Source organism: Phodopus roborovskii, unplaced genomic scaffold (assembly GCF_943737965.1).
Source record: "Phodopus roborovskii unplaced genomic scaffold, PHOROB, whole genome shotgun sequence".
Lineage (NCBI taxonomy): Eukaryota > Metazoa > Chordata > Mammalia > Rodentia > Cricetidae > Phodopus > Phodopus roborovskii.
Window position 1 is genome coordinate 16215538 of NW_026126413.1, and position 288358 is coordinate 16503895.

The following is a 288358-nucleotide window of genomic DNA, read 5'->3' on the forward strand; positions in this document are numbered from 1 at the left end:
TTTTTTTTTTTTTTTTTTTTTTTCCCCCCCCCCCCCCCCCCCCCCCCCCCCCCCCCCCCCCCCCCCCCCCCCCCCCCCCCCCCCCCCCCCCCCCCCCCCCCCCCCCCCACCCCCCCCCCCCCCCCCCCCCCCCCCCCCCCCACACCCACACCCACCCCACATTTTTTTTTTTTTTTTTAAATATCATAAATATGCATAATTTTATTACTCAATTAAAATATAAGTAATAAAAAGGGAACATTCCTATTGTAAAACGCTTTTAGACAGAACACAGCACCAATGTATGGGCTTGTCTACTTCTCTGTAGAACTTTTCTAATTTAACAGAAGATTTATTAATAGAGCCTAGTGTGGAGACATATAATATATACCAGCCCTTGGGAGACTGAGGAAGGTAGATCACAAGTTTGATGCAGCTCAAGTTATGTAGACTGCTCTAGGCCATCCTGGGCTACACTGTCATGAAATGGAAAAAAACAGTTTACTGGGAAAGCAGATATCAGAGATGGATCAGCAGAGTAGAGTATACTTGTTCATGGTTGTAATCCTAGCACCTTTGGGGCTAAGGCTTGGAAATTGTCATGAGTTCAAGGCAAGTCTGGGCAACCAAGGGAAACCCTGTCTCAGAACACAGGGGTGTGTATTTGGCATCAGTAGAACACATTGTATGCCAATAATTCAATTAAAGAGATGACTTTGTGATGAGAAATTTGAGTATTGGTATTTGGTTACACAAAGGAGTTATCATTGTTTTAAGAGTAACAGTTTTGTACTAGTTTAAAAAAATTTAGTCCTTCCCGACCAAGTGAGAGCACCAGGACCCCAGTCATAAAGCTGGGGAACTAGAATTGGACAAAACCAATGAATCTGGGTGCCAGTTAGGAGACCTGGGCAGGCTATGGGGCCTCTGATGATAGAACCAGTATTTCTCCCTAGTGCACAAATGGCTCTTGCAAATGATGTGACAGACTTTGATGACTCTCCATGGAAGGCCTCACCATCCCTGGGGAGTGGGTGGGTGGTGGGATGGGGGAGTGGGGGGCATGGGAGGACTGGAGGGAGAAGGAACTGGGATTGATATGTAAAATAAGATTGTTTCTAAATTAAATAAATAAAAATTTAAAAATGTAGTGTTTATATTTAGAAATGCAGGAGTATTTACTGGAGGCAGTGAAGAATCTGGGGTTGGTTGTAAAATGGTCCATTGGGGTGCAATGAGTAATGAGAATATAGGGTAAGTAAGATGACTTGTGCTTCATTCAGCGCTTCTTACAACTGGATGATGGCTGTGTTGGGGATTACTGTACTATGTTTTTCTGATGTTTGATAGTTTCCGTAATAAAGTTAAAAGGTCCAAAACATATAAACTTTGACCCTCCATTTCTTACACTAATAGTTTTTCAATTCTACTCATTATAGTCTTAGTTCTGGCATTTGGAGGAGGCAAGGGAAATTAGAAAATTTTCATTACTCTGTTTAGACGCAGGATGGCACTCTTTGAATAAGTAATTAGCGGAGGTCCAGTTCTCACTGAAAAAGCTGCTTTCCAGTACAGCTACTTCCTAGGGCAGCCTAATTTAACAGAGCAAACGCTTTTCAGGTAGGCGACATGGGCCACACCTATGTCTATCTATACCTTGACTAGTTTTCTGTGTTGCTGTATCTATCTTATACCAGGTTTGTAATATTGAGGAAAATTGAAGCTCATATATTAGCAGGTGATTTTTATGTAAGGGCAGCTAACTAGCTCTGTGCCACTTTTATTTTTTGGTGTTTGCTAGTATTGCTGTGAGGTCTAGCAACCTCAATGTATTTTACACACACACAGCTCAATGAATCATATTTATTTCAAACTGTCAGTACCAACCACATAACGTGTTTCTATGTTTACTATGCACTGAGTTAGCTAGTGAGGAGGATTAAGGTCAAAATGAGAGCTATCAACTGGACAAATACTATTGCCTTCCAGCCCTTGAGGAAGTGTTGAAGTAAATGTATTGCTCCACATTCCCAGTCTGACCTATGCCTTCTTCGAGCCAAGGGTTTCTAGAATAATTACACCTACCACCTCCGGTGTAGGAAAAAAAAAAATCAGATGGACAGCAACGTTAGCAGAAGCTAGAAATTTAAGAATTGGCATTTAGAAAGTGCCTCTTCCTTATTCTCCTCCCTTAGGTCCAATTCCGTTTTCTGGTTCTGGCCATAGGAAATTGACTTAGTGTTAATTAAAGACTGGAATTTCAAAGCTTAATTTCCCCTCCCCCAACCTTGGCAACCATTAAACCCCTGACTCCACACTCCACGGGACAGACAGATAAATGATGCAGCAGATTATACCGCTGAAAGGCAACGTTTGTCCTCAGCTATTTTCGATTTTTTTTCTGCTTCTGATATTTTGCTTGCTTAGGGCCGGGAAAGGGCTTTTTTATTTTCATTTTTTCCTCTACAGTTTAATGCCAGGGGCTTTCTCCCAGTGAAAGGGCTGCATCGATGTGGTGTTTTACCCCTAAAGGCTGGACTGGCAGCTGGTGTGGAGGGGGAGGTGGATTGGAAAGCTAGAAGAACCAGTTCTAAGGTTTTGTTTGTTTATCTTGAGATCTCAGCGGGGTTCCTGTGTCGTAGTCCCCCTCCCCCTTACCGGTTTAGGGGGCTGAATTTGGATTTATTTTCCTTTGAGCAGTCATTGAAGTTTCATTCAATGTACTGCTAAAAAAAAATACATCTCACTTGTTGCTTTCCCGGCTGCAGTTTAAAACACCATCCAGTCTCTCATCTGGAAATAATGCACACCCCCCCCCACCCTTTCCTTTTAAAGCTCCACATAACCTGAAGTCGATAATCACATGGAAAATGTGCAGGGCTCGGTTTTGTTTAGCTTTCATTCTTTTGGTGGAAACCTCATTTGTTAAAGTATGTACTCAATACACAGACAAATGTACACATGTTGCTTTCAAGTCTTGAAATTTGCGTGCTCCACAGATCTGACTCCTCACACGAATCTTACGGATACCGCTTAAACGCTTTTATTGTACAGATTAAGGAAAACAGAAAATGACACCGAAAATTCTAACAGTGACATTAGTATATCTAAAGTCACCCACTCTCTTTACCCCTCTTTCCCTTTCCCAAGAAACAGTAATAACAAGCCAGACAAGACTCTCAAAGAGGTTAAGGGGGAGGAAGGAGGCGGAGTGGGTTAGGGGAGAGAGGTTAGAGGGCCAGAGTTTCTCTCATTCACAGGGCGGAAAAGTTGACATTGTCTAAGCCCTTCTGAATGGCTGGTAGTCGGATACCCCGATTGTACCTCTACTTCCCCTCCCCCTCCACGTGACGACCCAGGACACATGCGCACCCGACGCAGCCCAGGCACATCTGCAGACTGACGTCAGTTTGTTCTGCCTCTGAGGAAAGCTGCCAAAATTTTCTTCTGCTGCAATTGAAGTTGGCCGGGGGCCGGCAGTGAGCTCGAGGGCTACTTCAACAAAACTTTTCCTGCCCTTCCTGCTCCTCTTGTCTTCTCTCTCTCCTGATACCTTTTGATGCTCTGCACATGTTATTTGCATAGCAAAGGCACTAAGCTGTCCAGGAAGAGAGGGCACCACTTCCACCCCCAATAAGCCTTTCCCCTCTTCTTTTCTTTCTTTTTTCCCTTTCCTTTTTTTTGGGGGGGGTGGGTGGGCGGGGGGAGGGAGAGAGTGGAGGGGTTTGCAAAGCACGTCTCAGGTTGATAGCCTTGATATATTAAAAGCATTTTTTTTCTTTTCTTTTCTTTCTTTTTTTTTTTTTAACTGCCAAATCGGCAGTCTGTTCCCTAAAGCTCCGGTTAGCCAGACTATAGGGTTTTATTCTGGCTGCAGAATAACTGGCTGGTGTGTTTTTGCAAAGGGGGGCAAAAAGAAAAGAGAGAAAGGAGGGAGTACGCGAGTCGTCCAGTGCAATCTCTATTGTTTGAAATTTACTTTTTATCAGAATTTGAAGATGAAAACGGTAAGGAAGACTTCATAATATTCAATGAAACCTTAAAAAAAAAAAAGGCTGTGTTTTGCTTGTCTTACGAATAACGCTTAGATCTCAGTCTCTCTGTCTCTGTCTCTCTCTCTCTCGTGTGTGTGTGTGTGTGTGTGTGTGTGTGTGCGCGCGCGCGTGTGTATTTGTGTGTGTGCGCGCGTGCGCGTGCTTTATGGCAAAGAGTGAGTGTGACTAAATTCATTTTACAGACAAATCTTTCAAACTCTAGACTACTCGCGGATGTAGAATTCCGGGACTTACAGGTATTTTATGATGTGAAAAATACGCACTCATTGTATGAATTTACATGTTGTGTGAGGTAGACTTGATTATGATCATCGTGTTCTTTTAACTCATCACCGTATAGCGCTGGAGAATGTAAGGATGATGTGTGTTCTTAATCGATTTCCAGATTTATGCTATTGCCTTCTGCAAATCCGTTTCATGTCAGTGTCTTTAGTATTCAGACAAGTGCATATTTCATGCCTGTGCTCTCAGGCCGGCAGAAGTGTGCTGGTGTAGTGCTGATGCTCTAGAATATGGTAAGCTCATAATAGGCTAATCAGAGATGAAAGCGTGTGGTTTTGATTTACTTTTGCCCACTTGGGCCATGCTAGACTCAACCCTCTGGAGCCTTGTTTATCAGGGTATGTCTGAATACATGGTATATGAGACTAAAGTTTACGGATTGAGGAGCGAGAACAAGAGTCCTGGAGGAAGTATTGGAAAATCTGTCTGATAATATGTGCTATAATTTCTGTCTTTGGTAAGTTTTCCACTTGTGCTAGGAGCAGAGAAAGCAAGCCAGAGTAAGAAAGCACACTGAGAGGGAACAAGAGAGTAAGTTTCTTACTCTTGTTTTTATTTGAGCTGCTGGTGCAACGCGTTTGGGCCAAATGCCAACTGTCTGGGTCACACGCGTTTTATCCAAATAGATTTAGCGCTGCTGTCTGGAAATGGGCTGCTGAATGTTAACTTTAGGATCAACTCAACCAGGGCAGCTCAGACTGTTACCCTCTGTCTGGATGAAGTGGAATGGGAAGGGGGGTGGTGGTGAGGGTGTGCAAAGCTGGGGGCTAAGGAGGGGGGAGGGGGAAGACGACGACAAACTATTGCTTGGAAGTTAAAAAAAAATACACGAATATAAGTTTCAATTTACTCTGTTATGTTTAAAGTTTTTTAAAACTATTTTTCCTCTTTTCTTTCTTCATGTTCTTTTCTTAAGCTTCTATTGATTAGACTGAAACATTTAGTGGTGAATTGGCAGCCCTTTAAATTCGTGACAGGAAAAGAAAGGAAAGCAATGAAAAACTGGTGCATTTGAAGGCAACTAAGAAAATTAATTTTGAAGAAAATTATTTTCACCAAAGTGATAATGCAGTCTTGTTTATATTAATTGGTGCTTAAACATGAGCACTAGTGATCTTTTTGGAAGAATGCTATATTAAAATGTGTAAGTTGCTTTCAAACAAATCAGCAAATCATTCACTTGCCACAAATGGCAGCAGATTATTCTATGTAGTTGTATGAATATTTTTGTGATTCCCCAGAGGAAAATCTTCTAGTCTTTAAGACTTGAAATGTTGTAAATAATTTTTAGTTTGGTCTAAAACCTGCAAATTAATCTCTATTCTTGTCTGTTGTTACTACTTCCTCTTCGTTTCTTTAGCAACCAAAAGTAGCTATTAGTGGCTTAGGGTGGGGCTGTGTGCCAAATCTTTCTGTTTGTGATCTTAGTGACAGATGAATTGAGTTATCATATTAAGGAAAGTTAGTAGCATATTTGGAATCTGTGGGAAGGGAGAGAAAAAAGATGTAGATAATTTGTCACGGTTAAAACAACAAAAACAAAGCAAAGTTGGTTATCTAAAATTTTATGCTAATATTAAGAAAGAAAAATCATCTTTTTAAAAGGAAAAGTGTTATAATACAGGTAGCATTGGGAGAATTATGTAACTTGGGGCTTTATTTTTGGGAAATTTCATTTTGAATTTTTGGTTTTCTCAATAGGTAAGTTTTGACTAAATTATGTATTTGATTATACTTTTTTTGGTGACTAATCTTACAAAGTTTGTAATCTCTTGTCCTTAGAACCTAATTGTGTCTTTAGCATACAGTAGTTAACAAATATTTGTTGAGAGAAAAGACTGGAAAATGAAAGGAAAAGTTTTTCATGTATAAATAAAGGATCTGAACGGTTTAGGATTTTGTTGCTTTTTCCATGGAGACCAAATCAGCTTGAAAATAAATAACCAGGTTAACATGGATGAAAAAAAGCTGAGAAGGATGTGAACCATGTTCTCTACCTTCATAATGACAGCTAATGAGAGGAAATTATTACTTTAGCTACTTCTACATCACTTGAGTGGGAAGTCAAACCATAAAGAAAAATCAAGTAACAGGCGTCAGCTAGGGCAGACTACTAGGGAATGAATCACTATAGTGCAAGTTGTCTGGTCTTATTTCTTTTACATAGCTAGTGTAGCTTTGATCCATGGAAACAGTTACATTACTCTTTAACTTTACCAGCTGGTGCATTTATACTATGAATAAAAATCATATACAAAAGTTAAAGTGAACTGGACAATTTGCTTGCATTTTTAAAATTAAAACTTATAAGTATAATTATCATAGTCCAAGTTCTTCAACTCTGCTTTTAAAGAGAAGACAGCTTCCATATTGGCCCTATGATGTCCTACTACTCCACATTTTCTTTTTTTAGGGAAGGAGGAATATGAAACTATTTTTGAAGGAAAAGCTTTGAAAAGTGATGTGTAGTAAGAAGGGAGGGATCTCTTTTATTTAGCTACTCCAATGAAGTATCAGGTGCAACCTATTTTGTTCTCTCAAAAAGTCATTGTAAGGTTTTGTCTCCATTTTATAGTTGAGACAACAGATCTAGTGAGGGTTGTAACCTGAAGTCACACCAGGGTTAACAGGCCTTTGTGTTTCCCACAACATGATAATGCTGCTGTTCTTATACAACCTGAAGATTTATTAATGCATTGTGATTTCTGAGCAATTAGCTAGCATTTTAGTGTTAGTTGCACTTTGGAAACTATTTTTTTTTCTACGCATACTTTATTCTGGCATCTAGATTAACTTTCCCAGCAGGTGTCAAAAAGTAGGTTAACACAATTCTCTTGTACTATGTGGGTGACTAAAAGTGATTTAGAAATGCTGCTTACAATTTAATTGGGTTCTGGCCAACTGAGCAGTAATACAGTGTTAAGTTTGTTCTCTGAGCGGACTTTTAAAAGATAATGAGGAGGGGAGGAGAAAGGCATTTAATTTATTGAGTGCATGGATACCAGATACTGTATCCTCCCATCTGTTTAATTCTGGAACTTCAGTTCTTTCTATTAAGTACCAGTGACCTTCTTACAAAATAAGTCACTTTAGTTTACTTACTTACCCTACTGGCTTAGTTAGCTTAGATGTTTGTAGGACAGTGTTAGAAAGGGTTGGAGTGAAGATTGCAAAACTGATGATCAAGACATTTCTCAAGGGGGATAATTGTTTTCTAAATCAAACCCACTATATTGTAAGTTTGCCATTAGTTTCAGTGTCGAAGACAACAAAGGAAAGGTGTGGATGATTTAATACAAATGTATCGTGACTGCTAGAAGATGAACTCAAATGTGCTCATTGTAAATTCTTCCTTAAAAGAAGATTTACAATTATAGTAAATGGAGGACCCATTTGGTATCAGATGTTATTACTGAAAACATTCTAGTGATTTGAAAAAAAAACTAAGGATGAGTGCTGTTCATGAAGCAGTAATTATACATTAATATTTCATGGTTCAGTTTGGAGTATGGAACCATGTCTGAGAAGGTATAAACCAAGAATATGTGTTCTTTTCTTTATTGTGATTGAACACTAGTGGAACTTAGTATTTTCATAGATTTTAAAACTTGAGTATATATATATATATACATATATATATATATACACACATACACACACACACACACACACACACACACACACACACATATATATATATATATATATATATATATATATAGTTTTTACCTTGCCTAAATAGAAATAGAAATTGTGACATAAAACAATTGTGTCCAGAGTTGCTTAAAAAAAGCTGTTCATTTGTGAACATATTGTACAACATGATTGTAGAAAACTAATACTGAGCATTCAAAAGAGTACCTCAAGCTACAAGTGTGAAATAATGCACAAAACTTAGATTTTGAGCCAGATAGCTACATGTATGAATGTGGACTCACTTATTTTCTAGCTTCCTGATCTCTGTAAATGCCAACTTCTTCATGTGTTAGTTGGTGGCTGTATTAGTTATCAATTACATAACAAATTGCCACAGAGTAAATAATTTAGCACACATTCGCTATGCCAGTTTCTGTGAATCCAGCTATGACTAACTATGTCCTTCTGAGGACATTTTAATCGAACTGTTGGCAAAGACTGAGTTCTCTCCAGGAACCCTCACTGCAGAAAAATGAACTTCTAAGCTCATGTATTCTAGAGCAGGATTCTATAACTTACTATTGGATGGAGCCCCAGTTTCTTGTCAGTACTATGTGGAGATTCCTCTGGTTTCTAAGTATTAAGTTGCTTCATCTAAGCCAATAAAACAAAGCCTAGTACAAAGTTGTAAGCCTGGATCTTTGCAATCAAATCATGGGAATGGCATCCTCTCAACACTGAGATATTTTCTTGACTAGAATTAAAACATTCAGGGATGGGGATGACAGAAGAGTGTACATGTTAAGAGGCAGGTCAATGAATCTGCCAGACTCTGCCTAACCACAGGGATGCTATTATTTTGTGAGTGAAGATTAAAGGAAGTAAGCTGTACTTTAAACATTTTATTTTTAGTTTGACCTTAAACTACTTTTCTATATAATTCTAATTATGCTTCTGCACAGGAACCAAATTTACTCTTTCTATTATTACTGACAGTGGTGCGTATTCCCACCATCTCCACCCCTTGCAATCTAGATGTTTTGGAGTGAATTTCTTGTATTCGTAATATTTATATCCAAAGTTTGACGTGAAATTCCACTCATTTTCAAGATCCCGAGATGCTGTTTTGCACTAGCTTTCCTCAATCAATCTTCAGTGATTTAGAGGTTATTCCCTTCATCGGATTACCTATAACACACTTTTAACTTCACTTGGGCATTTACTCATCTGCTTTGAATTTTTCTGTTATTTAGATTATGAGTTCCTCATCATGGTCAAGGATTGTGTTTTAATCTTTTCTATATTCTATTATTGGTGTAATGTCATTTTTAAACATGGTGAGAAAATATTGGTTGACCAATGAACTAGCTTTCCAAAGGTCATCAGTTTGGCCACTTGTAGAGGTGAATGTGAGGCATTCATGCCTAACTGATTATATTTTATTCACTTTTATTTACTCATTTATTTTTAAACCATGAAATATGGCAAATGTTTATTATGTGACTATTATGTATGTTAGGAATTTGAGATAAAATTTTTTCTAATATCCTCTACATATTTCTTTATCTAATTTTATTAATATATCTTACAGAAGTGTTTTAACTTTTATTCCAAAGTCTAATATAATATTATAAAAATCAGATAGTGAGCACATTTGTGCACACAACAGGAACTGTTAAGCTACATAAAGATGGTTCACCTCTATCCCAAAATGTATTCCTTCGGGGTTCTAAAATTACATTTGAACTTCTTGTCCTTTTTAATCACTGTTTTGCTGTTAATGAGCTAGTTTTTAATCCTCTAGTTCTTTTTTTCTTCTGATGTGTTGTATGTTGGGGAACCAGGTGGCCACATATATAAATACTTTGAGTCCATGTATTCTGAATGAGGTTGTTAGCCAGAAGTAAGGCATATGTGACAGGAGCTGAGAACTGTTGTGATATTTGGAATAAAGTTGTAAAGATTTCTTTTCAAGTACATTATACAGAGTTGAAATCACTGTATTTGAATTGCCTAATAAGTCATGTAAGACTTCCAGATTTTCTGTTCTAACACAAGTTAGTTCAACTTTTTAGAAGTTTAGGTTGTGATGCTATCTTAAGTGTTCCTAGACAGTTGATAAATGTGTATTTATCCATCTGCTTTGTCAGAACAAAACACAGGTACCCCCAAAAGCAGCATGGCTGTCTTGGATATGAATGGGCTTAAAACGTTTTGTTAAGGAATGCTATTTGTTAGTACATATGATGGATTTAGATTATTCAGTCTCTCTGTTTTTATCTTACTAAAAGGAGGTTGGCACACCATGCCTATCCATTTTATCTTCAGGGTTTCATTATTTTAGAAAGAATTATTAGTCTCCTCTTCAGATTTCTTCCCATGACCTTCCCCTTGTCCTCCCTCACCTTCCTCTTCTTCTTTTTTTTTTTTTCTTGATTCCTAAAATATGGTCCATGCTCAACAAGTATTCTATAATCTCTACCTCCAAGGTTCGTTTTTATTATTGTTATTTAGTAGTTGTGGAATTATCCTACTAGCCATTTCAGTTTCTTATTATGTTTAACTATATTAAGTTCTTTTGAATTTATGTCCTTTGGCAAGTATTCATTCATCTGTAGCAAATATGTCATTCATGGAATTTTTCAGTTAACTTACATTTTTCCCTCTAGGTTAAAAAATGGCCACACTTAAGTGACCCATCACTCTGAGCTTTGATTATGAAAAATTTTATCATCATTGTTTTCTTCATTTTTGGATGGAGAAAATGAATCCAGACATAGAAGAAAGTACAAGATATTGGGGAGAAGTACCTGTTCAACAGAGGAGCATCTAACAACTCATTTGCAAGAAGATTTAATAAATTAAAATTGTTATGCTTCGATATTGGTATGATATTGACTCTCTAGCTCATAGGTAGCCCTCCAAAAAAACAATTCAGTTTTCCAAATTATGGAAATTTCGTGGAAAACGTTGACTTGGATTTTGAGCCTCATCATGGCTTCTTCGGAATTTTATAGTGACCACAGACTTTCATACAGTTCTCAAGGTAGGATATCTGATTTTGAAATTTGACATAAATTATCACAAAATAAAAACTCTGAATATATGGTTTGGTAAATAGTGTCTGGGGGACTTTTAGTTGTATGGATTAGAAAGAAAGGTGCAGAGGATGTTTAGCTTGTCCCTTGGAGATGTCTCTTCAGTGGATTTTAGAGTTGACTGGTTTTAGAGAGTGATACACTCTAAGCTGCTGCTTTTCCATAATCTAAATTTTAATAGACTCATGCCTTGCTAGAGTTTTGAGCCATGATCATTTTCCAACAGAATCCAAATGTTTATTTTGTAGAAGATGAAGAAACCAGATAAATTTTGATACAGACTCTTTAAAACATGAACCCTTCATTTAAAACACAAAAATAACAAAATACTTTCCAAACATAAGGATTCTCATGCTTACAATTTTAACTCAGAAAATCAAACTTTATATCATATAATTGTCCTCAATAAAGAAAGCCCCAGGAGGAAATGGTATATCATAGTCCATGCACTGATCCACCTCTCATTGAATTATCATAGCCATATCTTTTGGATTTTCCTCCCATGAATACCCAGTAACAAATATATATATATATGTATGTATGTATGTATGTATGTATGTATATATACACATATATGTATATATATACATTTTTTTTGTTTTTGGTAGTGATGAAGGTGTTACAAACTGCTATGTATTTGGAAGTCTGTGTGTGAAGATCATTCATATCCTACAGCACCTATCAGTGCTGCTTTCTTTTTATTGGAGAATAGTATTCTCTAGCTTAGCACAGCCTGCTTCTTCATCAGTTGATGGGGAGTTGCATTATTTCTTTCCTTGTGCTGGGAGGAACAGTCCTTCTGATAAGAGCATTCACACATAGATTTTTACCCAGAAATGTGTTTTTATTTCTTTTTTGTATGTAGAATTTTTGCTAATGATCTGGTAATTCATGCTTAACATTGTGACAAGCTGTCAGATTGGCCTCTAAAGTGCCCATGGTCTTTTACGTTCATAGTGAGGATTTGTTTATTGAAGATAGTTTCTTTGGAGCCATAGAGATCCTCCATGAATGGTCTTGGTTAGCTTACAAAAGTTAACTTTATCTGAGCTAAACACTTTTAAAAATGTGAATGTACTTTTGTCTCATTTTCATGTAAGATTTTCATACTTCTAGAAGAACTTTTAAGACCTATATATTAAAAATTAAATTTAGGAAAGAAGACTAGTCCTTCACATATATTTTTTAAAAATAATACTGCTTTGAGGAATAAACAATTAAAACTTAATCTTTTGATTTTCTGTCTTCACTCTTTTATTTTGTTCAATATAACATTTTCATCCACACCTCACATATAATGGTGTATAGTTTTAATTGACATCATTGTTTATATTGCTACTTCTTTGTGCTGTTAAATTTTCTTTTCTTCCATGTGCTTTTCTGGATTCTCTGCCTTGTGATTACAAAGAGGAATTCCTGACTTATCTTGAACACTACCAGCTAACTATTCCAATAAGAGTTGATCAAAATGGAGCTTTCCTCAGCTTTACTGTGAAGGATGATAAACACTCAAGGAGAAGAAGAAGCATGGACCTTATTGAACCACAGCAGGCAGTGTCTAAATTATTTTTTAAACTTTCAGCCTATGGCAAGCACTTTCACCTAAACTTGACTCTCAATACAAATTTTGTGTCTAAACATTTTACAGTAGAATACTGGGGGAAAGATGGACCCCAGTGGAAACATGATTTTTTAGACAACTGTCACTACACAGGATACTTGCAAGATCAACGCAGTACAACTAAAGTAGCTTTAAGCAACTGTGTTGGATTGGTAAGTAGATATAATTTTACAATTCTGAAGGGAAGATAAATTCACAATATAAATGTCTTTCCTTGGGCTAAAATATATGTGTTAAGTGTTTTAAGTAGAAAGGTCCTTATTTCTGCTGCTTTTGCTTTTCACCTTAATTTGTCATAATGCTTGTAAAGATTGTCACAGGACAGCTTTATAAACTCATTTAGAAGTAGAGACAGAGTGGCTTCTTAGGCATCCTTTTATATTCAAAATTTCCTGTTAAAATAGCAAAGCTTCATCATTCACGAACACGTTCAAGGTATATTTGTATTTAGGAAACCACAACACTAACCACCCTTTAGGCTTTTCCACATTTGTCTCTGTTAGGTAATGCAACTTTAAAGAAAGTTGTGATCTACTTATGGTTCTTAGAGCAAAATTTTATACAAGTGTCTATGTCACATTTCCCTACTATTTATATGCAGACTATTACTAAGCTATTATTTTGAAAGTGGTTTCAAGAGTGCAGGGTACTCCTAAATGCTGTGTATCTGAGTCTATTATAGTAAAATGGCAGCTGCACAGAGTAATGATATCAGATAAAATCATGCTCCCCCACTTCCTCTTATTCTTCAGGCAAATATAGATTTTCCATGAAAACTTTATGTGTAAGGAATACAAAAAATTGTATGTGCTAGTTCTCTTGTAGAATTTAAATGAGTTTTAAATTAGAAAAAAAACTATGTAATTGGGAAATTTCACTATTTTTGCTCTGATTTCCATTTCTCTCTCTTTTTTTAACAACTGCTAAGTAAAATGGGCTAATACAATTACTAAGATTTTAATACTCAGGTTTAATTTCCATAAAAACATGTGTTTTATTGCAAACTTCCTTATAAATAATGTTAGGACTTTATGTGGAAAATATTTAATTTTAGGTGTTTTTTGTTTGTTTGTTTGTTTTTGCAACATAATGGGTTCTGTAATGGAATCATCATACAATATTGTCACTACAATTTATTCTAATTCATTCCCCTCCTTGAACCTTCCTTAGTGCTTCCTCCCCACCCAGCTGATGCCATCCCCCACCCTCCAGTTTTCTCCTTTCTGGTTTCCTATTATATTCATTATTCTGCTGCCCAGTAGTAGTCTTTCCTTCTCTTCTCAGGGTCCCATTTGTAGTTTTCTGACCTATAAACACACATAAACAAATAAACACATATATGCACACAGACACACACACTCATATACATAATTTTAAACTTAGGTTCTGCATGAAAATATGGCATTTCTGACATGGCTTATTTAATTTAATGTATGTTTTCTAGTAGTATCCACTTCCTTGAAAATGTCAGAATTTCATTTTTCTTCATGACTAAAGAAAATTCCATCATACATATTTACCACAATTTCTTTTTCTTTAACCTTTCATCACTTGATCGACATCTAGGCTGGCTTTATCTTTTGGTTGTTTTGAACAGTGAAGCTATAAATAGGGATTTGAAAGTATCTTTGTGGTATGTTGATTTAATATATCCATATAATATAGCTGGGTCATATTGGTAGGTTTTTGAGGGCCCATCATACTGATTTTGTTAGTGGGAATACACAAGTTTACATTCCTGCCAGCAATGTATAGGTTCCTGTTTGTTCATGTCCTGTCAGCATTACTTTTCAGAGTGATAGTTATTGTAACTGGGACAGAGGAATCTTAAAGATGTTCTCATTGCATTTCCAATGGCTAAGGTTGTTAAACTTTTTTTCAAATGTTTATTGGTCATTTGCGTTTCTTCTTTTGAGAACTGTCTATTCAGTTCATTATGCCACTTGTTGATTAGATGATTTATGGGCTAAATACTAACTGCCTGTGTGATGTATAGTTGGTAAATAATTATTCATTAACATTCTGTACATTGTCTTTTGATTCTGGTGATTGTTTACTTTATTGTACATTCTTAATTTCATTTGTCAGTTCTGGGGATTATTTCTTGTGTCCTTGGGATTCTATTCAGAAAATCATTGCTTCTACTTATTTCATAAAGTATTTTTCTTATGATTTTCTCCAACAATTTCAGTTTCAAGTCTTGTGTTAATTAAGGTGTTTGATTCATTTTAGATGGGTGTTTGGGTAAACTGAATGATATGGGTTTAGTTTCATTCTCAAATGGAAATTCCATTTTCCTGACAGTTTGTTAAAAAGACTATCCTTTCCTTAATCCATTTGTGCTTGTTTTTTTGTTTTGTTTTGTTTTTTGTTTGTTTGTTTGTCAGCTTGAGACAAGCTAAAGTCATTTCAGAAGAGGAACTCTGAATTGAGAAAATGATTTCATTAGATATGCCTGTAAACACGATTGTATTATTTTTGGTGATGATTGATGCAGAAGGGTCCAGACAGTCACTGTGGGTAGTTCACCCCCTTCACCTCCTGACTGGTTGCCTTGGGTTATATAAAAAAAAGCGAGCTGAGCAAGCAGTAAGCAGTGTTCCTCCATGGTCTCAGGTTCAGTTCCTGCCTCTGGGTTCCTGCCTTGAGTTTCTATGCTGGCTTCCATGAATGATGACCAATAATTTGTAAGCTGAAGTAAATCCTTTCTGCCCTAAGTTGATTTTGGTCATGCTATTTTACCACAGCAATAGGAATAGCTGTGGCTGTGAGAGTTGATTTTTGTGTCCTCTGTTCAATTTCACTTATATATGGTCCTATTTTGTGCCAGTACTGTGATTTTTGTTGTTGCTACTTACTATGGCTCTTTAATATAATTTGAGATTGGGTGTTGTGACACCTCCAGCATTACTCTTTCTATTGAGCTATAGGTTGCCTTTTGTCCTTCTATATACATTTTATGATTGCTTTTTATTCTTCTTCTGTTAACAATGCCATTGGAATTTTGATGTGGATTGTATTGAATAGATTGCTTTTGGTGAAATAGCATAGACATTTTCCACAATATTTTTCCAATCCATGAACAAATGAAGTTTGTCTATTTTCAGGTGTCTTTAATTTTTGTATTTACTATTTTAAAGTTTTCATTGTAGAAGTTTTTCAGTTCCTTGGTTAGGTTTTCTAAGACACATTATTTTAGTTTGGGAGGCAGATGTGTGGAACAGTTTTTAATTTTTCTTGGTCATGTCTACTTGAGGGTCTGTGCTATGTTTGATTCTTTCTCTGTAGTTTTGTGAAATTTTCTGTTATATTTTCATTGAAGAAAGTCTATATCTAATCTCTTTTGTCCTCTTGATCACATCCTAGAGTTCTTTTATTTATTCTTCTCTCAAACATTAAATCCCACCTGTAGTTTCCCTTTCCTTCACTCATCCCAAGGCCCACCTCCTCTCACTCTCCCCAGATTAATTCCTTCTCTGTCTCCCTTCAGAAAAGGGAGGCTTCCAGGGATATCAATCAAACATAGCATAAAGTTACAACAAGACTAGACACAAACCCTCATATCAAGATTGAATGAGGCAAGGAGGAAAAGGGTCCCAAGAGCAGGCGAAAGAGTCAGAGAAACCCCTTGCTCCCACTGCTACGAGTCCCACAAAAGCACACAGCTGCACTGTTTTATTTCCCGCACAGTAGCTACAACTGAATCTACTTCTCTTTCAGCCAATAATTGCGGCTCTGCAGTTGATGGCCTGCTTCTTTAGTAGCCATGCAGTGAGACTTTTATGATCTGCCTCCTGCCCTTGCATCAATGTAGTTTTAACTAAATCTCTACCATTCTACTTTCAATAAGACTTGGGAGTCAGAGGCTGGGGCTAAAATCTGCTAGCTGAGAGAGGTTGAGGAGTAACGAGCAGAACTTCTGTCTTTACCGCGGCTCAGAAAGAGTGCTGTTCTGCTCCACCAAATCAAAAATAAAATAAAATAAAAAATGTTACACTCTAAGTCCCTCCTACTACTTCCTGTGCATCTGTCTATATTCCAGAAGCCCTCTGACTATGATTATTTTCTGTCAACTAATTGCTAGCTCTGCCTCCTTACCCAATGTTGATTTTATTAAATTAGTGCAAATGCAAACTTGGGGTTCACAGTGTTATCATATATCCATGTGTAAATGCCCTTTTAAAATACAGTCTTCTAGTCTTGGTTTTGGATTGGAGAATTGATAGTTATTGACATTGAGAGTCATTACTGAGAAGTGTGTGTTAATTCCTGTCATTTGTTAGTTTTATTGTGTTTGGTGCTTTTCTATCCCTCAGTTACTGTCCTAGTGTGGCTCACTCTCTCATATAGCTTTATGGGTATGTTTATATTTTTTGTCAGTTGCAAGGATTCTTTCAAGTATCTTCTGCAGATCTGTTTTAGTGGTCATCAATTCCTTTAGCCTGCCTTTTTCATGGAATGGTTTTCTTTCTCTTTTCTTTGTGACAGATAGTTTTATGGATGTAGTATTCTAGAATGGCAGTTGTCTTTTAGAGCTTGTAATAATCATTGAATCATCATGGATTTTAAAGTTTTTGTGGATGGTCATACCCTTTTATAAGTGACTTGGTGTTTTTCTCCTGCAGCTTTCCATGTACTTTCTTTTCTCTGTGTTTTTTAGTATTTTAACTATACTAGATTATGGGGATGTTCCTCTATGGAAATACTTCTTATACTTCAATTAGCATCTCCTTCCTTGGATTTAGCGGATTTTCTTGAAAGTATTTTTCTATGCCTTTAGCATGAAATTCTTCTTTTATGCCCACAGATTATCTAGGAGCGGGTGTCAGATTCCCTGGAAATGTAGTTGAGGGCAGTTGTAAGCCACAATGTGGATTTTGGGAATTGAACCTGGATCCTCTGGAAGAGCAGCCAGTGTCTTAACCATGGAGTTAACTCCCCAGCTCTCCTTCTTTCATGGTGGGCAGACTTACAAAGTCAGATTACTGATGCTAGTTCTGTCCAAACAAGTCACTTACAGATCTAGTCACAGATACTGCTCATATTTCTGAGTAGTTCATAATTTGGACTGTGAAAGCTGTTCTCACCTCTGGGCCATCCTTTGTGGGAATGGGTGACATGTTGGTTGCCAGTAAGCAGTCCTTCACACATTAGATCACAGATGCAGGCTATACCATTGGGTCCATGGGAGTCCAGCTGAATGCCAGACAGACCCCTGGGCTGCCCCTTCTGATGTAGGGTGCACTGCCTGGAATCTGTCTCTTTGCACACTATAGTTCTGACCAGGTTTTCACCTTGCTGAAAGCCATGCACAGTTCTGGAGTAAAGTTTCTCAGTACAGTCTAGAAGTGATTTTCTGACAGCTCTCACATCTAGTCACATGACATTTACTGAGTTTCTTGAGTGTATAGTTCACTAAGGGTCTAGAGTCAGCAAGCTGTCAACTCAGAAGGGGTCTTTTTGAAACCACACTAGTTCTTAACTAAAAAATGAATTTCCTTTAATGACAAAACAATACAAGCACAGTATCTGTGCTTTTGTTCTAATATGAAGTAATTATATTCATATTGTATCATGTTACAATTTTTTCTTTTATACTATTATTATCAAAATATTGGCATTATTATAGAGCTACTGAAAATATTCTTAACTGTTATACAATTTACTTAATTTATTTAAAATACTTTGATGACTTTTTTCACGACAATAAGTTTTGTTGATAATTCTATATTTTGATCTCTGAGTAAAATATTCTGAAAAGTGTCCATTAATTTTGTCTTCTAGTTATCAAAAGATATGGTTGAGGAATTTGAGCACATGTGTACACATACCTATATTTAAGAATTGTTATGTAAAATATTGAAACCAGTGATCATCTGAGAAATGCTATGGCAGAAACTAACAGTGATTCAGGGAATTAAAATGTTTACTTAGTGACTACGTCACATAACTGCAACTGAAAAAGAGAAGATTGTGCCACAAGAAGCTGGCGTTTCACAGAGAGAGAGAGAAAGGAAGGAAGGAAGAAGGAAAGACGGACAGACAGACAGACAGACTTTGGAGTGCTAGTGACCTGCAAGAAGCTAGAGAATGACCACCATTTCAGATTACTACACCAAGTCATGATGTAGAGAGTTTCAGATTCTTTTAACATTCATGTTAAAACATTCATGTAGGAAAGTTTGATTAGCTTGAGTTTGGCAAGGAACATGGTAAAGGAGTAGGAGTAGGGCATAGAATCAGCGTGAATGATATACATAACATATGAGATATACAGTTCAGGAAGTGCAGCTTGAGTTTCTCATCAGAACCCAGCATGTGATATGGTATTAGTCCTCATGACCCTGAGGTAGTTAGAGTAAGCATGAATGGGGATGCTGAAGCGAGTAAGAGTAGTGCTTTTGCCAGACAGGCACAATTTGTTTTGTGATTTCACTCATCCAGGCGCTCCTCATTTCTAATCTTATGATAGTTTTCCCTTCTTCCCCCAGTCAGTCATTGGAGTTGGTTGCTGTTTCTTAAATAATATATTGTGGCTTGTCTTTCCTGTGGGACCATCAGTCCCAAAATAATGACATGGAGACTTACTATTAATTATGAAAGCTTGCTTTTGAGCTTAGACTTGTTCCCAAATAGCCCTTATAACTAAAATTAACCTGTTTCTAGTGAGCTAGGTTCTGCCGCATGGCGTCTCTCGTGTGCCTAGATTCTAGCCCCCCGAGTTCCTCTCTCTGCCAGGAAGTCCTGCCTAACCTCTCCCGCTTAGCTATTGGCTGTTTGGCTCTTTATTAAACCAATCAGGTACCTTAGGCAGGTGAGGCAAAACATAGACACATCATCATGCAGTGTAAACAAATATCCCACAACACCTCATTTTCTTTGTGCTAGGTCTTTTAATCAGTAATCTTTTTTTGTGTACTCATTTACTTTATGCAGGCTTCTGTTCAAATACCACTATATTTTATGTGTGTTTCCATGCATGTGCACACCAGTAGTCAGCCTCAGGTGTTGTTCCTTTGGTACCATACACTTTGTTTTTTGAGACAGAATCCCTCATTGACTAGGGCAAAGTAAGTTAGACTAGCTGGCTATTGAACCTCAGTGATCCATCTCTATCCATCTCCCTAGAGCAGGGATTATTCTAGAGAGTAATATTACAAGAGTGTGACACCTGTACTTGTATGTGGTTTCTGGAGCTTCACTTCAGGTCTTAATGTGCATGAGGCAAGCGCTTCACCAACTGAGTTATCTCTGCAATCCAAACAGTGCACCAGAGAGGATACTTCCAAATATTCTAAATTGTATAATTTTCTTGTAATTCTTCTCTGTCCCTTTTCACTACCCTTTCTTGACATCATGATCTGATGTAATTTACATATGTAATTAATTAATTACCTTTTCCTACCTTTTCTGCTAGAATGACAGTCTTAGATTCACTGTTTTACCTCCACCAACTAGTATAGTTTTCATACTACCATAGGCACTCAATAGGATGATGAGATAATTACAGTATAGTGGTTAGCTGTCTGAACTCTGAACTCAGTCAAATGAGTTTGCTGCTAAATTTTGCCCCTTTTCTTATTTGTAGAGTAGAGCTGATCATATTTTTATTTCACAGAGCTATTAAGATTAAATGAGAAATGTACAAACATTTTATTGGATACATACTCCATAAAACCCCTCAAATGCCATTTCAGAATTTATTCATTCTTACAGGGCTTCTTCTTCTTTCTTACTTACTAATTTTCTGAATCTGTTTTCCCTCAATAACCTGAGGTTTTTTTTTTTTTTTTGTTAGAGGCTTTTAGCTTAATACTGATGATGATAGACCAGTGTGACTTCATTGTCCTAGCCTTGGTGGGTCAAACTCTAGATTGTTGTACCAAATTTTCTTCTAATCAGTCTTAACAAAACTTGCCTGTTTTTAAAAACAGTGTGCTCAGTTTTCTAGTACATTGTTAAACTGCCTGGTAAACTCATTTTTACATAGATACTGGAGTTTCTTAAAAGTGTATTGAGTTATTCCTCAGGGTTTGCATTTAATATAGGGACTGTTATCCTTATGGATATAAACAGTCATAAAAATAACATGAAGTTACTAAGGGCTCCTCTCCTTTTGTTTTTATTCCTCGCCTCATTTCATGCTGGTTGTGGATGAATGACAACCTTCTCTGTAGGTTATAACATATCTCATTATGTCTTATCTATCTTTCTAAGCATGTAGTAGTTCAAATGAATTTCTCTAAATAGAATCATAGAAGTTTAGAAATCAAAGGGACATTAATGATTATTTGGACCAGATAGCCAGATATTTCATTTTTTTTTCCTTTTTAGAGAAGGAAACTCTTCACATATGAACTATTATTTGAACACTTAGTACACTGATTAATAATAACAGTTGATTCTGAGTCCTGGAATCGAAGTTATGTAGGTCTCCCTTTGTTGTTTGGGACATTCCCTCCAGGGTACTTCATGGAACCCTTAGGGCTTCCCAGAGTCCTGTTTTAAAATGAGTAATTTAGACCAATTCTTTCATTTTTCTCAGATGAGGAAGTAAGCTCAGAGAATTTGTGTTTTAGCTGGTGTTAAAGTCTAGTTGGATGAAGAGCCATCCTTTCATATGCCATAATTAGGAAATCAAGATTAGAATTCTTATGTATTCATTTTGTGGAGTCCTTATTTTTCATACGGGTAACTTTTTCCATCTTATTTCTTTTTACTAGCAAACTATTTGAACCTACTGCATATGAGACACATTCTGGGGCTGTAACTGATACAAAGAAATATAAGGCATAATGCTTTTCTTAAAGAAAGCAAGTGGTTTAGTTGACAGTTAAAATATGCAGTGGGATCATATGACTGAACTTAATTAGCTTTAAGATTTGTGCTGCAACAGTGTGAATTTACTGAAATTAATGAATTTCTAGGTTAAATACATTTATGGAATGAAATGAACTGAAAATAAACAGGTTGATAATAAGCTCTAATTTAGCTCAGAGGAAAGTGATTCCACTCCATTTAAACCCAAGAAGCTCTCAGGAGCCATAAGACTATTGCGGTAAATAAGGATCAGGATAAACAAATAGGCCGAATAGATGTTTATTCAGGGAGAAATAACTTACAACCTAGACAGATGAACACCAGGAAATTCAACCCGATCCTCTCCTGTCCGAGTCACGCCAGAAAGAGAGCGCCTTCCTGGCCCCCTCAGACCTCCTTCCTCAGGTCACCTCCGCCCATCGCTCCACCCCCCAATGGGCGTGGTCAGTGCTACAGAAGGACTACCTCACTACAATTCCCCTTTTAGTCTAAAGAAAAGATTTAGGCTTAATACAAAACTATATACAAAACAGTGAATAACAAGTGTGCTCTAAGAAAAGGAAAATCGAGAACAAAATGACCTACATATCTAGTCCTAGGGTGAGGGCATAATGGAGTTTACAATAGAGTTGTCCTAAGCTGGAAAACGTAAGTCTAGTACCTAATATATCTAACTAGGAAGAGAGAATAATAGTTGTGATAGTTTAATCTTCAACCTCATCAAGACCTGAGAAGGAAATTAACAATACTAGAGTAGACAGGAAATGCGGATGGACAACTTCCAAAAGGTGCAGCAAGGACAGAAACAGCAAGCCACCTGAACAGTCACCCTAGGTCTCACAGCGACGTTGGTACACCCAGATTTGGCTAAGGCCAAGAGAACTTGACAGACCACAACAACAGCAGGGAAATAGAATGGCTGTCTTACCCTGACTTGGCAAGGTCAAGCAGTCTTCTATATTTGTCTCCTGCAAGCACATAGGACTGCATGTCCAAATCAGTGGTCAAGGTGGGGGCAATTCTATGCCCAACAGGCCATTAGCTGAGGCGAGATTGAACTCCAGCAGGAGCAACAACAGTGTCCAACATATTTTCGGGAAAGTGTACGGTGCTGTCAGGAGCAACAGTGTCTCATGTCAATGGAGTACTAATATTAAAACATTTAAATGTCATGTTCTGCATGTCTATGAAGTGATTGAAGATTAAGCATCTATATCTGACTAATCTCATGGGTACAGGAAATGTGAGTGAAGATAATCTGTAATACTCGGGAACTTAGCTAAAAAGACTGATTAAAACTTTCCTGAGTAAAGCAGGAACAAATACTTAAACAATATAACTATTTACATATACCTACATGTAAATCCCTAAAATAGAGGTAGAGTATAAGTGTCAAGACAAGAGGTAGAACTATAAAGGGCAGCAAGATAAATATCCCAAATTGTATCAATATACAAAATGTCTTGAATACAGGAAAAGTATACATACATAGAATATGGTAAAAAATAATGTGCATAAAATATTATAAGTGGAAACATTTAACACAATATAACAAAATATAAACTTAATTTTACATAGCTTACCACATAAGAATACACAACAATGTAAGCTGTAAAATACTATCTCATTCTTACTCAAATTCTCAAGAAAATAGGCTAATCTACCTATATCCCATCTAAACCATACCTTTACCAACCATTCCCTATTCCTGTCTAAAAGATAAACCCGAGTGTAAGCATCAAGAAAGCAAGTGGTTTAGTTGACAGTTAAAATATGCAGTGGGATCATATGACTGAACTTAATTAGCTTTAAGATTTGTGCTGCAACAGTGTGAATTTACTGAAATTAATGAATTTCTAGGTTAAATACATTTATGGAATGAAATGAACTGAAAATAAACAGGTTGATAATAAGCTCTAATTTAGCTCAGAGGAAAGTGATTCCACTCCATTTAAACCCAAGAAGCTCTCAGGAGCCATAAGACAGTTGAGTAGGAGGTAACTAAACAGGCACACAGTGATGTCATACTGTGGGAAATCAGAGGTGCTTTTCTTAAACTGCAGCAAATTCCTTTTCCTTCCTCTATTATACAGTATTGGACAATTTCTTGATTTCTGAACCTGTTCCTTCATATCCAAAAGGGAACATAATGTTAAATAAAAAACATACTAATCAGTATATCACAAACCTCAAATGTCCATGGTTATCACTGAAGAAGTTCGTTTCTCCCTTGTGTTAGTGTTTACATCAGGTAGTTTTATAAGAGGCCATTCAGGGACCTAGCCTTTTTTTGTTTGTTTGTTTTGTTTATTTTTGTTTCTTTCCCTTCCTTCCTTCCTCCCTCCCTCCCTCCCTCCCTCCCTCCCTCCCTCCCTCCCTCCCTCCCTCCCTCCCTTCCTCCCTTCCTCCCTTCCTTTCTTTCTTTATTTCGGCTTCTACTGCCCCTAAATTTGGGAGTCTTTCTATTCAGTTGGCAGTAGGAAAGCAGAGAGTAGACAAACCCTCTAGAATGGTATTTAGAGACTGATTCTGAAGGTGATTTACAGCCCCCTGCCCTTTTGTATTGGGTAAAACTCAATAACAATGAAGTTGTACCTAAGCACACAAAATGAGTTATGCACAATTGGAAAGGAAATAGGTTTTTAAAGCTGTCTTTGCTAACTCAGAGAGTTTTTGAGGAAATGTGAATTTGACATATTTAGTACAGTGCAGAACATGTGCAGGCATTTAATTCCCTTTCTCAAAACTCGAAGAAATTCACATAATGTTCTACTTAACATAGAAAATAAACAAATTTTAAATTAACATGTATTTTAACCTCTATTTGGGGGAGATACTGAGTTATCTTTTAATCTTGGTAATAAAGATATTTATTTAAAATGACCCTTCTAGGTAAATCCTTTGTTGCTCCTTCTTTTAGCATGGTATTATTGCTACAGAAGATGAAGAATATTTTATTGAGCCTCTAAAGAATACCACAGAGGATTCTAAACATTTTAGTTATGAAAATGGCCATCCTCATGTTATTTACAAAAAGTCTACACTCCAGCAACGACATATCTATGATCATTCTCATTGTGGGGTTTCAGGTGAGTGCAAACTTTTGGAAGCATTGTGTATTGCTGATGTCTTTTCTTTTCTGGAAAGTAAAATATTATTAATAGTAAAACTATACATACAAATATGAGTGGTTAAATTTATATTGTCCAGAACTATCTTAAAAAGTATTACCTAGTAATAGTTTTAAGTCAATTTGGAGGCTGTTTAAGAAATCCTTAAAATGTGTCCATATGAAATTTGACATTTTTTTCTTTGAAGAGAAGAGCAGTGTCTTATTTTACTTAAAACTTGTATCCACAGGTCTTTCACAGCACCATCTACTGTTGGGTTAACCTGACATTTTCATGCCAATATCAGGGATACACATCTTTGGAGGCCTTCAAGAGCATTTAGGGAGCATTCACAGGCTGTGATAGCACCGAATACAGAAGGGTCAACAAATCCAGGGTTCAGTGGTCAAGGAAAGTTTCATGGAAGGTGGGGATTTTCAGCTGAGACCTGAGGGGAAGAGGAACATATCTGAGCCAAAGAGGAAGATCTGTTGCTACAGTATTCCACAGAGAGGAGGCAGGAGTTATAAGTCCTGAGCCAAAAGAATTTATATTCTATAAATTCATAATCAATATATTAGGTGTGAGAATGCGGATTGGGGATACAGAGATGAAATTGTGGTGGTCTAGGGGAGTGGTTGTGAGAAATAAAATTAGACTGGAAGGGACCAACAGCAAGAGGTCATACACCATATTACAGAGTTTACTGTGTATTGGAATCACACTGAAAGGGTTTGTTTTGTTTGTTTTTTTTTTTCCTTTGGTTTTTTGAGACAGGGTTTCTCTATGGTTTTGGAGGCTGTCCTAAAACTAACTCCATAGACCAGACTGGCCTTGAACTCAGAGATCTGCCTGCCTCTGCCTTCCTAGTGCTGGGATTAAAGGCGTGCATCACCAACGCCCAGCACAAATGCACATTTTAAATAATTTTTTTCTTCTGATTTTGGATTTCAGGTTAATTAGTGAATGCATCATCCTTTGATTTCAGCCCATATTCCTCACAGGATCATTTTCTTCCTTCATAGGTGTTTAAGTGATCTCTGGAGTTCTTTGCTCATTCTGTATACTTTCTTAGTCAGTAAGGTTTTAAGTCTCCCAGACTTTTAATTATGTAAAGTTGTTGGTCAAGAATTGGTACTAGAAAAAGATTATCTAAAGTAAGTACATGTAAAACACGTCAAACATGAAACAGAATTCCTTAGTAAGCACTGGAAAGGTTTGATTTGGTGTTTATATTAAGTAATAAAACTAGAAATATCTGTTTTATATTTAAGAAAATTTAGGCTGTAATTAAAACTAGATTCCAAACATTTATTTTGTTATGACTTTCCTTTGTTTTCCCATGATGTAATTATAAAGGAGATAACTGAAACACACCTCTGAACCTTTGATGTTTATATTACGTTCCTTTTGTCATTTTGGTTGTGAGCCTTGATTTTAATGACTGAGTCCTGTCTGCAGCACACATTATTCTTTTAATGTCCCATTGGTTTATTTCAGCGACAGTTTTATTTTTCATTGGTTTTAGCATCAAACACCTTCAAACTTATTTCTATTGTTATCAAAACATTTCCCTCTGAAAGAGCCAGGTATGGTACATGCCTTTAATTGTAGCATTTGTTAAGCAGAGGCAGGTGAATCTGTGAGTTCTAGGTCAGCCTTGTCTACGTAGTGAGTTCCAATACAGCCAGGGCTATGTAGAGTGACTCTATCTCAAAAAACAAAACAACACTAAAAACTTCTGCCCCTTAGAGGTGGAAGATCAACTTTGTTTTGACCATCTCTCCTCTGTGTTACTGAGACCATTTCCTAAACATTTTCCCAACACTTAGTCCAGTTGACTTAGTTCCTCATCTCTTTCCTAACATTGTCCTGATGTTTTAAATACATTCTGTCTACAGGTCTAATTTCCCTAACTTCAGTCAAATCTGTTTCCCCAATATGTATCTTAGGGTTACTGTTGCTGTGAAGAGATACCATGGGCATGGCAACACTTATTTTTTCTTTTTATTTAAATAACACCTCTCCCATTTATTTACATACCCACCACAGTTTCCCCTCCCTCCTCTCCTCTTGGTAATTTCTTTCCACCCTTTCCCATCTATCCACCCACAGCTTCCACCTCTCCTCCATCTCTATTCAGGAAGGGGCAGGGCTTCCATGTGATTGAGCAAAGCATGGCACATGAAATGAGGCAGGACGGAGCTCCTTCCTTTACATCAAGGCTCGGTAAGGTAATCCAGCACTGGGGAACAGGTTACCAAAAGCCAGCTAAGTGCCAGGGACAGGTCCTTATCTCATTGCTAGGAGCCTTACAAACAGACTAAGCTACATGTCACATGCATGCAGAGGGAGTAGGTCAGTCCCATGGAGGCTCCCTAACTGTTGGCCCAGAGACCATGAGATCCTACAAACTCAGGCCAGCTGTCTCTGGGTTTCCCATCATGGCCCCCCTGATTGGTACAATCCCACTTCCCTTTCTTCAGCAAGACTCCTGGAACTCAACTCAGTGCTTGGCTGTGTGTGGATCTCTGCATCTGTTTCCATCAGTTGCTGGGCACAGTATCTCTGATGACAATTAGGGTAGTTACCAATCTGATGACAGGAGAAGGCCAGTTCAGGCACCCTCCCCATAGGAGTTGTAGCTGAGGTCATCCTTGTGGATTCCTGGGGTTTTTCCTGGTGCCAGGTTTCTCTCTAACCCCGAAATATCCTCTCATCAAGATATCTCTTTTTTAACTCTCTCCCTCCATCCAGCCTTCAACCTGCCTCCCACCATCAATCCACCTCCTGCACCCAGCCTGCCCAACCCACTCCCTCAAGTTCCCATCTCTCCATCCCCCCCCCAACCCCGTCCCCAGTTTACCCAGGAGATCCCTTCTATTCCTCTTCCCAGGGAAACCCATGCATCCCTCTTTGGGCTCTTATTATTTAGCCTCATGGGGCTATGGACTGTAGGTTGGTTACCCTGCGCTTTACTCCCACCCAACTGTGATTGAGTACATACTATGTCTTTCTGGGTCTGGTAACCTTTCTCAGAAGGATTTTCTTCTAGTTTCAGCCATTTGCCTACAAATTTCATGAGATCATCATTTTTTTTTTAACTGCCGAGTAGTACTCCATTGTGTAAATTCACCACATTTTCCTTATCCGTTCCTTAGTTGAGGAACATCTAGGTTGTTTCCAGGTTCTAGCTATTACGAATAATGTTGCTATGAACATAGTTGAGCAAATAAATGTCCTTGTGATGCGAGTGTGCCTCCTTTGGGTGTGTGCCCAAGATTGCTGTAGCTGGATCTGGAGATTTCTGAGAAACCACCATATTGATTTCCAAAGTGGCTGTACAAGTTGGAAGTCATACCAGCAGTGGAGGAGTGTGCCCTTTACTCCACATCCTCTCCAATATAAGCTGTCATCAGTGTTTTTGATCTTAGTGATTCTGACAGTTATAAGATGGTATCTCAGAATCGTTTTGATTAACAATTCCCTGATGACTAATGATGTTGAGCAATTCCTTAACTGTCTTTTGGCTGTTTGAGATTCTTCTGTTGTGAATTCTCTGTTTATATCTGTCCCTATTTTTAAATTGGATTATTTGGTATTTGGTATTTGGTAATTTCTTGAGTTCTTTATATATTTTGGAGATCAGCCCTCTGTCAGATGTAGGGTTGGTGGTGATCTTTTCCCATTCTGTGAGCTGCCGTTTTGTCTTGTTGACTGTGTCCTTTGCCTTACAGAAGCTTTTCAGTTTCAGATGGTTCCACTTATTTATTGTCAATCTCAGTGCCAGGAGCACAGCAACTCTTATAAAGGAAAGCATTTCATTGAGGCTGGCTTACAGGTTAGAGGTTTAGTCCGTTGTCATGGTGAGAGGCGTGGCAGTATGCAGATAGATATAGTGTGGAAAGGGAGTTGAGAGTTCTTTTGGATTCACAAGCAGCAGAAAGAGAGACACTGGGCCTAGCTTGAGCAAAGCCCTTCATCAGTGACTCATTTCCTCCAATAAGGCCACACCTCCTAACAGTGCCAGTCCCTGATGATCAAGCATGCAATCATGAGCCTATGGGGCCATTCCTATTCAAACCCACACAATATGGCTATATCACATTTTCAAATACCTTAATGGCTTCCAATGGGTGGGAATATTTTAGTAGAATTCTATGTTCCAGAAATGTTACTAGCTCTTATCAAGTAAAAAACATTTTGTGCTTAGTAAGTTTGGAAAATGTCTGACCAAGAAGTAAATCACAATATATTTTAATAGCACAGGTCAAGTGGGAGATGTGAATTTATAGACATGTATTGCCAGCTAGCTTGGTGCAAGGAACCAAAGTTTATGTCAGAATATAGGGTATAAAACCCTTTGATTTTGGGCATATTTATGCCATACTCACTCAGTTCTAAGTTATTTACAGTTTGGTTATTCAAAATATGAGTTAAAAATTAGAGGCAATTTCTGTCTACTTTATTAACTTTAGAGAATCCAGGAAAAATGAAAAAAATATGAAAAAGAAGCCACTATTATTCTTGTACCCATGGATAGTGAGGGATCTTTTCAGTCCATTGATAGATAATATTGTGTCTCTATATTTCCATTATTGAGTCATATATTTGTTAAATAAATCCTTATTTGCAGCATGTGCGATGCTTTTAGAAATTGAACGGCTCAGAGAAGTAAAACCAACCAAAGTAATGGGATTTAAATTCAATATTTAGACAGTAGCCTGTCTAGCAAGAGGATTGAATGATAGGCATAACATATCTTAACGTTTTATGATAACAGATGGCTGAACAGGAGAGACTGAAGTTATTATTGCAAAAAACATGTTGACAACGAGCACAACAATATTTATTACAAGTATTTTTTATGAACAACACGTGAAAACCACTCATTTATTACTCCACAGCTTTTGAATGTTGGAAGCCTGAATAGATGGATCATATACACTTAGCTTTAGCTAGAGTAGGATTCTCATATGCCATCTTGACTGAAGGATAATTTACTTCCCTCTTCTCTTGGTTCTTTCTAGTGTTCAATTCTTTGTGGTTTTAGATAGCTTTAGTTTTTGACTTGCCTGCTAGTGGGAACCTGTAGTTTCTTTCCTTGAGTTATAAAACATGGTTGCTTACTCTCACCAAGCCAGCAAGGAAGAATCTAGGGTTGGCAATACTGTTATTGCAATGATCATGTATTTGTATATATGTAATCACTTGTATTCAAGTTGTGGTCCTACCCATACTCACAAAGGAGTATTGAAAACAGGGTCATTGTGGTAACGTATGAGTGTATTTGCCACAACTGGAGTAGACTATTGAAAAAAGTAGTTGTCCCTGTCTCCCTTGATCTTTAGAAATAAAAGAATTATTTTATTTATGTGAACCTCCAAAGTATTTACCTGTTTCTTCTCATAATCATCTCTTTTTTTCTTACTTTGCAAAATTTCTCCATTCCATCAATGCAAGGTTTTAAAAAGACAAAATGGAAGAACAATTAAAATAATGCCACTTTCTATCAATTATACATTAATTATATTTTTCCTCATTAAACATTTTAGCTACTGGTTAAATTCTCCATAAAGGCACAAGAGAACCATGTTAAGGTCTTCTACCTGCTCAAATTTATTTAATAAAGAAAAACATAAATGACATGACATTTACAAATGACATACAAGTAAAAACTATTTTCAGTACTGAAAAACCTGATTTAAAAAAAATGAAGGATATACTATGTGAGCCACACCAAATATGTTTTTTAAAATAAGCATGTTGCAACCAACCAAAATGCAGTGTTGTGGAGCCTAGTCCCTGTGGATACTTCTACAAAACACCCCTCTACCCAGGGCCCCAGGGACAGAAGAGGGAGCAATAAGAGCTAAGGACTGGGGAGTTTGCAGAGACTTTGTCTCCTAGTAATGTCAAAAGCTCAGACCCATTAAATCTCAGCAACACGATTCTCTAACCATGAGCTGAACAAGGATGACACCAATAGACATGCTAAAGTGAATGGTGGATTGGGGGGGTGTTGGTGGTGCATTTGGTCTCAACTCTACACAAAGAACTGTAGGCAGCTGAGGAATGCTGAGAGTGGGAGAAATAGTCTTTTACAGGGAAGAGCACCCCAATACCAGATGGTCGGCCCTGAAAACATACACACAAATAACATTATACAAACTGAGTGGGACACACACACACACACACACACACACACACACACACACACACACACACACCCGCATCTAACAGCAACAATGAAAAAAGAGGCCATGATAGCAAACACACACTGGGACACACACACACACACACACACACACACACACACACACTCACACTCACTCACGCATCTAACAGCAATCAATGAAAAAAGAGGCCATGATAGCATAATACAAACTGAGCGGGACACACACACACACAAAAAAACACACACACACACACACACACACACCACGCACTAACAGCAATTAATGAAAAAAGAGGCCATGTAGCAATTAATAAGGGGGGCCCCAAAAAAAAAAAAAAAAAAAAAAAAAAAAAAAAAAACAACCGCAGAAAAAAGAGGCCATGATTTTTGAAAGGATCAAAGAGGGGTGGCTTTGGAGGGAGGAAAGAAAAGGTAGAAATGATATTCTCAAAGAAGTATGTTGCTAACATATCTTTCAGGTCCATGTTAATACCTTACCTTTATTTTATTTTCCATTTTCCAGGTGTGTGTGTGTGTGTGTGTGTGTGTGCATGCACATGTGTGTGTGTAACATGCATGTGTGTGTGGAAGCCCCAGATTGATGCAGGAGATGATCTTCTTTGTTTCTCTACTTATCTATCAAACCAGGGTCTCTAAATCCAACTTCCAGCTCATTTATATGATTAGCCTTGCTAGCCAGCTTGTTCTCGGGCTCCCCTGTTTCTGTCTTCTGAGATTGGAATTACAGGTGATTTGCCTCACTCACCTGCCTTTAAGTGGCATTTGAGAATCTGAACTTGGTTAAGCATTCTTTAACCACTGAGCAACCCACTTTTAGACTTGAGAAAAGTAATACTCTGTGTATTCTGCCAACATAAATAGAAACAGACAGGAACATTAGGTGGGAGACCTAATTCATAGCTTTTTTAAAACCAAGAACAGAATTGGTTCTCATTAAGACATTTTTAATGGTCATTTTACTGTGACATAAATGCTTTTTCGTATTAGGGATCACTACTACAGCATCATTGTTTTCCATCAGCATGGTTTTAGTATATTTTTAAAAGTACAGGTCCTCATTTATTTCAAATCTTAAATGGTTCCTTACAGTGTACATTCCAACTTATAGTATTAGTTAGCCACTGGAAAATGGGGAATGACTTTTTAAAAGAAACTATTGATTAATTCACTTCATAGCTATATTTATTTCATTTTCATCAGCAGTAGAATGTTAATATTAATTTTTCAGGTAATGTAATTTGAAGATTTGGAAGTTTTCCCCATGTATACAGTTCTTTCTTCTCTTATTTCAACTATCTTGATCCATTAGAGAGCTTATGAGGAGCCTGTCTACCTCAGATCTACACACAAGTGTATTTGGTTAGTGAGTCTATCTTAATTACTTAATTATTTTTATTGTAGATCTCACAAGAAGTGGCAGACCTTGGTGGCTGAATAAGACATCCCCTGCTTTTTCTTCTCTACCACCAATTAATGACACACATATTCATCAAAGACAGAGAAGGTCTGTGAGCACTGAGAGATTTGTCGAGACCCTGGTAGTGGCAGACAAAATGATGGTGGGCTACCATGGCCGTAAAGACATCGAACATTATATTTTGAGTGTGATGAATATTGTAAGTTTGATCCCTCTATATACTGTATTACTAAGTAGTTTGTTGTGTTTTATACCAAAGCAGTGAATTTTTATTGAAATAAATAATGATATTCTATTGTTTGTATAAATTTGTAAAAAATGAATTTGTATTATTATTTCAATTACATCTTGGAATTAAATCTAGAACTTGAACACAAAAAACGTACATGCGCTACCATGTAATTGTATGGACGTTCCCTCCCTCAACATTTTTTTTTTTTTTTTTTTTTTTTTGAGACAGGGTCTCTCTATATAACCTTGGCTCTCTGAAATGCACTATGTAGACCAGGCTGACCTTGAACTCAGAGATCTGCTAGATTAAAGGCATGCACCACCATACTCAGGTGGTCCATTAACTTTTAAGTTGCATAGAAAATAAAATAAAAAATTCTCATTGTTCATCTTTAGTTATCAGTATTTAAAACTGAGTTGTTAAGTCTTCTTTAAGGAGCTTTAATCATCAGCTCGTTATTATAGATTTTGTGTTGTATGCAGTTCATCTCTAGGAGAAAATACTTCTTGTTGTAGATTTACATGAAGTCCTTTAACCAAAGCATATTGAAAGTGGACTCCTAAGTGGTATAGGGTATAATAGTATCTTTTATTTCTGCCATAAAGTCCTAAGAATTGCCTTTTATCTTTTTAGAATTTCAAAATATCACATTATTTTTGTCTGACTTTTTGTCTTTTCTTATTTTCTGGAGGTCAGGTTGCCAAACTTTACCGTGACTCCAGTCTAGGAAACGTTGTGAATATTATAGTGGCTCGCTTAATTGTTCTCACAGAAGATCAGGTAAGAATGGATTAGTTTATACATCAAATCTTAGGCTATGGGATTATTATTATGAACAGATACATTTCTTTTTTACTTCTCTTAGGAAGTCCTAGTTAAATTTTTTTTGTTCTAAACTTTAATTTTTATGCAATATCGAAGTACTTTGTAATAATACACATTTCATGTCTTATTAAAACTTTCTCTCCATATATGCATACTTGCTACATGTTTGAGAATTAAGGATGAGCATTTTATTTGTATGGCTTACCTGATAATAATGGTTTTGGTTGTTTTTTTATGCTGATGATCTTATATACATTCTCTTTATTGTTGAAGTTGGAACTGGAAGGAAAATCTGTTCAGTAGTAAATTAAATGAGTCCTAGGTCAGACGTTGTGGAGATAAAAATCGGCAAGAGATTATTCCTAGAAACCACTGCTTCTAATTATAGTCCCACTTTAGTTTTCAAAAGTTTAACAACTGACCTTAGTAATTGTTTGGAACATTTCTGGTATGCATGTTGTATTGCAGCCAAACTTGGAGATAAACCACCATGCAGACAAGTCCCTCGATAGCTTCTGTAAATGGCAGAAGTCCATTCTCTCCCACCAAAGTGATGGAAACACCATTCCAGAAAATGGGATTGCCCACCACGATAATGCAGTTCTTATTACTAGGTATGGTTTGTTGCAAGTATTTTTCCTTTGATTGTTGTGTTTGCTTAATATTGTAAAATATATTTGGTTCTATCTAAAGCCTCATTCAGATAATGAGTGTAGAAAGAGCAAAGTGGTCATTTATTTATTTTTTATTACTGTGAAAGAGTATGGTCTACTATTAATGTGTTTGTATCAAATGAGCTAAATAAGAAAAAAAGGATTAAATTTGGAAATTTAACAAATAACTTTTCTCCTTATGTTTTTAATGTTTAGTTGGAAGTACAAATATCATTTGTTAATTAAAACAATACAAAAGGCAAGATTTAGAAATATGGAAAATAAGCTGTCACTTTTAACTATAAAATATGATAGCTATTCCTATATACTTCCTAGTTGTGGTAATTTATGTTAATTTACTAAAAAAGAGAAGAGGTTGTCTGTTTTATTACATTATTTAAATTAAGCATTTAAATGAAAAGAAGCATTTCCAGAGTTGGAGAGTTAGCTCATTGAGTATGAGCCTGCACTGCTTTTGGAGAAGACCCAGTTCTGATCCCATTACCCACATTGGGCTTGCACAGGTGCTTGTAGCTACAGTTCTGGATAATCTGATGTCTTCTACAACTACTGGTACACAAATTGCACACATTCACACAAACACACACATACACACACACAAAAAAAGTCTTTAAGAAACAGATTTATCATACTGTTTGTAAAGTTCTCACCCAAGAAAAGTCATTACTCCATAATAACCTGATAAATTCATCCCCGCTTTCCAGTCTTACAAAGCTGACTGTATTTATTCTCTAACAACTCTATGAGGTATAGCAGTAGGGTTTTTTGCATGTTAGAAATGGGGAAACTTAATCAAAATAGTTAAATAAGTTTTTAAGATCACTCAACTAATAAACCAAGAAAGACTTAACCCCCGATGATCTCATTTTGTTTTTACTAGATTATATATCTTAATTACATTTGATTTTTTTATTTTTGGAGATGGGATCTTGTTATGTTGTTCAGACTGACATCTAGTATGAAGGCTCTAGCTATCTCAGGCTCCCAAATAGCTGGGGCTGCAGGTGTGTACCACCATTGACAAACTTCGTTTTAATTTACCTATAGCCAGACTATGATCGAGGAGAAACATTATGTTTTAATAATCCTAATATAATAACTTTGACCATTTAACTCTATAAATAAAAGACAAAATAAATGAACAGTAAGCAAATGGGAACTTTATACTGTTTTGGCTGAGTGAAATAGCTTTGTTATTTTGCTTATTTCTTTTCATTTTTAAGTAAATATTTAACATAAGCATGATCTGCGGTAGGCTTCTATGCTTTAGCATGTAAGAAGAGAGTATCAAGCAAATAGGATCCGAATCTTGACACTCAGTAAGATAACATGGTTTAACTTTTAGGAAAAATTCTGTCAACTGTATCATAAGCTCTTAAAAGGATATTTACTTTAATTTTGAACTAACTAACTTCATCTCCCTGATATCAGAAACTATATAATTTTATCATATATCTGCTGAATAAAACTATATCTTATGGTTTTATATGTATGTGCTGATACAGTTGTCTGATCAATTTTCTAATTCCTTATAGTATTGATACCTGAAAGGCTATCAAATATGCTTAAGGAACTAAGGATATACTAAGGATTATGCCAATGTGGAAAATTTTTATTCATTAAAATATATGAATATGGTTAGTGTTAATGAAATTATCATGGAAAACACCTACCTACTAAGTATATAGTTATCAAAATGGTCACAGGTATTTACACGGTTTCTATATTTCTCTTGGTCCTACATATGACCACTATTACACAGTTTCAATATATCTGCATTAGATTTTCACCTTCTTTCAGCAAATAACAGAAATTACATCAAGGCTATAGATTTCTAAGTATATAAGTAGGAAGCAGATTTGGCAGTTCACCACTCTGTTACGGCTACAACATCCAATTCTGAGTTTGTCCTGAGAGTTTCCTAATTTTATTTTGAATTTTTTTGTTTGTTTTTCTTTGTAGGCTACTTTGATATCTGAAATTTGAACATAATTTTCTCCTTCATTGTCTCTTGTGGCCAGTCATTACTAGTATTAGAAATATTCTCAGGATTTAATAGAAGTCAGAATTCAGATCTCATATGAATCTATATTTGCTGATGGAATAGAGTTTATAAGAATGGTATTTGGAGCATGTGAAGATGGCTCATTTGGTAAAATGGTAGCTGGGGAGTCATTAGTACCTGAGTTCAGATTCCTATCACTCACATAAAAACCCATATGCAGCAATACACATTGATGGGGAAACTGAGACAGCAGGGAATGGCAGTTGGTGAGTCCCAGGGTTAGTTAGAGAGTCTGTTTCAAAAATAAGGCAGAGAGAAGCCAGAGATATAGCTCAGTATTTAAGGGCGTTCTCTGCTCTTCTAGAGGATCTGGGTTTGAGTTCTAGCATCCACGCAATGGCTTGCAACTATCTCCAATTTCAGGGGTTTGACATCTTCTGGCCTTTCTGGGCACCAGGAATGCAAATGGTATATACAGATACATGCAGATAAACATATATGCACATAAAATACAAATAAATAAATTTTTAACAAATATGGTGGAGAAATGATTGAAGATACCTGACATTGACCTCCTGCCTCCATACTCACAGGTATACCCATGAACTTCTACATACAAATATACACATGAACATGTACACACATTCAAATACTTCTTTAGGACAGTGTATATTTTAAACTACTATTAACACCTCAAGGTGATGTTAGCCTATATGTTTGGTTGACAGAATGTCAAATCAAAATGAGATGATTACTATCTTTATTACTTAGTTATTTTTCAGTGAGGGATTATACACACACACACACACACACACACACACACACACACACACACACACATTTAAATCATGATGTAAAATTCAGAGAATTCCACACATGATTTTATATTAAGGTTGAAACCTGAGTCATATAAGTGGCACACTCAGAATTGTAACTCCACCATTTACTGGTAGAGCTTGATTTATGTTTACTTGAAATGTCAGCTCACTAGGGGAATGTGTAATGTAGTTGTCAAGGATTACAGAAGAAAACCAGTGATACTTTTATCTCCACAAGACCAAATTTGTTCCAAGAATTTAAATGTTTTCAGCACAAAGTCATTTGGAACTGTAATTACTTAGGCAGAAACAGTTACCTTTAAGAGCTCTGTTAAAAAATGATACTATTTTATTTTATTCGTTTGAGTTTAAGCTGTATCCTGCAAAGTTATTAGGTCACTGACTAGACAGAAAGAAAACAGGTGTGTCCAGCCTTTGACATTGTAACATGATGCTGTCATCCACAAAATTCTCCCTTGAGGACTGAGCAGTCCAGCTTTAACAACAACAAAAATCACAAAAATGTCTTGTAATGTTTTAGTAAATTTACAATTTTGTGTTTGGTCAGGCCACATTTATAGCTATCCTGAGCTACATGCAGCTCACTGACTGTGAGTTAAACATAATTGTTTTATCTAGCATCACTAATACTGAAAACAACAACAAAGAACTCATTAAGTTATTTACATATTCTATTTTGTTATACATGCATGTGTTTTACATGTAAACCTATGCGTCTTTGCCTCTTGGTTACTGTTCTATTTCTGTGAAGAGACTCCATGACCAGAGGAAATCTTATAAAAGAAAATATTTAATCAGGGGCTTGCTTACAGTTTCAGAGGGGGAAACAAGGCAGCATGCAGGAGCAGTAGCTAAGAGCTACATCCTGATCTGTAGGCAGAGAGAGCAACACTGAGCCTGCTGTGTGCTTTTAAAACCGTTTTTTAAGCCTACTCCCAGCCCATTTTCAGTGACACCCTTCATCCAACAAGGTCATATGTACTCCAGCAATACCACACCTTTAATCCTTCTCAAATATTGCCATACCCTGGTAACTAAGAATTCAGACATATGAGCCAGTGGGGGCCATTTCTATTCAAACCACCAAAATATGTGTCTGTAGTATCATATAGATACTGTTATTAATAATAAGTAATACTATGTAATGTAAAGAACACCTGCTGTTACCACTTAGACTTGTAAAAACTTGACATGTAGTTTCATGTTCCTTCCTAAAATGATATTGTTTCTTCTCTATGATATGATATCACCTGGTCTCTTATCTCTGAATACCAACTGGTCAGCTCAATCATGTGTAGATGTGTGGAAATGTGGCAACACTGCTATGTATTGTATCTTACACTCTGTATTCTATTTATTTATTTTTTATGTATTTGAATGTTCTGCCTGCATTCATGTCTGTGTACCACTGTGTGCCTAGTGTCCATACAGGCCAGAAGAGGGCATAGGATCCATTGGGATGGGAGTTGTGAGCTACTATGTGAGTGCTGGGAATTGATCCTTCGTCCTCTACAGAAGCAGCTAGTACTCTTAAATGATAAGCCATCTCTCCAGCTCTATAAGTATGTTTTTTGTTTTGCTTTATTTTGTTTTGTTTGTTTTTCGAGATAGGGTCTCTCTGTATTGCTTTGGAGGTTATCCTGGAACTGACTTGTAGTTCTCGAACTTACAGAGATCCGCCTACCTCTGTCTCCTGAGTGCTGGAATTAAAGGCATAAGACACCAATGCTCAGCTCTATAAGTATGTTTTAAATAAACATTAATTATAGAATAAGGAGAGTGTTCTTTTTGTGACTCTCAAAATTACCAACTTTTTGTATTTGTTTATTTTGTTTTTTTGAGACAGTTTCTCTGTGCAACATCCTGGCTATCCTGGAGCTCAATTTGTAGACCAGGCTGGCTTTGAACTCACAGAGATTTACCTGCGTTTGCCTCCCAAGTTCTGATAATTCTACCAGTCAGTAGAATTATCAACTTTTAAGCACTGTATAACTAAGTGAATAAATGATTAAACTTTGCACCAGAAACTCTTAAAACTCAAGTTATTGGGTAAAGTAGGATTGTGAATATGTAGCAATGTGCTAAAAAATGTTTAAAATTAATTTTTTATTAAATTTTATACTTTTTATAAATTATTTCTAAAATTGATTGAGTTGGTTGTATTTACTATATGGGTGTTTTGACACAGGTGTAAATTGTGGAATGCTTAAATCAAATGTTAGCTTGATATGCATTATCTTACATGCTTCATTAATGTGCAAATTAACAGTTACTTAGAAATAAAATCTTGCTATTCAACATGGCATTTATTTTTCATTTCCACATGAAGACAGGAAATATCAATCATAAATTAAAGTCAAGCCAATCTCTGACTTTATGTTGTGGTAAAAATCTTCAAGAAATGTATACATAGTTTGAAATTCAGTAGGAAGCTGGTGATGTAGAGTGTACCAGTGTCAATATTAGACTCTTAGTATAAACTAATTTGTGTGTCATTTTGCTTTCTCTTCTACAATGCATTGAAAACATATTTTTTCATTTTAAGCTATTAACACATTACAGTTTATATATTTAGAATGGGAATTATCACCTAAGTTCTTTTTGCATGGAAACAATTTTCTTGAGATATAATTCAGACCACACAATCTATCCCTTTAAAGGACAATTCAGTGGTTCTTGTGTACTTGTTCATAAGGTTTTGGTACCATTACTGTAATTCATTTTAGAACACTCTGTTACTTCGAAATAAAGGCAAGCCCACCCCCCTCACCTCCAGCCCTAGCCTTGACCCGCCCCAGACAACAGCTAATCTAACCTTTTTTTCCTATACTCTTGCCCATTTGTCTGTGAGTGGCATGTACTAACATTACATTCTTCTTCCTAGCCTCAATTCAAGGTACCAAACTTAAGAATTCCTTTGTTCATTAGGCTCATTTTCTATTTCTTGTTAAAAATTTATTTATTATTATTATTTGTGTGTGTGTGTGTGTGTGTGTGGGGTGTGTGTGTGTGTGTGTGTGTGTGTGAGTGTGTGTAGTGCTTGTGTGCAAGCACCTTTGAAAAGCAGAAAAGGGGTTAGATCCTTTGGAACTGGAGCTATAGGCAGTTGTAAGGTGTCCGAAGTAGGTGCAGAGAACCGAACCCAGGTCCTCTGCAAGAGCAGCAAGTACTCTTAACCTACAAGCCACCTCTCCAGACCGCTTATTAGGTTATTTTTTATTAATGTACTTTTATAATTTTCATTAGTGAAAATCATAGGATCCATAAATACATCTTTAATTATAGATGCAAAATGTACACTATGTCATATTATTTGGATTTTAATTAAGATTGATGTATTTGACCTCATAAGGGGTCATGACAGTTTACTTTGTTGCTCCTAGACTATAAAGGAATGGGAATTTCTGAAGTAAACTGTATAAAACTGAAAAATTACTATAAAAGCAATTTTTATAGAGCTTGGCCTATAATGTATTGGCTTTGACCGCATATTTTTAAAATAATACATCTGTCTGGATTAAATACTGGCTTCATGGTGATGTGTGAGGAAAGACAAAAGGGAGACTCAACATGGCACATCAACATTTAATTCATAAGAAATAAACTGTTCTTGGAAATAATAATATTAAATAACTTACAATTTGTTATCATTAAATTGTTAGGGCTATGTTAGGCGTTTGGAGTCTAAGAGTTTGGATTATAGAAGAGTGGTGTGTGTGTGTGTGTGTGTGTGTGTGTTTTCTAGCACATGCTCTGCCTCCTTGCCTTAGCATTCCTGCCACACTCTCCTCCACACTCTCCTCTCCTGTTTCTTTTCCTTTTGTTCCTGTCTTATTCGGTTCTTTACCTAAAAGAAATTGATTGAGTCAGGGGAGGAATAGACGAGAGAAAGAGAGAGAGAGAGAGAGAGAGAGAGAACATAAAAGAGGAAGCCATTATAGGTTTGAAGAGAAAACTGACTCTAGAGAAATGTCCAGAGATCTACAAGACTGACCCCAACTAACAATCTGAGCAGCAGTGGAAAGGCTACCATAAATGCCCTTCCCTGATAATGAGATTGATGACTAACTTCTCCACCATCATAGAGCCCTCATCTAGTAGCTGATGGAAACAGAAGCAAACACCCACAGCTAAACACTGAGCAGAACTGAATCCAGATACAGAGAGGGAGGACAAGACCAGGCACAGAAACTCACAGAGACAGCTGACCTGAACAAGGTGGAGCTAATGGACCCCAGACTGATAGCTGGGAATCCAGCATTGGACCGACTCAGACCCCCTGAACATGGGTCTCAGTTAGAAAGCCTGGGCAGTCTAAGGGACCTCTGACAGTGGAACCAGGATGTATCCCTGGTGCAAGAAAGGACTTTGGGAGCACATACCCCATGAAGGGATACTCCCTGAGGCTACAGGCAGGAGGGCCTAGTCCCTACTCCAAATGACTTGACAGGTTTTGTTGATCCCTCTTGGAAGGCATTACCCTCCCAGTGGAGTGGGGAGGAGATGAGATGTGAGGTTGGTTGGGGGGCATGGGAGGGAGAGAGAGAGGGAGAGGGAACTGGGATCAATATGTAAAATAAGAAAAGCTAAAAAAAGAAAAAGAAATCTACAGTCATTTTCTTTCCAGTCTAGGACTACAGCAAACTAAAATGATTGTGATTTCTTGCGCAAAGAGAGTCTTTTAAGAGTGATTTCTTGTGCAAAGAGAGTCTTTTAAGAGTGAAAGCAGGTATCATTCCCAGTTAGGCATAGGATATGGGTACAAGCTAGTGTCTGAAAAACAGGCATTTCCTGTGTTTGTGAAGTTTCAATTAAAAATGGGATCAGACAGTATGTTGTTATTAAACGTTTTAAGAAACAGTAACTTCAGAACTGACATTTGTTTTATGATTTTACCAACATTTATGTATAAAAACATGCTTATTACATGCCAAATATGTAAGGGTTTTATAAATGCTTAATATTTAAACATTAACTGTATGAATTGAACACTGCTGTTACCACCCATTTTTTGATGAGGAAGCTGAGGGATGGAAAAGTTAAATAAGGTCCTGTAATAGTGAAAGCAAGGGTTAAAACAAACTGTAATCTGCTTCCAGAGTTCTCTTTAGAGGACTTAACAAAGTAGTTAAGCCAAAATAATTATGTAATATTATTGACACCTGTGCTAGGTAGGGATCTAAGCTGGCCCCGGTGAACTTCACCTTATGGTATTAATTAAATATTTTGTATGTATGAGTGTTAGGACTGTGTGTGTGTGTGTGTGTGTGTGTGTGTGTGTGTATAATTGGTGCCTGCAGAGTCTGGAAGAGGGCATCTCTTGGTACTAGTGACAGACAATCTTAGCCACCATGTGGTTCCTTGGAATTGAACCTGGGTCCTCTGGAAGAGAAGCAAGTGCTCCTAACAGATGTGCCACCTCTCCAGTCTCCATCTCGGTATTTTTGGGCCTATGTGACCCTTCTCTTTGAGTGTATGTTGGATAATAAATTAACATTTTCAGTGTTTCTTTTATTGATATTTTTGCCTGTTATTATAAATGATACTATTAGTAAAATTTCATTTTAAATTGTTATTATTACATGTTGATTTGATGTTCTGTAACATTGCTCCTGATTTATTAATTTTAGTAGCTTTGTATTTGTAAGTGTAGTGTTTGTGTTTTGAGACAGAGTAAGATGGAATCTTTAAATGTAGCTCCCCTGGCCTTGAATTCTTCTGGTACAACCATGTACTGGAATGCCATTGGCTAGTTTTAGTGATTCTCAGTTACTAGTTTCCCACATACACACATGTATGTATGTATTTGTTTTATATATATATATATATATACACATTCATATGTATATGTATGTGTATATATATTTTTTCATTTAAGTTGTTTTAATTTTTGTTCAGGAGTCTCCTGTTTGTATGGATATATGTCATGTGAATTGAAAGATATATTTTCTAACATCTTACTAATTTGGATTTATTGATTTATTCTTGTTTTGTCAAATTTGCTTTGAAGAGTTTGAGAAAAATTATTTTACTTACTTAGACAGAATTTTGTAATTACCTACTCTTGGTATGCTAAGGATTCTTCTTGTTTGTAACATTTAAAATATGTAATAGTATGGCTTTCTTTTAAGGTATTTTATTTGTTGGATGTATTTATCTAGGCTTTGAATTATAGCATTATTTTTGATATGTACTCAGGAGGTAGAGAGAGCCAGGTGGATCTCTGTGAGTTCGAGGCTAGCCTGGTCTACAGAGTGAGTTCCAGGACAGGCTTCAAAGCTATATAGAGAAATCCTGTCTTGAAAAACAAAAACAAAAAATAAAATAAAAAATTCAGGACTGGCATTATTGAACTTGGGGATTTCAATGTGTACCCCATATCAAGTCCAGCTACTCATGTTCAATAACCGAATAGTGTCAACTTAAAAGTGGAAAACAGAAAAAGATCTATTCGGTGTGGCCAAATTGAGAAGAGGGACAAAACAATCTAGCAAACTCCTCAAGTCCATCTCTGGGGTCCAGAAGTGAGATTGATGTTTAAAAGAGGATCAAAGATATGTATGTCTAAGTAGTTCCAATCATGGTATGGTCCTGCCTACCATTAACCCATTATTATTTGGGTTGCAGTCCCATCCTGTAAGATGGTCTGACAAGTTATTAGAACTGTGTGAATCTCTTTCTGGGAGACATATCCCCCTCTGGCTGATACCCACCCCTTCTCCCAGCATGAGACTACTAGAGATATTCCCATTTCTTTGGGTCCATTGTTTCAATAGTCTGATAGGCAGATTTTGAGACATGGTAGATTTTAAAAATATTTTCATTTCTGCCATATTAGTTACATTTCCCCACTTTCTGTTTTAGCACCTCAATCTTGAGGTAAAATATGTCTATCATATATAAATATAATACACACACATGCACGTATGTACACGTGCATACACACACACACACACACACACATATAGTTAGTTAGTTAGTACAAGGTGATTATGTACAAGAACCATTTTTCAAACTCTCTTGGCTTTTAGTTACTTTGAGAAGAGATGGCACTAGCAGCTCCATCTCATTGGTTTGAGAGAGGGTCTTTGCCTGAAATCTAGGTCTGACCTCAAACTTAGGATCGTCCTGTTTGAGCCTTCTTAAGTGTGGGGTTATAGTCTAGTGCTGCTATGACCAGCATGGCTGTATTTCAGTTCTGACAGCTTACCCTCTTCTCTGAAGACATTGGAATTAACTATCTGTCCACCTCAGCTTTTTGAGATAGGGTCTTCCCTTGTACCTGAAAGCACTGATTCAGCCAGCATGCCCACTAGTGACCTCTGGGACCCACCTATCTCTGTTTTCCAGGACTGGGGTTACAGACGCATGCCCCCATGGCTGACTGTTCATCTGAACTCAAGTCTTCATGCTTACATGGTCAGAGTTTACCCACTATGCTGTCTCCCCTGCCTAATCTATCCTCTTTTCATGATGTAGATTTCAAAGTTTAGTTTTCCTTGCTTGATTATATTGTGTTAATTACTTTCCTATTGTGATGAAACACCATGACCAAGGAAACTTACAGAAGAAAGGGTTTATTTGGACTTACGGGATAAGGAACCTGGGAAAGAGGAGTCATCACCATCAGGGTGGAAAGCATGGTGGCCAGCAGGTGTGTAGACAGGAGTAACTGATATCTCACATTGCTCACTGGGAATGACACATGGCTTTGACTACTCAAAGCCTTCCTCTCCCCATAGTGACATACTTCTTTCCCCAGGGCCACTCTTCCTAAGCATCCCCAAATAGCAACAACAACTGGGAAACACATGTGCAAATGCTAGAGATTATAGGGAGCATTTTAGTAGTGACAAAGGGGGAAAATCATGTAAGCTATGTTTTCTAAAAAGAGTCAACTGGAGCCTGAAAAATATATCTGATTTTTTAATAATTGTATTTTTTTTTTTCAGGCAAAAACTTGTAATGAGATAATTGCCAATTGATCACTTATTTCTTTTTTCTTTTTGTTTCTTTTTGTTTTTTGTTTTTTTTCCCTTCCCCCTTCCTCCCTCTCTGCCTCTCTCCCTCCATTCCTCCCAAATCCCCAAACCAACCTCCCATCCCCACTCCACAGGGAGGGTGATGCCTTCCAAGAGGGATCAACAAAACCTGTCAAGTCATTTGGAGTAGGGACTAGGCCCTCCCTCCTGCCTCTAGGTTAAGACAGTATCCCTCCATGTGCTCCCAAAGTCTTTTTGTGCACCAGGGATACATCCTGGTTCCACTGTCAGAGGTCATTTAGACTGCCCAGGCCTTCTAACTGACACCCACTTTCAGGGGGTCTGAGTCAGTCCCATGCTGGATTCCCAGCTATCAGTCTGGGGGCCCATTAGCTCCTCCTTGTTTAGGTCAGCTGTCTCTGTGGGTTTCTGTAGCCTGGTCTTGTCCTCCCTCTCTGCATCTGGATTTCAGTTCGGCTCAGTGTTCAGCTGTGGGTGTCTGCTTCTGTTTCCATCAGCTACTAGATAAGGGCTCTATGATGGTGGATAAGTTAGTCATCAATCTCATTATCAGGGAAGGGCATTTATGGTAGCCTTTCCACTGCTGCTCAGATTGTTAGTTGGGATCATCCTTGTATGACCACTTATTTCTTATAAATGTTGCCGCTTTTCAAAATTTTGTTTTTTTAAGAAAGAATAAATTAGGTGAATCGTGATGGTATAATTAGGATTTTGGAATTTAAAATGAAAAGAAACCCAAGAAGAAAATATTTTATCTTAAGAAATAGATTTTGTATAAGTTTTTGCTTTTACTTGTTACTAACAGCTGAAAAATTCAAATATTTAAATCTAAAAATACCAAATTACTGGAATTAAAAGAGAACCTGTAACTTTTTTTTTTTGAAGAATCAGAATCAAAGTTTTTTTTTTTTATTTAAATTTGAAACGAGGTTGTTTTACATGTCAATCCCAGTTCCCTTATCCTTCCATTCTCCCCTTTTATCCCCACCAACCTCAGCCCATCCCCTTTCTGCTCCCTAGGGAGGGTGAGGCCTTCCATGGGGAGTCTTCAAAGTCTGTTGTATCATTTGGGGCAGAGCCTAGGCCCTCCCCCATGTGTTTAGGCTGAGAGAGTATCCCTCTATGAGGGATGGTCTCCCAAAGTCCATTTGTATACTAGGAATAAATAGTGATCCATTACTAGAGGCCCCATGGACTGCCTTGTTCTCTTAATTAACACCCACATTCAAGGAGTCTGGGTCAGTCCTATGCTGGTTTCCCAGCTATCAAACTGGGGTCCATGAGCTCCCCCTTGTTCAGGTCATTTGTTTCTGTGGGTTTCCCCAGTGTGGTTTTGACCCCTTTGCTCATCACTCCTCCCTGTTTGTAACTGGATTCCAGGAGTTCAACTAGTATTTAGCTGTTGGTGTCTGCTCCTGCTTCCATCAGCTACTAGATGAAAGCTCTAGTATGTCATATAAGGTGGTCATCAATCTCATTATTAGGGAAGGACATTTAAGGTAGCCTCTCCACTATTGCTTAGATTGTTAGTTGGGTTTATCATTGTAGGTCTCTGGGCATTTCCCTAGTGCCAGATTTCTCCTTAAATCTATAATGGCTCCCTCTATTATGGTATCTCTTTTGTTCTCTATTCTTTCCTTGTCTCAATCTTCCTGTTCCTTCATGCCCACCTCTTTCCTCCTCCCTCTCCTCCTTTTCTTTCTCCTAACTTCCTCTCCCCTCCCTCCATGCTCCCAATCTGCTCAGATCTTGTCCCTTTTTTCTTCTCCAGGGGACCATGTATGTTTTTCTTAGGGTCCTCCATGTTTCCTAGCTTTTCTGGTGGTGTGAAGTGTAGGCTGGCAATCCTTTGCTCTATGTTTAAAATCCATATATGAGTGAGTACATACTATGTTTTTCTTTTTGTGACCGGGTTACCTCACTCCGGATGGTTTCTTCTAGTTCAATCCATTTGCCTGGGAATTTCAAGATTTCATTGTTTTTTTTTTTTTTTTTTTGTTTGTTTTTTTCCATTGAGTAGTACTCCAGTGTATAAATGTACCACATTTTCTCCATTCTTCAGTTGAGGGGCATCTAGGTTGCTTTCAGTTTCTGGCTATTACAAATAATGCTGCTATGAACATAGTTGAACAGATGTCATTGTTGTATGAATGTGTGTCTTTTGGATATATGCCTAAGAGTGGAATTGCTGGATCTTGAGGTAGACTGATTCCTGTTTTCCTGAGGAATCGCCATACTGATTTCCAAAGAGGGTGTACGAGTTTGCACTTCCACTGGCAGTGGAGGAATGTTCTGCTTTCTTTAGCATAAACTGTCTTTGGTGTTTTTCATTTTAGCCATTCTGACTGGAGTAAGATGTTATCTCAGAGTTGTTTTGATTTGCATTTTCCTGATGGCTAAGGATGTTGAGCACTTTCTTCTTAAGTGTCTTTCAGCCATTTTATATACCTTCATTGAGAATTCTCTATTTAGTTCTGTACCCCACTTTTTAATTGGATTATTGGGAGTATTGGTAACTGGCTTCTTGAGTTCTTTGTATATTTTTTGGAAATCAGCCCTCTGTCAGATATGGGGTTAATGAAGATCTTTTCCCATTCTGTGGGCTGCTGTTTTCTCTTATTGACTGTGTCCTTTGCCTTACAGAAGCTTCTCAGGAAGTCCCATTTATTAATTGTTGATCTCAGTGTCTGTGCTACTGGCGTTATGCTCAGGAAGCAGTTTCCTTTACCTATTCATTCAAGGATACTTCTAAGAGGTTCAGTGTGGCTGGGTTTATGTTGAGGGCTTTGATCCATTTGGACTTAAGTTTTGTGCATGACGATAGATATGGATCTGTCTGCAATCTTCTACACACCAGCTTCCAGTTATGCCAGCACCATTTGTTGAAGATGCTTTCTTTTTTCTATTGTATAAGTTTACCTTCTTTGTAAAACTCAGGTGTTCATAGGTGTGTGGGTTAGTATCAGGGTTTTCACTTTGATTCCATTGGTCTACTTGTCTATTTTTGTGCCAATACCAAGCTATTTTCAGGACTATAGCACTATAATAGAGTTTGAAGTCAGGGATGGTGATGCCCTTGGAAGTTCATTTATTGTACAGGGTTGTTTTGGCTATCCTGAGTCTTGTTTTTCCATATAAAGTTGAGAATAGTTCTTCCAAGGTTTGTGAAGAATTGTGCTGGGATTTTGATGGGGATTGCATTGAATCTGTAGATTGCTTTTGGCAAGATTGCCATTTTTACTATGTTTATCCTACCTATCCAAGAGCATGGAAGGTCTTTCCATTTTTCTGTATCTTCTTTTATTCTTTCTTTAAAGACTCAAAGTTCTTAATATATAGGTCTTTCACTTGTTTGGTAAGCATTACCCCAAGATATTTTATGTTTGTGGCTATTGTAAAGGGTGATGTTTCTCTGATTTCTTTCTCAGCCCATTTATCATCTGTATATATTAGGGTTACTGATTTTTTTGAGTTCATCTTGTATCCTGACACTTTGCTGAAGGTGTTTATCAGCTGTAGGAGTTCCCTGGTAGAGTTTTTCTGGTCACTTATGTAAACTATCATGTCATTTGCAAATAGAGAAAGTTTGACTTCTTCCTTTCCAATTTGTATCCCCTTGATCTTTTTTTGTCTTATTGCTCTAGTACTTCAAGTACAATATTGAAGATATGGAGGGAGTGGACAGCCTTGTCTTGTTCCTGATCCTAAAGGAATTGCATTGAGTTTCTCTCCATTTAGTTTTATGTTGACTGTTGATTTGCTGTATATTGGTTTTATTATGTTTAGGTTTGTTCCTGTTATCCTCGATCTCTCCAAGTCTTTTATCATGAAGGGGTGCTGGATTTTGTCAAAGGCTTTTCCAGCATCTAGTGAGATGATCATGGCATTTTCTTTTTTTAAATTTGTTTATATGGTGGATTATATTGATGGATTTTCATATATGAGACCATCCCTGCATCCCTGGGATGAATTCTACTTGGTCATGGTGGATGATTTCTCTGATGTATTTTTGGATTCTATTTGCTAGTATTTTATTGAGTATTTTTCATCAATGTTCTTGAGGGATATTAGTCTGTAGTTCTCTTTCTTAGTTGTGTCTTTGTGTGGCTTGGGTACCAGGGTAATTGTAGACTTGTAAAAAGACTTTGGCAATGACCCTTCTGCTTCTATTGTATGGAACATTTTGAGGAGTATTGGTATTAGCTGTTCTTTGAATTTCTGGTAGAATTCTGCACTGAAGCCATCTGGCCTTGGGCTTTTTTTTGGTTGGGGGACTTTTGATGACTGCTTCTATTTCATTAGGGGTTATAGGTCTATTTAAATTGCTTGTTTGGTCTTGATTTAATTTTGAAAAGTGATATTTATCCAGAAAATTGTCTGTTAAATTTTCAAATTTTGTGGAGTATAGGTTTTCAAAGTATGAGCTGAAGATTCTCTGTATTTCCTCTGTGTCTTGTTATGTCTCCCTTTTAATTTCTGATTTTTGTTAATTTGTGTGTTCTCTCTCTGTCTTTTGGTTAGTTTGAATAAAGATTTGTCTATCTTGTTGATTTTCTTGAAGAACCAACTCTTTGTTGCATTGATTCTTTGTATTGTTTTCCTAGTTTCTTTTTTATTAATTTTAGCCCTCAAATTGATTATTTCCTGGCAAATACTCCTCAGGGGTGAGTTTGCTTCTTTTTGTTCTACAGCTTTCAATTGTGCTGTTAATTTTCTAGTGTGACTATTCTCGTTTCTTTATGTGGGCACTTAGGGCTATGAACTCTCCTCTGAGCACTGCTTTCAAAGTGTCTCATTAGTTTGGGTTTGTTACATCCTCATTCTCATTGAATTCTAGGAAGTCTTTAATTTCTTTCTTGACCCACGAATTGTGTAATTGGACAGTCTTCAATTTCCGTGAGTTTGTAGGTTTTTCTGCAATTTGTGTTGTTGAATTCTAACTATAAATCATGGTTGTCTGATAAGATACAGGGAGTTATTCCAATTTTTTTTGTACCTTTTGAGGTTTATTATATTGCCACGTATGTGATCGATTTTAGAGAAGGTTCCATGTGGCACTGAGATGAAGGTATATTCTTTTGTGTTTGGATGGAATGTTCTATAAATGTTTGTTAAACTCCATTGGGTCATAATTTCTGTTAGTTCCTTTGTTTCTTTGTTAAGCTTTGTCTCTTTTGATTGATTTTAGATTAAAGTCGAATTTGTTAGATATAAGTATTGCTGCACTGGCTTGTTTCTTGGGTCCATTTGTTTGGAAAATCTTTTCCCAACCCTTAACTCTGAGATGATGTCTGTCTTTGAAGTTGAGGTATGTTTTTTGTATGCAGCAGAAAGATGGATTCTGTCTTCGTATCCATTCTTTTAGCCCAAGTCTTTTTATAGGCGAGTTAAGGGCATTAATGTTGAGGAATATTAATGACCATTGATTATTAATTCTTGCTTGCTTTGGAATTGTTGTTGTTGTTGGTATTGTGTGTGGATCACCTCCCCCATTTTCTTTTGGCTGTTGGTAAAGTGGGATTATCTATTGCTTATGTTTTTGTGTGTAGTTAATTTCTTTGGACTGGAGTTTTCCTTCCAGAACTTTTTGTAGGGCTGGATTAGTTGATGTGTATAGTTTAAATCTGGTTTTGTCATGGAATATCTTGGTTTCTCCATCAATATTGATTGAAAGCTTTGCTGAGTATAGTAGTCTGGGCTGGCATCTGAGGTCTCTTAGTGTTGGTAGAATATATATCCATGACCTTCTGGCCTTCAGAGTTTCCATGGAGAAGTCAGATGTAATTGTGATAGGTAATTGCCTTTATGTATTACTTGGCCTTTTTCCTTTGCTGCTTTTAATATTCTTTCTTTAATCTGTATGTTTGGTGTTTTGATTATTATGTGGTGAGGGGACTTTTTTGTGGTTTTCTCTATTTGGTGTTCTGTAAGCTTCTTGTACTTCTATTGGCATGTCTTTCTTTAGGTTGGGAAAGTTTTCTTCTATGATTTTGTTGAATATATTTTTTGCACCTTTGAGTTGGGTTTCTTCACCTTCTTCTATACCTATTGTTCTTAGGTTTGGCCTTTTCATGGTGTCGCATATTTCCTGGATATTTTGTGTCAGGGATTTGTTGGACTTAAGATTTTCTTTGGTTGATAAATCTATTTCTCCTAGTGTATCTTCAATGCCTGAGATTCTCTCTTCCATCTCTTGTATTTGGTTGGTTATGCTTGCATCTGTAGTTCCTGATTGTTTGCCTAACTTTTCTATTTCCAGCATTCCCTCAGACTTTGTTTTTTTTTTTAATGTTTGCTTGTTTTATTTTTTAAATTGTCTCTATTTCAGCTTTCAATCCTTGCATTGTTTGAATTGTTTCTAGTAATCTTTTGTTTGTGTTTCCTCCATTTCTTGAATTTTTTCTTCCATTCCTTTTAGGGATTTTCTCATTACCTTTTTGAGGGTCTCTATCATAGTCATAAAGTTGTTTTTAGTGTTGTTCTCTTTTGCTTCATCTGTGTTGGGATGTTCAGGCCTTGCTGGTGTGGAGTCCCTAGACTCTGGTGGCGTCATATTTATCTTTCTGTTGTTTACTGTATTCTTATGCTGTTGTCTACCCATCTCTTCTTTCAATGTGTGCTGGTAGGGTCTCTCCTTCTTCTGGTGGGTACAGTATCAAGGTTCTCTTCTGGTGGGTGCAAGCAGTTCTAATACTCCGATGGCTCTTCTCCTCCAGTGTGTGGTGGCGGGACTCCTCCCGTGGTTGGAGGCTGGACCAGGATGCTGGCAGACTCTAGATGAGCTGGTCCACTAGGTTGGGCTCCCCAGCAAGTGGTCCTCAGTTCTCAGTCCTCAGGACCCTCTGTGCAGGACACTGGCAGTCTGGCCGGAAAACAGGCTCACACTTACCCCTTCCTGTGGTTGGAGGTGAGACCAGGACCTTGGCAGACTCCAGGTGGGCCAGTCCTAGGGTGGGCTCCTCTGAATGCAGTCTTCAGTTCTCAGGATTCTCTGAGAAAGGCAGGGGAAGGCAGGCTTCAAACAGGCTCAAACTTACCCCCTCCTGTGGTTGGGGTCCAGTGGGACCGGACACTGGCAGCCTCTGGGTGGGCAGGTCCGCTAAGGCAGTGTAACTTTTTAATATAAAGAAGTCACAAACTAATGTATTAATTTGATTTTGCCTAATTTATTTTACTTGTTAGTCTTTTAATTGGATAACCCAAACAGAATTTCACTTTCACTAAGTCATCTAGTACTCATTTAACAGTGTTTATTTGAAAAAATTTAATAGCTTATTGACTTTTTCTTCTAATTACCTTCAATAGTCTTTTAAGTAGTATTCAGACTTCAGTTATATGGACATGGACATATGTCCCAGTAGTTAAGAGCATTTGCTGCTCTCACAGAGGATCAGAGTTTGACTTCCCATACCTACATTAGGTGAATCCTAGCTACCTGTAACTCCAGCTTGAGGGGACCTGACACACTTTGTTATCTTTGCAGGCTCTCTCTCTCTCTCTCTCTCTCTCTCTCTCTCTCTCTCTCTCTCTCTCTCTTTCTCTCTCTCTCTCTCACACACACACAGAAATAAAAATATTCAAATTTTGTCAACTTTCTTTAGCTAAAGTTCTAAATTATATTACTGTAAAGAATATTCCCTTTAAAGACTGAGGTTAGAAGTCATATATCATACAAAATTTACCCATCAAAATGTGCAATTTGGTAGTTTCAGCATATTCATAAATATGTAAGCCATCACCACTGTATTAGAGTTATGCACAGACATGATTTATTAGAGGATTTGGCTCACAGGACTATGATCTGAGAAATCTTAGGAGACTCTGTCTGCACTGGACCTTCTGAGATGTTACCAAAAGTCTCAGAACTTGGGAAGCTGAAATTGTAGCTTCCACTCTGCAGTTGAAAGCCTGAGCTTGGACAAGTAACACTGTTAAGTGCTAGAGTTCAAAGACTAACTCCATGTAGCTCTGAAGTGTAGGCTAAGGGAATGGAGTGTAGCAGCACCAGTGAGAGAGGAAGTCTCCTTTTCACTATGCCCAGGTCGCCATTTGATTGGGTCGTTCCTGTCTACATTTAGGGCCACTCTTTCTTGAGTTCATTCCTTTACAAGGTCACTTCTTCTGGAAACATTCTCAACTACGGTAATCTCATGTTCTTAGTACATTGATACATAAAATTAGCCATCCTCACTACCATCTAATTTCGGAATATTCCTATTGTCCTCGTAAAATATCTCGTACCAACTAGCAATCATTTTTTCTTGTCCTCAGTGTAGACAAGGCATAGTGAAACCACTGAACTGGACCACTCTATGGGTAGAAAAGATGGTTTATTTGGGGACAAACGGCTGGACTGCCTCAGAGTAGAGCAGTAGCTTGGGAGGAAAAGCCTTGCTTGTTTTATTGGGACAGGAGGTGACATGGGGGCCAGAACAGCCTGAGAGTTATGTGGGAACCTATGCTTTCTTATATAGGGTTAATCTGGGACTAGTTGCTATTTGTCCAAGGTAGTTGGTCTTGTGGGTTGAGAATGCTAATAGTGGCTTTGGCGTATTATGAGATTTCTGAAGAATGCTCAGTGTAGGCTTCTGTTTACCTGATGAGAATTTTCCATTTTTTTGGTAAAACAATGCAAAACTGACATTTTGGGGCATGTGTTGTGACCTAATGCTCAGCACTAGATTGCTATTTACCTACATGCTTTCTCTAGAGATTTGACTTTCTAGACATTTCATATAAATTCTTTTAATGTTCAGAATCAGCACTTGGTTCCTTCTTATGGCTGAATGATTTTCTCTTGGATACATTTTAATTGACTCCAGTTGAACTTTTTTCTTTTTATGCCTATTTTGAATGATTCTCACATGATTATTTTTCTAGTTCTTTCCATTTTCCTGTGAATATCATGATTTCATTATTTTAACCACTGAGTAATAAATATGCCATTGTGTAAATGTACCATATTTTCTGTATCCATTCTTTAACCTGACATTTTTTTTTATAAAGTTGGGTGAGGTGTGTTGGAATGCCAATATGTGATAACATATGAATATTTGAGCTAAGGATAGTAAACTAGGGGAAGCTTAACTTGCAAGACTCGCCCACTCTAATTCCTCCCAGCAGCCCTGTGCCTGCCCTTGCATCTTCACAGATAGTAACATTCTTTTCCTTGGATATGTGGTCCTTCAGGATCTTGTGACTTGCTTCAGGGAAGGTGTCTAAAGGGTACTTTCTGTACCATCAAGTCCTCAGATTCCTTCAGTTGGACACATTTTTTTATATCAATGCACCTTATTTTGACTTTTTTGTTCCAAACCCCATCAATATTTTACATATGTCTGTTGGTTTAAATATGACAATAGACTCAGGAACTAGTGGAGCCAAAAGAAATTGTCATTGCTCAGAAAAACAAGAAACTGAACCTAAAACACCAGCTGATAGTAGCCTTCATTAACCACAGTGAACACAGGAGAATATGGATTTTTATTTACTCCTTGTTAATAATTTAATTCTTTTCACATGCAAACACATACTGTACTTTTATTATAAAAGGACTTTCACATTGTGTGATCAAGTGCAAATGCAGTTTTGATGGGTTTAGAAACCCAAGGCATTAGGCAAAAAACATTCTTTGGAGCTAGAAGGCAATAATGCATTAGACAATTTATTTTAATGCATTGCTTGTGTTTTGTCTTATTTAAAATAGTAACTATTTATAATTGGATATTTGTAGATAATGTTGGAAATGTTTTCTTTTAAAAAATTCCTGCTGTGATTTTTAATGACAATGTGTTGGAGAACCCATGTATTATCACACTGAAGAAAATTTCCTCAAAAAATTGTGATTGACAGCTTATGTTAAGGTTTACTCTCTTGTGTGAATATCATGCCAAGCTTTCATTTATTCACAACTTCCAAGTGGGACGAGACACAAACATACAGGCTTACCACAGAGTTCCTTTAGAGAAACCATTGTCTTGTGAGAAAACGTCCAGCTGAGTTTTCCTGCAGCTCTAGCCACAGACCTTTTAAGCACTGGATGCCTGTTGCTCTGTCTTCGAGGTAACTATGAGAGTCGAGGAGCTGATCACAAACATAAGTTCTTTCGGTGCTGTGGGCAAGTAATCACATTACCATGAACATGAACTTTTGATAAGTAGGATAGGGCTATTTATTAATCATCTACAAATGATAAATAACCATAATTTGCTAAACAGCATGCAGTAATGCCACAGAGAATATTGTGGTACATACACATAAGAAGAAAACTGTAAACTATTAATAATTTCAGTTGCAAACAGTTTATTAGCAAATACTATTGTGAGTGACATTGTGAATTAGTCATGGTCTTCATTTACTATAATTTTGTGTTTTCAATCAGAATAATTTTAAATTATTACTTGAAATGAAACATATATTCTTTGATTTTGACCCAAGTTTTGAGTAACTAAGATGTTATTTTGTATTTTCAATATTAATCAACTATAACTTTATTGCTAAAGTAGATATAAAATACTATTCTAAGATTTATTGGTAAAGAAACATTAATACATATAGGGCATTGTTTCATTGTATAAATCATATATATTTAGACAAATCCATGATGCATGTACATGTGTAAGTACATGTGTATGTGTATAATTGTGTGTATGCTTGTGTGTGATTGTCAAAATTTTTGCTTGTAACTGTGATCTTCATCCTTTCTTCCAAAGGGTTACCTTCATAAAAAAGAAATACTGCACTAAAGTGTGCCTTTCTACTACCATAATTTAGCTTTTCAATTCTGAAAAGCTGTTTTGTAAGTGATGCTCCTGTTTCATTTTAAACTGGTTATCCTTTCAGAATATATTAAATTCAGCATTAAGCATTAAAGATCTTCCTTTTTAAAATCACTTTCCTGTCTATGTGACATTGGGTAAATTACTTCGTACTTTAATTATCCTTTTTTACTTATAAATGAAGATTATGATAACACCATCTCTTTCATAGAGTTGTGTATAAACTAACTAGTAAAATTACAGCTTAAATGACAAAAGTGCATTTCCTAGAATAGTGTCTGATTCAGTCGGTATCTGAAGTGATAGCAGTTATTAATGCTTACTATTTCAGTGAGATTGGCTGGCTTGGAAGCTTTCTGGGATACACAGGAGGAGATCTGCATTCCCTCTTTTCCCCATATGCAAGTGAAATGAGAAGAAACTGTGTTTAGCTTGTGACAGGCTTCCACGAATTCATATTTATTTTTAAACCATAAATGTTTTAAATTACCTGTTAAATTATTTTTCTTTATTTGCTATAATTTATGCTTGAATAAATTTGAACAAATTTTTCTTAGTTTATATCAACCTGCCAAACTGTTTTATTCATTCATACTTCAATCTGAGAAGCACAAGGCCCCTTTAAATCACAGGAAGCATTGGTAACAATGTATGAGAGCTCGTATAGGAAGAAAACATTCATGCTCTAATTAGATACTAATAGATTAGGATTATTTATAGAAGTCTGGACTTTAAACACTTTCCTTCCAGTTAGAAACTTCCTATTCAAAAATCATTCAGAAAAATAAGTTACTCAACCACTAAAGAAAATTGTATAGAAATTCCTCAAATAAAAAATAAAACTATTTTGGGAGATAGAAATCTTGCTACTTTGTTTATGTACACAGGACATGGAATCAGTATTTTGAAGATATGCCTGCAATACCATGTTCATTACAATATGGGGAATTAACCTAAGTATTATCAACAAATTAATAAGGAAAATACGAGATGTAATACAAGGACATGCTACTCTGTTTCAAGAAGGAAGTATTGTTAGAACATTCTAAGTGGAACAAGCCAAACATAGAATACAATCTATGGTTTCACTTATATGTGAAATATAAAGAAATTAAACAAAAGCATTGTCCAAATTACTTTCTCAGAATGATTTTTCTTTATTAAACTTATAAAGAGAGGATAAGATACTAGTTTTCAGATAGTGGGAAATTTAGCAAAATGTTGGCAACAGTGCACAGCATTTGGCTAGATAAGAGGAATAAATTCAAGAAATGTAGTGTATATTCTCTAACTACAGTTAATTACTTTATAATACTTGAAAATTACTATAAGACTGGATTTTGCTTTAATTTAAATTATTGTTTGGGAGTTGCATGCATACGTATAATGTGCTTTTGTCAAATCCACCCCAATTCCTCTTTTTGTTCCTTCTCTGTACCTTCCACTACTTTTTCCTCCCAACTCCATCTGCCCTTTTATTAAAAAAAAAAAAAGTTCGATGCTATTATTTGATTTTATGTGTATAGTTGTTTTTCTGTGTGAGTGTATGTGTATTACACGGTGTCTATGCCTGCAAAGGGCATTGGATCCCTTGAACTACATTTATAGATGGTTGTGAGCCATGATGCGGGTGCTGGAAATTGAATCCGTATACTCTGGAAGAACAGCCAGTGCTCTTGACCATGGAGCCATCTCTCCAGCCCATGTATTCTTTATTTAAAACCCGCTCAGTCCATTTAGTACAGCCACTGTATGCCTAGCTTTAGGGCCATGTGCTGGAAAATAGGTGGCCACATTGCTGAAGAAAACTAACCCATGTTCTTTACAGTCATTGCCTGCCAGTAGTTCATCTAGGGGTGGGGCTTGATGAGTCCCTTTCTCATTCATGCTGGTATTTATTTGACTTGATCTTGTGCAGGTGTTCTGTGTGCTGTCACCGCCTCTGTGAGTTCATCTGTTCCTCTTTCCTGTCATGTCCAGAAAACACTTGTTTTGCTGTAGTCCTCTTCTATCTCTGGCTCTTAAAATCTTCACAGTTCTCCTATGATGATCTTTGAACTTTGGGAGGATGTGTGAGTGATATAGATGTCCCATCTATGGTTCAGCACACCACAGTAAGGGAATGAACTCTAAGCATTTCTTTTTTCAAAACAAAAATGAATATATAGGATAATGCATATGTTGCATAGATTGATGTAGCTATTCTACAATGTATCTGTACATTAAAACATTATATACTGTAAATAAATACAACTTAATTTACTAAAAGATAGGTAACAACTATCATATAGTTATCGTAAATACTATCCACAATTATTTAAATTAATGACTTATAACTATCTTGATATATAGTACCTAGCAATTAAGAACACGCTAGCATTTTGCTTAGTTGGCTATATATAAAGCCTGCAACTTAAGCCTTTATGCCATATTCCAAGATTTTCACCAGGACTCAACTTTTTTTTTTCTATTCTATTCCCTCCCCTCCTAACCCCCTCTCTCCTTGTCCTCACTTCTGAGGCTAGAATTTTAGGGTAGCACTCTTCCTATGAGGCATTTACATAGTTGTAGGGATTTGACTTTTAGTCCTCTTCGTTGGCAAGCACTTTAACCATTGAACCATCTTGATTTTAATCTTGCTAATTGTATATTGCTTATTAGGTAGGCAAGAGGAAATGTCAAAAAGGTAGTTGGCTACACTCTGGTAGGGAGCACTGAAATTAAAAACACAGGCGATATCAGCATGTAGATGTAATTTAAAGCCAGTAAACTAGAAATAAAATGTTTGCAGAGAATCATTTTGAAGACTGAACCTGGATTGCTTCAGTGTTTAAAGGTCAGAGAGGAAGAAAGAAACATCGAGAGAAGATAGGAAAAGCAGCTGGGGAAAGAGGGGCAACTATGAGCAGGGGAAGGTGAGGAGTGAGTGGGTGCACAGTCATAGAAAGGAACCGCTCTTTTCAGTGAGAGACAGTGTTAATGCCTAGATCCCTCATGGCGAGGCCCTTCTAAGCCTTGTGAAGGTTTTCCTCAGCATTCTCTTTCTGAACTTAAATGTGCTGGTTAGGTAAAATAAATAAAATTATCTTGTCTGTTTATTTCCATCCCTTGTCCCTAAAAGTGAATTGTTCCAAACATTTCTAAAGTTTCAGTTTGCTTTCTTCAGATAATTAACGAGTTCTTCTCGTTAATGTTCTGTATGTGTGTATTTATTAAACTGAAACACTAAGGTTAAACTCTCTTGGCATTTTACCTTAATTTTAGGTTTTGTTTTGTTTTCACTCAGGTGCCACGTTAATAATTAAGCAAGTGCTTTGTGGCCTGTGCTGGATTAACTTGACAAGTATGTGGCTTGAAGCCAGTGAAATGTCTGCATGTGCCCAGCAGTATTCAGTATTTTCTGATACACAGCTGTCATAATTTCTGTGTGCCACACTGATATGACAGCACCTATTCTAATAGGACAGTTTACTGTTTGTCAAAATATGAGTCGTGAGATTTCTTTGTTTCAGCTGGGAAAATCTTTTTTTTTTTTTTTTTTTTTTTTCAATAGGGACTAGGGATTTACAGTAAAGGTACAGAAGCTTTAAAATATTAACAGCCCATTAAGTACAGGATATGGTCCATGAGGTTTAATGGGAAGTTGTTAAAAGGGGATGGAACGGTTCCAATGTTTGGGGAAAAGTGGTTAATGGAAAAGCGCATGGCAAAGAACTCCTAAAACCATGTATATTTGTGTAGACCAAGGGACAGCAGCAACACATCTCAACCACCCTGATAAGCAACGCTTGGAGCTCAGCAAGAGCTCCATTTGGTGCATATGCTAACTTTCTTTTTCAGAAGACAGCTGGTGAGGTTGTGCTAAGACATTCTCCCTGTGGATTTAAGATGCTTGGCATTCATTAAATCAAACCTTAAAAGACTTTGAAATAGCACCTACTTTGTTTAACTTTAAGAGATATGAGACCCCCGAGATTAGTCATTAGATAGCCTTTAGTGATTATCCAGAGTACAATAAAAATGAAAGATTTCAAAGGAAGGTACTTTTAAAGTAAAAAGTTCAGAACTTTGGAGCATACTATTTATTATGTGTCTAGTTATTTATTATACACATTGTTTATTATCCACTTTGGAACATGCTATTATTACACATCTCGTGACCCACATGTGTGCACATTGCATGACTGCTAATTACTAGATCGAATATACCTTCTGTTTTATATGCATATACTTAGATCTTGGCTGTCAGCTCAGACTAACAAGTCTTCTGCTTGAGTGGAGTAAATACGTTTCTTCCAAACTCTTCAGTCATGAGCAATTCTTGAAACTTCTTCGACTCAGTTTTGTTTCTACAAGACTCTGACTGAGACTTCATAGGATTATATGATCAAATAAAATTGTGTACCTGGAAATCCTCTACTAATTATTAAATGACAAATCTCTGTCATGCGATGTCTTTATTAGACAGGATAAGTCAGAAGCCAAGCCTCTGGAACCTGGTAGATGGGTCCAAATGTCGAAAATGTAGCCTCACTTAAGGCTGTTCATTCTTTCAGGACTGAGTTTTATCACTTATGCTTCCTGAGTGTTTTGCTTTGGGTTTTAGATTGATTTAAAAAAAAATTGAAGTAGAAAAAAAGGAGAGCCCTGTAGAAATTTGAATAAGAATTACTATTATTATTATTTTGTGGTACTCAGAAGTGAATTCTGGGCCTCATGCATGCTGAGCAGATGTTCTACCTTTGAACTATAACCCCAGCCCTTGACTAAGGATGATGGGTTCCATATGTTTGATTCTTTACCTGAACATTCTTTGTCAGCTCAGTCCATTATATTCACTGTCTGCAATGCTGCTACTTTTTCTTTATCTATTGCTACATAACTACTCACACCAAAACTTAGTGTATTAAGATAACGACCTTCATTTTTATTATTGTTCATGCTCTCTCTTGGAATTGGAGAGTACTGAATCGGACAGTTCTGCTCAAGTCTCTAGTGTGATTGCACCTATAGTCTGACTTGATTTGAAACTGTAGGAGCTGGGCAATGAGGCATCTTATCCCTCTAGCATGGTTTCTCTGTTTAGGCTAGTTTAGACTTTCTCTTCATGTTCTGGCCTCAGGGTCATCACCTTCCTTACACAGAGAAAACAATGACCAGTGTCCCAAAAGATGGAAGCAGAACTTGTCTTTGGCATAGAAATTTCTTCCTCTAACATCACAGGTTTGTCAAGCCTCTTGAGGGTTAAGCACACACCTTCCATGGTGAGTCACTTATATGCAGACCCATGTTCTTGTGACCACTTTTGCACATGAATATTGATTAACTTCATTATTATGTATAGCTCTTACTCCTTGTTAGACTGACTTTCTTCAAGGCTGCATGGAGAACTGTTTTCTCTCTCCTTTCTTTTGCAAGTATATATTTTCATGTTATATACATAAAAGGCAGAAATAAAAGCTGACTAATAGCTTGTTTTTTCTTCATTTTGGACAAATTATTTGACATATAATGAGGAAGAAAAGCTTGACTTTTTCTTGATACCCTACTTACTTCTTTTCAGAAGTTCATATTTTGAGAATCATCTGTGTATTCACAAATAATAAAGATGTTTATTCTTTTTTCCCAACATGCTAGATGTTTAGTGGAGTGGTATTTATATAGGAGACATTTTGAAAACTGTGCAGCTCTGCCTACACAGTGAAATGTGCTAATGTTCCTTAAGAATGCATAAGTCTTCAGATAATTAAATTAATATAGGCCTAAATGTTAAAATTATGAATGTCAAAGGACATTGAATAATACATATTCATAACAAGAGTTGCTATGCTTAAGTTGGGAGATGTTCATGGAAGGATTCTGTTACATTCATATGACATGTATTTCCTATAAACTTTCTTAAACAGTCTTATGCATTGTCAACTCTCCCCATATTTAATGCATGTGATACTCTAAACCTAGAGAGTAACAAAAGACAACATTTGTTTTAGCACATTAGTGTTTGTATCCTCTGGAGAAAGGATAGCTTATTGATTACTCTTTTTGCCTTTGAGGTTTGAGCACATTTTCAAGGTTGGCTTAAATGGAATGACTGTAAAATGAGATAAACTAAGCATATTTTGAAAATCGGCTTTCAACAGGAAAAAGAAAAGAAAAGCATTGCCAATTTGAAATGTTGAGAAAATTTGGCTGACTTGGCAGGGCATATTTGGAATATTCTGAGAATTTAGATAATTTAGAAAGAAATATGAAATGTAATATTTTAATATTTCCTTTTATTATGTTCTGAATGACCATAAGGGTACTTTATGAATACATTTAAACACTTATGTAATTGAAGATATATTTTTTGTATTAAATTTCCAGTTTGTTTTATAATGTTGGCTTTTCCATTTTTAGAACTTGTTGAAAACAACCATAAAATTCTAGGATTGAAAAAAATTCTAAGTTTGCAAGAAGAGGAAATTTAAAGATTCCTCAGAGAAATGAGAAATGCTTGATTATAAGAATAAGTTAGAGTCATTTCTTAAAAAAAAAACATGACTATGTCATAAAAGACAGAGAGAGACTATGGAAAATAAAAATTAAAAGACTAAAGAAACATGTCTATCAAAGCCAGGCTGTGGTGCTGCATACCTTTAATCCCAGCACTTGGCAAGCAGAGGCAGGTGGATCTCTGAGCTCTAGGCCAGCCGGTTCTATAGAGTGAATTCCGGGACACACAGCCAGGGCCACACAGAAAACATCTGTATCAAAATGCAAAAAAAAAAAAAAAAAAAAAAAAAAAAAAAAAAAGGAAAGGAAAGATGACATTTAAATTCAGTACCTAGCCTATGCTGGGTTCTGTTTTAGAAGAAGAAAAAGGACATCGTTTAGGTCAAATTACAGAATTGGAATATGTTAAATAAACATACTGTAAACATACTGTAAATATGAGTCATTTCTCTGTGGCTATATGAGAAAATATGTCTAAAGGAAGAAATACATACTGAAAACATATAGGAATAATGAGCCCTGATGTGAAAAGTTCCAAGAATCCACCCCTCCTCTCTTTCTCTGCTCTCTCTCTCCCCCCACTCTCTATGTGTGTGTCATTCTTTTTAGGATACATCTAGAATTAAAGAAGCAACTACATATGTGATTTCAATGATCAAAATATTTGCTTGATCTCTGTTGGTGTATTTCCCATTCTTTTGTTTCTGTTTTGCTTTGAGAACTTCCTTTCCTTCTGTCCTATAGCTCCATGATTAGACTGATTAATTCCCTATTGTGGTCTACTATTTACCAGCTCACTAAAATCTCTGGCAGCCTAAAAATCTAACTGTGTTTTGTTTTTTGGTTTTTCGAGACAGGGTTTCTTTGTGGCTTTGGAAGCTGTCCTGGAACCAGCTCCTGTAGACCAGGCTGGCCTCAAACTCACAGAGATCCGCCTGCCTCTGCCTCCCAAGGACTGAGATTAAAAGTGTGTGCCGCCACCATCTGGCTAAAATCTGTTTTTCTCTCTTGTCTTTGAGTCTATGATAGAGTCCGTCTTAGAAACTATTTAGTCTAGAGGACCTTGAGCAATTAAAATGCTTGACTAGATCACAGCGCCAGGTGAAAACTCAGTGCAGTGGGCCTGGTTTACAATAAAATGTTTATATTTTATTTATTTAGTTACAGCATTTACTACATGGGTAAATAAAACTGAATTTATTTTATAATTAATAAAATATATAACATGAACATAAATATAAATGTATAAAAATGAAGTAGTATTAAGTGTACTAGTTACACGGAACAGCATTTAGTTAATAAATAACAGATTCAATATAACCTAACAGATATTTCTTATTTTGATAACTAACTCCATGTGGAATTATTTAAGATGTAAGGAAATACACACAATAATATATTCATTCTTGTTCATTCAGAGGTTTTACATGTTGACAATCCATAGATCTTGGTGCCACTTCCACTGCAAAGATGTTGAGTCCTCTGTTGTAACAGTTATTAGTTAGTTCATTGTCCATATGCATAATCACTTTGCCATCTGGCTTATTTTCAATGATTGACATTATCGAGATGTAATAATTGCAAGTTTGTACAGTTATATTTTCATAGCCATTCATGACTTTAGCATCACTTCTATCAAGGACAGATTTGCAAATGGCCCTCTCAAGTTGCCTACTGCTTGCCTCCATATGGACAGCTTCAATTCTTGGTTTGCATCTTTCTGCATAGGTATTGGTGAGAAATGGGCATGCCTCTGTCAGCTCCAGAGCCTTATTGTAGTCCATAGAGTGTCGAGTCACCCACAGGTCAAGAGGGCTTCCATCAAATGCAAGTACATAAACCCCTGTCTTATTAATTCAGTCTTCTTTGTGTCAAAGTTTTAGGTCACAATCCATCATAAAGGGAAGCCAGAGCAGGAGCTCAAGGGCAACTAATTAATTTTTTCTTTTTTTATTAATTAATTTTTTTTTTACATTCCAACCCCAGTCCCCCTCCCTCCTTTCCTTCCACTCTCTTCACTCCGCCCTCCTCCCATCTGCCCCAAAGAGAGCGTAAGGTCTCCCCTACGAAGCCTGCTAAGACTGATCCATCATCTCATTGAGGCAGGACCAAGGCATCTCTCCACCCCCACACCCCTGTGTCTGGGTTGAGCCAGGTGTCTCTCCGTATAGAATGGACTCCATCCACTGAGTCAGTTTGTATGTTAATGTTATGTCGTGGACCCACTGCCAGTGGCCTCGTATATTGTCCCAGTCACACCCTTGTCACCTATATTAAGGGAGTCTACCAATCAATTAATTTTTTAAAATTGCCTGTTATTTGTATGTTCTCCATTAAGAGGTCTGGATTTAGTGTGTAATGGGTTAGGCCCTAATTATTTCTTGAATCTAAGAAACTTTCTAAGTCTAAGCTTTGAGAATTATCTTGATCACCTACATCTTGTTCTTTCATTAAGTCAAATGAACGCATTTCTAATTAAATATTCAAAAGGATGCTGTGTTATTTATGGTTTCAGGCAAAGTATCTTCCATGATCTTTTGTCTTTGACATTTTTGGAGGTTGTGGGACTCTAGCATGACAGCAGAAGTAGATTGCTGGGGGTGGGGGAAGGGTGGGTTTTAAAGCTGATAAGTGTTTCTGGCTGGAGATCTTTATTTTATGATTTTCCAAGATATGAGAGGCCTCTTCCACATGCTACTTTTTTTCAATGTATTGAGTAACAACACTTAGAAATGTAAGCTTATATTAATGAAACATTACCAAGTATGTTTATTTAATTTTAATTCACTCTTTCACAATCAGTGTTCTTTGATTGTTTCCAAAGCTTTTTTTTAGTTGGCTTTCTGAGTCTTTCTCCCAACACGCTAGTTACTCTCTGCCACACACAATCTCAGTTTTCTTGCTGAACCTCTAAATCCTGTTGATGAGTTTTTTTTTCATCCATATTTGCTGATTTTTTTTTACACAAGTTTTCAATTTCCTTTTTGTTCACCTTGCTTGAATCTTTGAAGTTGCAGACAACTTTTACATGACTATAAACGTCTTGTCTTTTATTTCATCCATTTTGTATTTTAGGATTGTTATTGAAGAATTAGGATCTTTTGGAAGGGTTTTTTGCCTTTATTTTTCATGTTTCATGTATTTCTGTGTGTGGTTTGCACATGTTGTGAGGTTCTCTCCTAATTTTATTTGGGGGGTTCTTTTAAGCGAGACGCTGCCTCTTGAGGGCTTGATTCTAGTCCATAGTGAAACTGTGGCCATAGCTTTAGCTCCTTTTCTACAGGGATCCCAGCCTGGGTCATCTGCCAAAGCTCCTGTGTTCTGCTTTTAGCTGTGTAATCTTTTAGTCCTCTGTGCTTTGAATCTGTCCTGAGCTTCTTTGAAAACCCTTTTAATCCCATTCTGGAATAGAGGCCCTCTGCCCCCAAGTCTTCTAACTCACAGAAGCAGACACAGCTCCTAATATACCATCTTGCCTCAGAAGTCTGCACCATACTTTTTACTTAATATAAACCCACAGTAGTTTTGTAATTTATACTTCTGTATTATACTACTTCCCATTTGAGAAAAGTGTGGCATAAAGGAGACTTTTGGTCACCCAGGTTTAAAAAAAAAAAATCACAGAGCTAAGTTTCAAACTTAGGTCTATCTGACTTTAGCTTGTAGTCACTGGTGTTCAAATATTTCTTGGAATTTATTTTGTGCCAGACACTAAAACCTCCATGCAGTATTTTTAATTTTTTTTAATTAATTTATTTTTTACATTCCAATCCCAGTTCCTTCTCCCTCCTCTCCTCCCACTCTCCCCATGCCCCTCCCACCTCCCATCTGATCCTCAGAGAGAGCAAGCCCTCCCCTAGGAAGTCTACTAAATCTGTCCAGTCATCTGGCTGAGGCAGGACCAAGGCACCTCTCTACCCCCACACTCCTGTGTCTAGGCTGAGTAAGGTATCTCTCCATATAGAATGGGCTCCACTAAGTCAGTTTGTGCTTTAGTGTTAGATGTTGGACCCACTGCCAGTGGCCACATATATTGTTCCAGTCACACCATTGAAACCTATATTAAGGGAGTCTAGTTCAGTCTTATGCAGGTTCCCCATTTGTCAGACTTGAGTCAGTGATCTCTCATTATCTCGGGTCAGCTGATACTATGGGTTCTCCATCATGGTCTTGACTCCTTTGTTCATTTATCATTCCTCCCTCACTTTGATTATACCCCAGGAGTTTGGCCCATTATTTAATTGTGGATTTCTGCATCTGCTTCCACGTGTTTCTGGAAGAGGGTTCTAGCTTCTCTGGTGTTGTGGATTGTAGGCTGGGTATCTTTTGCTTTATTTCTGGTATCCACATATGAGTGAGTACATACTATATTTGATTGGAAAATCTTTTCCCAACCCTGAGGTAATATCTGTCTGTGAGGTTGAGATGTTTCTTGTATGTAGCAGAAGGATGGATTCTGTGTTTACATCCAATCTGTTCACCTGTGTCTTTTTATAAGTGAATTGAAACCATTTATATTAGTGGATATTAATGACCAGTGATTGCTAGTTCCTGTTATTTTCGTTTTTGTTGTTGGTGATGGCATTGTGTGTTTAATTCCCTTCTTTGGGATTTCCTGCTTTAAGCTCATCTATTTCCTGTGTTCTTGTGGACATAGGTGATTTCCTTGGGTTGGCATTTTCATTCTATTACTTTCTGTAGGGCTAGGTTTATGGATAGGTATTGTTTAAATTTGGTTTTATACTGAAATGTCTTGTTTTCTGCATTTATTGTTATTGACAGCGTTGTTGGGTAAAGTGGTCTGGGCTGGCATCTGTGGTCCTTTAGTATCTGCATAACATCTGACCAGGACCTTCTGGTTTTCATTGAAAAGTCAGGTGTAATTCTTGTAGGTCTGCCTTTATATTTTATGTTTCCTGGCCTTTCTCCTTTGCAGCCCTTAATATTCTTTCTTTATTCTTTATGTATGGTGTTTTGATTATTATGTGGTGAGGGGAATTTTTACTTTTTTTCTTTTTGGTCCAGTCTATTTGGTGTTCTGTAAGTTTCTTGTATTTTCATAGGTATGCCCTTCTTTAGGTTGGGAAAGTTTTCTTCTATGATTTAGTTGAATATATTTTCTGTGTCTGTGAGCTGGGCTTCTTCTCCTTCCTCTATCCCTATTATTCTTAGGTTTGGTCTTTTCATAGTGTACCAGATTTCCTGCATGTTTTGTGTTAAGGATTTGTTGGATTATAATTTTCTTTGACCGATGAATCTATTTCCTCTATTGTATCTTCAATGCCCGAAATTCCCTTCCATCTCTTGTACTCTGTTGTTTGTGGTTCTTGACCATTTGCCCAGATTTTCCATTTCCAGAATTCCTTTGGTTTGTGTTTTCTTTATTGCCTCTACTTCAGATTTCATGTCTTGAATCATTTCCTTGTTTGATTGCTTTTTCTTGGTTTTCTTTAATAGATTTGTCGATATCTTCCAATTTTTTGTTTGTCGTCTCCTTTTCTTTAAGGAAATTTTTCATTTCTTCTTTAAGGGCCTCAATCATCCTCATAAAGTTATTTTTTTAGGTCGTTTTCTTCTACTTCATCTGTGTTGAGATGTTAAGGTTTTCCAATTGTAGCACCACTAATTTCTAGTGGTTCTGTATTGCTCTATATATTGTTGAGTGTGTTCTTACCTTGTCATCTATTCCTCTCTTCCTCTAATTGGTACAGGTGGGACTTGTGTTTCAGGGAGTCTCTCTTTCTCTAATTGGTATGTTTGGGGGCTGTGGCGCCTTTGACTGCTCCTTCAGGCACATGTAGAGCTTTCTGTGAATGCTCCTCTGGTGGAGTGGACCCAATGCTGGGTGGTCACTCCTTGAGGTGCAGGTGGGGCTACAGGTGTAGTGGTCGCTCTTCCCGTTGGAGGCATAGGTGGGGCTGAGGATCCAGTGGTCAATGTAGTAGCAGGGTGTCTCCAACTGAGAAATGGCAGTGGATGCTGGCATGGGCACAGGAGCTCTTTCCCAGAGGAACTTTTTGCGATAGTTTCTGGAAGCTACCGCTTGAAACTACTGCTGTCCTTTCACCTGACAATCACTCCTGAGGCTGGGGCCTCCCTCTGACACTGCTCCAAGGTTTGGGGCTCGTGGCTTCCTTGATGCTGTTCCTGGCCTGAAGCTCTGTCCTTCCTCTGATGCTGCTTCCAGCCTGGGATTTGGGCTTCTCACTGATGCTGCTTTGGTCCTGAAGCTCAGGTCTGATGCTTTACTTGGGGCCTGAAGCTGGGGCCTTTCTCTGATGATGCAGGGTCCTTCTTGTTATCTCCTCCGTGCAGTCTTCTCTCCACCAGGTTGCTTTTGTAATGTGTTGTTCACAGCAAGGGGTACAATAACTAATACAGATAGTTGCTACTGAGTTGTGGCTGTGGTCAGAACTGATGATGTGGCATGTAGGCTTTTGTAATTAATTTGTGGGATGAATGTGGAGTTTAGGGTTTTGAGCTAGACAAATTCCAGAATACTATAAGCAGGGCTTACTGAACCATCTGATGGGAGTTTGGAAAACCAGAATGGTGTATGTTGCTAGAAACATAGACTTAGTAAAGGCTATGCTCATGAAGACATAGAAGAGAACAAGGTCCCTACCATTAATTGGCTAGAGGCCATGTTTGTTACATTCAAACAAAGAATCTGGCTACATTCTTCTAATTTCCTGAAAATTAGAGTGAGGTTGAATCTGAAAGCCATGGAATAATTTATTTGGTGGAGAAACTTTAAAGACAGCATAGTGGTCTAGCTATAGCAGTTATTACTGACTGAGTTTTTAAGCTAGATTTATAGCAAGAATCTAAAGCCAAAAAGAGCAGAAAGATGTGAAAATTTGGTAAGGAAAGGAGCATGAGTGTGTTAAAAGATATAGACATGTAGATATGAATTTTAAAGCAGGCACCATCGAAGGGACAGTGCCCACTAAAGATATTAGTACCTTTCATTGCAAAGAACCTTGGGCTTTATACAGAAAAGATAGCAAAGGTGCCTTGAAGGCAAGACTCTTAAGGTTATAAATGTGTTAAGAATGTGTGACTGAGTTTGCTTTACAAATAGAATTCCTGAAAAGATAAAACATTGAAAATGACCTCTTAAAGATAATGTTTTCATAGGTTCAGCCGAAAAAACACCCAGAGGCTGCCAGAGTCATGATCTAAGGCAGTGGTTCTCAACCATCCTAATAGTTACCACCCTTTAATATAGTTCCTCATGTGTGGTGACCCCCAACCACAAAATTATTTTTGTTTCAACTTCAAAACTATTTTTTCTACTGTTATGAATCATAATGTAAGTAGTTTTGGAAATAGAGGTTTGCCAAAGGGGTTGTGACCCACAGGTTGAGAACCACTGATCTGAAGGATCCCAGATACCTTCCATTGGCCTGCAGAATTTTGTGTCACCTACATGGTTCCTGGTTTGATGGCATGAAGAATGCAAGAATTATGGGACTATGTAACTTGCACCATGTTTCCAGAAAAAAAAAAAGCTTATAAGACCAGAAAATGTGTAGCAGCGTTGGAAGTTGTATAGGTGAAACCTGAGTTTCACTAGAGAACCAAGGATAGAGGAGAGACCAGGGATCAGGGTCATCTTCCAGTAAAACTACACCTACAGATTTGAGCTGAAGTTGCCAGAACCATAGGGGAGAAATTGCTGAAGTCCTTGGATTTCAGATGATGTCACTGTATGCTATGAATGTTGAACACAGAGATTACAGCTAGAATGTTGCTCTGTTGGCTCTCAGTCTTGTTTTGGTCTAATCTTCTATTGCATTTCCCCATTCTTTGGGAATAAGAATGTTTACTCTTTCATTGTATATAGGGAGTACCTAACTTAGTTTTGTTTTGGCTTAATTTGCTCATTATTATTTTTGTTATTATATTTTGCTGGGACTCACGGCTACTCACTAGCACTGAGTATTAGAAGAAACTTTGGCCTTTTGAAAAGTGGGTACTTCTTGGAGGTGTGAATAAAACCTTTGCATGTGAGATGGCCATAGCTTATAGGAGTTAGGGGCATATTTCTGTGGTTTGAATCCAAAATGTTTCCTTCCCAGAGACTACTGTTTTTGAATACTTGATCCTCAGCTGGAGGTGGTGTTAAGGAGACAGTAGGGCTTGATTTGTATGGGCAAGTCACAGGGGCAGACATATGAGGGCATAGCCCAGCCCCACACTGGTTCAGCATTCTGCTTCTTGGTCTGTTAGGATGTAATAGCTTCTGCACATCATCACACACTTTCAGTGCCATTAACTATGGCATGCCTTTCTTCCTCACATGGGCTGAATAGACATTTTTCCTGAAGCTGTGTCTGTCAGGTATTTGGCCATGATGATGAGAAAAGTAACTAATATAAAGAGATGGACCAAAATATAAACATTCAAATTTCAATGAGCATATACATGTAGTTCATCTTGTTGTCTTACTTGTATTTCAAGGTAGTGGTAGATTCAAATCAGACATCCCTTAGAAACAGTATTTAGACTTTTTAAATGCCCAAAGCATGGGATATCTTGCAAACTCTCTACTTATATTTCTGAAAACAGTGTAAAGAATACTATAAAATGGTTACCATTAGCTCTGTGTTTAAGGCATAGACGAAGCATAAGTGAACTTTGAGTTTAAGTTGATGCCATCTCTGAAGATATTTCATTTTGTATATTCAAATCTCCCAAATCTGAAAATATCAGAAATTCAAATGGTTCTGGTCCCAAGGTGTTTGTATAGCATCATCTCTAGTTTTGCATGACTGATCACTGGGGCTGGCTAGTTATATGTCAGCTTGACACAAACTAAAGTCATCTGAGAGGATGACTACTGGCAAACCTGTAGGGCATTTTCATAATTAGTGATTGATGGAGAGACCATTGTGGTGGTGCCCAGGCAGTGGTCCTGGGTTCTATAGGAAAGCAGGCTAAGCAAACCATGGGGAGCAAACCAGTAAGCAGCACTCCTCCATGACCTCTGCATCAGCTCCTACCTCCAGATTCTTTCTCTGTTTGAGTTTCTGTCCTGGCTTCCTTCAGTGATGGACTACAATATGGAAGTGTAAGCTAAATAAACCCTTTCCTCTCCAACTTGCTTTTGGATCATGATATTTCATCAAAGCAATAGAAATCTTAACTAAGACAGTTATATATATAGCCCTGTTTGATTTATTTATGGTAGTTCCAAATTACTTTTCCCATAAAAGAAGATTAATATGCAAGTCTTTGTGAGAACTCCCAGTATTTACAGCTGTAGGGGAGACAAAGGAACAGTACTGGGCAGTAGTTGTGATGCAGTCAGAGCATAAGCCTCAACTACCCAGAAGATTGTTTTGAAGTTGTTTAAGGTTGAAATAAAAAGAATAGTCTTTCTGCCTTGATGCAAACTGCTTTGATCTTGAGTAAGGTGAACTGTACCAGTAAAGGTGATTTCTAGAGAGTACTGACAGGTAAGGCTGAGAGTACTTGGGAAAACTAATTGTATCTATGGGAAAATCAGATAAATATTATTAGTATTAACCACAGCTTTTAGACTTCAGCCATCACAAATGCAAGATATACACATACATGTTTTCTGTCTTTTTTTGGTATTTATTTATTTATGCTTATTTTACATATTGATCCCAGTTCCCTCTCCCTCCCTCCCTCCTTCTCTCTCTCTCCCTCCCTCCCATGGCCCCTGACCACCCTCCCATCTTATCCCCTTACCCCACTCCAGAGGGAGGGTGATGCCTTCCAGGAGGGATCAATAAAATCTTGTCAAGTCATTTGGAGTAGGGTCTAGGCCCTCCCTCCTGCCTCTAGCCTCAGGGAGTATCCTTCCATGGGGAATGTGCTCCCAAAGTCCTTTCTTGCACCAGGGAAACATCCTGGTTCCACTGTCAGAGGTCCCTTAGACTGTCCAGGCCTTCTAACTGAGACCCATGTTCAGGGGATCTGAGTCAGTCCCATGCTGGATTCCCAGCTATCAGTGTTGGGGCCCATTAGCTCCTCCTTGTTCAGGTCAACAGTCTCTGTGGGTTTCTGTAGCCTGGTCTTGTCCTCTCTCTCTCTACATCTGGATTCCAGTTTGGCTCAGTGTTTAGCTGTGGGTGTCTGCTTCTGTTTCCACTAGCTACTAGATGAGTGCTCTATGATAGTGGATAATTTAGTCATCAATCTCATTATCAGGGGAGGGCATTTATGGTAGCCTTTCCACTGCTGCTCAGATTGTTAGTTGGGGTCAGTCTTGTAGGTCTCTAGACATTTCTCTAGAGTCAGTTTTCTCTTCAAACCTATAATGGCTCCCTATTTGGTATCTCTCTTTTTTTCTCTCATCTATTCCTCCCCTGACTCAATCTTCCTAGTCCCACGTGCTTTCCTCTCCTCCCCTTCCCTTTCTCCTAGCTTCCTCTCCACTTGCTGCCCCCCCCCAACTCCCAATATGCTCAGGAGGTCTTGTTCCTTTCCCTTTCTGTGAAGGACCTTGTATGAATGTCATAGATTCCTCCTTGTATCCTAGTTTCTCTGGTGGTGTGAATTATAGGCTGGTGATCCTTTGCTCTATGTCTAAAATCCATATATGAGTGAGTACATACTATGTACTCTTTTTGTGACTGGGTTACCTCATTCAGGATGGTTTCTTCAAGTTCCATCCTTTTGCCTGCGAATTTCAAGATTCCATTGTTTTGTTCCCCCCCCCCCCCCCCGCAGAGTAGTATTCCATTGTGTAAATGTGCCACATCTTTATCCATCCTTCAGTTGAGGGGAATCTAGTTTGCTTCCAGGTCCTTGCTATTATAAATAATGCTGCTACGAACATAGTTAAACAGATGTCTTTGTTGCATGGATGTGGGTCATTTGGGTATATGCCTAAGAGGGGGATTGCCGGGTCCTGTGGTAGACTGATTCCCATTTTCCTGAGGAACCGCCATACTGATCTCCAAAATGGCTCTACATGTTTGCGCTCCCACCAGCAGTGGAGGAGTGTTCCCCTTTCTCCACATCCTCTCCAGCATAAGTTGTCATTGGTGTTTCTAATTCTGGCAGGAGTAAGATGGTATCTCAGAGTTGTTTTGATTTGCGTTTCCCTGATAGCTAAGGATGTTGAGCACTTTCTTAAGTGTCTTTCAGCCTTTTTTATTTCCTCTATTGAGAATTCTCTCTTCAGTTCCGTACCCCATTTTTTAATAGGGTTATTTGGTGTTTGGTGACTAGTTTCTTGAGTTCTTTGTATATTTTGGAGATCAGCCCTCTGTCAGATGTAGGATTGGTGAAGATCTTTTCCCAGTCACACATATATGTTTTCAATTAAGTCATTGAGTTTCGACTGTTATTAAAAGTAACCTTTCCTAACTTAAACAGTATGTTTGTAAGGTTAATGTGGGACTCCCTCAATTTTACAGTAATCAGTTTAAGTAACTCATTTTTAGCAGTATCTTGTATTTTTCAACATGAAATAAGGAATATAATGGTTATTTAGATTTTTAAGTTTTTAGTTCAGTTTGTTCATGTGGATATTTATTTTAGTGTAGTTCAATGATTATTGTGTCCTATTTTGAAGAATTTTGATGTAACTAATAACTCTCCCTTTGTTCTGTCTTATAAAATAACTGGCCTATATTAAAAAGTATTTCTTTCCCCATCCTTTTTCTTGGAATTGATGCTTAGAAAGGAGAGAATCTGTCTTGTTGCTACCCATGCCTTCTTGACTCTTGGATTGACTGCTATAATTTATTTTCTTTTTGGTTTTCCCCTGAAACTCATCCAGGACCAACAGTATTTATGGAGTAAAGCAGTAGCTCTGCTACTGAACATAGAGATGGGAAAGTGTCTGGAGTTTCTACTGACCATATGAACAACAGTCACATGGACTGACTCAGACTTCAATAACACTTTCTCTTACACAAATACTGACCAGGCTCAACTCTGCTGAGCTCCCAAGATTGTGCACACTGAATTTTTTAAAATCATTTTGCCTTTGGTAAATTTAAAAAAGAAAGTTGTAACATTTTATTTGAAGACTATGAGGTTAAAAAACCAGAGTCAATAACTTATCTGTAAGCATTTGATTGGGCAGTCTTGCTCATATCAAACCTTTAAAGTTCTGAAAAGCTTAGGGAAGTAGTTACAGGTAGACACTGGTGTGTTCTCTCATGAATACCTTCATCTTACCTTATAGGAAGGAAGGAAGGACTTAGGTAGATAATTCTATAGTTCCAAGTTTTACTAACTGCTTCCAAAGGGGACATTAGAACAGCTCACTAATATAGGTTCTTAAAGTTGTCTCTAATATTATCTTTTGACTTCAGCCACATCATGCTATTTTCCATGTTTTGGGGGTATGTATATTTGCCTTAATCAAGCACAACAGTTTTTTTTTTTTTTTTGGAGATCTAGTATTTTTCCCCTGACTCAATCTTCCTGCTCCCTCATGTCCTTCTCTCCCCTCCTCTTCTCTCCTTCTCTTTCTCCGGACTCCCTCTCCCTTCCCCCAGCTGCTCCCAATTTGCTTAGGAGATCTGTCCCTTTCCCCTTCTCCAGAGGACCATGTATGTCTCTTAGGGTCCTCCTTGTTTCCTAGCTTCTCTGGAAGGTTGATGAAGATCTTTTCCCATTCTGTGGGCTACCGTTTTGAGTTGTTGACTGTGTCCTTTGCCTTACAGAAGTTTCTCATTTTCAGGAGGTCCCACTTATTGTTTTCATTACTATAGCCCTATAGTAGATTTTGAAGTCAAGGATAGTGATGCCTCCAGAAGTTCCTTTATTGTACATGATTATTTTGGCTATACTGGATTTTTTTGTTTTTCCATATAAAGTTGAGTACTGACCTTTAAATGTCTGTGAAGAATTGTGCTGGTATTTTGAGGGGAATTGCATTGAATCTGTAGATTTCTTTTGGCATGATTACCATTTTTACATGCCTATTTTGTCAAAGCCATACTTTGCAGTAATATTGAGAAGACTTATAATGCTTTAAACACAGAGACATCGACTTTCTGGATAGATGAGCCATGCTTGGGAAGGTGTCAGTAACTGAGAATACCAGATTCCTCATCATCTTTATGTGAATTTTGAACTTTAGTTTTCTAAATTAAAATTTAAAATATATTTAAAGGTATCTTTCATTTGGCTCTCAGAATTTCAGCATGTAGCTTAGATTAGCTAGAAATATCCTGGAATGATCTGAAACGTTCAGAGGTTAAACCTTTCATGTTGTAACCATCTGTGCTCACACAGAATATATATTTTAAATAGTTGGTGATTTATTTTTACTTTCAGTCTCATAGATAATTTTCTTATCTTGAACATTGTGTTGCTTGACAAGTGGCTTACCCTAAAGATATTTTTCAATCTCTAATTAATTGAATAGACTGAATATATTGCATAACATAGAGGTTCATTGACCTATGCTTCCAAAATTATTTACATTTAGTAGATTATTCAGAAATTCAGTTTAAAGTTGATGAAAGAAGTTATTAGTAATAAAATGCACTTAATAGTGTTTTCAAGACATTGAAATGATCATTGCCAAATAGAAAAAAAAATGGGTTGAAATCAGTTACCTATAAACTTTGTATCTCATTGCAGAAAACATTATTTTTGGGGAAAATAGTATTTCTAAAAACTACACAGTAATGCCAAATATTTCTCTTACTTTTCTAATGCCAAGTTAAAAATTGCCAAAATGGTGTTATCTTCAGCCAGTACATAAATGGGGTATAATTTTCCTAGCTCAAAAGAAGATTTTTCTTCTTATACTCTTTTGTTATGTATTAAGCCTTAGTATGTATGGTTTAATATGTTGATTCTAAAGTAGAACAATAGTAATAGCCACCATTAAAGTAATCTACTTTGATACTATATCAGAGGTATTGTCCTAATATATTATGATATTTTCTAATAATTTCCAAAAATGTAGAGGTTAGTTATTTACAGGAGCATTACATCTCCCCTATAGATTAGTATGTATTCACAGAACTAAACTATAGTCAGTAAGAAATAAAAAGCAAATGATCATAATTTAGTATATAACGAATAACCAATGATGATAAGCTCCTGTTAGTGTCTTGAATATTACTTCATGAATTCTAGATACTATATAGTAATTTGGAAAAATGCTAGTACTTTTAATATTGCTATTTAGATTATATATAAACTTTTAAAACATATTCCTTCATGGTGCTTTAAAGATGGTTCAGCCTTTAAGAACACTTATTGATTTTGCAGAGAACCCAAGTTTGGTTTCTAGCACCCATATGGCTCACAACCATTTGTCACTCAAGTTTCAGAATATCTAAGTTCATTCGGACATCCAAGGGTACCAGCTACTCACATGCAGGCAAGGAAACACTCATATACATAAAATAAAACAATTAGCTCTAAATTAAAAAAATGTATTTGTTTATGTATTTCATGCATATGAGTGCTTTGTCTGCATGTGTGTCTACACACTAGTGGAGGGTGAAAGATCCCATTGTAGATCAAACAGTTGTGAGCCACCATGTGGTTGCTGGGAATTGAACTCAGGACCTCTGGAAGAGCAGCCAGCATTGTTAACTGTGGAGCCATTTCTCCAGCTTCCATTAAAATTTTAGAAATTCCTTCAGTGTTCTTTGATGCCAGACTTTAGAAAACCATAAACTTTTCTATGACATTTACAACACTCTTCAAAACACATTTCTTGATTAGATCTTGATTTTTAAAACTTGCATTTTTATGAGTAACTGCTTTATGAGATTGAAAACCATCGACAGAGTTGTGTCCATCACACCACTGAAGACAGAGATATCCTGTGCATCAGTAAGAGAACGTGGAAAGAAATGTATGTGGTGAAACCTACCAGGTTATGGAAACTTTCATCATGAACAATTTGGAAGAATTCTCTATCTCTATTTACCAATGTTGAAGTAATATAAGAAGTGTCCGGCTATAAAATATGACTTTGAGCAGTGTTTACTTTTCTGACTTTTTACTTTTCATTTTTTTTTTTTAGGAAACAGTCTTAGAGAAGTATTCTCTCTCTCTCTCTCTCTCTCTCTCTCTTTCTCTCTCTCTCTCTCTCTCTCTCTCTCTCTCTCTCTCTCTCTCTCTCTCTCTCTGTGTGTGTGTGTAAACGAGTCACTGTCAGAATTCTCTCTGGCTAGAACAGCAACAATGACATCACACTATTTTGAAAGTTCTGGCTTCCCAGCAATGGTATGAAGTTGAGATAGGCAGGACAGGAAAATTAAGGCACAGTGAGATGATTTTGAAGAGGGCTTATAATCAGTTGTCAGCAGTACCATAATCAGAATTCAAATCTGACATGCCAAAGTCATGATTTCTTAGTTGTACACAATTTCATGTTATAACCTGATGATCACTGAGCAACAAAACTTGAGGTTGTATGGATTGCTCTTTCAATAAAGTTTCTATCACAGCAATTTCTTCCGATACACTATAGTTACTTCCTCCAAGCAGCCTTCCCTTCTTCTCATGTCCTTACCTACACTGATGAATTTTAAATTAACTGGGTCAAATAATTCTTACACAAAGATAAAGTATTGGAACAGTAATTTGCAGTGCAGCCAGCTTAGCTCTTTATCATGGCATGAATTTGGTGGTACCTCCTAGTCCCTCTGGACTTTTCCCCACATCAGACAAAAACCACTGAATGACTTTTTGTAGTCTGGCAGGATTGTTAGTTGCGGTGGTGTAGAAACAGAAACAGTTTGAGAGTTCTAGATTGAAACTGAGGTGCCTGCTCTATGAAGCGGTATTGATGCTGAACTTTGAGTACTAGATTTTATATATTTAAGACTTTCTTAAAGGTGGGTGGTACTGGTGTCTATTGAATGCCTTTGGAATACTGCATTAATCTGCACAATTATGTTATCTTTGTATTTCACAATGACTATAACAAACACAGTAATTGTTTTTGCTTTTCTGAAGCCTTAATAAGATGTAATTGGCAAATAAAAATTGTATGCATGTACCATGTTCAATGACATATAGGTATTTGTATAAATTATGAAATTAACATGTTAATTATCACATGAAAACAGTCACATATACATAAAGTAAGTATAATTTTCTTTTCTTTTAAAATTAAAGATAAACTTATTGCCATTGATATTGATTTTTATTTAACACATTTCTCCTATACTATTTTCCTTCTTTTCCCGTTATTATTTTATATTCTTTAAATACTGATGACAGTATCTGGGAGGATGAGTAACTGTAGAATAGGAAAGCAAAGAAGCACATGCTTGCTGTAGTAGTTTGATGTGTGATTTCTTGCTTTATGAAGAATAAAGCACTTGAAGTGGACCTAATATAGAATTTCATAGAAGAAATGAGTGAAGAGTTTTTCATGAGCTGTTTGTGGATATGAAGAAATTCAGAATCTCTTTACATAGTGGTGAATGTATGTAAAGGAGTACGGTTTTTCCACCCGCCGCTCGGTCTTGTCCTGCTGTCGCACCAGCCCCAATTAACACACAGAGACTCTGTATTTGATGTAATTTTGTTGGCCCGTTACTAGTTCCTTATCGGCTAGCTCTGTCTTAATTATTAATCCATTTCTATGTATTTCCACGTGGTCTTACCAGCGAGAGGCGGCTGGCCGTTCTGTATTCTCCAGACTCTCCATCTTGAACCTCCTTCCTCCTTCCTATTTCCTCCTTGTCTCCTAGTCCCTCCTATCTTCCTTTCCTATTGGCCAACAGTGCTTTATTATTAACCAGTATGAGAAACATATACAGAATGACATCTCCCATCAAATGTATAGTGAGTATATTTGGTAGAATTAGACATAAGTTTGGGAAAGTTATAAATAATTCTAAAAGGGTAAACTGGAACAAGATTATTTCTTGAATTCCATTTTTTAAAAACATCTTTAATACATTTTTAGAGAGAAATTGATTTTTCAATAGGAGAATGGCATTGCAGCACTAACAAGCAAGCTATGAGTGCTGCTGGGAAGATGAGGCTCTGTGGTTAATAGTTCATACTGCTTTTCCAAAGAACCAGAGTTTAGTTTCCAGCTCCCATATTAGGTGGTCCACAACTCTTTGTAACTCCAGCCCAGGAGCTCACGTTCCTCTGGTTTTCCCAGCTCCTGAACACAGGTAAACATATCCCATTTCCCATACACATAATAACCAAGTCTATCTATGAGAGTTATCTATGAGAGAGACTTTGGAATATGATAGCTTCATCTTGGCAGGAGGTAACTGATGATGCAAATTAGAGAGTTTGTAATTGACTTAGAGCTCATGCTTGCAATAGTGTTGTCATGTTTGGGAAAACAACATTTCATAGCACCCTTCCCCATTCTCCATTTCTTATATTCTTTCTGCCTTTTCTTTTGTCGCATTCCCTAAGCCATGGTGGTAGTGATGATGTCCCATGAGAGATGAGTAAATACTTTGGCCAGGTCCACATCTCTCTATCAACTGCTGTCTGCAGTAAAGGTTGACCAGTGTTGAGAGCAGTCCAGGCATATGGGTATAAACATAAGGTTTTTACAGTGTGGTTGTTCTATCATTATAAAGAAGTACTGTATTTCACGGACTTCAAAATACAACATAGTCAGATGTTTTTGTCAGTTTCTTCCGATACTTGTGCCGACAAAAATTAATAGGAAAACATATTCACAGCAAAAATATACCAATGTTACAGTCACAGATATTTAACCTTTTTTTTTTTCTCAATCAGTCCAACCTCATTATGAATTCGGATGCAAGAATGGCAGCAAATGCATTCCTTACCCAAACTAGAATCCTGATTCCTGTAAGCCCTAGGGTTCATATGATGTTTTAGTGTTTCCATTGCTTCGATGAAACACCATGACTCAAAAGCAAGTAGGGGAGGAAAGGGTTTATTTGGCTCATACTTCCACATTGTAGTCCATCACTGAAGGAAGCCAGGAGAGGAACTCAAACGAAGCAGGGTCCTGGAGGCAGGAGCTGGTACAAGGACTGTGAAGAATTGGTACATACCAGCTTGCACCCCGTGGCTTGCTTAGCCTGCTTTCTTATAGAACCCAGGACCACCCGACAATGGAAGGCACCACTCACAACGGCTTGACCCTGCCCCATTCATCACTAATTAAGAAAATGGCCGATTGGCTTGTCTACCGCCAGATCTCATGGAGACATAAGATCTCTCAGATGATTTTGGCTTGTGTCAAGTTGACGTAAAACTATACAGCGCATATGGATTCCCTAATGAGCATGCTCATTAATTCCTTGTGTGTTCACATGTGTGTTTGTCTGTGTGCTCATGCATGTGTGTGAGGATGTTTTCTTATGGAGGCCAAAGGACAGCCTCAAGCACTGTCCACCTTCTCTTTGAGGCAGGGTCCTTCACAGGCTGCAGCTCACCAAGTAGACTAGGCTGGCTGGCCAGAAAGGCCCAAGGATGTGTTTGTCTTCCCCTCACCAGTGCTACATGGGTAATGGGAGCCAAATTCAGGTCCTTGGGCTTCTGCCCCTGTTTCCCATCACTGGGGTGACTTTCTCTTGTCGCCACAGCTGGCTTTTTTTTTTTACATGGAAACTTGGTATTTGAACTCAAGTCCTCATGCTTGCCTGATAAGCACTTTAGTGAGCGAGCCATGCTCCAAACCCTTAAAGAACCTTTTCTAATCGCAGTTTAACTTTTTGTACTCCCTTCTTTGGATTTCATTATACTTCTTGGCTTACATTGAGACTTTGATTTAACCCTAACTTTAGGGCTTCTGCTGCATCTTGTTTGTTAGGATTTACACTGATTTATGTAAAAGGATCCTGAGAGTGAAAAGTACATTCTTTTTCCTGAGCCCAGTATTTTTCCAGGTCCTACTGAAGCAAGATAATTCCCAAATTTTATGTATGTGTGTGACAGTGCATACATGTGTGTGTGTAAATGTGTGCATGTGCACATATGTTAGTGCATGTATGTAAGTGCATGTGTATTTTCCCCAGCATTAGAAACTGAATGAGGTAAATATGAAGCTTGAAAGTTCTGACAATATTCACTGAAGTGTATAAGCAGAATGTAACATTGATGTCTCTGTAGTGACTTAAAATTATAAGTATTTTATATGTGAAATTTAAAATGTACAGTCATACATCATTTACATTTTTGTTAACTGACCTCCTAAATGAAATTTAATATGGTATATAACTCTGCTCATTCAATTATGAAAATGTTGCCTATATAATCTAATTATTTAAATCAATCATCATTGCCAACCTCTTTCTTATGGCATAACTTACCTGTCAGTAACAAGCCTGACTTCATTTTCACATGTTAATACTTTGTATGAAAATATCACATCTCTGAATTCCAGTTGTGAGATATATAGATTAACTTGTAACAAGAAGACATTCAGAAAGGTACAGAGCCTTCCCAGGATGAAATAAAGATGTTTCCCTCCAATTTTTCTTGCTTAACTCTTAATGTACTTCCTAGCAATTCTTTCTTGAATTACCCTTGTTTTCTAGGGATTTCTATAGTCAATGCATTGTAATGAAATTTGGAGTATGTGATGGAAGTATGCTTTCTTCTTTGAAAGTAGAAACAGTCACTTGGAAGAGAAAAGACAAAGGAAAACTGGTGGATGGCAGTTTAAATGCATTCTTAGGCAGATTGGTTTTGGAAAGTTGTGAATGATACTTGGGGATTTGGAAGTAAATTCCATTTAAATATATGTATCTGTATCACCCATGAAATGACTTTGTTTAAATTAACTTGAATATTTATAGGATGAATTATGTCTATGTAATATAATATGTAGCATGGTGATGACAAGAGAAATTGATCATAACATCCAGTATATATTCTCTGGTACTCCCCTCCCTTTATTGAAAGTAGATTTTTTTCCTTATACAATATATCCTGATTACAGTTTCCCCTCCCTTTACTCCTAGTTACTTCTTGCCTCTCCCATCCAGATTCACTCCCTTTCTGTCTCTCATTAAAAAGCAACAATATTCTAATAATAAAATAAGATTAACATCAATTTTGACTTAACATCTCAAATGTAATGTATTTTAAAATATGCAACATTTCTTTAATATCTTTTGTATTAAGTTATGATGCAGCTGAGCACTAGAATCTAACATTTAAAAACATTGTATTGACCATTCATTTATCTATTTGTTAAGTCATTTGAATTCTTTGTATTTTTGCCATGTAAATTCTAATGTACAATTAGGAATTATATGTAACATTGATTTAATTCCCATTGATGTATTATACTGTCTTCTTCTTCTTCTTCTTCTTCTTCTTCTTCTTCTTCTTCTTCTTCTTCTTCTTCTTTTCTTCTTCTTCTCCTCCTCCTCCTTCTCCTCCTCCCCTCCTCCTCCCCTCCTCCTTTTCCTCTTCCTCCCCCCCTCCTTCTCCTCTTCTTCTTCTCTTTAAAGACAAGTACCTATGATAGAGTTGAAAGAATTTCAAATAGTGCTCAGGACCATATAGTCTGTGGCTATAACAAGAAAATACTCTAGCAATCTAGCAGGATCAAAGAGGTTATTATTAATATTAAAACCCACTCGTTGAGGTAGAAGCAGTAGCCATTTTTAGGCAAGCTATTGAAAAAAGTGTGATAGATGGTTTAATAGAACTCTCTTCTTTATCTTTTTGTTGGTAGGTATCCTACTGACTTGCAGGCTGACTTGTGAGTGTGTGCAGTCGGCCTTTCCCCATAGTGCTGGTCTTGCAACACTCCAGCTGGCTGCTCATAATTTCATCAATTTTGATCTGAACAAACAGAGCTCCAAAATAGAAATGCAATGAATATACAAATATTCTACAAATTTTATCTTTTTTTTCCTCCATAGATATGATATCTGCACTTACAAAAATAAGCCCTGTGGAACATTGGGTAAGTTTTTTGTTTTCTGAATAAAGGATAGTTTAGATGTCTTTTTTGAGGCAATGATGCTACTCTTGATTATTATTAATTTGGTTATTTTTCTTTCTGTTACATGGGAAATTACCCCTAAAAATTTTAAACATGACCTTTCTTGTATATATAACTTGCTTTAAACGAAGTTTTTTTTCATAATAGTGAAAAAATTTTTTAATTGTTATTAGTTTTTCATTCTGTCAAATTATATGAGTGAAAGCAACTTAGAAGATTATTTTCAAATCAATAGTACTTATAAATCAAAGTTACCACTTATTTTCATATTTTTTTGTCTCTTTAATACCTTTTCTTAAAAAAAAAGCCAGGGTGTTTGAGACAGATGACAGCTTCTTTAAATTAAGACTAATGAAAGAAAGAAAATAAAACAAACAAATGGGCATACTATAAAAGGAAGTATAAAGATTTATTTGTCTTTTGGTATGGTTCTTTTTTTTTTGAGATATTATTTTAAAAATGTTAGTTCAATCACCAAAGAATTTCATCAAACAGTTTAGCCGGAGGTGGAGAAAGGAGGAATTTTCTTTTGCTTTTTTAAAAATAATTTCAGTAATTATCTTGAATTTTTTAAAAAATGTATTTTGAGCCGGGTGGTGGTGGTGCACACCTTTAATCCCAGCACTCGGGAGGCAGAGGCAGGCGGATGTCTGTGAGTTCGAGACCAGCCTGTTCTACAAGAGCTATTCCAAATCAGTCTCCCAAAACAGAGAAACCCTGTCTTAAAAAACAAAACAATACAAAACAAACAAAAAGTGTATTTTGTACAAACCATCATTTCATATTGACTAAAAGTTAAATGCAAACACAATTGCATCTTCCCAGTAGACAAATAACCAAGCTACTAATGTTATTTTAAGGCACAAGGTTTTTTTCCCTTTGGCAATTTTTAGTGTCATGAAAACTTTTTACAAACTCAATAACTAAAGCAAGAGAAAGTGATTTTTTATTTTTGGACTTCTCTATATCAAGTCTCAGTTTTCTTATCTGTAAATGAATAAGTGAATTCCTATGAATATCCTAAGCATTTGGAAATGTCCAATTAAAGTAGACTTAGGAGGAAAAGTGTTCCCAACTTCCTAGTGGGTCAGTGAAACATCCCTTCTGTGACTGGAATCGCTCTTGGTCATTTTTACATGGCTTCTCCTATCCTATGTTCCTCAAGATTTATAACTAGAGGAGAAATTCCAATTAACCAATGCCTAGTATCAATTAAGACAAAGTTGCTAGTGAAATGCCCATCACAGAAAGAGCTCGTAGGGCATGCTCATGTTGGGGTTTCTTTGTAGTGCTTTAAGAAAAGCTGAGAGAGGCTAAGAGGGAGGTATGGAAAGAGGGAGGGAGAAGGAACTAGGATCGACATGTAAAATACAAAAAGAAAAGTTGACAGAACCTGAAGCCCAGACCAACTTGGATAGTTTCAGTGTATTTGTTACTTTTTTATAATATTTTAAACATTTTTGTTTCTCAGTTTCCTCATTTATGAAGTAGAATACTACCTGCCCTTTTACTAAAGGGATAATTGTTAAAATCAATTAAGAAAAGATGCAGTTGCTTTGAAAATGAATAGTATATTAAAGGAACAGGCATTATTATTTGATACAGAATCACCTGCCATGTTTAATTTAATTCATTTTTTTATTGTTCAAATTCTGTATTTTTAATCGTTTCGTCTGCTTTAGAACCAATGAACAGTAAAGCCTCAAAAAAGTATACATATAAGCTAGAGCTTATATTTTCAAGCATATAAGTTTAATGGAAACAAATACATACATTCTCATTCTGTTCTTCGAAGGTACATTATTTACATTGACAGGCTCTTTAGTCTGACATTAGTAATACAACTACCTAGTACTTTCATTGTCATAATTAGTGATCTGATGTAGTTTACGTCTAATTTGTTCTTTTTTCAAAATAATGTATTATAACTTTAATATTTTATTCATTTCTACAGTCAATAAATTAATTGCTAGGTACATATGAATGTATTCTGAAGCTCATTTATTTGTAAATTTAAATTATTATTTTTGAAAATGGAATAAAATATATACACTTTTATATGTGAAATATATATATAATAGTTTTTACAAATATAGTGAGAAAGTATTTTATTACCTATTTTAGCATCTTTTGTGTTGATATTTATGATGAGTTTTTTTTATAATCTCTTGGTTAATAACGCTAATGACAAGTTATATTAACAGAGTAATTAGGGTTAAGGATGCAAACTGACCACCAAACCGAGGAAATCAAATGACCCAAACAGTAATGAAACCCTGATTAACACTACCACACACAGGAATTTTGACAGCAGCAGTTGTTAGGAAAGTAGAAAATTGTGGGAGTTAATGAAAAAAATAAACTGGTGTTTATCCATATACTAGTTAAGATGTACCTTTATTTTTTTTTTTAAATCAATAGTTATTCTCCAAATAAATCCATTCTAATTTGTTCTTTTGCTTGTTAACATTTTTATATGAGATAGCAGGTAAATATATGCTTATTACTGAGGTGTCAGTGAGAATCCTTAATTCAAAATACAGTCATAGAGCACATGTCAATTCCAACACCAATAAAAGAAAAAACAAACAAACAAAATACAACCCAATTCAGCATCACAATCTTTAGAAAAAACAAAAGGGTACTTTATACAAATTAAGAAACGTTAATATGTCAATAATTGTAAGTAGTAAGCATTTAAAAATGACTTAGAACAGAAACAGTTAGTTCATTATTGTTTTGTTCTTCTCACATGATCTCCCATACTGAACCCAACAGCTTAGAGCCAAATAATGTTTTTATTCTGCATCATGTGTATGTGTGTGTGCTTTTAGTAGAAATCAGAGGCAACATTCATGAATCCATTTTGCCCCAAGTGGTTCTTCTTTTAATTATCTTCTTTTCAGGTCCCCAAACCCTTAGGTGGAATGGAAGGAAGGTCAGCACAGTGTATCACCAGTGTTAATGACAACTCTGAGGCAGAACTAATCCTCTTTCTAACTTCTGCTCATCTTTTATAAAACTGTAGACACAGCTGTATCAGAAAATCCAACACTTACCTTAGCTTTGCCGTGGTGCGACTGTTATTTTAATATCTGTATCAGAAAGAACAGAGAAATACAGTTTCTAGAGCTTCCTTAGTAGAAAACATGGATTGAATAGTGTTGACTGTTCCCAATTAGAGCCACTGGGAAATTGCACCCCACCACAGAGCAGGGCTTTTACTCTCAGTGCATGTCCACTGAACTGAACTGAGGTAACTTTGGTGGGAAGGTAGTTCTAACATTGCAATAACACGATAACAGAGTACATAAAATATCCTTGCTTTTCCTCCAACGTCTTTAAATGGCGCTTCTTCTCTGCATGTACTGTTTGGCATCTGCTTCCTTATAACATATGGCATTTTTCATTTTTCACAAAACTCTTTTTTTCTAAGTGCTGATTTAAAATTCTATACTAATCCACAGAGCATAATCCACAGAGCATGGTATTCATTTGGAAGTAAATACTAAAGCTTCCAAGGGGAAATAGCTAAGTAACGTAACATTTCACTGGAAGTCAGCGAATTAACACCATGGTTTTGCTTTATTAGTAAAAACTCTAAAGCACTGAAGGGTGGGAGAGAAGAAAATACTGAACATACAAATGACTTCCATATATATGACACACACACACACACCCCATCTACCAGGACTAATTATGGAAGACTTATAAGTTTCATCTTTCATAGTTTTTTTTCCTGTTTTGAACCATCTACTTTTCTAAAAAAATAAAATAAAAATGTCATTTATAAAACCATTTGGGATTCCTTATTTTTGTTAACTAAAAAGTTGCTTGTATATTTTATGAACCCACTCAACTTAAACAGATCTCTTTAGAAAAATAATGTGGATATATTTTGCTTTCTACAGCCTGAAGAATATTAAAATAGAAATGCTTTCTTGAATTCCCTTTTCTGGCTCACATTACTAGGTGGTCCCAAGTTACCAGAAGTAAAATTTATAAATCTAACCCCTAGTCTAGACATTTTCCAGCACTGACTGCAGTTCAAAAAATATTAATGTCTAGCCGGCAAAGTGAAATTCCCCCCAGTGATTTTGCAAATGACTAGAAAGTTAACCTTTTGCCAACTGCTCCTTCTGTGTGTAGAGGTTATTAAAAAGAATCCAGGCATTTAGAAGCACGGGCTTTTAAAGGCTAAAACACCTTGGCTTGACCCTTTGTGTCTCTTTCTGTTTATCCAGGCTTAGCCTCTGTGGCTGGAATGTGCGAGCCTGAACGGAGCTGCAGCATTAATGAAGACATTGGCCTGGGTTCAGCTTTTACCATTGCACATGAGATTGGTCACAAGTGAGTGCATTTAAGAAAATCAAAATAAAGTGTAGAACTCCACTCTTGAAACCACTCACTAACTACTGTGTGGGAAGCCTGTAGTCAAGTCTTTTTTACAGCCCTTTTGACAGTTTTCAAGAGAGACTGTTATCATCTGGGGTACTGGGATAAATCTTCATGAGAACTGGAGACTTGTTAAATAGACAAACATATCTCACTTGAGTGTTGTTAAGGGCACTTAGAACAGTGAGCTTTAGCTATCTTCTCAACACTTAGTTCCCTATGAAATCCAATTGTGTAAACAATCTCTCTTTTTCTCAATGATAATGTATGTGTTTTGTCTTATGGTTCTTTGCTTCAGGTTTTTATTTCCTTCCACCCCACTTTTTTTCATTTTATATTTGTTATTATTTTGTGAGACTGAGTCTTGTTCTGTAGCCTAGGCTGACCTTGATCTAGACAGGCTGTCCTGGAAGGCATAGTAACCCTCCTACCTCAGTCTTCTGAGTGTTGGGGTGACAAGGATGAGCCACCATTTCTGGCTATACTATTTTTTTACACTATTGACACTACTTCCTTAAAATGAATATTTGACTTGACCCTTCATGAAGCTGGAGGCTTCCCTTCTATAGGCATAATGTTTACATAGCCATTGCTACAAACCTTTGTTGCCAGGTGTACTCACATGCCACCAAAAAAATGGGAGAGCTCAGCCTTGGTTTTAAAGAGGGCCTTAAGTTGTTGATATTTATTTCAAATAAATCAATGCTGGTTTTTAAAAGTGTACTTTCAATCAACCCCCAGTGGCAATAAACCCATCATTTAAAGAGCAGACAAAAGTAAATTAAGTGTGTCTGTTCATGAGAAAGGACAGCTTTGACAATAGTCCCTGAATTTCGGACGTTTGTGTTCATAAGAGTGGAGGATGACCTTTCCTAAGTGTTCAATGGGATTCAAACTAATGCTCTCATACAAGAGAACTAAAGAAGAGTCTCTGTTTAATCACAGGCTTAGCTTTTGAGCCATCTCCTCCCCTTTCTCCTAAGACAGAAACTGTTACTATTTAGAAAAGGGCTAGCTGTATCTACTAGCTTAAAAATGGACTGATAGGTAGTTTGAGTAATATGTAGTTTTAGTTGAGACAACAGTCTACTTGTGGGAACTCATGTTTGTATGATTTTAGTTGATGATCTACATTTTTTAAGTGGTGAAGTGGGTGAAAAATAAAATAACAATAAAAATCAATATTTATACTCCGGGGGTATTCCTGAGAAAAACCCACAGTTTGGGATCCTTTCTCCCCCCTTTTTTTCCTTCCTTTACTTCTAACTTCTTTCTCTCTCTTCTTCCCCCTTTCTCTTTTTCTCTTTATGTTAAAATTAAGCTCTAATTAAATGTGGGTCTTTTTGTTTCCTATTAAATTTTTTAAAATTGGAGTTGATTTGGGTATAAATTAAAGTAACCATCAAGTTTTAAACCTGACTGGACTCAGACAGAAAAGTCTTTGCTACACATTTAATGAGGTCTTTAAAAATATTGGCATTCCAGTTTCCATTGCAACAAAAAGCAGAGAACAAAGGGAAAAGCTCTCCTAACCAGGCAGTTCATCTTTAACTCACTCAAAAATCTGGCTCATTAATGACTGTCATAATCTTAGGCAACCAAGCCAGTTTTTGGTTGGATATTATTTATTTATTTATTTGAGACAGGGTTTCACAATGCAGATCTGCCTGCCTCCACTCCCAACTAAGCGTATACCACCATGTCTGGCACCATCCTAGGCTCTGTTAGGGTCGCTTATATTAAAAGGTTCAGATACAGACTATGAATAATGTGTTATGAAAACACTGTCATCTCATGCAGTCATGGGTTAGTCTAGATCAGTGCCTATACCTGCATTCTATTCTTGTTTTTGATCTTTTTAAAAAAATATGTATCTGGGTGTTTTGGCCTGCGTATATGTATGTGCACTATATGTACGTCTGGTGTCCATGGATGCTGGAAGACGTCATTGGACTGCCTGGAACTGTAATTAACAGATAGTCATGAGCCACCATGTGGATGGGAGGAACCAAACCCTGGTCCTATGCAAGAACAAGTGTTCTTTATTGCTTTCCCATCGCTCCATGCCCCCCCCCTTTCAAATTCAAATAGCTTAGGTAAAGTTTTATCTTTTGTCATATCATTCACTAACATTTTCATTACCTCTCAAGCTTTCTAGATTTTATTTGTTTGTTTGGACAGCCCTTTGAAAAAGTCCTCAAATTAATGGACTTTACATAGAAATGTTGTGAGAATGTAGACTATTCTTCTCAAGTTGGCTCCTTGAAGTAATGTCCTTTAACAATTAATTTTTATTTGAAAGTGTGCTTAAAATGGAGTATGGAAATTTCACAAAATCCTTAAGATTGAGAGCTAGAATGCTTCCATTCTGATATACCATTTGATAGGAAGAACAGAACAAAAACAAAGCAACCATCTGTTTTCCATGCACAGAGGATTATTATGCTGATGTTTTCTCATCCCTCCCCTCTTTCCCTGGACCAAGAAGCAGGACACCTTCACCTGTTAATCATTTAATGTGTGAGATTATTATTCGGTTAGGGAAAATCTTTTTTATGAAGGTCCCTTTACTTACTGCTAAGATCTTAGTGCTTAGCTTTCAGTAACTCAGCATATCTACTCTGGTACAATTCATGCTATCATTAAAACATAGAGACACAGCCTGGAGAGATCGCTTAGTGGTAGTGAAATGACTGACATCTTAAAGGCTTTTGGTTTGATATTTGATCCTTGGCACTTTGTTAAATTCCTCAAATCAAACAAGAAAATGTGTGAGGGCACTTCTTCCTGAAATAAAGTGGCTGCTGTAAGAATGCATCAAGTATATTTTCTGGTTTGAATGTCCTGGCCTTTGCCTCCCAGCTAAGTGTGTGTCACGATGTGATTTTATCATTTAATGCAATGAACTTTAAGCAATAGGGTGATACATGTAGATTCCTTACAGTAAGAATCTTTGATTATTATTAAGAAGAGCCCTTTCTGAATTAATAGAATGTGTGAATAATTTTCTACCTTTCAAAATTTATTTAGAATGTTTTGTGCCCAATTTGTATTTTCATTGAAATGTAATACCCATTTTAAATGGGTGTGTGATAATGTTTTTATTTGGATAGATCTTAACTAGGAATTCTCTCTTTCTGAACACATGAGCATCTGTGCATGTATGTGTGTGTGCACATGCATGCTTGTGCCTGAACCCATGAATGTGGAACCCAAACACACTTGGATGTCATTCCTTAGGTACTGCTTTTTGAGGCGAACTCTCTTATGGCTGTGTAGGCTAGGTTGACTGACTAGTGAATTCCAGGTATCTCACGTCTCAAAGCTAGGATTGCAAATGTGTTGACAAATGCAGATCCTTAGAGACTGGGCCTGGCTTTTCATGTTTATACATCAAACAGTTTTCAGACTGAGCCATTCCCCAGCCCCACCCCTTTAAAAATGTATTCCTATACTTTTGTGGAAAACTAGAAATTGGTTTTCTTTTCAAATGGAATAATGGAGTATATGCTATGCTAAGTACAGTTTTAATGTAAGTTACAAAGCAAAGGCACTTGATAACCTCAAAGGAAGATATAGTTTTCTTTTGAAAGACTGTTTTAATTAATTGGGTGATTTTCAAGGTTTTAGAAGTTGAAAAAAATTATGATGTTAATAAGGTGGCAAGATTTCAATCAGACATCCTGTATTACAAAAGATCCCCAGTGTGTCTATTTGTAAAAAAAAAAAAAAAATGATATTAAAAACAGTATAAAAAGAAAAAAGTAATCCTTATTTTTAGGGATGCACATCAAAGTGTTTTTTAACTAAAATAACAGAATGTCTTACATTTGTCTTTAGTAAGGTTAAAAGATAAAGCAAGAAAAACATCTTGGGATTTGTTACAGTGATTATGAATAACCGCATTTGTCACACTGTTTTCTCTGCTTTTGTGGGTAGCTGACTTTTTCACACAGAAAGAACAGTCCTAGGATGATTTCAGGTGTAACAACTCCTTATTGCAATTGAATGGATATTTAACTTGATAGTTACACTTTGTTTTTATTTTTCAATTTGTGTGTATTATTTCTACATGGGTCTGTATCTATGTGTGTGGGGTTTCTGTGCACACACATGTGAAGGTCAGAAGTCAGTATTAAGTGTCTCCTATTTTTGACCTCCCTATTTTTTGAGAAAGGATCTGTTGCTAAACTTATAGCTAATCAGTTTTGGTTATGGCCAGTAAAATACTGAAACTATAAGTCTATATATTTCTCTACACATACATGTCCACATATTACATACTCACAATTAAGCGTTTACACATGCATAAATATTTTTATGTATAAATATCTCCCATAGTGGCTAAAGCAATAATGCTGGTATGAGGATATGCCTTAGAAAAATTATTATAGCGAATTATTTCATAATTAAGGCTTTGTTACTTTTGGTACTAATGACAAAAGATTAGCTAAGATCAAGCTGATGATCATTGTATTCTGGACCTGAGATTTCAGAATAATTGTGTGTGTGTGTGTGTGTGTGTGTGAATGTGTTTATTTGTATGTGTACTACAAAAATAAACTTTTTAAAATAGAATCTCATTATTTTCAACTTTAGAAACTTGGTTAAATTAGTTCATTCATTGTCCTGGAAAAACAAATAAATGAATTTTCAGATTGATAGTATCATGCCAGTAGACTGACAATTTCAGCTGCCATGAACCAAATTAGTGATTTTGATGTACTGGACTAAGGAAGGTTATAATGGCAACAGTTGCATTATTGCACTTGCATTCCTTGTCTTTGCAGTAGGTGTTCCATTTAACCACATATGCACACTGCAGCTTACCCGACTTAGTAGACATACTAATAGTGGAAGGATAAATGTAAATAGATTTCAGTGATTCTATCAAGTTTTAGAGATCTAAGCCTCGGCTTAGAATATTTATATCAAATATGAATATGGTTTTGTGCACATTTGGAAAGATTTGGGGCACTAAGCTCTGCTAGGTGCCCATCTCACTGAATATTTCCTATATAGGTTCACTATCTTGAGTTATTTGTCTTAGTAAATTGTATATAAAGTAGAATGAAATCCCAAAGCCTGTTTAAAAAGAACACATGAGCAGATTATATCTAAAAACATTTTCCAGGTATAGAAGACTTAGTACTTCCCCATAAATTCTTTTTTTTTTTTTTTTTTTTTTTTTTTGGTGTTTCGAGACTGGGTTTCTTTGTATTGCTTTGGAAACTGTCCTGTAGCTTGCTCTGTAGCTAGCCTTGAACTCACAGAGATCCGCCTGCCTCTGCCTCCCAAGTTCTGGAACCAAAAGCGTGTGACACTAACGCCTCAGCTTCCTCCTCATAAATTCTAATTTTTCTTCATTACAATAAAATTTTCAAGTTTGAAATAAGTCATGAATAAAGAGAGGTCACTAATGGAAAATAATTCTAAAGAATATATTATTCTCTTTCATACTCTCTTCTACAAGGTGAATATTTAACTTTGGTATTTTATTGTTGTAACAATTTTGAAAACATCATTAAAAAGGTTGTCTCTTTTTTTTTTTTCTCTTCTTTCGTCCCTCCCTCCTCCCCTCTCTACCTCTCTCCCTCCCTCCCCCTACCCTCCCTCCCTCTCTCACTGTGTAGTCAGGGTTGGCCTGGAATGCACTATGTAGTCCAGGACAGCCTCAAACTCCCCATAGTCCTCTGCTTAGCATCACAAATTCTGAGATCATAGGTGTAAGTCATCATGTCTGGTGAAAAAAGTTACATAAATTTTTTTTATTCTACTAAAAAACTTTAGGAAACAATACTTTGGTCTTGTGATGTTAGATTCTTTTGAAGAGCTGAATGGTCACATCTATTTACTTTTTTTCTTTAGAGGTAGAAATTGAAAGGAAGTCCTTGACACACTATAGATGTTTAACTAAACGATTGACAGGATAATATACCATTATTAACTAACAAAAGATAAGGTTTGTGTATTAGCAGTATGATTATCTTTAATTTAAAGTTGAAACCTGCTTAGATGCAAAATTTGAACTAGACACTTTTTAAAAAATGATTTTCAGTTAGTGTACCAACTAGCAAGTTCTGTTATTGCATTTTCATTCGTATTGTAGTTTGCTCTTGTTTCCTTCTGGTATTTCTCTTGTCATCTCTCCTCCTAGTCCTGTTTGTCTCCCCAAATGATTCTCTTTTTGGTTTTATGTGACATGTATATGTCATGTCAATATGTATGTAAATCTGGATTCTGCATATTAAATTTCATATGAAAACATAATTTTAACAGACTCCACGTGCTATAATACGGTAAGCTGCTTACTATTTTTACTCTTAGAAATCTCGCAAAGGATCTATTGAAAATTGCACAACAAAATCTTGTGGTACAAGATGCATTCCATTACTTTGGCAACTAATTATTCATATAATATAAGATTAAGTAAAAAAGGGCATTGCCTTTTGTGATCATGTAAGAAGATTTTGCTTTGTTGATGTCATTTCAAATGAAGACATTTGAAAAAAATTTAATCTATAGAGAAGATATTTGAGGAAAACATGTATGTTCGTGCCCTGTCACACACAATATCCTTTCTGTTAGTTGTAGACACTTAGTTTAATGGATAGCCTTTATTATATAATCTACCTCAGTAAGACAGCCACTATCTGGTCTCTTATTAGTGATAGCATGGATTTTGATTCAAATTCTTCTTTTTCACCTCTTGTTTCACTCTTTTATGTTTGAGGTTGTAATTTAATTACATTTCTCCTCTTCTTGTCCTTCTCCAATTCTTCTCCTCTAGCCTTCCCCAGTCTCATTCAAATTCATGGCCTCTTTTTTTCCTTAACTGTTATTGCATACACATATGTATTTGTATATTCATATATATTCCTAAATGTAGCCTGTTTAGTCCATATATTGCAACCTTTATGTATGTCTTCAGGGCTGACCATTTGTCACTGGACGGCAGTTGGCGAGCTCTTCCCTAGGAGGACACGTCTCCTGCTCGCAGCTCTACTCATTTGTTTGTAGTATAAGGTTGAGGCCTCCTGAGCTCTTCTCTGTGCAGTTTGGCTTATCAAGGAAATTTCTCTTCGCAACAGACAGAGACCATTACAGAAAGCCACAGCCAATCAAAATGCAGAGTTGTGGAGCCCTTCTCCCTGTGGGCACATCTACAAAATACTTCCACACCGAGGCTCAGGGAACATTATTCACTCTTGAGGGAGACATGCACAGCCTCCAGTTCCTTCTCTCACGAGTGACATTTAATCAGTAGTTAATTTGTCACTCATGGCAAAGTTTATTGATTTGAGAATTACTGAGCACATGTTTCTAGAGATTTGTTGAGTTAGATATGATGTTTTGTGGATACTGTGATGATAAAGAGCTTACCTTTGAGGAACGCCTCTTATTATTAATTTTTCTCTTGCTTCCCACTGACTCACTCTTGGTCAGTTTTTTCAAGAACATATTCCTTTAAGCCACTCTGGAGAACAAAATTGCTTAGAGAGGGGTATTTAGTACTCATAGCATGTGTTTATAAATAAAAGTAAGAATATAAAATTTGAAAATTTAGACATAAAATATAAGTAGAACCTATAGAACTTTTTGATAGTACTAATTCCATTTGGAACTTCTTCAGTACATTTAAATTTCTATTGAGAAATTTAAAACACAATTCATTTTACCTAATTGCTAGTTCTGAAAATGTTATCATATACTATTTAGTATTTCAGAGACACTAATTTAGTTTATGAAATAAACCTAATAGGATTATTAGGGACACTCCCGAAAACAATAACAGTTCTTACAATTGCTTATTGGTTCTTTTGTTTCATGGTCATAAGGTGACCCAAGAATTGGCTCCAAATATTTAAACATATATCAGTTTACAAAATCAATTTGGCCATCTTGTATATTTTATTTGAGAGGAAAAAGTAAATTTTTAAATTGTAAAACAAATTGCTCTCTATTTATGTACCTATTAGATGCTCCCTTTTAAAATGCTTTACTCTGCTTGGGCGTTGGTGGTATATGCCTTTAATCCCAGCACTTGGGAGGCAGAGGCAGGAGATCTCTGTGAATTCGAGGCGAGCCTGGTCTACAGAGCGAGTTCCAGGACAGCCTCCAAAACCACAGAAAATCCCTGTCTTGAAAAAAATCAAATAAATAAATAAATAGCTTTACTCTATGTTTGTTAGTATAGTCTCTATCTCTCTTTGTGTAATGTGTGTTCAGTACATGTGTAGCATATGTGTGTGTGTGTGTGTTTTGTGTTGTATGTATATGTAGAGTATATGCTAGTGAATGAGTTAAATATTCAGATTCTAAGGTTTTTAGGTGCATGACCACACCTGACTTTACATGAGTTAGTTCCAAGGGTTTGAACTCAGGTTGCCATGCTTGTCCAGCAGTGACTTTTACTCACAGAACCATGACTCCAGCTCTGTTTTGGTACTAGTACTGTCATTTCCAAAGTTTCCCTTTGTGTCATCTTACTTTACATGCTGTAGTCTTAAAATAGATAAATTCAAGATTTTTACTCCTTGAAAATCTACATGGTGTTCTGGGTGGTGGTGGTGCATGCCTTTAATACCGGCACTCAGGAGGCAGAGGCAGGTGGATCCCTGTGAGTGTGAGGCCAGCTAGACCAATAGGAAGAGATACAGGACAGCCAGGGCTACACCAAGAAACGCTGTCTCAATAAATCAAACCAAACCATTGATGGTGTATGCAGTAACATCTATTTTGTACAACTCCTGAATGATTCCCCATGCACTGAATGAAGACCTTTCTCATGTAATATGAGACAGTACTACTTTGGCTGAGGTTTAGCAAGAGGAAATGAATTGGACCAAGCCGCGTTGTGAGTTGTGCCACAAAGAAAATGATACAACTTCCTAATTTGGGGCAGGAGACAAAATGAGGCTGAACAATTTTTTTTCCTCATATTTTTTTTCCGATATGTATTTTTTTCCTTTTTGATTTCAATTTGAAACAAGCTTGTTTTACATGTCAATCCCAGTTCCCTCTCCCTCCCTTCCTCCCCTGACCCCCAATCTCTATACCATCCCCATTTCTGCTCCCCAGGGAGGGTGAGGCCTTCCATGGGGGAATCTTCAAAGTCTGTCACATCATTTGGAGCAGGGCCTAGGCCTTCCCCCATGTGTCTAGGCTGAGGGAGTATCCTTCTATGTGGAATGGGCTCCCAAAGTCCATTTGTATACTAGGGATAAATATTGATCCACTCTCTATATATCTCTTCAATATTGTACTTGAAGTTCTAGCTACAGCAATAAGAAAACATTGGAAAAATTGGAAAGGAAGAAGTCAAACTTTCACTATTTGCAGATGATATGATAGTTTACATAAGTGACCTGAAAAACTCTACTAGGGAACTCCTACAGCTGATAAACACCTTCAGCAACATGGGATACAAGATTAACTAAAAACAAAACAAAACAAACAAACAAAACAACAACAACAACAAAAAACCCTGTACCCCTACTTTATACAGATGTTAAATGGGCTGAGAAAGAAATTAAAGAAACATCACCCTTTACAATAGCCACAAACTACATAAAATATTATGGGTAATGCTAACCAAACAAGTGAAAGACTTCTATAATAAGAACTTTGAGTCTTTAAAGATTTTTTTTTGGTTTTATTTATTTATTTTTTTTACTTAATTTATTTTACATGTCGATCCCAGTTCCCTCTCCCTCTGTCCCTTCCTCCCTTCCTCCTCCCTCCCTCCCTTTTACCCTCTCTGCCCTCTCACATGCACACTGACCACCCTCCCCTCCCATCCCCCCACCCCAATTCCATATGTAGGGGAATGCCATCCAGGTGGGGTCATGTAGGTCTGACAGGTCATGTGAAGTAAGGACTAGGGCTTCTCTCCTGTCTCTAGATTAAGGCAGTTATCCCTCCATGGGGGATGTGTTCGCAAGGTCCTTTTGTGCACCGGGGGGATACATCCTGGCTCCACTGTCTGAGGTCCCTTAGACTGCTCAGTCCTTCTGGCTGAGACCCATATTCAGGGGGGCCTGAGTCAGTGCCATGCTGGCTTCCCAGCTATCAGTCTAGTGGCCTGCCCGTTAGCTCCTCCTTGTTCAGGTCAGCTGTCTCTATGTGTTTCTGCCGCATGGTCTTGTCCTCTCCATCTGCATCTGGGTTCTAGTTCGACTCTGTTTATGTATGGGTGTTTGCTCCTGTTTCCAACAGGCATTAGTTGAGGGCTCCATGGATAAGTTAGTTGTTGATCTCACTATCTGGGAAGGGCATTTATGGTAGCCTTTCCACAGATGCTCAAATTGTTAGTTGGCGGCAGTCTTGTAGTTCTCTAGACCTTTCTTTGTGTTCAATTTTATCTTCAAACCAATATTGGCTCCCTCTTTTATGTTCTCTTTCTCTCTCTCTCTCTCTCTCTCTCTCTCTCTCTCTCTCTCTCTCTCTCTCTCTCTCTTTCCGGTCTTCTATTCCTAATCAGGCTCAATCTTTCTGGTTGCACATGTTTTCCTTTCCTCCCCCTCGTTTTCTCCTAGTTCTCTTGTGGAGCACTTTCTTAAGTGTCTGTCAGCCTTTTTGATTTCCTCCATTGAGAATTCTTCCTTCAGTTCTGTACCCCATTTTTAAATAGGATTATTTGGTGTTTTGTTGACTAGTTTCTTGAGTTCTTTGTATATTTTGGAGATCAGCCCTTTGTCGTATATAGGATTGGTGAAAATATTTTCCCAGTCTATGGGCTGCCGTTTGGTCTTGTCCACTGTGTCCTTTGCCTTACAGAAGCTTCTAAGTTTGAAGAGGTCCCATTTATTAATTGTTTCTCTCAGTGTCTGTGCCCCTGGAGTTATGTTCAGGAAGTGGTCTCCTATACCAATTTGTTCAAGGGTACCTTCTACTTTTTTTTCTAAGAGGTTCAATGTGGCTGGATTGATGTTGAGGTCTTTGATCCATTTGGACTTGAGTTTTGTGCATGGCGACAGACATGGGTCTATCTGCAGTCTTCTACACACCCTCATCCAATTGTGCCAGCACCATTTGTTGAAGATGCTGCCTTAGCCCCATTGTATAATTTTAGCTGTTTTGTCGAAAATCAGGAGTTCATAGGTGTGTGGGTTAATATTAGGATTTTCAATTCAATTCCATTGGTCTACCTGTCTTTTTTTGTGCCAATACCAGGCTGTTTTCAGAACTATAGCTCTGTAGTAGAGCTTAAAGTCAGGAATGGTGATGCCTCCTGAAGTTTTTTAAGAAAGAAGATACCAGAAAATGGAAAGATTTTTCTCCTTTTGTAGTTCTTATAATCTTGTCAACTTGGGGTCAATGAGAAAGAGTTCTGTGGTTAAAGGCCCTTGCTGCCAAGCCTGATAGGTTTGATCTTGGGGACCCACAGGATACAAGGAAAAAATCAATTCCCACACATTGTTCTCTGACCTCCATGTGTGTCTCCGATACTCAAATACATGTAATACATAAATATAATCGCACATGATAATGCTGCTTGAGGGTTGTGGAGGTGGCCAGTGGGCAAAGTGCTTGCTGTACAAAAGAGGACCTGAGTTTGTGAGGTTTCCAACATTTTCTCCTATATCATCAATAGGGATCTGTTTAAAGCAAACCAAGATGACAAATTTAGCATATTATATTCAGTTGACATTATAAAACTCTTACTAGATAAGTTTATCATAGTCATTTAGAGAAAGGCTCCTGAATTGTTTGATGGGTAAAAGAGCTTGTACAAGCCTGTAACCCATGTAAAGGATCAAGGAGAAATCCAGCTCCACAAAGCTGTCTTCTCACCCTTGCACATGTGTGTGTGCCATGGCTTGTTCATGCACACACACTAACCATAAATAATGTTAAAATAGAACTTAGGTAAAGATTCATTTAAGAAATTATTCACTTTTGAGTTGTGGTTAACTGTAAGTTTTTGTCTCAGTACATGGTGTATAATGCTGATAGTGGCTGTTGAGTTCTTCTGGCACAGAAATAATAGAAATGAGACTAAGTCATATGAACAAGACAGACAAGGTTTCTGATAAAGTCTTCATCTTGAGCCAGCCGACTTAAGCCAAAGGGAGCCAGCACTGACCAGACTAACCAGGCAGCTTTTATTAATTTCTTCAGCAAATGAAAAGTTTTGTAAGTGTTCATTAGTCATGCATGGACAGTTTCCAAAGATGGGCTTCTTGTGTGCAAACATCATGACCTTGTACTTGTGCTACAGGGTCATTAACATGATTCAGAGACTGCTGAATTATATTTGGCATTGTCATTTTACATGAACGTCCTAGCCCTATGATAGGATGAGGGACTTTAAGTATTCGAGTTTCTAAGAAAGTACTAAGGTGGGAAAGATGACAGACAATCATTCCAGTCAGTGGATAGGCCAAGTAGTTAATTAGCCTTCTGTTAATTGTCTTAAACAAATCTCTTATTGTTTTTGTTTGTATGTGTAACACTTCTTTTCTTAAATATTCAACATGTCCGCACGAGAGCGGAATAGTATGACAAAAGATGGAGACAGCAAAGTGAGTAGGCATGGTGTAACCCAAAGGTGACAAGTCTATTAATCCTATTTTAGTCATCTATCAAATCAAATAGCTGTAGGTTTCAATTAATAGACAGTGTTTTATAAACAGATGTGAACTTGATGGAGACTTCTCTGGGGAGGAGAGAGAATGGCAGTGGATTATTGGGAGGTAGGAGGAGAGGGTTGTCAGTTGTCAGTACGTAGTGTACATTTGTGCAATTATAAATGGCCACACGGAAGTGGGAGGATTTGTGTGTGAGGCCAGTTAGGATTATACATAAAGACAGTCTTAAGAAACAAATCAAAACAGAAAGCAACATTTGTTAGGAAAAGTAGATGTCAAGTTTCTGCAAAGTGACCCAGAAAACCATTAAAATACATATTCAGAGGTGCTATCAAAGCCAGGCAGAAGATAATAATAGTATATTGCTCAGCTGTGAGACCTCCAAAATTAGTGATTTTCCAGGTTAATGAAGAGCAGGTAAAACTAGATGGCTTCCTAAAGGTTTTTCTTTGGTAACATCCCCAACCCCATGTTGTCATTTGTGTAGCTATTTTAAACCCAAGTGTTTCTAGCTTGGTTTAATCTGAAGCAGCTCTTAGGATGTAAACATTCTAGTTTGTGTCTATTGTGGTGTTTTGTGGGCCACAGGCCATGATGGATCTAGAGTTTACATGTCTGGTCTCTACTGATTTTAATGAAGGCTGGATTACCTATACAGACAGTGATATTTTCAAACAAGTGGAATCCCTACTTCAAAAAGTACTGGCCAGGGTGTCAAGAGTTACATCAAACAAATTCTCTTCTAATATGGACTCAAAATGTTTCCATTTGTCTGTGTTCTTGGCAGCCTTGCTCATGTACTCCAAGGCAATGTAGTATTGTATTATGACTGTATAAAAGATATGTCTTCCTTCTGTAAGATAAGGGAAATATGACTTTAAAAGTAGAAGCTTGCATTTTTATTTATAGAAAAGAGTACATAAGACAATTGAGATTCTCAGTATTGATTCCCTTATAGCTAGCTACCTGTGCCTACCCATGTGACATGGATAGGTATAAGACTTTAGCTAAAAGGAGCTACTTTTAACTATCACATGTGAAAAGTAGCGTGGTAGGGTTATTACAGCAGTATCAGCTTTAAACAGGAGGAATATTACATTTTCTTGAGTTTCACATGTAAACTGTTTGTAGTTGTGTTGATCCAATTGTGTTTAATTCAACATGAAACTGCCTTCATATTCCTAGAAGGTGATTCAAGGAAGTTGTCTCCAATGTGTTGATCCCATATTAGGATGCCAGCTGTTAGTGTTTGTGGAAGGTTACTTGTTTCGTTTTAGGGGTCTGAATACTCTCATATATTTTTCTTTATGTTTATGTTATTTCCTGCACATGAATTATTGGCTCCTCCCTTCTAATCCAATATGTAAAGAACATACTTTCCTTTAACTCATTCATAATCTATTTATGACGATCATCCCATCGTCTTTCTAAATGTATCTTTAATCTCATCTGTCAGGTGAAAATCACGTGGGTACACTGCCAAGCATCCAGGTGTTGGTATTAACATTTGTTAACCACCTTGTAATTACCTGTTCTGACTAGCTGTCCAAGCTTCCCTCTAGCAACTCTCCTTACCTGCTTTGTGCTTAAGGTAATTTTCCACCATGTACATTTACTAGAATGTAATAGTGGAAATGTAAATTATTTTTGAAATAATATTCAATCTAATCATCTGGCCCATTATCTAAAAAAATGTATCCTTATGTACTGATCATATCCTTCTCAATTTTTTTTTATTGAAGTGAGTTTGAATTCACTAAATCTTTAGGACAGAAAAAAATTGGCAAAGAAAGGAAACCTTTGAACAATGCAGGCCATACACAAAAATGGCCATAATCCTTAAATATATCAGGGTTTTCCAAAGGTTCTTAAAACACACAGGGGTGTAAGTTATGCACGGCAGTCTCCTTTGTCAGTGCACCTAAGGGAAAGGGCTTCTGGGATTGGCCATCACCTCACTTCAATGAATCATTGTCAATTTCTGTAATTCCCTTCTGCATTGAGGACAGTAGAATGAACATTAGTGACACATGTAATTGTGGACTTCTGTAAAAAAAAAATTAACATCATCTTTAATGGGTCATTTGTCTTACTAAATTTTACTTTTCTCATCTGTGAAGTATAGATTAACATACAGCACCCTTTTCTGCTCCAAGAGTGATTGAGTCATGTGATACTGATAACATGTAAAAACATATGATAATGCAAAGAGATTTAGAGATATATTGTATCATTGAATTATGCTTTTGTCTCTTTAACATTAACTTTAGAGGATTGGTCTCTTTTGATCAAAGCCTGATGTAACTAATAAATGACCCCATAGGGAAATAAAGGATGTGTAGCGGGCTAGTTGTTTATTTTTTCTTACTTCTTTCTTTTATGTTTCTTCTGTTTCTTCCTCATTAAAACAGTTTTGGTATGAACCATGATGGAATTGGAAATTCTTGTGGGACGAAAGGTCATGAAGCAGCAAAACTAATGGCAGCTCATATTACTGCAAATACCAATCCCTTTTCCTGGTCTGCCTGCAGCCGAGACTATATCACCAGCTTTCTAGAGTAAGTCACCTCTGGAGAGTAATGATAAATTGCTCTAGAAGTAACTCATTGCTGGAAGCCTAATGCACAGTGCTTCAGGTTTTGTATGAGTAATTTTATTGGGCCCACTTACATTTCAGGCCTCTGCCACACACTTTAATAAATCACAGTGGCACATTTTCCAGGTGTTTCACAAACAGTGAATATCTTAGAAATGAAAAGACAATGTAGGTGTGATTGATTTAATGAGTGATTAGAATTTTTCAGTAAAAAGGAAGCATTTTCACAAAAATAAATTTCATTCCTATGATTTAGTAGGGAATAAGCCAAACTTTAATTCAGTAATTCAGTATTTCATGATGTTGGTGAAAAAAATGAATTCTTTAGAAATGTCAAAGTATCTAATAGCAACAAATAAAAGCAACAACCAAACTCAGCATCTAGGAGCATTTTGAGGAAGGATTTAAGTGTCCAGCTTTTCCATAGTTTGGAAAGCTTATTCGTTGTTATTAATGTAAATCCCAAGAATATGATTCTGTACATTTATAAATATGAGTGAGCACAAGTATAACTGTGTTTAGGGTAAGAGATTTTTTTTCCTCACATCACTCCTGTGGGCACTCATATTGGACTTTAGGACCCAGTAGACTTGAGTGTTGCTTTTTTTGTGGCCCAGGCATAGTTTATCTTTTTAATCTTAAAGGGTTATGAGTTTTTAAGTGAGTTTAAATCATATTTCTTATATTATTAGATATTTTGTATATCATAATGTTCAATGCTCTAATATATAAATCAATTGATAATCATTAAAATCATAGACATTACTATTTTAAGTAACATCAAGGTTGCAATAGTTTATTGCTATCCTATTACTTTAGCTGTTTGGTGCTAGTTTTTCACTTGGGGAAGTGAGATTAAATGCAAAACAGACATTGTTTTTAGAAAGTAGCTTATCTTATACTTTGTATTAACACAATTGTATTATAAAACTTTTAAACTCAGACAGTTTATATAGGATAAAATTGTGCCTTAAAAATTTCCTTAACTATTAGTAGCCAGGTCATAGAGTCTGAAAACTTAAAATTATGTAGAAAAGAAAATTTAAATTACCCAGCACAGATCTTGATTCAAAAATCAAAGATGAATCTTGAAAATAGACATTAAAAATTTTGTTAATGCAATCATGCAATTGTGAATTCATTTCAAGAAGTTGTTCTGAATAACCATATTGTGAACTAAAAATGTTTAATCTTAGAAAATATTATAATATTATACCTGCATAGTGTTAGATTGGGTGAAGTGCTTTAGAAGTATAATAAACAATTCATTTTATATCATTGGTAACTTTTAATTCAGAGCATTGAGAATATAATTTTTAAGTTGGTTTTTTATGAACTCATTTGCATAAATTGTAAACATATTGAGGCCCTCCTATTTGTGGAAACTCGGCCAGATTTGAAATTTCTCTCTTGTCTTTCTTTTGTTTTCAGAATAAAATCTTACTCTCTGTCATCATAAAGACAAATCATGTAACATGCTCAGTATTTGTGTGTATCTTCAATGGCAGTCCTTCTCTTGAGTTTTAAAAGTACAATTTCTTCCCCTCCATATTCTGTTTCTATACCATTGGTGGTTATACAGCTCATTAGTGAGAACCAGCCCTGTATCTAAATTCAAGGACCACAGCCTAAGATTTCTGTGCCGTAGACATGTATTGATTTTTGTGTGTTCTTTTATGTACTAAGAACATACGGAAACATAGATACATGGACTACTTTTGAGCTCCTGCCAGGTCTTGTGTAGTTGGGACTGTATTGCGGCTGTTAGGATAATACAAAGGACTCTCTGGATTGCTGCTAAAATAAAAATGAACTGAGCACTGGTCTGGTGAGGGATGGAGAACTAGTAATCGCCACATTATAGCAGTCCATTGAATTAATGAAAGCAATTATTCTGAAGACGTTATTTATTCTTCATTGCTTTCCTGTATTTTGTATATATAAGCAAAATGAGTGTCAGCAGGATTCTAGTGGGCTTATTTATTCTGTATTTTATAAAAAGTATTCTTTTGGGTATCCTCCTCATGGAGTTAAAACCACTAGGAAATGGGTAAATGTTGGGGAGGGGGCTTAGGAGAAAACTCAATTCTCTCCTCTCCTCAAATAATAAACTAACTAAATAAATCTTATTATAATTTGTCCAAGTAACAAAATATTTTAAACATAAGCTTCATTAAAAAGATCAGAAGACTAGATCACAAAGATAAAATATCAAGTTTAAAAGATTTCCTTGTTTTATTTTCCAAGCAATGAGCTTAATTGCTTTAACAGCTATGAGCGATACGCCTTTATCTATATTTGTATCTATATTTGAATTTGGAGGCGTTTTGCATTTTGATCAAGGATTGAGTTTACATCTGTGTTTTGTAGTTGGCTCAAAAAGGGTCCTAGCACTTTATTTTAGCTTTTCTTTTCAAGAAAAAGAAACCTTGAAAGAAGTAATTGCTAAGGAACTGCCACCCAGTCAACAGAGTGCATACCTTCCTCTTCTTAGAAACTGTATAGAGCAAGAATGATCAGTGACTTAGCAATGAGCTTTCTCTGACTTATAGAGATCCATTATTCACTGTTTAACTGGAGAAACAAGACCAAAGACATGGCCTTGAAATGCCACCAGAGCCCTCTCTCATGTCATTTGCAACACTAGGTGATATTGATCAATCAGGAGATGGTGTTTACCAACTCCCAATATTTTTTTTCAGATTTCTTTAACTCGGTGATTCAATAAGTGCTTCATGAATCGCCCAGAAGCCGTCCTGATTAAATAATAAAGAATCCATTTCCGTTAAAATGGACGTGTTATGCCAGCTTCTGATGTTTTCCGAAGACGGCTTTGCAGGTAGTGTCTTCCCTATCTGCCTGCGGGACTCACTTATTTACTTATTCAGAAAATATAAAAAGATAAACCTGGTATGAAGGCTTAACTCATTGACTATGGGCTAGTTTACCAGGCACAGAAAATCAGGAAGATGTAACTTAGGGCAGTTTTCCATTCATTCCCGACCACTCAGAAGTAGTTGAGAGCAATTTCATAGTATTTCTAAAAGACATGGGGGCTTTGTGAGTCATATTTACCCAATTTAAAGTTTGTCAAATTGTTTGAACTCTCAAGGAGCTATAGCACAATTGCTTGCCATTTCAAGTTATATACAAAATCCATTTCCCACAAGGGTGGAAGCTGACAAGGGAGTGGCTTTGTTATGGCCTCCTCAGAGGGTTGAGGAAGTCATTATGATGAACAAGATGGCAAAAGCACTCATATTTGCTATCTAGAAATTGCTTTTGAAGCTTAGCTTCAGTCTTTTAAATGGAAAACATCTTCTCAGGTGGAGTCTATGCTTACCCTCCACCAAATTATAGTATTCAAGAAATAATCTGGCAAAACAAGTTTCTCCTTTTGTATATCTAACACACTTGGAGGATATTTGACAAGTTGTAATGTGTGTGGAGTGGATATTGGGTCAACCATGAACAGCGCAAGATTTGAGTGTTTGAAGCCTCAACATAATTGTTTTCAAACATTCATGTTGTACAGTGAGTGACGGGAAAGCGAGGTTTTATTTTAGATCACTTTGCACTTACCTGGTTATGTTATTACATTGTTATGTTTAGTTCAAACATTATTAATTTATATAAAATGATAAAGTTACTCATGAGAAGGTAGTAGATAAGACATTTAACTTGATGTAAGTGATATCAACCTAATTCATGCTTAGTTTTTATGTATCAGCATACGTTTTTGAAAAAACAGATAGCATTAAAGTACACCTGCGTTGTTAAGGCACAGAATGTTGTGCACAAGTTAGTCCTTTCAGATTGGCCCACTGTATACACTAAAGTTCCATTCTTTAGAATCTGCTTTATTAAAAATCAGCTTTAAATTTCAATTAGCACTGCATCCTCATGTGTTCTGGAAACAAAGAAAGGAGGATATATTTTATAAAGAGCTATACATTTTGATAGGAGACTAAAATTTGGCTCATGTTCTTGTTTTCAAGGTTACTTTGAGACTCTAAATAAAGGCTCACTAAATTAAATGTGGGGTACAAAAAAATGACTTTCCCACACAGTGCAAAGAGTTTTGGAAATATAAATATATTTTGATTTACTATGAAATTTTCATAATCAACAAAGATGTATATTTTAGTTGATATATATTTACCCTGTCTCTGAAGATTAAATAAAAATACAGATTATTAATTTAATAATTTTCTATATTTTAACACATTAACTAGGGTTGGAATTTTTGTTGGGAAATGTAAACTGCTGGAAAAGTAATTTTAAATTTAATTTTATGCATCTAGTTTTACATTGGACAAATACAATAAAAGTATAGCCTCTTACAGATGCAAACTAATAGCTCTGTATATTTAGTTTAGTAATGAGCAAAGTTTAAGTTTTCTGAATGAAAAAATTTTTATGTGACCCTTAAGGCACAAACTATTTTAAACTATTTTAATAAATGCTCTTAATGAAAAAATTATAGAAAATATCTATGTTATCACTGCTTTGTCATTTTGATATTGGTATGGATTGCACTAGGCTTGGTGTAGTAAGACTTATGGCTTCTAGTTCACTAAATTCTGGATTAAACTAGAACTTTCTATGGCTTCTGTTTTCCTATAAGAACATTATAAAGTATAAGACTATGTAACATTTTTATAAAAAGAGATTAGAAATACCAGATATATTGATACATGAACATATAAGTTATGTGACCCAATCTTTAATGGAGTATTTCAACTCCTTTTCAAAAGGAGTCCTAAAATAAGCAGATGAGTAGTGAAGAAGTACATTCTTGAGAGGAATGCAGAGTCAGCATACTCCTGTAAGCACTGAGATGGCTGAGACAGGACAATCAAGGCCACCTTGGTCTCTATTAAGAGACCTTGTCACAAGCAGACAGAATAAAAATTATTGTTGTGAATTCTATTATGGGGATCTAGGAGATCAGCAAGAGAGGATGGGGCGGGGGGTGGGGTGGAGGACTGTAGGAGAGAAAAATGAATAAAAGCAAAATATGGTGATGTATGAAGAAACTACAACAAAACTCATTAATTTGTATGATAACTTAAAAGTAATATTAAAGGATAACCAGCCTACAATCCACATCCCCAGAGAAGCTAAGAAACAAGGAAGAACCTAAGAGAGACTTAATGGACCCCTGAGAAGTGGAAAGGGACAAGATCTCTTGAGTGAATTGGGAGCATGGATCGGGGGAGGGGGGAGATAGGAGAAAGGAAGGGGAGAGTAGAACATGAAGGATCAGGAAGGTGGAGTTGGGAGAACAGAGGAGAGCAAGAAAAGAGATACCTTAATAGAGGGAGCTGCTATGAGCTTAATGAGAAATCTGGCACTAGGAAATCTCCAGGGATCCACAAGGACGACCCCAACTAAGAATCTAAGCAGTACTGAAGAGACTACCTTAAATGCCCTTTCCCTATAATGAGACTGATAACTATCTTAAATACCATCATAGAACCTTCATTTAGTAGCTGACAGAACCAGGACCCCTGAATGTGAGTGTCAGTTGGGAGGGGGGCTGGAATCAGTATTTATCCCTAGTGCACAAATGGGCATCAAGAACCCATTCCCTATGGAGGGATACTCTCTCAGCCTAGATACGGGGGGGGGGTGGAGTGGGGAGGGCCTAGGACCTGCCCCAAATGATGTATCAGACTTTGATGATCCCCCATGGGAGGCCTCACCCTCCTTGAGTAGTGGATAGGAGGTGAGATGGGGGATTAGTGGGGAGAATGGGAGGATGGAAGGGAGAGGGAACTGGGATTGGTATGTAAAATATGATGGTCTTTAATTTAAACACAAGTTGATTTTAAAGAATCATTAATGTAGGGTTTGGGAGATGGCTTTGTGCAGTGTTTCTCAACCGAGGGATCAAACTTCCCTTTCACAGGGGTCAATATCAGATATTCTGTATATCAGATATTTTTATTGTAATTAATAACAGTAGCAAAATTACAGTTATGAAGTAGGACTGAAGATAATTTTATGATAGAATACACGAGGAACTGTATTAAAGGGTTGTAGCATTAAGAAGGTTGAGAACCACTGGCTTAGTGGATGAAATATTTGGTATGCAATCATGAGTACCTAAGTTTGGATCCCAGGACCCATGCCAAAGGCCAGGCACAGTGAAATATACCTGTAGGCCCAAAGTGTGTGTGTGAAGGCTTAGGGCTGCCTGAATCCTGGTGTTTGATTGCCAGCCAGTCTAACTAAGACAGCTGGCTCAGGTTCAGTAAGAGACTGTCTCAAAAACGAGATGGAGATAATTGAGAAGACATCCTGAAACTAATCTCTGGCTTCCACACAACTATGGGGTGACTGTACCCTTACACACATTTTCATACATGCATATACCATGGGCGGGGGTTAGAGAGTGAAGTTCCTAATGTAAAATCAGAAATCAGACATTACCTCATGAACGTTTAAAAATCAGAAGAGCAGTTACTCATAGGAAAGAATTCATTTGAATTGAGTGCTCAGAAATTCTTTGGTTACACACACACACACACACACACACACACACACACACACACACACACACACAGGACTGAGAGGGGAGAGGAAGGGATTGAGGAGTTGAAAGAGAGAACTCTTCAGATATAGTTAAATCCACACCGCACAGATATGTGTTCTTTGCCTTCTGTGTCTATGACTGTATATCTTCAAGAAGGGTAGTTGATAGCTTACAAGCATGAAAATATCTTGAATTATTGTTTGCCTAAAGAGCCAATTAATAATAATTATGCTCAGCTGGGCAGTAGTGGTGCATGCCTTTAACTTCAACACTCAGGAGGCAGAGTCAGGAGGATCACTCTGAGTTTGAGGTCAGACTGGCCTACAAAATGAATTCCAGGAGAACCAGGGCTACACAGAGAAATCCTGTCTCAAAAAACCAAATAATAATAATAATAATATAAATAATGCTCTATAGACTTCACTTAATTGAAAGCAATAGAAAAGACACCAGGAAAACAACAGATACATTTTACTAATATATGCAACTAAACTCAAATACATTCATCAAAGCTTTGCCTTGTTACCAGGTGGTAACAACGAGGACAGTGCTAGCTTTACAGGAAGTGAGAACATGTGGGCTGGAGAAACAGTTTCATCAGCCACACAGATACTTGCTTTACTTGAGGTCACCTGACTGACCGCCAAGCCTTGCTGATGTGTCGTATACAGACAGCATCACGATTCTAAAGGCCTTTGTTGATAAGCACTCCTAAACATGGGCTAATTTTTAAAATATGTGTATGGTTTCCTTTTATATTTTATTTCAATGAGTGTTTTAATCTACTGTAAAGTGTACCAGACAAGGAGATCTTGCCTTGGCTAGCCATTTAATTATCTATTTATTAATACGAAAGAAGTAGATGCTTCCAGAGAACTGAAATAAGAGTGCACTTTGGGGACCAACTCTCTCAAAGTTTTGGCCTTAGTTCCCACCATGCCTGGCACTGTTGGCTCTCGCGGCCCTTTCAGTGCTAGTCTGTTCTAATTTTTTATTTTTTATTTTTTAAAGAATATGAACCATTGGTTAGAAGATCATTGTATCTCAAAACAGGCACTTCTTACTAAATGAAGCCAGTTTTACCCTCAGGAAAAAGTTACTTCCTCTGTGTATCTACCTCTACGTTCACTTTTGAAAGTTACATAGTTCTAGCTCTGAGCTTTTCAGCTTAATTTTCTGTGTTTCTGAAAGTCACTGTACGTACTATTTGTAACAGGTTCTGTACTGGTGCCAGTTAGGTAATTATGTCCTACACTTTTTTGTTGTGCTACTGATAAATATTTATAACCTACAAGGCCTTATATGTAAATCTTCAGTATATAATTATATTTTTCTTTTGATTTACAATAGTATTTACTTATTTTTAGTATAAGCTCAATTCCTTTCATAAATATATTTATAGTTTTGTTGTAAATGAAGATGAAACTTATGATTTGGAAAGAAAATTTAGAAGTCAATCGTTTAGTCTACTCATCCCATAAATATTCTGTAGTATCAAAATATTCATTGTATACTATTGTACTGTAAAATACTACTCCTTGTCATTAACTTTTATACATTTTTGTAACTACTAGGACCTTACTTGAATGAAGTTTACACCTAATAATATTAAAAAAGCTATTTTTAAAATTCATCTAACAGTAAATGTCCATGACTTCAGGTGCAAGCCTTGAGCAGTGCTGCCTGAAATGTCAGAGTTCATCTGTGCCAGTGAAGTGTTAATGTCACATCATTTTCTTTAAGTATGAACAAAGACAAACGTAGCGCAGAGAAGGCAATCTTGTATCCCTTTGGTCTGGGCCACCTCAAGAATAGTACAGATAGTTCAGGTTTTAAACATGTGAATTTGCTGCTATGTACACAGACATTTTATTTAACAAGTTAGCTTTTGTACTTTAAGAAATTTAAAAAAAAGGTGAATTTGAAACTCATTGTTTTGTATGATTCTTCCTTCCCTGTTTGTAAATGAAAATTTGTGCTGTCCTAAATAACAGTTGAGGAACTTCAACTTGTGAAGTTATTTTCCTTTGGCAAAGTGGATGGAAAAGATTTGGGGAAAAAAAGCAAAAGTACTGGCACAATGGACAGGAATGTTGGAAAAAATTTTTAAGTGTTGGCATAGGAATTCTTTAAAAATTCTAACTCACATGTGAAATGAAAGTAAAAAAGCATCTGTCCTATTTTATGCACACTGAATAAATAAAAATGAACAATTATATTTAGCAAAGTCTAAAGCTCTTTAAACTAAGGTATTCTGTCTAGCTTTTGGCAACCTTTATGTTATTTGTTCCACTGAATTAAAATATTATGTTTTAGTGAAGGCATACTTTGTAAAGCAGAACTTATGTAGAAAGGGAACATTCTCTTTTCCTAGTTATGATGACCTTAGATGAAATAAGAAATCTCTAAGAGACTAAACATTTCTAGTGTATGTGAGAGAGACCTTTGGACCTTAGCCCCAGCTGCCGTTCAGGCCAGTTACTAATGCTATGTCTTACCATACATAGATAGCATCCTTCGGTCTGTCTAAGAGTATACATTTAAGTCTTTAAGATTACAGCTACAATTATTTTTGTTTAATTTTCCACAATTCATGTTTTTAATTCTACTACCAGATGTGGTCATATTTTTAAAGAAAACAAACAAGAAACTTAGAGTAATATGAAATTCTGTTTTGATTCCTTCAGAACTAGTTTAAACCAGTATTTTAAAGGCCAAGAAGACATTTTCATATTGTTGTCTGAGATGCTTCTATTGTGTTTTGGTGCTGGAGAAAAAGAATTTGGAGCTCTCATTCATGTGTCTGTAAAACTACTCTATTTTGCTATATGATTATTAATTAGTGCAATGTGTTGTCTTCATGCATCAAATTGTTATCACAAAGATCTCAACACATGGTTTCATAATTGTGAGTGAAATAGTCTACAGAGTACCTAATTTCCTTTGATCCTTTATGTTGAACAGTTCAGGCCGTGGTACTTGCCTTGATAATGAGCCTCCCAAGCGTGACTTTCTTTATCCAGCTGTGGCCCCAGGTCAGGTGTATGATGCTGATGAGCAGTGTCGTTTCCAGTATGGAGCAACATCCCGCCAATGCAAATACGGGGTAAGAGGTCTTAATCCTTATGTTCAGTCACTTATAAATGTTCTCTTATGACACATGTTCAAGTGGAATCATGATGAACTTAGTTTGCCTTTGGAGCATTATTAATTTACATAATGCCTTGACACTGACTGTTCTGATATTGTTTATATAATAATATCTATTTCTAAATATTTGAATAATACTATATTAATATATTTCACAATTTTTGTTAAGAAAGCAAACATAATTTTAATAACTTCTCATGCATTTATTTTTTAAGTCTTCAGCTCATGATGCCAATTTTACTTTGTCCTTTAAAATATTTTAGATTTAAGAGACTTCTCTACTGCCTTTTCCTGGCATTCTTATAAGTGTGCTAAAGGGCATTTTTCATTGGCTTCTTGCCTTTACCTTAATTCATTCTAGCTAGAACTGAGTCATTTCAAGTTGCTTCACCCACTGCCCACTTTCCAACACAACAACCCAGAAGGAACAAGGTGACATTAGCCCAAATAATGAGAAAAAAGGAAATAGCTGTGGAAAAAATTGTAAGCATCATGATTTTCTCTTCATGTTAGCCTAAAAGAAGTCACAGTACCGTATTAGTAATTAAGAAGTTCTTTTTAAATTTCACAAATATTTTTGTCTCTAATATAGGAATGTGTTGAATGAATAAAAACAGGATTCTAAAATGTCAATCTGTGTGCCAAAAATATTTAGGCTTAAAAACCAAATACAAAGGGTTGGTTCTTACTGTGGTACAGATAGTCTAAATTCCTAGAAAATGATAATAATGCAAGGAATTAAGTTTTACCATAGTATTATTAGACTACATACCATTTACTCCTCTTGGGCATGGAGCATTGGGAGGCAATTAAAACACATAACCTGGGTGACAAATATATTGTTATTCTTGGTAGACCTTGGCAGTATTTTCAATATTGTGTGTGATTATCTGGGCATATAGATCCACATGTAAAACTGATTTTTCCCCCATTTCCTTGTAAAGTCTTAGTTTGAAAGGATCTAGTTTCTTTTGTTCCTAAATTGTTTTCCCCTTGAAGAAAGTCACTCAAGCATTAATCACAGTCACTACATGTACTCAGTGATCAAATGACATTGGAGGGGCTTTATCACATCACTCTTGGGGTGTCTCACTTTTCTGTTAGCTAGTGAACAGTCTACCTTTTACTTTTTACTTTGGAAATTATGTTTGAACTCCATCCATAAGCTTCTATGGAAGATAATTTATATTATTATTCTATTTATGGGATTTATAAATGTACTTTTTCTTTGTTTAACACATTAATTTAAAAATTGATTTGATTCTTCTCACTTAATCTAGAAATCTCACTCCTTCCATGCAGATAGAAACGAGACAAGTACAAAACTATATTTTCTGCTTTTTGAATCTTTCTGTATAATGCTTATGCTGACTTCTGTACCAGAAATAAAATATATTCAGAAAAATTTGTGAAGACATTAGCGTTTATTGACATAATTTCTTGTATTTTGTCATGAACCTTTCAGTGAATACTGGTTTTACTAGGTGCATATGTTATCTGGATATGTTATCTGGAATTTTCATGTTCTTTTTATATTCTACTATAGATTTCTAGTTAGGTTTTAGTTGTTGTTGTTGTTTATTTGTTTATCAATCCCAGTTCCCCCTCCCTCCTTTCCTTTAATTCCCCTGACCTTCCCCCTCACCCCACCTCTGATCCACAGAGATGGTAAGGCATCCCATGGGGAGTCAACAAAGTCTGTCCCATCACCACACTGAGGCAGGACAAAGGCCCTCCCTCCTGTGTCTAGGGTGAACAAGGTCTCTCTCCATAGGAAATGGGCTCCAAAAAGCCAGTTCATGTACTAGGGATAGATCCTAGCCCCATGGCCGGTGGCCCACAGACTGCCCAAGCCATCCTCTCGTTGGAATTCTTGATCTCTGATAGATTCTAAGATCTCTCCCACCTCTTGAACTTGTATCTAAAAAATTTGGCTCACACAATTATCATACCCAATTTCCATTGGGTTTTATATGTTTTTCTAACATTTATAATGTTTTTTTAATACTGTTGGAAATCGACTGAGTCTTTGAAGATTGAGTCTAATCCTGTTAGCACTTTGTGCTCCAGGAGGTAGCTTGAAGGGAAAGATAACCTGAAGGTTACGTGCTAAAGAGTGTATTAAACACACTCGTGTGAGACTAGGGAGCAGTTGGCTTGAAACGATTCCTATTTTGAAAGCTAGTTTATAATGGCTTCTAGAAAGATGATAGAATGAACCATAAGTGGTACCTTGGTAGCTGTTTCCATCCCTTTCCCTTTGGCCACTGTGTACTGGTTGAGAGCTTGTCAATATTCAGCTCCATCAGCTCCATGCTTTTCTTTTAGCGAATTCTTAGTGTATGCATTCAGTTATATACATGTTAATCATAGTTGGCTATTTTATTTGGAGCACAATTTTCCACAGTTATCATTGCATATTATATATTTTTGTTTTCAAATTCTATCAGGATACAAAAGAAAATGTAGTGGTTATAAATACAAAGAGCAGAATAGCACAGTATAATGTATTTGCCTAATTGAGTAACCTATAAACAATGTGCAATGATGTATAACTGATATACTGTATCATTTTCTGTTATACTTCAGACTGCATTAAAATTTATAATGGCTTTGTAATAGTTTATAGATGGGGAAACTAAAAATACAATGTGTGATTTACCCAGTCTTAGATTAAAAGCATGTGATGATTTGAGTCTGTTACATCTGTTGCTTCTAGGCATAGGTGAGGGTTTTTTGTTTGTTTGGTTTGGTTTTTGTTTTGTTTGTTTTTTTTTCAAAACAGGGTTTCTCTGTATTGCTTTGGACCTTGTCCTGGAACTAGCTCTGTAGACCAGGATGACGTCAAATTCACAGAAATTTGCCTGCCTCTGCCTCCCTAGTGCTGGGATTAAAGGCGTGAGCCACTAATGCCCAGCTGTGATAGTATTAATAAAATAAAGATTGTAGATGTGTTTTGTTTTAGAGAATACTTGTTTAGTTTCAGTTAATGTGTCATTTCTGATTAGTAAAATTCTCAAAACTTCTTCTTAGCCCTGTCTTTTGGGAAAGAAGTAACCTCTAAAATTACTGTTTGGGGACACACATTCTCAGATGTCTGAAATCCTAATTTGTTGCACTTAGAATGATGGAATTTTTAACTGCCGCCACTACCACATCAACAGGATTTTATGTAGCTCAGGCTCATCTTAAACTTGCTATCTAGTTGTGGATGATCTAGAACTCCTCCTGAGGTTCCTACCTGCTCCTCTCAATTGTTAGGATTCTAAGCATGTGACATCATACCCAATTTATGTGGTGCTAGGGATCGAATTCAGGCCCTTGTATATGTCAACTAAGCTACATCCTCATCCTTATTTTCTGTTATAAAAAGTCAGGGACGAGAGAAATAATTGATTCAGGGAGTAAAGGCATTTTACCACCAAACCTGAGGACCTGGCTTTAATCTTGGAACCTGTATAATGGAAGGAGAGAACTAACTCCTGCAAGTTGTCTGACCTCCACAGCTATGTGTGAAGTTTGTGTGTGTAGTAAAGATAGATCTTTACTACATTATCTTCAAATATCTCCTAACTCTGATTCTAAGGACAATTTTTAGGTACTTCTTAGAAAAAGTAAATTTCAAATAAAAGAGCAGACCTATTATCTCCACAAACTTTGGCTTATTCGTAGCAACAATCTCCTGTAAAGCTCTGTAGAACCTATAATGCACTTTTCTTCCACTTCTCACTTTTCTTTCATCTTCAATTGTTTTAATTAGAAAATGATCATAAAAACGAAGCTAGCAGGAAACACACTGCAGTAATAACAAGTTTAAATGTAGAAAGGAATTCTCTTATAGGCTTATTTCATATATGTGGGGGATCTTTTTGGCTGTATTCCAAAAGCATAGATTAGGATTTTTTTAAGATTTTACTCCTTATTTCTTCATTCTGTCATTTTAAATCATATCCAAACTATGATTTTCAGATAATACCGAAGAATTTAGTGTATATTAATGATACCTAGTATATAACTAGCTATTAACTGTGAAGGGAATGAGTATTCGTCTGTAGGTAGATTTAAGCCACACAAGTTTTATAACTTTGTGTAATTTGTGTATACTCTTATTATATGTGAGTATTACATAAATCATCAGTAGTGTGCTGTAAATTCTATATGTTTTATTATAGAACTGAATGATGTTCTACCAGTCAACAAGGTATTCTCATCTATAATTGAAAAAAAAAATTATCTAGTACATGGCTTCACAATAGAACATAATTTTTGTAATGCAATATTTTTAACAAAATATTTTAAATTGAAAAGGTTTTGTCACAGTTCACTATTACCTATAATATTAAGTTGACCATCAGTAAGTTTTATGCATTCATGGAAAACTTTCCAGTGAATAACAGCCTAATTGTTCTTGTAAACTTCAGGAGGCAAGAACATATCATATACAAGATCACATATGTTTCATGTGCTGGGCACATAGTCGACATTCAATATGTGTTTCCATTTCTTCTGGGAATACCTGTCATTTGTGATTGACTCTGTCCCTGAACAGTAGCCACACTAATGGGAGAAGATGAACCTTCTGTGCCTTGAGCATGGAAAGATTAAGAGTCACATATTGACTCAACTTCACCTTTTACTCTAATGCAAGTGGAATTTCTCTTTAGACAGGCCTTCTGTCTGATCATTCTCTATACAGAAACTTCTCCCAGTAATTTTGTTACATCATGTTATTAAATTTCATAATTGTTTTGCTTAGTTGATTGCTTGTTAGTTAGATGATGCCTTCCTTGATAATCTTACCTAAACTTATGCATATTTGTACATTTATGCATAAGTCCTAAAATTTTCCTTGCTTTTTTCTCATTACCATGTATTACTTTCTAACATAATATTTATTTTAATTTTTTTTACTGCTACATACCCTATTAGAATTTGTATAACTTGCATTCAGTACAGTTCCCATCTTATTGTAGGCACTTATAAAAACATTCTTGTCAACTATAAATTTCTCCCACAGAGCAAGACTTAGGTTTAATAAGGAAACAGCTGTTTACCCTCAGAAAAATCATGCCATATCACACTGGGAGCTTATCTTGTCTGGCAAGTTAGTATTGTCAGCACACTGGGTCCTTAGTTGGGTTCATGACTTTTGATGATTGTGGAGGACTTTTCTAACACTCCCCCACAGCCCGCCCCTGTAACTTGTGTGTCTACCAGCACCATGAATGCTAGCCAGCAGGGAAGCATTCAGCTCAGTTACAGCTTGATTTCTCTATGTTCTGCATTCAAAGTGTTTGTTGTCTTCAGCAACACGGTCTTACTGTCTACAGACTACAGTTTTTAATGCTTTCATGCCTTATCCTTTTTGTTTATTGTTTATCACTACAAATTATGATTCAAGTCATTATTGCTTTGTCAGTAAGAATCATTCATATAGGGCAGTGGCAGTGGCACACATCTTTAATCTCAGAACTTGGGAGGCAGAGGCAGGCAGATCTCTATGAGTTCAAGGCCAGCCTGGTCCACAGAGTGAGTTCTAGAACAGCCAGGGCTATGTAGAGAAACCCTGTCTCGAAAAACCAAAACCTAAACAAACATGATCATTCATACAATTGTGAATGCACTTTATTAGTATTTTTTAATATTCTTGGCTCTTTGAACAATTTTTTTAAAAAATAGATGCAGAGAAATTGGAAGATAGTGTTACTAAAATCATGAAAAGTATGTTGAGAAACACATATAAGAAAGGGTAACAGAAAATGAGTTTTAGTAGTTTGGGTTTTTTGTTTGTTCATTTTGTGTTTACTTTTAATGGTAAACACTTTTTTAATTCTCTGAAAAAAACATTTTCAAAACTTACAGTTATCTTTGATTTCTAAAGCAGGTCTATAGATTATTAAATTTTCAGGTATTAAGTATATAATAGTTGCATTGAGAAACATAGGGTTCTCTTAAAGATCTTAAGGTAGCATAAATATTCTTCAGTGAGATTTAATACAGACTTATAGAGTAAAGGACTCTGAAATATTTTAGTGCCTCATTAGTCTCTATAATTCAAACATATTTATTTACTTGACATAAAAGTGTTAAAAGTTTGCTTGGCTATTTATTTCCCTCAAATTCCAAGCCAAACCCTAGTTTCAGAGTCGACACTAATTGTGCATTTTCTAGGTTTCCTTTCATTTTTAGAACCATTTAGTTATCTTTTTTTTAAGCCTTCAAATTGTTGATTATTTAACTAACTTTTCTCAGTCATGTGCTATTGTTGTTCCCTTTCTAGGATCTCATTCATTTAATCACCTTCTGAATGGGCTTTAAGGACTAAGTGTGGGTGCATTATCCTGTTTAGTTTAGCTCCACAGACCTAAGTTACTGCACAGGGCTAGCATATGTAGGTTTTCTGTTTTCCTTCCTGACCTTTTTAGGACTTTACTCTCCTCATTGACTAGCTTATTGCAAACACATGTTAAAAATGCTACTGACAGAAAAATGATGACACTGACACTGTTGTACAGTTAGTACCAAGGTCCCAACATAGCATAAAGCTTAAAGTTTCCCTCAAACTGGGAAATCATACATTATCTCTCATTAGGACTTCAAGGTATCCAGCAGGCTTTCTCATAATTAGAGAAGCATCGTGCAACATATAAAGACATAAAAAATGAACTTAAAAATCCTATAGAAAGAGCTTTCTTTATTGGTATTAGTAAATGAGTTGGTAGCTTCATTTCATTAACTCAGATTCTATTGAAGTCATGAGGCCAGGTGAAGAAACTATGAAAAGAAAGCCTTTCATATTAATTTTTAAGATAATTTTGTTGAGTTCACTGAAAGAAGGCTATGGGATGGGCAGTAACCAGATTACTATTTGCCTTACATTAAGTTAAAAAAAAAACAGATTGATAAATGGCTCAAGTTTCAGTTTTTATTAAAGTGATGTCCAGCACATGCAAATGCTTTTACAGACTTTCTAAGAAGGAAGAAGAACAATGATTCAGACTGCAATTGTCTAGCTGCCTGGAATGCTGATGAAATGGCAGCAGGGATTTCATTAGGTGAAAAATAACTTCCTTAAGAAATTGGAGCCCCAGCTTGTACCTCACAAGAGAACAAAACAAAACTTTTTTTTCCTCAACTACTTTAATAATCTGATACTGAGCAGATAAATTGGCTTGAAATCTGTTTCAGCGAAAACCTTAGAATGTGTGACAGAAACAATTGCCTTTGACTGTACTTCTGTAACTCAGAAGCTATAGTGTGATCAAAGATAAAAAATAAAATCACTGAAGATAGACTATATGAGTTATAAACAGCATAAACAACCCAACATGAAGCCAACAGTCATCATTTCAAGAGAAAAAAACAGTTATGAAAACTTTGACAGAGAAGTAAAAAATATGGGATTAAAAAGAGAAGATCCAAATTTATGCTGGACAGGCATTGGGTGGGAGGGGGGATATGGTAGGGGTATGTCAAAGGCTCCATAGTCAAAGAAAAGTACTAATTCTCAGAGCATGAACATGAAAACAAAATAAACAACAGATACAGCAGAGAAACAGCACCAACATAAATCTTCAAACTCTTGAAAGCAATTAAATTGATTTTCAAAATATAGCATTGGCCAAAAAAATTATTATAATATCTTTAAATGCTCAGGTAAGATTAATGTCAGCTTAGAACTATATATTCAATCAAAATATATTTTAAATGAGGATAAATTAAATCTGTGTTCAGGAAAAAAATTCTTTGCTAAGTTAATTACTAAAGGATCTTTGTAAAAAAAAAAAAGGAAGAAAGAAAGAAAGAAAGGAAGGAAGGAATTGGATTCAGTCAATGTTAATCACAGACATGGACAGTGGGTGTTGGACTAACTTTTAGGTTTTTGTAGACAAAATTTTTTCCAAGCTTTAGAATAATATAGGATTGCCAACTTTTAATTTTTGTAAATCATACTTTAACACACAGATTCTGCCTTCTGCCTTATAGTCTCTGGTAACAACAGCTAAGGAAGAAGAATAAAACTTAAGTGATGTAAAATAATAATAATAAAAACAAGAATGGTGTCAGGGCTGCAGAGATGGCTCAGTGGGTAAGGTATCTGGCTGCCTGGCAGAAGACCCAGGTTTCATCCCCAGCTTCACGGGGGCTCACAACTGTCTGTAACTCTAGTTTCTGGGGATCTGGTGCCCTTTTCTGGTCTCTGTGGGCCCCAAGCATGCAAGTAGCACACAGATATACATGTAGGAAAGAGAGGATAATGAAAAACAAAACAAAACAAAACACTATATTGGAATTGCTCTTCTAGTTTTATCAGAGAAATTTAAAGCATTCCTTTCTCTGGTCCCTATAATTCTATGTGGTAGTATTTATTCATTATGCTAACATATCTGATGTGTGGTAGAGTCTCAGAAATATTTGCATATGGAAAGGAAATATTGCTATCACCTTTTCAATCTTTCTTCCTGATTTTCATTGGCCCCATGAAATTAAAGACTCAATCTCATGCACTGTCATTTAACAGAAATATTCTTTTTAGAGGAGCTGTTGATAATTCCTTTCTCCTTCCTTAAACTTGAGGGCCAGCTGAGCACCATATTTCAGAGTCTTCTCAAAGTGAAATTTAAGATGCTAGAGGAAACCCTGGCACAGATGCAATGATTTATTTGCTGAGAGAAGTCATAAAACTAATTGTAATAAACTTGAATTTTGTTGGGAATGAACGAATGCAAGCTGAGCTGGGGGAGGGATCAACATTTTTCCCTTCCACTAACTGTACCTATCACCTTATATATTTCCCTTAGGAAAGTAATTTGACAAGTATGATCTTTGCTATATAGAAATTTCTCAAGAGATAAAAAAAAAAAACTTTCAGCCTGCAACTAACTCCATTATAGCTTCAAACCTTCATGATAGTCTCTCTTTGGCAATTAATATCCATGTGCATCTAAACACTTTGCCCATATTCTACAACTTCCTACTTGGTGTGAAATGAGCTTTTCTAGTATTTTGTCTTTGTCAGTATCAAAGTTCTTCCTTACTCAAGATGAAATGCCAACTGTGAATTCTGCTGGGAAGGTTACTGTATTCGCTACAACTACTTTAACAGCTCAGGTGTATTTTCCAGTGTGGGTCTACAGCCCCTAGCTGCATGTAGCAATGTGTGATAAGTCACTAAGGCAACACACTCCTGCTAGATACAGAAATCTGTCTTTCAAACGTTGAAGGAAGTGGTATTGTCAATCTTGACATCACAATTAAGAAAAGTACCTTAAGCACTTGCCACTTTGGGCAGAAGTTTTCACAGGGGCTTTCAGAGACTAATGTTTCTATAACACAACTAAATGTATGTTTTCCTAATGGATGCTCTGAATATTGTATTCAATAATAGAATCCTCTTGTATAGTCATGTATAAAGTACATTTTAGGCTTCTTTTGCCTTTGTCCAAAGTAAGATTTAGACCCAACAAAAAAAGGAAAATATCAAGAATTTTGTCCAGAGATAATGTATACATTATTTTTTTTTCACATTTTAAACTCTTCTATTAAATGTGTGTTTTTTTCTTTTTGAACTCGTTTGAATTTGGATAAACTTCTAACAAGTAGGTCAGTATTCTAACTTTTAAATATTAGCAGTCCTGGTGCTTCTAAAATATTAAACTAAAAGAATGCACTGAAAATACATTGTAAGAAGGAGTATTTTTAATTGAGTTCCATTATAAAAGGAGCATTTAGGTTGATACTGTGATTCCCAGAATGTCCTTCTAATGTTTTCTTTTTAGCTCACCAGTGTCTAGATAAAGTCAAAAACTTTTAAGTATAATTAACTTTTTAAATTTAGTTTTTTATTTTGTGTGTATAAGTGTTTTGCCTGTATGTATGTCTGTGCATCATGTGCATTCCTGGTACCTATGAAGGCCAGAAGGCATTGGGCTCCTCAGAACTGCAGTGATAGATAGTTCTGAGCAGCCTTGTGAATGCTGGGAACTGACCTCAGATCTCCAAGAGCGACTTGTGCTATTAACAGCTGAACCATCTCTCTAGCCCCCGATTCTAATTGTTTCAGAGCCCAATGCACATTGTATATTTCTTCCTGACCGATAGAGGACACCCTAATAGGAATTCAAAGAGAGCCCCAGCAATGTGCTATAGTGTCATGTGGAAATTTCCATTTGTAGAATCTTTAGTTTCCATATTTTCCTGCTTTCCTTCTCAGTCAGTTGTGTCTATGTCACATGGGTTCTTTTGTGTCTAGAGAATTCGTACTTCACTTTAGACATAGCCAGATGACAATCTGATAACATAACCTAGTAATTTGTATTGCTGGTATTCAGAAAGTCTTATAATTCTGTTCTGAGTCAGATAATAATAAGGAAGGAGGTGAAAATATCATAAATAGAAGTATCTTATGAAAGTTTATCCTCATTGTACCAAAGTATTTGATAACTGAAAATAACATTTCTAGATAATACTTAGACATACAAAATTTAGAAATTGCTCCAAAATGTACCTCGTATTTCTTTAAATTTACATGTTAAATTCCTATTTGACAGTGCCTGTTTCTGTCTCAGTCTCTCCCCTCCCCCAGGGTACTACCAGTTTTAAAAAATTATTTTTATTTGATTGTTGCCCAAGGAATCATTCACTTGATGATGCTCTGTTTGCATTTGTTAAGTTTGTCATGCAAAAACAAATGTTTATTCCTATGGACTTTTTCATTATTTTTCCATATTAATGAAATATCTGTACGCTGTTATGAAAAGATCTCCATCAGTAATAAATAATAAGACATACTTTATCTATCTAAATTAGGCCAAAATTTAAATGATCTTGCTAAACGAGTGACCTACCCACTGAAGGACATTCCTAAGTCCTCTTTCAACAGTATCTTCGATAGCAGTGAGTGGTGCTGAATGGCTGTGAGCACACTCTCTGCAAGAAATGCATTTGCTTTTAACCTCTATTCCTGATCAACTTGCTTTTGCCTTCTTTCCTAGGAAGTGTGTAGAGAGCTTTGGTGCCTTAGCAAAAGCAACCGCTGTGTCACCAACAGTATCCCAGCTGCTGAGGGGACACTATGTCAGACTGGGAACATTGAAAAGGGGGTAAGCGCAAGTGATTTAGCTGTTTGACACTAAACCGATCAATTTCTTGTGCTGATGTTCACACACTGGAAATATTTATTCATTTAAAATGTACTATATTAAGATGTACTTTGGAATAATATGTTTTTAACCAAGTGTTAATTGTCCTTTCTTAATAGCTACAAATGTGCTCTACTTACGAAATGAAAAGAGCCTGACTTCTCTGTCAGTTTCACACAAAAGAATAATAATAAAATAAAAAGAAGCAATTTATTGAACATGTAAATTATGGTTTGATAATCTTAGTTTTCATTAGTCTAATTTTAAAAAAATCTCTAAAGGGTTTGTCATGTAGGTTTGGGATATGGCTGAAATGCTAGAGCATTTCCTAAAATGTAGGAGGGTCTGAGCTCAATCTTCACTGCCGCAGGAACAAATAGAATTGTTCAAACAGATATAGAAAACATAGTATATTCCGCTACTAAAATTCTCTGGAATTGTTACATACGTAAATTCTAGAATTTATTCTATTGACTGGATTTATAATTAACACTTGTCATCTCTTCTCTGTTTTGCTTTCTTCCTTGTGAGCTGGGCTACTTTCAACAAAGATCACACTGAATTTCAGCTTTCAGTGGGATGTTTAAATAAAAAGAATGAAAGTTTTTGGGCAGCTGTCACAGTTTATTAATTCTTGCTGACGGCTTCATTCAGGACCCATGACCTAGTGCCATGTTGATGGCTTTTCCATGCTGGGTTTGGAAATGTTGGTAAATTATGCTAAATATAAGAATTGGTAAAACCATTTTAAAAGGATTAGGGATTTTTTTTTCAAAATTTGTAAGTAGCCAATAAAAATACAGAGACCTTCATACCCTACAAAATTCTTTCTCTTTCTTTTTCACTGAAGTAATAGAAAATATTAGGAACCACATTCTTGAAACAACAGTCTAGGTTTATTTTGGACCTGCCAGTCCTTGTCAAGGACAAGTAGCAATTTACATCCATCTGCAAAGAAATGTACAAGTAAAGGAAGGAAGCCACAATGGGAATCTGTTGCTTTATTAGCCGTTCACTGATGGACTCTTCTTTTCACGGTCTGGCCTGAATCAGTTTCTCTTCTCTTAGAGTAGCACTGTCAATAGACCTGATGTGATTTTACTTTATTTTTTTAAGCAGGGAACTATTTTTTTATAAATATTTATGATTTACAGATGTAACTCAGTGATAGACTACTTGCCTAGCATTCACAAGGTTTGACTTCCAGCACTACAAAGAAGGACAGGAAATAAACATCTCAAAGCTTTCCTACAATTATTCCAGAAGTTATGCGATCACTACAAATATTAATAATTATACTGTGAGTTGTGGCAAAACATTAATCACTTAAGTGGCCCCCACAGACTTATTTGTTTGAATGCTTGGCCCATAGGGAGTGGCACTATTAGGAGATGTGGCCTTGTTGCAGGACGAGTGTCACTGTGGAGGCAGGCTTTAAGGTCTTATATACTCAAGCTATGCCCGGTGTGGTACACACTCTTTTCTTCTGCCTGTGGATCAAGATGTAGAACCCTCAGCTCCTTCTCCAGCAGTGTGTCCGCCTATATTCCATCGTATCCTGCCATGATGATAATAGACTAAACCTGTGAACTCTAAGCTACCCAATTAAATGTTTTCCTTATTAAAGTTGCCATGGTCATGGTGTCTATTCACAGTAATAGAAATCCAAACTAAGACAGAAGTTAGTACCAAGGACTGGGGTATTGCTGATGTAGGCCTCACTTTTTTTTTTTTTTTTTTTTTTTTTTTTTTTTTGAGGACCATGGGCTTTGTAACTGTATCAGAAAAGCAGCTGAACCCTTTAAATGGGCATTAATGGACCAACCTAGTGGGAACATAGAAGAAAGTGGTGCCTAGGGTGATTTGAACTGTATGGGTCTGACTCAAGATGTTTCAGAGGAGTAGTATTTTAGTATGTAACCTAGAGATTGTTCCTGTGATGTTTTGGCCAAGAATGTGGCTGCTTTTTATCCTTGTCTGAAAAAAATCTGTCTGAGGCTGATGTGAAGAGTTTTGACTTAATTCCATTGGTAATCAAGTCTCAAAACAGCCCAGTATTGACTCTGTTGTGTTGTGATTAGTGTGTTCACTACTTTGAAGATCTATAATGAAAAGGAGCAAGCTGAGAAGGGAAAAATAAAAAAATGTACAATTTGAGGAGAAATGCGGCACCAGGAAGTGGAGTGGTGTTCAGTCCTATGTTCAAGGAGATAAACAGATTAAGAAATGGAATAAAGGAAGTGGTGACCCCAGGGCAAGATCCCACCCAGCTGAGTTTCCAACTTGTGAAAAGGAATTAAAAGAAAGTTTAGAGCCCTATGTGGTGGTGCACACCTTTAATCCCGGTACTTAGAGGGCAGAGGCAGGCAGGTCTCTGAGTCTGAGGTCACACTGGTCTACAGAGCTAGTTCCAGGGCAGCCAGCCGTAAGCACTAAAAAACAGAAAACTGGTGAAGATGTAATCCAATGAAGAAGCCATTCAACTCAGCAATCAGGAGCCCCGGTAAACACCAGCTCCAGCAAGCGCCAGATCCTGGCGGCTTCAGTCACATGGTTCTGGCTTTAGAATCAAGGATACAAGAAAGTGGTTATGGAATCTCCCTCCATGACTAAGGAAATCCACTGATGCCTGGCATAATTCAGGAGTATCCCTGCATGGAGGCACAGAAAGGCCGTTGCATGAAGCTGTGAAGGTGAAGCCTGGATTACCTTGGAGACCCCAAAATTTTGGAGATTTCAGAATCATGGGCTACTTCCTGAGGACAGCTGCTAACAGGAAGTGGAACCAGCCCTAGAGAAAAAAAGTGTGCTGCAGTCAACACAGCAGAAAGGAGTTGGAGATCCGAAGAACGATTTGACATCAGAAATGGAGATGCAGAGTTTGGAGTTTACCCAGCTGCTTTCAGTCTTGCTTTGGTCCAACATTTCTTTACTATACTTCCATTCTTCCATTATGGAACAGTAATGTTTATCTTATGCCACTATAAGTTGGAAGCATATGATTTGTTTTTTTTTATTTTGATTTTATAGGGGATTACAATTAAGAGATTGCGTGAATCTCAGAAGAGATTTTGAAATTCGAACTTTTAAACATTGTTTAGACTATGATAGATTATGAAGATTTTTTAAAGTTGAACTAAATGCATTTTGCATTATGTCATGTCTGTAATCCTACGGTGGCCAGGGAGTGGAAAGTTCTGGTTTGAATAGGTATGCCCCCCCCATAAACTCATGTGTTTAAAGCTTGGCCCAAGACAGTGGTGCTATTGGGAGGTGTGGCCTTGTTAGAGGAAGTGTGTCACTGTGGGGGTGGGCTTTAACGCCTTACGTGTTCACGCTATGCCCAGAGTGGTACTCGGTCTCTTTCTGCTGCCTGTGGATTAAGATGGAGAACTCCCAGCTCCTACTCCAGAACAAGGTCTGCCCTAATGCTGCCATGCTTCTTGCTCTGATGATAATGGACTAAACCTTTCAAAGTGTAAGCCAATTTTAGTTTAATGTTTTACTTTATAAGAATTTTTGTGGTCATGGTGTTTTTAGCATCTTCTTTTGTGCTGAGCTTGATAGCAAGCCCTTAACTATTATGTCACGGAACTATATACATATATGTATGTGATGAAGACTGAATATCTCTTAGAAAATGCAAATTTGGAGAACACTTAGAAAACATTTGCAATGCTAAGATGACAGTGTTGAATTTAAGTTTATTTAAGTAAGTGGAGTTAGAATTATTCCCAAGCATGAATAAAAATAAGCAGAGAGAAAACAATGTAAATAAAATAGGCAAAAATATATTTGATTACTAAAGACTTACATTTTTACTTTAGTAGATTTTCAGATCCCTAAACCCTTTTTTCAGATGAAGCCTGCATAGTTTTAGTGTATGCATGTGAAATGAGGAGGCTCTGGCTTCAAGAGCTCCTTGTTGGGCATTAGTCTATCTTACCAGATCATTACTAGCTCATGGCATACCTCTACAGAATAACTTGGACTGAACAGAACACTACTTAGGAACCTTGTAACTGTAGCAGTGGTTGTTGATCAATACCAATTTTATCACAACACAACAGTTTGCCATTCAAAGTCAATATGGTGGATGCCATCACCTAAAATTAATATATAATGAAAATCTTAGTCATTTCATTTTCCCAGAAGCGTGGAAGATGGATAGTTTTAGGAATGGTACTAATAAATCTTAAAATGAATGAACTTATGGGAAAAAGACAAGTGCCAATTCCTAGAAGGAAAAATAATGTAAGAAAACAATTTAGGAGACCTTCAAAGTGTTCACAAAAACAAAACAACAACAACAACAAAAAAAAAAACCAAAAACAAAAAAAACTGAATTTATTTAGTATGATGTACATGGCAGTAATTGTCATTATTTGTGAGTTATGAGAACTGTGAGTTCTAAGTTAGCCTAGGCAATATAGTGTGGATTTATTCAATGTAAAATTTTAAAATGTGAGTGTGTAAAGGATAGCCCAGTGAGATAACATTTTGCTGTTGGCATGTATATAGTCCTATTCTACAGGCCATCAGGTGCTCATGTGCAAGTGCATACACACACACACACACACACACACACACACACGTACAAACACACACACACAACACATAGCCATACACACATATACACATAAACACACACATACACATACACACACACATACACATACATACACACATAGACACACACACATACACACATACACACATATACACATACACATACATACACACATACACACATATACACACATGCACACACACATACATACATACACACACATGCACATATACACACACACATACACACAGTTTGAATTTTTAAAAAATATTTTACATCTGCACTTTAAAGCAAAGCACAAAGCAACAATGACTTAGCTCAATACTTTTTACTCATTGACTATATTTACTATTTTCTCTATGAATTTTTGTTTTTAGGAATTATATACTTACTATTGCTAAGTACAGATTTTACACTTAGAGTTTGTCTATTTGGAAATTAAATGTGAATTCAGATCTCAGAGTTTTGACTGAAAAAAAAAAAGAAAGAAAGAAAGAAAGAAAGAAAAGACCAACCATGCAGAGTCCCAGTGGCAAACTTTAAGTGGAAATTTCAATTGACCTGACCAATCTTATGGTTAGTCTGAACTAGGCACATAAAACTAGGCAACAGATCCAATATACTGATGACAATGATACTGTTTTTAAAAGTACTTGTGCCAGGTATATGTTGCCATTTTCCTGTTGTCAAAACCTCAATGAAGCAGGTATTGTTTTAACTTCTTTATCCAGATGAAGACTGGAAAACCCAACGCCTCACAGTAACTTCATCCATAGCTGAGGGTCCAGCGCTGGCCTTTTTGGTTCATGGTTGAAATCCTCCTATTTTAATTTATCTTCTGATGAGGATTTGTACATTGAAAACAGCAGCATCACCTTGTGATGCATATGAAGTAGACCAATGAGCATGAAGTAGATAGCATGTTTTATTTCAGTAAGTGAAACTCTCATTTGTCAGCATGCAGCAATCAGTTGTTTGGCAAGATATCACAATAAGAAGTCAATGTGGGCTAATAATATACGTTTATGAAAATTACTAAAATAATATAATCTTTAATAGAAGAGCAAACAAATTTCTACATACTCGACAGTGATAATGGAATGAGCTAATGAGATAGGAGTTTCACTGGTTTTCTCAGTACCAGTGCTTAATTAACATTGTTATGTGACAGCCTTGAACATCCTAACCAGCAGTGGGTGTCACACAGCATACAAATGGCTTCAGACACTCACACGGAATATCCACAAAATATGATCTTAACCTTGAGTTTCAAAACCACTCTAATCAAAATGAATAATAAGTAGCCTATACCCAATCTAGCCAGCCAAGCCAGTGGATAAAACCAAAGCTGCTCATAGTTGTCTGAATAAATTTTTTTAAAGGGAGGAGTTAGAAATATCACTTGAATGATAGCATAGACATAGCCAGAGGATTGGATCCATGATGATCTCGTCAAACTCTGGCTGCAAAAGTTGTGGGATCCTTGCCCAGAGGCACAGTTCCACAAATGTTCCACAACTGTTCCATGCACATTTAGCAGATGGAGTAAGAAATATGGCCAAAAAATTAAAAACTGATCTTTGCGTGAGTCCTGGGGGGTCTGACATTGCTATTACAGCCATTGGATGTTTGCCTGAATAAGCCATTCATGGACTGAATAAGAACCATATGGCCTGAATAGATGTGCTCAGGGACAGTAGCATTAACTAAAGGAGGAAATTTGATGAGCCCAGACAGTGTGCTGGTACTGTGTGTCCATGGGTCAATCTCCTACAAATCAATCAATATAAATTTTAGCCAGAGAAATTTCCTTGGATGTAACATCAACAATAACCCTTGGGTAGGAATCAGGTATGCTGTATTTGATGAAATAGTAAATAAGAAACTTCAGTAGTAGTGTTGGCATTGTTGCTGAACAGGATATTGAGGGTAATCAAAACCCAATCCTTATAATCCTTGTTTGTAACCACAAAGAAATCTTCAAATAGTTGATTTATCGCCAGATGATTCATTTAATGATTCTATAAGATTCAATTAGAGATATAGGCCAGCATTTGAGTTTACATATAAGTGACATTGATCTCTAATATCTTTGCATGGGAAAATAGGGCTGGATTAGGAAAGGATTATTATATGCCTGTTAAAGCACTGGATATTTAGCAGGGCATATGCAACCTTATTCTTAGTTCACCTAGGGTAGAATGTAATTTGTTTTGACTGGACACCAAATAAACAGAGCAAGGAAGAATAGTTCTTCCAAATGCTCTAGAAATGTAAATAGTATGGATGGCAAGCTCTGATAGGGAATTTGGGCTGGAATGTAGCCTGACCAGCCACATACCTACTCAGTGGGAAAACTGGAGTTTTAATAGTGTGATCCTCCAGCCCTATGCTCTTGCCATTTGAAACTGCTCTGTATTAAATCACCGTATCGTTTCCTTTAAAATTTTAGGATTTCTTTAGAGATCTCTCATTCCATATGCTGATTTGATCTAATTCTGGTTATGACAAGATATTCTATAGTTATACCCTAAAATGGTTCTAGATAAAAAGGAAAAATTGCCAAGCATTGTGGCTCACACCTACAATTCCAGCATTTATGAGGCTGAGGAAGGAAGATTGCCATGAATTCTGGGCCAGGCTGAGCTACGAAGTTAATTCTAGTTAGTCCTGCCTGGCTACAGAGTAAGACTGTCTCAATAAGGCCCACAAAGACAAAAACTCATTTATAAATACTATATAATTATACAATGTAGTAATCCAATAGCAAGTGAGTTTACTAAGACTGTTTCTAAAGCAAATGTTTAAAAGAATCACTGCTTCCTATTTATTAAATTTTAAAGAAATGTAAATAATAAGAGAAAATCAATTTTTTTGGAAATACCAAGTTTCATTTATCTCACCTTTATGAATTTTGTTAGCTACACTTAAATTAGCAGAAAGAAGACCAAATATCCAACATGCCTAGATAATTGAGTCTATAGTAATAAGAATATTAATTAGAACCATTCAAGATGACTAGTTTTTATATAATCTTTGAGAGTAAAGGTTAGAAGCTGGATTACATCTGTGTATCTAACTCTCATATTTTAAAATGAAGTAACAGCCTGTCCTTCTGAAAGTAGAGCACTTGTCTGACAGCTCCATGACAGAGGAAAAATACAAACACACAATACAGCACTCAAAAGTTTCACCTTTATATGCTTATTGGATCTATAGACTTCAAGTTGCTTTGTTTGGTGTAATCTAATTGTTCTGTGCATGATTTGCATACATTAAAATATTTAAATATATCGATTAATGCAACTATCACTTGATTCATGTGAACTCTCTACATCAAGATATTTACTAGCAATAGAGCAAAGTAGCAAGGACTGCAAAAGGTTAAGTACAAAGGAGGGAGAAATAAAACAGAATGCAAAAGAACACTCCTGCTGAAAATCAAAATTAAACAAGTTGCTTGGTAGGGTTTATTTTATGTTATCATATGTCTGAATTGAACTAATTTGTAAAGTTTTCTTATTCTAACCTATACTTGAGTCAAGAAATAAAATTGATTCCCATTGTTATAGTTAAGAAACCAAAAACAAGCAGGTGACTTGTTTGTAGCCTAAAATATTGCTAAAATGATAACTGATAATAGTAACATTAGGTTTCCTCCACATGTTGACATTGGTTACTTGTAAGCTAGTTACCTAAGTTAACTAGTTATCAAATTGGAGACCAGTATTGTTAGAAATAAGGTACCTGATATTTATACTATTACTATGATTATTTTACCCATTAATCCCTTGTTATTTAATTTTTGTTATCATTGTTTTTATTATACCATTGAATAATTATGAAAACATAATTTATACAGTAAATGCCTTCTTGAAAACTATTTATGGAATACCATGATTGTGTTGGTGTTAAATTAACAATGAGAAAGCTAGGTGTGGAGGATCAGCTGGTCAAAGTAAGCCTTGGCTACACAGCAAATTTAAGGCTGTTCTGTTCTACATGAAAGCCTGTCTCTAAAACACCTAAGCCTCCAAGTCTCCCAAAACTGATGAAAAGTGAGCAGCAGTTCATAAATTATATGATAAATTTATCTTTTACTTTAAGAGGGGGACCAAGAGAGGATAAAGAAATATATGTCATGAAAGAAGATGAAGTATTTGTGGTAAGGAAGAGGACTTAGGAGATCTGGGGTCAAAAAAGAACAGAGTACAAATATAAATATACATAGATATGTACACATATATAATATACCTGCATATTTGCATACATATATGAAAATGTTACAATGCAAACTCAATTTTGTGTGCTAATCAAAAATTATTTTAAAATTTGTATATGTATATGCTGAGGAGTGAACCTACATATGCAAATGCTAACCATCTATTCTACTGCTGAGTTCCACTCTAGCCCAAAATAAGGTTCAAAAGGAAAATAAGAGAATGTGACTCTTTCATGCCTTATATTTTGTGAGAATGTACAGTAACACTGGTAAATACTTAGCAGTTCACATACTTTAGTGTTTTTATGGCTCGCACTATTTTTTAATCCCAAGAAAAAAAAATTAAAAAGTAAAACATTCCTTTTCAAATCATATGTATTCTCAAGGAAGTCTGAAATGACAAGGAAACAAATATGAATTTGTCTACCTTAGTCTCTTCTAGCTCCTTTTTGACATGCGCTGACTAAAATATGATGCAAAATTCTTCAATTTAACTATAATTTATCTGATAGTTTTTTTGCATGTCTCTTAGATACCAAATAGTACTGGAGGCAGCTCTCATTTCAACAGGATACCTGTGATCATGGGATGCTCTTCCCCTCTTCTGTCTAACGTGTTGCTATGGTGCCCTTAAAATGGGGATAGTCTGAGGAACAGAATTTTAAAAATTAACAGTAGCCACATGATATTTTCAAGGCTTGTGTTCTAGGGGGAAGTGAAGAAAGAAGAAATTGGTAAGGTAATTAAAGTCGTTCTAAATGGTGAGGGCATTGAAATGGAAGGCATTAGTAAGCACTGTTCCATAGTGACAAGGAGAACCCTGGGACAAGAAAGGATGGTGAGGACCCTTCAGAATAAGAGTTGTCCTGGAAAAGGCTGTCCTCTGAGATGGTATTTGATCTGAGACTAAACAGTCAGAAGACATCTATGTAGAGAACTGGAAGCACAACCTGGAATCCCAGTATTTAGAAGACTAAAACTTTGGGATCATTAGTTTCAAGGCCAGCCTGGGCTACGTGGCAAAACCTATCTTGATTGACTAATTAAAAATGACTAGGGATATGGCTCAGTGGAGACAGCCTAGCATGTATGCAGCCCTTTGATTTGTGGGGTCAATTGCTAGGAGAATGCTACCTGAAGGATGAAATGTGAGGGAAGTTTAGAAGGATGGAGGGGAAGGGGAGGGAACAAGGGAGGAAGGGACAACTAACAAAAAATGTAGTTGCTGCTTTCATTGCAAAGGAGAGGAGGCTGGGAAGGTTGTGAGGAACCATCAGCAAGTCTGGAGTAAAGGGAGATGAGAAACCACTGAGGCTTTTAAAGCAAAATAATAACAGCATGAAATCAAAATAGTGTGATGCTGTGCCTTTAAAATCCACACTTAAATTCTTTCTGGGAAATAAATTCTAGCAGAGAGAGATGGAAGCAGAATCCTCAAGTGGGGAGCTCTGTCTGCTGTTGTTGGGGAGCTCTGTCTACTGTTGTTGGGGAGCTCTGCTGTTGTTGGGGAGCTCTGTCAGCTGTTGAGGAGCTCTGTCTGCTGGCTGTTGTCTAGGTGAAACTAAAAGAGTTCCCAGTGTATCCCAGAGGTAAAAACCAACAAACTTGGTGAGAGAATTAGAACAATGAAATGGTTAATTTCTGAGTGTCCAGCATCTTGTTGTAAGATTGGATTTCTTAATAGTGTGATCATGTTGACACTTATTTAACTCTAATAACTGTTGCCTGTTGTTTTCCATGTAAACATACCACTTTCATAGATTTGTTTGATTTGTTAATGTTTGATAATTTAGAAAAATGCACCAACAAAAACCTATAAATGCTTGGTTTAAAAGAACACTTTATTTTGCCATATACTCCAAATAAGATTTATCATTCTAGAGTTCTGAACTGACTATGTGATGTCTGCTTTCTGATAAATTATTCCTAGCTCTCTCCTTAGGTGCAGTATGTATGGTTTATTGCATAGATTAAAACTGAGCAGAATTCCAGTACACATGTTCATAAGGAGCCGTACACATGGCTAGTCAATGTATACATGGAGTTTTGTGCCCCAGTCCCTAATGTCTTGGCATTGCTTTTATTATGTCTGGATGAAAGGCCACAATGCATTCTTTTACTATTGTAGCTTCAACCAGTTTTTCTTTTTTTAAAGAGCTTGCAATTACCATCATAAAGACTCCTTTCTGGAGAGCTTTCCATAGTGCATTATCATTCCACAAGTCTAATAATAGTGGAATATAAAGATTTTTAAAAGAAATTACTACAATATCTAAAAATGATTTTGAGAACTATAGCTAACTCTATAATGAGAAACACTAAAAGTCTGGATGAAGAGAAACAAAGAAAAACTGCCAAAGTCAGGGCTTTTAGAACTGGTACACGTTGGAGACTATAAATCTGGCCAACAAAAGATACTTTGCAAATCATGTGCACCTTTACATTGTCTAAACATAGCTGAAAACCTGTTCTCTGCTTTTGAGAATGCTAATGCTTAGAACTGGTCATTACCTGGCTTTTATGATGGTTTATGGACTTCTGTCTTATATCTGCCTAAAAGCTAATTCTGTGTTTTCTGTGCCATCTTACAGTGGTGTTATCAAGGAGATTGTGTTCCTTTTGGCACTTGGCCCCAGAGCATAGATGGGGGCTGGGGCTCCTGGTCACTATGGGGAGGATGCAGCAGGACTTGCGGGGGAGGCGTCTCTTCTTCCCTAAGACACTGTGACAGTCCAGCGTAAGTAGCTAAAGTAAGCCGGAGCCAACAAAAAGACACAGTTGGAAATGATTCAAAGCTGTGGTTTCACATGTTATCTGTAAAAATGTTTCTCTAGCAAGCCAAGTGCTTGTCTTCAGAAGAAGCAAGAGGTCCAGGAAAGTGGAGGAGCTTTGTTAGACAGACTTTCTTTTTCTTCATTTCCCCTTATTGTGTAAGTAAAAATTTAAAAAAAGAAAATGAAAGAGAAAAATCTCAAGCCTTTAAAATAGAAAAGTGCTGTCTGTCTAGATAAGCTAGTAATAATTAGATTTCCTCCTCTAAGACTGCTGAATTATGGATGAATCCAGGCATGGTTTTTGCTACATTACCATTATTCCCTGAAAAAGAAGGGCTTTTCACATGTCGCGGAAAATGATTACTGCCACACTACTATTAAAAGGACCGATGAGAGCGCTTCGGGTTGAAATGCCTCAGTTTGCATCACAAATCACAAAGAAGACAGTGCTGCTATGTGTTAAAGTGGTTTCCATTCACATGCTCCTGTCATCTCCCAGGACTGTTGATGCAGGCCAGCCCACTCCTCTCCTACCACTCTCCAGCCAGAGTCCCTACAGAGCAAGGCCAGCCAAGTCTCTTTCCTCTCCATCCTACAAATGTACAGGTGGACTGTTGTTCTAGTTTACTTTTTGGCCTAAGATCCACCTGCTTCTTGGCTGCTGCCTGCTTCCTACCCATTATGTCTAGACCCGAGGTTGAGGACCCTTTTTTTGCTGACTAGTCTTTGGCGAAGAACGATGTTTATGATATCTCTAATCACCCCACCTCCCCCAATCTGGATAAAGGATGGTCTAGTGTAGTTTGTTATTTGTTCTCATTTTAACCCAGGACTCTTAGCTTTCTTCAAATGCCTCATTTCTATTTCTTTTATCTAAAAATATTTTCTTCATAATAGTCCTGAATTCATCTTCCCACTTTGCCCTCCCACCAAACAGAGATTCCTGTTATAATTCATTAACTAGTTATGACTGCCACCATCCCCACAACCTTGTTTTGGTTTCACAAACCTTTTCTCCCAAGATGGTTAAAGCTGATCAATCTGCTGGTCTTCAAAAACATATTCCAAATTTACTGATATTAGTGGACCTGATTCCTTTTTAAGCAAGTGCATGAATAATTATGCTAAATTTAATATAGGCTGCTATAAACTAGTATCCCAAAATATGAAGCCTTATGATCAATTAACAGACTCAGATATGTAAGGGAATGACCTTGGACATCTTCTAAGAGGAAGATGTTTTTCACTCAATAATAGTATGTCTGAATGATGGCATATGTTTTTTCCTTAATTCTAAATACTTTAAAGATTAATTTATGAGAGCAAATGCTTGACATTGTACTTTCATTAATTTGGAAATAACAATGCAAAGCCATCTCTTTTACCATCTTCCTTTTTAATTTCATGTTTTTAACTTTGTGTTGAAATGAAAATGCATTTTGTGTATTTACGCTGAATTGGATCCATTCCCAGGAAGTCATTGTTATCTCTTTGGTTCCCACCTGGAAGAAAAGATTATAGTTTGTGTTGAATATAATTTAAATGGCTTTTTATTATAGATATGGTTTTTTAAATTATTTATTGAATGTAGTTCTATGCTATGATAATTAAAAATACTAATTTATTTATATTTTCCTGAGACTAGTCTTATAAATTATTTATATGCTGCCATTTTATGTTGAATAACCATACTCATTATTAATTATCATTATTTTAATAATTGATAAAATGCCACAATTAATTTCTTTTTAAAGCAATTTTTGATGTTTTTGTCAAGAAACATATGTAGTCTTAGTGTGATAGATACATTCTAATCACATGTTAAACAAATGTTGTTTCCCAGACCGTCAGGTGGTGGAAAATATTGCCTTGGAGAAAGGAAACGATATCGCTCTTGCAACACAGATGTAAGTAAACCCAAAGTTTGCTATGAATAATTAGCTTACTCGTGTCCTAGGCAGGGAAAGCTTTGAACTTTATGCCCTTTAATCAGAAATCCATGTGTTTAAGGGTCACATGAATTCCCTATAAAGCTAGTCTTAGCACTGTCGTCAATCCCATCAGTAGGCCACGAAGGAAGCTGCAGAAGGGGACAGGTGTCTTCTCCCCAGTGGGAACACCCACACATGCCCTGAATAACCTGGCCTCAACTCCATTCTCTCTGTCACTATGTGTCTTGAGTCCACAAGGCTCAGTCTTACTATGCCCTTCATCATGTTTTCTGTTCCTCACAGTGAGAAGCCTCAGACTCATACATCATCCCTCATCCCTTGGCATCCAGTCCCTCAAGACTCAGCATTATAGTCCTGAATCATGTCCCTGCCACTGGCAACTATGAAAATATTTCTGTGCCCTCAGGAATTCATGATCCATTATCAGCAGAATTTCACTGTTTGACTTCTCTGAATTTCCCTTGTTTTTACTGTGTTAGTTGCATCTCTGTTGCTGTGATGGAACACTCAGAAAAATGATCCTAGGGGGAAAAGTTTTAGTTTACAGCTCCAGAACTGGGACAGCCTGTCTTGGAGAGGAAAACATGGTAGCAGAGCATGAGGCCTGTTCCTTGTGTTTGTACTGGCAAGGTAGAGGCAGAAAGAGAACTGGGTGTTGGGCCGTGTTACAAACCTTCAAAGCCCGCCCCAAGGAAATACTAGTCCTGAAGCAACACTCCACCTCTTACAGGTTCCGTAATCTTCCCTAATAGTACCTCCAGCTAGAGACCAAGTGTCCAAACACAATCCTCTGGGAGACATTCCATTTAAAAACAACACTTCCCTTCTTGGTTTAATGGGAAACCATCCCTCCTTCAAATCCACTCTTTCCTCTGTAGTTCTCAAACTGAGAGCGTCTTGCTTTTCCCCTTGGTCATTGTGGTCATTGTGGACTGGCTCTGGTATTAGATTGACTCTCCTTCTTTGGTTATTTTGTCAGAATCACTCTCTCCCTCCTGTGTAAAACACAGTATTTTATTTTGTAACACTGGAATATTAACAAACTAGCTTCATTCATGTCTTCCAGTCTACTCCTGCCTTAATTCCTTATCAATTCATAAGTGTGTAGATGATTGTCCCTACGTGTCCTCTTCTGGATTTTTCCGTAAGCATACATAACCTCTTTCTGTCTAAAAACAAACAAAAAGCCCTTGCCAGATATTTCAGCCACTTCTTTGCTGCCCTTGGAAAGAAATTCCCCCAAAGGCTTATCTATGTGCACTGAGCTGAGTTCAGAGCTTCATTTTTCCCCCCTGAACTTGCTCTTATGTTTTACTTCCACAGTAACATTGACATGCTCTGACCCAGTCACAGATCCTCCAGCATTTGCTAAACCCAGTGGTTGGTTGTAGTCTTCATCTTCCCACCCAATCACAATATTTGTCTATTCTATTTTATTAGCATTTCTCCTTGTCCTCCTTTGATGGTTCCTGCTCTTTTCTTTGATTTCCTAATGTTAAATTACCCAAGTCTTTGCCCTTGATTCTTTTTCTGTTCTACCAATCCTCATTTTATTTCTGATCTCATCCACTTTCAGTGATTTTGATACTATTATATATAGTTCAGATTCCAAATTTATATGTTTTAGCACAGTTGCTATCTAGTATTTAGTGTATATTAATGCTCTCTGTCAGTCAGTGGGTTTTTTTTTTTTAACCTCAGATGCCAGTGCTATTGATGAAGTCAAAATTCTAGAGTGTTTGTTTGTCCCCAGCTTTTTCTGTCTCACTGTCTGTACACATCTCATCCCTCAAGAAATTCTGTTGTAATTTGCCTTATAAATACCTCTGGACCAGGCTGGACAGTGGTGGTGCATGGATTTAATTCCAGCACTCAGGAGGCAGAGGCTGGCGGATCTCTGTGAGTTCTAGTCCAGCCTGGTTTACAGAGCAAGTTCCAGGACAGACTCCAAAGCTACAGAAAAACCCTGTCTCCAAAAACCAAAAACCAACCAACCAAACAAGCAAACCCCCTCAGATTTGACACCTTTCACTACTTCTGCCACCCCCTGCTCCGGCCTGAGTCCCTGCTGTCTACAGCGGTCAACTGAATAGACTTTGACTTTTATTTTTTGAGGTGCTTGTTACTGAGCCCAGGGCCTTGCACACACTCTACCACTGAGCGTCACCATCCACTCTTTGGTAGCCTCATGTGTTACTTTGCCACCACCAAACACACTCTTCAGTTCCCAGTGTAGGGGGCAGAGTAAGTCGGATTAGTTTTACTCTTTATCACCTTACACCCATTTTTCCTAAGTATGAAATTATTACAAAAGCTAGCAAGAGCTCTACATTGTGACTTCAGTTGCTTCTTTGAACTGATCTTTAGCGGCTTTTTCACCCTTTGCTCCGACTCTGTGGGTCTCCTTACTTAAGCATGCCACTAATGTTCTCTCCTTAGGACCTCTGTTTTGACAGCTCCCTTTGCCTTGTGCGCTTATAGCTCTCCTTCATCTTCACTCAACTGTTTCCTTCTCAATTATGCCTATCCTGAATACTGTACTTAAAATTGTAAGCATCGCTGCTCCTCTATTTTTCTCTCCTTTTAATACACCCACTTATCATATTTTATTCTGCTAAACAGATCTCAGAGTAATTACATGTATCTTCATTATAAGACTGTAGTGCAAACCCAGGGACAGATATTGGGGTTCAAGTTGAAGATCAGAAAAGCAGAGCAGCCAAGTCACTATGGAGTTCTTACCTCTACCAAGGCTCAGACCAAAGGGGTGGGGTGGGGGGGCCCTGTCCTCAGAGTGACTGCGGACTGCAATGTTCTTCACCAAACCTCAGACTGCCCTATGTTCCTCTCTAGTGCTGGGATTAAAGGCATGTACCACCACCGCCCAGCTTCTATGGCTAATTAGTGTGGCTGCTGGGATTTAAAGTGTATGCTACCACTTCCTGGCCTCTATGGCTGACTAGTGTGGCTAGCTTTGCATTCTGATCTTCAGGAAAGCTTTATTTGTTAGATCATAAACAAAATATCACAGCATAAGACGTTTCATGTTACTAGCACTATTTAGTCCCTTAAATTGACTGCCTGATATATATGTTCAAAAAAATGCTTAAATGCAAGAGGTCACAACAGAGAATAATAACAATACACTGACAAAAGTCATATGTTATAAAAGTATGTGGAATTGGCACATAGCTCATTAGGAATTTAAGGTTTCGTCTCCACAGAGAGACCTGAAAGGCAAAGACAGTTGGCCAGAGAATAACTAGTCGTGATAAAAGCATTCTCGGTAAAAGCAGGATGAAGTGCAAGGTCAGTTTGTATTTAGTTACTATTTAGAAGCCACTGAAAGAGGTATAGAGTTTGGTTTCGGATATGAGCAGGTTGGAGAAAGACAAGGGTAAATCATAGCTCAAGGAATTTAATGACTAAAGTGCTGAGACAGAGGCTCTCTACAAGGACTGAAAGCCTAATCTAAAGAGGGCTATTGGGGAGAAAATTGGAAACTGACTTTTAAAAAGCCATAAAAGTAAAAACCAAAACCCAAATCAAAACAAAATAAGATGAGTATAATAGGAAAAGTAGAGTGAGTTGGGTAGAAGTTGAGATCAGAAAGAAATGTATTTGAATTGATGACGTAACAAAGTGAGCACATTCTCAGTGATGACAAGTTTAGAGGTGGTGAGAAGAGGGCATTCCCAAACGAGTGGAGACAGAGCAGTGGGAAGAACTTCACAGCTATTAAGACTGATGTGAATGTCGAAGACACTCGGGATGACACCAGAACCTGGTGTATAGGGTGAGACTCTCTCAATTCTCATATGCCTCAATCTCTCATTTGTTAACTGATTTAGATTAATGACACCAACATCAGTAGAATAGAGATTTTATACAAGGATAGACGTGAAGACCTGCCATTGTGTCAGACAACAGGCAGGAGTATAAAACTCAAACCCATTTCCCAGTTCACTACTGCTTCTAATATCATATAATTGAAGGAGTGAATATACAATAGTATAGGCATTGTTCAGTATGAGTACTGTATGTTAGGAAACAGAACATGAAAAAAATGACAGACATCATTGTCTGTACTCATGACTGATTTAGAAGCTCAAATTATAGAATGTAGTATTGGTATGCTGGCATTTCTATTACTGTTTTTTCCTTTTATTTTGACTTTTATTGAATCATGGTGCATACATAATTAATCATGTTTCTTTATTAGTACTGGCCCTACCAATTCAGAACTTGAAGTAATCGAGTTACCATACTAAACTTTTTTTTCTATTTATTAAAATGAATAGACTTGTCTGGAAATAACTTGTGGCAGGGACTAACTTTAAGCTCACGGACCCTAGTCTGACAGCTGGGGAACCAGCATAGGACTAAACCAGCCCCCTGAATGTGGGTGTCAGTTAGGAGGACTAGGCAGTCTATAGGGCCTTTGACGGTGGAGTATTTATCCTAGTGCATGAATGGACTTTGGGGGCCCATTCCCTATGGAGGGATATTTTTTCAGCCTAGATACACTGGGGAGTGCCTAGGCCCTGCTCCAAAAGATGTTACAGACTTTGATGATCCCTCCTGGAAGGCCTCACCCTCCCTAGGGAGTGGATGGGGGAGTGGAATGGAGGGGGTCAGTGGGCAGCATGGGAGGGAGAGGGAACTGGGATTGATATGTAAAATAAGATTGTTTCTAATTTAAATAAAATGTATAAAAATATTTAAAGTTTCTAGAATATATAATATTGACCAGAAGTTTCTAAAAGAACTTGATTCAAGTTCTGAAAATGCCTCATATATCTACTGTCAAGCATGGGAGCCACTGACACTAACCCAGTTAACTAATGAGATTTGATGTGCAATGCGGCAGGGTAACAGAAGAACAGAAACTTCTGCTTAAATTTGAACAGTCATATATGACTAGTGACAGCCATGTTGGTCCATACAGAGCTGGCATTTACCTGTGCAACAGAAAATCATTGTAAAAATTATACCTGTTATACATAACTTTCAAAGCAAATATATGTGGTTTCATTTAAAAAATATAATTGGCCTTTTGTATATGTGGGTTTCATATTGGCCTATTCAGCCAAATCAAAAACAAATTTTAAAAAGTGAGTCTATTTTGAATATGTAAAAAATTATTCTTGTGATTTTTTTCTTGTGCATAAGTTATTGCAATTACTTACTTTATATATAATAGGCATTATAAATAATCTAGACATGTTTTAAACTGTATGAGAGTATATGTACCATAAGTCACATCCAAATACTATACCATGTTTATAACTACAGAATCCATGACCCTTGGTGTCTGTAGTAAGAGTAACAAAAAGTGGGTCATTGAAATGCTCAGAGAACTTTTGACCTGATAATATTCACAGGCGAAAAGAGATCAAATTGTCTCGTGATCCCTTCTGAAAAAGGAGATAACACAAAAGTTATTCCAATGGACTTTGCTCCCTCAATGAGTTTTATTTTATTTGTTATGATTATTTATCCATTAATTTTCTGCCAGGAAGCTATTTACTTATCTTTAAATCAGTCACTAGTAAATAGAATAGATGTATTATAATTCATTTACATTGCCTCCGATTTACTTCTAATGGAGGGTTTAGGGATCACCTCTCCTGAGAAGTAGATTCCTAAGCAGACTGTCAGAGTTCTGTTAAGAAGAAATTGGGAAATTGGGAAATAGATACTGTGTAAAGCACAGCTACTCACCTGTGAACTCTTTTAAGTACTGACATTAACAATTGAAGTAACAATTATGCAAGTAATAGAAGTAGCAGATACTAAATTTTACAGAATGCTTAAATGTATACTCATTTTATTATTACAATCATCTTCTCTATTTGGACTAAAAAGAGTCCTCAAACATCTCACTAGTGTGTTGGCTTGGGGTAATTAAGATCCCATTCTTTCAATTTAAATTTAGAAGAACTATGACGAAGATAAACTATTGGTATGATCTGTTCTCTTATAGCCTTGTTTTTTTGTAGAACCAATTAGCTCGACGGCAGGTGAGCTTAAGCAGGAGTAGTTTTAATCCCTACTACATCTTTTCCTTTTGCATGTGCTCGGAGTCAGAGTCCTTATATGTTTCTGCTTGTTCTTCTATGTTGGCCTCTTGACTCTGTAGCTCAATAGTCTTGACTCTTCCATATTAGCTCATTTCAACTTTTCAGATAAGAAAGTCATATTTCATTTTTAGGAATTTTCATATTTGAGAAAATGAATTGTCTTTGGATTATATGTCTCCAAGCTGGGTTTTAAAACGCTATCATTTTTACCATGCAGTTTTGTGAAAGAGATTTCCAGAATTAAGTATCATATTATATAAAACAAAAACTCCTATGCATAAAAAAATCTACCAAAAGGGGAAAGACTCTATTTTATAGGACAGAATTTAGTATGAAATCATGAAAGATGAGTTGATTGTAGCAAGATTAAGTAAGATAAATAAGAATTCATTGTGTTCCTATTAGCAAAACCTTATTACTATAGGATTATTAGAAGACTATCATGCGTGTCCTTTAACTTAGCATTATAATAGAAAGTGGAAAATCCAGGGAACTCTCCAGCTATGTGTATTTAATAGGTGCTGCTTGAATTCTTTCTGGGGCACACAACCTATTCAATATAGCTTGTCAATTTCCCATATTATGCAGAATTCTTGCTCATTCTCTTCTTGTGTACCAAAGTTTGTAAATGCACAATAGTTTACATGTTAACTTTTCATATACTGCTCAGGTTTCTGACTTAAAAGAGATTAAAGAATAGACTTTTATCAGGCCAGCCTCATTTCATACTACATGTTTATATAATTCACTCTTATGTACATCATATTTTATGACCTTATAAATGATATCTGAGTGAAATGCTTCCAATTAGTTAGAATTAAATAGTTAACAACTAGAAAACCTTTTATGAGCAATTTTGACTTGGTCATTTGTGAGCCAAAAGCTTTCCTGAGACTTAAGTATGAATAATACAAATTATAAATTCAAATGGTCCTGGAAAAAATTTTTAAAATCAAAACCCAAAATTAATGTCAACCAGTCAAAGAGCAGGAGAACATGGATTCTTTTGTTTTGTTTTTGTTTTTGGAGATGGTCTCAATCCATAGCCCAGGCTGGCCTGAAACGCAACTTGTGTATCCTCAATTGGCTTTGAATTGTTGGCAATTCTCCCAAGTGCTGCAATTGAAAATGTGAGTCACCACATTTAGCAGCAAAGTCATTGTGTATTTATTTAGAGATTAAACCACTATGTGCTAGATTAATGCTGTTCTGCTGAGCTGTGATATATATCCCCAGCCCTCAAAGTGCTTTATTCTCATGACTAAGCATGCTCTATGCTTTCTAACTTTTTGCTAAGAATATACATTATAATATAAAGTGGAAAACCTAGGGGGGCAGCTGACCCATGTCTGTTTAATAGATGCTGCTTGAATTATTTCTATGGTGCACATCCTATTTAATATAGCTTGTCAATTTCCTAAATAATGCAGAAGTCTTCCCTTCTTGTGACTGGCTGGTAGTACTTTGCGTTTCTGATTATTTCTCATTTTACATTCAAAATAGTTGTATGTGTGTGTGTTTGAGAGGGGCATGATTGGGAGGGAGGCCCTGTTGGTACAGTAATTGCTATGCAAGCATGAAGATCATAATTCAAATGGCTAGAACCCATGTAAAAAAGCTACTTAGCCTGTAACCACAGCATTTGTATTTGGGTGAGTGGAGTCAGGAGGGTCCTGGGGCTCAATGGCTACTCAGCCTAGTTGAATGAATGAGCTCCAGGTTCAATTAAAGACTCCATCTCAATTAACAGTGGGAAAAGCAATTAGGGAAGATATCAACATCAACTTGTGGCCTCTACATGTATACACACACCTGAATGCCATGTGTACACTTTTACATGAACACATAATTCTTAACACATACATACATGCACTTAAAACAATAGTATCAATAATGCTACTAATAATTATTGATTATAGATTTTTGATTACTTATTCTAGCACTACATTAAAATCATGACTGAAAATCTGAACAAGTTGGAAAAATTAGAGTTTAAAAATATCAGTGAGCTCCACACTACTCTTGATTGCTTATTCTCCAACAGTTATTGAAGTGTAAAGGGTCACTGTTATTAATTGCTTCAACAGATGAATTGTGTTAATATCAAGAAACTCTGATTGCATTCATAGTTGATATCTTACTTAAGGAATAATATAAACCTTATACAAAACATCCAGAGCCCCTGGTCTGAGGAATTATTTTCAGAACTAGGAACTACCATATCCAAGTCCCACTGGACATTGCAAATACTTCAACTGGAAGAACAAAACTGATTAAAAATAACCCAACAAAGCAAAGAAATAACAACATATGTATAAGTAACAATGCAGTACATAAGAAACACAAAAATTTGTGGAAAGTCTCAGCAATATAATGGAACAAAGAGATCACTGAATATCTAGGATATCTGAACATGAAGACAAGGGTGAGGAACTGGAACAAATCTACAAGGACAAAGGTAAAATAATAATAAGGGATCTGTGGGAATTGTAAGGTATATGCAACATAGTGAAAAGATAATATCTATGAGTTAAAGACACAGAAAAAGGAGAAGAATCTCTAACTCTACAGTGAAAACTTAAAGGAATCCTTTGGATTAAAGAGAAAAACAAACCTGTCCACGAGGCCACAGGAATTAATAAACCATGCTAGAATAAAACTAAATAGAGAGGAAGGGGAAACACTACAAAATCAACAGAATAGCAGGAATCAGTGCACACACTGTTAATAACTGAATCAATGATGTCAATTCCTCAATCAGAAGACAGTAGTAGTTTGGTTCAAAAGCAGGAGCTGTCTGTTTCCTCCAAGAAGCACCATGCACCATCACACACACACACACACACTCACACACACACACAGAGAGAGAGAGGGAGAGAGAGAGAGAGAGAGAGAGAGAGAGAGAGAGAGAGAGAGAGAGAGAGCATCAAGCAAATGGGCATAGGGTTTTGAGATTCCATCTCAACCCAGTTAGAAAACAAATGACAACTAATGCTGATGAAATGTGGGAAAATGTGAATGTTTATCTACTGTCAGAATCTAAATTAGTACAGCCTCTGTGGATGTTGGTGTGGAGGCATCTTAAAAGCAGAAAATAGAACTATCATGATTCATCTATAGCATTCTTAGGCATATACCCAAGGGCTGCATATTCTATCAAGAAACTTGAACATCGATGTTTACTGCTGCTCTATTCCCAATAGTTTTGACATAGAGTCGGTTCAGCTGACCTTTAACTCGTGAATGGAAAATGAAAATATACATATACACAGTATAATTTTATCCAGTTGTAAACAAAACTGAAATTATGAAACTTGCAAGAAAATGGGAGGAACTTGAAGATATACTAAGTGAGCTAACCCAAGCTCAGAAAGTTTATGTTCTCATGTGTAGACCCTACATGTGGATATTTACATTTGTACAGAGCTCAGGAAGCTAGAAAGGAAGGCGAGAGGTTGTAAGGAATGAAGGTATAGTAAACACATGATAGAAAAAGGTGGACATTTAGGAAGTCAAGGCTTTAAGTATGGACGAGGATGGGAGCACAGGGAAGAGGAGGGGACAGGTTGTGGTTACCCTAAACTAAATATGCATGAAAAACCCTTAAGGAAGCCTATTTCTTGGGAAAAGGAGAAAGAAAGTCAGAGGAAAGAGGAAGAACCAGTGAATTAAATATGCACCACAGGGCTCTTCTATTTACTAAAGGTGGCTCACAATTTCTGGTCTAATATCTCAGTGAAATAACCCTAGTACAGAGACAAATGCCATCAATTCTAAGATTTATAGCATCTGTAGACATGACAAAAGGAGCTGTATCCACACTGGAACACTTAGAAGCTTGGTGTTACCTATGCACAATCCTATAATGGTGAACTGGATTGAAAAATACAAGACGTAAATCTTTAGATTAAGTTATAGGGAAATTAAAGCCTAGAACCAACATAGATCAAGTAGTCTTACTAATAGCAAACACAAACAGTTTCTCCTTAATGTCAAATAAATCCAACCAGGGACATATCAAGGGGAGGAAGATAAGCACCCACTGGTTAAGGGGGGCAGTGTTCCCATTAGCTTTCTCACTCCCAGTTGGTAAAGACAGAATAGTGAGCTTATAAAGACAAGACTCAATACAGACATAAAAATGTATCACAAATGGCTTTCCAATTACATAATTCATTGTCGCTCTTTCAAAATAATTTTTAAAATTATTATTTATTTTACATGTATGAGTGTGTGTTTGTATGTGCACCGCATGCATGACTGGTTCCCTAGGAGGTCAGAAGTGAGGGTCAGAACTGGAATTACAGATGGGTTTGAGCCACTGAACCTGGGTCTTCTGCAAGAACAAGTACACTTAATTATTGAGCCATCTCTACAGGCATGGCCTGATGCTCTTAACAGAAACTAAGCCCTTTAGATTCTGTGCAGTGAGACTCATTAATTGCAGTAGAATGTATGGGACGAGCAATTTGTTGCTTACATAAGCAAAGGTCACGTTAGAGTCTCCTAAAATTGCTAGATGAAGATCCTTTATTTCACATGCACATAATATGTACTAGATAATGGCCAAAGTACTAGATAATGCCAATATTTGTATCTGGAGGAGAAACCAATATACTTTTCATCTCAAAGCTACTGAAAGAGCAGGAGCATTTATTTAAGACAAATAGAAGGATGATGGAGAGATGCCTCAGTGGTTAAGAGGATTTACTGCTGTTGCAAATAACCATGTTCAGTTCCCAGTATCCATATGCTGGCTCACAACCATTTGTAACTCCAGCCCTGGGAGATCTGATGCTTGCTTCTGGCCTCCACGGACATCAGCATACACATAGACAAAATACTCATGTACATAAAGTAAAATTGAAAAATCTTTTTTAGGAAGATATATAGAAAATCTGGAGACAGTTTGCTCTCACTCAGCACCTGAATATTTAGCGTCATTAGCTAATCTAATAAGCATAGCTTACTGGGACTTGGGTTTGCCCAGCAACATTTTATGCAAAGCATAAAGTTAAGGGCTCATTAACTCAGGAATCAGTTCTGTTCTGTGAGTGAAAGGGAAGTGGCTGATCTCTGACACTTTTTATTGTGTGTAAAGGTATGCAGTGACGTGATTATCCTGCAGGCATTGTCAGAAGTAAAGATATTTCCTGTGTTTAATTCTATGAAAGAGAATTGCTTAGGAGTTACTAAAAAATCTGCTGTTAGTTGGTACCTGTGTGAAATATCCTCTGCATTGGCACCTAAATATATTGCGATTAAATAGATAAATTTGTTTTTATGAGCAGTTTTCTTATTTATTCCTCTCTCTTAAAATAATTGTGTGGAATGCTCTGAGAAGGCAAAAATTCATATATATATATATATATATATATATATATATATATATATTATACTGTTTAAGTAGCATGAATTAAGTTAGTGACATGAATCTCTTACTGGAAAATTTAAGTTTTAGAATGAGAAAATAATAACTGTACTGTATTATGGACATGAACCATTTTTAAAACATCATTTATTTTTGAGGTTACAATATTACATAATTTCTGTTTCTTTTCCTCTAAACATCCTATATAGTCTTAGTTGCTCTTAATCAAATTCATGGCCTCTTTCTCCATTTTACATTTATATGTATATGATACATTTTCCTAAATATAACCTGTTCAGTCTGTACAATGTTACACACACACACACACACACACTTTCAGGGTTGACCATTTGGTACTGGATAATAAATTGGTTTGCTGGGTAACACTTTCTCCTACTCTCAGCATTCCCTAGCTGCCTTGTGTAGGGTTGAGACCCTATAGACTTCCCTGTCTGCTTTGATGTGTCTATTGTTGCTGTGCCTGTTTAATTCATGTTTTTACAGTCATGTCTGACATTACTAGGAGACACTGTCACCTGGATCTTATAATCTTTCAGGATTGTTCCTGAGCCTTTCTTAGGTATGGGAATTGTAGATGTATCCGTTGGAACTGGGTATTGCGATTAAATAAGGATCAGGATAAACAAATAGGCTGAATAGATGTTTATTCAGGGAGAAATAACTTACTACCTAGACAGATGAACACCAGCAAGTTCCCTCCCCCCCCCCCCCCGCTCTTCTCTCCACAACCTGCCAGCAAAAGAGCGTTCCCTGGCTCCTCCTCAGACCTCCTTCCACAGGTCACTTCTGCCCCTAGCTGCACCCCCCAATGGGCGAGGTCAGTGCCACAGAAGGAGACAAAGTGAATATCCCCTCTACAACTGGGTGCCAAAAACTCTGCAATTTGATTGCTTGCAGTTTTCTGTAATGTACTCCAGTAGGAACATCCCTACTTTGATGGTAACTAATAGCTCTTTATTTGGACTTAAGAACTGCTCAAGAAGAGGAAAAGCATGCCTGGTACTGGAAACCTGGCCAACTACCCAAGGCTAGTGTAGTATGGATCTTGGAGGAGAACCAGTATAATCACTAACTTCACTCTACATATTTATCCTATACCACAGATAAGGGTCGTCTTCACCCCCTCATCAAAGAAACTTCTCTTTGTAACAGATGAACCAAATTTTACATAAAGTGTTTTAAATATTTCTTTAAATGAAACATATTAGGGGGCATGGAAAAGACTTACCTATATTTCTAAAAAGAGTTTCCTTTGTTTTTCTTATTCTTTGTTATTTGTGAGTTATTGTCACCCAAGACTGGAATAGACTTACTGGTGACATGCCTAAGCTCCTGGAGTAGAAATTCACATCTTCTTAATTTCATAACCATCTTCTCTACCTCCTTTGTGCACTCAGTGTGCAACAGCAGTCTGACATGAGTGGTCCCGTCTTCTATGATCTGTCCTAACATCCAGTATAAATTGTGTAGTGGATTTGGGTATATTCTCAGTAAGTTTGATATGTTCTTATTCACTTTTCTTTTCTTCTCTTGGTTCCATGCCTAAATCTTAAATAATATTGTTGTCTTGGTTGTATAGATAGGAAAATTATAGCATGTATTTGGAGCTAGAATTGTGATAGGAAAAAAAAATGTCCACTTGGTAGTGAAATTGACTTGAATTTGAGTCCTGACTCTACTTTTCTGACTTTGGCAGGCCACCTAATCTCACCAAACTTCTGTCAGCTTCTAAATAATAGCACATAACTATCCCAAACTTGCAAGGTTTTTGAGAATTGAAAGCTCTAACGTGCATAAATCATCTCAGAGCTATTTCTATTACCAAATAGACAAGTCAACTGAGTGTAGCTATTATTATGTCTATGACTGTGGGTTTTGATGTAGTTTCATTTATAAATAACTGTATCGATCTTCAAATCACTTTTATGAGGAAGGGCAACTATTCTCCACATATTTTTTAAATGAGGAGACTAAGCCTCAGTAGTGGGCTAGCACAATGGAAGTGATCCAGTACAGCACGGGACTGCTGATTGGGATGGAGCCTTAGGAGGAAATGTGGCAGAACAGGCTTCCCTGGAGCCCATGGTTCCTTGTGACATTGTGTCCCTTCTAGTCTAACCTTACTCTGCAGCAGAACCAGACAGCTGAGAGCATTCTGACACTACAGCTCTTGTCCCCAGGGAGAGATGTGCAGGGTAAGTGATGACAACGCAGAGTTGATCCACTAAATATCAGTGCTGTAGCTGTGCCCCACATTATAGCTAGAAAATAGACATGTGCCAACTAGTTTTTTTCTTAGAAATCTATCCAATATACATTGTGTGTGTGCGTGCAATTTTAGGTGTATAGTATGTCTCCAGAAGTAGGGATTAACCTTTAAAGAGAGATGTATTTTGTTTTTAAGAGACTTCTAGTTCTTAAAAGGTAAATAACTAAGATATATTTTATTTAAGACTTAAATATCACAAAGCATATGTGTGTTTCTTAAACTTTTTATTATACTTAGGGAAAAATTCTCTTATAAATAGGTATTTTAAATTCAGAGCACATAGTGAAGTGATCATTTTTGTTTGAAAAGCTTGCATGTAAGATTATGATAACAAAATTTATTGCTAGGTTTCAATTTGAAAAATCTAGGTTATCAGTCTTTCGTTCCTTTCAAAGGAGAATGTAGCTCAGTGCCAACCTTTACCTTGCGTGAATAAGGCCATGAGTTTCTGCTCAGCACCACAAATGAATATTGAATGAATATCGAAACTACTAGAAATAAAAACATGCAACAGCTTCAAAAACCACCTGGAAACTACATAAGGAGAAAATTGTATTAAAATGAAGTCTGAGCTAGCTAGCAAGAATGCTCACAAAGTAAAGACACTTGCCATTATACCTGGCAACTTGAATTAGCTCTCTAGTACTTACATGGTGGAAAGAGAGCAGACTCCTGCAAGTTATCCTCTGCCCTCCACATGTGAGATATAACTGGACTGTGCCCACCCAGATGCATGAAACTGCATGCTCATGTGCAGGAGAGTATGCACTCACACACACACACACACACATACACGCACGCACGCACGCGCACACGCATGCACACATGAACACATGTAATTGAAAAATTAAAGTGAGACTTGAGTAAGACAATGTTTTACTTTTCCATTGCTGTGACAAGACACCATGACCAAGGAAACATAACATAAGATGCTTGATTTGGAGCAGAGGATTAGAGCTCATGACTAACATGGTAGAGAACATGTCAGAAGGCAGGCCAACAACACATCGAAGCAGTTGCTGAGAGCTTACCTTATCTGAGTTAACAGAATCTTAGAATCCCACTTGTTCAGGTCAGCTGTCTCTGTGGCTGTCCTCAGCATGGTCTTGACCCCTTTGCTCATCACTCCTCCCTCTCTACAACTGGATTCCAGGAGTTTGGCTCAGTGTTTAGCTTTGAGTCTCTGCTTCTGCTTCCATCAACTACCAGAAGAAGGCTCTAGGATAGAATTTAAGGTAGTCATCAATCTCATTATCGGGAAAGGACATTTAAGGTAGCCTCTCCACTGTTGCTTAGATTGTTAGTTGGTGTCATCCTTGTGGATTCCTGGAGATCTCCCTAGTGCCAGGTTTCTCGTTAAGCCCATAATGGCTCCTTCAATCAAGGTATCTCTTTCCTTGCTCTCCTTCTCTGTCCTCCCCCCAACTCAACCTTTATGATCCCTCATGTTCTCCTCCCCTGCCCCTTCTCCCCTGCTCTTTCTCTTACCTCCCCTTTCCCTCTCCCCATGATCCCAATTTACTCAGGAGATCTTGTCTGGGGAAAACCCGCATAAGACTGAACTAGGCCCCTTGAACTTGGGTGTCAGTTGGGGGGCTTGGGCAGTCTATGGGGCTGCTAGCAGTGGAACCAGTATTTACCCCTAGTGCATGAATGGGCTTTCGGAGCCCATTTCCTATGGAGGGATACTCTCAGCCTAGATATGGGGGTAGAGGGCTGGGAAGTAGGGCTTCAGTCCTGCTCCAAATATGTGACAGACTTTGATGATACCCCATGGGAGGCCTCACCCTCCCTGGGGAATGGATGGGGGATGGGACAGGGAGAAGGTGGGGGGAGTGGAAGGACAGGGGCAGGGAGGGAACTAGGATTGGTATGTAAAATAAGATTGTTTTTTTATTTAAAATTAATAAAACAAAGAAACTTAGAAATATTTGAAGAGAGTGACAGAGAGACAGAGGCCCAGTAACATACTTTCTCCAACAAAGGCTACACCTCCAAATCCTCTCCCAACAGTTCCACAACCTGGGAAATAAGCATTCCAATGTAGGACCCTATGGTTACCATTCTCCTTCACACTCCCTATATGCGACTATCACATTTAATTTTGGAAGTTCCTATGTCTGGACCACATTAGTTCAACAGGAAGATAGAATGTGGTAATTGGGGAGTTGGAGATTTTGTGAAGAGAAATCCAGAAGCTAGACCTCTATTAGCCCATACCATATCTTTGTGTAATATACACAAAGGTGTCTGTCTGGCTAGGCGATCAAGCGTGTTCATGCTTCACACTAACTTGTCAAATGTACAGCTTGCTAAGTAGAGTAGCATTTGAGTTTGAAGCAGAGTATGTTGCTCTCCTGAAGAAGGAAGCCTCTGAGAGTGTTGAAAGCTGGTCAAGCATGGGAAGAGTGAAGCATGTGTGTACTGGGCGTGTAGGCAGAAAGACGGGACTTGTAAAATGTAGGAAAGTAGTAACACAAGAGAGTTGAGCAGCTTCCCTGCTTATCTCTGATGATGCAGAAGTCGATGCTGTCCTCTCTGCCAGTTTCCTTCAGGGTCTGGCGAGGAAAGGGGAAAGAAATGTTCCATTCTTAGCCCATTCTCACTCAGTGTCCAGTAAGACATGCATTTGGGATGCATTTTTTCTTCGAGATTAGGGCATTGGGACGTATTTTACAAATGAAAGAAAGACGTAAAGAGATTTAGAATTTGCCAAGGTTACCCTCTTCCTTGAGACAGAGCCAGGATTAAAGTCTTGTAATAGGAATGCCACATCCAAGTTTGTTAGCAAGCACTGAAACTCCTCTGTGTAGCAATTTTTACACCCAGTCAGTGGATTAGCCTTCTTTCTAGATTGATCTACCAATAAGATATGTTGAGTTTAGGCAAAAGGTAAGATTATCTATCCAAATAGTTGAAAGTACAATATAGTTTATAAGATGTGTTAATGCCTACCTATCTGGAAAAATGGTGATAAGAATGTGTTGTTATTGTTTTTAATTTGAAAATACAAACCCTGGAGGCTGAGATCTGTGGAATTGCTCTTGGATCCATAGGGCTCTCCTTGTTTGGGAAGAGGATGCTTGGTTAGTGTTCACATTGTTTTCTGTACTGGCTTTAGGACAGTATAGATATTACCATCCTTAAGTCACCTAAAAAAATACTACACATTAAACTCTCGATTAAAGAAAATTAAACAAAATAGGTTTTACAAATTTCTTCCAGAAATTACTTCCTTTATTTACTCTTTGGTCATCTCCAAACTAACAAATGTGATTCCTGCTTAGCTTATATTTACTCTTCACAAATTCAGAGCATTCTCAGGAGAGAACTGAAAGCAGAACATCTAGAAACAAAGACATGGAAACAGTCCTATCCAGACCTTCTTAGCCCTGCACTCTGTTCTGTGAATGCAGCAATAATTCCACCTGCAGGCATTTGTACTTGCAGGCCTCTCAGTTTCTTTCCACACTCCCTCAGTGATTCAATCAACTTCCCTCTTCCCATCTTTATCATGCTCTCATGCCAAACTACAGCAAGTTTCATGAAAGCGGGGATTTCTTTTTCCCTCTACCCCCAAAGCCCAGGTTATATCTGATACATATTATACAATTTTAAATACTTGTTAAGTAATCCTAGGCCAAGTTACCAATCTTGGTAACTTGGGTAATTAGTTTGTACATAAAAGAAACTTATCAAGGCCTGGGTATCATTCAGGCTAGGAAGATTTGCTTAGTATCCATCCATTCAGAAGAAAGAATAAAAACCACTTAGTTGTAAGATGGCAAGTTTGATGGAAAGTAAGGAAGTTGCTAACAGTTGTAGCCCTCTGAAAAGTGTTTGTCTGTCCTTCTGAGGATGGGTAATTGTAGATAAAGCCTAAGTATCTGTTCAAATGGTACTGCATCTCCTCTCACATCAGTTCTTGACAGATACTATTCTGTCCTGGCTCAAAAACTTATCAAATCTGACCTGTCTCTTCTTTTTTGTAAATACATTCGTTGGGGCCCGACATGACCACTCTACCTTTCTGTACTTCAGTTCTTTCATTGTAAAATGATTATGATTACTTCATGAGTGTGTTGTTAGGGATTAACTAGCTAACACACCTAAAGATCTCTGAAATCTGTCATAGTGTACTTAGAACTAGTTAAGCGACATTTACAACAATGATTTTAATTTTATTGTAGCTGACCCTAGGAGAGGCACTCAGAAGAAAGGAATAGGTAAGAAACTTCATGTCATGTCACCCAAGTGCTTCATTAAACATCAGCTTCCATTTTTGACTATTGGTTTTTCTTCTGTTTTAAAGGGTCCCCAGGAAATACTGGAAAGCAGCAGCTTTAATTTTGCATTCAATGAGTGCCTTAATGTGTGAACTCAGAGCTTTATACTGGTGTTTGTGTGAGACCTATTGTTTCTCCTTGTGTTTCTGTACAGTTCCTGACTTTGGTATAGGATGGCCGTGTCTACCATTCAGTACAAATAATCTCTTCTTTCCTGCCTGCATAGCTTTACTTGGCTTCCCTTTCAATAATCCTCCCAACACAGTCTTAACAATCTCTCCAGGCCCTTTTCCTGTCTTAACTATCTCAATTGTAATACTTTGGGACAAAGTCAAAGTTTGCTTTCATAACTTATTACATGGCATATTGGTCTTTCACACATGCAGCACCTGTAGACAAGCTGTAAGACATTATTGTTTGCTATTTATATTTCCTGAAATAGTTATGTACTTTTCCACCTCAATCTGGTCTTTTCAACTAGATTAAAAACTGTGCTTGGATAAACTTCTAAGTGGTTTAAACTGTTTTAGGTGAAAACTTGTATCTATAGTTCAAATTACATATATTTTTGAAATTGGTATTTGCTTTAAGAACATATTTGGTGCTTGGGAACCACTGACAGACAACTTTAGCTCTCATGAAAGAGTCTTTGAAAATAGCTAAGAAAGGGACCAGGGAGCTGGCCCAGTGGTTAAGATCATGGGCTGTTCTTGCAGAGGACCTAAATACAATTCCAAAACCCATGTTGGGTGACTCACAACCACCTGTAACTGTAGCTCTAGGGGATCAGGCGCCCTCTGCTGGCCTTCATGTTTGCCTACACTCATGTGCATATTCTCTTGTACCCTTAAACACATAAACTCAATTACAAATAAAAATTAGTATTTAAAAAAGGAAAACTAGGTTAGAAAACATTCCTTATTATGTCCAACCATATTATTTATCAGACATATGTAATCAATAAGAACTATGAATATGCCCTCCCCAAATCATAAACATTTAAAACATTGTGAGGTTTTTTTTTTTTTTTTTTTTTTTTTTTTTTTCTTGCAGGTTTTGACTGTTTGTAGTTTGATTGTATGGTTCTTGACCACGAACGTTGTAGATGACAATGTCATGTAGCAATGTCCAATGTCAGTATTCCAAAGATCCAAATACTAGCAAATATTGAAAATAAGGGTTTGCAAGAATAGAATGATATACTTGCTAAAAGTAGGCAAAAGAGTAATTACACAGAAAGAAGCCTTAGGTTTGGAATTGATGGAGTATTTCACTGCATTGAGTATATTTTAAGATTTGGGCTCATAGCATTATGTACAGCTTCTGCCACTATTTTCAATTCTGAAGTTTTGGACTTAATATGCTAAAAATTTTGAGCCATAGCCTGTAGTAAGTAATAACAGTCATGTAAATATTTGTACAGCATGGCCTATTATTTTTACACATTTCATAGAAATTTACTATTAGTTACTGATCTTGGACAGTGTACAAAGCAAAGGTAAATGTCTAGGGGAGATGTCTAGGGGAAAGTTCTCAAGACTGTCTGTGAGGATGCCTATACCTCACTTGTCATTTATCCTGAGCTAAGTATTTCCAGGACTGGGGATGTGGTTCAGTGACATACTGTTATTACCCAGCATCTACAGAGCCCTGGGTTGGATTTCCAAAATTACCCTCTTCCCATTTTGTTCTTTCATGATATACTCTGTTCTGTGTTTAAGTGGAAAGTTTTCTTAGTGTTTTGAAATTTATAGCTTTTTTTATTTTTAAGTGCTACAATGCAATAGAAATTGAAAAGATAAATCAGAGTGTCCTATTGCTCAAACACTCCATGAGATGTTATACTTTCAATCTTTGTGTACTTAGATCTGAATAAAGGATGACTGTGACATTTCTAATTGAGACCTAGTTAGACTGGTAGGATTTTCTCTTTAAAATTTTCAGGTAAAAGAAACATTCCAAACTTTTATAACCAGTTATTGTTTCTGTACCATTTCCTTTCCCCTTAAAAATGGGCACATTTGGTACCAATTTATCATTTCATTTTCGGTGATATTAAAAGGTGAAATTTACATTTTAATAAGTCCAAACCTCTTGAATTTGAAGGCGCTTGGAGTTGAATCCTAGCATTTTCCCCAGGTCAACTTCTGGTTTTCATCAGGGAGCATCTGTAGTGGTGGGGGATGCAAATGGCAATTTACAAGCTAGATGCTGGCTCAGTACTCTCCATCTCAGTGCTTCAGGTAAACCTGCAGTGAGCCTCGGCACCTGGGTTTCAGACACTGTTACCAAGGGTCTTGTGTTCTAGGTTCTTGTCTGGTTTCTGAGTGTCTCTGTAAGGAGGTATGATGTAAAGTTCCACGGCAACTTTCTAGCACTTAGTTTAAGTCACTGCAATAATTTCTTCTCACTTAGACTTAAGACTCAGACACCTCAGTGTGAGTCTTTATTATAAAATGGTAAAACAAAAGTCAGAGGATACCCAGAGGAGATAGGGTGGTGGTCAGTAAATACAAATTTTAGGGACACTGTCCCTTGGTTTTGGTATTTTACAACAATGGTACCATTTATGATTTTATTTTATTTTAGCCATGCCCTTTGGGTTCCCGAGATTTTCGAGAAAAACAGTGTGCAGACTTTGACAATATGCCTTTCCGGGGAAAGCATTATAACTGGAAACCCTATACTGGAGGTAATGTATAACCCGGCCGGCAGAGCACTCCTGCTTGAGAGCTTTGCATATCTAAGAGTGTGTAAATATACACATGCAGACCTTCATGGACATGTAGGTTAGAATTAGTGTTTGCTGGTCAAAGCAAGAAAACGCTTATGTTATTTTATAACTCTCATATTTTGCTTCCCTGTGATAGTTTATATGCAATAGTTTACAGTTTATTAAAAATATATTTTAAAAACATTCTCTTTAGCAAGCTAAAAAAAATTCCTAGGAAGTATGTAGTCACATAAAAATATGAGCTCTGCTTGAGTCTTTCCTGGGATAAGTTATAATCATTGAATATTTGTAATTATCCCCTGAAAAGCATGCCTACATAAATCAACTTTATGAATTCTAAAGAGAAAAAGAAATCTGTTTATTTCCTTCCCTTAGTCAAAGGCTAGTGATCTTTCTGAAGTTGTATTGTTTGGTTTGCTTTTTAGAAGCTACTGTATGTGCACACATGAACACAGGATGCCCCAGGACTCTTGAGTGGATATCGAGGGAGGAGTCTAGGGACTGAACTCAGGTCCAAAAGGCTTGGTGGCCAACTTCTGTACCCATTGATCTAACTTACTGGCCACAGCTTAAGTTTTGTTCGAGGTTAGGTTTTTGTTGTTTGTTTGATTGTTCTTTGTTCTTGAGACAGATTTTTTTTTTTTTTTTTTGCTATGTAGTGCAGGCTGGCCTCAAACTTATTCTCCAATTGAACTAAGCTTCCTGGGTGCTGGATTTGCAATTGTGTGCCACTGTGCCTGACAAGATTAAATGTTTTTCCTTATCTGAAAGCATTTTTGCTGCTTAACTTGGACATGTATCAAAGACTAATATTTGTCATTAGCAGATGAGGTTTTTAATTTTCAAAACATAAACTACATTTTGTTGTGTAGAAATTCTTAAGGTACTATTAAAAGCATTGTTTTATAAAATCTTGCTTTAAAATTACACAAGACCAGAGTACTTTTTAAAAGTGTTTTGAGCGTAACACTGTGCACTGACCGCCGATATTTTACTATTATCATTTTGTTATGCATATATACGCTCACCTCTCTAGCCACTTATTAATCGTGCCGGTTTTGATGCATTTTAAATTAATCTGTAGCTGTTTTCTTCTGAATGCTTTGGCATTTGTACCATTGACCATCATTCAGTTGTTTGCTTACTTTTCTTTTGCCATAAGAATATGGGCAATGAGATGGTGCACATATCTTAACTATGTTCTCTCTGAATTTTGCCAGCTGCACATACCCATGAAGCCTGAGCAAGATACAGAATGTCGCCATTACCTCCAAAATTACCCCAGTCCTTACTGGTTCAGAGATTTAACTTTTTCATAGACTAACATTCTTAAGCTACAGGCATTGACTGCTCTTAGTTTTGCAAGCTGGAAACCAAAGATCAGGGTGCCTGCAGGGGTGAATTCTAAGGAGGGCCCTTTTTCTGAGTTGCGGACTACCATCTTCTCATTGTACCTACTATGACTCAAGAGGGAGAAGGTCCTGACACTAATCCAATTAATAAGGGCCTAATTATCATGGCCCAGTTGCTTTTTCAAGGCTCCATCTTCAAATACTACCATATCGGGCTTTTCAACTTTGAACAATAAACATTTGGAAAGGACATAAATGTTTAGTCCCAAAACAGTCTTCATAGTTCTTCACATTCGGTCATCTCTTCAAGAGGTAACCATTGCTCATTTTTCTTGCCTAGTTTAGTTATGCCTGCCCAAGAACTTCATATATTCTTGCCCATTACAATTTCTGTAAGACTTTCTTTTAGCCATTGCTTTTATATTTTCCATGTTGCGATATGCAGTAGTTTAATCTTTTTTATTGGTGAATAGTATTCTTCTGTAGTAATTACTTTGTTTTGACTTCTGATGCATATGGAGACCTGGGCTGGTTTTAGTTTTCATTTGTTATACGTGACCAGGCTGGTATGAATGTTTTGTTCAGGTCTTTTATGAGCATGTTTCCATTTCTCTTGAGTGAATGAGCAGGGGTGAAATTCTATGCCATAGCACAAATGAGAGTTGAGTTTTAAAAGAAATTGCCTGATGTTTAAAAAAAATGATTGTACCATATTAAATTCTCACCAAGAGCATCTGAGAGTTATGTACTCCAACACCATAACCAGCATTTTTAGATGATTTGTTGAGCTTTCTTTAATGTACTTAGCCAGTTTTATATTGTTGTTGTTTATATATCTTTCCCTCAAAATTGTTTACCTTTTAAATCTATTATTAATTATTTTGATTTTTAATTGATATTTACTTATACTTATGTGGTGCAGTACGGTCATTTCAGGAATTTGTTTATCTTATCAGGGTGGCTGACAGCACACACTATTATATGTAGGGGGCCTTCAAATTCTTCTCTAATTATTTTGAGGAATATGACAAATTGTCATAGACTATAGTTGTCTTACATAGAATAGGAAAATTGATTCCTCCTACTCAGTCAAATTTTGGCATCTGTTATCCAGCTTTCCTCCATTTCTCTTGCCCATTTACTTCTGTCTTATAGTGACTATTGTTCATTCAGGGTGATCAACTTTCTTCTCTTTCATAGGTGAATGAGAACATGTGGCATCTTCCTTTGCCCACCTGTCTTATTTTACCCCATATAATGTTTTCTAGTTCCATCAGTGTGATTACAAAGAATGTTCTTAATTCTTTCCATGGCTGAATAATATTCCATCAAGTTTACTCCAGTCATCCATTGGCAGGCATCTTCACTGACTCCTTTTGTTGGCTGTAGAGAGTAGTGCTGCGATCAGCATGTGTGCAGATGTATCTTTGATGCAAGCATCTCAGCTCCTTTGAACACACACAATATTAACATTGCCTTTCTGCCATGTTCCTACTTCTTGTTTAAGGCACTTCCATTCTATTTTTCATAACTGCTATACTCATTACAGTCCTAACCATCACGCTGAAGAGCTCTTTTCTCCACAGAGTATAGTATTCTTCCTACCTTTTGCCCTTTATAAATTGTCTGCTCCAACTGAGATATTATCTTTGTGAAGGTGGGAGATATCTAACCTTTTGCCCATTTTTGAATCAGGTTATTTGGCCATTTGTTTTGTTTGAAACAGAGTCTTGGCTTGTAACTCAGGCTGACCACAAACCTTACCTCACCCTTAAAAGTACTGGGAATACTGTTGCTTGCTATCATGCCTACTTTGCTGATATATATATATATATATATATATATATATATATATATATATATGTATCTTATTTTTTGCAACAAGGTCTTGCTTTGTAGCTCACAGGCCTATACCATATAATTTAAATCTATTTCTCTCTCTCTCTCTCTCTCCCTCTCTCTCTCTCTCTCTGTGTGTGTGTGTGTGTGTGTGTGTGTGTACAGGAAAGAGAATAAGAGAGAATGCAGAGAAAGACTATAGTAATTATAATTGCATTTTCTTATCAAATGTGTTATTGCTATATAAAGTGCTACTTTTCTGTTTTGATTTTATGTATTGCAATATTAGATAAGTTACCAGTTTAATAGTTTTTGTTGGTCTATCCTTGCTAATGTTCCCTTTTTTGATAAGAATGTATATTTTCTGGCTGTTGGTGAAATGTTCTGTAAGTGTCTATTAGGTCCATTTACTGTGTAGTGGAATTGGATGCTATACCCTGGATGCATATATATTTACTTATTATTTTAACTCCCTCTTAGTCAATGGTCTATTTATTAGAACTATACAGTGGCCACAATGTAGTTCTTAAAGACTGTGTTTGCTGATGAAAATTTAGCTACTTCTAGCAGTTGGATCTCGGTGAGCTTGAGGCCAGCCTGGTCTACTGAGCTAGGTCTAAGGCAGGCTCCAAAGCAATATGTCTTGAAAAACCATAAACCAAACAAACAAAAAACCCCCCAAAAACTACTTAACTACATTACATCTTGTTTTTATAAATTTTATTTAAATAAAAAACAATCTTATTTTACATACCAATCCCAGTTGCCTCTTCCTCCTGTCCTCCCATGCCCCCCATCAAACCCCACCCCATCCCCCCATTCTCTCCCCATGGGGGGTCATCAAAATCTGTCACATCATATGGAGCAGGGCCTAGGCCCTCACCTGTGTATCTAGGCTGAGAGAGACTCCCTGCATAGGGAATGGGCTCCCAAAGTCCATTTGTGCATTAGGAATAAATACTTGTTCCACTACCAGAGGACCCATAGACTGTCCAGGCCTCCTAACTGACACCCATGTTCAGAGGGGGTTGGTTCTGCCCTATGCTGGTTCCCCAGCTGTCAGACTGGTCTCTGTGGGCTCACACTTGCTCAGGTCAGCTGTTTTTGTGGGTTTCTCCAGCCTGGTCTTGACCCCTTTGCTCATCAGTCCTCTCTCTCTACAACTGGATTCCAGGAGTCTAATCAAGGAGTCATCTCCAGTCCCCTCTTTTAAAAAGTTATTTGTTTTCAGTACTGTGTAAATGTATGTGCAAGTGCTGTTATGTGCATGCATTGGCTTTTATGTGGAGGTCAGAGGACAACTTTTTGGGAGTCCGTTCTCTTCTAGTCTGAGTTGCAGGGGTCAAATGCAGGTCTCAAGGAAAGAAGTACCTTTACTCATTGAGCCATCTTACTGGCCCTTTAGTTCTTTCCTTCGTGAATAATGGTATCTCCTTTTCCATTAGCTTCCTTGAGGAATAATTGATAAATTATATATAGACCAAGGTGATGTTTTTATGCATGCATACAGTGTGAAATAATTATAAGTGAATATATCATCTATTCACATAGTCCTTCATTTTTATATGTGATAAGACTGCCTAAGACCTTAATCAAAATTTACACGTATGGAACAAATTTCAAGTATACACACATTACTATTAACTATAGTCTTTCCAGAATTTCTCTTAAAACTTTTAAGTTTGTACCCTTTGACAAAAATCTCCCCTCTTTTTCTATCTCAGCCAGTCTTTGATAACCACCTTTCTCCCTTGCTTAGATTCTACTTAGATATTATCATACAAGACTGTCTTTCTGTACATGGTGGTTTTCGCTTAGCATAATGTTTTGTAAGTTCTTCAAATTGTCTCAAATGTTAGGAATTATTTCTTTAGGAAGGCTGAATTTCGTGTATTCATCTAGTATATGTGTTCAGGTTTAAAAAAATATATTGTGTCTGTTTGTATACCTCACCATTTCTGTATCTAGTCATCTGTTGAGAGACACTCAGGTTGTCTTTATATTATGGCTTTTGTGAAGTAATATATCAGTGAACATGGGAATGTGGTAATAGCTTTGAGATAGTAATTCTGTTTTCTTTGGAGAAGCCAAGTCGTTAGGACGTAATGTATTGCTGCCTTTAATTTTTGAAGAACCTCAATAATGTTTTCCATTATGGCAGTACCAACTTGCATTCCTGGTAATGATGTATAAAGACTCCCTTTTCTCAAAATTCTTGCCAACACCTCTTATATTGTGACTTTTAACCAATAATTTTCTAGTAGTTGTGAGGTAACATCTCACTGTGGTTTTGGCAAGTGTATATCTAGTGCTTAGTGGAAAGAAAACACAAAAACAAAACAAAACAAAAAGACAAAAAACAAACAAATAAACAAAACCCACACACACCAAAAAACAAAATCACTTTCCCAAGTACCTTTGGGCCATATGTATCTCTTCTTGGAGAATAAAAAGAAAATGTCTATTTTACACAACTGCCCAATTTTCAACTGGGTTATTTCTTGTTTTTACTATTTTCCTTTTTTAAAAAATAAATTTTGGTTATTGACCCTTACTGTATATATGCCTTGCAAATACTTTTTAGCATTCCACAGAATACCTTTTCCATTGGGGGATTACTTTCCCAGTTTTAAAAGATGTTTTAATTTTATGCAGACCCAATTGTTTACTTTGGTATCTATTGCCTATGTTATAGGTGTCATTTTTATAAAATCCATTGGCAAAACCAGTGTCGTGGAATGTTATTCTTGTTCTCTTCTGGTTGTTTTATTAGCTTTGCGTCTCTGTGTAAGTTTTTAATTCATTTTGGGCAATTTTGTGTGTGGTGTCTGGTAAGGCTACGGTTTCATTTTTTTCCTCCATGTGAATTTCTGGTTTTCTTACCACTACTTATTTAAGACACTATCCTTATGCACTCTTGACAAATCTGTTGAAGATCGCTTGCTTTGAATGCATGGATTTATTTCACAGACTTCTGTTATGTTTCATTATTACATTGCCTGTTTTAGAAAACACCACACAACTCTGATTTCTTCAGTTCTGAAATACAATGTGAGATCAGGGAGTGTGATTCTCCAAGCTTTATTCTTGCTCAAGATTTCTGTGGCTATTCAGTGTCTTTTGTGATGCTCTAAGAATTCTGGGAATGCTTTATCTATTTTTTTGTGTATTATTTGTGACAGGATTTCGCGCCATCTTTAGTGTTCTCTAATCACAGTGAGAACAATCAGCTTTCTTACTTTGCAGTTAGGATGCTCTTTACCTCCTTTTCTTTCCTGACTAGTATTTCTAGTACTGTGTTCACTTGAAGTGATGAGAATGGGCATCTCTTTAGTCTCATAGGCCTTCAACTTTTCTCAGTTGTTAGCCATGGATTTATCATGATGGCCTTTGATGTGCTAAATTGCCTTCATTCTGATCCTAGTTAACTGACAATTTTCATAATGAAAAGTTGGTTTCATTTTGTTAATTTTTTTCTGTATGTATTTAGATGATCATTTGAGGTTTTTGTCCTTTGCTTTTTAGTAGTGATGTGATAGATTTATTGAGCTATATACCTTGGACCATTCTTTTATCTCTGGCATAAGTCTTACTTAATCATGGTAGCCAGAAAAAGATGCTGGCTACTGTTTTGATCTTAAATTTATTAATGAATTTTTTTTATTCTAACCTATTTTGTACTCAAAGAATGTTTTGCACACAGTTTTGTACTGTGTCTATTTTGCCTACAATAAACTAAACTCCAATATTTCTGCATTGCTTTTCTGTGTAGCTGATTTATTCATTGTTGAAAGAAGAATATCAAAATCGCCTTTTATTGTCACAGTGTATGTTTCTCGTCTCAGATCTGTTGTCATTTGCTTTATGTGTATTGGTGCTCCAATGGTGGGTGTATATGTATTTGCAAATGTAAACTGCAATTGCTTGAATGACTATTGCATTGTTTTATGATCTCCTCCTTTGTCACTTCACTTTTTTTTTTTTTATTCAGTGTCCTTTGGTTTTTGACATAGTTCCTACTACTGTCTTTTGATTTCTACTTGCATGGACTGTTTCCATGTTTTCACTTACAGTTTATGTGTTTCTAAATCTGAAATGGCTTACACGTAGGCAGTATATAGACTTGAGTCTTTTTAATTTGTCTTAATTCCATTCAGCCTCCCATGCATCTTTTAATTAAAGAAGTTCATCTGCTTTAAATTTAAAATAAATGTTTGTGACAAAATCTTTCACCATTTGTCAATTATTTTGACGGTTTTATAGATTTTTAAGTCTTCTTTGCATTTTTCTTCTGTGTATTTACGAAGGCTTTTGCTTTGTAGTTTTACATGAATATTACATGAAATATTTTATTATTAGTGATATATTTTAAGTTGCCAATAATCTAAATTTGATCACATAGAAAATTTATACACTTTAACTCTCTTGACTTCTGTTCCTAATGCCACGTTTTACAACATTTACACATTTTACATGTGTGTGTGTGCTTTAAGTGTTCTTGTTGTTGTCACAAAGTACCCAATAAGAGCAATTTAAGGAAAAGATTTATTTTGGCTCGCGGTTTGAGGAAAGCACAGTGGCAGGGTCATGTGGAAGTTGGCCACATTCTGTCCTTAGGAAGTAGATGTGTTAGTCACCTTCTGTTGCTGTCAAGAGGCACCATGACCAAAGCACCCTCTTACAAAAGAAAGCATTTAAATAGAGGCTTGCTCACAGTTGCAGACGATTTGTCCCTTATCATCATAGTGGGGAGTGTGCAGACAGGCAGGTGCCGGAGCAGTAACTGAGAGTTGCATCCTGATCCATAGGCAGAAAGAAGCAGAGAGAGAGACTGGGCCTGGCATGGTCTTTTGAACCCTCAAACCCCCCACACACAGTGACATACTTCCTTCAACAAGGCCACATCTTGAAAGAGTTACACTTCCTGGTGTCTAAGCATTCAGATACATGAGCCTACAGGGTCATTCTTATTAAAACCACAAGCCAGATGAAGGTTGACATTCCCCCAGCTTTCTCCTTCTTTCTGACACATCAGCTCATTCCATGGTGCTGTCCATATTCAGTCTGGTCTGCCCTGCTCAGTTAAACATTTCTAGAAAACATCTTCTTGGACCACCCAAGAGACAAACTTTCATGATGATTATAACCCAGCCAAGTAAACAGTGGATGGAGATTAACCAAGACAGTGTCTATTTACAAGTAACAACTACCACGACAGTGTCTATTTACAAGTAACAACTCTAGATGGCTTGAATACTTTTGCCTGCTAGCCATTATGTCAGAATTACAGGTGGTTGCATGCTGTCATGGTGGTACAAATATTATTCTGCACTCAATAGTATACTTAAGCTTTACCTGTGGTTTTTGTACTTTGATGTTACTAATTATGATCCCTTTATTTCATTTTTAAAAACTCCCTTTGGCATTTTTTTCTGTGATTTGTTTTGTGATTATGAAGCCCCACAGCTCTTACACATCTTGTAAAGTCTTCATCATGCTTACATTTCTGAAGAAGTGATTTATCAGATAATATACACATGGCTAGCTGTGTTTTCCTTTCCATCTTGCTGTGCAGGCTTAAAGTCAAATCAGAAAATAGTTTGCTTACTCTCATAATATTCATGTTGCATCAGCAAGCATGTCTTTCCAGGTCAGTCATTATTGTAGCTTGCAGGGTGGATATTTAGGAAAGTTTTATTTTTATTTTTCTTTCCTGGTAGCATACATAGCACTTTCTAACATGAAAGCAGGTCAGTAGAAATGAAGCTTCTATGACAGTACTAGCTTGATTTCTCCCTGCCCTATGGTGTTTGTAGCACTAGAATATTGCCATAAAATTCTGTAGGGTAATCTAGAGCAATAGCGATAGCCTGTCATGATCTCTGAAGGGTCTATGGGACCTCATTGACAAACAACTTAAAAGTAAATAACACACACCTAGCACTGGGCTTTTCATGTGATAGCCTTTGGTGTCTGGGGGAGACACTGTTTCCTCATTATAGTATAACTCCTTTAAATGTATTGTATATATGAATATGTATGTGCTTTAGGAAGGTTTTCAGTAGTATGCTGCCACTGGCATTTGGAAAGGTAAGTGATGTCAGTAATCTCTCCCCATGCTCATTCTTCCTCCCTGCCCTTCATCTCCCTCCCCATTCAGCCCTTCCTGTTCTACTACATTCTATCCCGCGATTATAGACAACAAATAATTACATCTTGCATTTCGATCCAATATGCTAATCTTCATATTTTAATTGGAGAATTATTATTATTAGGGGGTAGCAATTCCTGTGATTTTTGTTGACTTTTTTCTAAATTTGATTATTGTTTTTTGTTTGTGTTTTGTAGTTCCCTCTGTGTTGGGGGTTGCTGATTTGCTTGGTGTTTCATGATTGACTTCCTTCTAGTTGCCTTTTGTTAATCTATTTCTCTCATGAAATTTGTTCTTTGTTCATGATTACAATAATCTTTCTTCCTCCTCTGAGCACCTTGTTTGAGTATTTTCTGCAGAGCTGAGTTGTGGATAAATTGCTTTTTTTTTTTTTTTTTTTTTTTTTTTTTTTGCTTATCTTGAGATACCTTCATTTCAACATTGATTTTATAAAATAACTTGGAAGAATTTGTAATTTTGATTAATGATTAATATCAGAGCTTGAAATTTCCCTGGCTTTTAGGGTTTCTGTTGAGATCTTTGATGTTGTTTATTTGTTGGCTTTTTTCCTTACAGTTTTTAGTAGTTTAGTTAATAGTTTTAGCATTTTGACTATAAAGTGTTGTGGCAAGACTCTCCCTTGGTCATACATATTTATTGTTCCAAGTGACTCTTGATTTTGAATGTTCATTTCTTTCCACAAATCTGAGAAACTTTTAGATATAACTTTATTGAATGGGTTTCCTGTGACTTAAACTTTTATCTTGGCTCCTTGACCACGTACATTCTTGGTTTGGTCCCTTCATCTTGTGCCACAGTTTTCAGATGTAGTAGACATAATGGTTTTTCTTTCTTGTTTGCTATTGGGGTATCGCATTGCCTCAGCCTTGCCTTCCATCCCTGATAGCCTTTCTTCTCTTGAGCTAGACTATTGGTGAGGCTGTCCACTGTGTTATTTGGGTGGTGAGGTTTTTTTTTTCTAACATTTATTCTTTTCCGGATCTTATTTAACAATCATGTTGCAGATTTCCCTTCTACACTGCTAATATTCTTATCTTATATCCTGAATTGATTTTCTTGACTCATCTTCTTGCTTGTTTTCTTGAAGTCACTTATTACTTTTAGAAGTAGTTTTACTTTTATCCCCATGTCTATATTCAGTATCTTTAGATTTAGTAATTAAGAGTTTGTGATCTCTTAGAGGCGTCATGAATCCTTGCCTGCTCTTGTTTCTTCTGTTCATGTGTTGTAATTTGCCTACCTGCTTGAAATCTCTGGGTTTACTTGGTTATTATTTCAGTGAATAATCCCCAATAGATAGGAAAATCAACCACTTTGGGTTGAGGCTCCTGGTTCTGCTTGTCCTACTTCAGATGGGGTGGTTTGCTACTCTACCTCCACTCCCAACCCACACTACCATCTGTTTCTCTCACTTTCATGATTTCCAGTGCTCCTTCAATCATTCCATCTTGGAGACAGAGATTATCACATAGGCTGCTTCTATTCCATCATCAGGTACCAACCATACTACAGAGAGCGTTTTGTCAGCCTCTAAAAAAACAAGAAGCATTTAAATAGAATAGAATCTATGCTTTCATTTTGACTTAAAAAAAAATCTGACAATATTGGGACACCCTTATTATAACAGTGATCTCATTAGTGGAATGTGCTCTGATTTATTATTGACCCCAGCATGCACTTTGCTTTCTTCTTTTACCTACTTTCACCCATTGGAACCCTTGTTTCTAAGAACTTTATTGAAACCCAGTCATATAATTTTAATTATCTGTTTTATTTTCTTTGTTAGAAGCAATGGTCTTTACTTCAAAGAGAAATTTTGTCAGCCTTACCAGAAATAAAACCAGTGTTTTAAACCTTAGGAAATAAAGCTGTAAAGAAAATATTTTAACTCATAACCTTAATCAGTAATCACTCATTTGTATAGTTTTTTCATGTGCTATTTCCATTCCAGTTAGACCACATTTATATATGCTTTTTTCAATATATTATAAAGTCATGGCACAAGGATTTTATTTTTCTATATTAACCATTAAAATAAACATGTCTGGGGCAACGAGAAAGCTCAGTTTCCAAGCCAAATGACCTGAGTTTGATCCCTGGGACCCAAGTGGTAAAAAGAGAGAAATGACTCTCATGAGTTTCCCTTTGACCTACACACACATATACTGTGGCACATGTGCACCCCCCACATTTCTAAGCCATTAAAATGGCCATTATTATGTTTTTCATAAAAAATACTATATTGTTTTAATTACTAAAATCTAATATTGTAGTTCACATTGTCTTATTTTATTAGTCTAATAAAAATTACATAAATATAATATTGTAGTTAATGATCATTGATTTGCTGATCTCATATCTCTATTCTCCAGCCCCTTTGAGTATGATGTTTTTAAGACATGTACAGATGTAGTTTTGTTTTAGTAGTGTGTATCCCTGGCTGCCTGACACAGCAGAGTCCTTGTATGGGATTTAGCAAAATATATAACAGAATTCTTATTTGTTCTAAAGGTTATCATTCATAGCTCTTAAAAATTTATTCCCTTAGCTCATGTTTAAAAAAACTCTTCCCTTTTCATACTTTGAAAAAATATTCAATGATTTCCACTATGATGCATTTGACCTAAGATCTACTGTAATACTTAGTGGGTGCACTTGAAAGGATTAAAGTGCAAGGCCCCTCAGCAGGTACTCCTTTATGTTGTGTATGCAATAAAATAAGCATTACGTTTTAAAAAGTGATACATGTCTATACATTAAAGTGTACACTCTGGGGCAGTGTACACATGAACTGTAAATTTGATACAAACAACATTGGGTCACTCTTCCTTAGGAGAACCACTCTACTCTTTTTGCTTATGTTTTATTTGTCTAGGTGGGGTAAAACCTTGTGCTTTAAACTGCCTGGCTGAAGGTTACAATTTCTACACTGAGCGGGCCCCTGCAGTCATAGACGGAACCCAGTGCAATGCTGACTCGCTGGATATCTGTATCAACGGAGAATGCAAGGTGGCGTGGATTTCACTAATCTTTGTCTCGGCGTCTTTAAGAACTTCGTTTTGTTTTTGTTTTTCTCGGATAGGGGCTTGTGTTCTGTTCTATGTTCAATTTTATAAAGCTACATTTTAGATAAATGCAAATACAGCGAAGGACAACAGTACAACACACACACACACACACACACAGAGCCCAGAACAACCCATTCATATTATAGAACAATGCAAAAGATGATTTCTCCTGGAATTTTAATTATATTTATAATAATTGCCAAGGGTATAGATTTTTTGTCTTTAATTTGCATTATTCTCCTGTTCTGTTTATAAACAAAATAATAGAAAAAGAGGGGGGAATAAGAATTCAGCTTTTCTTCATGTGGCTACCATGTGTTCTTACTGGAAGACTTTATATATTTCACAGTATAATTTTTTTTCTCAAAGTGTGAAATAGCTATGTTCCACCTACTTTATCTCCTTTTGAAGCATTATGATGGTTTTCATTACGCAGTCAGTCTTACTACGGCATTTACTTTTGCATTAGCCAGATGACTTGGAAAGGGTAGGATCAAATCCATGGATCTTATCATAATAAGAAAAGCCACAAAACCACTGTTCTCATAACTTGTTTCGCTTGTTTTACTCTGAAGAGAAGCACATTACTAAGTGATACAAACTGAGACAGAAGAGATAAAGCTAGTGTTTTGCTTAGCTTCATAATTTCCAGGTTCCTTTTGATAAGTTGCCTTTAGATTCAATGATCCAGTTTATGTGTGTGTGGGGCACACATGTTTTTATATGTATGTATGCAAGTGTGTGTATGTGTGTGTAAAGAGAGAAAAAGAGATTTGCATTTACTTATGTGTATTTGTATAGGTACTTTTCTTAAAGTAAAATATTTTATAACAGTTTTTAGATAACAAGATATAATGACAATTTTAAAATTATATTTAGTATCAATGCCTAAATTACAAATGTACAAATTCAGGCACCAAAATATATGCCATATATATATATGCTAAAAATATCCTTATTTTTTAAATTAAAGACAAAATTAAAAAGTGGAATTTTAGGTTCTTAAATTGCATGCTTACAGCTCCTTTTTGTTTATGCCAATTTGACTCTCAAGAAACAAGTATTCATTTTTAAAAACTTACTCAGATATGAACTTCATAATTGGCATCTAGCACTAACAATTTCCTGAAAGAGGTCATGGCTAGGAAGGGCACACACTAGGGATCAGTTGAAAACTGTATTATATCCTTGCAGGGCATGAGCTCAGTGGGACCCTTTGTTATAGCCCTACAGAGGATGAGCTCAGTAGAGTCCTTATTGTAGCCCTGCAGAAGGCCATTCCTAGCTCTTGACTTTCTAGACTGGGGGTGAAAGAAAGAGTCCATTACTAAACATTACAATATTTTAAAGGGTTAGAAAATGATATCTATCAATCAAAGAGAGACTTAGTTTAGAAATAGTCATATGCCTAGGGAATCAATTTTTCTTTTTGTTTAGTTATTTAGAAATGTTAGCTAGAGAATAACATTACATGAGACAAATCTCCTATTTTGATTCCCTTTACTGGAAATACAAGTAAATAGCTACATTATATGTATTTGATTAGTTATGGTTCCAAGAGTTTCCCTTGTTGACACACTGACTGTTCTCTATTTTCAGCATGTAGGCTGTGATAATATTTTGGGATCTGATGCTAGGGAAGATAGGTGCCGAGTCTGTGGTGGGGATGGAAGTACCTGCGATGCCATTGAAGGGTTCTTCAATGACTCGTTGCCCAGAGGAGGTGAGTACGGTGAAAACTCTTCTTCTGGTGATCTGCAGTAGTGAAGAGTCTTGCTTTTCTTCTCTTAGATGCTGGAAACTTCCTTTATGTAGGCCAGCAGTGTCTTCTCCCAGACGGCCATCCTTTCAGTCTTTTACATGTTAAATGTCGCTTTGTGAAACTATTTTAAGGAACGTATTTTACTTCATTTAGCTTTTCTGTGAGGAGGTTTGTTGAGGACTGAAAAAAGCCTTTGACCATGCTAGGCAAATTGTTCTGCCACTGAGCTACACCTCCAGTCCTACGGGTTTTTGTTTTTGTTTGTTTTATTTGGTTTGGTTTTTAAATAGGATCCACTGAAATGACCCTATCTGCTTTTGAATTCCCCAGCATAGACAGACGATCCTGTCCTCCCAGCCTCAATGGGTAGCTATGACTGTAGCCATGTTTCTTTAAACTGTGATAACCCATAGAGCAGTGGTGTAAGGAGAGCCTGCTGAGAAAAGAAAGGTGGGACAGTATCACACACATCAAGGCTGTAAAATATCTTCAGGTGATTGCAGAAAAAAAGAAATTAGGCAGATCTCTATGAGTTCATGGCCAGCTTGATCTACAAAGTAAGTCACACTCTATCTCAAGCTCCCTCCTACCCACCGTTTGAACATTTTCTCTTCATAGACACACAGTTACAGTTATGAAGTACAAAGTCAAAGAAGAAATGAAAGAATAAAAAGCATTGCTAGTACTAGATGGCTACTACGTGCTCATTTTCTAGTTAGCTGCTTATTGCCAGCATTCATCTGTGTTCCAGGTTATATGGAAGTGGTGCGGATTCCAAGAGGTTCTGTTCATATCGAAGTAAGAGAAGTTTCCATGTCAAAAAATTACATTGGTAAGTAATTTTGCTAGATTATTTTTTTAATTAATGATGTGAAGGATCTAATACTGAAAGATGTTTCAAGATGCATCCATACACATATAAATACTAAGCAGAAAAATTAGAAGCTTATAGCTTACACTTCATTGTGTTGTTTGATTTTTAACTCAATACTATTGAAGTATAGCTTATGTAGAATAGAATACATAATGATTAACTATATAGTTTGAATATTATTAATGATCATATAAATGCTACAACCAAAGTGAAAACATTTCTATGATTCTAAAATTTATTGCCTTTTGCAGTTGAATTTCCTTCAGTATTCTTTAGAGTTTAGTTCCATAATCCCAACCTTGGTCTCAGGCAAACATTGATCTATTTTTAATTTAATTTTTATTTTTCATATCTGTATGGTATGCATGTTATAATAATGCATAAATATAATTTTAATATTAATATGACATTTGTTCAATTGTTGATGGATATTTGAAACATATTTATAGTCTTACTATTATAAATAAAGCTTCTGTGTATGTGCATGTGTGTATATGTGTACGTGTGTGTGTGTGTGTGTGTGTGCATGCAGGTACATGTCATTATCTCAAAGATATAAATATACTCCATGTTCATTACAGAATTATTCACAGCTGCCTGAGACCTGAACCCAGGTCCTCTGCAAGAGCAGTGCATGGTTTTTAACCATGGAACCAACTCCCTTCATTTCATTTTTAAGGTTCAGGTCTCAGCACCAGTGTTGGGCAGCTAATTACTGCCTGTACCTCCAGTTCCATGGGATCTAACACCTTCTTGAGTCTTGGGGTACTGCACTACATTCACAGACCCATACAAAACACACATAAACACATAATTCAAAATGAAAAAGTACAATATGGCTGCTCAAACAAGACCTGAACAATGATAATACCTGTTGACATCCCAACATAGATGAAAGAAGTAACCCAAAGCCTTGCCCTTAGATTAAAAGCTATAAGCAATTAAAAGCTGCCATGAGAGGGAGGATCCATCTTCTCCACAGATGGATACACTAAATGATCATCTAATCCCAAGTTATCATCCCTAAAATACACATACAAGCAACACTATACAGACTAAGCTGGTTGCGTTTATATATTTATTTGTATATATGTGTAGCAATAATAATAATTAAATAATAGAAAGGCATGAATTTGAAAGGGAGTGGGGGACATGAGGGGGTTGGAAGGAAGTGGGTGGAATTCTGTAATTATATTTTAAAATTGGAAAAACAGATAAAAAGGAAATCCTGCTATGGCATAAACAAACTCAAAGGACATTTTGGAAAATGACATAAACCAAACACAGACAGAGTTAGCTCTTCACATCATTTATATGTACGTTCTAAAATCTCATAGACACATACGTGTCTGATTACAGTCGGTCTTAGAAGGAGAGTAACAGATGGAGAGCTGTTGGTAATGAAGTATAAACTCAGTTATGTGATAAATAAATCCTAGAGCTATAACATACTATATATCTAATAAAAATGTGTTGTTGAGTGACACTATTCCTGATGAGATGTGAACACATATCTACTCACTACATATAGGGAACAGAGAACAGACCAGAGATAGACACTACCAAATCCATTTGGGGGAACCGTTTTTATCAGCATTACTTACAGGAATATGGGCGAGGGACTACATACAGGAACAGGGACTACTCAAAGACAACTGCTTCACCAAAGCCCAGCCCAGCATGGGTGACAGTTCTCAAAAGCTGGAAACCCAGAGCACACTGCACAGCCTGCGGGCAGCTCAGTAGTCTGGAGAGTCCTTTCGCAGTGGCTAAGTTGGTCGTTATTGATATTTTCAAGATGATTGGCTGGTCTCTGCCTCTCCCAGGTAGCTGGCCTGAGGCTTTGTGCCCTGGCTCATCTGAAAGTGATTCAGGTGGCCTTACAGTTTATGTGGCCTTGCGGAAGGCAGGGACTTCTCAAGTTATCGGGGTGTTTACTTCCTGGTTTAAGGAGCTTCCTGGGGTACTTCTCATCCCTTAGAACATGCTATTGCTCCACCTTTCCATTAATTTCCCGTTGTGAGAAATTTCTCTCCATAGTAGAAGGCCTTAATCTCAGGAGACTTCTACACAACAACTGCATGCTTGAAAACTTTATTTTCCAACTTAAATTATTATCATTATGTAACTCAATTTTTAAAGATAATTATTATTATCATTTTTAATTATGTATATATATCTGTCTGTGTGTGGGCAAGTGCATGTGGATATGGATGCCTGTAGCATCAGATCCTCTGAAGCTAGAGTTACAGACAGTTGTGAGCCATCCTATACAAGTGCTAGGAAGTGAACTTAGGTTCTCTGGGAGAGTGGCATTAGCCCTTAACCACTCTCCAGCCTCCCACTAATTTCTCTTTACACATGCCTCATATTTTGGGACCTAGTTACAAGTATTTGCTAATTTTAGTGGAGCTTTTATAAATTTGTGTTCTAGAGTTTTCGTGGATTGTTGTTGTTGTTGTTGTTGTTTTACATAGATCACCATGTCAAATTTGAACAAAGGCAGTTTCCCTTTTTATTTACAATCTTTATTATTGTTAGTCTTTTCTGTGTGGTACAAGGTTACATAGATGTGAGGATGCCCAACATCTCTTTATTAATCCAAACTTAAGAGAAAAATGTTCATTTAAAAAAAAACCATTAAATACAATGTTAGTGAGGAATTTATGTGGATGGCATTTTATTAAGTCAAGGATGCTCTGTTCTGAGGGTTTTAGTCATGCATGGCTATTGAAGTTCTCTGGATCTACTGATGGGGTTTAACCAATATTAACGTAATGAAAACCAGTGTCTTTGTTTGTTAAATCTATCTAGTATTCTTGGAACAAAAATATCACTTTATCATAATGTAGTATCCCAATTATATTGATGGAATTGATTTTCTAATATTTGTAAGGCTATTTAAACCCATGTTTTTTGTTAGTCTCTTGTTTTTTCATGTGATGTCTTTCTTGATATAAACCTGACCCCATAAAATGAGTTGAGAAACACTTTCCCCCATTTTCTCAAGGAACCTAGGGGAAATAGATATTATGTTTTAATATTGGATAGGCTTTAACTGTAAAACTCAGGTTTAAGTTTTCTTTATGGGAAGTTTTTATTGAAAAAACTGAGTTTCTGTAATTATAAAGTTTTTCAATTTATTGGCATAATACTATATATAACATTGCTTTATTATTCTTTAGATGTCTGTAAACATATAGACATCATTCTTTTCATTTTCTAGACTGTTAACTTGAATCTTTTATTTCTTTTTCTTGATCATTCTGGTGAAGGGTTTATTAATTTTCTGATATTTTCAAAGATCAGGATTATGGTTCAAATGCTTTTGTCTATTTCCCATGACAGCTGTCCTTATTCTTCTATTTATTAATGGCATTTTAATTTATTTTGTTTTAATTTGTTATTTTTGGTAGTTTCTCAATATGGAAATGTAGATTGTTGTTTTTTATATTATGAAATAAATGTTTTGCACTTTAAATTTCTCTTTAGTTTAATCACTTATTTATTTATTTATTTATTTATTTATTTATTTATTTATTGAGACAGGATTTCTCTATTTAGTCCTGGCTATTTTAGAGCTTGCTCTGTAGACTAGGTTGGTCTCGAACTCACAGAAATCTGCTTGCCTTTGCCTCCTGAGTGCTGGCATGTGCCATCACTGCCCAGCTAACCACATATTTTTAGGTATCATATTGTCATTATCACTTGTTTTTAAATATGTTACTTATCTTTAAGCAGAAATTACTCATTTTCTAAATGTGTTTTACTGTTGGTTTCTAGTTTAGTCCTAAACATAGAAACTACATGTACAAGATATTTTTAGAGGTAGGTGTGTGTGTGTGTGTGTGTGTGTGTGTGATATTTGTCATTAATATTTTATTGTGGCTCAACACATGTGCGATTAAGCAGAATGTATACTGTAGTGTTACTGAGCTAATATTCCATAAATCTAGTCAAATAGATTACAACAGTTGGATAGCTTTGTCCAATCTTATATATTTGTATTTTCTCCCTTCTTGGTTAAGTAGTAATTGCAAGAGTCTACTTCATTCATTTCTGCCCTTCCATTAATTATGTCTTTTGATCTACTGATTTGGAGTTTGGCTTGTTCGCACTTTTCCAAAAAAGATGTATTATGACATTTTTTATTTGAGATCTCTCTGATTTCTTAGTGTAGACATTTAGAACTCTAAGCTTCCCTCTGTCCTATTTTCGCTGTATCCCACAGGTTTTGGTATGTTATGTTTTCATTATAATCTGATTCCAGAGATATTTTTGTTGCTGTTTCCTTCTTGATTTCTTCAATGATCCATTTATTGCTCAATCATGTGTTGTTTGCTCCATAATTCTTACTGTTGATGTATAGCCTTAAATCCCTATGATCAAATAGAATAAAATGAATTATTCACTTGGTGAATTATTTTAAGTGTTCTATATTTGCTACAACTATTTTGTGTGCAATATATGATCTATTTTAGAGAAAGTTCTGTGGGATGCTGAGAATATCATAGAGTTTTTTAATGGAATATCTATAGATTTTGTTGAGATTATTTGATTTAAAATGTCATTTAATCCTAACATTTCTCTGTCTGGTATGTGGATGGAACTGAGACGGCCTATCCGTTGGTGAGAGGTGGATGTTGCTACACTACCATTGTGACTACATTAATCTGTGTCTTTATGTCTAGTGGTTTGTGTTTCATGAAATTAAACTTAGCTATTTTCAATTTATGTATGTTTAGAATTGTAATGTCTTCTTATTGGATCAATCCCTACGATGGTTGATATTGATTAGTTTTAAAGGATCTATAACCATCTAGGAAACAAGCCTCTACACGTACAACACATACATATGAATAATTATCTTCATTAGTTTCATCTCTGGTCATCCACATGAGGAATTATCTTGGTTAGATTATTGAGATTAGAAGAGCTATCATAATGTGGGCATTACCATTGCACAGGCTAGAATACTTGACTAGGTAAAAAAAGATAGCCAGCTGTGCAGTCATGTACCACTACTTCCTGACAGATGATTCAGAACAGTCAATTACCTCATGACACTAACACAGGGTTTCTCTTCCATGATGACTGTTTCCTACAACTATGAGAACTATGAGCCAAAATAAACCCCCTTTTAAGTTTATTTCTTACCAGGTATTTTATTGATGCACCAAGACAAGTAACTGATACAACTGGAATGAAGGGATCTTCTTACTCTCTTTAGGTGACTTTTGGTTTGAGATGCATTTTGTCAGATTAGAACAGTGATACCTGATATTTCCAAATTTTATTTGTTTGGAATACCTTTTTCCATTTTTTTTTTCACCCTAAACTAGTATCTGTCTTTGAAGGTGGGTGTGTTTCTTACAAGCAGAAAATACACGATTCCTGTTTTTAATCCAATCTTTTATTTTCTGTCTTTTGATTGGGAAATTAAAACCATTAATGTGCACTGTTGTTGAAAGAGTGTATTACTTTCTGTCATTCTATTGATGTTGTAGCGTTTGTTCTTTTCTTAATCCCCCTTTGCTTAACTGTTGTTCTAGCATTATTAGCTCCCTCACCCCTTAGCCTCTTACCATACTTTTTAGTCCAAAGAATTACTCCCAGTATCTTCTGTTAGGTGACTTAGTGGTCATAAACTCCTACAGCTTGCTTTTATCATGGAAATTTTTTCTTCTCACATCCCGACAGAGTTTTGCCAAGTGTTACAATCTGGTTTAACAGCTGTAATCTTTCCAAATTTGAAATATATAATTCAAAGCCTTATTTTAAAAGTTTCAGTTAAAAACTCAGCTGTTGTGATAAGCCTTCATTTTGGTGTTTCTCTCTTGCAGCTTTCAAACACTTTCGTCTTTCTGGATATTCAGTGTTTGATTATGACACAGTGTGAGGAGTTATTTGGTGTTCTGCATGCTTTTTATACCTAGGTGGACTTCCTTTTTCCTAGATTTGGGGAATATTCTGTTGTCATTTTGCTGAAAATATTTTATGATATGAAGTTCTCCGTCCATGTTCCTAGTTCAAAGAATTGGTGTTTTTATGGTATCTCAAAGAACGTTGCATTCCCACATATAAAAAGAAAGTATGAGTGCTCTTCACTGAATGTATCCACCCTTCCACTTTGCCTATTTTCCCTGTGCTCTGCTCTGTTTATTGGTGAGGCATTCCACTGAACTTTTTATTTGACTTATTTTCATCTCTATCATTTCAACTTGGATTTTCTTCTATATTTTACATTCCATTGTAATATGTTGACTTCCTTTCTTCAGCTGTTTACTCATATTCTCATTCATTTCTTTGAGCGTGTTTATTGTCATTCTTTTGACTTTTCCTTCTGGGATTTTCTGTAAGTGTTTCTAACTTGGGCCCATTATTTTGGATTGATACTTTTTGGAGGCGACAGCTTGTCTTCGTTTTTCATATTACTGTGTTCTTGTGCTGTGATTTGCATATCAGAAGTTAGAGTTGGGTAGTTCATTTATTTGTTTGTTTGGTGTTGGTTGCCCTTCTTTTACTGAGAGTGTTTGCAATGTCCTAGAAGGACTTTATTGTAGTGTGGTTGAGGTGTGGTTGAATTTCCTATTCAATACCTAGTTCTCCCCTGGTAGTAGAATACTAACTGAAATAATAGACACTACCTAGGAATAAATTCCTTGATTACTGTGTTCTGTCTGGTATCCCTCATGTTTCTTTCCTGGTTCCTCAAAGACAGTCTTGCTGCTGGGAATTCCTCTGCAAAAGGTAGCCTTTTTCCCACGTCTTTGTTTATGAGGACTACTCTGGACTAGTGTCTGAGTTTGGCTCTGGATCCTATTCCAGATCTGGCTCTGGACTGACACTTGGAAATAGAAGTAGGTTCCTACCTTTTAGAATAAGTTTCTCACACACTTGTGCTGTGCCAAGTGAGAGTTTTGCAGGTTGATGCTTGGTGTTCCTTCTGTACAGCTGTTCTTGGCTAAGCTAAGGACCATGTGAAGTTGATTTACAGAGACAATTGGAGCTAATTAGTGGGTGGAATGGCTGAGATAAACTTAGCTTTACTAGGTGACTTGTGGGTTCTGGTTTCATGATTGATCATTCATGATATGAGCAGGGATTATTTTATTTTTTAAAATCAGCATACAAATTAGTGTAACACATATCCTCATGGCGTTTTCATACGCATTTAGCTTTGATTGCCCCCTGCCAGTTATAATTCAGTGTGAAGGGGATCTTGGCCGGTGGGGTCCAAACCATGGATGTTGAGAGACAAACATGCCATGCACATAGAGCTTACATGGGAAGTTTTACTGGGGGAAGGGAAGGTAGAAAGATAATCACAATATTCCTCAAATTATTCCACAAAATAGAAGCAGGAAAAAAATTGCTAAGTTCCCTTTATGAGGTTACAGTCACCCTGATACCCAAACCACAGAAGATTCAACAAAGAAGAGAATTAAAGGCCAATTTCCCTCATAAACGTTGTTGCAAAAATACTCAATAAAAGACTTGCAAACTGGATCAAAAAACACATAAAAAGATTAGCCATCATGTCCAAATGGGATTCATCCCAGAGATACAGGGATGGTTCAGCATATGAAAAATCTGTCAATGTAATCTACTATATAAACAAAATGAAAGAAAGAATACCATGATCATCTCACTAGATGTTGAAAAATCCTTTGACAAAATCCAATACCTCTTCATTGCAAAAGTCTTGTATAGATCTGGGAAACAAGGGGCATTCCTATACATGAAAGGCAATTTACAGCAAGCCTATATAGCCAACACCAAATTAAATGGAGAGAAACTCAAAACAGCTCCACTAAAATCAGGACCAAGACAAGACTGCTTACCATACCTTGCTAGAGCAACAAGACAACTAATGAAGACCAGAGGGATACAAATTGGACAGGAAGAAATCCAAGTATTGCTTTTCACAGATGATATGATAGTATTCATATTCATAAGCAATCCCTAAATATCTACCAGAAAATAAGTAAAATGCCTTTAGTGAAGTGTCTGCCTATAAGATTAACTAAAAAAAAATAATTAGTGTCTCTCCTACATACAAATGACAAACAGGCTAAGAAAAATGTCAGGAAAACAACACCCTTCACAATAACCACAAATAATATAAAATATTTTGGGAGTAGTTGTAACCAAGCAAGTGAAAGACTTGTATGACAATAACTTCAAGTATTTGAAGAAAGAAATTGAAGATGTCAGAAAGTGGAAAAACCTCCCATGCTCATGGATCAGTAGGATTGACAATGTAAAAATGACCATCTTACCAAAAGCAATCTACAGATTCAATGCAATCCCCATAAAAATTCTTTACAGACCAAAGACAATACTGAACTTCATGTGGGAAAGAAAAAGAAAAACAAAACAAAACAAAACAAAAAAACAGGATAGCAAGAGCAATCCTGAACAATAAAAGAACTTCCAGAAGTATTGCCATCCCTGGTTTCGAGCTCTACTACAGCGCTATAGTAGTAAAAGCTGCATGGTATTGCCATAAATGCAGAAAGGTTGAACAACGGAATTGAATTGCAGACCCAGACATAAATCCACAAATCTGTTGACCTGTTTTTTTTATAAAGAAGCCAGAAATATACAAGGGCAAAATGAAACCATCTTCAACAAATGGTGCTGGTCTAACTGAATGTTGGCATGTAGGAGAATATAAATAGATATATATCTATCACCCTGCACAAAACTCAATTCTAAGTGGATTAAAGATATACACATAAATCCAGATACACTGAACCTGATAGAATAGAAAGTGGGGAATAGTCTTGAACACATTGTCAGAGTAGACAACTTCCTGAGCAGAATACCAATAGTGTAGGCCTAAGATCAACAATTAGTAAATGGGACCTCATGAAACTGAAAGGTGTCATGTAAGGCAAAGGATACTGTCAACAGGACAACAAGGAAGCCTGGAGAATGAGAAAGATCTCCACCAATCTCACGTCTGGCAAAGGGCTGATTTCTAGAATATATAAAGAACTCAAGAAACTAGATATATAAAAAATCCAAATAATCCAGTTAAAAAATGGGGTACAGAGCTAAATAGAAAATTATCAACCGAAGAATATCAAATGCCAGAGAAACACTTAAAGAAATATTCAACATCCTTATCCATCAGGGAAATGAAAATCAAAATGTTTCTGAGATTCTGTCTTACACCTGTCAAAATGACTAAGATCTATAACACAAGCAACAGCTCATGCTGGAGAGGATATGCAGCAAGAGGAAACGCTCCTCCATTGTCAGTGGAAGTATAAACTTGTCTATCCACTTTGGAAATCGATATGGCCATTACTCAGAAAATTGGAAATTGATATACCCCAAGACTCTGCTGTCCCACTCCTGGGCATAAACTCAAAGGACACTCCATCTTAGCTTAAGGACATCTGCTCAATTATGTTATAGCAGCTTTATTCATAGTATCCAGAAACTGGAAAGAACCTAGATTTCTTTCCCTCAACCAAAGAATGGATAAAGAAAATGTGGTGCATATATTTACACGATGGAGTATTACTCAGTTACTTAAAAAAATGATATCATGAAATATTTGTGTTTGTTTTGTTTTTTGAGACAGGGTTTCCCTGTATTGCTTGGAGCCTGTCCTGGAACTAACGCTGTAGACCTGGCTGGCCTAGAACTCATAGAGATCCGCCTGCCTCTGCCTCACAAGAGCTGGGATTAAAGGCATGAGCCACCAATGCCTGACATCATGAAATTTTCTATCAAATGTTTGTAAGTAGAAAAAAGAATCATCCTGAGTGAGGTAACTGAGACCCAGAAAAACAAACATGGTGTGATCTCACTTGTGAGTGAATAAAAGCTGTGAAGTCACAGGTAATCATGCTACAATCCACAGACCCAGAGGCTAAATCATAAGGAGGGCTCAAATGGGGTTGCGTGGATCTCCTTGGGAAGGGGAAATAGAGGAGATTTCATGGGTGGACTGGGGGCAGGTAGGCATGGACACAGGAGGGATCAGATTGGGGGTGGACTGGAGGGAGAGAGTACTGGGAGAGATGACTGGAGTTGGGGGATATTTCAGGGATGAGGTAAAAACCTAGAGCAATGGAAACTCCCTGTAGTCAATGAGGGTGACCCTAGTGAAGACTCCTGATAATAGAGGATACAGAACAACCTGAACCAACCATCTTCTGGCACCAAGCAAGGCCTCCAGAGCAGGACCTGGTACACCAACCCAGCCACGAAGCCTTCAACCTACAATTTGTCTTGCCTGCAAGATGTGCTCCGGTAAAGGTGACACAGAACTTGTGGGAGTAGTCAACCAATGACTGATCCAATTTAGGATGCATGCCACGAGAAGGGGCCCATGGCTGACACTGCTTGGAGGGCCAGGAACCAGAGGCTGGATACCCCAGAGACCTAGGATAGAACCAAACACAACTAGCAAAACACAAACAAGCAAACAAAACCAGCCAATTAAATGATTTCTAATGATATTCTGATATACTCTTAGACTGGAGCCAAGCATAATTGTCATCAGAGAGGCTTTATCCAGCAACTAATAGGAGTAAATGCAGAGACGGACAGCCAAACATTAGGTGGAGCTCAGAAAACCCTGTGGAAGAAGGGGAGAAAGGATTGTAGTAGTCAGAGGGGTCAAGTACATCACAAGAAAACAGCCCACAGAATCAAGTAACCAAGACTCAACAGGGGTCACAGAGACAGGAGTGGCAATCAAGGAGCCTATATGGGTCTGGTCTAGGTCCTCTTCATATGTTAGGGTTGTGTGGCTTGGTGTTCTTGTGGGACTCCTAACAGTAGGAGTGGGGGCTGTCTCTGACTCTTGTGCCTCTTGGCGCCCTTTTCCTCTACTGGGTTGCTTTATCCAGCCTTGACAAGAGGGCATGTGCCTACTCTTATTGCATCCTGTAATGGCATGTTTGGTTGACATCCCTGGAAGTCTTGCTCTTTTTTGAAGGGAAACAGAGGAGGAGTGGATCTAGGGGAGAGGCAAGGTGGAAGAAAAGGACTGGGAGGAGAGGAGGGAGGGGAACTGTGGTTGGGCTGTAATGTATGAGAAGTGAAATTAATTTTAATGTTTTTTAAAAGCTAGGTAGTACTCATAGGACAAACCCAGGCCCCCTAAACATGGGTGTTAGGAGGCCTGGGCAGTCTATGGGGCCTCTGGTAGTTGATCAGTATTTGTTCCTAGTATACGAATAGACTTTGGGAGCCCATCACACATAGAGGGATACTCTCTCAGCCTAGACACATGGGGGAGGGCCTAGGCCCTGCTCCAATTGGTATGACAGACTTTGAAGACTCCCCATGGAAGGCCTCACCCTTTTTGGGGAGCAGAAAGGGGTGGAAAGGGGATGGGGGGAAGACAGGGAGGACTAGAGGGTAAAGGGAACTGGGATTGACAGGTAAAACAAGCTTGTTTCAAACACACACACACACACACACACACACACACACACACACACACACACACACACTAGGTAGTACTAAGACAGATTCTCTTATGTACCTCGGTCTGTTTTCTAATTCTTTGGTTCCAGTGTCTATGTACCAGAATCACAAGTTTCCCCTCATGTAATCATGCCTTCAATATTTAGTGAGGAAAGTCTGCCCCTCACTTCTACCCTCATGCTAAGCAGTTCTTTAAATTTTTCCTAATGCCCTTCTTATCCTCTCATATAAATGTTCCATTCATTTCCACCAACAACACTAGGAATACTTAAGTAATTACACTCTTAGCAGTCATGTGAAAAATTATTGCAGTTCTTTGGTTGACATTATTTCATTGTTATTAATTCATTTTTGACAATTTCATACATGTATGTATATAATTCAGTATTATTAGCCTTTCCTCTACATACTCCCATCCCTATCAGCACTCCATTCCCATCTCCAGATTCATGACTTGTAGTTTTGTTTTATGACTTTTTAGCTTAACCAGGGTCATCTGTGCGGTCATTGAATTGAAAGTACCCACTGGAGCCTGATGTGGTCACTAGTTGGCATACAACTAACTTCCTAACTGTATCTGTAGCAAATAGTTCAGTAGTGATGGATAGGAACCCCTGAGCCCCTCCCCACTCCTGCCTGACTGCTAATGGCCCTGTTACTGTACAGATCTTGTAGAGGCATCGAAACTGCTGCAAGTTTGTTATTCCAATTTGCATTTAAACAAGGAGCAGATCATATGTAAACCAAGTTCTCAGGAGGCTAAGGCAGAAGGAAACTTACAAGTATGTGACCAGTGGGCTCCATAGAGAGACCTTGTCTCAAACATAAGGCAAGCACACCCTGTAACCTCAGTGGGTGCCCTTGCTTTGCTTTGAGACAAAGGTCCCACTCTCCACCCCAGGCTGGCCTTAGGTCACAGCTACCCCACGCTTCTCATGAGCCTGGTGCTACCTCACCCTACCCTATGGCTCCTCAGTCTCTCAGAGTCTCACTTTTATTGTGGATGCAAACATTTATGGAGCAAGGGCCCTGCCTCTACCCCTCAGGCCACCCAGCAATCACCTTCCTGCCCTGAGACTCAAGATATGGATGTTGTACAGAGCTTTCTAAAACCCAATTTTGTTTGTGCACTTTTTATTTTGAGAAGGTGGGGTCCCAGGTAGGAATATGCCCACAATAAGTTCAATCACTGTTTGGGAGGAATAAGAAAAGCAAGCAAGGGAATGAGAGAGATGGAGGGAGAAAGGGGAAGAGGGAAGATGGCCCAGTACCATCCCTGGATGAGATGGCTCTTCATTATAACTTTTTGTGCAATAGCTGGTCCACAGTGTATTAGTAAATGAAATTTAACATTTTAAGGTGGATTTTACTCTCTTTTCCAGCTTTAAAATCTGAAGGAGATGATTACTATATTAATGGTGCCTGGACTATTGATTGGCCTAGGAAATTTGATGTTTCTGGAACAGCTTTCCACTATAAGAGACCAGCAGATGAACCAGAATCCCTGGAAGCCTTAGGACCCACCTCTGAAAACCTCATTGTAATGGTAAATGTGTCTTTGTCATTATATTTTTACTGTAATTTCCACATTATGAGGTAGAAAAGGCTCATGTTTGATCAGCTCTATTTTCTAGGGGATGCAATTAAGGTAATGAAGATAAAATGATTTGCCAGATAACATTTCTCTTTTTATTTTTTATGTGTTTGTTTGCTTGCTTGCTTGCTTGTTTGTTTGTTTGAGACAGGGTTTCTCTGTGTATCCCTGGCTGTCTTGGAACTTGCTCTATAGACCAGGCTGACCTCCAACTCAAAGAGATCCTCCTGCCTCTGCCTCCTGAGTGCTGGGATTAAAGGTGTGTGCCACCACCACTGAAAATTTTCATGTTTTCTTGAGTAAAAGCTTTATGATTGAGCAGTATGAATGAAAACAGTGACAAACTACCCATGGACAGAAAGAAAAGAACATTATATAAAAACTCATGTGCTTTGACTTTGTCTTGAAGGCCACTGAGATGCCCCATCAGATAAAGGCATTTGTCACCAAGCCTGACAACCTGAGTTCAATCTCCCTGGTTCACATGACTGAAAGAACCAGTCTGGCAAATTGCCCTCTGATCTCTGTACATGCTCCAAGAATCTGTGCATCACCCCCCAATAAATAAACAAAATGTAGTGATTTTTTTTTCTTAAGTTGTCTTGGGTTCAAGGTCATCCTGGACCACAGAGTGAGACTGTCAGAAAGCTAAAGTAAACAAATAAATGTTCCAAATTCCCTGTTAGACTTGCCCTATGGCATTATCTTCTTCAGAAGTAAGTATCTGAATGAAGGCTCATTGTATTTTAATTATCTTCACCAGTTGTTTTCAATGGCAGGTTCTACTCCAAGAACAGAATTTGGGAATTAGGTACAAGTTCAACGTGCCCATCACTCGACCTGGCAGTGGAGATAATGAAGTTGGCTTTCTGTGGCACCATCAGCCCTGGTCAGAGTGCTCTGCTACTTGTGCTGGAGGTAAGACACCCACTAGGCAGCCCACAGCTGGCAGTGTGGAAAGCAAAACCTACTCTGAGCTGTGTATTTTGTTTGCTAAAGAAGCTAATTGGAAACATTTTTTGCAGGTTTGCTTCAAGCTGTAATTTAACAAAAGAAACTTTGCTTAATTATATTACATTCTGTTTGTTTCAACCTCATGTAATTTACACAGATTTGTTGGTAAAATACATCTTGGCACAATGAGTATCTCTGCTGGTTCTTCTCCAAGACTATCTTGAAGGTGGGCTGTTTGCTTTTCATGAACACATTCTTGGTAAAGAACATCAAGAGTTTTAAATTAAAAACCAGCAAGAATCAGACGTCACAGATGCAACTTGTTGTAATGGGGCATGAGAATGTATGTGTGCTTGTACGCTTGTGTTTGTACAATTGTGTGTTTCCCACAATCCCATTCAAACTCCCTTCTCCAGCAATCAAAGTTAAGGGGCAATATACTGGGATGCTGCATAAAATTACTGGTCTGGGTCTCTGGGCTAATGATGTTTAGTGACCCCATTATAATCCCTCAGTGAGGTAGATGTAGCTGGTAGGCAGTGGTTGGTGATGTGTTGGTTGTCCCATGTGCGTTTTTCATGGGTGCCTTTTCCCCACAATTTACTCTATTCCTAATCCTCCTCCCTCTAGTGGCCACCAATGCAATTCTTTACCTCTGGCTGGGAGAGCAGGACAGTTGGCTTCCTTCAAAGCCAACACCCTTGCTGCTTCATGGACTGGTGAGTAGAAGTGCTGTGCAAGCAGCATCTTCCTTCTCTCTGGAGACTAAATGCACCACCTCCACCATAGAGCTTTATTACAACAGGCAAGGAGCAAACCCATCCTTCAAAGCCAGGGAGGCCTAGAGTACCTCACCATTCCAAAAACCAAAGTATACATTCAAAATAATAATATTTAGAATGTTGAAATTGAAATAAATGACATATTCCCATTCTAAACTGTGCAAAAGCATATGCATTCCATGGACCTCTGTCCATATAGCCACTGGATCTCCAAGTGTCTCAAGCATTTGAATAGGAAAAGAATATGACAGAATCCATAGTTTTGAGTCATAAAAATTAAAATCATCCATTACTATAACTCTACTTTCCATAATAAAGACTATACAACGTGAAAAATAAAAAGGATGCATAATACTCTATTGATATTAACTCATGAAATATCATAAAATATGGCTAATCTATTTTAAAAGTTCTCCTGTTCCCACCCATTTTATGTATAAAATGTTTGATGACTCATCATATAAAGTTTTCAAAACTATAATGCATCACCACTTCTTTTTAATAAAATAAAATGACTAATACGACTGCAGATCATTCTCAACTAATCACTTTTTGTTCCCATAAGGGCCATTACATTATATTTAGTGTCATTTACATAATTCTTTGTTTGTGCTAATTAAATCACTCCATGAATTAATCTATCTACCAACAAAAAAGTCATCATTAGGATAACATATATTTAAGTAGTATAAATAAACTTATTAAGAATAGGCTAAATTTATTAAGGATGAGTTCAAATCATTTAAGGTGTAGGCATTCTAATAAGGATGCTCTAAAGCTGAGGTCAGCTGACTTGGGGAAGAAAAGACATAGTCGTATCTTCAAGTACGCAATAGAACACTGACTGGGAGCCCTACTGCCTGTTCTCTTGCTCAATTGTTCCATTTGAGGGTGGTTTAGACACAATCTTGTCTGAGGCCAAGGAGATACTAAGTGAATTTCCAATGTTGTTTCAACTCTATGATTCAATTTATTCAGAGAGCACATAGCCCAACAAACATGGGAGAAGCTTAATTCAAAAGAAGACTATGAGTTTATTAAAGTAAAAATTTAAATGACTTATTCTTTTCCATAACATTCATATTGAAAAATGGAAATGATGTGTGGATGAAGAAAACCCTAAATAAGAAAAGCCCCTGGAAGGAGAGGTTTCTTTTCCATAGCATAAACCCCTTTGAATCTGGAGCTACTGAGCTTATATGTGACAAGGTTCTGGAACCCCAAATTCTGCTTGAGTGTGAGTGATTTTGAGCATCTATGAGGCCATTGCTTTTGTGGAGAGAGGGAGGTCAGTGATTGCGAGTTGGCAGATGTTGTGTGCAGAGCCGTCATTTGTCTTGGTCATCCAAGTGTGATGTGGGGACCAGCTGCCTCAGCATAGTTAGGGATTCACTGAGAAGCTGATTTGGGGGTCCTATGTCAGAACTCCTGTAGAGAAACTGAATAGGGACTGTGTTTTCCCAAGCTCTCCAGATGGTTCCGGTGCCCATGCGCAATCCTGGATCACCATGGTTTTCAGAGCAACTGAAACGTAGCACTGTGGGCTGTGGCATTCAGGGCCTGGTCACTCAAGTCTGAATCTTTGAGAACTCACTTTGCTCCTAGTACAGTATCTGGAACATTCTAGGAAAATGATAAGAATTTATAAACAGTAAGTGATTCTGAGCAGTCATGAGGCATGAAACAATAATTTTGACAATAGTCTTATTTTCATATCCTGTTAACATGATAAAATCCCCTGACGGAAACAACTTAAAGAAGAGAGGGCTTATTTAGTCACAACTCTAGGTTACATACAGTCCATCCTTGCAGGGAAGTCTACAGTCAAGACGTAGGAACTTGAAGCATCTAGTCACAGTACATCCACACTCAAGCAGAGCACAGTGAGTTAATGCATGTGTGTATCCAGTGCTCAGCTTGTTTTCTCCATGCTTCTACAATCCAATATCCCTTACCCAGAGAATGTTGCCACCCAGTGTGGGTATGTCTTCCTGCTAATCAAGACACTCCCCCACAAACATGCCTACAGGCCAACCTGATCAAGACATTCCCTCACTGAGACCCCCTTATAGGAGACTCTAGACTGTCAACTTGACACAAAACTCAGGATCAAAAAAGTATGTATGTCTCTTCTTTCCCCTGTAGGAAACTGGATGTCCTAGGGTAGGCTATTGAACTTATTCCTCCTATATGTGCCTCAGTTTTTATTTCCAGATTCTATAATACTGGAAGCTTCTCTTTGAAGGAAGTAAAGTTCTTCAGAGCTCATGAATGTTAATCAAAGAAAGAAGCCAGAGTCCTCTACCATCATGCCCAAAATGAGTTTATTTACAGTTAAAGACCTTTTAGGAAGATGTATTTCTAAATACAATTTGCTCAGAAACAGGATAAAAACTAAAGTTAGTTCTTAATTATGGTAGTTCACTTTACTCTCGGGGAGGTAGTGGGAGCCTTAAAGCTCTCAAAAGAAAGAGCCAGCACTATCAAAGAACATTTTTGGAATCTCACGAGACCCCTCTGTGCTGTTCGCTATTGCTCTGTTTGTGCTTTACTGACATCAAGAGCTTTGAACTATGAGTCAGGAAGCAAGAATGATAGTTTTCTATGATGAGATATTTTAAGATAAGAAATTAAAAACTGTTTTTCTGTCGCTTAGCAGACCCGATGACAAATCAATTATACAGGAAACATTGGTGATGAATCATTTCAAGTTCCTCTGAGTCAGTGATGAAGCACCTCCTGGGGCTGATTGGGAATGCTAAAGTGCTATGGGGTATTGTCTTCAGGATAAATGTGACAATTCAGACAGCTGTAATTCTACTTTCCAGAAACCTTGTTATTTCTCTTAGAATTTATTTCTATATGCCTTATCCAAAGTGTTATGTACTATGTAATTTAAATAAGTCCCTAATATACTACAATTGGATTAATGCCCGTAATAATGTATTAATAGACAAAGCTTGACTTAATAATGAAAGTAATACTATTTTATGATGGAAAACTCTAGAGTCTGCTTTTGAGTAGTAATTCATGCCATGTTTGCTCTGTATCTTTTAAAGGTCAGAATAGCAGTTAGTTTTTTTTATACCAACCCACTGGTTTTGGTTATTGCATACCTCTTCTTCACTAATGTCCACCTGGATGTGTTGTTCTCAAAGCTTAGCACACAGCACAACTGCAGGAGGGCGATCTAAAACAAGGTCTGCAGGTTCTCCCTCCAGTTCCTGTTCAGGAGCACAGGTCATGGTCGTTTAGGAGCCTCACACCAGTAGCTGGGCTAGATGCAAATGCTAGATGTAAATGCCTACATGATAATTTCTATTTGATTTAATTATAAGTGGCTTTGTGGCTTGGCTGTTGAGTAATAGATGAATAATGTATAGTTTATAAAACATTCTGATGCCTGGTATCTTTTGATCATCCTCAACAACCACACAAAATAACCTTTGCTATGATGATTGTTATTATATAAATAGACTTCAAGTTAATATTTTTTAATCCAAGCTGCAGCAGTTGAGTCTAGTAATAATTTAACATAATGTTTCTCTGATAATAATTGGTTTCTTTGAACAAAGCCTTTTCACCACTTAGCATCTCTACATATATATATAGCCTTCACATGCTTGAAAGTTTGTTCACAACTTTTGCCCAGAACAATGACTCTCAGCTTTGACACAGGTTGGAAAGACAAGTTCCTGAGATCCTGATACTTGGGCTCCCCTGACACCCTGCCTTTTAGAAATGGTTAGGGACTTAGTCTGAACATAAGATTTTTAAACAATCCCCTGGTAATTTTGAGGTGCAGTCCATATTTTAAAAATTATCAGTTTTATTATGGATTAAATGCTTTAGTCCTAAAAACACTAACATCTCTTATTAATTGGCTATGAGTTAAATGCAAAGGTTAATGGCATCGAGGAATGGGCATTTGGGGTGAAAAATAGAGCAACATTACTGAACAGAGTAGAAGTGGTAAAATGGCAATCATGGCTTATTTCATGTGGCATTGGACCTGGACATGCTATAGGGAGCGTGCTTTGATCTGTTTGCTCACATTTTCTTCTTTACCTAGTGGATCATTTATCACAGCTAATCAATACTCTTAAAACTAGCTGCAACTGTGCTAAACAATTTTCAGAGATTCCCATTTTCAGCTTTCTGTGGTACTTAAAGAACTAAAATGAATATAATGGCCAGGCGGTGGTGGCACACGCCTTTAATCCCAGCACTCAGGAGGCAGAGGCAGGCAGATCTCTGTGAGTTCGAGGAAAGCTATACAGAGAAACCCAGTCTCAACATCCCCCCTCCCAAATGAATATAAGCAGAGCATTCCTAATCTGAGGTCACCAGAATTCCTGATTTTAGAGCATTTTTGATAACAGATTTTTCAGATTAGGATGCTCAACCAATAAACTGTATGCAAATATTCTAAAGTATAAATTAATATGAATTTGGGGATGCTTCTGGTCTCCAGAAGTTTTAATAAAATATGCTCAATTTATAAATGGCTACTACAGTCTACTGACTGAAGCTATAAGTCTGAGTGCCAGAAGCGCACGACTCCTAACAGCCTTATGAAAACTCCTAGCACTTCTTCTGTCTTGGTAGTTCTAATCAGGAAGGATGCCCTTCTACTGGATTAGAAGAGTATTGTTCCTTATGGAATAGATCTTGCATAATGCATCAGTATTCATGACAACACTTCTGTTCTTTCAATTTCCCACTATTTAAACCATCATTTTGCCATCTTCATAACTTGCCCAGCCTCTTCTCTGACTTCATATAGCCCTTGGACTTTTAGAGTAAAGCCTCCCAAGACTAGTGACTAAGAGTCTAGCATTGTATTTAATGCTGACCTGTTTTGCTACCAAAAAACTCTTCATTAACAATGCAAAGAAAAGACAGAAATACATATATCTTGTAAATTTGTTATAGCTTTGCAACTATACTTAACATATACTGTTTGTCCCCCATTAGTATTATTAACTGTCCTAATATTTTGTTCACATTATTTCTCACCCCTAGAGTTTCCCTTCCTTTTCTTTGTGAAGTAAAAGAATTGCATACCAAAGAACTCAAGATTTCTGTGTGTCTAGCATTGCCTCCCCCCCACCCCCCGCTAAACATTACTTCCCAGCTCAGGACAAGAAAGATGAGTTAAAGATGAGATCAAAGAACACAGTTTTGTTTTTAATATATACAGAAATGACTCAGCAGTTGAGTACACTTGCTGTTCTTGCAGAAGACTCAGGTTCAATTCCCAGCACCCACATCATAACTACCTGTAACTCCAGTTCTAAGAGATCTGATGCTCTCTTCTAACTCTGTGGACACTGCACACATATGAGATATGTATGTATGTATGTATGTATGTATGTATGTATGTATGTATATTCAGAAACATACACATAAAATAAAATAAAGTAAGTCTTTTAAAACATATACTATATAGGTTCTAGTATTTTTAGTCAGGTGTCAGTGACTATTTAAAATGTTATCATTGTTTTTCCTTTATACTTAACAAAGTCTATTTTATTGTTTTTGTTGTTGTTGTTGTTTGTTTGTTTGTTTTTTTCATGTTTGGTGCATTTTTAATTCTTTTCCTTCCCTGGATGTCATTGTAAGTTGAGTGGTTTTTGTTGTTGTTGTTTGTTTGCAATGCTAGGCAACATTGTATCAGTGAGCTGTATGTACCCCAACACAAGCCTAATTTCTTTGTGTGCATCTGTGTGTGTGTGTGTGTGTGTGTGTGTGTGAGAGAGAGAGAGAGAGAGAGAGAGAGAGAGAGAGAAGGAATTGAATATAAGCATGAAGGTTGTTTTACATATTTCTTCTGTTCAGGTAGGAATATTCTATTTTTAATTTTATTGTATGCATTATTACCTGATTCCTTTGAACTTTTATACATATTAGAACTGCTTTCTACTCTGAGCTATGGAAGATGGTTTCCAACTATTTTGGGTTTTGCAAATTCAAGGCTAAATTTTTCCAAAGGTGCCAAGGTGCCCAAAAACACTATGGCATGCTCATGAAGTGCTACAAAATACTGTACTTTTTCAATGGTAACATGGTGACATTGGTTCTATTCCATGCAAAGTGTTTTCATTGAATTATTTAGACCTTAATAAACAAAACTTAGAATTTTCCCTTGCTTAGGAGGTGCTGTAAAAAATTATTGGAAGCTAAAACGTTGCATGAAAAAGTTTGAGAAATCGTAACTTATTTTAATGTGTCATTAAGACTGGAAGGAAAAAAAAATCACCATACTCCTTTTCAATCTATTTTGACTTTCTTCTAAGAAGAAATAATGAAAATAAGCACAATTTAGGGCCCTAGTGATTTTCAGGATTTAAAGATGGAAAATGCTTTGCTCCTCCAAATTGGGAACTAGAGGTTTTGAATAATGTGTAAACTTTTCTCATCTGTTTGTTATTGTTCCTGAGTATGTGTCTTACCTCTGCTTTTGCTAGTTCAGTCTGAGGCTGGAGCATGATTAAAGCCTAAGGCAAAGGAAGGAATGTAAAAGAAAAAGGATACATTTAAAATGGCCTCTGATGGCAACTTCTTTGTAGTTTAACAAGTATATGCATAGATTTCATGTTTGAAATGCAATTTTCAAATTATCTTAATGAGTTTATTATACAGTTTTTCTTAGCCTATGAAACATTAGATATTTCTTCATCATTTCTCTGGTGATATCTTTTGATGTCATTTATTTTAATATTTACAATAATTATACAATATAAACATAATGTGAACTCAAATTATGATAAATCCATTTTAAAATGGCATTTTAAATTGTTTTTAAATGAAAGATGTAATATTGAGTCTAGTGGTCATGCCTGTAATCCCAGTACTTGTGAGGTAAGACAGGAGATTGGTAAATTAAAAGGTAGCCTGAGCTACATAGAAAGTTTGAGTCCAACACGGACTTCATTTTGAAACTCTTGTTTGAAATGAGTGAAAGAGAAAGAGGGAAAGGGGAGGAAGAGAAGATAATGGGATCTTCAGGCCAAGCCAATGTCCAGTTCAAAGAGGGAAAGGGAAGGAAGAGAAGATAATGGGATCTTCAGGCCAAGCTAATGTCCAGTTCAAAGGAAACACTCTCAAAGCCCAGACCAAGCAGAGAAAAATGTTTTATATTCTTACAAATGCCCAGCTAATTACTTTGCCAGTTCTAAAATGTCTTTCTAACATATTTAACATCACTAAGAGGTCAGTTCATACAAGTAAGTGTTGTGGGGCTTGACTTTTATACTAACACTTTTAGGCATACACTCTAACTTTGATGGAAGTCAAAATAAGACAGGTGCTAATCTGGAACAGAAGAAAACAAAACCCAATAGATGGAGACTTTGTGTTGGTGTTGGTGGGTTTTTTGAGGGGGGAGCATATTTTGTTTTGATTTTTAAATTAAAAATTTTAGAGATTCAATTCTTTTTGTTTTACATGCATGGATGTTTTACTTGTATGTGTGTCTGTGCACCTTGTGCATGCAGTGGCCACAGGTGCCAGAAAGAGGGTGTTGTATCCTCTGGGTCTGGAAATACATAGGGTTGTTAGTTATCATGTGGGTTCTTGGAACTGAACCCAGGTCCTCTAGGAGAGTATTGGGTGCTCTTAGCTACTGAGCCATCTTTCCATCTCTTACTTTAATTTTTTAATTTCAAAATAGATTTGATTGAAATTAAGTCTGAAACACAAAAGACTGATACTTGTAACTAAATCTGCATAGCTTTTCACAGGGAAATGAAAGGTTACAAGTAGAAACTGTAGATTAATAGTTAAAGTCACCTTGCATATTGCCATGAGTTATATAATTTGAACTGGAAAATGTTTTCCTTCCTTCTTTCCTACCTTCCTTCCCTCCCTTCTTTCCTTTCTTCTTCTCTCCCTCCTCCCCTTCCTCCCTCCCTCCCTCCCTCCCTCCCTCCCTCCCTCCCTCCCTTCCTTCCTTCCTTCCTTCCTTCCTTCCTTCCTTCATTTCTTCTAGCACATGGATGGACAGTGTGCTATTGTTTGACTCTGTGGGCTTTCAGAATTTTTTCTGGCTATAGCAAGCTTAGGCATAGCACGTGTCACTGTGACCCTTCTAAGATGACAAACTCCTGGAAGAAAATGTCTTCAGTTGAGAAAGAATAAAAATTCTCAAATTTTCTCCTTTCTTTTGAAAAGTAAGCTACTTAGAAGACTAGACAGAAGCCTATTACCCATTGACCATGGCACTTCCATATTGACTCTCTCTCAGCATTCCATTTTGAGATAATTTCCAAAGTTAAGAAGGAAAAATGACTTAAAATATATGGGATTGGTTGGACCAGACCCCTCAGCAGGGTGTCTATAAACATCCCACTCAGCTCCCAAGATGTTTGGCCCTGTTGCAAAGAACTTCAACATTGATTTAGTGAATATAATCTTTACTAAAATGAAGAGATACTGAATGCCTATTATTCACTGAAAAAAAATGTCATAAGGCCAAAAAGAAATTTAAGTGCATTTCTGGTGTATTAGTGATCAGTGTGATACAGGCCGTGTTGCACTTCACAAAAATTCTGTTCAAAATAGCATTTTTAAGGTTGGAGAGATGGCTCAGCAATTAAAGGCTAGGTTGACAATGAAGAAAGACAAAACAGCATTTTTAGCAATCATAACATGTATCCCTACAAGGAAGTAGATATGAACTATTTTGGAAAAATAAATTATTTTTTCTTATTCTTATTTGGGGAACATGAGGAATATGAGGATTTTAGCTTAAAAACTATTTAACTTGCTTATAATTATATCTTTACTTTAAACCAAATCCTAAGTATTTACTCTTTGGTCCCAAGAAAGAGATTTCTATATGATATTTTTGCGATTCTTTATTTGCTAATAATTCTATCACAGTCAATAGAAAAAAATTATCCAAGATGTTGTACTCTTAGCATATTACCTTAAAATTTAAATAAATATGAGAAATAAAATCCTACTAAAGGAGCATTCTTACTCCTTGGACATATGAAAAGAACTGGTAAAACCTCAAAGAACACAACAAGACTACAAAACCAAAATATGTACCTATATATTATTATCTCCATATCTCTCTGTCTCCATCTGTCTATATATCTCTGTCTGTCTCTATGTCTCTATCTTTGTGTATCTATTTCTGTCTCTGTCTCTGTCTCTCTCTCTCTGTGTGTGTGTGTGTGTGTGTGTGTGTGTGTGTGCGCGCGCGCGTTTGGTTTGTCTGGGAATTAAATTAAGGGCTTCATAATACTAGGCAAGAAATCTACCCTGAGCTTTATCTCCATCCCTACTCTCTTTATTCTATAGAGTACAAGGGGAAAACAGACATCAAAGAGTGAGAATCCTTCAAAAATCTGAACTATTGAAATAAAGAGAAAGGGAAAATGCAAACTATAGCATTTTGGATCTCAGAGAAACATTAGTGGTTATCTAATTTGAATGTCTCATTTTGCAAAGGGAAATGAAAATTTGTCTAGGTCATTTACTGTTTGGAGGTGAAAAAAGCATAGAAATAAGATAAAGTGAAATTGAAGGATATCATAGTCATTTGATTATGAAAGAGTTCTTAAGATCAGTGGAGATCAGGAAGAGAGATTACCCAGTAATTTAACAACATGAGAGGTATGTACAACTAAAAATCAGACTTGACAAATAGGTAGTATTATAATCTTTCCTTTATTCTTGCCTTGCCATTTTTTATATAATCTCATTTCATACCTTAAACATAGATATAACTTAATGAGTCAGATTAATTTAGACATTTTTCAAGATATTCCTGTTACCCGGTGAATAGTAGAAATCCCTTCTGTGTGTGCTATGGCTCAAGTAAACCTATTGAATGTGCACTGCATCCTAATTCATCTTCACTAAACACAATTGCTCTAGAAAGATACATACGCTTTTTAGACAGGATCTCACTATGTGGTCCTGGCTGCTATGTAGACCAGCGTGGCCTTGTACCCACAGAGGTGTGCCTGCCTCTGATCCCCAACTGCTAGGTTTAAAGGCATATGACACCATGGCTAACAATGAAAAATACAGTAATTTTAGAGTCACATTTCTACTTTGACCATCCTGTGCTTTCTTGGGACATCTACTATTGCCCAGGACAGACAGAAAACACTGGGAAGGCAAAGAAAGGAAGCTTTTGAAAGATAAAAAAAAAAAAGAGCAGTGGACTCTTCAAAAGAAGGAAAGCTATGTGGGTGGAGTGGATTGGTACTCTGGGTGCCAGCTGTTAGATCCAAGGCAGATGTTCTTTGCTGTGCCCTGCAAATGGTTATGTCTGGCCAACAATCACACACCCCAACAGCCAGATTCCAGCAGTTGAAGACAGAGCAAAGAGGGTTTGTTGTTGTTGCTGCTGCTCTGTTTTGTTTTGTTTCCTGGCAGTTGTCACTCTTCGGATGCTATCTGCATTGGATATTTGGATTACATTAATATTACTGGCCATATGTTATGTATGTTGAGGTTATATAATGTTATCTTGGTTGCTAACTATTTTAGATGCTGTGGCTAAGCAAATTATTGCCTTAGCACTCAGCTACATTTTTAGTGTAAAATTTGAGTACTCCATTCTCTTCCTCCCCAGAAACCTGTTTCCTGGGGAAAGACGACATCCTGTGTCACTCTGCTCAATTATTTGGAGAGCTGTTATCCCTTCAATGCCAAGTGTACATTTATACTTCTCATTTTTTTCTCCATACTAATTTGGTCATATATATATTGTGATGGAGTCCTCTTAGGACTGAAATGTTAGGTCTTGTAGAGTTGAGAATGTGTAGATCTTTCTCTTGCCCTTAGCCACTGCTGCCCTCTACTCCGTGATCTAACATGTGCCACTCACTGTTCCATGGTTAATTTTCAAGCAGTAACTTCTGGTTTCTGCTTTTAAAAAGAGTGAGATGAAGAACTTAAGTCTTCACTGGTGAATCTCTGCTAGAAGAGCAGTATGACTTCAAATGCTGTATTATAAATGAGTCTGAACAAGTATTTAATTATCTGAGACAAAGAAGGCCAGTGCCCTCTTAGCCTTCACTTGGGATTGACCTGAATGTGACAGGGACATTTACCACCTCACAGGGAGAACAATAAACAGCTTTTATCCGATATTCATTTGCCACTTGGCAGGTTTCTTACTCTTTTTTCCTATGTTATATACTATTACAATATGCCATTAAAAACTATTTGCTGTAATTTAAGCAGTAATTCAAATTCAGTCCTTATATTGTAGACCCGGGCCTTTGGTAGCCAAGTAGATCCTAACTTTAAACTATCGGCAAAATATTAAACATAGGATCTGATAAATTTAACATCACAGACAAAAAGTAATGGAGACTTTCTTTTTTTTATCCCTTCTCTCAGGATTGGGAATTGAACCTCATGCCTTGCAAGTGTTAGTCAAATCCTGTACCACTGAGCAACAGCTCGAGCCCCACAGTTATGTTTATATTTTGATACTTCAAACCATCATTTGTCATATTTGATTCTTAAATATCAAAAATGAAATGTAGGCAAATGAAATGGTTCTAAATAGGACATAGTCTTTGTAAAGATTTAAGGTAAATATGTAACAACAAAATAAGAAATCAAAAATTATTTTTACTTTGTAATGTTTTAAATTCATTACTTTTTTAGAGCATGGAGGGATTGTGTAAAAAACAGTTTTATGTTAATAATGTAAGGTTTTTTAAGAGTAAAAATATAATAGCACAGTTTTAATTTGGTCAGTTAAATTCTCAGATTATCTTCCTTTCTCCACGGGCTAGGAACACTGAGATATGAGAAATTTTTCCCACTAGATGTGCACTGACTGGGTATGTAGACATCCTATACATTTAGGTCATAAACTATGGGTCTTCAGATTTGAACTCATACTAATTTTGTATAACTATTACAATAGGATTTAAAATGAATTTGTCAACATTTTGCCTACTATTTTAAAAGAGGCTATATGTGCATGAGGCATAATCATATGCAAATATTCTAAACTCCATTTCTCTTGTTCACCTAGATTATTTCCACTTGATCTGTATTTTCTACTTTTTATATTAAAAGCTATATTTGCCTTAATTTAAAGGTTGTGTTTAAAACTCTATCCATTTAGATTAATTTGTTTATAGTGATCCTATTGATGCTGTCTTAGGATCAAAAGAGAAACAAACAAACAAGCAAACAGATGTGGTTGCAAAACCTGGAAGGAAATATGTAGGGTTTTTTTTTTTTTTTTTTTTTTTTAGAGCAAAACAGTATAGTGTTGTGAGAAGACTTGAAATAGATTGACATGTTGATACATTTTAGAAGAAAATAAAGATGAGTATAAGGGAAAATATCTTTGTAAAATATAAAAAAATTTTAGTTATGTTTTCAAGGATGTTTTTACTTTATCAAAAAATAGCCTGCTGAAATTATAATACTTAGAAGTTCCTTAGTTCCCAGTTTCTATATGGAAGACATGGCCAAAGTTGAATTAATTTGTAATTCTTAATATAAAGTCCAACATCATTCAAGAAGCCCAATGATTTGTATCTTGTTAAAGGAATGAATGATTTACCATGTACACTGAATTAGCAGTTTTCGTTTGTGAGTACATGTTGAAGTACAAACACTGCATTTTACAAATAACAAAAAATACATAGAAAACATTTTCAAGATATATACATAGCTGGAATTTATCTAAAAGTGAAATGTAAATCTCTGCTAATAGCAGCCTGATCAGTGATTGAAATTGCAGAGGACCTGCCTTTTACAAAGGCCGCTTTAAACAAATACAGTTGTGGACAAACAACATTTGTAGTGTTCTCTTAGAGAAACTAAACTTCTATCGTAACCTGTAGAAACTGACTTAACAGTTTCTGGCACTGGTACTTAGCAACATCTATCCCATTTTGTAGTTTTGATGTTTATCCTATTCTGAGAATCAACTAACATGCTGAACTACCTGCCAGCATGTTTGTTTCAAGAGTAGTTACATTTAATGTCTTTTAAAAATACATTCTAAACCTAAAAAAGCAGCCCCTTGCTCTTGATGTCAATGAACGTTCCCTCTAGAGTGGCCAAGTTGCTCGTCTGCGCCACTGCTGGTAGCTGAGCTCTGTGACTAACAGTAGAGGTATTTGACTAGGTGACCACATGGACATAGTTATCTGCCCACTGGAATGACACAATGAGGAGGTAATCTGATGAATATCATGGAACATCTGTGAATGGATAACAGCTATGCTTCTTATGAATCATTCTTCCCTCAAAAATCTCAATTTTAATAGTTCAAAATTCCGCTGCTGTCATTTGCTATTCTAGAGACTGGGAAGGAAGGAATGCAACATTCTTTAAGACATTTTGCCAGTAAATTGTTGGGGTATATTTCAGACCCCCTAAAAACATGTTCCTGAAGGAGATCTGAGGAGTCTTGTCACTGCAAGCAATAAAATAGACCTACTTTAACAACTCGCCATTGAGATGGAGGCTACAGAACTTATTCTCCTGTGACTAGTAGACTTGATAGTTTCTCCTGTCAATCTCTTAAGTTCAAGGGATGTAGTTTAATGTGACCATAGCAGAACAGCTGAGACAAGCTTGCCCACACCTAGACAGCCTTGGGAGATGCATTTGGTGCCTAGTTCTTCAGGGAAAGTTTCCTTCATCAAATGATCCTGTTTCATAAGAACTCCTCATTTGTGAACAAATTCCTTTTTTAAGAAATTATATTACAGGTTAAAAATAACTAGAAGAATGCAATAGAGGGAGGGAGGGAGGGAGGGTGGGAGGGAGGGAGGGAGGGAGGCAGGCAGGCAGGCAGGCAGGCAGGCAGGCAGGCAGGCAGGCAGGCAGGCAGGCAGGCAGGCAGGCAGGCAGTCAGTCAACAAGAACTAAGTAGAATTGGCTGGAGTGAAAGTCTGTGATTACCTGCATGCTCTCAGGGCTACGTTTACAATTCTGAGTTATTTAGCTTTATGCTTATAGGGTGGGATGGGTAATTTCAGGGAACAGCTTTGCTTTTATGCCCATTTCCTAGAGTGAAATGTTAACAATGCCTTTTGTATGATCTGAAACTCTTGCTTCTCTTTCGTATCTTGAAATATCTGTCTTTTGATTCCTGATACAAAGCAAAAACAAGTATATATAAAAATTTCACCAAGGATGTTTATGAATAATGTCGTGTGTGTGTGTGTGTGTGTGTGTGTGTGTGTGTGTGTGTGTGTGTGTGTGATTGCATTTTGGGAATTTTAGCAAGTTGTGGTAGGCATATCTGCCAATAAATCATAAGTAAATACTTAAGAATTTTGTAAATTGTAGAATGAGAATGTTTTTAGTTGTGCTAACAAGTCACATGGACTAATTTTTAAGAGCAAGATGAGCATTTTGTAAATCACATTACAATGAACTATGCATGTAATTGTTTGACACTGATGCAATCAACAGGTATTCAACTCTGTTAAAATAAGCAGACCAGTTTCTCATAGTCCAAAAGTGGTTCATTACATATGAAATCTAAACTTGATGAGTTTTTAGAGAGATGCAATCTCTCTAAATGCAAGAAAATAAATGAAATGTGTGCGTGTGGTGTATTCCTAATGAAAAATGACCTCCTAATGAAAAATGTTTCCTCTTGTCCTACAAAATGTCAGAAAGTAAATTAGTCCCTGTTGCTTTGTTTTTAAATAAATATGCATCCATTGTCTTATATTGAAATGTATATTAATACATTTTATCTCATGGCATTTTGGAAAATTCAAGGATTTTTTAAAGGAAAGCATGAAGATGAACATAAAAATGGAAAGACTAAATGCAGCTTCAAAACATCTGTAAATATGAGAACAATAATTTTGCTTAAAATTTGGACATAATGACAAGTACTTCTGTTCTTTTAGAGAAATAGACAAGCGTTTTGAAACAGATAGGACAGCAGTGATCCAGAGAGGTTGACTCCCAGAGGAAAACAATACATGCCTCACCCTTTGGAAGGGAAACTACTCTCCAATTAATGATGTCCTTCTGTTTCTTAAAGGTGTCCAGAGACAAGAAGTGGCCTGTGAAAGACTGGATGACAACTCCATCGTCCAGAACAATTTCTGTGACCCTGACAGTAAGCCACCTGAAAATCAAAGAGACTGCAACACTGAGCCCTGCCCACCTGAGTAAGTATGACAGAAATTGAGAACTTGTTTCTTTGACTGCAAGCAAACATGATATATTCACATTTGCAAATACACCCTAGTGTTTTGTAAAACTGTGTGGTAGTTCCCACCAAGTGAGGGTTCACAAAACATCAAAAGTGATAGACTGTTTTTTTTTAGGTTTTTGTTTTTTTTTGAGATAGGGTTTCTCTGTATTGCTTTGGAGCCTGTCCCGGGACCTCACTCTGGTCTTGAACTCAGAGAGATCCACCTGCCTCTGCCTCTGCCTCCCTAGTGCTGGGATTAAAGGCGTGTGCCACCAATGCCCAGCAATGGACTGTTTTTTTTTTTTTTTAAAGACCTCTTTCTTTTTCTGCTTTTCTGCTAATTCACTTTATAAACTTATCTCAAAATAAAATCTTAAAAATTGTGTAAAGCAATGGTCAAAATCCATGCTCTAGGTGTTGTAACCAAAAAAAAAAAAAAAAAAAAAAAAAAAAAAAAAAAAAAAAAACAAAAAACAAAAAACACCATGAGAAAGCTCACAGGGAGGGGAGTGGGGAGGAGACTGGCCTCTGGGGACAGAAGCAGTAAGAGAAAAGAGAGGCATGGGGTGGGGAGACAGAGAGGTAGGGGGAGAAAGAGGGGAAGACAGAGACAGAGAGAGACAGAGAAGATGGGAGGTGGGCAGGACCCTTTTAAAAGGGAACACAGCGAATGTGCACAGCTGAGGACGTGTCCTGTCAGAACCCCAAGGGCAGGCCAGTACAGATGCCTGAATACTAACAGTAGGTTTCGTCCTGGTAGATTTAGCATAGTTTGTATAATTCTGAGTTCAGTTCATCACGTTAATTCTGTGACATTTGAGATTTTAAATAGCATACCTGTCATCTGGCTGGTCATTTAAGACCTCTGGATGGTGGTACTGGTTACGTCTGTTTCATGTTGACCCATGCTTCTTTATTTGTTCAAACCTACTTTCTTAAACACCCAACACCTTGGAGATTTCAAGCCACTCATCGTCCCAACTATAAAAGAGGTTCTCAACCTCCCTAACTCTTTTAATACATTTCCTCATGTTGTACTGATCTCCAACCATAAAAGTATTGGCATTGCTACTTCATAACTATAATTTTGCTACTGTTATGAATTGTAATGTAAATATCCGGTATGTGGGATATCTGATACACCCCAAAAGGGTCATGACCCAGAGATTGAGAAACACTGACCTAGACGTTGTGGAGTTGAATATATCATTACAGGATTTTTAAAATTTTATTTTATCTTGTTTTGTTTTCCAGACATTTCTCTATGTAACAGCTCTGGCTGTCCTGGAACTCACTCTGTAGACCAGGCTGGCTTCAAACTCACAGAGATCTGCCTGCCTCTGCCTCCCAAGTGTTGGGGAAGCTAGTGTCCCTGCATAAGAAAAAGAAGCTGAGTTGAACTTAGGGAAAGGCCAAAAGAGTCCAGTGTTTATGGTGCTATGCTTTAATAGCAATAATATTTATACATATAACCTTATGCATAGACTCCCTAATGTAAATATTATTCTTTTATAATACCATGGTTTTTAAATTTGTAGAAACCAAACAAATAAACAAAAAACTATACATTGTAGTAAGTTATACTGAGACCAGCATTTACAATTTAAAAACATCAATTAATCAATAAAATGTAAACAGCACTATAGTTTGGTTTCTTAAAGACAATATGAGCAAGTAAATATAAAAAATAACCATCATATAAAAGTGTAATAAGAGAATTATGAACAAACATATAAAAGAAAGCCCAGAGTAGGAAGAAAGTATTCGTTTGTTTGTCCGAGGGATTAAACCCAGGGCTTTTCGTGTGCCAGGCAGGAGCTCTCCACTGATTTATATTTCTAGCCATTTTTATTTTTTTTTATGTTTTCAATCTATTTATAAATTGGATCTTATTAAGTTGCCTGAGCTAGCCTTGAACTATTCTGTATTTCCAGCAAGTCTCCTGTTTCTGCTTCCCAAGTAGCTAATATGACAGCCCTATGTCACCAGGCTCTATTAAGAAATGTATTTTTATTCAGGGGATAGATTTTATTTAATAGAATCTTTTATGGCTTAATGTTTGACAATTATTTTGAATCATTGAACCTCACCCATGGAAAACTATAATTTGTTATTTTATGTTTAGAAGAAGATTCATGATCATTCTCTATAAAACTATGAAATTTGAGAGCAGGAAGAGTCATAGATAATCTCAGCCAACTCTCATCATTTCACAGATGAGGGATTTTAATCTCTAGTGATGTTTTTCCCATTATACCAGACATCACTAGTATTCTAAGTTACAAACCAAATGTCTGGTGACACTTTATGTGTCTGACTTCATTTGCTTTGTCAAAGCATTCCTAGTTGTCACAATTTAAAAGAGACTTATTCTATTGATGTTTAAGAACTGAGGAAATTCTATGCCTATCGAATGTTAATGGCATATGTTCTCTCCAATCTTAGTTCCACTTTCCAATTAGTTGAAGAACTGATTTTAAATCTGAGAAAGCTGTAGCATTTCCTAAGTAAACAATAAGTTACATAAATGCTTCTTGTTGATTAAAGATGATACTGCCAAACGCTGATACTGTTTAGGGTGGGGAGGGGGGAAGTGTTGATTAGATGACTCTGGAATAAAGACTGGAAAATCCTTTGCCTCTTCCATCCCCACAAATGCTGGATATTGAATCCACAGTTTAAGACTGTTTTTCTTTAAATATAACTATTTAGTAACAGTTTGTTTTCTTTGCTCTGCTGTTTTCCTTTAAATAATAATGCAAAAAATTCTGGTTTTATGACGAGCTCTTCAAAAACATTCTGGTTTTATCAAGTTTGGATCAAAATTTTGTGTAGTTCCTCTCTTTTTGCCCTTCTCTTAATAATAGATAGTAGAATGAGATCCCATTATACAAGGTATAGCAAGCCACTCTGTTTTCAGAGGTTCAAACGTTAATCCTCTTGTAATGTATGGCAGCAGTCTCAGAGGTTTGGGAGGCTGAAGCAGAATTGCTGGGGATTCAAGGCTACTAGGGTTCATAGTGAGTCTAAACCTATCCGGGCTACAGAATGAGGCCTTGTCAGACAAAAACAAATGGCCCAACAAAACAAACAAACCTCCTTACATGAGTGCTACTAATTTTAGCCCTAACAGATGGTAGACATTTTGATCACTAGATGTTGAGAAAAAACCAGTCATGGTAGCATGCACTTTACTCCCAACACTTGGGAGGCAGAGGCAGGTGGATCTCAGTAGGTTCAAGGTCAACCTGGTCTACAGAGTGAGATCCTGTCTCAAAGCAAACAAAAAACAACTAGATGTTGAGAAAGAGCCAGCTGAGATCTCTCAGGCCATAAAGGCCCAACAGGTGATAGTCTCAGAAATGATATCTCCCAGAATTACTTTATTAGAAAATCTAAAGGCGAGAAAATAGGAAATGAAGGGGGAGGCACCAGTGTGGCAGGCATGTAGAGAAGGAAGAGGAAGGAAGCAGGAATTCTAGACTAGATAGAGGACAGAGGGACTGAGACAGATGCAAAGTTAACTTCAATAATTAGACCCTGAATTGGCTTTCAAAGAGACACAGTAAGGGATGGCATGACGTGCAATACAGCTGAAGCTGGAATTGAACGTGAAACGAGCTTACAATCAGCGAGGCATTCAGCAGGGTGCTTAGTTAGTTATTTACATTTTCCAAGTTGAGCAGAGTGATCAATTCAGTCTAAGATTCTGAGGAAACACTACCGACAATAAAAGAAGTGACAAAGAATAATAAAAATCAGTAAATATTAAAACTAGAGGGTGCCAAGGCCCTGTGCTCTGAAGAATATCAGTATCTCCTGAACCATGCTGCTTGGGAGCACCTGCGCTTAATTTGCAGGCCTCCGTCCCTCTTACATCATGAGACTTAATGAGATCATGGCTAGAAGTGGAATGACTGAGCTTTTTGTGGCTGAATTATACACATTTCTGTTTTACCCCCTAATCTTGGTGATGAAATCACTGTTGCAAATTGAATCAGAGTTTTACTATGGCATCCATGCAAATGATTATTCTCAGTACACATTTTCCTCCTTACCAAATACAGTACTAGCAACTCAGGGTCATGTTCATTTACAGGAAGCAAAAGAAGGAAACACTTTAAATCTCCTCTGGAAAATGACTTAGCAAAAAAATATGGCAGTATTAAAGTTTTTTTAATTCAACATTAAATTAAAATTTTAAAAATGAATTTAGGTTAAAAGTTCTTTGAGGTGTGAAATCTATTTTAAATTTAAAACTGATTATGATGTTTATCAGCCTTGTTTCATCTATAACTAATGATAAAACAAATAATCTTGAGCAAAAGTAATTTTGACTTGGAGACTAAGTGCAGTTTTACATTAGGCTGCTGATACTCCCGTGTGCCTGAGACATTGCCTTTCATATATAACCCTGCACAGTGAACTTTGGTCAGGGAAGTGGTGAGGAATTGTTTCCTGAGCTTTTCACATCTCTCTGGTTAGCTTTATTCCCAAGAACATAAGCATGATAGCTGCATGGTTTATAGTCATAGATTGAAGAAAATATCCTGTGATTTAAGAGATTCAATGGGAATGACAGTGACAGTTGATGGGAACCCAGCCTTGGTCACAGTGTTGCTCTTTTCGTGACTTTGGAGAACTGGTTTCCTAACGTGGAATCTTATTTTTACCTCTAAAATAAAGCAGAATACCTTGCGCATAATGATATGCATTCAGCAAATGCTTATTAGGAATAGAGTGGTCACAGTTTTGATAGCAATAGTTAAAACTTCAACTTGAGCTGACTTCAGTATATGAGGCTCAGGTAACAAAGCTCAGGAGAGTGTAGGAGTAGACCTACTAGAATCATGGGCTGAGGCTTCAGCAGGACTCCCAGATCCCCTGTTTGAGGGGGAGCATGGCCAGGAGCAGCTCTAGATATGTGACCTCAAACACATTTTTGGCAAGAAGGGAAAGGATCCCTTTTGCTTCAGCTGAGACATACAAATTCTAAAGTTGAATTCTTATTGACCTGAACTGGGCCGTGCTTCCCACTGGACCTATTAGCAGCATCCAGGCAACCGATAGTGCAGGAATGACACCAAAAAGCGCATGTGACAGTTCGTTGATGACTTGCAAGTCCCGGACATGTTTAAGACGTTTAGTTTCTTCCTTCACTAGCTGTGGAGGAGCAAGAAGTCCCCCCCCCATGTTTTCGTAGAACTGGCGTAGGGCCCCACCTTTGCAGAAGCACATTTGAAGTATAGATACCTGGTCTTTCTCTTCCCTGTAAGGACTGTGAAGTTTCTGCCTTCACAGGAGTTTATTTCTGGAAATTGGAGAACAAGTCCCAACTCGTCTGAACTTTAGCATGTGCTCCTCACTTGTGGAAGAAGCCGCTACGATGTCATTATGTCATTGTAATAGAAGTCTTTACTGCTTCGCGCCTGTGCATCCCAGCCTGCACTCAGTGGAGTGTCTAAAGCACCCACTGTTCCCTGGACCCTATATTAGCGTGTGTTCTTTATTCACAATCAGTGTCAAACTGGCAGCTTGAAATTGGCGTTAGTGAAGCATTTACTTTTTACAAAAAGAACAGGGCAAATGGCACAAATCATAACTCTGCCCCTCCCGTGGACAACCAGTTGTTTCTAGATCTTAAATATATAATTTAACCCTCATGGAAATCTTACAAGGTACATCATTTATCTTCAGAAATTAGTGTTAAAAGAGAGAGAGAGCAAAAATTTGAAAGCCCATATGCACTGTTTGTTTAACTAGTTTGTGCTTGCTTCATAGCCTACACATTGCACTTTGGATGACAACTGAGTGACAGCAGTGATTTGCTTAATGGCTATTGCATCTACATTGTCCTATCCACTACCACTGAGCTGTCAGCTTTTCCAGGGAAAAGCCGCTCAGCTGGAGGGACCCTCCGTGCACTGAAGCCACTATTTTCTGTATTCCACATCTTGCTTCAGATGGTTCATTGGAGACTGGTTGGAGTGCAGCAAGACTTGTGATGGTGGGATGCGCACGAGGGCCGTGCTCTGCGTCAGGAGGATTGGACCATCTGAGGAGGAGACACTGGACTCCAGTGATTGTTTAACACACCGACCTATGGAGAAAGAGAGCTGCAACAACCAGTCATGTCCACCTCAGTGGGTAGCTCTGGACTGGTCTGAAGTAAGGAAATCTGGGGCTGCATGTTTTGAGATGCCTTAGTTATCAATACCAAAGCATTTAGTATTTAAGCGGACCTGAGCATGGGGATTAGATTTGACACATAAACTACCTAAAAGTGAATTTGGCCATATTATATTTTATTATTATTTGTCCAGAGGTAAGAGACTTTTGGAAGAAAAAAACTCAGTGAGAAACTCATCTCTAATTTAATTAAGAAATACTTGTAGAGTGAATTTGAAATAGCATTATGGTGGATACTCTTAGGGGCTGTTCTTACCGGTGCTCCACAAGCATTAGTGATATGGGATTAAAAACTGAAATTCAAAGTTGGGTCAAGAACTTTTCTTACCCTGAAACATACTATAAATCAAAAGATACCCTTTCTGATGTTTCATTTTGAAGGCCCACAAATTTTTTTTAGATTTAATTTTTCTAAGTAATATAGTAACTTATTACATAATTTTAGGTGTGAGTTCTTTACAAATCAGTTGTAACTTGCAATATAGCAAGTTAGGCTGTTTTGGTGGCAAACACCTTTGATCACCCAGCTATAATTTTAATTTCTTCTATTTTGTACCTGGAGAAGAGAAAGGGAGCTGAGGGACATAGCATACCAAAAGTCAAATAAGTATTATGTCTTCATTTATGTTATTATTATATGTAACCTGACTGAAATGAAATGGGGGCATACTTCTTGACAAAATGACACAATACAAGCACACTTAAAAAATGACCTTGCAGAAAATACGGTTTTAGGCAACTAACCTTTGACCAATCAGTATGCATAACATACACAGGCATGCTTGTGTGTGTGTATCTCTGCCCCAGAGGTTCTCAGCCTTCCTAATGCTGTGACCCTTTACTACAGTTCCTCGTGTTCTGGTGGCTCCAACTATAAAAGTCTTTTTGTTGCTACTTTATAACTGTAATTTTGCTAATGCTATGAATCATGATGTAAGTATCTGTGTTTTCCGATTGTCTTAGGCTATCCCTGTAATAGGGCCTTTCGACCTCAAGGAGTTGAGGCCCACAGGTTGAGAACTACTGCTATATACCCTTTTCCCATTTCCCATAGAAGAGCCGAATCCTTCTGTAGTGTTGGTTAATGTTAAGGAGAATGGATGTCTAAAAAGAATTCTTTCTAGTCAACAAAACAGGATGCATATTAAATTCGGTTCTATAATATCCTGCTAGAAACATTGTGCTACTTGCTTTGAACATTTATTTCCAGGAGCCCTCTTAAGTTTGCAGAGGCAAACAAAAGACTTAAAGACTTTCCTTTAGGAACCTCCGTACGTAACTGTTCCCTCACTCTTTGAAAGGCCTATGTTAAAGTTAGTTCATGAGTAGATGGACTACATACTTTAATTCCAGCAACTGAGAGACAGAGGCAGCAGTATCTCTATGGCTCTGAAACCAGACTGGGTTACATAGCAAGTTCCAGACCAGTCAAGGCTTAACCTCCTCCTCCCCAACAAAAAAGATGTCCATGAAAGGAGTCGTCTGAGCAGCTGCAGTTACTCATGGAATCTCTGGCAGGAATGTGGGTGTTCTCTCAAGTTGCCTGGCTATATTACAGTCTCTGTAATCCCATTCTGCCCACCTAACTTGGATTTCTAGCTTCCGTCAAGCATATAAACATTGATATGATAGAGTCTGTAATCACAGAAAACAGATTTCTTTTCCCCACAGAAAGTTCATGAATGTCTAAATTCACCTGAAAATTAAGTGCATTGATAATACTAGCCATTCTGCATGATGAATATTCATGCCAAGGATCCTTAGAGAAAAACATAGATATTGACCAATAACAATGACAAATCTGTTATGGTAAAAATCATAATTGAAGATCATATATTTGGCTTCAATAGTTTGGGGGTATTGAGTCCATAAGTATAATTGAGTGCTTCCTGGGATAGGTACTGCAGAGAAGATGAAAGCTCCTAATAGGCTCAGGAAAATAAGATATTTATGCAATAACTAGAGTATGGTGTGATAGTGTTTAATACTGGGGAATTGTGAGGTATGAATGCATAGCTATTATAGAAATTCATAGCTGGGGTGGTCAGAGAGATATTCACTGATATCAGGGCTTGTAGTCACCTCACAGGGGTTCCAGATTTTTGTGACCCCCAAACAGGGAATTTGACAGAGATATGTAGAGAGGATAAGAAAAGCTAGAGAATTTGTTAAAAAGGAATAATATTACCAAAAGAAGTGGGCACATGCTAAGAAAGATTTAGAAGCTTAGTGGCAATGCCATACCAAAAATGGAACTCTGGGGTTACTTGCATAGTGTGGGCTTTCTCACAAATGTTCTGTTACATGTAGTTCTACAAATACCTTCATGCACTACATGTCTCTTTAGCATTTGAAATCTCTATTCAAGAGTGTGCATCAAGTATTCTAATGAGCCATTGGTCACCTTCAGACACTCTGGGGTGTATCAATGACTGTGGCTCCACGCAGTTCTAGTTGGCTTCAGATCTTCGAAAGGGACTTAGTCTCCTTTGCCATCCTTGGGAAGTGATTTCTCTGTCTGCTGACTCTGTGGCATTTGTGTAAGTCTTTCCTCACCTCACTCACTGCCCTGCTTTCCTTTCTTAAGAGGAACCTGAAATGGGATCAGAAGCCTTTGTAGTTTGTTGGAATTAAGTATTGAAGAACATAGAATTTGAGGAGAAGAGGGAAGCTGCTTAAAAAGTCTGAACAGAAACACAAACTATTGTAATGCACATGCCAGTAATTCCTGCAGTTCTCAGAGACAGAAGGATTGCTGTGAGTTTGAAGCCAGCCTGAGCAACATAATAAGTTAATAAGTAAGTTCCAGATCAGCCTGGATTACAGACTGAGTTCCTTCCTCAAGTAAGAAGAAAAGGCAAAAGAGAGAAAAGAGGTCGAACCAAATCACCCTTAAAAAGAGAAGCGAGAAAAAACTTTTGCCAGTGGATAAAATAGGTTCATTTCACATCATCATCACACTTGTGTTTTCAGATGAAATAACCAAATACAATCACCTCGAAGAAGGGAACCTTTAAATGATGTTTGAAATGGAAGCATATCAGTAAAATATAAGGGGCCCTGCATTTAATTTCACACTGATCATACTTACACTTCTTTGGAATTTTTATTCTGTCTAGCTCATCTTTGAAGTGATATTCTCAGATGGCTTTAAAAAGCTCAGAGGCATCCCTGGAGACTGCCTGCAGTCAGACATGCATGCTGAGGACACATTAGTCATATTTCTGATGTCTTGTTTACGGTAGCTGAATCAAAAGCTCAAGGGAAAAAAATGCTGGGAAGTGGGGTGCACATGTTGGGACTAGCACTTTAGAGAAAGCATCAGTAGCTGCTATTTCTTCCCAGATGACCTAGGAAAACTATCAAGGGCAGAGCATAATTTAGGAAGTGTAGACATAATGGCCTTGAACACCATCTTTATTGCCATTATGTTTTGGTCAAGGGGGAGGAAATGGCTGTTGTCTGCCATTCCTGTTTATTTAGCAAAGGCAGGCTTTCCTTTCCTTCCTTACCCAGAAGTCTAGCTCTCCCCTAAATGGGTTAATGGAAGGAAAGATAAATAGCTCCAGAGAGCCAGTGTGCAAGCAGCTAAAGAGGAAAGCACAAGCCCTGGGCCTCTGAGGAGCAGAGCTCTGGCGAGAGGGAGGGGACTGTGGAGAAGAGCGGGCAATATCCATCTCTTTTGAAGGCGCCTTTTCAAAAAGGTATCCTGTTTTCTTTTGACACACCCTTGAAAACGCCCCTGCTCTCTCTGTTCCCTCCTCCGATTGCATGATCAGGGTTGCCGCGCAGTTACACTCAGAATGGCCCTGTTCTAAGTGGCATCCCCTGCCTTCTGTTTTTTCTTGTAAGTGATTGTTTTTAAATTTAATTTTATTATCATGCCTAAATAGTACAATATTTAAAGACCAGAGTTGACAGTCAGGCTATAGACATGGCTATTTGTGGCTAGCTTTGTAGGGCTGAGACCCAGTATAGTAGTTGAATAAGAATGTGTGAACACTTCTCAGTTTTTGATGAAGATCAAGTGGAATAGCAGAAATGGACAGTAGTTCCCTTTACCCTCAGGGCCCCTCATGGGCTGCCTTTCTTCTGCAGCTCATAAAGTCGGGAAGCAGAAGCAGTAGTAAAATGTCGTGTGGGGGATAGCTGCCTGGTTGTGGGGATGGAGACATCACCATGGTGAATGAGCTGGATTAATGACACCATGGTGGGTTGTACCGGAAGAGTGAGGCAGTAGCAGGATTACAGGGTGTTCATTTGGCTTTGAAAATGAGTAAGAGAGCAAGGTTTTGGTCTCTTGACTTTAACTCCTGACCCTTGCTCCTCTGAAGGGATCTTAGAAGAGCTGTGTGTTGTTCTTGAAAATACATCTTGATGAGTCTTTTTCTAAGTTGGAGGAAATTCATTCTGAATTCATTGTAATAAAGAGAATATATAGAATCCTTGATTTTTTTTTAAATCTAAAACAACACTTCATTATTTTCTCCTTTTCTATGCCAATATACCAGGTTCAGAGACTACACTTAAGAAAACCAGTCAAAAGCCAATGATGATAAAGCACACAGGAATTTCTTTTCTACACCCACTCTCATAATGTGTGGCATTAGCCTTGTGTTCACATACCTGTCTTCTAAATAAGAATACAGGCCTTTTGAACATGGATACTCTCATCTTCTGTCATGCCCCACTCTTCAATTCCATCCTATAGAGCAGTGGTTCTCAACCTTCCCAATGTTGCTCCCATTAACACAATTCCTTATGTTGTGGTGACCTCCAAACACCAAATTGCTACTTTATTACTGTAATTTTGTGACTGTTGTGGATCATAGTGTAAATGTTTTTGGAGACAGAGGTTTGTCAAAGGGGTTGTTACTTACAGATTGAGAACCACTGCTACATGTAAGGAGTATGGTTCCTTACAGCTATAGAATCTGGAAACATGTTTGGATGAAAGATAGAAATAACAGCTCACATACGTGTATAAGTCCTCAGTTGACTGACAGGAAGATGAGGATTTGGAGGAAGGGCCCAGAAACATTAAGTAGGTGACTTAAAGAAGCATCTAGAAACAGGGAAAGGAAAGCATTTTGACATAGGAAGAAGCGTCACCTTCAGTATGATGAGCAAACCCCCAATTCTTAATGTTTGTGACGTAGGGACAGGGAGAAGTCCAGGGGCGTTTGTGCCCTTTGCTGCAGCCGTGTGCTCTTGACTACCACACTGCAATAGTTGGTCTACTCCACCACCAGCTTGCCCCACAAAGACACGTTCTTGTGGTCTACTAATAACATAAAAGTTCCCTTTCAAAGACTACACCCAGCAAGCAAGTAGGCTTCCACATTCCAAAACTCCGCAGACTCTTATCACAGCTGAAGGAGGCCAAGGCTGGGGAAGAATGGAGGAATAAGCCTATCCCTAATAAAAGAAGAAAATGTTAGCCAAGAAAAGCAAACATTGAATTTAGCTCTTAAAGACCTTGGGGAAAAGATTAAAGTACTTCCCCTTAAACTGTTGAAGGAGCTTCATAACTGGGAGTTTTTCTTATAGTATGTAGTGTATACATATGCACATTTACTTCAATAGTCTCTTCACATTTTCCTGTGTTTAAACTGTTGTTATTCAATATTTGTTTTTATTTCCAGTGTACTCCAAAATGTGGTCCAGGATTCAAGCATCGGATTGTTCTATGCAAGAGCAGTGACCTTTCTAAAACATTCCCAGCTGCACAATGTCCAGAGGAGAGCAAGCCTCCTGCTCGTATCCGCTGTAGTCTGGGCCGCTGTCCTCCTCCCCGCTGGGTGACAGGAGACTGGGGCCAGGTATGGCAGCCAGACATGGGACCCTTTGAGTTACAAGCCTGAGTTTTCTGATGTGATTATTGTGAGGGTCCAGACAACAGTAAGGAGACATGTGGGAATCCTAAGTATGAGATTTACCTGTGAAACTAGGCAAGCCATTGGGACCAGCTGTGGACACACACCTGCATAGCCACATTTATCCACACCTGGAAACATTCCACTCTATTGCTATCATTATTATTGTTATTGTTATCATTTGGGGGTTTTGAGATGGGGCCAAAACTCTGTGTAGGCCATACTGGACCATACTGTCTTCAGATTCACAATCTTCATGCCTCAACCTGTTAACAGGGACAATAGGCATACACTACCATCCAAGCCCCAAATATCCCAAACTCACTAGTTCTTTGTATCCTACCATTTCAAGTTCAAAGTCAACAGGACACAATAAGCAGAAGTGTGCAAGCCAGTTCATTCCAATCCTAGTTCTTAACTCATTCAGTAGTAAATTAGTTAATACCAATGTCTTAATTTTCCCACTCATAAAGTAGATAATTCCTTCTAACTTCATAGAGAATTTTTGGGGTCCTTAATTAAAATAGTGCTGTGATTGAAGTGATAGAAAATTACTTCAAATTACTTTTCTCTGATAGATACTGTGACTGTGAATTAGGAAACAGTATACAGGACTTTTAGAATGGGTATTACATATTTTATTTTAAACTCATTTCATTTTATTTTCTAATTTTTACTTTTCTTTTTTAATAATAAAAAGTTAATTTTCTGTATGTGACAGGGGTGCTGAGGGTTCATCAGACTTTGTAGTTAACCCTTTATACACTGAGCCTCTTACTGGTCCAGTTCCTGCTTTCCTTCCTTCATTCCATATTTATATCCCGTGTGTGTGTGTGTGTGTGTGTGTGTGTGCGCGCATGCTTGTATTGTCAATTTGTGTTATCTTGCTATTGATATTGTTACATTCTATAAGAAGCAAGTTGGTTATCATTACAAAAATAATCATATGTAATGATGGCTATATTATTAATTAACAAACTTCAGTCATTATACAATATATATACATATATATATGCATGCATGTATTTTTAAATGTCAGACCATCATTGATAAATGAATACAATTATATAAAGTAAAAAATAATTTAAGAAAACCAAGTTGATATATTTTATATAAGAGGGAAATTAAACACTGTTCTTCTAAATGTCAAAGAGGTAATCTATTAAGTCACATTAAGAAAATAATACTCAGCTATGCGTGGTCATTCATATCAATAATTTGGGAGGCTAAGACAGGAGACTTGAGATCAAGGCCAGCCTGTATTACATAAGTTGACACTCTTTAGCAATAATAATATCTCAGGAAGTAAATTGCTAGGGCCTGGGGCAGTGGCCCAGTATGTAAAGTGGTTGCAATGCATGCATGAGAACCTGAGTTCTAACCCCCAGCTCCCATGTGAAAAAGCTAGATGTGGTGATGTGTGACTGAGACCTCAACACTGTGAGAAGTGGGGACAGACAGGCCCTTGGCACTTGCAGACCAGCTAGTCTAGCTGAAGCAGGGAGCTCCAGGCTGAATGATTGCTTCGTAAAATAAGGTGGAGAACTACTGAGGAGATTTCCAACATCAACTCCTGGCATCTACACACACACACACACACACACACACACACACACACACACACACACACACCACACATACAAAGGAAAGAAAAGGATTTCTAGGTAGCCAATTCTCATGGAGCATGGTAGTATCTATACTCCTTTTGTGTTTTGCCTGGAAGATGTTCAGTATCCTACAGTCTATAGAAATACTTGCTCTGTGCCCACACATGGGGGGAAAGTAAGATCATAAAATAGCCAAAGCTTTGCATCTCTACAGAAGCACTTAGTTTAACTTACAAAATCTCAATGGAATATGCCTGAAAAAAATTAAGCATCGTGTTGTTAACATTGCATTATTAGCAAAAAATGCCACTGAGAGTTTAATGGCACATAATTGATATTATACTATTGAAGGTTCTACATAGACATGCTGCCATGAGTTGTATTTTAAACCAGGTGATTACTGCCTTCATGTGGGCTGAAAAGAGAGAAAAGTATTCTAACTGGCTGACATAGACTATTTCTAAGACGTGTGTGACTGATAATTCCTTAGGAAATTCAAGGTACTTACACAAGCTCTTTTTAAAATTTTTATTTATATTATTGTGTGCATGGCGAGTATGTGTGGTGTATGTGTATGTACCCTCATGGACACAGTGAGTGCGTGGAGACTACAGGACAGCTTTCTGGAGTTGATTCTCCTTCTGCCTTTGTGTGGGTTCCAAGAGTAAAAACTCAGGTCTTCAAGCTTGTGGAATAAGAGCTTTGCCCACTGAGCCACACTGAGCAGCCCTCGAATTCATATTGACTGCCCCAGTCACCACTGCTGTACTGAGATAACATTCTGATCAGGGTCAGAGCGCTAGATCAGGTGGATGTGAATGAACATCTGTAGTGAACAACAATCCAAAGTCAGTGCTGGCCTGAAAATTGCTGAGTGTTTTTCTTCTTCTGTAGGATTTTCTCTTTATTCCCTTATAAATCTGCCAACATTGTTTGGAGTAGTTATGATAGCCCAAGAAATTACCATCCATTGTCTTCTGAGTACTATGCTGCTTCAGTTTTCTAGGGCAAGAATGCAATCCTTGAGTTTTGAAACCAATTCCATAGTAAAACAAATGAGTCATATACCTGTCAATAACAGTTGCATTTAGACTTTGAAAATTAATATGTACAATAATTAAAATTGTTTCTCTTATCTGATAAACATTGTGGAAATTAATACTTTGTTTTTCTGTATCTTTGAATTTAGTGCTCTGCTCAGTGTGGCCTTGGACAGCAAATGCGAACTGTCCAGTGTCTCTCCTATACTGGGCAGGCATCTGTTGACTGTCCAGAAACTGTTCGGCCTCCGTCCATGCAGCAGTGTGAAAGCAAATGTGACAGTACTCCTATCTCCAGTACTGAAGGTGAGTAACCCTTGGAAAGGGCTTGGTTGGGTTTCTGTGACTCTTCTCTACCATTCCCGGCATTTAAGGGTCTCACAAGGCACGATCAAGGTATAATTTGTTCTAAGCATTTATGAATGTTGTTATGTGTGCCTTCCTATAATCAGGAAAACTGTCCTGTCCTGATTCTTCACTATGTGTTTAGCACTGCATCACTCAACAGCTGGAATGAAATTTTCTTGTCTATAAAATGAGATGTCACAGTGATATCTCTATGGCCATGTCTAACTTAGTGTTCTCATTGACATTCTAGCAGGCTGATACACATGGATTACCACAAGTTTGAGGCAATGTAGGTTACATAGTAAATTCAGGCCAACTTAGGCTATAGAGTGAGACTCTGTCTTCAAAAATCTAATGAAACAAAACAAAATGAACAAAAACAAACAAAATAATCACAAAAAAAGTAAAAACTTTTGTTTCTTTTTGGAAATGACTATCAAGACTCAATTCTTGTAAGCTAAATATGATAGCACATACCTTTAATCCCAGCACTCAGGAGGCAGAGGCAGGTGATCTCTGTGAATTCAAAGTCAGCCTGGTCTACACAGTGAGCTCCAGGACAGCCAGGGCTCTGTAGAGGAACCCTGCCTCAAAAATACAAAAACAAAACAAAACAAAACAACAACAACAAAAAAAAAACTCAGTGTTAATTTTTATGATACATATAATGAAAGCATATATTTGAAAAAGTGTATTTTAAGTGTATAAAAAGTGTCTCTCATTGTAGAAAAGTGAAAAAATAACTATATGAATGCTAACAAAGGGTCTTTATACTTTGATATTTCTTTCCTTTTTTCTTCTTCTGAGACAGAGTTTTTCTGTTTAGCCAAGACAGTTCTGGAACTCATTCTGTAGGTCGGGCTGGCCTCGAACTCACAGAAATCTATCTGCCTCTGCCTCTTGAGTGCTGAAATTAAAGGTGTGCACCACCACTGCCTGGCTTTCTTTTTCTTATACACTGAAAAATCCCTTTATTAACAGCAGATGCAAGCAAAAATCCTGAATTTTACCTTTCATTTAAGTAAAAGTACTTTATCCATGAAGGTGTCTTTCAAAATGTCTTGAATGGTACTCTGTGCAATTTCAGAAGTTATCCAGACTATGAAGTTAAATATGGCACAGTCAGAACTTCAGGCATGCTTCTTATATAAAATATATGTACAGGCTTACCAATAATATCTGAAGCCATGGATTTAGAGACCTACCTGTATAGTCTACTTTAAAAAACATAAAGTCTGATAGTGTGTTGATAATTTTCTAATGAAAATGGCATGCTTATAAACCTCTTCAAAAGATATATGCTTCTGTTAGTCAGTTCTATCCAGTTTGAGTATGTTCTAAAAATTATGTTCATGATTTTAAAGTTTCTTTGGAATGTTGTTTTGAGGAGGATGATCATCTTGTGTGATGTGTACAAAGGCCTTGCAACTTTGTCAAAGGTCTGCTCATTTATCTAAGGCTCCACACAGGGTATTTGCTGAATGTAGGTTTCCTTTTTAGAGTAGTATATCCATATACCACATTAATTTAAAAAAACATTTTAATGTGCAAACCTCTAGCTCTAATGCTATCTACTTTTGTAGTTGTTTCTATAATAAGGTACACCCTGGAAATGTTCATTTCTTGGAAAGAATTCAAAATGTATAGCAAACAGAAGCAGTTGTCTTGAAAATAGATGTCTTTTAAGTGATCTTAATTTTTTAAAAAAATATCTCTCTTCAGACAACTTTCATTCATTATAAGTTATTAGCAATCCTTCCCTTGAGTTTAAAAGGTTGTTTTTATGTCAGACTTGGAAAATGAAAGGTTAAGTGGGAGAGAAGATGGAACTAGTCCTTTAAACTATCTGCGTATTTGATCCCTTAATCACACTTATGTCACGTGCATAAGCAATCTTTTTTGTTACATGTCTGTATAACATCGTGCAATTATTCACAATAATCTTTTGAGACATATTATTGCCAGCAAAGAAACTGAGGCATGGAAGCATAAAGAAAGATGGTAACTTTCTCAGATTACGAGTCTAGGAAGTCTGAGACGCAGAAGGCAAGGCTTGAACCCAGATTAGCAAAGCCTTGAAGCACGTCAGTTTCCACTGTGCTTGTGTGTTACCCTTTTTTTAGCCCATGCTGACCTAGTATTTATTATCTTTCTGCCAGTCTCCCAAACTGGGATCATAGGAGTCTGCCTCCACTTCCAGCTATTTTCTTTTTTAATTTAAAAAGAAAGGAAGAATGTGCGATGTGAAGCAGTTTATGAAATTCTAAGGGATGTTGAAATGAAGATCAATGACTTTAACCTTTTGGATCAAGGCATTCTGCATAGACAAAGTTGTCTGTGAGCCAGCTGTAATGTATCATTGGGGAAGTTCAAGGTGTAGTCAGAAAAGTGAAGACAGTATTTGACTCATATCATAAGTTATCACTGTCTTAGTTATGGTTTCTGTTGCTGTGAAGAGACACCATGACCCTGGCAAATCTTACAAAAGAAAACATTTAGTTGGAGTGCCTTACAGTTTCAGAGGTTGAGTCCATCATCATGGTGGGACATGGTGGTGTGCAGGCAGACATGGTGCTGGAGAAGGGGCTGAGAGAGCTAACCCTTAATCTACAGGTAACAGGATGTGAACTGTGACACTGCCTAACTGGAGCATAGGGGACCCAAAGCCCGGCCCAGCAGTGACACACTTCCTCCAACAAGGCCACACCTCCTCCAACAAGGCCACACCTCCTCCAGCAAGGCCACACCTACTCCAACAAGGCCACACCTACTCCAATAAGGCCACACCTCCTAGTAGTGCCACTCCCTTTGGGGCCATCTTCTTTCAAACCACCACAGTCACCGGCAGGGAAGGGATGGGCAGATGCCACGGATGTCAAGAGAGGGCTTTTGCCCAAACATAATGACCTGGTTTGGGGGTCCAATCAGAGAGATAAGATGGGCATCTTAGAAATATCAGAAAGACCAGTTTCTGGTTAAGAATGGAGAGTAGAAAGGACTGCACTTATCAGGCTCCCTCAACTCCCAGCGAAGGTACTGGAAGGCAGTTTAGCTCTGCCGCTACAGAGTAGTTAGGGGAAATCTCTTGGGACCTAAAACACAGCTCTTACATAGAGCGCTACAGATACAATGTTCTGTAGTCAAAACTTTGAGAATTGTTTTAACTAACAAGGTTTAGGTAATGATCACTCACTTACTCAATATTTTATTATGAAAAGAATAAAGTTTCAAGTACTCAACAAAGTTGAAAGAATTCTTTAGTGAGCACCCACCATCTAGAGTAAACTATTACATTAACATTCTAGTTAACTCGCTTTAGTTTTAGATGTAATCCATCTTCAAGGTGGTAGGGTTTTTTTTGTTTTTTACTTTTACCATTTTGCATACACACACACACACACACACACACACACCTTGGATGCTGACTACTCTCACCCCAACCTCCCTACCAACCCTGCTCACTCTCCTCCCCCACAAATCTCTCTCACATTCATGTCTATTTGTTTTGTTTTGTGGCCCACTGAGATTAATCAAGGCCATATGTGTGACCGTGGGTTTGGAACTGGTCAGCTCAGCAGACAGTACATAACTATAGACAGTGTTTTTTAAAGAACATGCTTCATTCCTCCTGCCATTAATCCATTTACTTTTCCAGACACTGAGACTATGGGAGGGATCCCACAAAGCTCTGTCCACAAAGCCATAACTTGGTGGGGATGGTGGCAAGGTGAGCAGAGTTTTAGCACAAACACAGAGAAGCTCCACAAGTATACACGGGGATGTAATGGTCACAAATGTCACTGGCACAATGACCTGGAGCTGGGCAGTGGAGGCTCTATCGGTTTACCAAGGAGATGCTGGGGTGTGGGGTGTTTCTGGCTAAGGCAAGCATGTGCAGTCATGATGGAATTTGAGTAAGATTAAAAAAAAAACACACATAGAGATGAAAACATAGAGGGACGTTTAAGCCAGTCAACGATAATAAGAGAAAGAGCCAGAAGAGGGGCATCGAGACATTAAAATAGTGGAAGGAGATGGGAAAAGTAAGGGGCGGTGCAGTTTCCTGTGTCCAACATCTGCTCTCGCTCGCTCTTTCTCTCTGAGAGCCCCAGTGAAAGGTTAAGACTTCATAGCAGGACCCCGACAGGCTTGACAGGCTGCCACTGTGAGGGTAACACCACATTGCTGCCAAGAGTGAATTATAGACAGACTGGGCACCATTGCATTTAAAATACTAACTTTTCCAAGTACATATGGCAGCTGGGTCTAGCCCATTCAGACTCACCCGAAATTCTATCTCCAAATGCCATTTTATTCATTGTTCATGCAGTTTCAAGTTTCCTCATAGTTTATTTGGGGAATCTTTTCAGCTTCTCAATAGCACAAGGCACTCTGTCATCTAGTATTTGTTGCTGATGATAATAACGATTCATGGTATGCCATGAGCTAATAATAATTAACCCAGGAAAGCAGTAGGTAGTAAGCCTTGGCCCACCAGCTTAAGATGTCACATGATGGCTTTACTCAGTCTCAGTTTCCTCTAACACTTCTCTGAGGAAGTCTGGACAGCTCATAAATCTATGAAAAAATAGCTACAGAATTTAGTCCTTAATATGTAGTTTGATGTATGAAAATCAGTGAGAAGAACAAGAAAGGTCATTTGAAGACTTCAATTTAAAGGAGATGGGGAAGACCAGGGTTTGTTTTCCTTCATCACTTCGAGGAGCTCCTAATCCATTTAGCATTCACACTCCTGCCCGTTGACTTCAGAGGGAACCTGGGTCTAAGTTGGCATGATAACATCTTGAGTTTGGAGGTGGGCAGCATCCAGGGGAAAAGGAGGACAATAGTCTGTGTTAATGTGAAATCAGAGGGATCTGCAATGGCTGATGGTCACTTTGCTTTGGGAGCTTGTTAGTTAGCCCTTGCTGCCTAGATGTAGCAAATGGCAAAGGCTTTAGTACAGTTTTATCTGAAAAGTACACTCACACCAGCTCTGGTGCCACATGTCCATGCACCCCTTTGTTCTCTTGTGTCTTGCTGAACTCTCCATTCCATGGACAAGTTTTCAGAAGCTAATCATAGTTTTTAATCCAAAAGATAAACCTTAGATGTTCAACTTATAGCCCATTTACTATGGTCTTCTGAATCTCACAAAGTGCTTTTACAGGCATGAAGGGTGTGCAGCCTCTCTCTTTTCATTCTGCCTGAACTGCGTGCATGCTGAACACTCCAGCTCATTCCCGGAAATCTCTTCCATTGGGTATTCTGACTCATTCCCATGATACACGTAGGCAAGGTCTGCAGTGTCTGATGCACTTAGTGCAGGAGCATTCTCATTTGGGAATCGGTCTTGTATTACTTGAAGCAAATCAAGCTTTACAGTCATAATGAGTCTGAATCCATGCATGTCCTAAATCCATAGTCTCTGTTTAATTTTGAAAGCATCTCTTCTAGGTCAGTGTTTTGAAAGATTAATGTAAAACACCTGGGAGAAATTCATTGGCACGCCAATGATAAGTATATTTCCTTTGAAGCTAGTTATCTAATGTTGTTATTCAAATCCACCAAAGTCTATATTTCCAGAATGTATGGCAGGTTACTTACAATTCTAATATTAGAAATATAATTCTAATAATAGAAATATAAAAAGAGTTTGGGAGCATTGAATGATTTCTTCTCACTGTAAATACTTCAGGACAGTTTCTCTTCAGGGCTAGGGTATGGTATAAAAAGAGTAGAGACAAAATGTCTCCTCATATCCACACAGCAAGGACCCCTCACTCTTCCAGTCCTGAGCACAAAAACAACAGAAAGGTGTTCTCCCTGAGAGCCCCCTTGACTGGTACATGATGGTGTAGGAGACAGTCAAACCCCCTCATCTTAGACTCTGACCTGCCTTGGGTTCTGCTGTTTAAAGGCCACAGAAGAGTGGCCCCATGCTAGCACATCTGCCTGTAATGGAGAAATATGACAGTAAAGATCAAATCTTTAAAGAGATCAAATACAGAAGACATTATGGCCTCCCCTAAACCTGAATAATCCATTTTAATCCTTTTCCCAGAACATTTATTTGCACATCATGCATTACATGATGCAGAGAAACTTTCTAAGTGCTAACTGAAGGTCATTCAGAGATTAATTTTTAATTTATTTAACTTTATTTTATGTGCTATGTGCATTGGTATAAAGGTGTCACATCCCCTGGAACTGGAGTGACAGACTGCTGTGAAATGTCATGTGAGTGCTGGGAACTGAACCCAGGTCCTCTGGAAGATCTGCCTTACTGTAGTATAGACAGGCCATACGGTAAAACTTTTTTCTTTCTTTCTGTTTCTTTTTCTGTTTTCCTTTTCTGTTTTCTTTTTTCTCCCTTTCTTTTTCCCTTCCTTCCTTCCTTCCTTTCTTTTTGGAACTCCAAACTCATTTCCACAATAGGTGAATTAGTTTATATTCCCAGCTATGCTACTCCTGGGTGTTTAACCAAAGGACTCTGAGTCCTTTATTACAGCAAGATTTGTACATCTATGTTTCTGTAACAACTCACAATAGCTAAAAGATGAAACCAGTATAAGTGTCCAACAGCAAAGGAATAAAGATTTTTTTAAACCTATGAAGAAAAACAAATTTATGCCATGTGGAGGAAAATGGATACAACTGTTAATAATCACATTTATTAAGCCAGACTCAGAAAAATAAATATCATGATTTTCTCACTTATAGTTTGCAGATTTCAAATAGTTACATCAAATCATTGATATAAGTAAAACTTTCTAGGAAAACAAAGGCACTAACGGAGGGATGGTAAAATGGAGGGAGAAGGAGAGGGCATGTGTTTAATACACAGTAAATACTTTTATGAAGATGTTCTTATGTAGCTCAATTCTCTGTACAATGAATACATAATGAAAATTGTTTTAAACTATAATAAGTTAGCTGTATGATATATTAGCTCAAGATTAGATGACAAAAAACTGTTTCATAATTTTAACATATTTTGAGAATGAGGCAGACTAGTAAAGGGGTAAGTTTTATAATTAAGCCTCTCAAATATGTCAGCAGTGTGTCTTGCTAATTAGTCTCTTGCTAATGAGAGTGGCTGTGCCGAGGTAGAAATCACCAGCACCTTTAGTCCTGGTTTGAACATTTTGAGGGTAATATTCAGCTTCCTATTACAATGGGGCTTTAAAACTTTTTATATCTGTCATCAACTGTTTACTCTTGTAGGTATGATGAAAAAAAAAGTTAAGAGGGGTAATTCAGTCTGCCCTGAGTACTGATGACCTAGAAATGGGCTCCTTTCTCCCCTTCTCTAGAAAGTAGGTCAAAATCTCAAAAGTTATATGACCTGGCTGTGGTACCCTACAGGCTCCCACTGTGCCAGCTAGAATAGAGACTTCCATAGGCCTGTCAATTACATTTCATCAATGTTGCCAAATCAAGATTGACTTCACAGCCAGAGAAACCTGAGGTTTGACCCTAGTCCTTATAGAAACTAGCTCTGTGTCCCAACATGGGTTCCTAAACTTCCTAGTCCTTATAGAGACTAGCTTTATGACCCCGCGTGGGTTCAAAACCTTTTTGAACCTAAGCTTTGCTATTTATGTAAAGTTGACATTTCACATACTTAGAAGGATTAAATATAAAAGTGTAAAACTGCCTGAGGCTGTGCCTGACATAAAGGAAATACTTGATAAATTACACTTTCTAATGCTAAATTAAGCTTCTATGGAGTTAAAAGACTGAGCAAATAAAAAGCTAGCCGTGGTTCAGCTTTGGTGACGATCTTTTCATCAATCCAACCATGTAATGAACTGATTTTTCTAGTCACAACAGTTCCTAGAAGGTAAAACCGAAGTGTAGGGACTGGACCTTCCACCTGGCCCTGTATAGGAGCTTTACACAGTGAAAATGCCCTGAGTAGCCCCTGTCATCAAGGTCTGCAATCTGAGTCTTGACCATCCTCATCACTTGCCCAGGCCTTTCCTTGCTCTGGGCTGCTGGCCCCATTGTGGTCTGCTGCTCTGTATAATGACTCTCTGTTGATTTGCTTTCTGCATAAATGTGTACTGGTACTCATCGACGATCTCAGAGAAATGATGTATGATGACTGACTGCTCTCAGAGGTTAATGAGAAGGGGACAAACTGTGCTAACTGAGCTGGATGCCTTGGCTAGAGTTTTCTATTGTATGCATTACCTTGCACATACCTTGCCAATTCAGCAGGGCTTGTCATGCTCTTCTTTCTGAACTATAGTGCTGAAGTTATTTAACAAAGGCCACGTGGGTGTTAGAAGTGACAAAGCCATGCATGTCTCTTTTAGGGTCCTCCTTGTTACTCAGCTTCTCAGGGGTTATGGAATGTAACCTGGTTATCCTTTACATTAACTATCCATTTATGAGTGAGCACATACCATGTTTGTCTTTCTGGGTCTGGGTTACTTCACTCAGGATGTTTTTTTCTAGTTCCATCCATTTGCCTACAAATTTCATGATGTCATTGGGTTTTTTTCCCCCTACTGAGTAATACTCAACTGTGTAAGTGTACCACATTTTCTCTATCCATTATTTGGGTGAGGGGTATCCTGGTTGTTTCCAGGTTATGGCTATTACAAACTAAGGGAGACATGCATGGATGCCCTTGGGCAGGGAAATAGATAAGGGAGAGGGAAGGAAGGATTGAAGAGGAGGGGGTAGGCAAACACGAGGAAATAAAATGACCATAGTACTTGAGAGGAGTCAGTTTTTACAGCAGTGGGTTGGATTGATGGAAGAGGAAGGTGGGGCTCATATTAATCAGAGGCCCCTGTGATCCGTCTGCCATTGCTACCAGCCCCAGTGGGGAACTGGAAAGATTCATTCCTCCCCTTCTGGCTGCATAACTGCACATTGCAGCTGTGGCAGTTCTAACACCGAGGGGGGAACACACAGGACCAAAGAAGGCCATGTCTCACTTCCAAATTAAGAAAAGACTTTTCTACATGTTTCCCGAGCCCACAGACTGCTGCCCTTTGAGACCAACCCCTCACAGCTTTCCTCTTTGTATAGAGGGGTTGCTGAAGCCCGGCCACCGCCGGCAGTCTCTTTTCATCAGGGTTCCCATGAGACATGCGGACTTTGGTATCAAACAATGAAACTCAAGTTTGATTTTGGATAACCTTACATGTTGAGTAAAATAACCCTTGAGAAAGAAGCAATAAAAGCACTGTAAGAAAAATGACTCATGTTTCCAAGATGTCTAAAGTGATCACCCATCCCAACAAATGCTAATTCTTTCAAGACACAGTGGGCATGTGCCACACTTATAAAAGTCTGGAAGAAAAGCCTTGCATTTTTAAGAGTGTTAAAATATATCAAAAGAATGTTTCTGGTAGGCTGTTCCAGACAGTGTGCTTAAAAACAGAAACAAAAGTATAAAAATCACATGGGCATACAAGAGAAGGAGGATTGGCCAGAGGGACCCTTGCTAAGCCGGCAGGCGTATCGGCTTGTTTATATGACTCTAATTGTTTTCCACTTTCTGCCTCTATTTGTTAGAGTGCAAAGATGTGAACAAAGTGGCTTATTGCCCACTGGTGCTGAAGTTCAAGTTCTGTAGCCGAGCATACTTCAGACAGATGTGTTGTAAGACCTGCCAAGGACACTGACCCACGGAAAGCCGGCGAGTCCTGTCATTTCATCGTGGAAATGCGTCCATCAAAGAGAGCCACCAAGAGGATGAGGATTGCTGTCCTTACACAAGCATTACCCTGTGGAAAATGTAACCACTGGTCAGCCCCAGCTGACAGGATTTCAATATTATTTTAACTTCTGTGAAGTGGGATTTTTGATCCAAAGTGCTGGACACGGTATTAGGAGGGAATGCCAGATTCGAGAGACCCAAACAACACAGGGAGAGTCGCTTGCTGTGGACCGTTTGTGTTCTTTCGAGTAAATCTAATAGCCTGTTTACCTCCTTGGACCATTAAGATGATTTTTATTATGGACTTAGCAATGACACTGAATCCATTTGTATTTAAGACTGTTCAAAATGTAGTTGTTATGACTTGGTCAACTATAGGAGTAGAAGAGATTCAGAATTCTTAAGTCATAGCTTAAAAATATTTACTATACTTTATCTCACCACAGTAGCAGCACAATTTAAATTATAAAATGGGCTTTGAACTGTAATTTAAGAAACAAAATTATAAATCAAAAGCAACGAAAGTTCGTACTATTTTTCTTTATCCCACTTAATTTCCTTAGGAATAGCCCCCTGTTCAGAACACTGCTGTGAGCCATGGATAAAACTCTATTAAACCGAACAGCGAGGGACTTGGTTTGAAGCCGCGCGGCAATCGCTGCAGCTGTGCGAGTCTATAAATTCAGTGCTAAGAGACTGTGGCCCAACTTGCCTTTTGCGCAAGTGAAGCTGAGATTTCCATTAAAACTTTAAGAGAAAAACATTTCAATTTCACGCAGAAGCCAGACCTAGGGTATGGCAGAGAATGAGGTACCAGGCCCTTTGCGGCCATCACACAGGATGCCTTACTTCTTGTTTGAGTCACGCTGACCCCTTAGTGTTTACATCCCCACCAGCCACAGATCAGCTTCTGCCCTGTTGGACTGTTGCACGCATGCTCAGCTTGCGGAGATGATGCCGTGCAAAAGATAGACTGGCTTAGTAAAGCCAAGCAGGCCCTTCTGCGATTTGCTGACAGTACGATGGGTTCCAGATGTCCCTTCTTTGATATGATAGAAGGGCATTTATTTATATGAGAGCAAGTGTGCATGTGTGTGTGTATGTGTGTGTGTGCAGGTGCTCCTGGCTGTGGGGGACAGATGAGTTTGCTTGCATATAAATGTGCTATTTCTGTGCGTTTTAAAGTAGGGAAGGATAACAACCAAAGAAGAGAAGCTCATGAAGAGAGATCACAAAGTCTAACAGTCACTCAACCAAGTAATTTTTATTGATATTCTGAATGGCAATTAAATGTGAAACATGGTTTCCTGGGCAAAGTCAAGTTCTAAACTCACATCTTACAGGATGGAAATGACGAGCTTAGGTCTTCCTGTCTTCAAGCTTCACAACCTGCCGTCAGAAGACGCTACAACTAGATTTTTTTTAAGGGTACTTGTTTATATTAATACTTTGTACTTGAACACTTGTGGCTTGTAGTAGGTCTTTGGTGACTGTGCTTTGTGTCTAGCACACCTCCTTAGTCCTTCACATATGTGCACATATGTGCCCCATGCATACACCATCATCTAAAACACAAACTAAATAGCTACTTTGTAGCAGAGAGAATTTTTTTCATTTAAGAGCATGTCTCACACATATCTACCACTGGGCTCTGAAATTACACTTCAGTGTGTCAGAAGAAATGTTGTCTGTCACCAAAAGCCTCCTCAGCTTCTGGCTTGCTGTGTGCAGCTGGCCTGGATGTTACCCCACTCTCCAGAGTAAGCAGCCGCCGCCTGTCATACCCTGCTTCTCTGTCAATACCATCCCCCAAGCTTCTCCAGAAGAGGCTTCCAGTGAAACAAGAGGTATCGCCAAGACCTTCATGTAGCTGCCCCAGGAAGATCAGCCCGAGTGTCATCATAGCCATTCCGTTAGAGGAAGGCAGCCCATGGAAGCCTGGCCTAGACTTGAACCCCCTCAGTCCTTTTCAAGGACAGTTAACTTGGTGCTAATGTACCCTGGTGAAATAAGGAAGGCTGTGTGGTTGCTGAGGCAGTTTAGACACAGGCTTGCTATCCAGATCTGATTGTTACCAACATAAATGTTAGCTCATGCTTTTATTTCAACAAGACTTCTTACCATACTTGTAAAAAGCTGTGGTTACCTCACGTGGAAGCTAACATCACAAGGGCTTTCCTCGCAGTGCCTACCTCAGCTGCTGCTAAGGGCAGAGTCAGCCCGTGTTCTCTCCGGCAGCACAGCCTTCCACGGGGAACAAAGCATGGATATATCAGGGTCCAATATTTTCAGTTAGACTCTGAATTTAAATCTTAGCAGGTTAAACAAAACACAAAGCATCTTCCATAACACAACACCGATGCTGCTGTAGCCACCCGTGTGGCTCCGCGAATCTCTGTTCTACTTGGTAGCAAGGATCATCAGCTGAGGCTGGGCTGCTCGGGCAGGCACTCCAAAAGTTGTGAGCAATATTGACTACTTAGGGTACAAGAGTACCTATGGGCTGGGGGCAGTGTCTGCCACTGGTGTAAAAGCCTACCCAAAAAAGAACGTTAAATGTACCCAATGATCGAACCCCTAAAGACAGGTATAATAGTCCATTTCATTAGGAATTGATGTATTTGAGTGAATGTCTTATAGGTATCCTTAATAATACAGAACAAAATTACCTTTGTATTATTGTGATTAGTGGTTGCTTATTATTTTATACTCAGTATTAATGTGGTACACTGTTACTTTTTTTTTTTTTTTTTTTTGCTTTTGTAAATTATATTCTAATTTATTGCCATGTTTCCTAACACCTGTCCTTTCCCAGCTTGTAATGAAAGTCATTTAACACTTGATGGAGTGAGATTTCATACCAGGCACAGATTTTTTTTTAACATAGATAATTCAGTAAATAATAAAATAAAACTTCAGCTTATAAAAATGATGCAGATGGCATTGTCTATTTTCCTTTCAGTTAAACTTGAAGCAGAAAGTGCCTGCCCCTTCGGGTTCTATCCCTAGTCCAAGTTTACCCAGGCAGTGCCACGATAGAGGTGTTTACAGTGATCTTATTATGTCTCCTTGGGGACTTCATCTGTCTGAGTGCATTAGCTCTAATACATGCAAAGGCTTCAGGGTGTCCAGAGGGTTACCCCTCCAGAATAGCTAGCCACCTACCATCTTATTATCCTAAAGCTAGACAGGAAACCATGACTACTGCCTCATGCCTTCCTTCACCCAGAGCACATTTTCCCTTCTTTCCTCCCCTATAAGTTATTTCTGTTATTAAAGGCACAAGATGCTTCAGTGTGGAAGAGTACTAAACAATGAACTCACACTTGAAGAATTTTTTTTTTCTATGATTGAAACACGAGGACCACAACTTTCCATCTTCAGATATTTCTTCTTAGACTGACAATAATACAGAAACATATGTTTTCATAATAATAACCTCATCTGTTAACTAAGAAGACGTGAATTTTTAACTACTCTGCCATCTCATGTCCCATACATACACATGCAATATTGCACGTTAAAATAAATTTAATTAGGCCAGGCATGGTAGTATTATCACAGCACTTGGTAGGTTGAGGCAGAGGCAGGGGTATGAAGCTAGCCTTTTCTATGTATCATGACCCTGTCTCGGGATATCCAGTCAATCAATCATCAATCAGACAGAATAAGATTGAGCCAAATGAACTAATTATACAGTCTTGGGAGAGTGTTTCCCTGGGCTATCCTAGGCCCCAAATGTGATAACACTACAAACACTACTAATGAAGAGATTGTGGGAACAACCATTTAGCATTTGTAAAGCTAAGTCTGTTAGGGTTGGGAGAAGGGACATCAAATAACAAAACTTGCATAATTTAAACTCCTATCCGATGATGGGTCCATTTTTGTGCTTTCAAGCGCCTAATGAGATGCTTTCTTTCCTTCTGGTGCCTGACTCTCAGAAGATTCTCCTACACCCTAGGGAGCACTAGTCCAATCCCTAAGCCATTAGAGACCAAAAAGGCATGGCTACATATTGACCTGGGTCACAAAACTATGAATTTGAATGGCTGGCATACAATGAATTCTTTTTAAAAGAAGGAGAAAGAACTGGAATTTGGAGAGAGAAAAAAATCTTAGCCCAGGAGAGTCTGAAATTCTAAATAAGTGGTCATAGTACGGACACGGAATCAGTCCCTGGACAAAGAGTAGCAGATAACCTGCTCTTGGAATTTTAATTTTACCATTAGAACAAATGGGTAACTAGCTCGGGCTTCAAAAGCACGGGAGCTCAAAGTAGTTTTGTGCTTCAGATTTCAAGACTCAAGCTTGAGCTCAAAAGTGAAGGGGTCTCGTCTCTCTTCTCTTTCTCAAAGGGTTACTTTAAGTGTCTATGTCCTTCATTTCTCTGTAGATGGTGGCTGAGGCCAGAAATTGAGCTGTGGCTTGAGTTTTGGTTCACGCCTTCCCTTAGCCTATTGAGAGCCTCTGGTTTTCACCACCATGTCCTGTTTTCATTACAATAACACAAGGCCCTGCACTGCCGGTGTCTTTGCTTCTGAATGCTGAAGAACCCGAGTATTGCTTTGCACCTCAAAGTTATGGAACATCATGTCTGACCAGATAGATTTCATAGTGTGGCTCTTATTACTTGTGAAAGCCAATCCCCCTGGATCTGGAATTGGGTCTCTCTGGTACTAGTCAACTGTAAAAGTATCAGAAAGAAGCAACCTACAAGAAGGACGAACGTTTCTTGGCTCACGTTTGCAGTCCATGGCTGGCTGACTCTTTTGGATTCAGGCCTGTGCCAGAGGAAAGAAACATGCTGGAAAGACCTGGTAGGGGAAAGCTGCTCACTCAAGGCATCCAGGACGCAGACAGAGGGAGAGATCCAACCTGTGCTGCAGCAGCAAGAGTGGTTGTGGGTGATCTTATGAGCTCACACTAGTGTGCACACAGTAAATTGCTGTTGGGACCGCTGAAATCCTAAGCAAAGACAGCAGTAGGAAATGCTAGCCTAGAGTCATTTCCGCATCTGACTCAGGTTTACTTAGTGACTGTGCCAATCATGTCCTACACTAGGTACTTAGCATATGCTCCCTCATTGGACAGGTTAGAGCAGAACCCAGAGGACAACACTATCAACCAGCCTGTCACTATCAACGGAGTTAGTTGCTAAGAGCCACAGAGCCAGTGAGAGGGTTGCTAATCCCTTGGCATGGGGCAGGGGCTGTCTACATTTGGGATGGGAAGTTGGGGAGGGTGCCATAGGTCAGAGAGAAACTGACTCACCAGTCCAGAAGAAGTGGAGTCCTCATTCCTAGAAAACAGTAGGAAGGACCTCAGGGTCTAAGCTTTGGTACAGTGGGTGGGTGCTCATGTTAAGGATGGAGATTCAGTTTCTGATGAGGAAATGACCATTGAGGACCCAAGTGCTTTGTAGGTGTGTAGTTAGCATTGGTGGGAAAGGAGATCAGACCCAGTCTAGGAGAAAAGATGTCTGTCACAGCCATCTGGAAGGCACAGTCACCTTCCCTGGAAACCTTGCTGCAGGTCACAGGGCTCACTGTTGCCTGACAGCTCCCACATCTTTTCCAAACATACCAAATGACCTAGGTGACCTATTTCAGCATAGTTAGAGCTCAGTGATTCCCAGATTAGCTTCAGGATAAGTTTCAAATGGGAAAGGTGAGTTTTTCTCTATTTCAGTTGAAGTAGGACCACTGGGAACTCAGGCCATCCATCGGGCTGCCGCCAGTGAGAACATTCTCTGACCTTCTGTGGGAGGTCCACAGAGTAGAAGCAGGTGTTCTTTCAGCCCATGCCAGAATGTGCTGGCCACCCAACTGGCCTCCTCACTCCAGCCCATGATGGGCTTTGTCTGGCCCTCTACCAAACAGCTGTTCTGAGAACCACAGGTGGCCGCCCACGTTCATGCCCAGCCAACAGCTGTGCGGGCCTGACTCAGCCTGGGAAGAGATGTGGCTCTGCCCCTCTGCCCCTCTGCCCTTCTGCCCCTCTGCCCCAGCTTCCCCTGAAGCCAGGTTCTCAGGGGATGAGCAGGAAAGCAAGCCAGCACTTCATGAAATGCACTCACACACCAAGCAAACTCCCCTTCCTTCAATTGGTATCTTTCAAAGTCAAATTAATCTGGTATGAGTAAATAGAGCTTCAGTTCCCATTTGTTGTGTATATTGTTGATAGAATTAAAAAAAATACCCTGGTGCTATCCATGTTTAATATGAAGATAAAGGACAATGATATCACCAACTTCGAAAACTGGTATTAGCGTTCCTCCTAAGGACTTAGGCGATAATGGCATCCATGAGCATATTGGACAGACACCACCCACAAAGGTGGCTAAAGTGTGTGCTGTGAGCCCATAAGGATGGGCAGGCTAAAGTGTGTGCTGTGAGCCCATAAGGATGGGCAGGCTAAAGTGTGTGCTGTGAGCCCATAAGGATGGGCAGGCTAAAGTGTGTGCTGTGAGCCCATAAGGATGGGCAGGCTAAAGTGTGTGCTGTGAGCCCATAAGGATGGGCAGGCTAAAGTGTGTGCTGTGAGCCCATAAGGATGGGCAGGCTAAAGTGTGTGCTGTGAGCCCATAAGGATGGGCAGAAAAGCAATGACAGGCAAACTAATGAGAATAAGAAATAATTTGACTCATAGTTATAAACTTTACAAATAAGAAACTAGCAAGATAATGCAGCAGGAAAAGCATTTGCAGTCAAGCCCGGCTACCAGAGTTTGATCCCTAAGACCGACAGGATGGAAGAAAAGAATGGATCCTTGTAAGTTGTACTTTATCCCAGGAGTGCTGACACACCCACACACACCCACACACACACACACACACACACACACACACACACACACACACACACAAAGTAAGCCCAAAAAGCCTCTGAAAGCCGTTTGAACACAAAATAGCAAAAGTAAGCATTTTATTTTGAGAACTGATCTTCAGGGGATGAGATGTCATGGAAGAAAGCCTAGAGCACCGTTCCATTTAAACAGAGCCCCTGTCTTGAAAGATAACAGAGAATAATAACTGGGTACCACATACAGATCTGAGATGTTGCTGGATACATGAAGATGCGATTGTCTGATGTGCTTAAGGCCTACATCTCCATCAGTATGGAATGATCCCACTGAAGGGCAGTGATAAGACTGTGGTTTGAATCCCACAGTTAATCTCAATTTCAGAAACTGTCTGTACCAACTGTCAGAACTCAACTCCCAAGTAACGACTGTTCTCTCCCACGCCATCCTTGCGATCCGTCTGTGCTCATTTTAACAGGGAAATAAAAATCCAGATAAGCTATATGTCTGCTGCTTCAGACTATCTCCCAAAGTGGCAAGATGGGCTTTCTGAAAAAAAATCCAAACTCCATCAATTTACATTGTAGTGAGTCATCTGCATATAATAATTTTGGTCAAAAATAGTTTACAACATGTACAAATTCATACTGTAAAAGGAACTTCAACTGTGCTCTGGCTAGGTGACAAGTTTAAAGTGTTTCATTCATTTGAATATAAAAATGGCAGTGTTTTTGTCTACAAATGACCCACACGCACATCGCTTCTCAGTTTAGTGTCACATCCAGGTGCCACAACAGCATGTGTTAAATGTCTTGCCCCTTCCAATTCTAAAACAAGTGGGGGCTGGGCGGTGGTGGTGCATGCCTTTAATTCCAGCAAGGTGGGGGGGGTAGGAGGATGTCTGTGAGTTCAAGGCCAGCCTGGTCTACAGAGCGAGTTCCAGGACAGGCTCCACAGCTACACAGAGAAACCCTGTCTCAAAAATAAAATAAATGGGAACCTGGATGGTGGAAACGGTGTTATCTGTCAGGGTAAAGAAAGATCTCAGGCTGGGCTGGGGATTGAGTGACCCTTAAACCCAGGATCTAAGAACCTCTTCCCCAAACCCTGGAAATGAGCAAACAGCTCATTTCTTCTTCTTCAAGGGGTCTCCCAGGTAAACAAGGGCTGTAGCAGCAGGTATGTGCTGTGGAGGGCATGGCCTTGCTGCTCTGCCTCCAGCCACTGACGTGGGGCAATGATGACACATAAGGGTGTATGCCCCATCGCACAAGGGTGTGTGCACCCTATTCAGTAGCTTCAACACCACCCTGTTTGCTTGTGGAAAGTGCGATGTCAGCCTTAACTAGCAGAGTAGCAACATACTAGTAGTGAGGGTTCCTCTCTTGGCCTCCTATTTTTTTTAATTTAATTTTTTTATTTAATTTATTATTTTACATGTCGATCCCAGTTCCCTCTCCTTCTCTCCCTCCCTCTTACCCTCTCTCCCCTCTCACATGCACCCTGACCACCCTCCCCTCCCATCCCCCCACCCCAATTCCATATGTAGGGGAATGCCATCCAGTTGGGGTCATGTAGATCTGACAGGTCCTGTGAAGTAGGGACTAGGGCTTCTCTCCTGTCTCTAGAATAAGGCAGTTATCCCTCCATGGGGGATGTGTCCGCAAGGTCCTTTTGTGCACCAGGGATACATCCTGGCTCCACTGTCTGAGTCCCTTAGACTGCTCAGTCCTTCTGGCTGAGACCCATGTTCAGGACGGCCTGAGTCAGTCCCATGCTGGGCTCCCAACAGAAGCAAACACTCATACCTAAACACTGAGTCGATCTCTTGGCCTCCTTTAAAGGTGAATAAACAAGGTATACCTAAAACCTCCAGGGGGGAGGCTGCCATTCTTGAGCGACGCAGCAAGCATTTTAAAAAAGGGCGTTTCCTTTATCTGCCTTTGACTATGAAATTTCAGCTGAGATTTTTCAGTAAAATGTGTATATATACATATGAAGGTAGCGACTAAATAGTCTGAGAATCCATGATGATTTTTTCCCCATAGTGTATATCCCCTTGCCAAAAAACCAAATCATTTTAAATTTCCTCTCTTTAAGCAGCCCTTTTCAAAGCCGTCTGAGCGCAGGGAATTGCTTCTTTATGATTACCAAGGCCAGTGAAAGTACCCCGGAGCCAATGTGTGCATGTAGAACATGCATTAAAACTGATGTTGGCAGGGCATGGTGGCCTTCTGCTGTAACCCTGCCACCAAGGCAGGAGGGCTGTCAATCACTCCTCGGCTAGGCTACTGCTTCCCAAAACTAAAGGGGGGGACCTTAGCCACCTCTCTACCATATTCTAGCCAGATTGGGCTTCCCCATCAACTTCAGAATTCAGTTGCTATTAGTTAAGAGAAAGGGCCTAAAAATCAGAGAGAGGGCATCTCTTCAGGGAGTTCTGAGGAAAAGTGAGCCATTACGTATTTAGTTGAAGTATTATCTGCTTAAAGAATGACTCCAGTGGCCCCTGTGCCTATAGGAAATGTTTAATCTGAGTATCTTATTTTAGGAAAGTATCAGCATTTGTTTGTTTCCTTTTATTTTGTGCATTCTCAACCCCGTGTGCAAGGAGAGAGCATTGGTTCAGTGACCTCACCCTTGGCTCAGTCCCCACAATGACCAGCTTGTGATGGGTCTGGTCTCCATCCACTCCTTCGGCCCTGGATAATTTAAACGGATGCTACACACAAAGCGAGTGCTGTGCAGTTTTGTTACTGGCTGCTATTGTGTTTTTCTTGTTTTGTTTTTGAGAACCACGGAGGTTTTCTTGGCTCTTGGCAAAAGCCTAAACTCGGGGGGCTGCGGTGCCTGGCCATCAACAGTCACCCAATCCACCCGAGCTGGTGACGTCCAAGGTCGTTGTTTCACAAGGAAATGAGGACAAGGGGTGAAGAGAGTCAAAAACATTACGGAGAAGCGAGAAAGAACTGCTGAAGCGGGAGGGGTTTCCAGGGAGGAAACCACCAAAGCGTCGCCCTGCCCGCCATCTCATGGTGGGGACTGGACGTTGGCTGGACACTGAGGTAATCTGCATTAAGAACGTTCCATTTTTAGTGCATCATGGGTTAAGCCAGGAAAGGGTTCACACACCCTGTATTTTGCTCCCCTTGGCCCACTAGAGAAGTCTTGTGGGAGGGACCCTGTGTGCTATGTGAGCGGCCCATGGTCTAATGTGGGCCCCACTCATGCAGCCTCAATATGGCCTTAAAAAGCCCAAAACAAACAAATGAGAAAAAGCTGCCAATCTCAGTTCAGAGGAGGCAGAGCTGGGAGAGTTTTGAGTTCCAGGCCAGCTTGGAGTACATAGAGACTTATCACTTATGTGGCTCACACATAGAGACTTATCACTTATGTCGCTCACTGGCAAGTCTGAGCCCAACAAGCACATGAGAAGACAGCTGACATCCACCGTTTCCTGACCCATTTGTCTGCTGGGAGTCACACCTAGGAAACGGAACATCGAACTTCGTCTCTTCCGGCTGGGCTCAGAGGAATACAGTGGAAACAGCCCACCAGGAAACACGACTCTGTAGACTTTCAGCCGGGGGAACACAAATCCTTGGTGTGGCCACCTTGCTCACACAGATGACTTTAGACCTATTTTGCCTTGAAACGGGTATGGAGAACTGCCCTGGTTAAACACCCTCGAGCTCCCCCAGCCCCCATCCCCCACCCCACAAATTCAGTGCAAACTTTACAGCTGCAGTCATTAATAAAGAACAATGCACTGTGGAAGAAATGTGTAATTAGAGGTTACCTCTTTAGTGCAGTGACGGTGTCTGCAAACAACACTCAAACAGTTGGGGGTTCATCGTCGTTGTTATTGTCATTCTTGCTTTGTTTGATTTATGTTGAGGGGCAAATAGAAATGGAGAGAGCAATAGCGCAAACAAGACATATCGGTGAGTGTACAGCGGGAAGAAGCGATTCCAATGGAAGTCGGTGCAGAGACAGACAAGGGGAGAGACACACACAAAAGCCTCTGAGGAAAGCTTAGGGCTCACTGAACTATGTGTTCACAGGTGTACACACATGTGCACACACATTTGCACACACAATGATAAAGCTCACACTGAACTACGTGCACATAGAGGCACACACAAGTATACACGCACGCGCGCGCTCACACACACACACACACACACACACACACACACACACACACACAGGCACACTGCACACACAATGATAAAGTTTAGTGGACCAGTATCTTCCTTTTCTTCCTTCTTTCCTCTTTCCAAGCAGAAATGGAACGACAAGCAGGTCTTTCATGAAAAAGGTGGCTAGACCAGAGAGCAACAGTCTGAGAACCAATTCTGAACCCTGGTCCAAGAGTGAGTTTTTGTCCAATTGGATCAGTGGTTCCATGACTTGCAGATTTCAGGAATTGAAATTTCAGGGACCCTTTGGAGACAGACAGAGAGCTGATCCCGCTTGCCTCTGCCAAGGAAGGACATGTTTGCAGTCCGTCATTTATCCTTTTAGAAGCTGCCATTCTAAAAGAAAGTACACTGGAGACCACAAAGTGGGTGCATGCTGCTTTAGAAGTTGCTAGATTAACTCTGTTTTTCCAAGGAATGCCTTTTTTACAGATGGACCGGCCTTCGGAGGCAACTGCCCTGAACACCAAAGCAGAGCAATTCCCAGTGAAGTCGGATTCTCCATGTGGTTGGTGCTCATCTCCCATCATCCTCCACCTGCCATTCCTGTGTGTGGCTTCCTTTATCTGCTCAGTGGTGGCATTAGGAATGTGTGCAGAAGGCTAGCAAGGAGGCACAGCTGTTCTCACTGGAGTGTCACTACTCATCAGCACAAGAAAGATTACTCCTAGATACAGTAGCCAGGACTCAGTCACATGTCCATGCTGAGCCCAGAGGCGGTCATGACAACCCATTCCTACCTGTAACAAGGGGCCAGGAATGGCAATAGGAACTAAAAGGCTATATAGGGTTCAGTCTGAAGCTCAGTATTTACCAGTTTTTTGGCTAGAGGTCCCTGGGCTGCTACGTTTATCTTACTGCCTGGGAAATGCCTGAAGAATTCCAGCAGAGTCTGGAGAAAAGACTTGGATAACCCAGTATCAAAGTCTCCCTGGGTTTCCAGGGAACCTGAAGAAGCCTGGGCAAACCATAGCATTGCATGACTGTCCTCACACCCTTCTGCTGTGCATAGTAACAATAATTCTGCTCATTATTGGCTGCCTCTAGAACTGGACACAGAAGGGGAGGTGCGCCCGCCACAGGGCTGACCTTTGTTTGCGGATTAAAGGAATACTAGCCATTCCAATCGAGAATTGTTTGTTAAAATGCACTTTTTCCTGTTTTAAAGACAGGGTCAGCCTACAGAGGATTCAAACCAGCTCGTTAGCTGGCAGTGACCCTCTGGTGACATGCAAGTTCATGGAAATCATATAAAAGATAAATTATAATAGTAAGAAAAATCCAAAGAAATAGATCAGAAAAACCTAAAAAAAAAAAACCAATCCTCAGTAATCCTTCCAACCAAGGGAAGACGGGAACTGGGGAAGTGACAATGAACAGTGACACCACACACACCACACCACACACACACACACCACACATACACCACATACACACCACACACCACACATACCACACACACACACACCACACACACCACACACCACACCACACACACACACACACACACACCACACATACACCACATACACAACACACACACCACACACACACACACCACCACCACACACCACACAAACCACTACACACACCACACACACACATGACCACACACCACCACACACCACACACCACACACACCACACACACACACCACCACACACACACCACACACCACACACACTCACCACACCACACACACACACACACACCACACCACACACACACCACACACCACACACACCACACACACACACTCACACTCACACCACACACACCACACACACACACACACACCACACACACCACACATACCACCACACACACCACCACACACCACACACACACACACACACACACACACACCACCACACACCACACACACACCACCACACACCACCACACACCACACACCACACACACCACACACCACATACTACACACACCACACACCACCACACACCACCACAGCACAGGCAAGAAAGTCCCAAAACATGGCGCTAAGGGGCTTCCAGGAGTTCTGCCTCTGCCTACCCACCCACGAGAAGAGACTTGAAGGTGTGTGTGTGTGTGTGTGTGTGTGTGTGTACTCCACAGTTACCACTGCTTTGCTCACAGGAACTAAATGGCAAAAGCAGCCCAAGAGTCTAGGACCAGACAAGTGAATAAACACAGCTGGTAACTGTGTCCAGACCTTCATTCCAGTCTTACAAGGAATGGGACTTTTGACACATTGTGTGGATCTTCAAGACAATGAGCTAAGTGAAACAAGCCAGACACAGAGCCAGAGTGCTGAAATTAAGAGACAGGAAGTAGAATGGTGGTTTGCAGGGGCAGAGGGGGACAAGGAGAATTTAATAAATATAAAATTTCCATTTGAGAAGGTGGGATGATTTTAGACACAGACGGTAAAGATAAGAACACAACTATATTCCCAAATACCTGAAACTGCTGAACTGTCTGATTGCAATGACCGTATTTGGTGGTACGTGCCTCTAACCCTGACACTTAGGAGGCTGAGGCAGGAAGATTTGAGGACAGTCTGAGATTATATAAAGGCACTTCCGGGGTGGGGGCAGGGAGCGAAGGGAGATGAAAATGTTTTTAACCTCAGCTACTCAGCAGCTGAAGCAGGAGGATCACAAATTCAAGGCTAAGCATAGCAAGTTGCTGTTCCAAGAAAGAAAAAGGGGTCCGGGAAGGAACTCAGTGGTAAAGCTCTTGTCTAATATGCACAGAGTCCTAGGCCTCTTCCTGGGGACTATTAAAAATAAATGAAATGGGAAATTTTGCATGAGTATAAAATGCCACCAGGAAAGGAGGAAGGAATGAAGGAACAAAGGACTTGTCATCTCCTCAAGCTCTATGAAGATTTTGGGAAAGATCCCCAGGCACAAACGGGGAATATGCAAGCTGCATAAGTGAACAAATTGTGGTCCAAGTGGAATATTGCATATCTGCCACCTCCATTCAGTGGCTCTCCCTTTCATCTCTGCTAGTTGCTATGTTAAACGGCACTGCTTGGGCGATTTGTATTTTGGTCTTTTAAGTTACATTTATTTCAGTGTGTGTGTGTGTGTGTGTGTGTGTAGGCACACAGGTGCCATGGCCTGCATGTGGTGGTCAGAAAACAGCCTGCCTGAGTTGGTTCCCTCTTCCTTCCACCATGTGTGTTTTGGGGATTGAACTCAGGCCACCGAGCTCGGTGGCAAGTGTCTTCCCCTGCTGAGCCACCTCCTTGACACATGACTTGCATGTTAGATGTTCATTTCAGTGAATAAGAAGAAACATCACACTAAAAACCCAAAAGCAAACGATGATATATTAAATGATCATATTCTCTTAGCAACAAGGTAATCCTCTCTGCCTGCCTCCTGAAAACATTGATCTAGGGAGAAATGCTGTATTAGCCCCTGCCTGGTTCCTCGAGCTTGTGAGTATGCCGAAGGTGATGATTCTGAGATTCCACGGGGAGATCTTCCAGAAGTATCTACCAAATTGACCCTCCTCAGTAGCTTATTAGAAACCATGACACTCCTGCCAGGGCATGGGAAGAAAGTCAGTGCTTCAGGCAGGTAAGGGTGCCCACCCGGCGTGGAGGGAGCTTTCTTCCCCCTTCACAGCTGCCTGGTCTCCAAGCTTTGCCAGCGGTCCATGTAAACACCCCATGCCTCTTGCTCTGTCCTACACAACTTTCAGGAATGGTCCTCTCCCACCTGAGATCCGTATGTTGATGAGCCTGGGCAGAATCGTCCTTCCTTGGTGTCAATCCGTTGAACTTCTAGCTCACTCCTTAGTGTCTGACCGAATTAGGTGTGGTCGTATGACCTGCTGCTTCCAAACAACAGCTAGGCTGCTCTTTGTCAGCTGTGGAATGGGCTAAGGGAGAGAGAGATTCCTCTAAGGGGCCCTGGGCAGAGACCTAGACACACACACACACACACACACACACACACACGACGTGCGTGCGCGCCAGACAGGAGATAATCCTTGATGACAAGCTTGGTTCTTTTGCTTAATTATGAATCATGGTAGTGGAAACTTCGAATACTCAGGGATGCTTTTCTCTGAGCAGACAGGGCTTCAGCCCATGCATCTGTATACTTAGTACTTGCTATGTGTGCTCACCTGGCAAGCTGTTGGGAGAGAAGGACACACTGGCTCTCTAAGGAGCTTGAGAGCTTGGTCCAAGAGAAGAGAAATGAGCTTCAGTCATCAGAGAGCATCTAGCGTGGTAGCGATGAGGTGTAGTGGATTATGAACAGGAAGCCGGTAGACTTTAGGCCCAGGTACTGTGGGACAGACACACTTGCTAACCCTGCCTGCTGTCCTCAGAAGCTGTGATTGACAGAGTCATCCCCATTTTGTGCGGAGACGTTGCATTATGGAGCAATGTGTCGACTTTTCCGTAGCCGTATGGCACAATTATCCCAAGACTTAGGTTTCCTGCCTCCCAGCCAAGGGAGGCAGTTTTCAGCCCTCTCTCCTCCTTCTGACACAAGTGTCACCCACCAAACATCCAAAATATTCTAGGGCCCAGCGCAGCTCTGGCTCTCAGTTCAAGCTGGCAGACAACTGGTGACTTGAGATGGAGACCTTCCCGAGACGGGGTAGGATGGCAGCCAAGAGGGACACACATGGCTTCCCCTGTCAGCGTCCTCTGCTGGAGAAAAGCAGACACCAGACAACCCGGACGTGTGGGAAAGGAGTCTCCTGCCTGGCGCTCTACCATCCAGACACCGGCTGGCTGACTAGGGCGGCAAGCAACAGACATCACACCTGCTCAGTTCAGACTGGCAGTGAAAACGATGGCCTGGCTCAAACCCTGCAAGTACCCATGTCCTGATGTCTCCCTTCAGCAAGTCTGAGACAGCGTGAAAGGCCTAGGCCCACTTAAAAGAGCCAGAAAAACAACCATCTCCCCACAGGCATGGCTGCCAAGGAGCTTATCCGCAAAGGGGAGAGGAGCCCGAGAGACACAACAACAAAACCAAAAAGCAAACGAAAGCAACAGAAGAGCAGGTGTGGCAGGGACAATGACAGAGAGGCCAGGGTGGAGAGGCAGGGAATTAGTTTAGTAATAAATGGAAGATACTAAGTTGAGTTCACCTGGAAGTCAGTAAAGAGGGGGAACACAAAGCCAGGAGGAGAGGCCAATCCTTGGAGACATGGCATGTGGACTCTACTGGACCAGCTGTCCAGGATGACCGGATGGCTGTTGATGGGCACCGGCCTCTACGGGCTTTGGATGGTGTTGCCATGGCCTGATCGCAGCTGTTTACATCTGTTCCTTGGAGTACTAAACAGTGCCATGTTCCAAGCCCTGAACTTCAGACACCGAGCTGGTCCCCTGAGAAACACAAACAGCCCAGCTCTTAGAAGAATCCCCATCAGAAGGCACACTGTGACACTGTGTGGGAAGAGTCTGGAGGAGGTATCACAGCGGCTGTTTCCTGTCTCCGTGGATATAGGGATGCGCATGGATACCTTGCACAGGCACCTCCCCCACGTACTGATACAAGCCTCACATGATGCCCCGTGATTGAATTCTAAGATTCCCCGAGCTGGGGCTCTATTTTGGTCACAAACACAGCCTTAAGTTTCTCCGTCTCCTACCTCCTCTCCCTCCATCTTTCTCCCCGCCCCCCATTTCCCCTGTGTTGCTGGGGATTGAACCCAGAGCCTGACTCACACAGCAGGACAATGCTCTCCCACTAAACCACACCCTGGCTTCTCCACCCTTCATGCCTGAGATCATTGGGGTGTGCTGCAATTCTGGATATTTCTGTGGGTGGATAGGTGGGTGGGTGGCTGCTTCTCTTGGATGACCATCACATGGGCACTGCATCATTTATCCTAACCCTGGAGTGTGCTTCCTAGAATCTGTTTGCTCTACCCTAAGCATAGCTACTGAATTTTCCAGAAGCTATGCCCAGAGCATGGTCCTACAGAAAACCATTCACCAAATCCTGGGGCCCTCACTGTTGCCTCCACAGTAGTGGAGGCAGTGGATTGAGCAACCGAGTCAGGAAAGCTGATGTCAGCTCCAGGATCCATGGTGGGTTATCTCAACTGTGGCAACTGAGGTTGTCTGTCACAAGAGAGGTGAAGCAAACATCTGTTCCCTCCTCCTCTTCCCTCCCCACCACACACACACACACACACACACACACACACACACACAAAACGGACACTGAAGACTCCATTCTTCACTGAGGGCTGTGCACAGTATTTGCCTACCCACCACACTTAATGCCATCATAGGAACACAAACAGGATACATTTCATCCTGTTCTATCTGGAATTTTAGGGGAAAGCCCCTGGTGCAATGGGATAAGAGGGATTTCACATGTGTAAGAGCATCCTGGAAAATACACACAGAGCAGTCATAAAGGTCTAGCAGAGTCTCCAGGGCTGAGACCCAGCAAGATAAAAGGAATGGCTTGGATATTGTGCAAATTGGCAAGAATACAGCATGAATAGGCAGGAAAGGACCGGGCTTGGGATGCGGTTGGGTGTGCAGTAGCTACTTAGCATGCACTGGGCCCTGGGTTCAATCCCTGGCGCTTGTGGGGAAGTGCAGTAGGGGTAGGGATAAGTAAGAGAATAAAATGCACAGAAAAAGTTTGCTATGGGTGCTTGGCTCTTATACAAGAGCTTGAGAAAAGGCATGCGGTCAGTGAAGAGCTCAGACACGAAATAATAAAGTGGAAGACAGAAAAGCTGAGCAGATATGAAACCTCATTGCAGAGGACATTGTAACTTGTCAGGAGACCAGCACTGAAAACCGGTGCTCTCTGCTTTTCTGGTAGTGTCTGTGTTGTGACAGGACAGAGAAGTTTGCATTGAAAAGATACCATTTTCCACGGAAGGGAAGTCATGCGAAATGGAGCTCATGGTGCTTCCTGGCTATGGTTGTGGGAGCATGAGATGAAGCTGCTCTCATGTATCTCTGTGGGACAGGGGCAGAGATGATGTCGGACTGGAGCAGAGGCAAAGCTGTATCATGTAAGACCCATATCTATGGTAGTGTGTCTACCAAGTAGGCTCTGTAACCAGAAGTGTATTTTACATTCTAGGCTAAAATTCATTGCCTGGTAAGACAGAAAGCATGAGGTGGCCACTGTGACTATGGGAAGGGGGCAAATGGAAACAGATTGTAACGGCATTCTATCCTCTAGAGTGAGAGCCTTGCAGAAATTCGTGTCACGAAGTCTGCTTCCTTTGTGTCTTAATTAGGTTTCTATTGCTGTGATAAAATACAAGGAACGAAAGCAACTTGAGGAGGAAAGGATTTGTTTTATCTTACTTTCCTAGAATCAGTCCATCATGAAGGAGAGTCGGGGCAGGAACCCAGCGCAGGAATTGATACAGAGCCAGTGAAGAAATACTGCTTACTGGCTTGCTCCCCAGGGCTGGCTTAGCCTGCTTTACAGCACCCAGGGCCATTAGCCCGAGATGGCACTGCCCACACTAGGCAATCAAGAAAATGTACTGCAGGCTTGCCCACAGACCAACCAGGGAGGGTTATTTTCTTGTTTGAAGTTTCCTTTTCCAGAATTATTTTAGCCAACACACTTGGCACTCTAATCAGGTGGGAACCATGGTATAGATGGCAAATGGAAGTTCCCTGAGAACACAAAACTGACTTCATAGATGTTGCCAGTCCATGTCCCTCACTGACCCGGCAGGACATTTGGGCACTGTTGTGGAATAACCTTTTTGTACACTGTAAAGACATGTCTCTGCCTAAGGCACCTTCTGATTGGTTTAATAAAAAGCTCAATGGCCATTAGCTAGGCAGGAGAAGATAGGTGGGACTTCCTGGCAGAGAGAGGAACAAGCCAACAGTGTCAAAGGAGGTTGGATGTGCCATACCAAGAAAAGGTTAAGAGCCATGTAGGTTAAAATATATAGGTTAATTAAGCTATAAGAACTAAGTGGAAACAAGTCTAAGCTAAAGGCCAGGCTTTCATAGTTAACAATAGGTCTCCCTGTCATTATTTGTGAGCTGTTGGTCCTAACGAAAAAGTGCTACTACAGGGCTCTGCAGGTAGACATCTGCTATAATGCAAGGAGGAACAGAGAATGTCATCTTAACAGAGAAAATCCAGATATTCAGAGATGGCCAGAGCAGAGGACCCATCTGGCCACCAGACAGAGCAGCTGCCTTAACTCTACACAGCAGTGGAACATCTGGTTCCAGCCTTGGAGACAGGGCTCTTCTACTCATGTCCTTGAGACCTTCCTGACCTTTACACACCCCTTTCTCTTCACTGAGTTTATTCTAATATAAATTCCAATTCTATTTTCTAACCAAGAACCTTCTAGGTCAAATGGAAAAGCCTAGACATTACTCTATAAGGTGTGGATATAGTACACAACAGGTAAGTAGAAGTTCTTCAACCCTACTTAAAGAACTTGGAGAAATGTATCTGATGAGCATCTGCCATGTGATGGCCACTTGGGAAACTCAACAGATTGACTTTGTTTTCTGTTGAGAATCCGGAAAGGTTGTCTACACCACCCATAACCTAAGACCTTCCTGCCTCAACTTCTCAAGTAGCTGAGACTCCAGGCATAGCTCTCACCACACTCTACTGATAAGTAGGTCTTGAACTAAAAAGTCTATTTCAGATTTGATTCATGTGTGTAACACCACCCTGAAGCCCAGTAAAAGAATGAAGAGTCATGAAAAGAAACCCTTCATAGCTCTCCCTATTCTTCCTGAGACTCAAATGCAGACTGAGACTATTACGTAGACTATTTTCATCTATATCTATGTTTTTCAGGCTATGTGTATATATAATAGCCTTTGAATGCTACAAAGTGTCGATTTTAATGGTGACTCCTTGCAATGCATGAGCATTACAGGTAGGCATAATACACTTCCAAGTACTTCAATGACAAGTACATAACCATACAAACACGCAAGGAAAAATACTGATGTGGGTGCCTACACATTTTATTTCAAGTAATATGTCAATTTTCAACTCCTTCTTATAATCTTGTATTAGAGGCTGCAAAGAAAAAAAGGGCCATGGACAGTTAAACTAGAGAATAAAAACACTGTGGCACGGAGACATAGTTAAGAGTGAGGTCTTGACCTGACAAGTGAGTGACATGGAGATGTTACTACCGTCTGAATAACTGGCTGACCCATCCCCAAATTTGTTCTGACACCCAATCCCTAATGTGATGGTATGAAAATATGGCTTTTAGCAGAAATGATTATATCTTGAGGATGGTGCCCTCATCAATGATATTGGTGCCCTATAAAAGAGGACTTGGGGGCTGTAGCAACCCGCTATGATCTGTTCCACTAATTGGGTGAAGGCCTAGAGATTGAAATAAGAGACTAGACAGCAGGTTATTCGTTCAACAGGAATGCCAGAATGCCTGAATGCCAAATGCATTATTGAGGGGAAGGAGCAGGCTTATATACTGACTCACAGCACAATGGAAAACAACCCAGAGTCAAGAGTGCAAGTTTTAAGGCTTAGCTCCTCCCCAGCAGATGTGTGTTAGCAAAACAGGAAGAGTACCAATAACAACTCTGGGGCAAGATGTTCCAGCCAGCAGCTTCAGGCTTGGTCAAGGTGCCTCAGGGATCCATGCAGGGCGGGCCCAACAGGGGCCTGCCTCTGTGTGAAAACATGGAAGAAGAAAGGAATTGCAGTCTAAAATATGGTGAACATTCATAAGACTCCGGTGCTGACACTCTGACTTGGGATTGCCAATAACCACAGTAGTAACTTTCTGTTGTTTATTAATGACCCAGCTTATCATTTCTGTTTCAGCATTACTCACGCTGTCAGGTGTCTGCCTCTACTAATAACAGTGCCACACAATGGGCAGGGACCCTGCCTGTCATGAATGTGTGCTTTGGCCTTTCCTATTTTTTGGTATAGCTTCATTATCCCTTATCTAAAATGTTTTGGACTTGGGTTTCAGATGTTAAAGTTTTCAGAATTTGGAATATTTGTGTTGACTGTAAAATCTAAAATGTAAAGTCAAAACTTTTTAGATGTCATGCCATCAAGTTTCAGATTTGGGAGCATTTGGTTTGGTTTGGTCTTTGTTTATTTGTATACTTGTTTGCATTAGACAGAGGCTCCAGTAGCCCAGGATGGTCTTAGAATTGCCAAGTAGTGGAGGATGATCTTGAATTCCTGGGATGCAGGAGTGGGCACAACTCCTATACTGGGGATCATATCCAGGATTTCATGTATGATGAGCTAGTACTTTACCAACTGAGACTCATCTCCAGCATCAATTTTGGAGCATTTCTTATTTTCAGTTTTCAGATTAAGGATGTTCAACCCAATATGAAGAGTAAATTTTCCTTTTCTGTGGATGTCATGTTGGATTCCTGCTGCATACAATGGAAAGAATCTTCCCAAGGACCTGCAAGAGGCAGAATGTCATCAAGCAGGTCATCTTCCTCACGAGGCAGGTTCACAGGAAGACAATGCAGTGAGCACAGCATCCCTTGCAAGCTGGTTTCATTCTAATTCCCTATTGCCTGAGAGCAGAAGGCAGCCTGAACATGCAATGTCTAAGAAGTTTCTCTGAAGCCCAGGACAGGACAAACACCTCTGCAAGGTGGTCTTACAGTTGTGTTGAATCAGTTGTAGAACTCTTGGGGATAAAAGAACCTGCCCTCCACCCGGAAAAGGTGAGACGAGGGAAAATGAGCCCACAGAAACCTTAAGCAGCAAGCACCTTGATCTAGAAGCTGAGCCTCTTCAGGCTGGCCCAGAACAGCAGGAACTTCTGAGAGATTTCACTGCTGTTTCTTGGGGCTGCGGCCCCGTGGGCATCCATTTTTGCTCTTTGGCTCTTGATGGTCAGCATCAAAGTCTCATGGCTGTCTACAGGCGGTCCTACAGTTCTCCCAATATAAACAGAGGTCATGATCACCACCACCCATATCACTCACCCTCAGCTCATGTAGCCAAACAACCGGAAGCAGTGGAGGAGCTGAAGACTGGCCACGTGATGTTTTTACAGAGGAAGGTATTTGTACTCTGCATTCCTGGAGAGAAAGAAGACGACTTAACAATCATTTAATTATGGCCTCATAGTAACAAGCTCCAAACTTCTCCAACCCCTCCCAACAGAGCCTCTCAACTTCCAAATGACTTCAGTGGCTTCCACACAAGCTGCTCTATGTCTGGGGCATCCATTTGATTTACGGAGCATTAAAAAAAAAAAAAAAAAAAAAAAAAAAAAAGGAAAAAAAATATATATATATGGTTTCCATCTCAGCCAGTAACCTGCTGTGTTTGAAAATGTCTGGGCAGTAATTGTCATTGTTTGCAACAGCTATTTTGGACTCTGGAGAGTGCCGTGGCATTTTGTAGAATCTAGGAATGCAATTACCAACGTTGTATACATAATCCAAGTGGTCTTCTGGCTTCAGAAGCTCCACCCTTAGGGGGAAAAGGGACAACAGCAAAACGTTTGTTTAATTTTTCTCCTGTAGTTGGTCAGTGGTAGGTGGATTATATTATGGCCAATTTGGCCCTAAAAAAAGATGATTAGTGTAACAATTCCTTATAAGTACAAACCAATGTTGAATTAAACAAGGAAGAAAAAAAAAATATGAACAGGGTTGAAGGGCTCTTCTGACCCAGGGTCACATCTAAGTGTCTGGGGAAGAAATCAGATACCACGGGATGTCTGGGTCCTGGGGTGACTCATCTTTCATGATGCAAGAGATTGTTCTGTACCAGCTAAAGGAGAGAGCTGCAGTGTCACTTAAAAACGAGCTGCTAACAGTTAGGGCCTTTGTGTTTAAAGGGGAAAGAGACAAACCCCTATTCAGTAGGCAAGAGGCCATTTTGGATGAACAGGTCAGTGTGCGAGTTCCCCCTTCGCACTGGGGATTTAGGCTTCTTAGATCTTATCAAGTTTTGAGGGGGTCGGGTTGCTCCCAAATTATTAGTTCTCTTCGGTTTTATTTATGTAATTTTTTTTTCTCTTAGATGTTATCTGCAGACTGCAATGCTAACACCCTCTCACAGTGTGAAACAGGGTCGTTAGAATGAAATAGAGCCCGGAAACAGAATCTCTGGTCTTCAAGTGGACCAGTGGTTTGAGTAACTCTGAAGCTAGAGGAAATAAGGTTTTATTAAGAACGGTCTTAAAACTTTAAACAAAAGTCTGCCGTGTAGGGATGCCCACGCTTGGATCCTATGTCAGTGGTAGAACACAATTTTAGCTAGTAAGAGCCCCTCGGAGTCCATCTCATCAATAAAAGATAGGAAACCGGGAATCACTCGTGGCTATGTTGTGAGTGCCTTCTGGGTGACCATCTCCTGTTCCTCTTTACCTGCGCCTGTGGAGTGCTGGGGACTTAACTCCCAGAAAAGCACGCCCCCCCACGCCTAACTCCCCCTCCCCACCCCCCTTGGACTTAGCGCTTTATGGGTAACTTGCTCCCAGCTACATAGGTCCTTTGATGTCAGGTTTGCTTTACAGCTGGCTTTTAGACCTCCACGAGGTCCAGGGTCAACTACAATGAAGCCGGCCCTAGGGTCCTCTGAAGCTTGTTGAGGTCCCTGACATCCAGGCCAAAGAAACCCGACCCCAGGCATCCCTGGGCTCTTGTGTGGCTGGGACTTTGTTCCTAGTTTATTTCTCCAACCAACTTCTTCACTTCATCTTCCTTTACTCACCCCTGCACGGAATTACACTCGGGACAGACGCCTCCACCCACCCTGTCCCTCCCAACTCCACGAAACCACCCGATCGTCCTGAAGCTCCGCTGGAAGGGGCCCGCCAGGCTCCCCAGACATCTATGACAACAGCAGACGCCGCGCCAGGCGCACACACGAGCTGTCTCCAAAGCGGAGCCCTGCCAGCGACTCGGTGGGGGAAGAGCTGCCTGGAGAAGGCTAATCATTCCCAGCCAGGCTGGCTGCAGCCCACTGCGGCTGCGCAGAGGCAGCTGTGGGTCCATTGTTCCCGCAAGCAATGGCCCAGGGCTGAGGAAGGGATCCAGGCCCAGACTCGATGCTCAGCTAATGGTCAGAATTACAGAGTTTCAAGTGTCCACTACTTAAAGGAGTGGCCTCGTGTCCAGTGTCATGATAAATCACCCAGAAAGCTGCAGCAGGAAGTGATGATCTTCGGGGGAAGATCTTGATGGTTTTTTCCTTTTCTTTTCAGAGTATGCACATGACCAAGATAAAATACCTTACAGAGTATGGTTTACATAAATTACATGGCTCTGAAAATGCCAATTTCGTATTCGGACATGCCTGTTTTTGAGCCAAGGGCGCTTTTGCATGTGAAGTTCACTAGGTAACTCTGCCTTTTTCCATCTATACATAGTTACACTGGTTAGTCTTTTATTACTGTAAGCATGGCTTTTGAGTCCAAGAAATGAACGCATTGGCATTTTGGTTCATTCATTCATTCATTCATTTCAAAAGGAGACTGCCGTAAAGATGCTCTTGGGCAGCAATGGCAGCTTTTGCCGGAAGAGCGGATTTAACAACAAATTCATTATTCTTGCACAATTTTCCTCGTGCCAGGAAAGCAGAGTGCTGCGAGGAACCTCACAGACAGCAGGGGAGTGGGGACCTCCATGCCAATGGGAAGTCACACAGCAGAAAGGACACCAGACCCTTCTGGGCTCACTGCAACCAAGCGAAAATGCCCCGCGCAACAAACTAGCACAATTAACTCCTCCTGGAGTCCTCTACTCAAGTGTAGATACCAGGAGGATGGAAAAGGGTAGAGTTCATCGTTGCCACTCATGCCTAAGTCAGAAATGAGAGACCTGAAACAGATTTATACATACAAAGACACAGTGCAGGTTGTTGGTTTTTGGTTTTAACAATTTTTAAGGGAAGAAAAAAAAATACTTTCTTCACCTTTACGGGATTCATGGCTAACAGCCCCATAACAAAAGACTTATTAACACTAGAAAGCATAAGAAATCCATTTCATCCATTTTGTTTATTTCCATATGTCTGTATGTCTGTGCAGTGGGTATATGCCTGGTATCTATGGAAGACAGACAGATAGAGGGCATAGAGCCCTCTAGCACTAGTGTTACAGAGGGTCATGGGCTGACATGTGTGTGCTGAGAATCAAACCTGGGTCCTCTGGAAGATCTCTTAACTGTTGAGTCATTCTCCAGCCTCAATTTAACCAGCTTTATAGGACACAGAGAGCTTCAAAATTGAATACCCAAAGACCTAAAGAAAACTCTATGTTCATGCGTAGGTTCGATGGGAACTGGATGGTCCTGCAGATGCATTAGGCACAAAGAGAGAAACACCCAAGGGTTGTAGCTCCCACTCTGTACGGCCAATGTGTGTAGCTGTTCTTTCCCGCAAGGACACCTTCACCTGAAGAGGTCAGATATTTTTCTTCCCTAACCCTTTCACTGTACTTCAGCTCAAAACATAGTATGCTGTGGGGCCCTACTGGGGATCCTAGAATTCCCTCAACCCCAGCAAGTAACACTACCAAGTGTGTTTGGTTCTAATTCTGGAGCATGGTACGAGTGATTTTCTTAACGCAGAGGACTTCAAGTATCTAAGGACAACTGCCACGTTTCTGCTTAGTCCTCTGCTTTCTAGGTCCTGCTCAGAATTCCTTCAAGCTCCCCTCTCCTGGTATGGTCCTCGTGTGCTTCACGTTTTAATCATATCTCCTAAACTCACTCCAGTGGGTCAATATCTTCAAGACATGGTGCCTGGAACTGAGTCCTTGCAAATGTCCCTTGGAGGAGAGCGGGGAGAGTCTTCTCTGTAGGAAGCTCCCCAGCACATGACACAGACGTTGGTAGGCATTGTTCACATCTTATTTGACATTATTACCCAGTACACATATACAGGACATTTTTTTTTTTTGTTATATTTGAGTGACACAAAATTATCTATAACAGTGCCAAGGAAACTATCCTAGTTTTTCTACTGTACTCCCTGTATTAGTCAGCTTTTGGATTCTGTGACAAACTACCTTACAAAGAGGAAAGTCTCATTTTGGTTCATGGTTTCAAAGGCCCTATTTCTTTGGGCCTTTGGCTGCACAGTATGACATGGTGTTAGGTTTGGTGGGACAAAGTGTCTCATTCGTAGTGAGCAGGAAACACAGTCGCTCAGAGTGGAAGAGCCTGGAGTACTAGTATCCTTTTCAAATGCATGTGTGTCCCCAATGTCCCGATTCTTCATGTTAGACTCCACCTCCTAAGGTTCCTTCACTTCCCAGTAGCTCCTCAGAGCAATGGACCCTTTCACACACAGCCTCTGGGGAAGGAACACTTAAGGTCCAAACCCTAACGCCCACCCCATGTCCCCTCTAAGTACTGGGTATTAAACTTAGGGCCTTACACATGTCAGGTGAGTGGTCTGTCACCGAGGCACCTCTCTAGCGTCTTCTTGCTTTTTCTCATTTTAAGACAGGACCTTACTGACTCCCCCGTGCCGGCCTTGAACTTACTCTCTAGCCTTGAGCTTGCCGTTTTCTTGTCTCAGCCTCTTGAAAAACTAGGATTACAGGTCAATATCACCCAGCCTAGCTCATAACCTGTGTCTGACATCAAGCAGGAAGTTTTCCTGTACTCAGCAGGCAAAGAATGTTCCAAGAGTGGGCACCAGCTGGCTGCCCTGACAATACCTGGAGGCCCTGTTACATGAGTTCCCAAGGGTTCCCCTTTCTACCGTCTTCCCTGTACTTCTGTAAACAGCTCACAGAACTCAGGGAAACAGTTTACTATTTAGATCTCTAAAACAATCTTTGTGTATGTGTGTGTGCTTACATGTTCGTGGTGTTATACACATGTGTGCTGTGAAACAAGCTTTGTACACTGTAAATCTGTATTAATATCATTGGTTAATAAAGAGCTGACTGGGCTAGAGCTGGGCAGGAGAGATTGGGCAGGAGAGCCAGACTAGGAGAATGCTGGGAAGAAGGATGAAGCAGGGAGATTGAGCAGAGACAAAGAGAAACAAGATGAACGTGCCATGTTAAAAAAAAAAAAAAAGAAATGGTACTGTCCATTCCATATAGTGGGATGCCTTGCTCAGCCTTAATGTGGGGGCGGGGGTGGGGGTGAGAGTGTGGGGATGTTGGTCTTCCTTCAACTAAGTGTGCCAGGCTTTGTTGACTCTCCATGGGAGGCCTTACCCCTTCTGAGGAGTGGATGGGGGTGGGTTGGGGGTAAGTGAAGGGAGGAAGAGGAGAGGAGAGAGGGAGAACTGTGGTTGGTATGGAAAATGAATAATAAAAAAGAAAGAAGGTACCGCCATGTGGCAGAGGGTTAATTTAAAATGTAGAAGTTAGCTAGTAACAAGCCTGAGCTATTGGCGGAACATTTATAATTAACACTGAGTCTCCATGTTGCTTGTTTGCGATCTGGCAGGTGGTAAAGAAAAGGCTGCCTACACATGAGCTCGTGCAGTTGTATGCAAATGTATATGCTTGCACATGGAACCCAGAAACCAATGCTGGGTGTCCTCCTCAAATGCTTGTTCTCCTATTTTTTGAGACAGAGTCTCTCACTGAACCTAGAGCTTGCCAAGTCAGCTAGGCTGGCTAGCCAGCAAGCTCCAAGGGTCCCCCGTCTTTGCCTCCACAGAGCTGGGATGATAACCACTCCCAGCTTTTTACATGGGTACTGGCGATGTGAACTCAGTCCCTAATGCTTGTTCAGTTATTGTCGAGTTATTGCTCTGTAACCCCTTCCTTTGGGGTTTTCATAGACATTTCACTACATATGTGTGATTAATCACCGTTGGTTACTAGCTCAACCTTCATGTTCTGTGCCTTCTCCTAATGTTCAAGTGGCTGAGGTGAAAGCCCCAACTTAGCTAACTTGTCTCATTCCTTCTGGTGACCAGCTCCACTCAGAAAGTGTCCAGGAGCTGCCAACCAGCAGCAGCTCATTAGCATAAAAAACCCTCTGTCACTTCAGGAGTTTAGGACAGAGCCCATGTGTACTATTCACAAAATCATAAGGCTAAATACAAAGGTGTCAGAATCAAAATACAAGCAGGACGGTACAGGCATCAAAGAGAAATGGAATTAGATACACGTAAGTTGTGTCTAAGGTGGAGCTTACAAGGCTTGCTATACACACAAAAGTTGTTCTGGATTTCAACATGAGAGCTGACTCCAGGCTGACAATTATGTGGTTTGGATCACCGAGTGGTGGTGGTGGGGGGAATGGAACACCTGAGTTATTCAGTCCCTGGTCTCTACCTTTTAACTTTAAGACCCTGCAGATCTTCTTGGACCATAGATTCATATAGAGGACTTTAGTCAAAGTAAACATTGCATCATGAAACTCAGTGCTGAGACAGAGTGAAAGTCTGTGAAAGCTTCCGGGTGCTGTGACCAGTAGACTTCATGCCAAAGGCCCATTGCTGCAATGTTACAGATTCCATGGCTTCAGAGTAAATATCTCCATAGGTCTTCATAGGTCTCCATAGGTCTGAGTCTGGCCAGGTAGGACTCTGTAGACATGAAATACAAAGCTAAACCCAGGCTATGTGCTTATCTTTCAGAATGAATCGCCAGTCCTCCCACGGTGGAAAGGAACCGGTGTAGTCAAACAAGTGAATCAGTGGTCTTCTTGAGAGATGGGGACATATCGAAGACTGAATATTGGTCCTTGTTGCTGGCCAGTTGGATATTCAGCAGTACAGTGATTGTAAGTAGTTGTCCCTTGTGAGGTCAATTCGTGATCCCCATCTCTACTACTGAGGTCATTTTGCTCATTGTCACTGTAAGTTAAGTGATGACAAAGGTCAGGCGCTGATGGGAGATGTCATTCTGTATATGTTTCTCATACTGGTTAATAATAAAGCACTGTTGGCCAATAGGAAAGGAAGATAGGAGGGACTAGGAGACAAGGAGGAAAGAGGAAGTAGTAAGGAGGAGTCAAGATGGAGAGTCTGGAGAGAGCAGTATGCGGCAGCCGGCTCCCGGTAAGAAGAACACGTGGACATACATAGATTAACACAAATGGGTTAATAACTAAGATAGAGCTAGCCGATAAGAAAGTAGTACCTGGCCAACAGGATTATATCTAATACAGAGTCTCTGTGCATTATTTGGGGCTGGCGCGACGACAAGACAAGACCAGCGGCGGCGGGCGGAAAAACCGTACTCGTTACAAGGCGCTATTTGTTTTTAGCATCTCTTCTTTGTAGATGTCTTCTGGCAAGCACAGATGTGCTACATAATAGCTTCACACTTGGCGCTCAGTTTTATGTGCCATAATTGATTTTTTTTCGGTGTGACAAAACCACCTGACAGAAGCAGATTAAGGGAGGAGACATTTGTTCTGTCCTAGAGTGTGCAGCCACGCCTTGGACATGGCAGAGGAGGCCTGGTAGCAGGGACAGGGGGCAGATAGCTACACTCCAATCACAGGCAGGAGGAAGGAAACAAAGAGGTACTCAGGGGCTTTCCCCTTCTTATGCAGTCCAGGACCCATTCCCAGGGAATAGTGATGCTCGCTGTTCGGGTGGCTCTTTGTAGTTCAGTTAAATGAATCTAGATCAATCCCTCATTGACCCGCCCAGAGGTTTTTCTCAGTAGTAACTCTAGATCATCTCAAGGTGACAATAATATCAAGCACCCACTCAAAGTTTTGCCTATGAGAAGACTTTTTCTTCAAGGCCACTCTGAGGCACGCAGTAGTATAGTTACATCCACTTTCTCTCGCATACCAAGCTGATTTATCTGCGAACTGAGCTTGATTTTATTCTGCCTTTCTCATCTTCCCTCTCCTCTGGGAACTACTTGTAAGTGCTGTTCCCGGTAAACCCGTGAAGAAGGGAAAAAGAGGTGTGGACATAACGGTGGTGGGTGACACACGGGTCAGAGCCACCTGTTAACCCAGCTTGCTTGTGTCCTTGTCCTAGTGTTGTACTATCCTGGGTGGATTCCTACAAGGTCCTCCTGACTCACTAAACTGAGTAATCCAATTTGTGATGAGCAGTTCTGGCTGAAATAACTTCAAAAACGATGAGTCGTTCTGGACATTCCATGCTCAGACACTCAATCAGGGCTCAGAAACGTCTTAGAAGTGTTTTTCACAGAGGTTAAATGTTCCGCTGTGGCTGAGACAGCCTTGATACATAATCCAGGGATTCTGCATCTGATTGTCTGTGTGGATCTTGTCACAAGCATCATTTCCCATCACTGCTCTCATGAGGTGTAATGTTATAGGTTCTGGGAGGTTTTATGACCCAAGCCCCAGGATGCTTTGCTATAACCCTTTTTTTGCTTAGACCCCACACTAAGTAGCCTTTCATCCCTAAAACACAGACTAGAGCCGAGGAGTGGGGCTCAGTTGGTTCTCAGCTTGGTGAGTGTGAATGAAGCCCTGAGTTAAACTTCCAGCCCCACACGAAACCAGGCGGGGTGATGGATACCTGTTAATGTTGGAACTTGGGAGGGGGGGATTAAACTTTCAAGGTCACTCTAGGGTACACAGCAAGTTCAAGATCAGCCTGATGCACAAAACCCTGACCAAACCAAAATAAAACAGGCAAGTCCACGGCTTGAACCCTGTTCTCAGGTGTGGGTTATGCTGACTCCATTAATGGGACAGACCTGCACCAGTCATTTTGCTACCCTCTCGATGGTACAAGGTGCAATCAGTTTTTGCATTGTGACCATCCCTCACCGCTTGACCCCTAAAAGTTACCAATGTTATAGTCTCCTAATCATGATAGGACTTATCTTCCATACACTAGAGGGCAGACATATGGTCAGTTTTTGTTCATGCAGATGGTCATGAAATTAGTGATATAGTGGACCAACGTGATGCTGGGGAGGGTGTCCACATCTCTGTAGAACATGTTGTGACAAAGTAGAGATTTGGCACAGCCCCACAGAAACCCCATTATCCTATCATTTACTCTCTGAGAGTGAAAACTACTCTGACACTCTTGTTACAGAGGTAGAAAATAATGCATTTGCCAAATCACCAGTGAAGCATCACAAACTGAAACCACGTTAATCTCCTCAAGCAAGTTTGCCACATCTACCGCCTCAACTGCAAGTTAGTACTACGGCTTGGTTGAACGTGTACTAACTTAACTACCTCTTCTAGGGTCCCACTGGCTTTTAGTGAGGCCAGGCTGGAGAATCAAGTGTGGTTATAACCTTGAGTTATAACCTTTCTCTCATCCTCTTGGGATTCAAGATTGACTTTGACTCACTATTTAGGGGGCAATGTCAGGGATTTCTTTTTCTTTTCTTATAATGATAACCCTTATCCCACATACTAATATGAGGTTGCACCAACCACCAAGTATATCTTTCCCAAAATTACACATTCAGGGACAGAGGAAATGACTATGTGGCCTGTAGGCCCATTTCCTGGACCAAGGCCCACACTCCATTTATGACTTCCTCTATTGCTGTGGCCTGAATGTTTGTGTGCCTCCATTGCTCACTTGTTGAAATCTAGACATCAAAATGGTAGCATTAAGATATAGAGCCTTTGAGGAGAGGTGATAGGACAAAGGGACAAAGCCCTCCTGATGGAATTAGTGACCAAACAGGCATGGGAAAGGTTGTTTGTCCATCTGTCGTATGAAAACTTACAGAAAGCAACATCTGTGTGCGGCCTCACCAGACATTAAATCTACCAGCAATTTAATCTTAATCTTGACTTTTCAGCCTCCAGAACTGTAAAAACATATTTTATTGTTTATAAGTCTCCTAGCATATATATATATATACACATATATATGTATATACATATATATATGCCAGCATAAATATAAATGGCATATATATGGCAGCATAAATTCCCCAATACCTGTATATTTTTAATATTTTCATTATTTAAAACTATTTTGAAATTAAATACATTTTGATCATATTCTTCTTCTCCTCCAAGTCCTTCCAGATTCTTTCCCCCTCCCTATCCACTCAGTTTGTGAATACTTAAAAAACAAACACAAACTCAATACAAGAAAACTCCTCAAAACCAAAAAAACACAACACTACCCCTCCCCCCAAAAAAACCAAGCCAGCAAATTGTAACCAAACAAAACCACACAAAAACACTGTGAAGTCCTTATATATTTGGGTTAACTACTCCTGAACACGAGATTTGCCCTGGAGTGGTTAATATACCCAGTGTGACTCCATTGGAGAAAACTGATTTTCCCTCTCCAAGCAGGTATAAATGACAGTTCAGTTATTAACTTTTACCTTGGTGGCAAGGTCTTTATTCATTCATTTGTTTTTCAATATAATAAAATATAATAATATGAAACAAAAACTATCACATCAAAGTTGGACAAAACAAACCAACAGAAGGAAAAGAGCCCAAGAGAAGGCAGAAGAATCAGAGAACCCACTCATTTATACACTCAGAAATTACATAAAAACACTAAATTGTAAGCCATAATGTAAGCACAGAGGACCTTGTGTAGCCCTGTGCATGCTGCTTCAGTCTCCGTGAGCTCGCATGAACTTTGCTTATGATGATTTAGGGGGCAATTTTTTCCTCTTGGTGTCCTCCATGCTATTCCTAATACAGTGGAAACTTCCTAAAATATACATATATATGAAGGTGATGTAAATGAAATTACCAAATAATAAGGGAGACAGAGTCCCACCTGGCCATCTCTTGTCACCAAATGAAGCTTCCAGGAATGGGACTGGGTTACACCTAACACCTGTATATTCTTACAGTGATGAGTACCATAGAGATATGTGGGGAGTCAAACCTTAAATCTAACAATTCTCAAAATTTTGGGCATTCCCCTTTCCCTAGTATAGTTAAATGTCTGCAGGCTCTTTGTGGAGGTTCTAATGGCATCATCACTGTGTACATTCACCAAGGGTTATTGCAAAGTCCTTCTTCCTGCTTTCATTTCAGAGATCCCTGGCCCCAAAACTGGCTCAAGTTTGGAAACTGAATGAGGTCATACTTTGTTGCTGGGGTAACTTTTAGGCTCCCAATCATGCACTGTTGGTTCTGATATTACATAGAACTTAATTCGTTTGATATTCATCTATTTTGCTCCTTTGTGATTAATGATTTTATATGTCAGCTGGGTGGGCCTCAGTGCTCAGATATTTCATCAAACATAAATGTTTCTATGAATGCATTATAGGATGTGTTCAACATCAAAATCAGTGAACCATAATGAAGATATCCCCCCCCATACTCTGGGTAGGCCTTATCCAATAGAAGGCTTAAAAAGAGCCAAGGTTGCCCTCCTCCAAACAAGAAAGTATCTGCCAACAGCCTGTTACATACTCAAGTTGTAACTCTTTAACTTATTGAATTAACCTATAGATTCCAGAATTAGGAGCATGGGATGATGCTCCTAAAAAGAAACATTTTTATGTCCCTATATCCATCCTTCAAGTTCTGCCTCTCAAAGGCTCCCTATTGGCTACCTCTGTAACCCCTTGAGAAGTTGTCCCTTGATGGCCAATCAAGGTTATCACTCATTACTTGAATCCACTGTTATTATGTGACTTCTGAGAGTTACATGATAGCATCTCAACAGTGTTATTTGGGGAGGCAACCTCATTGTTGTTAGCAAATCTGGTTCATCATTGTCCTCTTTTACCCTCAGGCTTGGCCAGGGAGTAGCCATTGTGAAATGTCTTAATGATAGGGTACCCTTCACAATAATGTATTCCTCTTGGCTTTGGTAAAGGTTGCACTGGTCTTTTGTTCTAACAGCCACCAGCTAGGTAGCTTATAGACAGACATTTATTTTTTTTACAGTTCTTGATTTCCAAGATTAAGACAGGCAGGCTCTGTTTAGTGGGAGACATTTCTTAGATGGTGGTGTTTTCATTGTGTCTTCACACAAAGAAAAATGTGAACAAGCTCCCTGTCCTTACTTAGATTTCTATTACTGTGAAGAGACACCATGACCACAGCAACTCTTATAAAGGAAAACATTTCGTCTGGGCTGAATTACAGGTTCAAAGATTTAGTCCGTTTTCATCATGGCAAGAAGCATGGAGGCTCACGGGTAGACGTGGCGCTGGAGAAGGAGTTGAGAATTCTACATCTGGATCAGTAGGCAGCAGGGAGAGAGAGAGAGAGAGACGCTGGGACTGGCTTGAACATTTAAAACCTCCAAGCATAACCCCAGCATCGCACTCCCTCCATCAAGCACACACCTACTCCCACAAGGCTGTGCCTCCTAATACTGCCACTCCCTGTGAGCCTATTGGGGCCATTTCCATTCAAACCACCATACTCCTCAGGGCTCTCTGAATGACAGGACCAATCTCCTGAAACTGCCACCATGGGGTTAGGATTTCAGCACATGAACATTGGAGGAGTGTCATATGACTTTTCTGATATGATGTAAGAAGACAGGTACTTACCCCAAACAGGGTGCTGACCTATCAAAGAAAGTATTCTGTCAAACCCAGCTTGGGTTTGTTATGGTTACTTAGAGGAAAACAGGTGGGTGACTCAATTGCAGTATCAATACAGGGAAGTTCCCTGAACAAATTGCTGGCTTCTGTATCACTGTGGATCCCTACTTGCCTCTCTATGACTCACACACACACAAAGGCCCTATGAGCAGTTAAACTTCTGTAGACCATCCTGTATACAACTGGGGGCGAGGGCGAGCCTTGTGAAATCCGAAGGCGTATGAGTCCTTGTTCACAGGGGAAAGTTCATAGGCCAGCTCTTCTGAGAGCTTCCTGTCAGTGGTCACACCTTCTCTGATTTGAAATAGCAATGGCCATGTTCAACCAGAGGAAACAGTTCCACAACAAGGATGGATCCTCTAGACCCATGGTTCTCAATCGGTGGGTCATGGTCCCTTTGAGGGTTAAAGGATTCTTTCACAGGAGTCATTTAAGACCATCCTGCATCTCAGATATTTACAATGCAATTCATAACAGTAGCAAAATTATAGTCATGATGTAACAATGAAAATAATTTTATGACTGGGGGTCACCACACATGAGAAACTGCATTAAAGGGTTGCACAGTTAGGAAGGTTGAGAACCACTGCTATAGACCGTCCCATGAAACATGGTCATTTAGTAGGTTTCCCGGCCCTACACACTGTATTGACTCCAGGAAATTGAGAAATTCTGTCATCTCAGCCTCTCGTAGTATGACTGTCACTTTCTATGCTTGGAGGGGCCACTATAGTTGTGGATTTGCATCATCTCCTGGTGCCCTTGCTATGATATTACATTCTATATTTTAATAAATAAACTTTCCTTTATCCAATCTTGTCCATACCAGTAAGGTGGACGGTAAATATTTTTTTAAATGGTTTTCCTAGACAGGGTTTCTCTGTGTAGCTTTGGAGCCTGTCCTGAAACTTTTTTTGTAGACCAGGCTTGCCTTGAACTCACAGAGATCTGCCTGCCTTTGCCTGCTAAGTACTGGGATCAAAGGCCTGAACCACCAACACCTGGCTCTCCACTCAATCTTGCATGATAGTTACTTAATCAAACACCTTCATAGTTCCCTGGCTCTCAGTAGAATATGCTAGCTCAGTTTTATAGCTCTTTGTGAAACAGAACTTTCCTTTTGTCAGGCAGGCCCTGTTGGTCCCTCATTGCCTGATCATGGTCTGGGTAAAGGAAGTGGGCATGGAGGATAAACTCCAAGGGGAGCGAGAGCTCTTCATTGTCTTCAAATAAAGGGGGCTGCTGTCCTTTAACAGGGGAGAGAAGGATAGACCATTTCTGAGAGTCAAGCTGCTTCCAATATACTTGTGGATCCAAGATCACCATCAGTATATGGTCCTCCCCGACTGTGTCTGGGTCTCACTCTTTACTAACTAAAACTTGAACCTCCACATAGCAAGCACACCTGCCACATAGTTGATAATTCAACCTGGCTATCCTGCAGATGAAGTCCTGCTCTTAGCCTTCCCCTCCATCCTGCAGGAATGGAGACTCTCTTTGTATGGTACCTGGCACATCCTTTGTTTTACACCTCACTTACAACTGTTACTTATTCTCTATATTTTGTTTCTTGTGTCTACATTGCTTAGCATAGTTTTCTGATTTCATTGGCCTTATAGTTACTGTTTTTCTAATATCCCTCAAAAGGCCAATGTTTTCCTTTGGCCTCTATGTTCCCTTCTGCTAGCACAATATTCCAGCTTTACCAATAAAAAAAGGCTCTATTTGTAGCCAGGTTTGTACGTTATTGTCTTTCCACCTCAGGCCTTGAGTGCATACTTGTGCAGTGGGTGCTTCAAAGCTGTTCCTTGGTCTTCAGCTTCTCTTCATGCTTGGTGAGCCAGTGGAGCATGGCTCTAGACTTCTTGGGTTGCAGGCCCAGAGAATAGTACTTCTTGCCATTGTAGAATTTCCTGAGGTTTTCTTTTTGAGTCAGGGTAAGACAGTGTGAACACCAGCAATGGATCTTGTTACAAATAGTTTTCCCACCAGCCTGGTCCCACAGCCATGCCTGCCCCAAATAACACACAGAGACACTGTATAATATATAAAGCTGTTGGCCAGTTACTAACGTTTCTTATTAGCTCCTCTTTTCTATCTAAATAAAAAGAAGGGTTTTAACTTTTACATAGTAAAATATATAACAAAACAGTTATCAAATAAGAACTATAGTTAACAATAGTTAGTTTATTAACATTTAGCAAAATTTTTAAAAAAATTCCATCATCTATCCTATCTTTGTGAGTCTAAAATCTTATATGTAACTTATCTTTAATCCTAACTAAGGAAAACTATAACCATAACTATCTGTCTTCAACTCCATCAAAGACCACAGAAGAATAATATGTAAACTCTAGAAATGACAGAGACATCTCACTACCTGGTCAGCCACCTGAAGTTCTTCTGTAATCTTCCGTCTTCAGCCTATAGGCCATAGTGTGTCTGGTAGACTCCTCAGTAAAGCAGGAAATTTCAAACTGTTCCATCTGTGTTGGCAGTTTGTCAGTCACTTTTCTCTGTGTCCTACAGAATGTCTGACAGATGTTTCCATGAATCAGGAATCCTACAACAATGTCCATCTTGTTTCAGCAGTCACTTTCCTGTGGGTCCTGCACATCTACTTTATAAAGCATATAGTTAAACAGTCTAGAAAAGAGCAGTATTTTGCCCAAATGGCTAATCTTTCTGTATTGGAAGTAAAATCCATAACAAATTTCTTCTATGTCCATCTTCCTTTCTGATGTAGTTGGGGCTGCCAGGAGCAGTTGTGCATCACTGTTAAGAAAAACCCTAAACCATTTTAAATACCATATTCTGTAAGCCTTTGAAAGGTTTGAAGAATGCCTATCCATTTGAATATATTTCTGTATATCTAGAAAACCTAACTAACTTAACTATAAGTTTGACTCTTATAGGTGACTATCTATAATCTGTACTAAATTATACATTACATTTTAAATGAGCTATATAAACGCAATACCTAAACAACAGGAAAAATATACATATCACAAAATTGACATTTAATTTGTATCAATATATGAAAATCCGTTCCAAAACACAGTATTAATTTCTATACAATAATCCCCCTTTTTCCTTTAAAAAGACATTGGTTGTGATCATTAACCATTTATAACCAACCCCATTTAAATGAAAACAAACATTTATAAATAATATTTGGGAATTTGGGCGTAGTACTTTCTAAACTGCTTCCTGCTGATAGGGGGTGCTGTCTTGGGGATCCTAAGAAGACACAGAAATCCTGGCTGTAGTGGTCTGCAAGTCTGCTTTGTTCAGCTGTTTTGAATGTTGGCTCACCTGGGACACTGCTTCAGAGGGTCTTGCTTGATCAAACCATGTTAGTTTGGAAGGAACCCACAGCTTTTTATTTTCTGTGGAAACAAAAATAGAAATCCTTTCCCCCAGTATCCTGTCCTTAGACTTAAATTTTGGAGTCAAAGCATTTTTAAAATATACAAATTGGATTAATTCAGCAGCATTTGACAATCAAGTGTGTTTTAGCAATTGTTGTTCCTTCCTTAGCAATTGAGCAATTCAAAGACAACACAATAGCATGCAGTATCCAGACTGTGTGCTTTCCATCTTCATGTGGCTTTTTTATTGCTCTATTTCTTTTACTTCTATTTTTTCATTTATTGAGACAGGGTTTCTCTGTGTAACTTTTTCCTGTCCTGAAATTAACTCTGTATACCAGGTTCACTTTGAAATCACACAGATTTGTTTGCCTCTGCCTCCTGAGTGATGGAATTAAAGGCATGTGCCACCAGACTCAGCTACTGTCTCTCTCTCTCTCTCTCTCTCTCTCTCTCTCTCTCTCTCTCTCTCTCTTTCTCTCTCCTTTCTTCCTTCCTTCTTTTCTTTCTTTCATTCTTTCATTCTTTCTTTCAACCACTTTCCCTGTTTCTTTTTCTCTCCCAAGCCTACATATATTTTAAAACACACTGTAAACCTTTAGAGGTTTTTCTTTATCTGAAACTGTCATTACTGTAAATATTTATCTCCTTCTGGCCACCTGTCTTTTATCTGCTAAACAACATTGCTAAAATGAAAGACACAGCTGTATTAGCCACCATCTATCCAAGATGACAGGGGTACATTTACCATCAGCACTGAGAGTTGTGTGCATTGCCTTGGTCTATGTTGCCATCCAGCAGCATGCTTCCAGCTTGGAGATGTATGTGGTCACTGCCATTGCCAGCTCTCATACACACCATTAAGTTATTAGCAGGGCTTGCCTTCCATAAAGGGGCCATGCGAGTCTCTGATTGCCTCTGCTAGTAAAACAGAGCCCATCCAAGAAAAATGCTGCTACCAAGACTTGTTTGTCTTTGTTGTTTTGTTTTTAAAATAATTTCTTAAGCTTTTGTTAAGTTTTCAGTTGAAGTTCTTAATACCCACATTGTAGGCAACATTTTTTTTTATTTTCCTGCCAGCCTGGTCCCACAGCCTTACCAGCCCCAAATAACACACAGAGACGCTGTATTGGATATAAAGCTGTTGGCCAGTTACTAGTGTTTCTTATTAGCTAGCTCTGTCTTAAATATTAACCCATTTCTATCAATCTAAGTAGTTCCATGTGGTCTTATCTAACTGGAGAGAGGGCCCAGCCCTCTTCTCTCTCAAGTCTCTACATCTTGAATCTCCTCCACTACATCTCCCAGAATCCTCCTTGTCTTCTAGTCCCACCTATCTTGCCTTCCTATTTAACAACAGTACTTCATTCATTAACCAACAAGAGAAACATATTTACTGAATGACAACTCCCATCAGGATGTGCAGCTGACTCCTATCTTGGAGATCTTGGATGTGTAGCACCTGTCACCTTGGCGATGAGAAGCTGGGACAGCTCCACCTTCAGATGGTCCAGTTGGTTTAGAAGCTCCTCTTTCTAGCAGTGCAGGTTCAGAGCCATAATCATGGTCATGGCTACATTGCCAAGGCTCTGCTTACAAAGCATTTCCCTCCAACATGTGTTTTACTATGTTCCACTTTCCACCAGCTATGCCCTGAGTGAGCCTGGTACATAATCCATTCTTCTCCAGACTAAAACCAGAGACAGAGCTTATCATCACACAAATGGGACCCTTGAGATTATTCTCTATAAAGAAGAGAATGAGGCCAAGTAGGTAAAGGAAGATGAACTACAAGGTGGACCTCATATTAGCCATAGCCAACCCCACAGAGAGTGCTAGAATTAACATCACCCATGAGAAATTTCCCTCTCTGGGCAGAAAAAGGACTTCATAGCCTGCAAACAGTCATTGGATGGAGGCCACTCAAAGGTGCAAGAGGGAAAAATTCTATAAACTAGTTGTGTATTGTTTATGTATGTGAGTTAATTACAACAAACTGATTTTATTTTTTTTAACAATGCATGACCTTTGTCCCTAGGCAGTCTCTGACAGGGCCAAACCCCCAATGCCTGACATCTATCCAATGATATGCATAATACTTCCTCATCAGGGAGTCTAGATTGTATAATATTATGAGCAATGTGTTTAATGCCCAAGAACCTTTCACTCTCCTAAAGCTACCCATAGCCCTCTTTGACTTTACTGATGAAATATTGCCTGGGATCTTTGATCTTTTTTAAATATGTTGCTGTTACCCTTAAGCAACAGGACAGAATGAGTTAACATGTATTAGACTCTTTCTACTCTATAAAGAAATATGGGATAAATTATCACTCAGAGCCAATGTACTACCAAAGCAGTAGTTGAAAGCTTATATGTGGACAGTCAATGGAGTGTAGCATAGGAGCCTTTGGTATGAAGGCCATGATTCTAACTACCAATGGGAGCAGGAGCTATGATGGCCATACAAAATAGGAAGCCAGAATTTATACTTTTGTAAAATGCTCAAACTTAGGAATTTCTTTGAAAGTCCAAGAAAAATGAAAATTTGACATATTATTTCTCAACCCATTCTCTGATACTAAACCATACAAAGATATTAATAAAAAAGAAAACTAAACACCAATATCACTCATGCACACACACACACACACACACACACACACACACACACACACACAAATCATAGCAACTCTAACCTGGCTATGTATGGAATGGACAAAATAACATGTCTAAATGAAGCTTAATACAGAATTACAAGATGGGTTACATATTTGCAAATTAATCAATGTAATGATCATATTCTCAAACAAAAAAAGAAAAGTCATATTATCATTTTAGTAGATATACAGAAAACTTGTGATGACTAAAGTTTATATTCATCCATGATACAAACCTTCAGTAAGCAACGAACAGAAGCAAACTTATTCAAACCCATAAAGTCAATCTAGAAAAACTTAGTTAATATCGCATGTAATGGAAAAAGATCAAGTGACCCCCCTCATATTAATAATGTCTATTTTCTCCAATATTATTCATCATAGAAAGAGAAGTTTCGGGCAATAACTAGGAAAGAAACTTATGCTACAATTGATTGAAATGCAGAGTTGTGGAACCCAGTCCCAAATGGAGACAACATAGCTCTTGCATCTGTGGCTCAGGGATCATTTCTAAGAAGAGGTGGGATCGTAGGAGCCAGAGGAACAGGGGGTTTGCCATGGCACTGTGTCTCCTAGAAATTTCAGAAGGTACACCTATAAAGGCTTACCAACATGAGTGCTTAAACAAGTATGACTCCAGCAGACAAGCTAACGTGAAAGGCAGAAAGCTCCGGAGGCCTCAGTCCTACACAAAGAACTACAGGAAACTAAAGACTATTGAGAGCAGGTAAAATACTCTTTCCCAGAGAAGAGCACAGCAATTAGCTATCCAATACCAAATGGCCAGCCCTGAAAACACACATACAAGTAATATTAAATGAACGGAGCAGGTTGCATTTATGTACTAAGGAATGAATATATGTGTGTGTGTATGTGTGTATACATATGTTTATGCAACTTAAAATATAGGTTATGAATTAGGAGGCGAGTGAGGAGGCATGCATGGAACAGCATGTAGGGAGAAAAGATGTAATCATATCATAATCTCAAAAAAACTTAAAGAAAACTATCTGCCCTGTCACACAAGAAAAATCAGCCATGTAGATTGGAAAGGTAGATGAAAAACTGTTTACTTGTGGATGACTTGATTGCCTGCATGGAAAATCAATATAATCGACAATGGAATAAAGTCATATGTCAAGGGTTACATGTAAAAGGTCTCAATGCCAAAATTATGTTTCTGCACTTAACAAAAAATAATTGGGAAATAAAATTATACTTTAAAAATAGCATTTATAATAGTATCAAAAATAGCAATAATTTAACAAAACATATATGCAACCTATTTAATGAGACCTATTAAACATTTGATGAAATTTAACATATAAAAACCATGGAAAAATATACCATGAGCACAAATCTTTAGGCTCAATATTGTTGTCAAATATCTCCAAATTATTGTATCCATTCAGCATAATCAGATAAAAATTCCAGTCAAGACTTTTTTATAAATAAATCCCAGTATTTTTGGTTTTGGAAGATTAAAGGTAACTACTAAAACACACTTATAACTTCCAAATCAATAGAAATTATTAGTGAAAAGTCAGAACAAACCTCAACCCCAAAGATGTTTGGAAAAGAAATCTCACAAAGGAAATAATCAATGTTTTAAAAGTTGACACAAACTTAAATTGTTAAAGTAAATTTGAATATACTGGTAGTCCCAAAAGATCAAGTAGATTAAACATAATGGTTCAAAATAAGTAATTCTCATATTGGGTTTAAAAACATAAACCCCAGCAACTTGATTTTTCAAGTAATTATGAAAACACAACTACATAGAAAGTTTGAAAGTAAAAGAAGAGACGAAACATACCAGACAGATTGTAAATAAAACTATGATGAAATAGTCATATCTGCAAAACTTGATTTTTTTCCAAAATAAAATGCTATATAAATAAATTAGTAATATAAACTATAATTATATGAAAAATTTACTCATTTCAGGATAATATGAAACTGTTACTTAATTATAATTCAATTTTTGCAGGAAAAAAAGTGACAATATTGTTTTATGTTACACTGGGTCACTCTCTGGGGAGCTAGAATAAGCCTGCCCTGCACATGTATCTACCAATGGTGCTGTAAGCAGAGCCTGACAGCCTAAAAGAAGGCACTGGAGCAGGACAGACTTAAAGTGCGACAGGGGACAACCTCAGTATACGGTTAATAAGCAGAACTCATTGACGTGCATTAAATCTCCAGGCCATGTCACAGATATGCACTGTTTTAGCATAAAGGAGCATAGAACTAAGCCCCAACATAAATCCCAACAAATGTAAATGATTGACATCCTCACTCTACTGAAATAAAGTAAGAAATAAAAAACTAATTGAAAACTGATTTCCTGTTGGACAGTGGTTGGCGCATGCCTTTCGTTCCAACACTCAGGAGGCAGAGGCAGGCAGATCTCAGTGATTTTAAGGCCAGCCTGGTCTACAAAATGAGTTCCAGGACAGCCATGGCAAAACAGAACTCTGCCTTAAAAACAATAATAATAATGATGATGATGATGGTGATGAAGAAGAAAAATAAAATCAGATTTTCTAAAGTCTAAGAGAAATATGGGACAGTCAAAAGTTACTACATCTCTCAAGGGTTTGTGTGTGTGTGTGTGAAATTTATTTCTCTATCACTGATTAAATTGCTTTGGATAAAAATTAAGCCCAGAATTTCAGCTCCCCTGTTGTTTATTCATTCCTTTAAAAGATGAAATTATAGGTAGTGGCAGGCCAAAATTTTATCAAATGTTCTGCTTCAGTTGGATAATACTTCTACCACATGTCTACATGATTAAAATATTTCAGTGGTATTACATCAGTTTAGTAATCTGTATTAAGAAAATATTTAAAAATAAAATATCTCTCACATGTTCAGTCCGGCCAAGCTGTCTGCGACGTGCTACTCTGACGTGGCTGCCTCCAGAGACGCTTCTCTTTGTTTCTGATGCCCATTCCCGGTGGGTTCTCACCCAGGTCCGTACCATCAGGACCTGTGGAGTCTCCTGGATGTGCCTCAATGCTGCCCTTCACAATGTGTCAGTCCATTCACCTTAGTCACCCCCTTTATATATTCTTCAAATAAACCCCCGCACTTGTTCAACAGTTGTTATGGGAGAGTGTGTTTCTAAAATTGGTATCTTGTATTTTATTGCCTTGCCATGTTTTTTCCACCTCCAGACCATTTTTATACCAATAACAAAGCCCAACATTACTCAGCCTCCTTTCACTCTCTTTTCAACAGAGAATTTGGGGCACATTCCTTTAATACTGTATTTATTTAATGCTGTGTGTGTACATACGCCTGAGTTGATGTATGTGCACCACTTGCATGCATGTGTCCGTGGAGGCAAGGAGAAGGAATTAAATCCCCTGGAGCGGGAGTGACAGGCAGTTGTGAGTTATTGATGTGGAGCTGGGAACCAAACCTGGGTCCTCTGCAAGATCAGCAAGTGCTCTTAACCCTTGAGCCCTCCCTGCATTTCCCAATAGGATGTACTAGATACACTTTTGTTAGTTTTTATTGGATACTTCCAGGTTCAGTTTTTTTTTTTTTTTTAATCCTGATTCCACTATTTTAAAAACAAAAGCTGAACCTCACCCCCCCCAATGCCCTAGTTTCATCTATAAAATGACAGTAATGTTGGTACCTACTTCATAAGATTGCCCTAAGAGTTTAATTAGTGAATACTTTTCCAAAGCTGAGGCCAGTCCACAGCCAGAGCTTAATAAGAATTAGCTGCGATTAAAGTGATTTGCTCTTAAAATTTGATTTATGACTCTCATGATTTCTTTTGTGTATCTTTTGCCAAATACATTCCTGCCGAACTTTTTATGGCATCATTTGTCCTCTGCCTTCTGGTTCACGGTCCAGGAAACTGAACTACTTTTTGACACCATTGGCAAGGCTGTCTGCTTACTTTGCGCAGTCGGAATGAGGCAAGAGCAGACGATTTTTTTTTTTTTTTTTTTTTTTTTTTTAAGAAATCTGTTTCTAAATCCTTCCTTCTACCCAGCACCTCAATCAAGAGAAATTGGTAGACATTCTTCTCACACCTTTTCTGACTTTATCTAGCTTTCTCCATAATGAATCGGCAGACATGGGTGGGCTCAAGTTACAGAGTTCACAGCCAAGGTGGCTTCCAGCCTCCTCCAAGCAGCTAGTCATCCGCCAATATGGCCCCCGTGTTTTGGGCAAGTGCCAGATGCTTTCGACGTGATAATACTTGGGAAGCTGTAGTGTTCCAGTCTTCAAAATCAAATCAAATAAAGGCCCTTGTTACTCATCTTTTTTCCTCCCTCCCTTCTTTAAAAAAACATTTCCTAAATGGTTTCTTCTACTCTTCCAAGAATAGCATCATCTCCTCTAGAATGCAAGAGCATAGACCCAAGTTTCACAAGTCCTTTGGCCTCCTTCAGCCCCGAGGCCAGCCTGAATCTGTAATGCACAGATTTAAGGACAACCTTAAGTACTTATCAGAGCCCTGGCACGTGTGATCTCTGGAGACATTCCCTTTGCAAGAGCAAATAGATCTTACCTCCTTGTCACTGGTCCCTTCCATAGGACCTGTCAGGAGCAGGCTTTCTTTTAGACTACCAACCAGCTCCCAAATCATGACAAGGAGACTTGAGTCTTATGCTTGTTTCTTGATAGCTCTTGTAACTTGTCCTGTTTCTGTTCATCTCCATCTTGCTTCAGGGCTTTTTATAACCTTTCTTTCTTTATGTCCTACCCTGTGTCTAGCTGGCTGGTGGCTGCCTGGCTGGCTAGCACCTCCTCTTCCCCTCCCTCGTTCTTTTCTCCCCCAGCCTAGATTCTTCCTCCTACCTATTTTCTCTGCCCACCAGCCCTGCTTATCCCTCTACTGTCTATTGGCCATCCAGCTGTTTATCAGATCAGTCAGATGCCTTAGGCAGGCAAGGTGAAACAGCAACACACCTTTATATCATTAAACAAATGCAGCACACCTTTCCACAATGCCTGTCCGTCCCGACCCCTAGGTCCACCTTTCGTGCAGCTGTGAGGTTGCCGCTCTACTGCATATGCCAATGTTCAGGCAATTATAACCACTACGTGTTTTTCCAGAGTTTGTAGACACTTTCCTTGTCTCTTTGAAATCCGTTTAAGTTACTGTAGTCATGTCATCCTTTGCTTAACCTCCATGAAATCAGGTATCAAAGGGTTAATTGAGGAAGTAACATCAGTGAGACACCGAGGCCTGTGTCTCCTCCAAAGCAGCAAACAGGCTGGTGACCGGTATCAAAACCAATTGTGCTGAGAGTCTGGAAATGAATCAAAGGTATGTGACAACCAAGGGACCACTTAGTGAAGGAAAAGGGAGATTCTCAGTCTTGATGAGAGAGGTTCATGGTGTTTTAATTTATCCCCAATACCACGTTTCATCTTGATGACAATATTGAACACAGTAGTCCACACCCCTGGTACAGGTTTGTAACATTTAAGAGAAGATCTTAGGCCCAAAGACGCTTGGTTATTTGCTTTGATATTGTTGTAGTTTGGATGTAACTGGCCCCCATAAGCTCATAGGGGGTGGCACTATTAGGAGGTGTGGCCTTGTTGGAGGAAGTGTGGTCTTGTTGGTGGAGATTGGATGGCATGCCTTTAATTCAGACCTTGAGGCTGGAGGCCACACCTTTAATCTGATCCACACCTTCTGTTGGAAATTGTGTCACTGTGGGGGCGGGCTTTGAGGTCAACTTCCTGTTGCCTCTGTGTGGAGATGTAAGCACTCTTAACTCCAGCACCATGTCTGCCTGCACGCCGCCACGTTCCCAGCCATATTGGACTGAATCTCTAACTGTGACAGTTGCCACGGTCATGGTGTCTCTTCAAAGCAATAGTAAACCCTAACAAAGATGATATCCCTGAGGGCACTCCAAAGCATGAATTCAAAAGCTTGCCATTTTGTCCAAAGCATGAATTCAAAAAGCTTGCCATTTTGTCCAAAGCATGAATTCAAAAAGCTTGCCATTTTGTCCAAAGCATGAATTCAAAAAGCTTGCCATTTTGTCCAAAGCATGAATTCAAAAAGCTTGCCATTTTGTCACCAAATGAGGAACGTGGTCAAAGCTAATGTGGCCACAGGAGGTGGCATTTGTGGAAAGCATTTCAAAGTAAATATACTAACCTTTATTACCCAGGGCAAGGGACAACAGTGGCAAATGGAAAGCCACAGAAGAAACGCTAGAGACTGATAACCCTGTAAAACGTCCACATTCCAGCACTCAGCGAATGTCCAGAGAAACCCAAGATGCTCTCTCCTCTGATTCACTGTTGTTTCTGCTGTGGGCAAGAAGCAGATACTAAGACAGTTAACTGCCAGGCTAAGTGCTGAAGACATGGCTCCACCCATGCGTGTAGGCTCTCTGCCCATACTTGGGGAAGAGGGGGTATTTTTCTTTTGTTCAAATATTTTTCAAAACTGTTTTCAACTTATTAGGTAACTACTAAGCTAAAGGAACAAAGACTTCTATAATCACGTACAATAAAAGAATTTCAGGCTTTACAAAATGAGTAACAACAACAGGCAACCGACTGCAAAGATACGTACAAACCCCACAGTGGAGGATAGACCCGGTTCAAAGCAGTTGTATCATAACCACTAAGAAATCAAGTTTTCAATAAAAAGATGAGACATGTAGAAAAAAATATGGCACACAAAAGGGGAGGAAAAAAAAAAACCTAATACAGACTGTCCTTAAAGAAGCCCAGATATGTACTTATTAGACAAAGACTTAAAATCAACTATTATATCTTAACTTAGTTTTGCATATGTGTACAGTGTTTCGTTTCGTGTGTGTTTTATGCACTGTTGATGTGAATGTGTACATGTATGTGTGTGGTTGTGTAGGCATGTGCATGGTGAGGCCAAAGGTTGACATCTGGTGTCTCTCCTCATCATCCCCACCATTATTTCGTGAGACAGGAGGACCTCACACTGAACCTGAAGCATATTTGCTCTGCTAGGGTGGCTAGCCAGTGAGCTAGCCTGCGTCTACCCTCAGCCCAGTTGCTGTCTTCAGTGACAGTCTGTATTAGCTTTCTCCTCTTGTGTGCAGGCTATTTTTCTGTGTGTTTTCTGTTATGTTTGTATTTGCTGTTTCTAATTTTTTTCCATTACTGCCTTATTTGTGTATTTTCTAGTGGGCCATTTTAGAAAAAAAAGCTAGTTTTAATTGATGCCGAGAGTACACTAGGATTTTCCCTTAAGCATGCTGCTCCCCTCAACACACATTCGTAATTATCTCAACGTGAAAATACATAATTAACGTGAAAATACATAAAAAGCAGCTTTGTATGTCATTGACAAGGAACAAAGGTAAACTTTGTGATCATCTCAATTGATGAAGAAAAGACACTTTAAATCTAATCTATTCCAATGACTAAAACCCCTTTAAAACTAAGAATAAGAGAACTCCTTTACCTACCACGCTGGTCCACACCTGTAACCCTCAGGTTGGAGTTGAGAGGGTCTCTTATTTGAGGTAGTCTGGGATACATATCCAAGGCCAACCTGGACTACATAGAGAGACTGTGTCTCAAAGAACAGGTGAGAAAAGAGGGTCTTTCTCAGTAAGATAAAGTGCACATAGTAGGGTTAAAGAAAAACCCCACATCTATTCTGTCAGATATTAGGGTACCACACTGCTTCCTCCTGGTCCCATGTGAGTGGAGACGGTGTGTCCATCTTTTTACTCTAAGGCGGTGCCTATCTTTAAAGAATGTGAGGCACAGATAGATGGGTTCTGTTTCTTGATCCACGCAGTCACATTGTATCTTCTGTTAGGGAAAATGAGCTGGAGGTCTTTAAAGGCGTTATTGAAATGTGTTGGTTGCAATCGTCATGCTGTTGATTTTCAGTTTGTGATCTCGGTGGCACTTTGTGTCTTAACGATTATGGCTGCAGATTTGTTTCCATAATCTCTCTGCTGTGCTCATTCCTCTCTTTGGCCCCAAATTAAGGTACTTCCTATATGTTCTTTAGGTTTGTTTTGTTGGATATGCCTTTTGAGGCTGATTCTACAGCATTTTCTCCTTCAGTCATGGCAGATAGTTGTGCTGGACATGTTAGCCTGCATTGGTGAGGACAGCTGGGATCTTCACAGTTCCCTCTTCTGCTCCTCCATGTTTCAGGGGAAACAAAAATGCACCAAGCCATCCTCTAGCTCAAAGGATTCAGCGAGTGGTTCAGTAGGCAGAGCCACCTGAAAGGGACACCCGGTTTCCATGACAGCGAGAGAGTGCTGTGTAGCACTCTCTTAATGGTAATTTTCTTTTTTTCAACATACCAACCACAATTCCCTCTCTCTCCCCTTCTCCTGCTCCTCCCACCATCCCCCCCTACCACAGCCCCCATCTACTCCTCAGAGAGGATGAGGCCTTCCACGGGGAGTCAACAAAGTCAGTCGCATCATGTTGAGGCAGGACTAAGGCCTTTCTGCTATCTATACCTAGGCTGAGCAAGGTCTCTCTCCATGGAGAATGGGCTCCAAAAAGCCAGTTCATGTACTAGGAATAAATCCGAGTCCCACTGCCAGTGGCCCTCCAAACTCTCTAAGTCACACAACTGTCACCCACATTCAGAGGGCCTAGTTCAGTCCCATGCAAGTTGCCCTTGCCAGTGAGTGGTCCCACTGGAGAGATGGCCCCCCTGGAGAGTGGTTCCAGTACTTGCTGCTCCTGCAGAGAGGACCCGAGTTCAGTCCCCAGCACCCACAGTGGGCAGCGTATATATAACTGCCCGTAGCTGCATGGGATTCCTAATGGTAATTTCCTACGAGTGGATGTACGAGTTTAATGACGCTCCTATCAAAAGTTTTAAAGTTTTCCTGTCCTTGCACTCCCAGAGCTCTGCCTGCTCTGAGTTTGTTTTGCTCCCTTATTGACTGAGCCCCCAGCCAGTTCTTACCTCTGGTAGTTTGCCTCACAGATGACAGCATGTGTTCATGTGTCTGAGAAACTGACCTCTGTAAGAGATAGATGCACTTTGAAAACATTGGGATGCATTCTCTGATGGTTTCCACATTCTCAGTTTTGGGGGCTGTGTGTGCAAAGTTTGTTTTTCATTTGATGAAGCCTGATCTACTCATTTTTCTATTTTTTGTTTCATACCTAAAATAAAAATCTCTTGCCAAATCCAAGGGTTAGATAGTGTTGCCCTGTGTTGGGCTCTAATAACGTTACTGTTTTAGTCTTTATTGCAGGGTCTTTGACTCATTCTGAGTCAGTGTTTGTATAAGGTGTGAGATAACCATGTGATTTCATTGTTTTGCTTGTGAATTTCTAATTGACTCGCCACCATTTGATAAGGAAATGTATTCTCCCCCTGTGGCATGGTCTGGACACTCTGCCCAAGAAGCCACTTGGGCGTGGATCTATGAGTTTATTTCTGAACTCTCTTTTTTGATTAATCCCTGTGTCTATGCATGATTCAAGAACCCAGTAGTTGGATGCTTCTGGCATTCTAATATGGCCCCAAAGACTTGGTCTATGTTGGAAGTCCAAAGAAGCTGATTCTGGTGCCACTTAAAGGATGGAGCAGCGAGTAACAGGAGTGAAGACAGCCGAGAAAAAGTAAAGTTTCTCCTTTATTTCCCTTTTGTCTGAATTGCCACCAACACTTAAGGTAGGCCCACTTGAGATAATCTTCACCGGAGCGCCCAGCAGCTTGCCTTCTGTTGACTCCAGATCCAGTCAGGTTGACGGCCAAGATTAACCTTTATAATAGTTATCAGTAAAATAGTGTGTGGTCGATAGATAGATGATACCGAGATGAGGGAGCACTTGGACTAACCCAGAGGGCAAGATCCTGATAGGCAGGATGAGATTTGAACGGCTATGCAGTGGGGTGGGGGGGAGGGGGAGGTACAGGGTGGGTGATTTCACGTACAAAGGAGGGACTATTCCAGAACATTATGGAGACAGATGTGCTATGTTAGATCCCTTTAGAAGCAAAGCGCGCAACAGCTAAAAGCTTCAAATGCTGAGACAACTAATACTTACTATCAGGAAGCAGGGAGCCTTTCCCTCTCCGAGACTCTGTAAAATGTCATTGTCTAGTGTTATTCCTTTTCCCTTCAAGGCATCTCTGTGAGACCTGACTCTGCTATCTGAACTCAGGTCTATCCTATTACCGTGTGTCTTTGTCTTCCAAGAGGAAACAAAGCCTTGGTTACTACCCTGCACTGTGGTGTCTGGGTCTGTTCGAGCTGTCTCCAACAGGTAGCTCTTTTCATCCATCCTGCTACTTCCAGTAACGTCCTTCGGGTACCATGAGAAACAATTCCACTTCTCCTCATGTTTATATTCTGGAGATGCTCATGGAGTTTCCACACTCCCTCTGCTTTGAGCCCAGCCAAGGTATACATGCTTAATACCTTTAATCTCTCCCCCTAAGTCACTCCCTCTGGTCCCTTAATCATCTTAATTGCTCTTCTCTGAAAGGCAGCCAGCTCATTATGTACATCTTCCTTGGGAGGCGATGGGGAACACAGTATTCCCCTTGTGGTCTCACTAGGCTCATATATTACCTCCCAGTTTCATCATCCATGGCCGGACGTGTGCAGCCACACCCCACCCACCCATGTCCCCTCCCAACACTGCACCCGGCCCCTGTAAATCCCTTATTTCACCAGGTTATCTCTGCATTTCGAGGTGGCCTGCTCCAACGCTTGGAACCTGTGTTGGCCACAGGCAGTTCCCTGAGGACGCAGGGGTCACTGACTGGAGGACCAGCCTGAGTGTCCAGAGAAGTGCAACTAAGCTTGTGTAAGTCAACCTTGGAAAGGGAGAGGCTGCGGAGTGCCCAGAATTAGGCTGCAGACTGCCATAAGTGCTACAGCCTGCTGGGCTGTGAGAGCATTCAAGGGAACGCAACTCGGGGCTTCATCTCTGCTTCTAATTATCCTTTCTATCTCCCCCTCTAACTCCTGTTCTTACCTAAGTGTTTTCATAGCTCTCAGCCGTTACTGTGTAGCTTTACGGGGATAAATGTGAAACCAAACAAATTACAAATATCCTGTTTCAAGATGTGTTATCACCCTGTGGATGGAAACTCCCAGAAGCCTGTGTCTTTTGAAAGCTCTGGTCTTGTTTTTTTTAAAGGACACACACACACACACACACACACACACAGGACTTTGCTACTCTAAGGTGTAGTGGCAGAGGTTAAACTGCCTTTGAGAAAGCCAAAGTTTGGTTCCCCACGGAAGGCTGACAAGGAAATCCACCTGAAGCTTCCGTGGGTGTCTGGGAGGAAACTGCCGCCCTGGCAGCAGGGCTCTGCAGGAGAGATGGTTCACAAACGTCCTCTACCTCCACTTGCAGAGGACCCAGTGTCCTTTTATGACCTCTGGGCCACATGATGCACATACAGACACACATGCAGGGGTCACACTCATACAAAGTGGATCTAAACGAACCTTTGCAAGAAGTGTTTTAAAGACATTCCAGGAGGTTGTTTCTGTGGCGAGGTGCAGAACAGGTGGAGAGAGGGAGAGGGGAAAGGGAAGGGGGAGGGACAGGGACAGGGGCAGGGACAGGGAGAAGGACAGGGAGAGAAGCCATGTGGGCAAAGGCCCCAAGCCTACTGTACTGGAATCTGTTCTGCTTTTCATTGAAGCCTTAGGACGCCTCAGCATCAAGGCTTGGTGGAGGCAGACTGCCAAGTGTCTCCTGACTCCCCAGGCCCAGCCCTTCACTCACGTGTACAGTGTTTAAAGTGCAAAGACTTTACTTCTATCTGGGTGTCTTGGGTACAGGGGGCATGGTGGGGAGAGAGGGAGGGAAGAGGAAGAGAATCAGGGAGAGAAGGGAGGGAGTGGAGAGAGGGGGAGGGAGAAGGAGCTTCAGAGAGAACCTGTAGGAAGCAAGCGCAGGAGAAACCTAAGCCCAGCTTCCTTCCTCCTTCCTGCTCCTCCAACATGGATCCTCCTTGCGGTGGGCTGGACTTGTGTGGAAGACTAGTGTTGGCCTCCCCTGCCCCCTGGGTTCTTGGAAAGGACTTTGGGAGCATCTCTGTAGGGATCTGCAGGCCTTGCTCATCCACAGCCATGCCTTTGGTTGGCCAGGTTACCAGAGAGGACCAAGAACTCCCAGTTGGGCTTGAGTCTCACATAAATATGGGTCACTCTGATGATGATTCTTCGTACGTCCCACTGATAAGTTCCGTTCCCCACATTCGGCTTGGATTGCTAAATCTAAGGTCCAGTGTTTCTGACTTCACTTCTGTCCAGACAGAGACCCTTTATAAAAGGAAAGGGAAAACTTCCCATGCCAGGGAAAACAGCCACTTCCCAGTCTCCTACTTTGTCTCTCCAAACATGGTACCCATTTGGCCACAGACGAAACCCTCAAGTGATCTGGGGGAATCTGATGGGGGATGGAGGGTGTAATGATTTCAGATCACCTAAGCCAGCCATTGGGATTTCCAGAGTGAGGTGAGGTGCAGGAGCTAACCACAGCACTCTCCTCCGCTGAAGGAATTTACAAGCTGTGCTGTGAACACAAGAGTTAAGTAGTGCTCCCTTTGTAAGCAGAGTCTCTTAAGTAGGGTTTACATTTGGGATTAATAGTAAACTCCTTAGGCTGTACTGACAGAAGAATGCATTTGCCCAAATAAACAACGTCTTGATCAGGACTGGGGGAGGGGGTGGCAGCATCTTCCTAGCAAGGAGCATTTCCCAACTCTGAAGTCATTTGTAATGTGCTGGGAAGACATTAAAAAAAAAAAAAAAAAAAAAAAAAAAAAGGATATCTTAGATACCATAAAAGGAAAAACAATTCTCCCTTTTGAAGTAATAAATACCATTTGTAGCAGAACTCGTTCGGCGTGCATTTCTGAATTAATTCCTGATCATGCTAGGCTTATGGTGGCTGGTGGTGCCTACTGCCTAGTAAGGAAGAGTCTCAGGGAGCAACGTGGGTGTGGGCTTTACTGTTCTCTGAATGTTACACATTCTTCCTGGTACATAAAAACCGAGAATGCTTCCCACTGCTTGGGTTACTGTAGACTTCCTAGGACTGGGCTCTCAGGGAAAGTGGAAGGTCCCCCAGTTAGAGGGATTGTGCCACACTATCCCCCACCGGCCTCTGTTCCTTAGATTCTCCAAGGCAAGTTGTAGAAAAAGTTGGCATTTCTCCACAACACTTTGTATAAAAATGTCAAACACCGAGCTGTCTTTCCAGGTCTCGAGTCTTCCAGGAAAATGACCCTCAGACAAGCTCCCACAATTCAGGCCTTTGAAATGCTATTCTGCCCTCAGAACCCTTTCTCACAGGGCATTTCCTCTTCCTCTGGGCTCTGCCCCGTCACCTGGAGAAGGACCTATTAGCACTAACAGTGGGGTTGACACTGTGGGAGCAGGGGGGCTCCTTTCAACTCATCTTCAAATCCACCATGACCTTCATACCAAGGGCTCCTCCATCTTGTGCAGAGGGAAATAGGACCCAGAAAAGGAGCTGAGGTCACCCTGTAAGTAAATGCTAGTTCTGAGGTAAAGCTGTTTGCGCAGGGAAAGGTAGAGGGTGGCTTTCAGTTTCCTCTTGCTTCTCATTGCCCATTATAATACTTACCTTTCAGGACTGTTCAGCAGGATAAATGAGTCTTCGAACGTTTTCCAAACCGCCTAGTGCTCAGTAGGAAACCACACTGGGGAAGCCTGGCAAGGGCAGACACCTCACAGGAGGGGAGCTTGATGTGACTGATACCCAGCAGCTGGGGAGGAATGTGGACGGTAAAGGACTTTAAAACCCAAGGAGAGGGAATTGTGGAACCGCATTAACCACTTTAACAAAAGGCTTCGTTCTTCTTGGATTTTAAATGTAAAAACACTGGGGGAGAACCAGAAAAGTAAAAATATAAAAAGAAATAATCCCATCTCCCAAAGACAATGACTTATAATCCTTTTTATACCACCCAACTTTGATTCTATGTATTCTGAAATATATTATGATCCAACTTCATGAAATACAATGCTTGTATATGTGTAACATAACATAGAATGTTGTTACAATTATACTGTATAGTATCCCTCTTCCTTTTCCCTCTCCATCACTAAATAATTACAGGAAAAGTTCGAGGCTACAGCATGTGGACAAGCAGAAGTACCCTCATTTATTTAACAATTTCTCCATCACTGGCTATTGAAGTTTCAAGCTTCCATTGCTAGAAGTAATGCTGTGAGAGCTATACAAGAAACTTTAACTGCATCTCAAGCTTATTTCCTTCAGATGAATTCCTAAAAGTAAAAGTACTTGGTCAAAGAGTTTGTGCTTTTAAGTTCTTGATGAATGTCACCAAATGTTTTCCAGAAAGGTTATATCTATGTACTAGAAAAAAGTATATACATATATAGAAATATTTACATACATGTGTATATGTGTATGTAATAACCATTAGAGGAAAAATAGGCCATTAATTTGAAAGAGAGCAAGGAGTATATGGGAGAGTTTGCAGGGAGAAGATGGAAGGCAGAAATGATACAATTACACTATAATATTAAAAATTAATAAAAAGAGTCTAAAGAAATTAAGCAAATGTACTCAAGATATTATATTTTAATACTGACACCAGTGTTGTTTTGAGTGCTCTTGTGGGTAGAGGATATAATATTGAACAGTTTGGACTTTGACCATTTCCATTATTGTAGAAAGTTTAGTTGGACGATGCTGAGTATTAGCAGATGTAATATTTCGTTATGAAGGAATGTTATACAGTTAGCCTTTGTCCTGTTTGTTGATCTTTTTCCCATTTGTCTTTTAAATGTACTCTTAATTATGTAATTAGGGACTGGACAGACGTCTCAAAAGTTAGGAGCGCCAGCTGCTATCCAGAGTACCCAGGTTTGATTCCCAGTACCAGCATCGCAATTCACAACTCAGTAACTCTAGTTCTCAGTGATCTGATGCCCTTTTCTGGTTTCCATGGGCAACAAGCACACACGTAAACACCCAGATGCATACAAATAAAAATATATGCGTGCTTTTAAAAATGAACCAGGCTGCCAATCCTCCTGTACCAACCTCCTACGTGCTAGGATTACTGTTGCATCTACCTCTGGTTTCCTTAAAATCCTGTATCTATTTCCTAATTATCATTTAGTAAAATAACAATTACAGACTAGCACTTTTGCGTTCTGTAGCAAACTTACTTTTCATTCTTGAATAGTAATCTCCTGTTTAACCCTCCCCCTCCCTCTCTCCTCCCTCCCTTCCTCCCTTCTTCCCTTCCTCTCTTCCTTCCTCCCTCCCTCCCTTCCTCCCTCACTCCCCTCTCAATGTTTGGGAAGATATATTGGCTCCATTTTATTGATTTAACTTGGACAAGCACAAGAGTCTATCTTCAAATTAAGTTCTTTGATTTAGGAGAGTATTTTCTAATATCTATACATGTGTGTGTTTGGGGTCTTTTTTTATGAACCTGAGTAATTTCAAAATTAGAGCGCAGACACTAGCCCTATGACTACTAATAAGGCTTCCCTGCTTGTGTGTGTCTAGAAGAGATCTTGTTATATGCCATAAAGATGAAGAATTTCCTTGATGGTGTTTTTGTTTTAAAACTAGTTTGCCTTCTCAGATCCAGGAGTTTCCTTTGCCTCTTTTTCTGCAGGTTTTAGGTTGGGATGCATAGTACATTTTTGCCATCACAGTAAATTAAAAAAAAAAAAAAAAAAAAAAAGGAAGGAAGGAAGGAAGGAAGGAAGGAAGGAACCAAGCCAGGCAATGGTGGTACACAGCTTTAATCCCAGCATTTGGGAGGCAGGAAGATCTCTGTGAGTTCCAAGATAGCCAAGGCTACACAGAGAAACCCTGTCTGGAAAAACAAAACAAGCAACAAACAAACAAAAACCAAAAACAATCTCAAGCAGGTTCTGTTGCACCTCACCCTATTGCTACCCCTACTTCGTGCTCTTATTTCACAGCACACACGTGATCCTTTGCCGCACTGATGGGTGACCCCAGCTTTAGTGATCATTCTTATGGTCATTCTTATAGTTCTGAGTCATCTGGCTTAGCAAGAAACCCTGTCATTTGAAAGTAATTCTTAAACTTTATATTCATTTACTGTTAGAAATGTATTGTTAATTAGTAATTTGTGTATATAAAAAGCACCTATATTATAAAGAAATTTGTGAATTTTCTCATAATGTAACCAGCACCCAAAGGTCAAGGAAGGGGACAGTCCCAGCGTCATAGAAAGTGGTCCTCTCCTCCCTTCTCCTCCTCCTTCCCTCCCCTTCTTCATTTTCTCCTCTTCCTCTTCTCTTTTTCCTTCTCCCCTTCCTCCTCCCCCTCTTCCTCCTCCCCCTCTTCCTCCTCCCCCTCTTCCTCCTCCTCCCTCTCTTCCTCCTCCCCCTCTTCCTCCTCTTCCTCCTCCCCCTCTTCCTCCTCCCCCTCTTCCTCCTCCCCCTCTTCCTCCTCCCCTCTTCCTCCTCCCCCTCTTCCTCCTCCCCTCTTCCTCCTCCCCCTCTTCCTCCTCCTCCTCTTCCTCCTCCCTCTCTTCCTCCTCCCCCTCTTCCTCCTCCCTCTCTTTCTCCTCTTCCTCCTCCCCCCTTCCTCCTCCCCCTCTTTCTCCTCTTCCTCCTCTTCCTCTTCCTTCTCTTTTCTTCTGTGATCATGAAACAGAAAGAGGTGGATCCAGATTTGGTGTTGGCCAACAGACTGGATGGTGTTTCCCTTGTCCTATTCACTTCTTAGCTAGAGGGATTTTGAGGATGGGCGAGCATACTTTTTAATCCATTCCCTAAAAGTTTGAATTCTTAAGCCCTTCTCTCCCAACTCTCAGATTCCTGTATACTCAGAATATGTGGAACATGAAAAATATAATTCCCAGTACATATTGAGAATTAATCAGGACCCAGTCAACATGTGAGACAGAGGGGAAATTATAGGAGGCATTTATTTTTCTATTACATTAGAATCCAAAGACCACAGCTGACATGAAAGTTCTCTAAAATGTTCTTAGACCCTAGGGGTTATCCATCTTTCTGCTCTTGTTATGTAGACCATGGTTTGTGCCTTCAGGACTCAAATAATAGAATCTACACAGTTGAATTGACAAGATGCCTAGGAAAGCTGAAGGGGAGGGAAGAGGGGGAGGGGGAAGGACAACTGTTTTGTATAGGAGTTATGTGTCCTCTACTTACATTCCACCAATCAGAAGAAATTCATTGTTCCACCTGTATGTGAGGGGGCACAGAAAAGAAACTGCCAAAAATGGCCAGTCCATTATTAGGGGGAATGCTTTCATTGTGAGATTTCTTTTTCTCTGAGAGAGAAAGCGAGTGGACATGGCCAGGGCTGGGGAGGTGGCAGAGCAGCAGAGGGAAGAGGAGACAGCAGAGGCAGAGGGCGGTGGGAGGAGCAGAGGCAAGGGATGCAAAGAGGTGAGGACCGGGGCCAGAAGGGCCGGGATGCTAGTGTGGGAGCTCTGAGATGTATAAAAAACGCGTCAAATCTGTGTGAGGAGGGCCTAAAAGAGCCTGGAGGCCTGGAGGCCAGCATGGGCTTGATATGGTGTAGTCTTTCTCTTCTGTAGCTGCTTCAAAGTTCCAAGGGCCACCGAGGGCACAGGAGAGAGAGAGAGAGAGAGAGAGAGAGAGAGAGAGAGAGAGAGAGAGAGAGAGAGAAAGACTGGCATGTTTGTCAAAGTCCAGGACTGGGAGGGGATTTAGGCAATGGCAGGAGACTTGGAAAATTCTGTCAGAAGTCCCTGGTTCCATGACTGACTGAGTCTGAAGAGACAAGGGATGGTCACGTTGGTCGAACTGGTTCATACTGGCTTTGAGCGAGACCAGGGCTCACTGAGTCTGTGGGTCCACCTGGGACTAGTGAGGTGAACCCAGCTGCAGGCTTGTAGATGGTTCCTGGATGGCGTCTGTCAGCTGGGTGGAAATCTGCCGGGACAGATGTAGACTAGGAACAGAAAGTAAAGATGAGGAGTTCAGAGAGCACTTTATCTTGGGTGTACCCTTGAGACTTCCAGGCTTCTGTTGTGGACCCGGTGGTTAGGGGCATGGAAAGGAATCCTAAGACCAGGGGAAGTAGAGAGCCCACCCTTAGGAATAGGTGGGGAAGCTTAAAGCTGTTGACTGACAGGAATATTTATAAGGCAAGGGATCCTGGAGTTCATTTGACCTGTGACAGACGACTGCAAGCTGTGACTCCCTGATGATTCCATGAATTTTTAAAAGTTGACAAAAAGAGATAAGAGTTTTAGCTATAGTAACATGACTTCTGTCTGTGCTGAACTCTGCACTGCAATCGTCATTACAAAACATTATAGAAACAGCGGTTAACTAGTGTCCGTGAACAGCTGGAGTAGACTCAAGCCTTTGAGCCATAGCAAAACAAAGCCTGAAAAGCTATTAACGTAACAGAAACATAAACATTCATTTGTAATAAGAGAGAAATTTCTTGGCAGGAAAGAGAAAAATGGGGAAGCAGAGATTCAGGACCCAAAAGTTGGTTCTGTAAAAGTGTGAACACTCTTTGCTCCGTCCAGAGAGCTGGATACACATACATAGAAAACAACCAAAGGAAATTTGAAAATGTTGAACCTGTGACTAAAAATTTGAGCTTGTGGCTACGATAATAGTTGTCAGTGCTTTCCCAAGGTTAAATTAAATAGCTTATCAGAACTCTACTGATTAATACGTTACAAGCCTGAACTTTGACACCTAACATCATATATAATCTTGACTCTCACTTTCCACATACCTTAAATCACTTTCTCAGACATTTCACTACTTGTATTTACATGCCTTAAATCACTTTTTCAGACCTTTATAACTTTTATAAACTTTAAATTTTTTTCCTTCAATCTGAAAACAACCAGTCATTTACCAAACCAGACATGGTTTTCTGGCTACTGAGCAGTCATCGAAAGGCCTGTTGTTAAAATGAAGGGAGAGTATCAACAGCTTGGTAGCCTGAGTTTGTTTTCACATTGAAACCTGTCTGTGAGTTTGTCTTGCTCAGCACGAAGCCTGTCAGCAAGGTAAGGGCTCTAGGAAAAGCAAGGCCTGGATTTTACATGTGAAACCAATCCAGGCTAGAAAGTGATTGCAGATCAGATTCAAAGCTGGTCTATTTAAACATTCAAGTTTTACATTGTGTGTCTTTAGCAAGTACCATCTCCACCTCTCACACCCAAAGTGACTGTAAACCCAGAATGTTTTAGTTTAGTTTAGTTTAGACCAGGTAGTGTAACCCAGGGGGAGGGACTGGCTGAGGTCCACTTGCTGCTGCTAAATTGTCTGATGAGGCTAGGGCTTGCCATCAATGCCATCAGAGAGACCTGATGGGAGATGTCATTCTGTAAATATGTTTCTCGTATTGGTTAATGAATAAAGCACTGTTAGCCAATAGGAAAGCAAGATAGGCAGGACTAAGAGACAAGGAGGATTCCAGGAAGTTGTAAGGAGGAGTCAGCATGTAGAGACTGGAGAGAGCAGAGCACCAGCCCCACTCTCTGGTCAGATGAGACCACGTGGAAACACTTAGATGAATAGAAACGGGTTAATAATTAAGACAGAGCTAGCTGATAAGAAACAAGTAACTGGCCAACAGCATTTATATCAAATACAGAGTCTCTGTGTGTTAATTGGGGCTGGCGTGGCAGTGGGACCAGGCGGCAGAGAAAAACATACTTATAACAGAGACCAGAGATACATAAATGTGAGTATGGAAGTATAAACCACGTGGAATCTGTATCCATTAAAATAGTGGAGATTTATGTGGGGCAGTGGAGTGGTGGCTCACGCCTTTAATCCCAGCACTCAGGAGGCAGAGGCATGAGTTCATGAGTTCGAGGCCAGTTGGATTTGCAGAGCAAGTTCCAGGACAGCTAGGGCTATTACAAAGGGAAAACCCTGAGTTGAAAAAAATTACTTACCCACTACCTGGACATCCAGCCTGGGGTCCTCCTCCATGGTGAGCTAGATGATTTCATCGTCTGCAGAGGTTGCCAGCATTCAGCCACCATATAGGGCAGCACTCAGACCAAGATCTGAGAGATTTTTCTGGAGAGGAGGAAACTAGGAGACTGGCCTACCATGGTGAGACACCCCAACAGTGCTGACGGAGAGACCATAACCGGGGTCATTGTAAAAAAAAAAAAAAAAAAAAAAAAAAAAAAAAATGGGCCTATCACGCACCCAGTTCCAGGAAAAACAGGCCGTCAGGAAGGACAGATAACCACACATGGCCCTGACTCGACTCCAGCAGGAAGAGCAGATACCTCAGATTCATCAACCGGGTCGCAAAACAACTTTCATGGGCATGTGTTGCACCAAAGATTAACCTATGGAAATTCCCCAAGTTCTTCTAGACACCCCAACCAATCAGCTTTGAACCCATACCCCTTGCCCTATACTGTGTTTTAGTTTTTATAAAAACCCTTGCTCGTGAGGCTTGGGGCTTCTCCTGCAGCTGCTGCGTCAGTCCGTGGGACGAGGTCCCTGCCTAGGCTTGGATT

The 288358-nt window shown here is 38.6% G+C and overlaps 1 protein-coding gene across 2 annotated transcripts; it reads left to right on the forward strand.

Moving 5' to 3' along the window:
* Nucleotides 1–3755: 3755 nt before the first annotated feature.
* Adamts6 (ADAM metallopeptidase with thrombospondin type 1 motif 6) lies at nt 3756–229095 on the forward strand. Of its 2 annotated transcripts, XM_051182886.1 has the most exons (25): nt 3756–3986; nt 10622–10998; nt 12459–12823; nt 24412–24580; nt 32202–32416; nt 33146–33229; nt 33743–33888; nt 82873–82916; nt 87200–87305; nt 102355–102501; nt 112045–112186; nt 123225–123332; nt 134755–134900; nt 136781–136844; nt 157509–157611; nt 169892–170025; nt 171684–171807; nt 172598–172678; nt 185560–185723; nt 186551–186689; nt 202521–202650; nt 208640–208844; nt 214511–214687; nt 217538–217694; nt 227274–229095. In XM_051182886.1, exons 2-25 carry the CDS (start codon nt 10902–10904, stop codon nt 227381–227383), a joined length of 3357 nt encoding a protein of 1118 aa, XP_051038843.1. In that variant the 5' UTR covers nt 3756–3986; nt 10622–10901; the 3' UTR covers nt 227384–229095. The 2 variants fall into 2 exon arrangements, 1 of the variants encoding a protein (XP_051038843.1); XR_007834420.1 differs by lacking the exons at nt 217538–217694; nt 227274–229095 and adding an exon at nt 187356–187444 and having other exon boundaries at nt 214511–214659.
* The last annotated feature ends 59263 nt before the right edge of the window (nt 229096–288358 follow it).

What these genes read in the sequence shown, in the direction of transcription:
- Adamts6 (XM_051182886.1), top strand. Translation starts at nt 10,902, where the DNA reads ATGGAAATTTCGTGGAAAACGTTGACTTGGATTTTGAGCCTCATCATG. An exon ending in CTGGAAACCCTATACTGGAG is followed by an intron (nt 157,612 to 169,891) that starts GTAATGTATAAC and finishes TTATTTGTCTAG; the next exon opens with GTGGGGTAAAACCTTGTGCT. An exon ending in TCCTATCTCCAGTACTGAAG is followed by an intron (nt 217,695 to 227,273) that starts GTGAGTAACCCT and finishes TCTATTTGTTAG; the next exon opens with AGTGCAAAGATGTGAACAAA.